The sequence below is a fragment of the Balearica regulorum genome, chromosome Z (genome assembly GCF_011004875.1).
Source record: "Balearica regulorum gibbericeps isolate bBalReg1 chromosome Z, bBalReg1.pri, whole genome shotgun sequence".
Classification (NCBI taxonomy): Eukaryota; Metazoa; Chordata; class Aves; order Gruiformes; family Gruidae; genus Balearica; species Balearica regulorum.
This window is the reverse complement of record NC_046220.1, coordinates 72208351-72466933: the sequence shown is the minus strand read 5'-3', so window position 1 is coordinate 72466933 and position 258583 is coordinate 72208351. Positions and strand designations below refer to the sequence as shown.

General features: G+C 39.0%; 3 protein-coding genes across 4 annotated transcripts; 1 reads left to right on the top strand and 2 right to left on the bottom strand.

The window, feature by feature from the left end:
* Positions 1–40368: 40368 nt before the first annotated feature.
* OSMR (oncostatin M receptor) lies at positions 40369–77970 on the top strand. The gene is made up of 20 exons (XM_075739903.1): positions 40369–40530; positions 43138–43251; positions 46402–46499; positions 47134–47230; positions 54992–55155; positions 57703–57862; positions 59442–59726; positions 60334–60463; positions 61830–61987; positions 64027–64163; positions 65499–65658; positions 66285–66361; positions 66791–67007; positions 67637–67819; positions 68979–69080; positions 69530–69709; positions 71440–71604; positions 73152–73230; positions 73507–73579; positions 75123–77970. The coding sequence occupies exons 4-20, from the start codon at positions 47158–47160 to the stop codon at positions 75570–75572; spliced, it is 2793 nt and encodes a 930-aa protein (XP_075596018.1). The 5' UTR covers positions 40369–40530; positions 43138–43251; positions 46402–46499; positions 47134–47157; the 3' UTR covers positions 75573–77970.
* Positions 77971–78155: 185 nt separating this feature from the next.
* On the bottom strand, positions 78156–181252 carry RICTOR (RPTOR independent companion of MTOR complex 2). 2 transcript variants are annotated; one of them, XM_075739893.1, is made up of 38 exons: positions 181096–181252; positions 180890–180937; positions 161293–161390; positions 151819–151883; positions 146262–146393; positions 145163–145226; positions 140798–140924; positions 139625–139794; positions 139310–139377; positions 138283–138350; positions 131902–131984; positions 131143–131230; positions 129196–129286; positions 128995–129061; positions 128808–128888; positions 126847–126947; positions 124709–124871; positions 124195–124296; positions 121699–121745; positions 119238–119373; positions 118405–118604; positions 117206–117332; positions 110189–110353; positions 109675–109751; positions 109484–109562; positions 108509–108618; positions 107248–107335; positions 106374–106466; positions 105369–105475; positions 104448–104677; positions 102645–103665; positions 90915–91092; positions 89695–89779; positions 88071–88304; positions 86070–86222; positions 84173–84296; positions 83094–83232; positions 78156–82929 (listed from the first exon to the last, which is right to left on the bottom strand). In XM_075739893.1, the coding sequence occupies exons 1-38, from the start codon at positions 181142–181144 to the stop codon at positions 82855–82857; spliced, it is 5133 nt and encodes a 1710-aa protein (XP_075596008.1). In that variant the 5' UTR covers positions 181145–181252; the 3' UTR covers positions 78156–82854. The 2 variants fall into 2 exon arrangements, with proteins under 2 accessions (XP_075596008.1, XP_075596009.1); XM_075739894.1 differs by having other exon boundaries at positions 86070–86132.
* Positions 181253–191842: 10590 nt separating this feature from the next.
* On the bottom strand, positions 191843–242883 carry FYB1 (FYN binding protein 1). The gene is given in 20 exon segments (XM_075739904.1): positions 191843–194233; positions 194235–194253; positions 194368–194399; positions 195542–195575; positions 199338–199500; positions 199801–199906; positions 202304–202373; positions 203435–203466; positions 204147–204287; positions 204844–204913; positions 205886–205908; positions 210810–210954; positions 213148–213304; positions 214964–215081; positions 216525–216571; positions 217349–217368; positions 218468–218517; positions 220274–220454; positions 235789–236938; positions 242694–242883. Coding segments are annotated over 19 exon segments (2595 nt in total). The 5' UTR covers positions 236912–236938; positions 242694–242883; the 3' UTR covers positions 191843–194169.
* Between the last annotated feature and the right edge of the window lie 15700 nt (positions 242884–258583).

Below are 258583 nucleotides of genomic sequence, written 5' to 3'. Positions count from 1 at the left end.
AGTCAGAATTTGTCCAGAACAGCATATAATCTTATGTAAATGATTAAATGAACAGAGAATATGTCACTGATAAAATAAAAAAGTAACAGCTCTATTTTGAAGACCTGTAATATGGCTTCCTCATGTGCTTTTTTCAAGTAAAATCAGATAAAAGCTTTGGGAACATGTAGCCCATTAACACATAATGAGAAAATACTCTATCTTGATTACACAGTTGAGAAGAAAATCAAGACAGTAGGTAAAAGGAGGGAAAAGAAAAGCACTTACAAACAAACAAGATGTGAAACATGATCCGAAAAAGTGAAGGCAGTAAGTGAATTAATAGCACCTGCCACAAATGAACAAACTCAGGATCCAATCTGGAAGGTGGAAACAGTAGTAGAGACCAATGCAGTATGTCAACACTTTCTGCCCTATCCATCAGAGCGCGGAGAGTAATTCTGCTGAAATTCAGCTGATGAAGAAAAACACATGATTAGAACAGATGGACATAGTGACTGCGAAACATCCAAAATGTGCTGCAATTCTTAATGACATAAAAGGTAAAAAATTTATAGAGAAAAACGCATAGAGAAAAATGAGTTCAAACACATTAGAAGTACATTTTCAGCTGTGGGCATGTGGGAATTCAGCTGTAGAACTTTCATTAAGTTGAATTGGTGTCATGGTGTAAAGTCCCTGTGCATCAAGTTGCTAATGTACTCTATGAAAAGCAGATTTATACTTTTGAACGTGCATTGAGGAAGAGGGTGAAAACAGTAAATTCACCATATTATGGGCTCTGAACATCTAAAATCTTTTTTTCTTGGCACATATATTATTACTGTCAGTCAACTTCGACCTGCATGCTAGAAAATACTATTTGTAGCAGAGAAAAATAATCTGTATGTTGTTAACCATTCTGAACAGGGAAATGAGTCAAGAAGAAAATACTTCTACTTTTGCCCCTTTCATTTTTTACTCAGGGGATTGGTTTTGCCTTTTCTCATCATGCTCATGAATTTTATTAATGTTCTCTCTATGAGTATTCCCCATGTGGAATAAGAGCTCAGCTGAACACTTCAAATTAGGCCCCAGTTTGTCTAGCTAAGTTCAATATACTGACTTCTCCGCTGTGACAACCTAGGGGACTAGTGATTTACTGGCACCAGAGGATGCCAATGGGAAAAAGGAATGATCCCAAGTTAGCATTCCATTTCATTCTCTACAACAAATTGAGGAAGTGTTGGAAAGCACTTTGACAGGGTTGTGGATTCAGAGAAAGAGGCATCTGAAGTGATTTATAGGGTGAATATATTTAGCACCATCAAGATTTCTTGTTTTTTTCAGGTTACGTATCTGTCTTTATCCTGGCTGTCTTCTCCTATCTTTTGCAGGAATGAAGTGGCCACAGAGAAGACGAATGAGAAAGTTAATATTTGCGATACATATGCCCAATATACAGTGCTTTCAGCAAAGGTTTCTCCTCCTTGTAAATGCTCTTATATTTTTTGTGTTTTCTTTCTGATGTGAATATTTCTTTTTAAAGAGCTGAGAAATCAACTTTTATGAGATCAATTATGAAGCAAAATACATGAATTCGATGACAGAAGATGATATTGTTATAGGAATTTTTTTCTGCTGAGAGAAAATTTTTCCATTTTCAGAAAAAACATATTCAGATTTCTGAAAACAAGAAATTGAAAGAAACAACATATTTTTAACCACATGTAGCTAGTGCTAGCCAGTCTGAACAGTCTGGAAGAGATGTGGTTAAATTCAGTGTATCAGACTGAGTTGTCTGAAAATGGTGCTTCACACAGCTTGGTTGAATCAGGATTATGATGAGAGATAATTTGAAGACCAATGCCCTTTTGAGGAGAAATTTATGCTATCCCCTTTATGGCCACTATATCCGTGATTACAGAAAAGAGTTACTCACATCTCTTGCCCATCAGCCTTTCGAGACTGCATTACCAAGGTTGTGCAGCACAGGCCCAAGGTTGTGTGGCACAGGGCCCATTCCCCAATACCATGCTATATAAGTTTAATGATGACTAACAGGAAGTAGTATAGATGACAACTTACTCAGAGGAGTGCCTGTAAAATTTTACTGGTAAGTTTTCTCTGGAACAAGGCAAATATCCTGTTCAGGATAGCTGAAGGGTACAGCTCAAGTCACTGTTTTGTGAGTGTGTCAGAGCATGGGTCTAACGGAGACGTCGGGAAGCTTCTGTGAAGGCTTCAGTAGTTTGAGTTTGGCTAAGCTTTAACATTCTTGAAAGGACATCAACTAGGAGAATAAACTTGTTTTGAAGTAGAGACGGTGATATTAGAAGGTTTATAAGCTTCCTAATTATCTTGCTGTTGGATTCAGGCTTACTCTTACTCCAGCAGTGTAGTGGATTTCTGACATGCAACCAGTTCCACACAACTCTTCAGGTTCACAAAAAAGCACTCTCTCTACCAAGGGGTGTGCTTTCTCATTTCTCATCAGCTTCCCATTCTCCCTGGATCCATTCATTCTGTCAAGTGACACAAGGGCAGAGACTGTTCCCATGCCCTGGGCCAAATGGCAGTGTCCACACAGTACAGAGCTGGCTCTGGGTCTCCTTTGTGTTCCATGTGGTGATTATGCGGCTTTAAAACATTTTTTGCATGTTTTTTCTTTCAATTTAAGTTGTCTAAGAATAGAAGAAGGACTGTGTTCAGGGGTAGGGCTTCGGCATATGAAAGCCTGTCAGGCAGTATTTCAGAGGGTGCTAGCTGGCACAGGCCAAAACTGTACCAGAGTAACTAGCAACTAAGCAGCAGCTCAGTGTTTGAGCTCCTCTCCTTGGCTTGTCTCATTTTGAAACAGAAATACAGCCTTAGTGCCTCTCTTCTGCCTTCTCCACCCCATACTGTGTAAAGTGCTGTTTCTCCACCTGTCTGTCCTGCTCCTGGTAAGCAGATTCAGGTGCTATTCGAGGGGGAGTCATCAAAAGCAGACATCCTCTCTGTTACCTGACCTGCTTCTCCCAGGAGAACGCACAGACAAGACATAGTAAACTGCGACTCTTGCAGGCTCAAGAAGGGATTAAAGAATATAACACTGAATCTGTCAGTGGTTATTAGGCACTATCCAGATGCAACCACAGGCTCAGGAAGTCATTAAGCTGCCAAAGACCAGCAACTAGGACAGTATACCAGGCAGCAGGTCACGTTGTTCTAGCTCTTGCTAGGCATCTGTTACCGGTCCCTCTCAGAGACAGGATACTGGGCAAGAGGTCTTGTTTGCTTAACAGGCTTGTCAGCATGACAGTTCTCATTAAGTGGTCAGAGTAATGGTTTGACCTTCAAGGGAGGAAGAGGAAGGGGAAAATAGATTCTTCATCTTGCCTACCACATCGTTTTCGGGTAGCAGCATGCTGAAGACGTGCTTTGTCTTGGGAAACCTTCACTCCCAATTTCACCTAATGAATACCAAATTTAGTTGTGGTCTTATTTTTGGGCACATTCTGGGGGTTTTCATGTGTTTATAAACACTGGCTTCTTAGGAAGCAAAAGGATTTTAAATACATGAAAGCTGTAAACTTAAATTCTCTGTTACGATCTTATTATTTCTAGATGTTTTGCATACAAAGGATGACTCAATTTTAGAAAATCATAACCTTTTTACAGACAATCCGTGCCCAAATGCAAAATACATCAAAGAAATTACCTATCATAATTTTTCACTTGCATGCACTCATGCAATGATTCTATGATATTTACTTGGTACTGTGGCACAGCAGAAAAATGTGCATAAAATCATCTTTCAGCATTTAATAATGCATCCATTTATTTTTATGCAGAGATAATTCACCTTTTTTTCACCTGAAAAATTTTAAACAAATTTCACTTAAAAAAGACAGACATGAGATTCATCCAAAGTGACATATAACTATCAATTTAAAATAATTTTGCTAATACAGGCTTACAAAATCTACACCAGAGCAAGCTGAGATTTATTTATGCTTCACTAGGTAATAGTATTTCTTTAGCTGCATAACATTAAGCTACAGGAGTCACAACTAAAACCTGTGGCTGACATGGCCCATGAAGCTCATATTTAATGTGGGAACTTAACCCATAATATAATTGACTTTGCAAAAAGTCAGAGACTGGTCTTATTGCAAACTGAGAGAACAAAAGAAGGACTCAATGTTTAAGAAAACCAGCTGTACACCATAGGACATTAGCAGAGCTTGCAGGTGACTTTCTCTTTGATGTTGACAGATGGAAACACGCTAAGACACATGACGGGGAGTATTTCCTTTAAAAACAGGGGTCAACATTTGGCACAGTGGGGCAGGGACTGGCTGCAGTTCTGGAGCATGCCTCTGGCAGGACTTTTTTATTTCAAAGGCAATGCTATGAAGTACAGACAAATTCTCCCTGCTTGTCCTGGCTGCAACACTGCAGAAGGGCCGACCACTGTCCCACTCAGGGCCACATGTGCAGATGTCATTGATTAAGGGAGCACAAATGAGGCCAAACGGCTGCATCTGCTCTGTGGAGCAGGAGAGAGGCCATAGCGCGAGGCTCAGTTGTGTGAGAATCTATTGTATAAAACCCATGTGTATTTCTGTAGTTGGGGGACAGACAGCTAACTGTGTCCCTGATGGGACAGGATCATCTTGATCCTGCAGAGTACACCAAAAATGGAAGAAACAGATTTTTAAAAATATTTTGGTGACTCACTCTCCTAGTCTTCTGTATTTTTCAGAAGGCGGCCATGCACTGAAGGCATCTACCATGCTCCAATTCTTGTGCATTCTAAGAGTCTAGCAGCGAATGTCATTGTCCCCTTGGTTTACTTTCTTTCCTCTCCCCTCTCTGAGTCTCTGTCATAGGAGTTGCTTTAGGTTTTAGAATTACCAGCTGCAAAAAAAGTTAAAAGGAATTGCATTTAACCTTTTCCTTTAACTCTTCATCTAAAATTCTTAACAGGGCTAATGATTAGGGAGGAATAAAAAGCAAAGGTTAGAACCACAAATAGTGTAGGCAGGTATTTGCCAGATATCATGCCAGCGTATCTCCAACACCTCCAGCTCTCCTGCTCTTGTCCCCAGATTATCTTAAACAGAGGTATCCAAGTGTGCCAGCTATTTACTTCCCTAAGAAGGTATGCAGGAGAGAGCCAACTGATAACACAGTGCATGCCACTTGTCAGTCCAGAAATAGAACAACATTTCCAAATACTTTGTTATTAATAACTTCAAGTTACCTGGCTGTTACAAGAAATGCAAAGGTCATACCATGTTCAAAGCTTAGTTTTTAACAGACCAAGATATAAACTTCAAGTTAAAAGTTATCAACTTTTCTAAGAACCAGAAATAAATCGATTCATCGTCTTTTCTCTATGAAATAAAGATCTTAAATTATACTGATTATAAACAAGACAGATGGCAATATCAAGTTGTTGTTTCAATTACACTATTACATACCTTAATTTTCTTTTGCCAAATGTTAGCCATTCAAGGAGTATTGCTACACTGTTCTGGTTTGTTCCTAGTTTTGGCAAAACACCACCTCCATTCCTGAGAGTAAAATAAAGTGAAAAGGATTGTATTATATTTAATAATTAATTTCAAAAACTTCAAGATTTGCACTAAATGTTGCAATAGGATAATGGGGCAGTCCAAGAATAAGAGAACTTGTATTGCTTGCATGAAAATCTGTCCAGATTTGGCAAAATCACAACCTAATAGAAATACCATTTATAGAAAAGTTTAGGAACATCTGAGCTAGGTCTGAACACAATGCAGTGCCATGCAAACATGGCTATTTGGGCCCCAGTCCAGCGTCTCTGAGTGGCACTGCAATGTATTTACACCCTTTGATTATTGCTGCCTACATTTCTGCACAAGCTAAGTAAAGCAAGCAAGCACCATCCCATTGTATGCCTTCAAGCATTTCTGCTAATCAGAGCTGGTAGAGCGCCTTATTCTTAAGCAAAAAGTCACACCATTGATTTAAAAAGTTTCATAAACGTGCATCATAGGGTCAGAAGGGAAACAGAGAGACAGTAGAAAGACCAGCTCAGTACTGCAGCAGGAAAAGACTGCAGTGAACAGATGAGAGAGCTATTTCTCTCTACTAAAACACTAAGAAGCAATCATAAGTAAGCTGTCAGTTCTGTATTCTTGGTATGTTACTTCACTACAGAATTTGACAACTCCTTGACTACCTGATCACTGCTTCCTCTACGCATTTGGATTACTTGCTCTTGGTTGGGCTTAGACAAGTCTTGACTATAGTAATGCCCTGTTTGCTTATCACATACAGTCCTGAGAATCAGAAAAAACCACAAAACCTTCCAAACTGCAGTCAGTGATATGGTATGATGAACTGTTGTTAATGTTTTATGAAATTTCTTCTGACTCTAGCTGCTCTGCTTTGAACCTGGTGACAGTGCAAGTTAGCAAAACAAACTCAAGAGACTGCAGACACAAGGAGGGAGACAAAACAAGAAACCTCTTTTATCACATGAGTACTACAACTGCTGCCTATATTCCCCTCAAATATGGGATGTTGAAAAAAGATTGAGAGGAGAAAAAAACCTTTTTTTTTCTGCGCAAAATGTTCAGGGCAGCTCTCTAAAATAAAGCAGCCCTAAAGATTAGGAGAGGTCCTTCATAAACAGCTTCTAAAGTACACATCCTTCTGATACCTTCTGTGTATCTGATACCACAAAAGTTACTGACACTACTACCAGAATAAGGCATGAGGTCATCTAGGTCATCTCCCTGCCCATCTACACTATCTCTGTCGCTCAGTGATACTGGTCTTATTCATTCTTAGTTTCATTGATTGGGATTCAACAGTATCCTAAGGAACTTAATCCAGAGACAGACTAACTAAACTTTACCTAGCCCTTCACACGTATCTCCATTGTTGCAATATATATCCACTACTTCCTGTCCTCTCTGCAACATTTTATTCCTTTCCTCTTTTCTGGGAATTTGAGGCTGTAGGGTGCCTCCCCACAGCCTTTTCTCCTCCAGACTAAACAACTACCTTTCTTTCCATCTTTCCTAGCAGAGTCACATTTCAGACCTTTTGACCTGTAACTTTATTGCAGTACTAATTACTCAAGGGCAATATTTCCTGAAATGATGCAACTCAAATATACCACGGTTAGGCAGGTTGCCTAGCGGAGGCAACTAGTCATTAGGCTAAAACCATACTCATGTGTTGCTGATTCCTCATCCCTAGCCTGTATATTTGTTTGTTTTAATCATCTGTTGCATCTCGTCATAAACTTCTTAATCCTCTTCTCAACACATCTGAACAGCATGTAGTAGAGTCAGGCTACAGACCTCCAACTGGGGCTTCCCATAATCCTTTGTGTAGACATCTAATAGCACTCAGTGTTCCAGCTGAAGCACTTCTCAGGGTTGACAGGTACAAAATATGTTCTGATCTCCAATGGACTTGGATTCATACGCTGTTTATGTAAAAGTGCGCAGCAGCAGTCAGGTGGAAAACCTGATCAAAGAATCTGGTAGTTGGGGGGGGGGGGGGTGGGTGGGTGGGTGGGTGGGGGGGTGTGTGTGTGTGTGTGTGTGTGTGTGTGTTTCGGTTTGGGTTGGGTTTTTTAGTTTGTTTGGTTGGTTTTTTGGTTTTGTTTGGGAGGAGGGCTAATAATTTCTCTCTGGCATCTTTCCCACTCTCCAAGGGAACAGTTGAACCTCACTGTTGTTGTTTGTCAAGTTCAATGACTTTTCCTGCAATCCTTGTCCTCTTCCATACTAGCATGCTGACATTTCTCATTATGGATAGAGATCAGCGTTGATGACTGCTATCAGTGTTAGGTAGTTCCAGTCATGCATGCAATGAGTTCAAAGGGGTTGAAGAGGGGGAAGGAAACACAGAGAGTTAAGAGGATAAAGCATAGGTAATGCTGCGTGATAATGAAAGTAATGGATATGTGGGGCATGTCGGATTTAGCCCTTTGGCTGCTCTAACAGAACAAATATTAGAAACTATGTGTGCAGAGTATGACCAGGACCAAGACATGTAGGGGTTTTATGTTATTTCATAACAACCTTCTGATTCATCTGTTTGAGGCTGTCTGTGCATTCAGAAAATGAGAAAGCTTCTCCTCACTTTGAGATCATTCAAGGAATAGGTGGATAGAAGATATTTTCACCTCTGTTGCACAGGTGAGATCTTTGTGCACTTCTGTACCCCAGTACATAGCTACAATACAAAACCAAGTAAAACTGCTCTGAGACAGTCAGCTTCTTTTCCTTACCACTCAGCTGCACTGTAACATTTTCTAGAGGGAAGCCAGACCAAAGGAAAGAAAATATGTCATTACACATTAAAACAGTGTTTGTTTTCAGTGGCTGGAAGAAGTCTTTCCCAGGAGACCTTCCCACAAGATCTCTTCTTTCTTACAACATCCATTTACTCATGCCTTTCACTTGCTTTGTCTTGGAATTTCTAAGCAAATTATTACCCTCAGGTTTTCAAAAAAGAAAATTTGTTTCCAAAGGTGCTATTACTTGATCCTTCAAACTCAGTTGTCTGCTAGTCCAGATGCAGAACAAACTTGGATAAAACTCTAGTTATCCTAAAGGCAAATTAAGATCTTCCTATATGGTGGCTACACCATATTAAACACACTTAATCATATATTGTAAGTTTTCTGTACAGCAGAAAATACCAACTGTTTTATGGGCGGTTCTGAATTTCTCCCAGAACAATAATCTATGTTTCTGAGCTTTCCAGAGAAAGGAAAGGGTATTGAAAAGCTCTAGATGTCTTGCAGGCAAAGCTCATCCTAGTTTTACAGTGTGACAGCTCTGACAGTCTTGCTTGAGAACAGTTCTTCATATTTGGGAAAACACCTTTAGGAGGAAGGAATATGTTCATGGAACTGAAGTAATTTTGAAGAACTGTTTCATTCTCTGAAACTTTTGAAGCTTTCTGAAGCTGTTTAAGGGCAAAACAGAGTTTTGCTGGGAGTTACAAGTCTTCTAAGCATGCTCTGACTCTCTCGGTTATGGTCAGAAGTGCTAAATTTAATGTTCAAGTTGGGAAAAGTCAGTGATACTGAAGGACATTCCATTTGGGAAACAAAGCAGAAGTCAGAAATAAATAAGGAATCAAGTAGAGCTGAGAATTAGTACTGAAAACTGTTGGATCTAATGCACATTCTTACTTCTAAAATAAAAATGGAAATATTTCTGAGTTAACTTTTATTTTGACTATGTACCTTTCTACTTACTTCTCAGAGTCTATAGGAAAAGAATTTGTGAGTGTCTGAGAATCAACCCCTTTGTATCTACCTGCTGAGTGGAAAAAAGCAAGAAATATGGCTTATGGAAAACACCAGAAAACCTGTATTAGTAGCTGATGAAGGATTCTGATATACCTTGGAGGAGCTATCAAGTACTACCTTTCTGCAGGAGTTGTCAGAAACCTTCAAGTGCTCCTATGCATTTTGTGGCATGCAGAGAAGCCTGTAGGGATAAAAGCTATGCAGATGCCGACATGCAATGGGAAGCCATGGTCCTAATTATACCTTTTACATGAATTTGTATGCAGGCTAGGATCATTAGTATTAGCTGGTCTGTGGTTTCCCTCCTATCCTGCACTAGGATGGAAAGTGGAATTCAACAGAAGACAAAACAGTTTCTGTTCAGTGTGTCTCCCTGGAGTGAGGCATCATGAGCTCCAAACTTTTCTAAACCCCCCAAAAGTCCTTTAAACAAAGTCATCTCCCAACAACAACACTGAGGTTTGATTCCTCATTGTGACCAATTCCCTGGGGTGAGTCAGTTAATGTTAGTGCCAGAGCAGTAAGAAAAATTAAGAAGAGGGGTACCTGTACTTATCAGCTGTAGTTTAATATGCTGCAACAGCTGGAGAGCTCTGATTATCTACAGCCAAAAAATGCTCCAAGAGATAAGTATCATTATTTGATGTTTCTGCCAAGCTCTCTCACTTTTCAAAGGCAATATGTAGACGCTTGATTAGTTGTGATCTAACATGGGATCAGGGCTGTCATCCTGGAACAGAGTGCTCAGAAGTACTTAAGATTTGTCTAATTATACTTTAGATGTTTGAAAGATGGAAGTGGTAGTTATCCCTCAACTTTGCATTATGAAACTATCATTTGGCAAATTAAAAGTCCCCCTTCTTGCATCAAACATTTAGAGAGAGATTAAGGCACTGTTACTTCACTATGTCAACAGTAGCATTACTGTTAGTCATGGCAGTGAAAAGTAGATTCTTAGAAGTCTCCTAAGACTCCTAAAAGTGTTTAACCGTCTCTCAGAAATGGAATATTCTGTGCAATTTCTTCCCTAGATTGTGCTGGTTAGCCATAACTTAGCAGGCCTGGAAAATAAAGACCCAGCATTGGTGTTTAGCCCAATAACTAAAAAATCATGAGCTGAGCTCTTAGGAGTTTTTGAAGGTATGCTGCGTGGCAGGCTATTGGTGTTCAATCAGTTCTGAACACTCAGATGGCAGTCATGACCTTGAATATGTAGTTTCCTTCCTGGCAGAAGCAAGGACTCCATCCCTAGAAACATTATGTGGGAAGACAGAAAGCATTTCTAAGCCACCAATCCAAAAGGAAAGGCTCAGTTCAGCTCTAGAACAAAATGAAATATAGAACTCAAGGTTTGTTTTAGCAAAATCTCTGGATATGGCTTCTCAATACAACTTCAGTGGTTGATATACATGGGCTGGTACAGCACTCTTTGCAGTTCTGTGCAGGAAAAATTGGATTTCAGAAGTAATTCACAGGGATATTTCTTTAATGTGCTCCCACAGAATTGTGGAGCTACTGAAAGCCCACAGAAATTCCATTGTGTGTTGAGTAGCAGCTCAATCCATAAAATGTTCCACTGAAGCCAATGGAACAAAACGGCTTCTATGGTACTGTAGCATCCTCACTGAAGGCATTATTTCCCCCTATTTATATGGGAGGGCTACTGTACTTCAGATGGGCATCAGTGGATATGGATTGTATAAATTTGGAGGTAATAGAAGTGCAAGTGTCTTCAAAGCTCCTCAGAGCTCTAAATGAGGCCCAGGGATTTCCATAAAACATTTGATCCTCTGTTAAAAGCCTGAACTCCACCTTCTCTAACCATCTGGGGAAATAAATTACATTCCTACACTGAATCACTCCCTTCAAAGCCAGTCATGATTAGCCCAAAAACAGCTAAGGGATTTCAGCAGGTCCCACAGCCCTAAACTTCCCTTCACTTTTCTCTCTGGTCTTGAAAAAGTCTAGTTAAGCTCTTCCACACTTTCCAGATTGGTTTTGTTTGAGGTTTGGGGGGGGCTTTGCAGGCTAGTGCATAATACTTATCCTCAAATGCTCAATCAATCCTGAAACAGAACAATAGTATAATTGTACACTGAAAGCTTAAATTGAAATATTACCCCCTTGTGAAGGCCCAGTCTAAAGCACAAACCACTGGTTGACTGTGCCCGAAAGGCTGTATCACATCTGCTCTCATTCACAACTTTGAGGCTGATGACGCTACCTCAATCCCCAAGTAGGGCAGCCACAGCCTCCAACAAAACACCAATAAAAGGATCAGTACAGAAATTTGACACAATTAAAGAGAACTCTTGTCTTTGTGGACAAGAAATTTTTTGCTTCTGGATGCCAAGGCCAAATGATGAGGCACCTTACTGCCTGCAAAACTCCACTCACTATCACTTGCAGCCTAGCTTTGGTATCAGAACTAAGCTGTTGTACCTTCTAGATCATGTTCCCTTGTTCCCTGTTGCATATCATGTCCCATTCAATACTCTTCAATTCAAAATATACCATCTTCAGAGAACTTTAAGTAGCACTGCTTTACTGCACACAGGCTGAGCTTCTGAAGATCTGAATTGTGGTGTGTTCACTGACATTCAGCTAAGGCCCTAGGAAAGTGATGTATGTTCTATTTACTGACTAAATAATAACGCAGAGCCAATGCCAGAGATCCCACCAACCACAGGCAGAAAAGGCGCTCAGAGAACTCCCTGTTCTACGCCAGCTGTTTGCTGTATATGTACGGTACAAGCAGACTTCTCCCAGGTCCTGGAGAAGCTAAACACCCTACATACAGCCCTCGCTCACAGGAGACTCTGCACTCCTTTCCCAGGGAATCCACTGGAAGTTTTACCATCTTTCACCAGGTCATCACTTTCTAACTACCTGTAGAGAGATCTGTCCCCAGCATGAGGAAGTATTTTTAGCTCTGTTTAGACCCAGTCAGGATTCTGACCATGCCATGCCATGCCATGCCATGCCATCCTATCCCATCCCATCTCATCCCATGCATTTCTTCCACCAGTTCCCTTCTTTTCTCTTATGTGACAGTAAACTGTTTCTCATCACTTCAAAGGCTGTTCCCTCCTTATTTATCACCCCTTTTCAGAATCTAAAGGCTGACTAGTTTGAAATACCAGTCTCCATACCTCTTGCCCAATTTTCAGATGAATGTTCTGAGCTTACATATGCAACCACGCAAGTCTATTCCTTTAACTTCCTTGCAAATCCTTTTTTTCAAGGTCATCTGCTGCTGCTGTGCTGTGATTACTGTTCACCAGTATGGGGGAGCTTTTCAAGGCATAAGAAATCACCCATAACTATTGTGTTAGCTTACTTTACTGCTGAAAATTATACTTAATTGTCAGCAATGCATAACTAGCACAGCTATAGAAAACAACACTGAATTCTGTTCTGCCTCATATATCATTGATAAAGCTGTCATCTAAAGCTTTCCTTTTTGACTTTTGTCCCTGGAGATCATGACTGACCTAGAAGGAACTTAGCTTGGCTTTTAGAAATAATAGTATGTTTGAAATCATGAAGCAGAGCAGATGGAATGAAAAGAAAATCCCACAGAGCTCTTTGCAGAAAGACTTTTCTAATGACAGCTGGATTTTAATCAAGCTATTGTTCCTATTTCTGATTGTTGACAGCAGCAACACTTAGCAAGTACCTATATCTGCTTAGATGATGACTCAAGGAACAAATGCTATTAAATTCAGATTCAGCATCAAAAAGAAAGACTGTTAGGTAGTTCTTACTCCTTTTTGAGACTAGTGTCTGTGCTTCACTTCAGCAGCAAAAGAAAAAACATACTAGAAAGAATAAAGCTGTATTAGAAGGAAATAATGCAGGGAAAAGGAGATGTGCTTAGGATGGAAACACAAGAGTCTCTTCCATAAAGGAGATCTTATTATATAAAGGAACATGAGATTTTGCTTAAAGTCTCCCTTTTCAACATTTATTTATAGACACTTGGCTACTCCCATGCAGGCACCTTTTTCTGCTGCCTTCAGATGCAAGGAACAAGGCTTGGATTTTGTGTCAGGCAATTTCTAATTTTTTTTTTCTTTTCTTTTGGAATCACAAGCATTCTTAATCTCTTCAGACTTGAATGGCTCCTTCTTTGGAGCTATTTCCTCTCATCTTCCCTACCACTAAGTGCCCTCCTACTTTTAGTCCTTGTAATACATTGTTCAGGCCTCTTCTCCTCTCTGTGCTTTCTGATCAGAATGCAAAGCATAAGTCTCACTTACTGTCAACTGCAATTTCAATTAAGATACAGTCTGGCTTTTCTTTGAACCATTTTCTCATATGGTTTTTTTCCTTCAATCCAGACTTTTCCCAAAGACTCTCTTACAAACAAGCGGAAGATAGGATTAGGAAGTATTAAGATCCACGCTGCTGTCCCTGAGTTTCACTGACTCTTTGTCCTTTGCTTGAGTCTTATGTCATACTCTTAAAGAGAATGCTGGTTCCTTGAAATCAGTCCAAACTGAGATATACAAGAATGCTATCAGAGTGAGTGTGAAAACCTGTTTTGTCAGGATCTTTGTATAAACTTTATTTTTCATTAAATTATTTAGATGTTCTAGGTGTTACAAAAGATCTTTCAAAAACCTAAGAAACTCAAGAACCTCCTTTATTTCAATTGGATTTCCCCTGATCATCTCTTCAGACAATGGGAATGATTTTGCTGTTCCATAGAGAGTTTATATCTGTCTATAGGTGTTCCCACATTTCTTCTTTGCGATTACCCTGATGAGTAAGGAAGGCCACCTCCTTTGCCTAACAATGTGAGAAAAAAGGAACTATGACACGGTCTGAACAAATCTACTCAGCTCCAGATAACAGTAAACTGAATGGTGCTCATTATATCGAAAGTAAATTGGCAAGACTACAGCAAAGTAGTTCCATTAATGAGTTTATCCTTGTGATAGAGTTAAGCTGCTGGAATGTGCATGTGCACTATGTTGCCAAAACAAATTACACTCTGGTATAAAAGTCACTTTTTTTTTTTTTTTTCCTGGTACTGCAAAAGATTTAAACACTTCAGAGCTTAATGATCACAGTCCCTTTCGGATAAACCTGTCTTACTACAAAAGAGAGAGAACTTGATTGTTGGTCAGAGAAAAGGCCCAGAAAAAGATGAAGTGTGAGGACTTCACTACAGATCAATCAGCAACTTTTTTGCAACCTGTACTAAGTGATTTGATCTCTTTTCCAGTGAATTTGATTTAAAAAACCCAAATAGCTAAAGTCTGACATTTAGAACATTTCTAAATCCTGGCTGCTCCCATGTAGCAAAGTTTCTTAGGATTACATAGAAAAATAATTTGTAAATTCCAAAGAATCAGAAGCTGGAGGCTATTTATCAGGGCAAAATAAACATTTCTCATGCTGAGAAGAACATGCCTGTCTTCATGTTCATAACACAGACAGCCAGTGAAGGAATGCTGAAAAAAGCAGAGCTTGCAAAGACATTCATCAGCTGGAAGCTCAATGCTGCCAGGTCTTGCCATAAAACCTATACTCAATGCTTGTCAGATCTGGTATCGATGTTACTTTCCAAGAACCTTCAGATCCCATGGACCTAAGCACTCTACAGAGATTTTGTGGGTAAGGACTACATTACAAAAAACTTCTTAGCTACAAAGATTAAAATTGAGAGGGAAAGCAATTTGCTGAGAGGGTCATGTAACAAAGACAACCCGTCTCCTAATTAGAGTTGAAGCAAATCCAAAAATGGTCAATCCTAAAATATAAACCTGATTTCTCCCTCTAACCATAAGAAAACACAGGCAGTGGGGAGGAAATAAAAATATTTGCAAAAGGATAACTGAAATTAGACCATATTTGCTTACTCAAATATCAGAAAGGTATTGTGTATAGTAGTCAACACTCAAAAAGTGTTAATAGATATATTAAAGGAATAGATAGAATTCTTTGATGAATGAAGACCACAGATCCACTGCAGATAGATTTGTGCTGCACAGTCAGGTGTATTATTTTCATGTTGATACAGGCAAGAAAATTAAGACCTAGGAAAACAAAAAGTTTTACTAATATTGACTACCAAAGAAAGGCTGTAGATGTATGTTCAAAAATAAAATGTGAAAGAAGTGCTTTTAGAATGAAGGTGAAAAGAAGCTCATGTTTCTGAGGGAAAAAAATGGAAAATAAACATGACAGCCATATATGTATTTTTATAATGGGATGAGGAAGTTACATAATACATATGTATTATAATACATTATATGTAGATCTTACTGCATAGAAGTAGTGTCTTCCTAATATTTTAAAATTAGAAATAAACTTGAAATCCATTTCTTACAGGAAGCATATTAAAAAACAAATGCTGGCAGTATCATTTAAAAATCAGTCTACATTTTGCTTTCTGCTATAAATGAAAGTGTTTCCTGTATGCACTCTCCAGTTTTTCCAGAGAAAGAAAATTAAAAGAAAACCAAACTCTTGTCACCAGTCTGTTTCCACTTTTCTCATTCAAGTGTCAAACTAGCCCTGAATCTCCTAGCTGAGTGCCCACATGCTGCCCTTCAGGAGTGCCAACTTACGACTTGCTTACAAATATGAGTGTGAAAACAGGAAATTCACTTATTCTAGTAGGGTCTGAGGCCAAAAGACTTTCCTTTTGTCTTTAAAACCCTCAGACCTTCTCTTTAGCAGATTTTAAGAGGTTCATAGTGTCATAAATCTCTTCTACTGTATGGCAAGTGGGGAGAGTGACTAGCAGAAGGACTTTGTGACTAAACAAAAGCAAATCATGAGCATGTCAGCTAAGGTTTATGGTCTTGAGATCTGCTGTTCTAAAGACAGCCTGTGGTTACAACAAGGGGCACTTCAAAAGACAAGCTGCATTTCTTAAATAGTGGCATTGACTCATGCTGAAAATAAATCTACATTCTTAGCTCAGCCCCACAAGACAGCAATGGTGTGATCTCACAACTGTTTATGGCAAGAAATCCTGCATCTCAGCGCACAGCATGCTTAGAAAGAAAAGCAAGCTTGGTAACTACAATGCTGCCATCAGAACAAGGCTGCAAGAAGACTTTGCCCCACGGCAACCACGGATCTGACACACAAGTCCCAACCATTACATGCACTTCTCCTTCATGTGCTCATAAAAGAGAGCTCCAGTATTACAGTGAAGAAAAACAGTCTTTATAAGAATCATAATTCTCAAATCCTTTTTCCAAGCACAAAGATTGGACCAATTAAGCACAAGACAAAACTGGGTCTGTGTCACATGCAACTTTGAGAACTTGGGCAGTTTCTCACTGTTCCACCCTAACCATCCCCTGAGCTGGCAAGATCTGAGTATGTAGAAAAAGGCTGCAACCATTTCTTCTTGTGCTGAAGACAGATAACAGCAGATGTGCCTTTCACATCTGCACTTTGGCCTTCCACCTCTGGCTTTCCTGTCTGCCTGTGACTGAGCCTTGCAAAGAAAAACTGTGGAGGCTTCTGCCTATTGCTGGAGAGTTTTGTGCCGCTCTATATATGAAACTCTGATTTCATGTGTACTAAAGCATTTTCTTCTAAAGGTGAAATTCTAAATTTGGGTGGATGCTGAGCTAGGCAGCCAAAGAGTCGTTCTGCAAGTGTAAACTGAGCTACTGAGGAAATATTCTTGCAGAGGGCAAGGGAACCCTTCCTGCCTGTTCTTGATTCTTGTGTGACTACACTGAGTTGCATTTTTCTTAGCTCAAAGAATAGATAGGCTGCAGTGTCCCCAGCTGAGATAAAGACCTGGACAAAATTGTCAGAAGTCTCCAGAAGCTTGGTCAAATGCACAGGAATCCTGCTGAGAGTGGACAACTTGTGATGAGTTTGCTGACTACACAAATGTCACACAAGATCCATGACTTTTGGCAGCAGTGCTCTCTCTCTTAATGTTTTCAGTTTAGAAACAGATAGACGTATCCTGTAGCATCTTTAGGTTCACTTTTATCTCTCCTACTCACACATGCACACACAGATAAAGATGAGACTTGACATTTGTGCAGGGGAGTTTTACTGTAGATGGAAAATTGAATCATTTCTGGAAGGCCTTACCATTCCTAACTTCTCAGAAGATTTGCAGGTGACCCATTACACTTCCTTCAACCCTACTCTAGCAAATAAACTGATGCAATACTTCCTGCTTTAGCCTGGGATTATTAAATGCTTGCGGCACTGATTTGTGGAGACAGAGCTGTAGTTATTAATGTTCAAATTAATATCTTATTTGAGAAGAACAATCAAGATGCTCTCTGTATAAGTTGGGATTTTCAACTCTTGAAGAAAGCTGATCAGCTCTAATACCACTTTCCTTCACTATTACCAAGCTGCCTATGTGTCAAAGCACCGTATGACCTGTTGGAAAACTCTGCTTGCTTTGTCACTGCATCTGTGTACTAAAAAGAAGAAAAAACAATGTTTCTTTCGATTTAGCATTTCTAATCTCATGCAGTACAATCAGATTATTGTTGATAAGGTTTTGACTGTGCGCACTTTTTGTTTGTGCTTGAGTTTATAATTACAGGCAAAACCTGGCTTCCCTGTGCTTTAATGTTCAAAGTATCTTCAGTGCAATCCAAACACAGATGCCTCGTTCCAGTGTGCTTCTTAAAAATGCTTCTGGTCCAAACTCCTGGTAGCACCGGATACCTTTGGTAAGCACTGAAAAGGGCAGAGATATGGAGAATGGAGAAAGGGAATTAAGTGCTGTACAAGCTAAAAATCTGTATTAAATAGAGAAACTGAATCTACATGGCAAATGATACAAAGAAAGTTCTTAATTGTTCTTAATTGTTCACATGCTAAAGCAGGAACTCCAGGTAACTTACAAACAGGACTGGAAATTCTCCTGGATGAGAGGGAACAGTCCAGTCTCCGTTGTTAATTTATATGATTGAAATGTAAAACCACCCTATAACTGGTAGGGCCAATGGAAAAGGCCTGTGCAGAAGAGATCAACCAATCTGGAATTACTGAAACCTCACATATCAAGGAATACATGTATGAATCAGTTCACTAATATAAATGCACAAAAGGTACTAGTGAAGGTACATAGGGAGTACGTATCCTGGAAAATTACAATGAAACACTTTGTAAACATTCAACTTAGTAAGAAACTGTTGTAATGGTTAGGACATGTATGCTGTGTTAGAAGATGTACACTGGATGCCTTCTACAGATGCAGAGAAAACATTATTAGAATTTCCAAAGCTTACACAAAAGTGTTTTAATCATGTGCTAAGATATTTTTAAACAATAGAGAAGATTAATCACTGAATTAGAAACTGAGACTAGAAGCCTTTATGGGACCTGCTTCCAGTATGACAAGCATTTGTCTGTCAAGATGAGTTTTACACCTATAGACATACATAAAGCCACATATCACAAGTACTATTTTACCAAATGTAAAAAAATTATTATTACAAGAAAAATAGAAGACTAAAGAATAAGAATACAAATGATAAAGTTTCCAGGATATAGGTATTTCATAGCAAAAAAACCCCCACATTCACATAATCAAGAAAGATGAACTATTTTGCTGAAAGTCTGCTTTACCATGAGAAATAAATTAAGAATGAAAATAAGCATTAAAAGTGGACTAATGAATATAAACTAGAAGTTAGCAAATACATACAACTGATAAAGCAATTATCTTTAGTAAGTAAAGCAGAAGATCATAGAGGAATCTATAGGTATCAGGATGAAGAACATGGAAAAAAAATCATAATTGTACTTCATAGAATCACAGAACAGTTTGGGACCTCAAAGATCACTTAGTTCCAACCCCCCTGCCATGGGCAGGAACATCCTCCACTAGACCAGGTTGCCCAAAGCCCCATCCAACCTGGCCTTGAACACTTTCAGGGAGGGGGCCTCCACAACCTCTTTGGGCAACCTGTGCCAGTGCCTCACCACCCTCACAGGGAAGAATTTCTTCCTAACATCTAATCTAAATCTAAATCTAACCTCCTTTAGTTTATTTGAAACACAAGAAACCCTTTCAGTGTAATAGTTCTACTTCTGGATGGGTTTAATCCTTCTAGAAGACTGGTTGAGGAGAAATTCTGCCTGATGATACTTGTTTCTAATAAAGCTTGGAAGAATAGGGACATTTCAGAAGCTGGAAGAGAAAGAATGTTGAGCCAAAAAACACTGATAAAGTCTATACACCAGGAATAAGAATTAGTGACTTCCTAGATTTCTAAAAGCTGCAGTCAATAACTGGTTGAGGGCTTTTTGAGGGAAAATTGTCAGTCATTTTCCAGGACTGGGTGCTATCACACATTTTCAGGAAGAATTTTCATTTGAAAATAAATATAAAATCACCTTTGCAGATGCATAAAATTAGGGGTGTGGCAAGTAAAAATGAAAGTAAGCAGAGAACAGCCAGAAATCACTTTGGTGAGCTGGATTCCATCTGTGTTGGGTTTGCATGGCAAGGTTTTGGTAGCGGGGGGAGGAGTCTACAGGGGTGGCTTCTGTGAGAAGCTGCTAGAAGCTTCCTCCATGTCTGACAGAGCCAATGCCAGCCGGCTCCAAGATGGACCTGCTGCTGGCCAAGGCCAAGCCCATCAGCGCCTCTGTGATAACATATTTAAGAAGGGAAAAACCAGCTTTTGCAGCCAGAGAGAGGAGTGAGAAGATGTAAGAAACTCTGCAGACACCAAGGTCAGTGCAGAGGGAAGGGGAGGAGGTGCTCCAGGCACCTGAGCAGAGATCCCCCTGCAGCCTGTGGTGAAGACCATGGTGAAGCAGGCTGTCCCCCTGCAGCCCATGGAGGAAGGATGAGGAGGTGTAGAGATTCCACCTGCAGCCCATGGAAGACCCCATGCCGGAGCAGGTGGAGGAGCCTGTGACCCTGTGGGAAGCCCATGCTGGAGCAAGCTCCAGACAGGACCTGTGGACCCGTGGAGAGAGGAGCCCAGGCCAGAGCAGGTTTGCTGGCAGGACTTGTGACCCCGTGGGGGACCCACGCTGGAGCAGTTTGCTCCTGAAGGTCTGCAGCCTGTGGGAGAGACTCACGTTGGAGCAGTTCATGAAGGACTGTCTCCCGTGAGAGGGACTCCATGCTGGAGCAGGGGAACAATGAGAGGAGTCCTCCCCCTGAGGATGAAGAAGCGGCAGAGACAACGTGTGATGAACTGACTGTAACCCCCATTCCCCGTCCCCCTGTGCCACTGACGGGGGGGCGGAGGTTGAAGCTGGGAGTGAAGTTGAGCCCGGCAAGATGGGAGGGGTGGGGGGAGGTGTTTTAAGATTTGATTTTATTTCTCATTCCTCTACTCTGTTTTGCCTAGTCATAAATTAGATGAATTCCCTCTCTCAGTTCAGTCTGTTTTGCTTGTGACGGTAATTAGTGAATGATCTCTCCCTGTCCTTATCTCGACCCACAAGCCTTTCATTATACTTTTTCTCCCCTGTCTAGTGAAGGAGGGGAGTGATAGAGCAGCTCTGGTGGGCACCAGGCCCTCAGCCAGGGTCAACCCACCACACCTTCAAACTAGAAATTTAGGTTGGTTTAGGTGAATAAAAGGAAAGAAAGTTTCCTAGAAATAGCAAATTTGAAATGGACATGGGGCCAAGTGGACAAGGAAGTAGTAGTAGTATTGCCTCTGTAGGTAAACTGCTGAGATCGATGTTAAAATAATACAGTTCTACAGTCCACATTGTCAAGAGATTTTGAGGAACTGACAGGCTATAGAAGGGTACCTCAAAAAGTCTTTGACTGGTGATGGAAATACCTCATACCAAAGGAATCATTACACCATCATAGGGCCATTCAAAGCAGCCCAGAATATGGATCCACTCACCTCTTACCCCCAAGGATCTGAATGTAACCTGCAAGCCATTTACAGATGGCCTGAGTACCCATGGCAGTAATAACAACCTTACGGTTTATTCACACTGTGCTAACCTGAAGGGATTCAAATGACACATCAAAACCAACACAGATGAGATCTTTAGATATCCTTAGATTGTGACTGATGATTGTGACATATGAAGACATATTTTTGTCAAAATATAAATTATGCATCAGTGAAACCTGGATCACCACAAAGTTAAGAAATTTAAGAATTTTTAACATATTAGCTCATACAGATTTTGAAGTTTGAATATAATCCTGCAGATCAAAAACTTTCCAGATGTAACAAATGTCCTTACGATTTTTAGTTCAAATACCCCATATGTTGTTTTCACTGTTTGTTGGTCATCTTAAAACATCTTTATTTTCTCCTGCCTCTTATCCATGGTTTCCTCCTTGTCCAACATTCACACAACTACACTCCATTTTCACTGCTATATGGTGAGACATCCACCGTTAGGTAAGCCATTGAGCAAATTTCATAATAGCTTTCAAGGCATTTTATTACCTCATGTTACCACAAAGAAAACGTGCAGCTATGGGCAACCACAACAGAGTTATCATGATCCTCTGGTCCCTTCCTGTGAGTCAAAATGAGCCAAACCCAGTGCAACCACAAACTCTTCAAAGTACATCTAAGCATCCGCTAGAGGCTCAAAAGATTAACGTCAACTACAGAAGAAAGAAAGACCTTGTCTCTCACCATTCCTTTTGTCTTCCCACATAGGATTTTTGGGATACCTACAAGATAACATTCACTGAGTCCAAAACAGAAAAACTGATATTATCAAATTGTCATTCATGTATTCTCATGTAGGGTTTATGTACTCTTCAGAAAACTTTATGGGTGAATAGAAGTGGTGAAAAAGCAGATGAGGTGCCATCATGGTCAGAAACAGTAGATAACACAGGTTTTCTGAGGAGTGCTTTCCTTTTATTTGAACTAATCACATTAATAAGTTCTTTCTTCTTCTGTGATAATGTCTCACAAGTGTAAGTAAACAAAAGAAATATATTTTTATACAAAAGCTTGCAATTGAGTAAAAATGAATTTACACGAATTTGAGGGCACTTCATTTCTTCTTTATGTCTGCTAGGAACAAGAACACATTATTATACATGTAAAGTTATCAGTTGGTAATTGGAAAGTCATTCAATGGCTGGGATAAGAGACAGAAGTTGATAGGAAAGCAGTGAATCAGTAATGATACACTAGCTGAACAGAAAATCACATGTAGTAGCAAAGAAAAGAGGACAATGATTTTTGAGGGGAAGTGAAAGAAGAGCATCTTCCACATGATTGTGTCACCAGTGAGTAAGACTTGGTGTTTCAATTATGTCAATGCATTTAACAGGTAAGTTTTGAGTCATAAACCATGGTAGCAAACCTCCAGTAATCATAAGTTCCCTGGCACAATCTTGATGCTACTACGTACCATAAAATATGAAGAACAAGTCCTAGCAGAGATAGAGATTGAGATTGAGCCCAGGCCCACTACCCAATCAATAAAAACAAGCTCACCTGTGACCCATTCAGTAGAATAAACCGAGATATACTTATAATTTGTCCAATTCTTTTAATTGATATTTAATTCACCATATTACCCATAGATTTTTCCAACTTTAAAATATTTGCTGGTAAATTTGATGGCACTCTTAACCTTCTCAGAAATCCACTACATTTCCCACACTCTCCTTTTCTGAGATAACATCACTTAGTCTCTCAAGTCAATAACCTAGGAATTATCATTGACTACATACTCCCATGTCTTTACCTGCAGGTTAGGTCTAAGTTTTAAGAATCCTTCCCATATAACATTTCTACAACTTAGCTCTTCTATCTATATAATAAGTTAAAACTCTTCTGAAGACTGCTGTCTCCTATGTCAGCCACTGGGAAATTCCTCTCTCCAGTCTGGCCCAGCTTGACCTGCTCATATCTATCCAGTATACTTCTGCCAGCATTTTGTCTTTGTGTTTCATTTTGACTAGTTATCTGTCTTTCTGTACCACACCACTGATTTCCCTTCTTTGTAATATCAAATATCTTTCAAGGCCTTTCATGGACTAACCCAAGTATAGACAACCTTGTTGACCCTTAAAGTGGTGGTCTAGGAACAAAAAGACATTCACCATATCCCTCAGAGAGCTGAGTGGAGAAAGGGGATAGTTCTACAAAGATGACAGTGGCTGCCCAAGAGACCCACAACTCTGTCTGTGGTTTAGGGTTAAGCTGGGTCCTAGCATTATCTCATAGTGCTAGCTTCAGAAACCCTTGCTGGCTTACTTCCTCCCACAGAGAGGAGCTGAGAATACTCAACAGCCTGTTCCAGCCCAGCCTTGGTGACAGGACATAGACCTAGAATGGAAGCCATGCTTGAACAGCATGAGAAATGCATGTAGTGTGTGTGCTTCGCCAGAGCACCTTCACACTCAATATCATCAGGTTGTTGAAATTTCAACCATAGATAGACTGTCATATAATCCTGTAACTGCTACTTCTCACATAACAAATATTGTTTCTTTGTGCTTCCCTTTCTGCATATAGTTATCAGCTTTTTCATATTTGAAATTTCCACAGCTGTTTGGAGTTTACATTTGTTTTGTCTAATATTTGTGCAGGACCTGGCATAGAGGGGATGAAGGTTCCAGGAGAGAGTTTCTTCAATAATTTAAACACTTACCTTGCTAGCTTTTTCACCAGAGTCCCTTACCACTCAGACTCAGAATATTTCATCATGCAGCTTTCTGCATGTACCTCTTACGATTACATGTACAAGGTGTGTGGACACTGGCTCAGTAAAACTTGCTCAGTAAAAAAGCCTAGGTAGGAAGTATTTGCTGTTCTAAAGCAGCATCACATTGGTTCACACTTCTATATCCACCCAGTTTCTTTCAGATGCTGTTGCTCTCCTGTGGAATACTACTGTTACTTTCCTTCTGGTCTAAACCTGCCGGGAAAGTTTTGTAGTGGTTGAAAGTACCATAAAAAGCTGGCACAGCTCTGGTGATTTTAAGAGTAGGAACCCTAACAGAACACTACCAAAGTGGATCTAAACCAGCTCCTTCCTTAACCCCAGGATGGGACAAGCAGATCATCATGGAACAAGTTACAAATATGAGCTCTGAATGCTGATACGAGCTGTGTGCTGTGATTCTTGGGATTTCTGCAGAATTAGCTCATTAAGCAATTGCATTTCCAGCTCAGGGCAAAGCCTGGCAGCAGAGAGCTAGCACCATTGTGTCTGCACACAAAGCAGTAGGCCACATCACACTGAAGCTGCCCTATGCTATAGCAATAGATTGAAGTGAAGGGCTTAAATCTACCACATAAAGGTTTTCATGGCTTCTCACTCTCTTCGATTTCCCTGTGTTGTCTTCACCTTTTGTGCTTACCCTGTGTCTCAGAGCAGACAGGAGGTATTCAGTATTTTGCTTGTGGGCACTCAGTTCTCAGCCTGGTGTTTACAGTGGATTGGTAACTTCTGCAAGCCATTTCAGGAGTAGAAATCTAAAAAAAATAAAAAAATTAAATAATTGAAAGAAGGAAATGGATTTTTCCTACTATCCATTACTGCCTAGATGCTAATAGCTTTATCCTGCCAGTGGCTGAGAATCTCCTGGAAGGAAGTGAGTTCCCTCATTATTTTAATGTAATTTGAGTGCACTCAGTGCCTTGCAAAGGCACTTGACACCTCACAGGAGCAGATGCTAAATGCTTAGTACATTAACCATCTGACTGTTACTCTCAACCTTTTTGATAATTGGGGTTATTTAAAATGCCACATACTGCAGCTCAAATATTGATAACTCCTCTCCTGACCTCTTCTAAAGAACATAAATAACTCATTAATCATCACTTAGTTATCTTCTGCAAATAAAAATACATGAGATGGATGCTTGAGTTTTTTTATGTAAACAATATTCTCTATCTGAATACCAGTCTGCCACAACCTAATTTGGCAACAAAAATTTATTCCATTTAATGCTTACTAAGTAGCTTCACAAAACTGTCCAGGTAGTTTTTCTGAGTTTTTCCAAGCAAAACACTAGTTTTTCACTCCCAGACTCAGCTTTCTTTCTTATGGTACATGGAAGAATTATTGAGGGCACACTAATAATGTATTTTCAAAAATTTTTCCTTTTCTGTGGAGGAAAAAGCTGACATTGAGGATTTCTTTAATGTTTGGTAAGTATTTGGAGACAGTGGTTTATTGGTATACAAAACATCTATAAACATACCCCTGTGGTATTCAAGAGGGCAGTAAGAATGAAATAAACTCTAATTTTCCCAAATTAGAAGCAGCCAGACTCTGTTTACCCTCAGCTACACTTCTACTTGGAAGGCAACATACAAAACTTGAGAAATGTATTGATGTTGTTTTGTCCAAAAAGTATCTTGGAAGCTTTTCTATGTGGACTTTTACTTGCATAAGTATGAAAAATCATGAATCAGAAAAGCCACAAAAAACTATGAGGTTCTCCCACATAAATCAATGCATCGATGTGTCAATAAACATAGGAGGCTGTGGAAATTTACAGGAATTTGCAAACCTTAAAACGCCTGGAAAACTTCAATGCATTAACCTACTGCGCCACCTAGCCTTGTCTGGAGGACATTTTCCTCTGAAAGCTGTTGTCATGGAATAGTGTATCAATGAAAAAGTGTATTTAACCATTGAGTACAGCCTGAAATATTTCTCTAGGTAAAACACGCTCGTATGAAGGTGATATTTTTCTAACTGATGCTTCTTGCCTTGGAAAGTTTTATAGCTAAATCAGAAAAACTACCATTGTAGAAAAAGACTTAATCTGCAAGCCACTACATGCATGTCAGCAGAAAAAAGGCCATCATGCCTCTAAGTGATAAAAATCCAACAGACCTTTTCTCTAGTGTAAGTTATATCTCCAACAGAGGCTAGCCGATACAACACTAGGGCTAGAATAGCTCATAATCTCCTGAAGCGTGGACAATACTTGTGAGTGTGCTCACAAACAGCTCTAATGACATATTCTTTGGCCTGTTCCTTCCAAAGTCTGCCTCCTCCCTAGTTAATGGTCATTAACTGGCACTATCAGCCACAGAGATTGCAAGTCCTGGCACTCCACTTAGTGTCTAATTGCTTGGTGCTCTCAGTTGACTACTCCCAGATGTGCTTCTAATGCCTCCTCTTCCACAAGCTAGACTTCCTCAGCCTTGCCTAGATGCACTGCTCAATGCAATACTGGCTTTGCCACAGCGATTCTTTTATTCAGTGTAGCAGATAGGAAACACTGCACTAAATGTCAGCCATCAAACCACTAAGCCTAACCATCCAAAGAATCCAAGCTGCAATTTTCTTTCAATAATATACCCAGCTTTTGATACATTACATCATGCATTCACATCATATCATCTTCTATTGTGAATTTATGGTGAATTTATAATTTATTAATTACCTTATTCATGCACTAAATAAAAATTAAAGTTTCAGCCAGTAATAGCACTGTTCATGGTGTATAACTTAAATATCTGAGAATCTCAGCTTACTGAAGAAATAGTATGTGATGTTACTGTACCTAAAATTTCAAGACCTTCTGCATTCCAATTCGTTCTTTCTTTAAATCTCACGCATCCTAAGCCAGACTCTAAATTCTGGGGGAAGAGGAAAGAGATAACTCATTAATTCTCAGTGGTGGGAGTTTGGGCTTCTACTTCTGGCATATCCACATAACACCCAGTATTTTTCATTTTTCCATGAAGTGCATTAGTTGCCCAGAATGTTTCAACACCTTATAAAGAAAGGATTCTGTTTGTTGCTAAGGTATTTTGAGTTATACAGCATTTGAGAAATCTTACTTTCTCTTCCAGACCTTGATTCTGCTTTCCATGGACTTTGTACTGAACAAGACTTCGCAGGAACAAGACTGCTAAATACAGCAATCCAAAGCCAAGAGATGAGACAAAACAAACTACTTTTTTCTTTTCTTTTTTTTTCTCATTTGTATCACCAAAGAACTTAAAAACCCCTATTCCAATTCATTTTACTGACTACTGTGAACTGACATATACGCAGGTATGTAAAGGCAGCATTACCACTTGAAGATGCTACTGTTAGTTGTTTATTCAGCTGAAAAACTCATTTGGGCTGGAATTTTCTGTGCCAGTTGTCTGTTGTAGGCTGCTGTGTGTTCTTTTAGCCTTCAGCCAAAATGACTTACCCGTTTTTGAGAATGATATTTAAAGGAATTCTAGAGATTGTTTAGAGCTGTTCCACTACCCCCAATGCTTGATACAGTGGAAATCCCCACAATCATTTTAAACAACTAGCAGAAAGGGCTGAAAGCATCTGGCTACAGCAACCCCATTTAGCCTGCTAGTTCAGATTTCTCAATTCAGTCTACAGGAGACATACCCCAAAATGGTGTGCGAACCAAATAATTCTCTTATGGCTCAATGGTTCTTATAGCATTGTCTTAATTTGGGAAAGTGGAACACCTATGGAAAAAAAAAATTCTTTTTAGCAAGCCAACACTCACCCTGTGAGAAACAGTCCTGTGCCTCAGTCTCATTTGTGTAACTATCTGCACAGAAGCATGCCTGTACTCCATCAAGTCCTGTCAGTGGCTTGTTGTGTCCCAGAACTGAGGAATGGCCTTGGGCTAGTCCCATGCCACCAGGAGGACTTTTGCAGACAAGTAACCTATGTGTCATCTCTTGCTAGCTGCTATCTCCAACTGGAATGCTGGATTTTGCATTTGAAAGCATTACTGTCCATACACTGATGTGGCCCCAGAGCTCATTCTTGCATCCTTGATTTTTGCTGAGCAAAAAAGGACTTCATCCTACTCCATTACTGCCTTCTTGCCCCAATGTCTTGTCTCGTTCTCCTCTGGTTACCCCAATTTCCTCTGTGCTGTATAATAATGGGTATCAGCTAGAGCTGATTTCCTTCAGTGGGAAATACCCGTGATTTCTCCATCACATACTGGGCAGAAGACTTTACATCTGTTCTTACATCACAGTGAAGGTCCATTGTGCAGCAAGAATCCACTGAATTCTTCTTCTCCTCCTTCTGAACTTGCTCAACTCCATTATACAATCACTTAAAATGGGATGTTGTATCTGGACGTGAGAAACTGTTGTATATATGACCTGAATAAGTGCAGTCTAATGTAATATAAAGGTCATCAAGTAGCTCTGCTACCACTGTAACTATGTGCTGTGATGACAAAAATCCTGGGCCCCTTTCTCATCCCAGTAAACTTTCTCAGAGAAAAAACCCATGTGCCTAGAATATTTAAGCACACAATCTCAATATGTGACAGTGGAACAACTACTTTGTTCCAGCACACAGTGCTGTTTACTCTCGTATCCTGAAATGTTCCATCACTTTTGATATTGTATTAGTCCAACACTCCAAGTACGGAATGCATTGTAACCCGTGACTCCTGTATTTGCTCTCGATGTCTCTTTCCCTAGTTTACCACAAGATGGTAGCAGAGAGTTTCCGCCAAGAAAAACTAAGCTGAACATAATACTGTCTCTCAAATTTGAGACCCAGAGAGTGGATGGTTTTGAACTTAATCTCTTTGGGATGAGCCAGTAAACCATGCAGTCACCTGAAGAGCCTCTTAGACAGTAGCTAATTCCCTGTCTGGAATCCCATCTAGCTATCCGAAGTGGCCAGGCCACTCTCCATCATATTTGAAAAGTCCTGGCAGTCCAGTGAAGTTCCCACTGACTGGAAAAGGGGAAACATAACACCCATTTCTAAGAAGGGTAAAAAGGAAGACGCAGGGAACTACAGGCCAGTCAGTCTCACCTCCGTGCTTGGCAAGATTATGGAGCAACCCTCCTGGAGACTATGCTCTGGCACATGGAAAATAAGGAGGTGATTGGTGACAGCCAACGTGGCTTCAGTAAGGGCAAATCATGCCTGACAAATTTGGTGGCCTTCTGTGATGGGGTTAGAGCATTGGTGGACAAGGGAAGAGTAACTGACATCATCTACCTGGACTTGTGCAAGGCATTTGACACTGTCCCGCACGACATCCTTGTCTCTAAATTGGAGAGACATATATTCGATGGATGGACCACTCGGTGGATAAAGAATTGGCTGGATAGTCGCACTCAAATGCTGTGGTCAACAGCTCAATGTCCAAGTGGAGAACAGCGACGAGTGGTGTTCCTCAGGGGTCGGTACTGGGACCGGCACTGTTTACCATCTTTGTCAGCGACATGGACAGTGGGATTGAGTGCACCCTCTGCAAGTTTGCTGATGACACCAAGCTGTGTGGTGGGGTTGACACGCTGGAGGGGAGGGATGCCATCCTGAGGGACCTTGACAGGCTGGAGAGGTGGGCCCGTGTGAACCGCATGAAGTTCAACAAGGCCAAGTGCAAGGTCCTGCATGTGAGTCAGGCAATCCCAAGCACAACTACAGGCTGGGCAGAGAATGGATTGAAAGCAGCCCTGAGGAGAAGGACTTGGGGGTATTGATTGATGAGAAGCTCAACATGAGCTGGCAGTGTGCGCTTGCAGCCCAGAAAGCCAACCATGTCCTGGGCTGCATCACAAGAAGCATGACCAGCAGGTCAAGGGAGGTGATTCTCCACCTCTACTCCGCTCTTGTGAGACCCCACTTGGAGTACTGCGTCCAGCTCTGGCGTCCTCAGTACAAGAGAGACATGGAGCTGTTGGAGCGAGTACAGGGGAGGGCCACAAAGTTGATCAGAGGGCTGGAGCACCTCTCCTATGAGGACATTCTGAGAGAGTCAGGGCCTGGAGAACAGGTGGCTCCGGGGATATCTAATTGCAGCCTTCCAGTACCTGAAGGAGCTGACAGGAAAGCTGGAGAGGGACTGTTTATCAGGGAGTGTAGTGACAGAACAAGGGGTAATGGGTTTAAGCTGAAGAAGGGTAGATTTAAATTAGATATTAGGAATAATTTCTTTATTGTTAGAGTGGTGAGGCACTGGAACAGGTTGCCCAGAGAGGTTGTGGATGCCCCCTGGAAGTGTTTAAGGTCAGGTTGGATGGTCTAGTGCAGGGGCGTTGGAACTAGATGATCTTTGAGGTCCCTTCCAACCCAAACCATTCTATGATTCTATGATTCTATCCATGAACCTGAAAGTCTGAATATGCTTGGCATCTCTTCATTCAAATTCCCTGAGCACCTAGACGTCATATGTACAGAATTATTTCAGTGTGATGAGCATACAGCCTGCACAAATACTTCTGATGTCAAAAGCTAGGTGGGGGAATTCCTAGGAAGTTAATTTCTCAGGTTATGCAATATGTTTCATGTACTTGTCCCTCACAGGAAGACATTGAGGACATCGTCTTTTAAAATGTGAAGGCACACAGTCTTTTTGTAATAGCCTACTGACCAGAGTGCTCAACCTGAAAGGAAAGAGAAGGATTCAGTTCCCTCTTCACTTGAAAGAAGTTCAAATACGTTCTTGGAACAACCCCAAAGAATGAATAAAGGCATAGATTTAAGGATAGTACAAATGGAGACAGGCACTGCCCTCCAGTTAAGGCTATGACGTTGTTCAGAAAGACACAGGAGCACACAGGAGTTGGACAGGCTGCCTGCTTGTGCCTCATGCAATCTGACAGGAAAGAATAGTTTTGGGACATAAGAAGGTCAGTATTTATCTACTCAGAGGAGAAACTAAGACTTTTAAAGGTATTTGGAAGATGCTGGTGTCTAGACCCTAAACAACCTCATGGGTAAGTAAGTGCCTAAACGGTGCAATAATTCATTGTTAGTGATGTATTTATTATTGTGCTCAGCTGAACTCAACTGCATTTCTAATACCACTAGAAATTTTTGGTAGCTTTGGCAACTTTAGTTTCCACGTAAGTTAGGTTGGGAAAAGATGGGATATCATTATTAGATTAAATTGGTGTACATAAATTTTGATCATATGACATCATGGATAAGGACCATAAACAAAAAGATTATGGAGAATATTTTTTTTTTTTAGCTTCTGAGCTGGGTTTGAACACTTCAGAATAATTAAGCTGCAGCCTTTCCACTTGACAATTGGGAGAAAATAAAATATGGAAGATCTACAGAATAAGTGAACTTCATGTATCCCAGTATTCACTGGGGAAATGGACTTTGTGAAGAAAACCAGAAATAATTAAGTACTGAAATAATTAAGTACTATATAACCATGTATATATTAAAAAAAGTGACTTGAAGTTACATATTAATTCTAATGTTAGTATTTCCTTACATTTCACTGCTTTTTAATCTTAATCATTTAAGATAGGGGTGTGTGTTCAATTATTAGTTAATGGGAAATAACTGATGATTTTTTCCTTCAGTAATCACATCACTTATTCACGCTACTGTGCTTTTCATTTTTTAGAACAAACCTACACTTGTTACATATTAGCTGAGATCACATCAGATTATACATATATAACTGCTGCACCATCTCTTGTTAGGAACCACAATTATTACTTGATCAAAGACATATACCTGGAGAAGAGGCTGTTGCTGGAACCACATGAGTTTGTGTACAATACATTGCAATTCAATATAAGCTTATGCCTTGCTCTTTACAGTGACCTACTACAGGCACAATGGAAATGTCTACAGAACGCTCCAAGCTTATTTGTGTAGGACACTCAGAATGCACCTGCAAAACAAGTGCAGACAATTACGCCATTCCGCCCTCCTACATTTCATGAGACAGTTCAGGTTGGCAGGAGGAAACTTAGCTTGACTCCAAGCTGAGAGGCCTATTGAGAATGAAAATTAGCTCAGTCCAACAGTAATAGACTATATAGTTTCAATTACTTTTCTGTGCAGCTGTGGAATGATCAAAATTACTCCCAGAGGAACTCCATGAATACTGCTGAAAACCTCTTGTCTTTCCGGATGCACTAAAAAGCACACCTGAAATTGTTCAGTCCAGTGCAGTTCAGCTCAAGAACACTTCATTGTCCTTTGCTCCCAAAGAGTACTTTTGCAACTACTGACTCTAAATAGAAATTGTTCCTGGCTCGAAATTAAATCTTGCATGAAGAATGCTGTTTATGGAAAACAACAGTTTGCATTACTTTGGTTTTGGAAGTTGCCACTGTGAAGTCAGAAAGCAGTTAGCAGTGGCTGACTGTTAAAAAGTAACAATGGCTTGAGTGGAGTTGGAAAGATCTGTCCTGATTGTCAGCAGTCAACAATCTGATAAAACAGAAGACTTCTAGGATTTACAGATGACATGAAACTAGAAGGGATCACAAGCACATCAGAAAACAGAATTGAGATTCAAAAGCATCTTGACAAATTAGAGAAATGGTGTCTCAACAGGGAAAGTGTAAGGTTGTAGTGTTAAGCAGAAATAATTGAACAAACAGGAAAAAGAGTTGGCAAGACAAAATGATCTGTTGCTTACAGAACATCACAGATGGATCTTAAATAAGCAATCTTCTGCTTCTGTGAAAACAGCAAATACACAGACAGGTAGCAACAGTGTCATCTGTGCATAAATACAGTGTTGATAAGGCTTCTGTTGGGAGTGCTGTGTCCTCCATTTCTTCTTTCAGAACTAGACTTCAGGAGAGACATGTATAGCGGTGATCATGATCAGCGTTCTTTAAACCACTGAAATAGTTATTTAGCCTAGAGAGGGCTGAATGGGTCCTGTTATTAACCTTCAGTATTTCAAAGGCTGCTGCAAAACAGAAAAGAGTAACTTGGTCTGTATTAGTTTGTAGGCAGACAGTGGTGGGCATAAAGAGCTAGTGACCATTTTTGGTTTACATACGCGAGAATTTTTTACCACTAAGGATAGTTAGGTTCTAGCCAGAGACTGCCTTGGAAGGCAGTAGAGTTTCTGACAGTGAAACTTTTTAAGAAAAAAATCTGAGAATCAGGACGTGGGTGTGATCCATTCTGTTTTGGGGTTAAATATGGCCCCTTTCACACTATGTTATTACAACTGAAAGGACTTCAGTCTTTTTCACACAAATTACTGGCTTTTAGTAAAAGAGTCAACATCTCTAGTAAACTGTCCCGTTTATTCATATGTATGATGTCCAGAAACTCATATGTATGATCATTAACTAACTGTAATCAGAAACTCTTGAAATACAGACTAATATTTCTGCTTCTACTCTAAATAACACAGTAAAGGAAAATCTTTCACTGCATTGGTTAATGAGGAACTTTTAACTACCCCATTTCTCTTATTTCAAGTCTTTGATCCAGTGCCTGTCAAAGAGAATTCTCTTTTGTTCAATCCATTTGCAGATTTTTTTTTGTTTTCTTTTGAAATGGCCCTGTTAATGCAGATAGGATTGTTCCAATGGCTTACTTTCTTCCTGAAGGACAGAGAAATCACAAATTTACCTTTGTATTACTCAGAAGGCGCACACTTACTGCACTGTATAAGTCAATGTGGGTAAAAATTGTTAGTATACCAACACCAGTGGTAGATTTTGTAAATGCTGGAAGCAGATTATGTAACATTACAAGCACATTGTTGAACACAGTTCTCAGTAGAGAAAAATTAGGTTTAGATGCTGAGAGGCTAAAAAAATCTTGTGTGAAAGGAGAAATATTCTATTTTAGGTACAGCTGACACTAAAATATTGAAAGTATGTAATGTAAATAAAGCACTTCTAAAATTTCTATGGCTAAAATTGAGAAAATTAAAATGGAAATTCAAGCTTACCATCACCAACAGCCTTTCTTTTCTCTGCTAGTGAATACACTTATTTTTTCATTTATTTATTTATCTCTTATTTATTTATTAATAAATTTATTTAAGTATTTATTTTAAAGTTGGGACTAAAATATCCTCCTCGGGTTCATGTCAAGTTATATTATATGGCACAGCAGCAAAAGGTAGAGGCAGTCTTTGGTTTGAAAACTGACAAGAGAAATAAAAAAAAAAGCAAAAATGAAATATTATTACTTCCAATTAATGAAGGAAAACTGACTCATCGAGAGTAAGTGGTGTGACTATTTTTCTATTCAGAACACTAACCAAGCTATTCTTCCCTCTTAGGCCAGGTTATTTTCTGTCTAGCCAAATATCAGCAAATAGGATTTGCGAAATACACAAAAAATTTGAGTATTTTCCCCTGACTTGTTTAATTTTTTTTACCCCAGAATTCTGCACAAGTGAATTCTTAGTGAGTACAACCCTACATTGCCTGACTTGTAGGCAGACAGTGTGGAGTACTGGTAGCACAAACATTCATATCAATAATCCCTATCTGAAGGAAGACAGAAAGATGTGCGCGGCTGTGCACACCCCTCCTACCTCTCTTCATGTTCCCTGCTTATTATCTGATACATTTAATCTTCCAAACAGCATTGCTGCGGTTTTGCTACCCCAGGTTTTGGGGTGTTGCCAGCTAAGATTTCTTACACAAGCCCAATAGGATGCTGTAGTTTCCTGAATGGTAATCATTTCAGCACTTGCCTTCCTAAAGCAGAAGCTCAAAACTCTTCACCCGAGTGTTCATACTAATGAAACTTGCAAATATTTGTATCTGTAGAATATGAAGAAAAAAAAAAAAAAAGACATGACTAAATGATGACAGCTAATGGAGGCTGCCAATAGACACAGCAGCCTGCACATCAGTGTCCAGGCTCTGCCTGCAGATTTTCTAGATCATGTGGAAACATCTTCTGGGTCACTGGAGAACTCTTGAGATCTCTTTCAGAAACTTCAGGGTGTCTGCTGCTTCTGGGAAAAGATAGCTTCAGGAGGCATTGGCTTCTAACAAGGTCTAGCAACTCCTCATGAGTTCTGTCAGCTATTCATGATGAAAGGGTGCTTTGAGCTCTTGTCTCCAGCTGACTCTGACTACGGAGAATGCTAGAGAGGCCTAGTTTAGTGCACCTCACCAGAACTCCATGATTCTACAGATACAAAAGCTTGAATCCCCAACTGTGCCGAAGTAGGGACAGACAGCATCTGTGTGCATTAGGTTGGGAAACGGAGATTCCTATGACAGCAAAGGCTGGAAGTTTGTGACTTCCGGCACTAGGAGGATGTCTCCTTCTCCACCTGCAGATCTGCAATTACAGAATAGGGTCTGTGTCCTGGAAGCAGATTAGTGCCTAGGAACTGTTTAACACAGCATCAGAAGAGCCAGCTGAGCCTAAGCATGCAGAGGGTGACTCATAGCACGGAGGGTCCCTGCTATGGAGGATGGAGGCTCTTATCCACTGACCTAATCTACTGTCTAGGGAGGTCTTCTGCTTGCTGGGGGCTTGGATCCAGGACATGATGGAGACACTGCTTAGGCTTGACTGGCACTGAGACTAGTATCCTGCGCTGATCTTCCATGTGGGCACCAATGATACTGTAAGGGGAGTGTATCAAGCATGACCACCTAGCTGTGGAGGTTAGACCCAAGGGCAAAGACTCAAGTGGTGTCTCCTCAATCCTGCCAGCAAAGGGGAAAGGTGCCCTGAGTGAGTGGAGAATTCTCTGGGTCAATACATGTTTGCACTGCTGGTGTCAACAGTAAGGAATCAGCTTTTACAACCAAGGGACACTCACTGAGCATTGAGGACTGCTAGGACATGAGAGAAACCTTACTAAGAGGGGCAAAAGAATCTTTGCCAACAGGTTGGCCATCCTGACAAAAGCTTTAAACTAGGAATGATGAAGAGAGAGATGATGACTGACAATGAAGTGAGGGAAGGTGGACTGGGTTTGCAATCAAAGGGTACCCACCCCAAGTGTATGCAAATAAATAAGGAAGCTGAAAGGACAACATTATGGGGGAAACTCTCATACTTTGGGGGGGAGGAGGGGGCAGGGAATTCTCACACCCTGGTGCCTACCTGAAGTGATGAACAAACAGGATGCATTAGAGAGCTCTGTGTGCTGATGCAGGGCTATGATTCTGCCTTTAATAAGCAGCAAGAAGACTGTGATACTGTGTCCAGTTTTGGGCACTCCAGTTCAAAAGAGATATTGAGAAACAGAAGAAGATGCAGCAGAGGAGTAACAAGATTGTCAGTGGCCTAGAGAACATGAACTAGAAGCCTGGTTAGTTTCCCAAAGAGGATGCTAAGGGACCACTTAAAGGCAACTTACAACTACCTGAAAGACAATTCCAAAGCAGATGGGCAACACTGCTTGGTGGTGGCAGATGGCACAAGATAACGAGGCAACAGTCACAAATTGTGGTTTGGGATGCTGAGATTGGATATGGGGAAAACTTTTCCCCTAGTAGTGCAGAACTACAACAGGTCATCTAGGAAGGCTCTGAAATTGCCTTTCTTGGAGGCTTTCAAGACTTACCAGACAGGTGAAGTCTTCCTAGGAATGGGAGATCTGTTATGGCCCCTCTCGGTGTTGAGGATGGGCAATTTAGACCACTTAAAGAACCATCACCAAAAGTATCAGTAAAAGTTGTTTTATTGAAATATGATGTTGTAAAAGTGTGACTTAACAAAATTTGATGGCAAGGTTCACAAAAGATATAACAATGATTCAAAGTTACCAATACAGAATCAAAGTTGCCAATATAAAAATCTTAGTGCCCTATAATACCAGGTTATGCACAATATCGATCACTTGTCAAAGTATCACTTGGTGGAAGATGTCTCTACCTCAAGAAGCAACCTTAAGAGCTGTCCCAGCTCAAGGGGAGAACACCATACAGCCAGCTGCTTAGCAGGGAGTGCTCAAAGAAAGCTCACTTAGGCTGTCATATTCATGGAATAAAGTGGTTGACTTGTAGTGAAATTACATGTGATGGGAATGGTATGCATGAGACTCCTAGTACCCACATCACATGATCAGCATTCCAAGCTCATATGCATCGATGCTCACTGTGTCACTCTGTTCCTTTGTGGGTTTTCAGAGAACAGATTGGAACTAGAGAAGTTCTTGGCCTGGTTATGACTTAGGCCCTTATCTCCTTTGGAGCCTGTACCCAAATAACACTAGTATGGCTAAGGAGTTGAGTACATCCGTCACACTTGGTCAGTTTGTTCAGGTACTTTTAGCCAGGTGCAGAGACCCTGCAAGAAGAATATACATAATTCAAAATAAAGTAGTTAGTTGTGGGCTAACACACAGAATGGCTAGCTAGGGTTTTAATGAGCTATTAAACTAAGTGTTAGTATACTTGCCACTCACGTTAAGCTACCCGAGAAGTCTTTGCTGGGCAGGCAGGCACGAGTCAAAAGGTGAAAGGTCCCTTTCCATGGCACTCTGGAAAGGATTCCCAGCATCGCCAAGTTGCCATCCTCCATCAGCTCCATCAACACTGGTAACATGACACAATGATTCCCAGCTAGTCCTCAACTAGACTGGCCAGCCTGACCAGGCTTCCCCAGGTGATTTTTCCCCTTAGCCTTTTATACCTTTTCATGCTAGTACTTCCCCTCTGAAATCCTTGAACTACCAAAAATCTCATGCCAACAGCCCTACTTCTGTCTGTACTTTCAACTTTCTTATCTCTCTACAGATGTTCTTACAGCTCTGTCACAGCAGTCTGGATCAAGTTATGGAGCTCTGCTGTATCAGAGCTGGGCCTTGGATACATATGTACACAGGCGACTAAGCTCCTAGGAGTGGGGTGAAATTCAGAGCTCTGGTTACAGGGAAAGAGGGTCTTAGATTGGATTGGATGTCTTCTTCTAGGCCTTTCCAAACTACACTGCTATGATTTGGTATATAAAGAACTTTGGCACCTAACTTCGGACTTTCAATTCTGTAGAAACTGTGACACTCAACACATTGCAGTGCCAAATTCTTTTGTGGATTTACCTTTGTTCTTTTCTTTCTGTTTCAGTTTTCCTGCCTCAAATATGAGAAATCTGATAATTTGCTTTTTGAAATACCTTCTGAAAATTCCTTATAGACATTATTCAATAACTTGTTAGGTTTTTGGGTACCAATAACTACCTAGAATATTATTTTTAGATAGCCGTGAGTTCCTAAGTCTGGAGCATTCAAAGGATAAGCTATTTTGTTCTGGAACTTCTGGATTATGTGGATCAGTGTGCAAAAGCAGCAGCAGAGATTATTGCTGCTACCCAAATGCAGAGGCAAGCGATGGCTGAGTATCTATAATCCACAGCAGAGCTGAAATGATTCAGAAAATGTTAAAATCTGTTGATATATTTAACAGGTATCTTCAGTAGAGGCCTAAGAGAAGAAACATTTTTAAACACAGATGAGGGGGCTCAAAGCAGAAAAATGACTTAATATATTATCTTTAAAATAGTATGTGCAAAAATTTTCCACACCTACATTAAAAAACAAAAAGGAGTGCAATGACACAAATTTAAAAAGTACTAGAACAAGCCATCCTAATTTATCCCCTTTAGTTTTCATTACATGATGATATGCCATGTTTCCCATACGATCCCTTAATGTACAAAACCCCCATGTACTATTTATTGCATACTATTCAAATCCTACTTTCAAATATAGAATTGACAAATTTCCAGTAAGCTTTTCTGATTATACTGTCTAAAAAAAATTAGAGGAAAGAACTTACTAGCATATTACAGAGAGCTGTTAATATGCATAAGGAAAAAAATACAAAAAAAAAAGCAGCACCAAAATTTTGTCATCCAACTTTAGACATCTTTGATTTGCATTTTCAGTAAAACTGAGCAGTTAGATGACCTTTCCTGCACATAGTCCTCTGAGTTCTGATGCAGCAGTTAATGTCTGGTTCTCGTGTCTCCAGACTGGCATGCAGGCAATGAAAAATGAGTAACTAGTGACCCTTTATGAAAAGTTCAGTTTACATGACTCACACAACATGCACAGGAACTCTGTGGAAGAAATAGATGTAATTCTCAAAAATAAGATTCTGAAGTATAAAACTATCCTATGACTAGAAATCATTTGCTTGACTAGAAAGAAAAAGCATCAAGAGAAAATGGAAAACCTGACTAAAGAAGCAGGGTGTTAATAGAGGGAAGCACAAGAAACCAATACAAAGAGGCAGGGAACAACCACAACAACTAGACAGCAATCTGGAAGAAAAGAATCAAGGTGCTGAAGTGGATCACATGCAACACTATGTTGTTAGAAAAAATGGCAAACTATATATCAGGAGGTATGAAAAGTAATATATAGTCTGTAAGGCAGAACACTTCCCAGATCACATCCTTCCGAGGAAAAGCAATCAAGCTTCAACAATTTGAGACAATCCAAAGGAGAGCAAAGAAAACAGTGTCTTAATACATATGTTATGTTTAACCTGCAAATATAGCTTAGGAAAAAGAAAATAAGACAGAAGACGTCTTTTATGCAAAAGTGCTACTAACTGGAGAAACCTTCACCATGAACACCCTGAAAAGGGTAAGTACCAGGTTTAAACAAAACTTTCTCACAGCTTCATGTTCTGATGGAAGCAGTGACCCAGGCAGGTCTGGCACAGTGACCCAGGCACACTGTACCGCTCTGAATGCCTTACCAAGGCCTGTCAGATGACGACTCACAGGGCAGGGCAACAGACAAACTGAACTCCTGATCTCCCTTCTTGCCTTATGGTCTTGTGATTCTGGGAGTGGAGAGTTTGACGTTGTGAGCCATAACCCTCCTTAACATGGGATTTTGTCAGACAGCTGCATGTGAAATAGTGGCACATCACCAGACCGGCTATGGCCACAGTCCCGAGCCCTGCTGCAAGCACCATGCCACCTTCTGACCCCATCTGCCTTGGTGACCAGAGCAGCTGACCCCATCCCCCAGAGCCAGACCAAGGAGACACAGGAATCCTGGGGCCACGGCACCAGAGGTACAGGGTCTTGGAGACATCACTCCTGTGTAGAGTTTCTGACCAGCTCGGTAATGGGAGGATCGGGAAAGTGTCCGTCTTGAGCCGAGTGTCCATTCTCTGCTCCTCACAGTCCTCTCGGGCTAACCCTGCCTGTCCCCCTCTCCCTGCTTGGCCACCCCGGGGTCGGCCCCCGTCCCCGGCTGACCAAGGTCCTGCAGACCCTCCTCGCCCTGAGGACACCAGAGCGGCGCGGCCCGCGCAGCCTGACCCCTCCTCCGCGGGCGCCGGCTCCCTCGAGGAGGGGGCAGATGGCGTCAAGCGCTGCTGGACAGAGGTGGGCGGCCCGCGTCCTGCCTTTGGGAGAGCAGCCAAGGGAACGGGCCATGCTTCCCGGAGCGGCGGGGGGGGGAAATTCCCGAGATGCTGCTCACCCGGCCTCCGCGAGGTGGGAGCAGATGTCGCCCTGCCCGGGGAAGGACGGCGGAGCACAGCCGCGCCGTGGCTGTTCCCGGCAGTGACCAGGGAAGTTGCGGGGGGGCGGGGCGGGAGAGTCTGCGCGTCCCGCTGGTCGCCCGGCGGGGACCTGTCTCTCCCCCGGTTCCTGAGGGAGCTGCTCGGCAGCTGCAGGTGAGTTATGCCGGTCTCTCCCTGTCGCGGCAGCCCCTCGTTCCCTCAATAATCCACCCTTCCCCTCTCCTCCCGCGGGTGGACTCCGGCCACCCTCGCTGAGGGGAGCGCAGCCTGCTCCGCTGAGGAAAATCCACCTCCTGCACGCCGGCGCCTTTTTTGAAATGTTCTGTGGAGTTTTTACTCTGAGTTTTAGTCCTTCTGATGCCCTCTTCATAAGCCCTCTTCACCCTTTGCCTGCCCTTTAAACCCCTGTTTTTCCAGGCATCCCTTGGCACGGCGGGTGCGGGAGGGAGGGGAGCCGGCGCCTAAGTACCGCCGTCCCAGTACTGCTCCTTCATCGTCCGGAAACACATTGCCCCGGCAGCACCGTCGCTTATCGCTGAATTTAACGCGTTTTATAACATTCCCCCCCCCGCCCCCCATCTGCTTTCAAGATGTCACTGCTTAACTACAGCATAAAAGCTGCTGGTTTGACCTGAGCAAAAATTACTGAGGTGGGGTACACTGCTGGATGAGGACGCTGCTCCTGCTGGGTGATTAGGTTTGGTTTTAACGTCTCCTGTTCCTAGGTATTGACTTACTCAGAAGTCCAAGCCCAGACCTTTAAATCCAGCCTCGTACAGAGAAAATGTGTTGCTCCTGCTTTCTTTTAAGCTGATAAAGTCTGTTGTTTAATTGCAAAACGATGGGAGTAAATGTCAAAACATCATAAATTCCACTGTGGTTCCTGCATTCTTTGGAGTTTGACTGGTTTTTTGGCATAACCTTTTTATCTCTCTTTTTATCTAAATATTGCATGCTTTGACCAGTCCCTATCCCAACAGAGTAAACCAGATCCCGACAGCACTAGAGGTAATCATGCCTGAAAACATGATAACAATTATTCTTCCTGTTGGTATGAGTCACGCCACCAGGTTATCTGATTCTTTCCCTACAATTGTTAGCATTTGCTTTCTGATGGAGCAGCAGTAGTCTTACACAGTTTGTTGAGTACTTTACATTTTTAGACCCCATTTAATTGCTTTTTTTTGATTGGATTCCAGCCTTCATGGGACCATGAAATACATAATGTTTTCCTGTTTTGGCAAAGCTCTTCAGAAAATCAACAGCACGCATCAAAGAGCTTTCTGTTTACCAAAAAAACAGGAGATAAAGCTATCCCTAGGTGATCAAATGATTACATGCCTATCAGACCTTAATTAGAGAAATTCCTTTCTTCTGTGTGCAGGTTTTTAAACTTTTTGCACACCCATTAGATCATCACAAAGGCTTATTAGGAGCTTTCAGTGTCTTATACAGTCGTATTTTTTGTGCTAAATGTAATTGAAACCATCTTTAAAATTTCTTGGGAGAAGAAAGCCTGAGTACAAGGACTAAAGGAAGGGTTCATCTGCTTTAGAATTTGATCTCAGCTATTCATTTTTTTTTTCAGAATTCAGAATTGCTGCAAATTAAGTTTTCTATAAACAATGTGATGTTTATTTTGAAGAGGAATCTATTTAGTTGTAGGATGCTTTGGCAGATGCTACTTTGCCAACACTCAGTAAGTTCCCGATGGCTTGACACTACTCCCTGTTACAAGTAAAGCTGCCTCAGCTGGATGTCAGCTCTGCACTGTTCATTTTGCAAGAGATATCATATTGGAAATTGCAGAAATCAAGCAAGTGGAGGCACACTTCAGTGCAGAGTCTTTGTACAAATCATTGACTTAGGGTATTCTAGCTCATTTTGGCACTTACCTAGTTATGTGTTTGTTTAAGAGGAAAAAAAAAAAACGCCTCCAGAGTACAAGTTAGTCTACTTATCGTCTGGCTTACTTTCTAGGGGTGCCTATTTCTCTTTGGTGGCTATGGAAGGAGTTTATTAGGTTTTGGCATTAAACACATGAATTATGTTAGTGACCTTGTACCGTGTGGTATGAATTTGAATTGTGATTCCCATCCTCAGTCTATCTGTCTATCAAGTACAGGGAATGAGAACATAAGATGAAGAATATTATACATATACAATGTAGTATTATTAATGCATTTACCTTGCTGACAGTCCTCTTCCACGTCTGGTTTCGGAAAATTTGTTTGATCAATAGTGTTTATGATTTGCTGTCCTGCGTAATACTCTCCTTTAAATAGATAAAGATTTTTGGATCCCAGCAGCTGAAAACATTTCTTTTCCCAGCCTCTGTACATGCTCTGTTTCATCTGAGGATGTGGATTGTGACTAGCAGCTGTTTTAAATAAGCAAAGCAAAGGGCACTGAGAAAGGAAATTTGTATGAAGTATGATTTGAAATATGCGGCTTTAGGAAGATTCATATAAAACAGATTGACTCTGCGGTCAACTAATCCTAGATGTGTTCATAGCAGGGGCTTCCTTTTCTCACACATATGAGTAGTCCAGTTATTGCAGCAGTATGTGCACTGTATAGCTCCAACTCCCAGCCAATACTCCTGCATACTATGACCCTGATCTTGAAAAAGGTTTCCGTTGAATTTTGATGCTTTAATGCCTTTGAAGAGATATTTGATGAAATGTTTATCATCTTAGACATGTTTACCAGATGAATAATGGGAATTTCTTTTTCCTCTCATCCATGGCATCACAAAAGCATTGGCCTGGACAGGACCTCGGGGATCAGCTAAGCCAGCCTATTGTTCTGAATGAGAAATTTATTTAGACTATTTGCAAACTAGCTTCTGAAGGAGATTCATCTCTTCCCAAGGTAATTTGCTCCTATGCTGTCTCCACTTTTTGAGTGATTGCTATTTAATTGCCAGGTCTCTGAACAATTCCTGTTGCTGCAATTGCTGCCAGGTCTCCAAAATGGTTCTGTTCTATTGATGTATCTATCAGTACTGATTAATTTCAAGTTAGACTGGGGAGTCCTGAATCCATTTCTATCTATTTTGCCACACCCTAGGTTACATTTTTCCAATGCGAAGTATTACAAGTAGACTACATATTTATGAGTTGAAAAAATCTGTTAGTGAATCAAGCTACAGACTGACAAGATTAAGCAAGTCTGCTTTATTTCCCACACACATGCTGAATTTTTAGAATGGGGAAGAATATAGGGTAAAATGAAAGAATTTTTGCTCAGCTAACTTCTATAGCTCTGACATATCATTTTGTGCACAATCATCCTCAATTTACGGCTTAGTATTATCCCCCATTTTATAGATCATTTCACAGTGTGTCCCAATAACTAGATTCATCACAGAAATTAGAACTGTAACTACTGTTTTTAATGATGGCAAAGAATTAGCTTAGAGGGGAGTGTGATTATTTCTTTCTATTTGGCACTTATGAGGCCATATCTAAATTACTCTCCCCAGTTTTGGGGTCTCAGTACAAAGACTGACAGAGTGGACTGAGTGCAGCAGAGAGACACCAGGAGGAGCTGGAGCACACATAGGAGTCACTGAAGGAGTCGAGTTTGCTTAGCCTTAAGAAGGGAAAGGTAAGGGCAGCTCTATACAGTCCTCACCTAACTAATGGAAGTTACTGAGAATTCAGGTAGAGCATGGTGACAAAACATGACTTCTCTTAGGCTTAAAAAAAAAGAAGTCAGCAACGATTCATTCTCAGATGAAGAATTGTAACATACTAGTGTGGTATTCATATTGTTTCAGATTTGGCAAATCTGAACCAGTATTCACCAGAACAATGGTTGTGATTGATTGTCACTTTTCTTGTGGCATTTGATAGCTGCTCACTATTTTTCAGAGAAAGTAGTTTGCTTGTTTCAGGGTAATGAATTATTTAAATACCTAAAAACCTTCCCTAGCTTCCTGTCTTCATTCCTTTTGTTGTTCAATTATTTCCACTTTTGGCAAGGATGCAGTTAATCTATTATCATCATGGGTTTTTTTTTAAATTAAATTGGTAATGTACTTTGTTTGTTTTGATTCTACATTAATCTTTGTAACCAAGACATGGATTTTTAAATGATGATTTTATAAAAGTACTTAATTATTGATAATACAGAATAAGTGCTTGACATTAGTTGGTACTAATTACTGTATGATATTAATTTGTTAGTCATAGGCAGAAGTTTCTGCATAAAGATGGTTTGAGTCAAAATATTACTTGTATATTAAGGACTGTATTTCTCTTTTCTTGACTAGTTTTTCATTTATTTAAATTTACTTCATATTCTCTTTTGTTAGAGAATTCCAGAACTTTTCCCATGAAAACAGGCTTGATACAGTTGTAATACATATTATCACAATTTATTATACAGTATTAAACTATATTATTAATGCACTGAATAGTGAAAAGCATTGTAGCTGTCCAAAATATGTTTATATTCTGATGGTCATTTATTATATTACACTACCCTGTAGTAGCATATGGTGTTGGTACTATGCTTCAATAAAAGTGATCTAGGCTGTGACATTAGTGAATTGACAGTGTAAATGACTGGAGAGAGTTAAATTAGACATTTATTTAAATACAATAGCATTTAAATACAATAGCATTCTGCCTCTTAAAAGCAGAAAACAGTTTGGATTTGTTTTCCAAGTAGGAAGTAATTTAAACAAAAAGTCTAATATGTCATGACTTCCACAGTACCTTCCCACTGTATTTAATGTTGGATTTAAGTGATATATGACAAATAGGGCAAATATAGCTTTGTGTCCAACCTCAAAACATTTACAAAATCAGGAGTCCTATGGGGCCAGGTTTTCATCATGCTGATATAGTTAAGTTGGGACTTACACCACTGAACCTAACTGACCAGCCTTGTAATAAATTGGTTTTAGAGCAGCGTCAACTCCTTTGACTTTAAAGGCAGTTTTATTTTCACTTTTATCTGAAAAAGAGCATGCAAGATTTGGCTTTGTGTCTCAATATTTGTTTCATGTAATTCAAAAGAATAACAATCTACTGAAGAGTTGCCAGAAGTTGTAACATAATCTACCTTGGAAACACTTCTTTTTATGTCACTTTCGTGCCACTCACTGTGCCATAACAAAGAGCCATTCTCTCGTGTTTATTCCAGACAAAACATATCAAATTATTTTCCCTTTTAGATATTAAATTTAATCAGGTGATAAAAAGTCTAAACTTAGAAAATCTATAAAGAAGCAGGTTTGCCTAAGTTGGTGCTTGGAACAGCCTATTAGTTGCACGTGAATTAGGCCTAGGTTCTCAAAAATATTTAGATTCTTTATTCATGTTGATTTTAGTGTGTCCAAATACTTTTCAGGATATTGGTATAATGGCAGGAAAGACTGCAGAAGCCTATATATTAAGCAAGGCAATGCTCACCTTTTAAATATGGGGGCCTCCATGTGAAGTATTTGTGCTCACAAGGAAAAAGTTGGGGGACACTGCAGTGAGTGTGCTTTTGGTGAGCATTGAGCCCTGGGTTGCAGTGCTGCATGCAGGACCCTTCTACATTTTCCATGTGACCTTTAGAAACGTGAAAAACAAAAGGTTGAAATCTTTTGATCCTTTGGAGAAATTCAGAGCTTCTTAAACCACTGAATCTAAGGCAGGATCATTAAACTTGGGTGTTTGTAGCTCCGAGGTATTAAATTGGAGGGTTTCTGCTAGGAAGAAATTCTGGAGTGAATTCCTGGTCCTTCTGAAATCGGTAAATGTTCTGTCCTTGACTTTCATGGGGACAGAAGGTCATCCTGGTTATCTGTCCAGCTAAGCAATTTCAAATTCTGTTATGGTAGCAGTGGTAGAAAACTCTCTTTATCAGCATTCTACACAGCTCCAGAAATACAAAAAGTAGAAACTAAGAGTTAAAGATACTGTATCCATAGTCCTGTTCCTGTTGTTTGGACTCCTGTATCCTCTGTGCCTGAGTGCTTTTAACCATACTGCTGCTGAGTGTTGACCTCTCCCTTCTACACAGAGGAGTTTGCAGGTGACTCATGTCTTACGAGATCTGACATACATCCGTCCCTGAGGACTGGGCTGTGCCAATCAAACGGAGTTTCATCCTGTCACAATGTGAGTGTAAAAGCTGTAAAAGGAATGCTAGATAGAGCTATGTGGTGCTTGAGGTGACAGTCCTAGGAATGGAACTTTCTAAGACTGATATGTGTAGTTCAACTCCAGTCTAACTGAAGGCCTCCATATAGTGACCTGGGTGCTGGCAAAGGGCAAGACGGTGCTTGCTGAAGTCTGCTGGATTCATCAGTCAGGTTCCCTGTGGAGTAGAAACCACAAGGCCTTTTGCACCTTTGATACTTTTTTTTTCCTTGTTAGCATGGGTGTCATGTTACTTGTGCAAGAGCAAAGCCAAAATGCATCAGGATAAACTTTTGTTTTAATACTCCTTAGAAATAAGTGGTGGGAAAACTTTAAAGATACTGTGTGTTTTATTTGTTTAGATTAAATTGAACTTTTTGAGTATTGTGTATTTTTCCCTATGGTGTAACCACATCCTGAAAACAAGAGGGCTTTTTCATTCCTTATCTTTCTTTGTCTGTTCTTCCTGAATGTCTCTTAAACTGCCTGGACTCTGTGTGGTCGGGTTTTTATTTATTCATTCTTAAATACAGTAATATTATCTGGACTATTGTCTGGCATGCATTTCTCGTAAAAGAAACAAATAAATAGCAATGTCTTCTTTTCTGATAAGTCTTGTGCAGGAAAAGGCGGATGAATGATGAATCACTTCATGGTTCTGGCAGTACTGCTCACTCTGAGGACTTGCTACACTACGTACTTAGAGCAAGGTAAATGTCAGAACATTTTCTTTTTTATTTGGAAGCAATCTGCAACAACTGAAGCTTTGGACTTGCTCATTTGTAAGCCTCCTGTGGTTAAGCAACATGTTACAAACTTAATCAAATTATTCTCTTTGGTAACGTGATGAAGCAACTTGTATAATTACCTTTTGTAACCGCATCATGCCAAATTGCCTGTTGAATCAATAACTTGCAATGATGTGAAGCCAAAGTGTACCTATTTATCTGCTTCCCCTCTGTCCCATATGGTTTTGATCTGTACTCTCTCATCTTCAAATAATTTATTTCCTCTTTGACAACTTTTATGCTTTTCTACCTTTTACCTTCACTTTCTCTGTTTTGTTTATCTCGTCTATGAAAACTTGAGCACTTCTGTTGGCTCTTTTCTGATTCTGCCACAAGATTCCAGGACCAGATTTTTATTTCTTAAACTTCACATATGTATCCAATACAAAGAAAAAAGCAAATATGCATATTCAGAGGGAACAAGGTTGAATACAGGGTAACCTTCTAGAAGGCTATGTATTTTAAGGTGAAAGTACTGCTTGTGCACTTGCTGCTGACAGTAGCATTGTCATAGCTCAATTAAAAGAAAGAAAAAAGGAATTAATATTTTTAATTGACTTTTCTGTGACCACCATTAAGAAGGCAAAAATTATGAGACTATAGTCTGCATTATAGAAGTTGTATTGCCTTAATTAAGTTGGTGAAGGAGGGAGAGAAATGTGTTTTTTTGTATAAATGTAGTTGTTATTATACTGAAGGGGATAATTATATCTGTTTCAGATTTTTTTGCCTCTCTGCAACCTTTAAATTCACGTGTTCACACTCCATTCACCCAAGGTGCCAGTTCCTCAGTTTTGAGACTATTTGAGACTATTACCAATGCCTCTAGAGTGGCAGAACTTTGTAATGCAGGCAAGTCCAAACAGTTACTGCATTACAGTAACTTGCTCATTTGTTTCTACGTGCAGTTGTTCAGGAATAGAATTAGTCTCTGTTGTTAATCACAGAATGGTTTGGGTTGGAAGGGACCTCAAGATCACCTAGTTCCAACCCATGGGCAGGGACACCCTCCACTAGACCACGTTGCCCAAAGTCCCATCCAACCTGGCCTTGAACACTTCCAGGGATGGGGCCTCCACAACCTCTCTGGGAAACCCGTTGCAGTGCCTCACCACTCTAACAGTAAAGAATTTCTAACATCTAATCTAAATTGACCCTCCTTCAGCTTAAAGCCATTACCCCTTGTCCTGTCACTACACTCCCTGATAAAAAGTCCCTCTTCAGCTTTCCTGTAGGCCCCCTTTAGGTACTGGAACGCAGCTATAAGGTCTTCCCAGAGCCTTCTTTGCTCCAGGCTGAACAATCCCAACTCTCCCAGCCTGTGCTGATAGGAGAGGTGCTCCAGCCCTCTCATCATCTTCATGGCCCTCCTCTGGACTCGCTCCAACAGCTCCATGTCTCTCTTGTACTGAGGACGCCAGAGCTGGACGCAGTACTCCCAAGTGGGGTCTCACAAGAGCGGAGTAGAGGTGGAGAATCACCTCCCTTGACCTGCTGGTCATGCTTCTTGTGATGCAGCCCAGGACATGGTTGGCTTTCTGGGCTGCAAGCGCACACTGCCGGCTCATGTTGAGCTTCTCATCAATCAATACCCCCAAGTCCTTCTCCTCAGGGCTGCTTTCAATCCATTCCTCGCCCAGCCTGTAGTTGTGCTTGGGATTGCCCTGACTCACATGCAGGACCTTGCACTTGGCCTTGTTGAACTTCATGCATTTCACACGGGCCTACCTCTCAAGCCCGTCAAGGTCCCTCTGGATGACATCCCTTCCCTCCAGTGTGTAAACTTGGTGTTGTCAGCAAACTTGCTGCGGGTGCACTCAATCCAGCTGTCCCTGTCACCAAAAAAGATGTTAAACAACAGCACTGATACCAGTATCGAGGAATGCTACTTGTCACTGTTCTCCACTTGGACACTGAGCCGTTGACCACAACATTTGAGTGCGACCACCCAGCCAATTCCTTATCCACCGAGTGGTTCATCCATCAAATCCATGTCTCTGCAACTTAGACACAAGGATGTTGTGTGGTTTCAAATGCTTTGCACAAGTCCAGGGAGATGACATCTGTCGCTCTTGCCTTATCCACCAATGCTGTAACCCCATCATAGAAGGCCACCAAATTTGTCAGGCACAATTTGCCCTTAGTGAAGCCACGTTGGCTGTCACCAATCACCTCCTTATTTTCCATGTGCCTGAGCATAGTTTCCAGGAGGCTCTGCTCCATAATCTTGCCAGGCACGGAGGTGAGACTGACTGGCCTGTAGTTCCCTGGGTCTTCCTTTTTTTTCTTCTTAGAAATGGGTGTTATGTTTCCCCTTTTCCAGTCAGTGGGAACTTTGCCAGACTGCCAGGACTTCTCAAATGTGATGGAGAGTGGCTTAGCGACTTCATCTGCCAGTTCTATCAGGACCAGTGGATGCATCTCGTCAGGTCCCATGGACTTGTGCACCTTCAAGTTTCTTAGATGGTCTTGAACCTGATCTTCTCCTACAATGGGTGGTTTTTCATTCTCCCAGTCCCTGCCTTTGCCTTCTGAGACTTGGGTAGTGTGGTTAGAGCAATTGCCAGTGAAGACTGAGGCAAAGAAGTTGTTGAGTACCTCAGCCTTCTCCATATCCTGGAGAAGGTCTCCCATATCGTTCCGCAGGGGCCCACATTTTCCTTCATCTTCTTTTTATCACTGACATCCCTATAGAAGCTTTTCTTGTTGCTCTTGATGTCCCTGGCCAGGTTTAATTCTATCAGGGCTTTAGCTTTCCTAACTTGATGCCTGGCTGCTCAGACAATTTCTCTGTATTCCTCCCAGGTTACCTGTCCTTTCTTCCACCCTCTGTAGGCTTCCTTTTTGTGTTTGAGTTTGTCCAGGAGCTCCGTGTTCATCCATGCAGGCCTCTGGGTGTTTTTTCCTGACTTCCTCTTGATTGGGATGCATTGCTCCTGAGCTTGGAGGAGGTGACCCTTGAATACTAGCCCGCTTTCTTGGATCCCTCTTTCTTCCAGGGCTTTATCCCATGGTATTCTACAAAACGGATCCCTGAAAAGGCCAAAGCCTGCTCTCCTGAAGTCCAGGGTAATGAGCTTGCTGTGCACCCTCCTCACTGTCCTAAGGATCTTGAACTCTACCATTTCATGGTGACTGCAGCCAAGGCTGCCCTTGAAAAAGGAAGGGGTTTCTGCCAACTGGATGGCTTTTCTTTTAGGCGCATTTGTTTCCTTTCCCTGGGAGTCTTACTTTGTGCCTGTGAGTTTCATTGGGAGAGTAGCTGGGTCCTTTCCTTTAGGTTTGTTTATTTGTGCTGGGCCCATCTGTCTCCCCCAGTTGCTTCAGCACTGCAGAAGGAAAAAACAATAATGGCAAGGGCCAGAGCGATTTATTTGCATATGTATATTGGGTTTGCATGGCAAGGTTTTGGTAGTGGGGGGGCTACAGGGGTGGCTTCTGCAAGAAGCTGCTAGAAGCTTCCCCTGTGTCTGATAGAGCCAATGCCAGCCGGCTCCAAGATGGACCTGCTGCTGGCCAAGGCCGAGCCAATCAGCGCCTCTGTGATAACATATTTAAGAAGGGAAAAAACAAGTTAGAGAGGGCTTTTGCAGCCAGAGAGAGGAGTGAGAAGATGTAAGAAACTCTGCAGACACCAAGGTCAGTGCAGAAGGAGGGGGAGGAGGTCTTCCAGGCGCTGGAGCAGATTCCCCTGCAGCCTGGCGTGAAGACCATGGTGAAGCAGGCTGTCCCCCTGCGGCCCATGGAGGAAGGATGAGGAGGTGTAGAGATTCCACCTGCAGCCCATGGAGGACCCCACGCTGGAATATGTGGATGCCCAAAGGAGGCTGGGACCCTATGGGAAGCCCACACTGGAGCAAGCTCCAGGCAGGACCTGTGGCCCCATGGAGAGAGGAGCCCAGGCCGGAGCAGGTTTCTGGCAGGACTTGTGACCCTGTGGGGGACCCACGCTGGAGCAGTTTGGGAGGGACTGTAGCCCATGGGAAGGATTCACGTTGGAGAAGTTTGGGAAGGACTGTCTCCTGTGAGAGGGACTCCATGCTGGAGCAGGGGCAGAGTGTGAAGAGTCCTCCCCCTGAGGATGAAGAAGTGGCAGAGACAATGTGTGATGAACTGACCGTAACCCCCATTCCCCGTCCCCCTGTGCCACTGCGGGGGGAGGAGGTTGAAGCCGCGAGCGAAGTTGAGCCTGGGAAGATGGGAGGGGTGGGGGGAGGTGTTTTAAGAGTTGATTTTATTTCTCATTCCTCTACTCTGTTTTGCCTAGTCATAAATTAGATGAATTCCCTCTCTCAGTTCAGTCTGTTTTGCTCATGATGATAATTAGTGAGTGATCTCTCCCTGTCCTTATCTCGACCCACAAGCCTTTCGTTACACCTTTTCTCCCCTGTCTAGTGAAGGAGGGGAGTGATAGAGCGGCTCTGGTGGGCACCTGGACCTAGCCAGGGTCAACCCACCACAATATCTGAAATGAGATCCCCTCAGAGGCTTGGAACATGATGCTTCAGGTAAAAGGATGATGAATGTACAGGTAAGGTTTACCAGAAAGTGAGATAAAGCTAAGATAAAGTACTGGGGAGGAACAACATTATGGTCAATTCCTTAGCGTAAGCGGGATTTTAAAAGTCTTTATCTTGTTTTGATGGTGAAAGTCTATAGAATGTGGGGAGATGAAGTGTGTCTTGTCTTACCTTCCCAAAATAATGTAAGGTACTCTGCTTCTACAGTTAATTTTATGGCTCACTTCTTTGTTGCTTTGGTTGTTCTGGATCCTTGCCTGGTTAGTCCTTGGTGGTGAGGCTAACAGTATTTCTGTTTTCCAGTAAAACCTAAAATTGCTGCTCCCTCATCATTTAGGCAAGTGAAATTTATCTCCAGGCCTTCCACTTTGTTTATTTAGTTCCAGGTATCTACTAGTTGTCATAGGTGCTGGGTTTCCTTATGGTAGCATAAAACTGATGGCTGTTATTTTTCAAAAGCAACTGTCAAACAGCAGGTATGTTTTTTTAGGGGCCATGTCATAACTATACCCAAAAAGGAAATTTTACTTCTACACTTGAAACATTTTTGCATTTACCTTACAGAAGACACTAATGCTGTCAAATTCTGCTTTCATGTAATTTACACATATTCATCTTTTTCCGGTAATTATATACTAAATTTGCAGTGAGAATTGATAGAAGGTATGTGTGCATATATGTGTGTGTGTACTTCTTCCTCAAAAACTTTTAGGATACCACAGTCCTGTTTTTGAGGCCAAGTGTTTGAACAATAAAACCTTGATTTCTCCCTCCAAGCATATCTGAAGAAGCCTATGCCAGTAGTTTCCTCTAGTTTGAAAGCATATGGTTTTCATTTTGCTTTGACTTCCAGTACCTTTCAAAATATAACGGATTAAAAATATACTGACAGAGTTTGTAGATGATTTGCTAAAAGATAAACAATCCTTTCTTTCAGCAGTTTTTTATAAGTTGTTACTAATGGTACAATACATACTTTCCTCCACTTAGTCTTTCATTATAGGCTGGACTTGTATAAACTGCTAAGCTGTGTCAATGTCCGTATTCTCATAATTAATAAATATGCTTATAAAGTATTATTTGCTTCCTTTGATTGATCAGGGATTGTTATAACTGCTGCTTCTCTTAAGCCTTTCATTTCCCAGGTTTGTCACAGTAGAGATCCATACGTAGGGTAGCTGCTGCACAGAAGTTAGTGCAGAGCAGGCACCACAAGATAAATTCCAAAATGGTTTGTATATCTGATTGCTGCCAGAAGCATCCATTGAAATGTGGATTCTCAAACTGAATTTCCTGAATGCTTCTGTTTCTGCCAGTATTATTCTGTAAAAGTCTCAGATAATCGTTGGGTCAGTGGGTGAAGCACCTCTGGGAGAAATGTCTGGAGCTGGCAATTTTTTGAGAAGGAGCTGTTGAGGTCTCTCAATCCGGCATGTCCCTGAGGACTGTGGCTGCAGTAGGGCAGGAATGCCCCCAATCAGTTCTGTTTTATTAAAACATACAGTTATTTCTGTGATTTCTGTGTCCTGGTCAGTATCAGCATTCTGACCCTGTCATTTCTAACAAGCAGAAGCATCTTTGAAAGCAACTGTGACAAAAGAAAAAGCCTAGTTACTTGGCCATTTCAGTTCCCTACCTTCATTAACAACCAGATCAAGTTTAGGGTTTTTTTTCTTTATTTTTCAAGAAGGAGAGAAGGTACAGATCAGTGAGCGGCATATTTCATCTCTTCCAAGAGTTAGGTTTTTCAGGGAGGGGTGATAGAGCAAACATCTAAAAAGAGGTGTAGTTCCACAAGTGGGGTTCAGTACCTGGTGTGCAATAAGCCAATCTTACACACAGAGCTGAGATATTTATTTATTTCACGTCTGCGCAGAGATGGGTGCTAGGTGGTAATTCCACAAAACTAGCACACTAAAAGGAATTACAATGTATTTGTTTTGTTGCATAATTAGAAAAGCCCACCTAAATTTATGCTCATTGGTTAGTAATTACTATATTATCTGCTATTGGTTAAACATATTTAATTAACACACATGCTCCTGGAGGAGTGGTGTGTGTGTGTGGGTAATTTGCATAGTCCTTTAACTGAGTCAGTGGTGATCTCCCCCTGCCACCTTTAACCTTCCCCCCAGTTACTGCAGATTTTTGTTGACTTCATGCTTCCTTGACAATCATCCACTTTTCTGCTTCTGGGACAAGATGTTCCCCTTTTATCAGCCTTTTAGTTCTTCTTCAAGTATAGTCGTTAGCAAGGCATGCATTGTTTATGCAAAGTAATCAGGCTTACATAATAAGGCTAATGATCAATAGTCCTCCTTAGAAGGCCAATGTGGCATTTTTAACCCTAAATTAAACAGTGTCACTATATCCTAAGCATTAACCCAAACATGGTTTTAGTCTACAGAGGGACCACTTGTAAGGAAATACGTAGTTTTCAGTAGGCTAGTCTTCTTAGGGGGCCTTTCCTGACACCAAAAGGGACTTCAGCCTGACTTTGAAACTTTATTTTATTCTGGGAATTAACTTCAGACCCACAAAAGGATGGAGGTGCCATTATAACTAGGTGTCTAATTCCAGCAGAAGAATCCACGGCCCTGACTAAAGTACCTAAGCTCTATGTAGAGCAAGCAAGAATGTGCCTAATACTAAGACTATCATCTGAGCTAGCTAATGGAGGGAAACTCTCAACCTACCCTGTTCAAATAATTGATAACTAATAACTAATTTAATCTTAATTAGGTCAGAGATCAAAATTGAGCCTAAATTTCTGCCCTAATGATGAGAAGGCTTTCTGGGCAATTTCTTGGGATTCAGTCCCAATATATTATGTTGCTCCTCTTCATAAGACTATACAGGGCTGGATCAATATTCCAATAAAGTAGCTAGTAAATTGAGGGCATAAAGAAATTAAATAGCATACCCAATGTCATGGTGGGGGGCTATAGAGTAGGTTCAGGAACCACATTCTAGTCTGCTGATGCCTTAAGATGAAAGTTTATCTTTGCTTTTGATATCAACAACATGAGTCTTGATCACTTTTTTTTTCCTTCAGAACTGCCTGGTGTAGAACCTATCTTACCTCTGAGATAGGTTGTTGTTTCAGATCTGCTTTGTAACATAGCTAAACATTAATATTTTTGTGTCCTTTTTGTGCTTATAGAATCCATTGTGTTTCCAGTAACGTACCTTAACATTTCCAAGGATTTGGCTCTTCAGCAGCTCCTGGTGGAATGGGATGTTGGCAAGTCAGCCCATGATGCTGAGCTGGCAATGTCTTTTGAAATACAAGTCCATCGAACAGATGAAAATACTACTGTATGGACAGTAAGTGTATTTTTAAAAAAGGTGTATTAGTTATTTACAATATAAAGGAAGCTAAAGGAAAGTCAAATGTTCAGATGCGTATGCAGATCACTTTGCTATATAGTTTTACGATTTACAACATGGTATTTATAAAACTGTACTAGAGATACATCCGTATTTCAGTAGGTGCCAAACTCGGTCTAATGGTATGCCCAGTTTTTGTGCAAAAAAAATCTTGACTCCGATGAAGAAGTCATTTCCACCTGTGCAGAATATTGATATGCCTTGCATACCCATATTGAGGGATTGTGGTGTGCAGGCTTAGGAGATATGATTTTGAAGGCCTCTGTTTGCCTGTCAAGGTGCAGGACCCCTAAGCAGCCTCCCAGAAACATCCCTTCCATTGCTCCTAAAGGCAGTCTCTTTTTTTATAGCATGATGGCCACCCTTCACTGGGGACTAACTGAGCGTGAGTCATGTTGCTGCCACTCCTTTCACCTTATGAACCAAATGATGGTCTCAGTGTGAGTGAAGCCTTTTAAGCCTGGTGCTTGGCCCTTTCAGCAGTTACTTTATACCCACCTGTTCCAGTTAAGGAAGAAGTAGTGATGTCTCTTTTGCAAAGTCCCTATTCTGCTAGGGACTTTCTGAAGAGGTGGGGATCACCCAAATCATAGGCTTAGGCCTGCTCCTGATGTTTTCCCCAGTTCGTGACTTCAGTGTGAGAACTTTTGTCTCCAAAGAAAATTTCCTCTCCTTTGGATCTGACAAAATCTTTTGGGAACTAAATGCATGTTTTAGGGATATTATAACCTACTATGAGTCATCTGCTGATTGAACTATGGAGGAATATGAAATGCACATGTTAAAACTTAGTAAAACTGGAAAACTGCTTTAGCTCATTTAAAGTTGCTATTTCTGAGAAACCACATAAAGCAGAGAAGGGATTATTTTTCTGAAACCGTAAGTCAATAAAATGAGATGGGCACTGTTAAGAATTATAACTTACTCTGATCTGCAAAGTTGGTAGTATTTTGTCTTTGAGTTTGAAGAACTGCATCTTCAGTGCAGATGAGCTCTATGCAGTTCAGATTTTGATCACTTTGATACATTGGTTAGGATTTAGTAGAATAGATCTAACCCTGAAGTCAGAAAGTGGGACCATATACCTAGAAGCAACTGTTTTTTTGGAGTATGCTTCCAACAAACTCTTCTTAACTGCTTAGGAGAAAGAGTTTTTCGCATCCAAGGATGTAATCTGTTCTGTTATTCATAATAAATACAAGAAAAACAAATATGGTGTTTTGGCTATCACTACCACACAGGAATGTATTTGTTTCTGTGTTTTTCTGAAGAATGTGTATTAATAAAGAAACTCTGTGAGTCTGCTTATACCAAAGCACAGACAGTCTGTATAACTTCCAAATCAGTGACTACATTTCTCAGTGTGATAACTGAGAAATTAAATTGTGAACTGATTGCAGAGTTTTTCTCGGAGCGGTGATATTATGAAAGTGCAGGTGTTGCTGATGAAGAGCAGTAACGGAGAGCAGTTCTCTAGTTGTGTGAGCCAGGGCTCAGCTACAGCTCCTACAAGCAGCTTGGATCTATATGCTGAGAATCTGGTACGGTTGCTTTAAGAAGTACTGAAATATATGTTCTGTTCTAAAATGTATTCATAATTACAGGTGATTAATAGAGCCATTTCTTCCTGCTTCTTATGGGCTCTCATGCCAGGAGCGATTCACACTTGGGGTACATTTTCATCTGTTTGTGTGACTACATGGTGCCCTTGTTAGTTTGAGTTGTTAGTTGAGGATGTCGTCTCTTAGAAAGCAGCAGAACATTTTATATTTTTTGCTGTTTGTCTGCATTTATGTCATACGATAAAAAAATTACAGAGCATTTAGATCTTATGATTTTTGAACTCCATTTTGTATTTTAGGCTGTTCTTCTTCTGTTACCTTCGTGGAGCTCTAAGTTTTGGACATGCTTTTTCATGTTTCTTGCACATGCATATTAGACCAGTCAAACATTTTTGGGAAATCAGCAGTTATTTTCCTACTCACCCTGTCACTGGTGGTACTACTGTACTCAGAAGCTGTGCCTCAGAACTGCAATGATGTATCATCTGCATAAATCCTTACTGGCCAGTGCAGATTCCTGCTGTAATTCAGAGCCAGGAATATGTAACCCAGAACATGAGACAAGGTGCACTTGCAGGCAGCAGCATCTGTGCATGCTATTAGTTGTGTGATAGCAGGCACAGATAACCCACTGAGAGCGAATTCATTTCATGAGAAGCAGGGCCTGACTCACAACTATGCTGTCAGAATCAAGTAGTCTTGCCAGCACATCAGTCACTCTACTGCTGCTAGTGCAGATTTGTAAGCAGTTACTTAGCTTACTGGTACTTAGATCATGTGTAGTAAGTGGGATTTCAGAGATTCATTTTTCAAAAGCATTTTCCTCCTTTGAGGTTTCTCCTCTCACTGCTTTTGGTTGTATTTCCAAAGTCTGCACATCGCTGTGTTTTCAATACCTTGTCTTACTGGCCTTTGTTTGTAGGAGTTCCATAACATCACACTTGATAGATCAGGAAAGTCTCTTCGTTGGATATGGGATTCAGATTTACCGTTGGAGTGTATGTCACACTCAGTGAGAATCAGGAGCAAAGCAGAAGCATCAAAAATCTGGAGTCAGTGGAGTCTGTGGGAGACTGTCCTGGGTGAGCAAAACAAGACTTTGCAACATTTATTTTATTTTTTTCCAGTAAAAAGCTAGATTGTAATTCACCGGTGACTGTAATGGTGAAGTCCAGTTCAGGAGAAACGGCATCAAATCAAGAATACATTTTGAACTCTTTTATCTCTAAGCACTAACCAACTCAATTTTTTTTCCTTTTTTTCTTTTTTTCTTTTTCCCCTGGTAATAATAGCAATAATAGGAATGGCTTCAGCCATTGCTTTAATTTGCAGACTATCTTCTTAAGCTAGTAGACCAAAAGTTTTAGAGCTTTTCTTGCTCACACATTAAAACAATGCAGTACATAGAGTGGCATGGGATCTCGGATAGGCTCTAGCGCAGGCTGTGACCAGATCAGACACAGCCCTGGTCCAGACTGGGGGAGAGGAAGTGCATAGCTATGGCTACATTGTCTGATGCATGTGTTGTTTTTGTCTGGGGTTCATAGCTTTGATTAGTATGAAAGAAGCACAGAGAGAGGAGCAAGTCAGCTCCTTATATCATTTGGAATGAACTTCTGTGAATTACATGAGGGTAAACAGGCAGGGAACCAATAACGTAATTAATGATATCACAACCCCCTTCTTTTTTCAGATTGCAATGTCTTACTAGAACAGTTTGGTTTCCAGAGAATTTGGTTTAGAAAAAAAAAAAAAAGTAACTGCTTTAGAAAACATCACTACAGTGATTTTGTGAAGAAACAATATTCTTGTTTGGAGCAGGAAGGGGTATCATGGGAGTAGGAGAATCACAGGTCTGTATACTTGACTTGTGGCACACAAATTGCCCATTCTCTAACCTTATATAATGGGAAATAGGATGCAAGACTGCCTTTCTCACTAACCTCAATCTTGGAGATTTTGTTTTTTCAGTTGAAATTGGAGAGGGATCAAAAATACTATTTCTTTGTCACAAACTGATCCTGCATTACAGACCTGATTTAGAGCTCTCTGAAAGATAGTGACTCTAGATTTGATCAGATTTTTGAGAGTAGATTTTATCTCCAACTTGTGCAAAAACCTGTGAGTCACTTAAATCCCACTAATTTTTGCATCCAGCAAGGAGTGCAGCATTGAGCACCACAGGAGTCTCATTCCAAGTTGAGTATCCCCTTACTGATCTGATTCATTCATTGTTGACTTCTCTTAGCTGAGCTCTGCATGAGCTTCAGAACATGACATTTTTCTAGCCCCCTGCCTAGAATCTTCAAGAGCAGTCATTTTGGCTGTAAGTATCAACTTGTTCACAGGCGCAGGAGGTAGTGTTCATCTGTAAGTGCAGTTCTTGAACGCACACTCTTTGTTTTCCCTAAGTGAAAGGCTGTGAGATGGATTTAGTCTCTTAGGTGGTTTGTTGGACTACATTGTATGTTTATGGGTTTAAGATATAGATATGATTATATGTGAAATTGACCTTTGTGTGGGGAAGATGACTAAATAAAAGTCCTTGAAATGATAATATAACTTTAGCAGATTCTTGTGTAAATGCTCAGTTATGTGTTCTGGTTGAAGGCTACTGCCATGAGTGGATTTTGAAATGGTTTATTATGTATTAAATTGCAGGCCTGGACACTTCAAATAACAGTGGACCACAAATCTTTCCAGATGAAAAAATTGTAGAGGAAGGCTCTGACATCACACTTTGTTGCATTGGAAGGAAAGGTCAAATCATTAAGGATTTCATTCTAGCCACAGATGTTCATGTTTTGAATCACACAAGCAGTCAAGGTCAAGTCAGACTTCTCACTGTGAAAAACGTGGCACATCACGTGCCTCACATCAGTGTCTGCTGTCAGGAGTCTTCCAATGGAGACCGATACTGTGATTATGCAGTATTTTTTGTGGGTAGTAAGTGAATACTTTATTACAGCTGTATTTTCGTGTTGTTATTCAGTCAAGATTGGCTGTTGGGAATGGGGGAGAAAAAAAAAAAAAGCTTTCTGTTAAGTTCTCATTGTTCTGTTATGTCCAGCTGAACTCCGTCTGACTTCAGATCTGTAAAATTGCATAGAGAAAGCATTAAAGAATAGCATTAAATGTATTCAGATTAATCTCATTAATTGATCCTAGGACAGGTGACTGATTTTTTAAATATGCCTACCCATTTAGGAGTTTAGCTTCACTGTCTATGTGCATGTGGTAAAAACTCAGCATAGTTCCCCTTTTGAAGGCTAGTAGCAATTTTTACAGATAAAAAACAATATAGAATAAATTAATGATTGTATGAATATAACAAAAACTAATAACAAACAGAAGTGTTTGGATTGCAATTACGGTTTTATCCTGATTTTCTTTCCAGAGTGGTCATTGACTAATTGAAATAATATCATCTGTAGTAAACCAGAGTTTGTACATATCCATTATTTCTAGTTTGTTAGTATAGTAAAAAGGTTGATGACTTTTGCCTTGACTGCCATGCTGTTGGTGGGTTTTTTTTTTTATTCCCTCTGACAAGAACCGCCTGATACACCTAATGATTTTTCCTGCCAAACTCAAGACATGAAAATAGTAACATGTACTTGGAGCCAAGGAGGAGACACCTATCTTTATGGACGTTATTCATCAAAATACACCTTGTTTGAAGAGTAAGTCTCCTCGTTGTTATATTAACTCTGGCCTGTGCTCTAACAGTCATGTTCTTTCCTTTAAAATGCGTGGAAATGTTTTTTATCCTTGTTGCAATTAGTTGCCTTCCTCTTTCCAGCTCACTGGTGAGCTTATTTAACAAAGCTTGAGCAGTGCAAAACTGCTCTGAATTAGACTACCTTAACAAAATTGCAGGTCCAGCAGACCAGGTTCTGCTTGATAAAGCTTGTTCTAACTATTCTTTTGAGCTAATTTGTTTGGATATCTTTCAGTAGGTGTGAAGACACCCTGCAATCAGGATATAGATAATTTAAAAGTATAACATAATTGTTAGGTAACACACACACCAGGTAACTAGGATTTAATCAGCTGTTACGCTGAACATTAGTGTGTTCACAATCCACTGACACAATGCTGACTCTGACTGATGATTCCCAGCTAACCCTCAGTTAGCCTGATTAGCTTCCCTAGTTCTTTTCTTTAGGATTTTATAACTTTATAACTAACCACATGCTGGTGTTTTCCTTCTTAAGTCCTTGAGCTACTGACAATCCTATCTCAAAAATCCTACTTCTGTCTATAATTTCTATAATTTCAGCTTTTTTTTTTTAAAGAGAAAAAAATATCTCTGCAGACTTTCTTACAGCTCTTTTTAGCATTCTGAGTCAAGGTTACAGATATGTGGCGTATCAGATCTGGCCCTTGGCTCGTTGCTGCAGAGGCATCTAAATGGAGAGGAGAGGGGCTTTACAGCAGGGCCTGCAGAGAAAGGGGATCTCATAAAACAGGACAGATGCCTCATCACCACAACAAACTTTCAACAAAAGGTCTCAGCAGAAGTCAGGTCATCATTGCATATATCCTCATAGTCTCTGCATGATTCACTTCCATTAAGATATGCTGATGGTGATTTAAAAATAGAAGGTTAGACGATGCATTTGAAATTACTGCTTCATTTAAAAGCATAATGCTAGTATCTGAATGTTTTAATTCTTGGCAAGTCCCTAGTTTAGAATTTCCATGAGGAAATCACTAAAAGCAATTTAGCTCTATCTTAAAAGGATAAAGTAAACTTAGCTGCATCTTAAAAGGATAGCAATTTAGCTGTACCTTAAAAGGATAAAGTAAACTTAGACTTTGAAGAAAATTTTCATCTAATTGTAAGAATACCTATATTCATCCTACTTCAGGCTAGGGGAAAGAACTGGATGACTTCTTATAGTTGCCCCCAGCCTTATTTTTTATGATGCTGTATTCTAGTTGGACATCAAAAATGTCAACAACTGTGTTGATTTTACATTATGGAAAAATGTCTTTCTCTCTTTTCTCTCCTTCCGCCTGCCCACCCTCGCCCTTCTTTGATAGGTTTTCCCAAAAACCGGTTCTGTGCACAGTAAGTTGTTCTGAGCGGTGCTCGTGTTCTTGGAATATAGGCCAGCAGAGGATCTGTAATATCACGTTGACTGTGGAAAACCCACTGGGAAAGAAAACTGCCATGGATGTTTTTGATGTAACTCACAGAAGTAAGGTCTTTTCTATGTCTTTGTTGAGTTTTTTTTTGCTGCAGGCCTTGTTTTCCTTCTGATCTTAATACTTTAGTGCCCCAGTTTAAAGTATGGAAATCCTTGATTTTTATCTTCACAGGTTTTTTTCAGTTACCTGTCCTTGTGCTGTAGTTAGTTATTTGCTGTCTCTTCAGCTTTGCAAGGTTGTGTTAATGATAGAGAAAAACTTCAAAGATCAAATTTTGTTATTGAAATGACCCCTTAATACTTCAAAATCTGCTGCTTTGCTGAAGCTGGTTCATAGTATAGGAAGCACCGTGATACAAAGATATAAAATGGGAAGTTAAAGAAAAATATCTGTGTAGGTTACTTGAGAATTTTGTCCTTTCTCCAAAATATTATTGCTGATGTTACTGTCTTTCCACATTTTGAAAAGTGGGTAGATAAAATTACTAACACCTCTCCAAATGAGATGTGATTCAGGTGTAAGCAGCTATTGCCAGGAAAGAGGTAATAGTGCTAACCTGTCTTGGTGCTAATATGGGACAGTAACATCTGCTGTGCTACTGTAAGGGAGGAAGAGTAGTTCATCATCAGTGAAATAAAACAGGTTATTTTGTGAGCAGTAACTGATGGCTGTGGTTCCTTCTTCCCTATTAGTTGTGTCCTTTATCACAGTGTGCCCCAGGTCCCGTAAGTTTCTACCTACTCCTCCCTCAAAACAGCTGGGTATTTTCTTTGTCTCCAGCAGTATTTCTGGTTCTCCTTGGGTCCTCTAGCCCCACGACATCCACTTCCGTGTTCCCAAGTCCTGTGGCCACCTTACTTGTTTGAAGAAGCAGGAAGAAACATGAGCTTTGCCTAGTTCTGAAGCTGACAGGCTGATGGACGTGGAGGCTGCTGGTGTAACTGCTGCATTCTGGCAGCGCTTCCTTCCTCAGAGGCACTGATTACAGTTTTGCTAGACACGCTTTTTTGTATGACATACATTAAATGCCTGTCTCTGTTAAATTTGTCTCAGAGGCATGAGAGTTGTAAAAGTTGATCATTTGACTGGGGGTAGAAGAAATAGAGCAGGAAGAAAGTGGAGGAGTAAACTAACAGGTTGTAGTGAGACAACATAATATTATAAACTATGTTTTCATGGGAAATCAGGCTAAAATAGGTTACATTACAGGTGCTAAGTACATTAAAATTTTACTACAATTTTCTTTTTCCAGTTCTAGTGATTGTTACAAGTTAAAGAAATTATATATAGTATTTATGATCAGTTAACATTTTAAATAGTGATTACTCTAAAGTCCTTTATGTTTTCTCTGATCCTGGACATATTTACAGTAGTATTTTCCTTACCTAAAGGATGTCAGCAAGTCAAGGAAAACTGAAGTCTATTGTTTCCAATTCTGCATGTGGTAGATGGGACCTTCTGTGCCAAACACAAGCTCCTTTGAGTCTGGAAATCCTCAAATTATAATTCATGGTCCATGAAGTTCTAGGATAATGGCCAAAGCTGTAAACATACCACTCATTCACAGTGCCATGTCTTATTCCTTGCAATTGGGCTGATAACAAGGGAAAGTGTGAGATCTGCTGCTCTCGCTGAATACTGGTTACATAGTAGTAAAGGATCTCAGCAATATTTTGGAAGAAGTAGCATTGGCACTGTTTACCAGAGGGTAACTGCTGGCAGGAGTCAACGTAAGAGTTGTGAATAAAATTTCTGGTGAGGAGGCTGGATTCTGGGTTCTAGAAATGTGGCAAATGTTACTCACCATGCTACATCAGGAGCCTGCGCCAGGCCTTGGATTAAAGATTTTTTTACTGGATTTCCAATAAAAGTCTCTGACTCTTGTTCATCAGTACAAGGGGGTTTTTAATCTTGTATAACATTTACTTAAATTCTGAAATTAATTTTTACTAATTTTTATCTGCTTCTCCTAGAGTGGCAGAAAAATCTATATTTCTTATTTGCTTTTACTACTCAGCTAAAATACCTTAAAATATTTTTGCATATATTTTATGTTTTACAAGAGCTAACTAAGATTTTCCATTGGCAGTTTATCCTGCTGCACCTTTACAGCTGTGGGAAGAATGCACAGGTACAGAAATCACATTATATTTGGAACATCAAAACAAAGGAATTGAACTCTTTTGTCAGACTGAATTGCTCCAACCCGATGGGAAGGTAGAACTGGTATGAAACCTGAATTTCACAAAGACATAGCAATTTTTTTTTTTTGACATGAGATTAAAAAATAATTCCCCAGCAATATGAATACACTCTAAATCTTAGTGGGGATGTGTCTGTTTTCTGGATTTGTTTGCTCCCAAGCTCCACACTGATGATGTGGTCCACATGGGCAGCCATTGCTGGCACGAATTCATACTCCCAACACTTCCTATAGTGCTGCCAAAGTGTATGGTGTGACTGGTTTGCATATGTGGCTCTGTCCTCTGCTGGATGGGTTCTGAGATTTGTTGAAGTAAATGAAAATACTTATGGGGCTTATAACTGCTGTTAGCTATTGCTGTTCTTGATTCATCATGTCTTTATGACTCATATCATCTTATACACAAATGGTGGAGAGGTATGTTGAAGGCTTTTTTTATATTAGTCCAGGAGCTTTCTGTGTACTACTGACTGTACTTGATGGTAGTGTGTCTGGTTTCTAGTGAGGGAACCCCAGAACAGTTTTTCTTCCCATCCTCTTCCATCTTGAGGATTATTTGAGTAGACTCCTTGTCTTCTTCCACCTCTTTCACAAACAGTGAGGCTAACTGACTCTTTGCATGCACACTGAGGTTTCTACGTAGCCCTTTTCTTATGAAGGCAGCTTGTCTCTAGTGTATTAAAAAGGCATTATGAAGATCAGGATCAATCTGTGTTCTGTCTTAAGTACTGCTCAAGAGCTGTTAGATCAAATGGCTGCTGCAGTTGACCATTGCAGGAGACAGTTTAGAGGAGAGGCCTAAAAGCATGCTCACTTATTGACTCCTACCAGAACTCACCCTGTCTCTTAGGAGGGAGTGGGGTAAAAGTTTGGGGAAAAAATAGAAAGAAAATGTAGCTGTAGATGCTGTGCATAGATCTGGAACAGCACCCTACTTACATGAACTTTCAGTTCTTACATGAACTAAGAGACTCGGACTCTGTGAGGATAAGATCTCAGTAAATTCCCTTCTTGATGTAAAGAGTAGTCATTTGACAGGTTGTGAGTGACTCCTACTCAGACAGTTACACAGAGATGGCTTGCAGACCTCTTTGGATCTCCCAGTCTTTTGATCTTGTGCATATCTTTTTTTTTTTCTTTTTTTTTTCTTTTTTCTTTTTTCTTTTTTCTTTTTTCTTTTTTCTTTTTTCTTTTTTCTTTTTTCTTTTTTTTCCCTACTATTGTTCCATGATTATCTTCTCAAAGTCAAGCTTAACTGGCTATTGTAGGGTCTAGAGGAAGAACTATTTTTTCAGAGAAAAATGTCTTGCTAGTGAAGCCGAACTGAGCTCTGACTGTTCTGTTTTTCTGTCTTGCAGCATAATGCGAGTTCAGACTTGCGTGTCTGTAACACCATCACCTTGGGTGGACTGCAGCCATACACTGAATACACAACTAGAGTACGCTGTGGGGCAGCTAAGCATTTCTGGAGGTGGAGTGAATGGAGCAAAGCCCGAACCATCAGAACAAATGAAACAAGTATGTCCAGCCTATTGAGAAGGGAAGCTTGAAGGATGTTCTTCACTTGCCGCCTCTGCTTGCTATTTGTTGCTACTCTTCTGCTGTGTAGCTAAAGCAGAGGCCTGTTGTATAAAAGTAGAAGCACACTAAGCAAACTTTAAGAAGGTGCCTTCTGAAACAACTCTCATCCTACCTGCAATCTCAGCCATTTCATCCAGTGCGGGTAGTGGGAAGTCCAAATGACTGGGGGGAATGGACAGAGTTAGTGTGCTGTGAGGGCTGGAGGAAAGGGAACAAGGCAGAGGTGGGAACAAGCACCTGGGAACTGCAAAGGAAAGAAAGATTTTCTAGAGAAATGAACCAGACATTCACTCAGATAAAAGAATGAAAGGAGAGAGAAGTTAAAGGATAATGTTTTGGCAAGACCTGGGAGTGATGGGGAAAAACAGGTTTTGGGTGTGGAATTTCTTCAAATGGGAGGAAGTAATTCATAGAATCACAGAATAATGGGTTGCAAGGGACCTGGCAGATCATCTGGTCTAACCTTTCTTGGCAAAACAAATTAAACAGTTTATCCTCGCTGCACCTACAGCATCTTTATTTTGCTGTTTATTTTGTATCTTTTGTTTTGCTGTTTATTGTAGCTCCATCAGGGAAACTGGACATCTGGAGAGAAATTACACCAGTTCTGGGGGGGCGGAATGTGACCTTGTTCTGGAAGGTGAGACCTCAGTACAGAAACAAAACTCTTCATAAAGGGGATGGAAACTTCTCCCATCAACGTTAATAAGTTTGTGTGCACTTAATAGCAATTCAGTATGAAAATGTCTTTTAAAAATCTAAGACAAATATTAAATATTATATATAACATATTTCAGAACATATATAGCTGTATGATGGAGTGCTGTCCTGGCATTTCAGACATATACTTCTGTTTGTCTAAGTATTGTAACAAGACAAATCCCATTACTGAGATTTCTGCATTTCCATTTCAACCAATATATATATATGCATGTATGGAAACAAGTGTTTATATTCTTATAGAAATAATACATCAAATTAGTTATTCAAAGTTCTAAATTCTCCTCTCTTTTTTTTTTGGCAAAGTTTACTAAGTAATTGGTGTCTACATCCATAAATTTTTCCCCAGCAAGGAACAAGTTTTCGAGCAAATGGAAGAAGTATTTCATATGAAGTAACCTGGGAAAAAGTAGAAGATGGCTCTAAGCCTGAAAAAATCTCTTTTTCATCAGTCTACAATAGCACAAGGATTTCCATTGATAACCATTCCTACAGAATCAGTATCATAGCAAAGAACAATGTTAATTATTCACTTCCTTCAGTATTGATCATCCCTAGAGCTACAGGTAACAGTGGGAGTATTTTCAGTTTTATTTCCCTTATGAGAGTTTTGTTTCTACCTATTTTAAATGAAGTGATAATTTGTCATCTTGCGGGAACAAATTAACTGGCATGTTAACTAAAATCACTGCTATGTGGAAATTAATACTGTATTATTTTTGCCTACAGGGTGACAACTATATATATTAAGTACAAGTGCCTTGATCCATCCCTTACAACAGAAAGTCTTTTTTGCAGAGAGAGGCTCTGCAGAGCAAAACACATTCAATTTAGCCTTAAGCTAGGGCCTCAGACCTATGGAAGGTGCTGTGAAGGTGCAGCCAGTGCCTTGCAGGGAACTCTTGTGTGTGATAAGCCTCTTGTGACTTTCTGTTTATGGCTCCGGGTTTCTGCAGTTGAGTTCTTTTTATGGATATATAGTAATAATTACTGAATGCTTTTTGAACTGTCAGCTTTCAGTATATGAGGAGGTCAATCTTCAGCATGTGAAAGATCCCATATGTCTGATAGTGAAGGAACATAACTATTTTATTATTGTTTTAGCAGCTAAGCATAGAAACTATATTGATCTTCTCTTATGAATCTGAGGTCTCACAGAGGAAAATAACAGAGACTCTGTTTCGTTCATTCCCAGGCACTGAAGAGGTTAAAGAAGAACAGGTTAATGGGACAGATGATGGCATTTTTATTTCCTGGGAGCCCAGACATACATATGACAGTTACATTATTGATTGGTGTAACTTTCCAATGTTTCAGCCTTGTGATTTGCAGTGGAAGAGATTTGAGCCCAACACTTCCAGTGCTCTGATCAACTCAGGTGACAATTTTTCTTTCTGATACCTGTGCAGCAATCTTTCATGCTCTGGGCATTAATTGAATTTAGGAACAAATCCTGTGGAATATTGTAGTCTGTACAGTGCAGGTGTAATTCTTCAAAGGCATGTGACATCATGTTTTGCCTAGCAAATTAATTAGACACCACAAATGTGCCAGCACCATTAAGCCTTGGAAGTCAGCATAGTATTTTAGAAAAAAACTCTTCTGAATAGCTTGTAGGAGGATGATGAACATCTTAAAGGAGGAAGGTGAGATTAATGGAGGAGTTAAAAATCTTTTAGCAGGAGAGATGCAAAATGGAGCTCTGCCTTATCTGTAACACCGGTCAGAAGTTTAGACTTGGGCAATTTAACACCCACTGTACAGTGAGAGGTGTAGTCCTGTCAGTGTGACGCAAATAATGCGTCATAGGACCAGCTGTGTGGGTTTTTTACCCCAGTGGTAGCCACTAGACCTAAATCCTTTTTTGGCTGTGTGAAAGTTCCTCTGATATATATCCAGGAGCATAGTCTTCCTGGAGTCTCTCGAGCTGAGAGTTCACTTTGGAATGGAACACGTTTGAACAAAATTTGTCTGGACAAGTCAATATGCAATAAAGGCACTGCACTTTAATTCATACATACAAACACATGGGAGCCTGCATCCTTACTGAAGGAGAGTGTGGTAACACATGGAGAAAAAATGTCCAATTCTTCAGTGGGTTGCACTTGGATAATCTGAATGGGAGTGGATGTCAGTGAGGATAACCATGCCTTGATGGAATCCTGTTGCATGGGTACATGTCCACATTAAACAGTCCAAAACATGACCTTTGCCTGTGCCAGAAATGGAAATGAAATTACCTTGCTCTTTGATGTATGCGGAGTCTATTGTGCACTCATCTTTAATACTTTAGAGCAACAAAAATATATTAACCCCCTCTGTCAGTTCTCTCCTTCAGATAGAATAAATGTGTTCAATTCACATTAGGCACACTAAGAATTGGTTTACCCTGTGTCTCCTTCAGTTGCTTTAAAAGCACAATAGCACAGAAAGAAGATTTCTAATGGCTTATAGACTCTTGAGAAAGCAGTTAAGTAAAAGCAAAACCAAAAGACAAACCATAACCTATTTTTGTAATCAGTTCAACTCTTTTTCAGCTGCTTTTGTTCCGGGGGTGAGATACAACTTCCACATCTATGGATCTGTTGCTAATAGTGCCTCTTTACTGGAGAAGAAGACTGGTTATCTCAGGGAGCTACGTAAGTTGGCAACATGTTTAGGGTTTGTGTATTTGCTGAATTCATTCATCACAAACAGAAGAATTTCACAGCCTTCCTCCTGTAACTATCTGAAAACATATTTGCTGTGTCATTTCTGTATCATCAGTGAAGCATTTAAAAGTTGTACAATAATGTACATGGGCCTACATTGAGGATATTTGGCCAGTACAGTGACCAGGTGGAGTCCATGTTAATTAGAATAGCTAAACAAACTTGTGATTAGCAGTCACTGATTCATGTATAATGTGGACTGTGTGAAGGCTCTGTGGAGTTGAGAGGTTTTGTGGAGTGCTTTGGCTTTGCTCAGCTTTTAAATACAAGTAAGATATAAACAAAAACACCACGTGAGAATTTAGACCTTTTCAAGTGAGAAGATAAACATTCTTCTAAAATAATGGCAAGTTTAACTTGAATTTCCTTTCTTCCAGCTCCTCTGCCTGACCCTACTGTGGAAAAAGTTGAACTGTCTTTCAATGCAGTAACACTGTCTTGGGATTCCTACCACACAAATGAGTCACAGCCTGGTTTTGTAAGAGGCTATCATGTTTATGTGTCACCTACACAAGAGAACTGCAATTTGAAAGGATCCAAAAAACATGTTCTTCCAGGTAAGTGAGTTCTGAGATTTAGGAATTTGTATTGTTGATACAGGTGAAAGTCTTTGTGGCAGTTGCTGATACTGCAGCTTAGAAAGTTCTCATTAGGCAGGCAAATTGGCTTATTAGGCAATATATAGATTTCAACACCTGCTGCTTTTGATTCCTGTCTAATACTTGAGGCGCTAATGGGCGGAAGGGGGTCCTGGCTTTTTACAGATTTGTGGCCCCTGTCCTGTTGTCTGTAGCTCTGTTTAACTCCAGTGTGAGCTCCAGAAAAGGTTCTTGCAGAACTGTAGGAGGAGTCAAGTTTCTGCCTCTTGTGATCTGAGTTCAGGATGAATTTCAGAAACATCTGTTTGTGGTCTTCTTGGATAAGAGTCATAGGAAGCAAGTTAGTTTTACTAGGATTTGGGATATTTTAGAAACAGATGGGATAAAGTTTATTTCCTTCATGATTGGAGCACTGTGTAAATTCTCCATTTAAATTCTTTCATAGTGAAAGTATTTGTGGGTGTGTTCTGCAGTGGAGTTCCTTCAGCAGAACTGAGCTGTGGGGTGGCACAAAGCCACGTTTAAACTTTTATATCTGATCTTCCTACTCCACACTCAAAACTACTCCAGATGACCTTGCTCCATTATAATTTTCAGATGTTTCCAACATGTTCAAGGGTATTTTTTTTTTTCCTTGCATCTTCTAGTTGGGTCATGTCCTGTATCAGATCCTTCTGCTGATTAAACTAGTACCAGGCCGGAAAGGTTAGCTTGAACTGAAGGAGGCTAATGTAGGAGTTCCTGCCAGGACTAAACTAACCATACAAGTACTATAATTCTGCAAGTAATCCCAGTTAGACTTTAAAATGTTTAAATCAAAGATTTCCTACTTCCCAGTTTGTCTGAGCTAGCTGACAAAGGGTGTGACTTGGAACAGGAGGAATAAGCTAAGTCTTTTCTCCCTAGGGTCTAAAGTTGCAAATAGGCAAAAGAGGTTGTTTTTTTTAGGCAGAGATTTCTTGCTTTTGATTATCCTCAAAGAACTTGACATAAGTTTAAGGGCTACAAGATTCTGGTGAAAAAGGAAATGGCAAACCCAAATCATTCTGTTAAAAAGCTCTAGTAAAAGGACAATAAAATAAACAGTTGTAGCTTTTGACGGTAAGTCATGACATGATCTGCCAGAGGATGGGCAATGCTATGGTCAGCCCAGTTAGAAGGGATGTGAGCTCAGCCCAGTGACAATGAGTCAGGATGCATCATCCTTCTCAGAAGAAAGTGTGCAAATTACAAAGAAGTTGGATTGCACGTGTTCTGTTATTTCAGTGGTCTAGTGGTCTCGGTTAAGCTGATTTGTAACATTTTGGGGCGACCATCTTGCAGACTTTCAATACTTAAAGGGGACTTACATAGAAAGATGGAGACTTTTTACCAGGCCCTCTAGTGGTAGGACAAAGGGTAATAGTTTTAAAACGAAAGGGTAGATGTAGATCAGATGTTAGGAAGAAACTCTCTACTGTGAGGGTGGGTGAGGCACTGGCACAGGTTGCCCAGAGAAGCTGTGGAGGCCCCATCCCTGGAAGTGTTCAAGGCCAGGCTGGATGGGGCTTTGGGCAACCTGGTCTAGTGGAGAGTGTCCCTGCCCATGGCAGGGGGTTGGAACGAGATGATCTTTGAGGTCCCTTCCAACCCAAACCATTCTGTGATTTTTATGGTTCTGTGATTCTGTCTTATCTGTTTCATTTTAGATGAATCAGTGCTATGTAAATACACGATTGAAAACCCAGAGGAAAAGAGATACACTGTGAAACACCTATTGTCAAACACAAAATACAAACTTGCGGTTAAAGCATATTCAGGTGGAGGAGAGACTCCCATTGTTGACTTTATATACATAGATACACCGTTTAACTGTGAGTATTGACTGTGGAAAATTTGTCTTCTAGCAGAAGGACCAGATGATAAAAGGCTAGAATAGTCGTCTTTTCTCAAGGGAAAATATTTACGTCGATGTAATGTGCACTTGACAAAGGATCCAAATGAGAAATGAAATGTGCATACCGACATGGCATTTTGATATTTTTAAGTAGCTATGGTTTTTATTTTAAAATTACAATAATTCTAGATCCTTATTTAAGTCTCATATCTTTCTGGGAAATAGCTTAATATATGCACATTTTAATGGCTAGTGAGTCCTGTTTGCTGGAATGCATTGAAGAATTGCATTTGGATTTAACTGGTTTTCTAATATGGGACAAAAAAGTACAGACCTATGTGCAAATAATAAAATTTCTGTATGGACACTTTAACTTCTAATGTTGATTCTTATTCTCATCGGTCTTTAAATCCATTGCCAAGTTAACTCCTTCACAAGTCAGTAAGAAAGGGTTGTTGGCTGTAGCAGTGTAGTTTGCTACAAAACAGAACAGGAAATCCCTTGCCTGTAGGTCTATTTCCTTCAACATGCTGGTCAGCAGTCGTGGTTGTGAAACTTGCAATCCAAATCAGAGATGATACTTGATTTTGAAAAATTTGTTGGGAGTGGAGGGGAAGGGGTATGAAAGGGTGAAGCATTGGCTCATGCCAGGAGACTTCATGTTTTAGGCTACCTAGCGGAACAGTGTCTAAACCCTCATGGTACCCTCACAGAAGCAGTTCTGCCTCTTACACCCCTATTCCAGCTCCAATTAGCCAGCCTTCTCTTGTGCAGGCACAGACGTTTGTACAGCCACACAGGCAATCAAAACGGGGGCTTGCTTAATTAACTCAGAAAAGATAAAAGGAGACTGTAACGTGTCCATTCCCTGCTGTGGTGTGTGTTAGGGACACTCAGCCTCGCTGGCACAGGGCAAGAGAGCATGGCCCAGGGCAGAGAGAGAGCCAGCACTAGCTTGGTGTTCCCCCTCTGCCTTTGTGTTACAGCCTCAGATGTTTGTGAAGAGCGTAGCCCAAGGCTATGTCTTCCAACCAGAAGGAAATACTGAGATTCTTGTATCAGCATAAATCCTAGGAGAGCATGGATACTTGTGTAGTGTGTGTCTTGTTATAGCCCATCCATACTGGAGGTACAGATAGTCTGTCAACGTCCCACAGTAAAAGTCTCTTTGTCTTTGGGGATCTGAGACAAAAAAAACCTAAACCAAATAGTTAAATGAGATTATTATTGTCTCAACTTTTGGAAATTTACCCTTATAGTTAAGATGCCAACATGAGGACAAATTAAAAGCAATCTAGTAATAATTCAATTTTGGTAAAGGAAATCAGGGCCCAAAGACTTACAGCTCTGTCCCAGAACTTCCAGCCAAACTATCTGGCACCCATTGACCACAGTTTTACTGCTGAGTTAGTGGCAAGTATCCTGTGTGGGCTTCATGTTATCTGTGTCCCAGAAACTCAGGCTATATTGACTTTAACAGCTGAGAAGTTGAAAACAAATTTTAAAAGTATTTTTCTTTCACAGCAAACACGCTGTACCTTCTAGCCCTGCTAGTGATAGTTCCATCACTAGCAGCAGCTATATGCCGCTGGAAGATGAAGTGGTAAGTTACAGTGCATTTTTCCGTTGTAGACAGAGAACATAACTAGTGTAATTCACAAACCATAGCTGCAGCTTGTTGTTTCCAGCCTGTTGTAAGGCCTCATTCATTTTTTCCTTTGGGTGTCCAACTGTGTGCATGTTGTATTTGGCTTGCGGCATTTCTGGGACACTCATCATCTGCTGCTCTTTCCGTACGCATCTATGTGTGGCTTCTGCTGGTAAAATATGCTCTGGTGAGAGAACAAAAACGTCATTTGTTTTGCTCTCTTATTTCCAGGCTGAAGGAGTGGTGCTGTCCTGTAATACCTAGTCCTAACAAGAGCAAAGTGCTGTCATTCAAAGAGTTTAAGGTAAGATCACTGAAAATCTAGCACTGAATTTTTCCATTCTTCGCTAGTAAAGTTTCAGAAAAATATTTTTATTGTGTTGACTGCATTTAAAAATGAGTCACATTCATTGTGCAGAAATTAATGTAATTTAATATCAGCGTTTGTGGAAAATTCTCCTTTTGATATTCATGTAATTCTGCAGTGATCAGTTTATATTCTGCAGCCTGTTACTGCAAAAAGTGAAAGCATAATTGGAAAATAAATGGAATTTTTTGATACAGTGGGTGATTCTTCCAGTATTACTGTTCAAAACCCAGCATTGTCTGAACACAACAGACCAGATGATACTGCACTTGGCTGCAGCCTGTGAACTATATCTGCGCATTCCTGCCCCATACAGAATCCCAGATTGGTGGGGGTTGGAAGGGACCGGTAGAGATCATCTAGTCTAACCCCCTGCTACAGCAGGATCACCCAGAGCAGGTTGCACAGGATCATGTCCAGGCGGGTTTTGAATATCTCCAGAGAAGGAGACTCCACAACCTCTCTGGGCAGCCTGTCCCAGTGCTTGGTCACCTTCACAGTAAAGAAGTTTTTCCTCATATTCAGGTGGAAATTCCTGTGTTCCAGTTTGTGCCCGTTGCCCCTTGTCCTGTCACTGGGCACCACTGAGAAGAGTCTGGCCCCTTCCTCAAGACACCTGCCCGTAGTGATAAGCATGAGTGAGCTCCCCTCTCAGTCTTGTCTTCTCCAGACTGAACAGCCCCAGCTCTCTCAGCCTTCCCTCATATGAGAGACGCTCCAGTCCCCTCATCATCCTTGTAGCCCTCCGCTGGACTCTTCCCAGTAGTTCCCTGTCTGTCTTGAACCGAGGAGCCCAGAACTGGACACAGAACTCCAGATGTGGCCTCACCAGGGCAGAGTAGAGGGGTGCACTTGCTGGCCGTGGGGAGGACACAGGGCGTTCTGCTATCCACTGCCAGCTCTGGCTGGGAGGAAAGGATTGGCAAAACGCTTCCAGCATTTTCTGTAGGCCCTTCAAACTGGCAGCTCCTTCTTCCATGCTGCGTGCAAAGGGGAGGTGGTGGTGTGGCGGTGGGTCGCAAAACTGGGAGCATGTCTTTGCCGTGGTACATACAGGGCTGCTGATGTTTTTGCTGCTGGTGTTGGCTGAACACAAGCACCAGAGGGAGGAGCCTGCACAACCTAACAGGCAGGCTGCTGCCTTCCAGTTGGCTGTGGTTCAGACTACAAACTGCAAGCATCAAAAACCTGGCAAAGTCTTTTAAGTAGAGGGACATGGTTCCTTCGTCAAATGTAGCCATAGTGAACTTACTTAAAAAAGAAATCTCTAAATAAATACTCTGATAAATTCCACATAAAATGCAGCTTCCACTTAACATTCTGTACATTTGCTTTCCTTCAAATTCTGTTCATTTATGTGAAAAATCCAAATTTTAAAAAAAAAAAGGTAGTATTAGAAGTACTTGAAGTAATTACTCCCTTTCCTTTACTCTGGATTGCTGTCATTGAGTAATTTTTTTGTTTTATGATTCTCTTGGAGATCGGTTCCGAGAAAGTATTGGCAACAAGTGACTGCATTCCTGACATGCTAGCAGTGGACAATAAGGTGGAAGCCCAGAATTTACATCCATGGAGCCAGTTGTCTTCAAGGCCAACAGAAGATAAGATCAATGGTCACAATTCTTCCTGGATTTACCCTAATGAAAATGAAGAGAGACACTTGACACCCAGACCTACACCTCAGATGCATACTTGGTTTGAAAATTTTGCTTATTCTTCTCTCCTTTCAGCTGAATCCAATCCCTATCAAATACCAGAGACCCTAGAAGCAATCAAGCCAGAACTGGCAGCAGTGCTGTACCAGCCACACTACTACTTTGATATTTATAATGAAGATGCTGCCTCGACACCCAGAGAAGCAGCTGGCAGAAAGACCAGCTTGAGATATATTTCACAAACAGATGTGCGCTGCCTAGGGAGAAGCCTTTGATGTACCCTCCTCCATTGAATCCATGTTTGGTTAAACAATATAAATAGGAATGCCTAAAACCATAACAACTTCTCCTTTTGATGAACGCTTTCACAAGCCCAACTGTCCTTCTTCTGCTAACATTGCAAAGCTCTTGCTTCAGGACTAGTTTAAAAATACTGACTTGTGCACAGGAATGACATGTGCTATGGTTTCAGCACAAGTTACGGGCATTATGTAAGATTTACACGCTATTTTGTGGTCTATTATGTAGACGGTTTGGTCACAGCAGTCTCTCATATCCTGATGCAAAGAACTACTTCATTCAGAAAGTAGAGGAGCAAGGTAAACAAGCAAGTTTAACTTAGGTAGGTGGTTGTGCTCAAGGAGCATGTTTCAGTATTCTGTGTGCACCTTCTGTGCCCTGGCCACCCCAGCCAGCCTGTATTGCGCAGCTGCAGACGGAGCATCCCCAGCTTCTGAGTCTGCCTCAGCCCATGGGGGACGCAGGTTCTTTTTTCTGTCTCTCTCAAACCATGTAAGGAGCCAACATGGAAGGGATGCTTGCATTCAGTGTGGCACATCTCAAAGATTGGAAGGAACTGTGACTTCTCTAGGAGTGCTACCCTGTGCACAAAAATGCTACGAGCTTCCTGCTTTTACCTTCACTTGTCTTCTAACTATACTTGGTGGGTGAAAGAGCACAGAAAACAGATATTTATAGCACAGGCCTCTGTTACTGAGCTGCCACTCCCATTTCTGGTATCTGGGGCTCCTCCTACTTCTGCTTTCTCTGAAGAATGACCCTTCAAAATCCTAAACAAAATCCTCCTAACTAAACAAAGAAATGTGGGGAGTTAAGTGGAAAGGAACTGTTTTTCCAGCAGCTGTTACCATGGCACTGTCTCTCCACTTGTGCCAGCAAACTTAAATTCTGTTGGTGTTAACCCCTGCACTTACATAGCCAGCCCCAAACCATCAGCTGGTCAGGTGTATGGGTTGAGTCCCATTTCTGAGGAACATCCTATTCAGGTTGCACAGCAGCTAGATCTTACAACACTTTTGCACATATTTTAAAAAAAAGTAAATATTTTTATTGTAATGCTCAGAATCGCAGTAGGCAGCAATGAATATTGATTTTAAAAAATTGTACATTTGTAATGATGTAGACTATTTGGAATTGTACCTGAAAGCCTCATCAGATTGCACTGAGGAGGTTAAAAGGAACCCTTTGCTTTTGCGTAATTATGAAGTCTGGAATCTTCACAAATAAAAGAATTCTACTTGAGACACAGAATAAAAGCAATTCTCAAAAGGGAAAAATGAAGTGGTTTTTAGCTGCAGCTAACTTTGTTAGAATGCAGTTACTTGGCTTTCTTATGGTTAACTAATCATACTTCCTGTTCTATGGAGACATCCCAGAGAAACCTTTCCTCCCTTTGCATTACTCTCCTTTGTGTTACAATGAATTTGAGTTTCATACCACAGTATCTTCACGACTTAGAACATTTCCTTCTCCAAGGTGTTTGATCACATCATATGCACTTGTGTAGTTTTAAAGCTTTACTGCTAGAAAAAAGGCCAATGTACAGAAGGGAGATCTTTTGTCATTACTAAAACAAAGCTTCCAAGCTGTGCATTTCAGAAAAAGACCTATTTACTTAAAAAGGTTTGAAAGGTATCCTAGATCAGGAGTTACACATCTGCAGAATTCCGATGCAGAAGTCAGTCAAAAGAAGTCAGACTGTCCCACAAAGGACTTTAAATTCCAACATGCTGCAGCTCCTGACGCCAAAGGCCAGCTGTAAAGAAATGCAAATTCCTGCTGTGGAAGAGGCACCATCAGGGGGCCAGGCTGCTGGAGTTCACCCCAGGGCGTGATGGGGGCAATGCAGCCAGCTGTGCCTCCTGACAGAAGGGTGACAGCAGCTGCCCAGCCCTTCCGGGGCACATCTTGCTCAGGTGGCACTTCATCGCCTGGAAGCAAGGACACACCTTACCGGGTTGCCAGACGAGGTGATGAGAAGGTGGCTCCTGTCCACTGGCAAACGCTCCTGCTCCCTGGCCGTGGCAGATGCTGGTGCATGAAACCACCTGTGCCGAAAACAAAAGGAGGGCTCCGGGGAGGATGATGCCTTTGTGCCACTCACAGGCCACAGTCCAGGCACTAGAACTAAAGATTAGAAAAGTATTTTTGCATGGGGGGGGGGGCATCTATAACTTTTTTTACTTTAAGACATCTATCTGTCTTGCATTAATGGTTGAATGAGTACAAAACTGTAAACTTCTGTCTTTTTGTTTGTAATTCAACTTTCACAGCTGTTGTTGAAATGCTAATACTTAAACCATCACATAATGGCAAATTATTAATCCTCAGCATCAGTATCCTAAATTTTTAAAATAAAAACAGTGTACAAACTATTAAAGAGTCTCCTATTTTTATAAGGCATCTTACAAAGCATTCATATAAAATATATTTTTGACAAAAAAATGTTTATTTGGAAAGCTTCAGGTTGTTCTAGTTAATTAGGAACTTACAAATATAAATAAAATTCCAACCCATTTCTAGTGCTGAGAGGTACATACGAGACCAGAACAACTATAAGAAGTTTAAGTACATTTTATTAACAATGCATCCCTTTGATAAGATTACGTTTCAGGAGGCTTTTAATGCCCATCGACATGAACTGTACACACTATACAAAAAAAAGCCAGAACCCCCCCATACACACAAAAAAAAAAATCATCAGGGTGGGCAATACCATTTTGGGACAAGCCTCTGTTTAAATTATACACAGCTCAATGCAATATTCTTACGCAAAATATATAAATACTTTTTCTTTCTATGTTACAGGTATACAATATAAATCAGATTTCAATGTCTGTTCAGTGACCTACAAACACTAGAACCTCCAAATATGTAGCAGCGTATTACTAAATAAAAAAAGACCACATGGGACAGTGAGAATAAGTCTTGAGATTTTCCTTGATCCCTTCCCTCCTCAGAAGGATTAATTTAGATAACGTCTTGTAATGCAGTTTTAGGGATGCTGACAGCCCAGTATTGGAATAATTTTTCAATTAAATCTACAAAATGTCTACCTTTTCCCCACTTTAACACTGCATCTTGTGCTAAAACACCCTATTCAGTGGCAAAATGGCATGTTACACTTTTTGGCATAAATTTCATTTCTCAAATAGAATAGTGTATTTTACAAAGCAACTCAAGCAAAATGTGCAATTTCTGCATGCTGTGGCATTGCTGTCTATGTTACAAAAATAGCCCAGAGAAAATCCACATTCTTTACTGAACACACAAATCTGTTGGAAACAAAACAATGCAGGGAACCAGAATCAGGAGTTAAATGACCAAGGAGATGGGCGGCACCTCTAGTGAAATACAAACATGGTTTCTAGCATGTTCCCAAAAGTCTTTTACAGTGCTCAGGTTTTACTCTCACCTAATATACCTTTAATAAGCACATGGTAAGAGAAGTGTTAACTTAAAGTTACGGGACCTGCTTTCAGCTGGCTCCAGTAAGGCTCCCAGTCAGAGGAGCTGAGCTCAAACCTCAGACACGCACAGAAGCCCAGCAAGAATGGTCCCACTGCGATGCTCAGCTCAAGCTCACGTTTGCTTACAAGGTAATGCCAGCGTCCTGCAATCTGAAAAGCCAAATACAGAGTCCAGGATGCAAACTAGGAAGCAGCAACAACTCTGTCATCTCTCACTAGGCTTTGATTACTGCCCATTTCTCAAATAACTACCTTTCTCTTTAGGCACCTAGTAACAGTGCTGTATGGTTTTTTCAGTCTCTCACTGCAAATTAGAACTCTCCATCAACACCACTACAAAAGTTTCAAAATAAAATGACAGAAAGACAAGCAGGTTCTCACCACCTTTCTAAAAATTTGTAAGGACAACTTACCTCACTGTGCTAAGCCACTGTGCCCTATGTTACCGAATACTTTAGCACTTTGTGGTGTCTTCGGGTAAAAATAACAAACCCCCTTGAGAGCACATTTAGGGAACCTATGTCAGGTCAAATAAGAACTGTCAGATGAGAAAAGTGACTGTTTCAAATACATGCCAAGGGCCCAACACCTCATTGCCCAACCATCTCCAGCTCTGAGTGATGTCCACGACAGCTGGGAGCACTCAGCACCTCTGAACTTCAGAGGACTGAATAGGTTTCCCTCTCTCCAGGAGGGGACCTGCAGCACCCAGCCTTGTCCCCTCCCCACTCAGTGGGGAGAAACAGGCCCTCGGGGAAATAACCAGGAGCCCTTTCCTCAGCTCTCTGCCCCTTTCCACCAGTAAAAGCAGACCAAGAAAAATCACCAGCTAACACAGCAGACCAAACACGACCAGTTTCAGAGCCAGCCTCTCCTTCACACAGGGGCTTTTGCCTCAGAGCCGAGTACTTTGTGTCAGCACGTGCAATCACTCAGGAGCTCCCTTTGCTACAGCAACCAAACTGTATTTGTATATAGTGTAAGTGAGTGCTACCTGCTTTACCATTTATTCGACAGTTTCACCAATTGTTTGGACTGGGAAAATGCAAAGCAGGTGGTCTGTCAGCTTCCCTTGCAAACTTTCCCGGGGAAGTGGAGGGATTCTTTATTAAGGTTAATACAAGCACAGTTTTTATTTACTACTGTTTTCTTTTGAAGTTTTATCATGAAGCAAATAAAACCCCAAAATAAGACCTTTCAAAGGGATATCTTAAAAAGAATTCTACAGAATTAGAAATTCACAGTTTATAACTAGGCCGATATCAAATTCCTTCAATAACAGTATCCCTTCATTTGCCAATTAAAATGAAACATTCATGTGAGCTTAATGTAAATATGTAAATTAATTCTAGAAATGTTGTATGTTATGTACAGTACAGACTTTACATCCTTGATGCATACTTGTTGAAATCTACTGACACTCATACACTTTCAGAAAAAAAAAATCATCACGTTTTGTAACTGAATTTGCAGCCTTAATTTGTACGTCAAGTTTCTGTCATGGATCCCCACACAAGCAAGTACTTCAGAACACGTAAGCATTTCAGGATACAGATTCTTTCAAAAGTATATTGACATCACTTTTGCTTACCTTTTTATAATTAGAAGCCTTCCTATAGCGCTTCCTACATTAAGTGCTATGGGTTAAACTGGTAACAAATGAACAATGGTGGTTTGGTTTCTAATACAGGTGACAAAACTTGTTTATTTTCCTTTAACTGCAGAAAAATAATATGGAGTTGTTTGATGTAACCCCATCTAGTTATTAAAACAAATCTCTTATACTCTAGCCTAACTGAGGTAGTGTTTGGAACTACTGTATAAGATATGCTAGCCCCATTTTTGGGAAAACTACATTATTTCCTTTGGAGTTTATACCACTATTTGGTCTACTGTGATTGACATTTTGGTTTTACAGAAGCATTTATTTCTTATGATCAGAGAAGTCCAATAGTTACTGGTGTGGTATGTTTTCAGAGCATTTCAAACATGCCTTGACACACACATATATTACTTGTGTCACTGACCACAGAAGCGCTGAATCAGTTTATTTTTGCTCCTTCTTTAAGCGGGAACTCATGAAAAGATAATCTTAGGAACCAAATTTGACTATGAGCAGCAATTTACAATTTGCTTTACCAGAAAGTGATGGTATGCAGTGCACATAAGAACGCAGTGAAGTGAGAGCTGCAAAGCAGTGGCAACGTGAAATTTCCAATAAGAACAAATAAATTCTACATTTCACTAGGAACCATGTTTTACTCTTCACAGGACTATTTACTGAAATCTCCAGTAGCACAGCTAGTAAGAACAGAGTTATGAGCATCAGGATAAGTTTCACTTATCTTCACTTAAGTATTAATCTGACTATTATAAAAAATGGTAGAAGTGAATGGATAAAAATACGTTCTACTTAGTACAGTCCAGCTGAATTATTCACCTATATCAAAATCAAAGGGTAATCCCTTCTATTACAGCCATTCTAACAAAGGTGGCCATGCTACTGTATATACACATTTGCATATATTTATATTACCTTCGTATAAAGGCTTCTGAATCTTTAGGTCCATGATAAAATTGATGGGGATTTTTTTTAAGCTTGCATTCATGAATTTAGAAACCTCACTAGTAACGTGATAGAGGCAACTATTTCAGCCATTAACAGTCACTGTATCATTTAAGTTTTGCAACAAGTCTTAAATACCAATATAAAATTTTAAAGTACTGCTGCTCGAAAATTTGGTACTTAAGGCGTTTCACTACAATTGGTACTATCTGATGCTTGATCAGTCATCCATTGAAAATTCAAATAAACCTTCATTTTTATAAAAGGCTGTTTCCATGGAACTTTGAAAACACTCATATTATGTATTCTCACAAAAGCAGCAATGATTAAATGTCTTCAAGTTTAGTTTATACAATATTCATTTATCTGATACAAATCATGCTTTTTAAAGGATTTTAGTTAAGAGTAAGACCCACATTTGTACTATATGAGCATGAGTGTAGAAACTGCAAACACATGCATATCATTCAGGGAAAACAATGTGATTTCAGCATTTTAAGTTCAAATGATTTGTTATTTTTAAAATCAAACTGTAGTGAAAATCCTTAACTGGTTCAGGTAAGATACATGTACGTAAATGTAATGAAATTGGAGAGACTGATAATAAAATGACTTACAACTATAGCAACATTAAATTAACTTAAAGGAAACCTCAGATTCAGAGAGGCTTTTCTTTCTGTCTGAAGTTACAAACCCCCAAGTAGTGTTATAAACAGTACAAAAACCAAGAGAGAAGGGCTAACATCAATCCCCTGGTGTCCACGATTACAGCATGGCTCCCTGCTGCTGGCAATGGAACACACCATCATTTCTCTGATTCCCGGTATCCAGCGGTTAAAAAGCAAGGCATAATTCTGCTTCTCTGGAACAGAATCAGGAGTCAATCAAAAAAAGATGTCTCTGCATGTTGTCCTGTTTTTAATTTATGGTAGAAAATGAAATGAAAACTTGTGGAGGTGTTCAGTGCTCGGCTCTTGCATATACTGGTAATTACTATTATTAAAACTATGGTAATGTTTAATAACTCCCCAAAGGGCTCAAAAGACTGGGGCAATAATTGGTTGAGGAAGAAAAAGTTTTCAGTTCAGTCTTCAGGTACCAGTAGCTTCTGGAACGGTCTAGAAGACAATGCTCCAAAGCTTTTTTTTTTTAATCCAGTCAGTCAGAGGTTGTCTGAGGATTTCAGAAAGTCTATATGCAATGAACTGCACAACACAGAGGTCAGGATTCAGCTGATGCATCGATTACTGGTTGTTTTGTTGGTGTTGCTAAAATAGCCTCTGCTTCTTCATGCATCTAAAAGAAAAGCACAGACGAATTATTAATGTTAGTAGAGATTTTACTAGAAAGACATCATAGAATGGTTTCCTTTAAGACATATCTGAAAGCATTCTGGACATGAAACCAGTACCCAGCTGGCACATTTTGGTGCATTCAATGCATTTGAACTCTCCACTTACTTGTAAGAACTGTACATCTTGAAAGAGCTCCTGAATGAACCTTCGAGATGGAAGTCGAAATGTACAATGTGCTAACAAGTAGGACACCTCAGAGTACAGACATATGTCATCAAATGCTTGGGGATACTTCTCTTTAATTCTGAAAAAGAGAAAACAACCCAAAATTCATAAGCCTTGAACAGATTTCCATCCTATTTAAAAAAAAAAAAAAAGTTCAATTAGATTTTGATAGCCATCATTAACAAAGCAGAACTTTTCAGTAATAGGCATTATAAATTCTGTCTCTGACAAAGCAAGAAAATCAGAACAGACAGCATTATGTTGTACCAAACTGGAAGAAATCTCTACTAAATAGATGAAATAGAATATGTATTTGAAACTTGTACAGAATCACCGAGATCACCTAGTCTTAAAATAGATGTAGAAAGAAAACAGTATATCAAAGAATTGGCACCCACATGTACAGCAGTAATAAAAAAAAAATATAGAAAAGTTAACTTAATCACCTGTAAGCATTTTTAAAAACTAAACCAAGCATTTCTGTATTTTCTTTTTAGCAGTTATATGTCAGTTTCCAATGTACTGAGCCCAGAAACCCACAGGTTTTATTATAACATTTGGGCCCTGGATTTATATTCCTGTATTTTAACACGGTTTTTTTTTTCCCTATAAATTAATTCCAGTAGTTGTACTTTTGCTCAAAGCAGATTTGTGTTTCTCAAGAAGCCAGTTTCAGTTTGTTATCCTGCTTATCAGATTATATTATTTGGCACAAATAACAAAAAAGAATTATCATTTCTTTTTAAAATGATATGTAATATACTGGGTATGTAATGAAATATCACTATAGTTGAATTACTAATTTTAAAGAGACAGAAAGAGTAAGAAACTAAAGACAGAGCAAAAAAATATTAAAAGGAAAATGATTTTCTTAGCTTTTATGTTATATTTAATCATTCAATCACATCTGCTTGACAATTTTCTGAGAAGCCAGAAGTAAGGTTAATCACTATCCCAGAGATCTTAGAGAACACATACAACTAAACATTGCTAAAAGATCAGAAATGTATTATACTTACGTCAGGAGTCCAGTTTCATGGCCCTTTGTTCCTACTGAACTACTCAAATTGATTACTAAACGTAAGACTTCTTTCCGCAGAAGTATTCTGCACACTGGTGTATCATCTGGGATGGATTTTACTCCTGGAAAACCAAAATGAACAGTCTGGAGTTTAAACAGAATAGTCTTTGGTAGTGCTAATCTTATGCCATATAAGTCTGTTTTAGCATTCCATAAAGACACATAAGTATTTATGTATGTATTCTGAACTATCAACAAATATTTCCATTGAAATTAAAACTTTAAAAAAGATACTATTTTCAGGAATTTTAACACAGAAATATTTTTAAAGGTAAACTGCCACTTCATAAATAGAAAGACCTGTGGGATTCAATTACAATGCTGTCTTTACCACTAAATCATGTGGTGATTTACTGGTAGTGTCTACCACTACATCATGTGGCAAACTGGGCGAGTGATTACCTGCTCTGTTTCTATCAGATGCTGGAGAAGTTAGCAACCAGTTACCTTCATAAGAAATTATGATAATTCAAAATGTGAAAGAAAAGCCTAAAAAACCAGAAGTACCTTTCTCTTTACAGAAATTCAATTTAAAAAAAAAATAAATTAAAAATTACTAACACCAGCATGGAAAAAAAGGTAATCAATTTGCTTGTCAAGTCAGATACAGAATTATTTAATAACCTGCAGAAATCCTGTATAGGAAAAAGAAGAAAAATTTAGAAGTATGTTCTCCCATCTGCCATTGTGACAACTGCACACAAAAGATTAAAACCAACAGTGTCCGCTTATCTCTTATGCGAACATCGTGGATAGAGATCCGCAAGGTTGGCATGCAAGGTTGGCAGCTGAAGGAGGGAGTCTTATGGCAGCAAGATGGCCCTGTTTTGGCTAGAGAACGTGGAATAAACAGATAGACGGTTTCTACACAGAAGGCCACAGTGCCTGGAGTGAGACCTTTTGCTTCATTATCCATGAAATGAATGTTCAAAGTTGACACCCCTAAATATGATAACGAGCTAAAAGGAGTACATGCTAAACCTATACAACTATAGTACTCTACTCTCCACCCAAATGACGTTAAACGTCACCCCAGGGAGGGGACAGCTAAGACTGGGATATTGAGGATATTGAGGAAAGTACCCCTGGGGAGAGAGAGAAGAGACTGAAGACTCTGAAGAGGCGGTCGACAGGCTGTGCTCCTTCTCCTCCACCCAAGATAGGGACGTCTTCTTGGTAAGCACTGCAACTTCACCTTCTGGTGAAGAATACCCGGGACAGTACTTTGCTGGCATTATATTCATATACTAGTGCTACTGCAGTAAGTGTATTTATCAATGGCAATTCTGAACTTTCTGTTGCTTTAACAAATTACCTATTCTTTCTCAACTTTGCAGAACTGTCTCTGAAAGTTCTTTAGGGGGCTCTGACAGGCAAACGTTGACTCTGATGGGTGGCTATATATAAACCTTCAGATATAAACTGTTGACCAAGTCTGGAACTAAGACTGGACCTAGCCGCACCTAGGCTCCTCTCTGAGAAAGAGTTTAGAAAGCAAGGGGGTCCCTTCTGAACCTTGTGACTCAACGAGAGGGCCTGCCTCACCCACATGTCAGACTCACACCCTTTAACGCAAGAGCCATAACCACGGACAATGCAATTACCTTCCTGGATAACAATTAAATCATCCAAAGGTGGCTTTTTTTTTGGGATGTTGTTTTTATTCTTTTCTTTTGTGGTTTTTTTTTGTTGTGTTTTGGTTTTGGTTTTTTTTTTAAATAATGAGCATTACTTTGGTACAGTATGTATAAATGAAATAACACTATTTTCCACAAAATCTAAACAAATACTTGAAGAGTTATAGTCTCTAATACTCATAAAGCTTTCAAACTTACCTAGTACAAGTTCTGTACTCTTGGTGCTGCTAGCTGAACCATGGGATACCGCATCACTACAGCCTGAAATTCCAGAAAATTTAGAGGAATGCACATCTAAGTGATTGTGTATGGTTTGCCCACACCAGTCAGTATATGGAATGTCTGAAAAATCTGACATAAACACATAAACAAGATGTTGCATCTTTGTTATTCACACTTTTCCTCTCTTCAAATGCTTTGCCTATTTTTCAACAGCAGTAAGCATGCAAGACACTGATGCACTATGTACTGTACGTATAAACCACCTGGAAACTGGATGTCGGATTTTGAACAAATCATATTCAAAATCTCTAAAAAATAACTTTTTTGAATCTTAAAACACTTGAGTGAAAACTATAAACTCTCAGACACTAATGGAAGCCTAGAAACAGCAATCACACATAGAGCTCTTACTGATATATCCGTGCTCTGTTTTATGTAGCATAATAAAGTTGCTCTTGCATATGCATTATTTTTTTGCTCATATAATTTTCAAGGGTGTTGCAGAAAGGGCTCTGACTTCATCCACAGAAGATGTGTCAGGTAAGATTCTTCCAGGAGGTTTCACTCCAGAATGAGAATGCCTTTGGCATTATGGATGTAAAGATATGAATATAAAATTCAAGTTTTTAATTGTTGTGCAGTTAACAGAACCAAGAAAAACATAGGTCTGAAGGGACTTTTGGGGATCACCTAGTACAATCCCCTGTTCAGAGAAGGGCTCACCTCAGAACTGAGGCCAGGTTACACTGTAAGAGTCTCCCCTTACATTCAACTGAAATTTCTATTCCTACAATACATGTTCATGGCCTCCCATCCTTCAGCTGTGTGCCTCTGACAAAAGCCTGGCTCTCCCACACCTGTAACCCCCCTATGCTATTTGAAGACTACAACTGGGATTTTATTTGCCATTCCTTCTGAACACTGAACTCAAGCTCAAACTCAAATCTCTGGCCCAATCCTCACATTTTGTACATCCTCCTCCTTGCCAGCAGTACTCTATGGGATACTACCTGAATGTGTAGCACTGTTGTAAAACAGTCAGAATTCCTAAGCATCCATTACTGGATTATATTTTTATTACAGACATTGCAAAAAAGCATATAACTGCAAGCTCTGCAGAGGAGGTTAGATAAAAAAATAATTCTGACTTTGATCTGAATGTCAAAATCTGAAGAAACATTACTAAATCCCAGAAATTACAGCTCAGCTTCAACAGACTCCTCATGAAAAAATCACAGAATGGTTTGGGTTGGAAGGGACCTTAAAGATCACTTAGTTCTAAGCCCCCTGCCATGGACAGGGACACCCTCCGCTACGCCAGGTTGCCCAAAGCCCCATCCAACCTGGCCTTGAACACTTCCAGGGAGGGGGCATCCACAGCTTCTCTGGGCAACCTGTGCCAGTGCCTCACCACCCTCACAGTAACAAATTTCTTCCTAACATCTAATATAAATCTCCCCTCCTTCAGCTTAAGGCCATTACCCCTTGTCCTATCACTATGCTCCCTGATAAACAGTCCCTCTCCAGATTTCTTGTAGGCCACTCCAGGTACTGGAAGGCTGCTCTAAGGTCTCCCCAGAGCCTTCTCTTCTCCAGGCTGAACTGATTTCCTTTGTTTTGTTTTATGGTACAGACTTGAAGTCAGATGTTTCATGAATTTGACAGCAAGCATCAGTTTTCAGGACATGGATTTTAAGTACTAAATGAGGTTTCAAATTTTGTATTTTGATAAGGTCTTTGAAATATTAAAAAAACCCACAAACATGCAGGCATCTAGTCATACTAATATCACTAGAAGTCACAAAGATGGAAATGACCATAGAAATACCACTGGTTGCACAGTGAGCTTATTAGAGAGAATTAATTTCAAGGTGAATAGTCAGTAAGAAAAAACTTCCAGATTAATCAATTTTAAAGATGAACAAGTTTCAATATTTTTGTCCAGTTTTATCACACCTCCCCACAAGGAACACTAACCTGTACGACTGTATGAAGAGTTCACCTTGTTGTTAGGCTCATAACCCAGTACTTGAACGCAGACACAATAAAGGCAGTTCTCATCTGTGTGCTCTTGTAGCCCTGTATCCTCTGTATTTTCTAAAAACTGAGAGGCATCTAAACGGCTAGTATTCATTATTTCTGTAAGACTGATCTGCTGTCGGAGCATCTGAAAAGGGCTTTTGACAACATCACTTGTACCTGATGGAAGACCTGTACATAAGCAATTAGATGTCAGAAAAAACCCAAACCCCAAGCCCAAGCAACCAATTATTTCAACTAAAATTCCCTGAGCTTTTCAAAGCTGGGGAGGATGTGTGTGTGAAGATCTAGAAATTTTTTTTGAGTGGCTAAGCACCCAAGACTTTTAGCATTCAGGAAACAGACACCACATTTTAGTCCCAGCTTATCATATATAACAAAACATTGCGAAGGACAGAATTCAACCTCTGTACACACATACTGTAAACACATACTCTAAGACGACAGGTGGTAAATCATGACATTATATCAACATTAATAACAGTAACACCCTTGTAACACTAAGAAGTTATGAATTTTCATAGTATCAAACAAGATTAGTACAATATACCAGATGTTTAAGTGACACATGCACCAATGAACCCAGAAACACAATTAAAAAACCCTATGACTTAGTGCCTGTAATAGCAATAAACTAGTCAACAATGCAGAAACAAGCTGAAAACACTTTAGTGACATGCTCTTCCCTGGGTGGAAAATATCAAACAAATACAATTTTGAATAACAGTTACTTTACACTGAAACCTAGCAACGACTGAAAAACAGTTGCAGGAAAATCAGCTTTATGTATTACGTTAACGACACAAAAGAAAACATAAAATAAGTAAGGTATGTCTATTTGGATGTTCCAAGTGCTTGTAGTAAAAGTTCCAGTTAACTAGGAGGCAAGACAACAACTATCTACGCTACTTTAGGATCAGTTTCACTGCTTCTTTTTCAGTTGTCCTACTGAAAAGACACATATTGCAATCCTACAGATTTCTTGACTACCCTGGAGTAAAAAGAAAGAGCATTCCAGAACAAGCCAGGCACTACAGAGAACTTGCAATTCTCTTGCATCATGGCCCATCACCTCCGCTGATCAACTGTCACAGCGACATCACAGATGTGTAATTCAGAAAGTAAATTTTGTCTAGCACCTTTATTGGTTCCTATAAATTCATGTGTAATCAAAGGGAAGTCAAAATGTAACAGCTCAATATGTATGTGGCATACATATTTTGTCTTAGCTTAAATTTTATTACTTACTTTAATGCAGTATCACTACCAGTCTTAGATTAGCATTAGCTCACATTATAATCAAAGATATATAGACTTTCCTCCTTTGTTTATCAGAGTGGGCCCAAGTTTATGTTGCTCTGAAGCAACATCACATTCTCTTAAACTAATAAACCAGGGAATTAATGGCCTGCTATCCTAAATCCAGAACACAGCTATCAAAACTTAAACAGCTAAAGATAACCTTTCCTGTAAAGAAATATCAACAAATAAACCAACATCCCACTCCACCCTATGTACAAATAAACAACAGAAAGGTACAGGAGAGGAACAAAAACAGTACCTCCTGCATCAGGTGCAAACACCCTAGCTCCACGGTCATCAAAAGGAGGCGTGGTTTTCTTCTGGAAATACGGAGTTTCCTTTACCTGGAATATTCATGTGAAAATTAAAATTAGCACAGGTGATAAAGGAAAAATAGATTTTATGAGGAAAGAAAGCGTTGTCTATTTTTTACTTCAGGAAAAAGATCTACTTAGATGAAGAAGTTAAGAATGGGCTCCTGAGTACTAAAGAAAAGCCAATGAGAAAAACATGCATTTGTGAACAAACGTTTCTTATGCAAGATTTATGAATAGTTAGTACATGTTAGCATATAGTGGTGACAGGCTGTGAGGAAACCAGTGACCCAGAAGTGTCTCAACTCTGCAAAGAGTTGAGACAAGAAATGAGGCAACATAAATACGTCACAAAGACTCTGAAGGAGAAAGAAAAAGTAATTTCATAAAGGGCAAACAGAAGCAGGTATAATGCAAAAAATCTTGCCTTTGTTCTAGCTTTAGTAATTTTTCAGGATTAGTAAGTAATTTTTATTTGAAATGCAAAGACTAAGTAAACTAAAGATAAGGAAGACCACTGATTTACCTTTGACATAGACCATGTCCTGGTTTTGATAATTAAGTAACAGAATATTAAACCCCACGATGCATCAGTTGAGAATGTGTTTTAACAAAGTAGAAGGAGGAAGGCAATTGATAAGACACTTAAAATAATCTGGTTTAACTTAGATATATACATCTGTGAGGTTAAGTAAAGACAATATGATTTAATGCTATGATGATGTATATACACACAAAGTAATATTTAATCCAGATTATGGTAGCAGGAATTTAACTGTACAATTATGCACACAATCATTTATGATTGACCAATGAACATATCCATTAGTTGGCTAGAGAGGTATTAACAAATGTCCACAGACTGTGCTAATTTATAAAAGCTAGCTGTCAACTAAAAATCTTATGACAGCATATTTTTGCTACCATTGTTCAACACTCTAACCTAGTCTGTGTCATTATTTGCTTAATAATACAAAACAGACTAGGACTTTCTTTAAACAGAGTTAGAAAAGAAACTCTTGTTCTCCAAAATACATTCCTTGGAAGTTCCACAATCCACTTTCCCTCATTTCTCTAGATCTAATCTATTCTGATGAAAATGCAACAGTTGACTACCTTTCAGTATGAAAATGCAAATGAACCCATTAAGTTATCACATACATACCTGAAATATTTCATTGATATCCACTGGGAGAGCAAGGCCAATGTAATCATCAGAGCTACCATATGTAGCATTAGAAACCATGGAGCGAACAGAAGAGGAACGGTGAAGTGTGTTTTGGTTAATAGGACTTAATAAGTCTTCTTTATCTAATGAAGCATAACTTAAAGCTTTCATGAACCTGTAACATTGAAATAATAAATCACAACATTGGTAAATCTCTCGTTCTGGCACATTACAAGAAAGGAGGACTCCTGACACAAAGACTCTACTCATTTTACTCTTGTAGAGCCCAGAGCTTGTTACTCTGTCAAATTACAGCTATAGGCTCATTGTTTTTTTCTGTCTCACTGTAAAAATATAGAAGCTTAGCTATAAGAAAACTTATATTAACTAGAAAACTGCTTAAGGCCTAGAACTGTTTTAAAGCCTGTAATCGTGGGAAAGGGGTTTGTAATCAAGGTAATAGGTAATGAAGCTAACTGACCATGGCAACGTACAATGCTGCTACGTTCCTTGTACAGTCCCTACCCAACCGGACAATAGGCCCGGGAATATTAATCTTATGAAGTAAGTTGTAAGGGACAAGTGTATCCACAGCGAGGATACTGCGCATGCCTGCAAGAAGAGGGTCATCCAGCGAACACGGGTGCGAGACCACTGACGACCACCAGAGACCCCTGAGGACCACCAACTCAAATCACTGAGCATGCGTGATGGGGAGGAGAATATGGAAACGGATTCCAAGAAATTATTATCATGGGACTGCCTTTTCTCGGAAAAATAATGAATATGTATATTTTGATTCTATATAACCTGTATGTTGGTGGTCACCTGGCATGCACGTTTGGTGGAGCTATTTCCCCCGTGCATCCAGCACTGCAATAAAGCAAACCTAGGGTAACTCACGTCTGGTAGAATTTTTCTTTTACAGATGGCGACCCAGATGGGACCCTAGGACGCAAGAGGAAGAAGCACCAGTTAATTCTCTGGACAAGCCCGTGACCAACGCTTGTTGCCAGCAAAATAGGTGAGTTCACCTAAGAGACTTGGACACGGGTGTTTCCAGACGATACTGGGAGTACTCTTGTGTTTAAACTTGCTAAAAGATTTGGTAAGAGGAAAAGAAGTAAGAAATGGGAAATACACCCAACAATAAAAGGGGGACGCCCCTTGCTGAGGTTTTGGAAAATTGGAATAAGGTTTATGGGGCACAGACTTTGCAAAAGAAAAGACTGATTGTGTTGTGTCAGGAGGAATGGCCATTCCTAACTCGATCTCGAGGGGGAGAACCCATGGATATTTGGCCTCCCAAAGGAAATTTTAAGCCCCGTAAGTTAAAGTTTTTAAGGACTATTTTAGAAGATACTGCAAGTCAAAATATTGATTATTGGTATATTTGGTATGATTGGTCTTGTCAAAGATGTAAGCCATCTAAACCATGGGTAAGCCCACTTCCCTCTGCCCCTGAGGCCGAGGAAACTGACCTTCCCCAAGCAGGGATGTTTCTCATGAAATTGGATTACATCCCAAATCCCAGAGCAGGACCAGGAGCTCCTCCTGAAACTCCTGCAGTGACTGCTGTGATGCACCACAAACCTTGGAAACAAGGTGATTTGATTATGTGGCAAAGCAAAATGCCAAGATTAAGAGATGATGCAGAAAAATGTGCGCAAATGCTATCTGGAATAGTCACTGATTATACACCTAATTGGAGTGACATGAAAACTTTGTTGAGAGAACTATTCCAGATGGATGAGCGAGATAAAATTTTTCAAAAGGACCGAGAAATTGCTCAGAGGGGTCAAGGATTAAATCCCTGGCCCACTGAGGACCCTAACTGGAATTTAGCCACAACCGATGGAATGCAAGCTTATCGGGCAGCCATCGGACAATTATTGGAGGCCACATGGCAATGTGGCAAAAGAGTTACAAATTGGACAAAGGTCCTTGAATGCAGACAAAAACCTGATGAACAGCCCAGCGATTATTGGATAAGATTGAAAACTACCTTGTTGAAATACGGGGGAATGACTAGAGAAAATTTTCAAGAACCATTGGCTATTAGTGTATTTGTGGAGCAGTCTTCTCCTGATATAAATAAGTATTTTAAAAAGCACATGCCTGGGTGGCAAGGGGAAACCCTGACTAAAATACTGAGTATTGCTGCATTTGTTTTTGATGGTAGAGATGAAGAAAAACAAAAGAGAGAGAACGAGAGAAATAAACAGGAAAGAAAACGAGAGCGACAGGAAAAAGAGAGAGAAATTAGTTTGTTGGCTGCAGCAATTACACAGAATTATCAATCAAGAGGAAGGGGCAGAGGAATTTCAAGGGGAACGCCAAGAGGAAGGGGACGTGGGGGAAGGGCTCCCTTTCTTTCTTTCTTTCTTCTCTTAACCAATCTAATCCCAATACTTTAGAGTGTTTTTATTGTGGGAATATAGGGCATATCCAGTGAGAGTGCCCACTCCGCCCAGTAAGTGCTGGACGAGGATCAAATCCACCATATCCACCGCGCCCTCACTCACAATAGAAAATTAATGAGCTGAATTCCATGCTTACCGAAGGACTGCGAAAATGTCGAATGAAGGAGTGAAGGTAAATTAGTATGGACAAATTACTGCAAAGGTAAACGGACTTTTTGTTGAATTTTTAGTAGACACAGGAGCAACTTTGTCCCTTTTGAATTACGCACTCCCACAAACATTGATTTCTAAAGAGAAGGTACTTATAAGAGGGGTTGTTGGACAAGAAATAAAATATATTTCAACCCCACTTCCAATTATCATTGCAGAGAAAATGGTATGGGGAAGATTTGTGATATCTCCAAATTCACCTGTGTCTTTGCTAGGACGTGATCTTTTGCAGGAATTTGGTACTCAAATACTCCTTGCTCCGGATGGAATCAAGTTAATAATCATGGGATCAGAAATTGTGCAAATTCCACAAGAAGAATAATCGGCTTTTAAAATTCCAAAAGGACTTGAAGCAGTTCCCTGGGAACTATGGAGCAGCTCTGGTGATGATATAGGATTATTGTTATCTGCAGAACCGGTAATAATTAAAACAAAAGGAAGGTCACCTCCATCAATTAAACAGTACCGATTGCAGATGAGGCTATCCCAAGTATTCAAAAACAGATTGCAGTTTTCTTAGAAAAAGGAATACTCAAGGAATGTCAAAGTCCATATAATACTCCAATCTTGCCAGTAAGTAAACATCGATTAGATAAAGATGGGGATCCAGAATATAGATTTGTTCAAGATCTCCGTGCAGTAAATGAGCATGTAATTTCCCCACACCCTGTTGTCCCTGACCCAAATTTAATTCTTACCCAAATACCTGTATGGGCACAATATTTTACTGTTTTGGATTTAACAGGAGCATTTTTCAGTATACCTATTGCTGAAGAAAGTCAATTGATTTTTGCCTTCACTTGGCAAGGGAAACAGTTGACTTGGACACGCTTACCACAAGGGTTTACTAGTTCACCAACCATCTTTTCTCAAATTCTCAGAAATGATCTAAGAGACTTAAAATTTCCTGGGGGTTCTGTTTTGATTCAATATGTTGATGATTTGTTACTAGCAAACCATACAGCTGAAGATTGTATGCGGGATACTGAATATTTTTGCATCCAACTTGCAAAAAAGGGTCACCGTGCATCTCTATCCAAACTGCAACTCTGTCAACAACAGGTAAAGTATCTGGGGTTTATTCTTAAACCAGGGAGGAGAGAAGTAGATCCAGAACGGGTAAGAGCTATACAAGAAATTCCCAGACCGGTAACAAAGAAACAATTAAGGTGATTTTTAGGACAAGTAGGATATTGTAGGCCATGGATTCCTGGATTCAGTGAAATCGCGAAACCTCTTAATGAGGCAACGAAAAATGAGGAAGTGCAACCAATAGCTTGGGGTCCTGAACGAGAAAAAGCCTTTCGTGCATTAAAGGAAGCATTAATGCAAGCTCCAGCTTTGGGGCTTCCAGACTATTCTAAACCCTTTAAACTTTATTGCACAGAAAACAAAGGAACAGCAAATGGAGTTTTAGTTCAAACTTTAGGGCCACATGAAAGACCTATAGCCTATTATTCTTGCACATTAGATTCAGTAGCAAGAGGAACTCCGTTTTGCATAAGAGCTGTGGCTACTGCTGCTGAGTTAGGAGAAAAAAGCCAGAACATAGTCTTGGGACATCCCCTAGTAGTCTGTGTGCCACATGAAGTTGAAATATTATTGAAAGAATATGCCAAGAAAGCACTTTCTCCACAAAGAGCACATAAATATGAACTAATACTTCTGCTTGCTGACAATTTAAGATTGGAAAGATGTAACACTTTGAATCCTGCCACCTTAATGCCACTGCCCACGGATGGAGAAAAGGATGAACATGATTGTGAACAGGTGATCAAAATGACGAGCAAACCATGAGACGACCTACGAGATCAGCCTTTGAATAACCCAGATATGAACTTGTTTACCGACGGCTCCTCCTATTATGAAGAAGGATGGAAATGTACTGGGTTTGCTCTTACCACGGAAACTAAGGTATTGTTAGCAGGACCTTTGCCTCCCACTCTAGGTGCTCAAGGCACAGAGATCGTTGCCCTCACGAAAGCTGCACAATATGCAATTGGAATACGGGTTAATTTGTATACTGACTCTAAGTATGCGTTTGGAGTTTGTCATGCTACAGGTATGCTGTGGAAAGAAAGGGGATTTCTCACATCAGCAGGTAAAGCGATCGCCCATGGACAACAGATTAAAGAACTTTTGGAGGCGATCCAATTACCATCTGAACTAGCAGTAATATATATTAAAGCACACACCAACCAAGAGAATCAATTGGCAAAAGGGAATGAGCTCGCGGACCAGGCTGCAAAAGCGGCAGCCCGACAAGTCATCTTTGCAATGACACTGACCCATCAAGGAGAGCTCGACCGGGAATTGCCAGACACGCAAAAGCTGTATGAGGAACTTCCTGAGGAAGAAAGACAGTTCTGGGAGAAGCTGGGAGCTGAACAGCAGAATGGACAATGGACTCTACGCAGGAAACCATTACTCCCAAGAAGGTATTTAATACCGATCGCGCAATGGCACCATGAGAAAACCCATGGTGGACCTGACAATATAGCTTTGAGAGTACAGAGACTGTGGGCAGCACCAGCGATTTATGCTGCTATTAAGAGAGTTTGCGAAGGGTGTCAACTGTGCAAACAGTATGACTCTTTGAAAATCAAGGCACCAGCAGGAAAGCGACCTCCAGAAACATATCCTTTTCAAAAACTACAAATTGACTACGCGGAGATGCCTAGGGCTATGGGATATGCTTATTTACTTGTGATTATTCATCAGCTTTCGGGCTGGGTGGAGGCTTTCCCAACTCGAAAGAATGACTCAAAAGCAGTGGTTAAAGCTCTGTTAAAAGAGATAATACCTAGGTACAGAGTTCCTGAAATAATTGACTCTGACAGGGGAGCACATTTCTCTGCTGCAATTTTAGTGCAAATTTATCATTCATTAAATATCAAGATGCAATTGCACACACCTTATCATCCACAATTGTCAGGACAAGTAGAAAGGATGAATAGGACGATCAAAGACAAATTAGTTAAGACTTGTAAACAAACTGGCTTGAAGTGGCCAGAAGCATTAAATTTAGTACTTTGGGACATCAGAAATACACCAAGGCAACCAGTAGGTGTATCTCCAGCAGAAGTTTTATTTGGGAGAATTTTAGCAGTACCTAGAACTTATATTCCAGCAAAAACAAGCCTTTTAGATGGAGATGAACAGGTAACTCAATATTTATTGTATTTGCAAAATTCTTTTATGCAATTACGAAATCATGCTTATTGGTATCAAGGGATAACACCTGAAATTCAGGTACATAATATTCAACCAGGGGATAAAGTATAGATAAAGAATTTTAAACGGAAAAATAGATTTGAGCCCAAATGGGAAGGACCTTACATGGTGTTATTAACCTCCTTTTATGCTGTAAAGGTACAAGGAAAAGAGACGTGGATCCATCACTCACATGTGCTTAAAGATTCCGCGACAGAATGAAAATCAATGCACTACTGTATTTGCTGATTTGTTTTCTCTTGAGTAAGACTGATACCTTGTGGACAAAGTTCATCCTGCGATACTGAGATGCAATTACAAAAGGAACCATAATACAATATAGTAATACTAGTCTCTGGGAGCAAACCTTTTGTAAAGTTTGGGGAACTTTACAAATGCAAAAGGGGAAAATATTGTAGCGGGTAGAAATACTGAGATTGTACGGAATCCTTTTTTTAATCCTAATGTTTTTCTAGAATTTTGTGTTGGATTTGTGATGGGAGATCCTGAGAATGGAACAGAATCATCAAGAAGTTATACATGGAATATGTATCCATATCACACATATATATATGAGCGGCAAACAGGAACAGGAACCTGGTGTGTCAACCATCACTTACGGGTAATGACAGAGGATAAAAACAATGATTGGTGTTGTATCAATTTGAATCTGACGAGTCCATCCTTTTTTGTAATGTATTACATTATCAAAGATGGGTTTAGGAATTTTCCAGTAGCACATGATTATGAATTTCCATGGGGTTTTCAAACTTGCATTTCTGACAAAATAATGACCAAATCTAGATTAAGTAAACGAAGTTTAGTTGGAAATGAAGAAGAAACTTTTTGGTTAAATAACACTCATGTTTCCTTAATGAAGTCCTTTGCGAAGAATTTGAATTATACTGAATGTTGGCTTTGTGTATCTTTACCAAAATCTGTAGGTCGAGGGTTTGATTTAATTGGTATTCCAATTCCAAAGGATTCAGTTTGGGAAAAGTTTTGGAGAAATACCTCTATAACGACTAAATATGAGGAGCAAATATTAACCATCAGAATTCCTCCTTTAGATGAATATCATAACATCCTCTGTGTAGAGAGATGTTACCCCCCAGAAAACTGGACTCGGCAGTTTTGTCTTAATCACACTTTTGTGGGAAATTGGACTAAATGCAACACAACTAATCATATTAAATCTCGCTCGAGCTAGGCTTGGAGGGGACCAAAGGCACTAGGACTATTTTGGTTATGTGGTGACAAAGCTTATAAAGTACTCCCACCACGCTGGGGAGGAATTTGCACTCTAGGATTGGTAACTGTGGATTTACAAATTCTCCCTAAAACTATAAATGTTCCAATCTGGCATTGCACCTTTTTAACTCGTGTTAAAAGGACTAATAACCCACTAATAGAAAAACCCTCAGGATTTCACTCTTTTCTCCGATGGTTCATACCATCTTTAGGGGTGAGTGAACTGGAAAAAGCGATTTTAAACATATCGGGAGAAATTGAAAAATTGGCAAATTATACTGCTCATGGGTTAACAACCTTGCAAATTGAAATTGCAGAACTCTCAAAAATTACCCTACAAAATCGTATGGCCTTAGATATGATGTTGGCATCACAAGGTGGAGTTTGTACAATGCTAAATGTGAGTTGTTGCATGTATGTAGATCATTCAGGGGAATTATTGACTGACGTACATAAAGTCTGGGAGATTAGTTCTCAAATGCGACAAGTACAAAAAGACGATACATGTTGGGGTTTTACTGATATTGTGTCGTGGTTGACTTCCTGGGCTCCTGATTTATCTGTGTGGCTCAAAAAGACGCTTGCTGTAGCAGCCTTAGTGATCATAGGGATTGTATGTATAATAGTGATTTTTCAATGTTGCATAACCTGTTTTTCTAGTATAGTAGCAAAATTACAAGGAGCTTGGAGATATAAATAATTGCAGGGATGCAATGAAAACAAAAGGAGGGAATTGTAAAAATATAGAAGCTTAGCTATAAGAAAACTTATATTAACTAGAAAACTGCTTAAGGCCTAGAACTGTTTTAAAGCCTGTAATCGTGGGAAAGGGGTTTGTAATCAAGGTAATAGGTAATGAAGCTAACTGACCATGGCAACGTACAATGCTGCTACGTTCCTTGTACAGTCCCTACCCAACCGGACAATAGGCCCGGGAATATTAATCTTATGAAGTAAGTTGTAAGGGACAAGTGTATCCACAGCGAGGATACTGCGCATGCCTGCAAGAAGAGGGTCATCCAGCGAACACGGGTGCGAGACCACTGACGACCACCAGAGACCCCTGAGGACCACCAACTCAAATCACTGAGCATGCGTGATGGGGAGGAGAATATGGAAACGGATTCCAAGAAATTATTATCATGGGACTGCCTTTTCTCGGAAAAATAATGAATATGTATATTTTGATTCTATATAACCTGTATGTTGGTGGTCACCTGGCATGCACGTTTGGTGGAGCTATTTCCCCCGTGCATCCAGCGCTGCAATAAAGCAAACCTAGGGTAACTCACGTCTGGTAGAATTTTTCTTTAACACTCACACTGCATTGTCTGGCAGTTACTTGGGTAAAATTTTTTTATTTGAAAGATAGCATGATGGAACTTCTGCTTGAGGGGCTGCCAACCCTGCAAAGCTACAAATTTTCTCCAACTTACCAGGCTTCAAAGATTTACAGCCTAGACATGGTCAGTAAAGATTCAGGCTTTTAAACTGCCAACTGCCTCATTTTTAAATGTACCTATATGTGCAATGTACCTTCCCTGGACATTCACAAACTCTTGAATTGAGCAGGCACATCCCTGCAAAGCTTGAGCCTGTGAAGGCACCAGTGATGCAAGCAAGCAGCACTTTTTTTCCTGTACTCTAAAAGAACCACCCATTAGGTCACACAAGAATGGAGGAAGAATTTGCTCAACATGAACACACAAAGAACAAAACTGAACGCAGTGAGCAGAGCTCACTGTGACAAGAAGCCCAAGGAACAAAGAAAGAAATAGGTTGGGAAAATGACACAGGAAAGAGCAAGCTGGACACCAAGTCAGCGCTGATCAGAGTCCTAATGATGGAAATTTCACACCTGGCCATCTCTCATTTTATTTCTCGCTGAAGATAAAAACCTATGTATGTTTTCTGCTAATCACCCTATGTGGATGGTCTATATGCAGTGGATTAAACCTTCCTAGGAAAAAAGACACACCTGAGGAACAGTAAATTTTTATTATGTTACTGCAAATTATTATACATTGGGAGGTAAAGTACTGTAAACATTTATTTCTTGACTTTCTGCCTTAGAAATAATTTTCTATCATTTTTTGTCTTAGATGGACAATTAAAATGTCTTTTTATCCCTAATATGTTAATAGATTTAGGCTGAGATAAAAGTAAATTATCAAGGTTTGACCATGTAATGTTCAAGACATTATTATGCAACAGGAATGTGCAGAACACAAATTACAGGGTATCAATAGTTTTCTTGCTACTAATTCTGACCAATGCTAATGACAGTAGCAGTGGACTTAAAATAAAAGTCAAGCCATACTTCAAAAGGATGAGAGGAAATGGCCTCAAGGGGTGCCAGGGGAGGTTAGATTGGATATTAGGAAAAATTTCTTCACTGACAGAGTTGTCAAGCGTTGGAACAGGCTGCTCAGGGAAGTGGTTGAGTCACCATCCCTGGAGGCATTTAAGACACACATAGACATGGCACTTCAGGACATGGTTTAGTGGTGGACTTGGCAGTGCTAGGTTAAGGATGGACTTGATCTTAAAGGTCTTTTCCAACTTAAATGATTCTATGATTCTAAAACCTAGTAAGTTACCAACTGCATTATTTCCATAGTAAAGCATTCTACAATTACTCTCAATATAAAATCAACAATAGAAGTATTAATCCCAAATATTCATCCCTGCTTCTCCTGGAAAAGCTAACAGATACATCATTAGCAGTGATAAACTCCAGTAAGTTTTCATGAAAGCATGTCTCCAGGTGATAGGGTGACAGCCATGATCAGGATTTGAGACACACACATTAAACGTTTTCGGTTAGTCTTTAAAGGCTGAGGTGCAAAACTGACCCACACAAAATAATTTATGCAAAGAAATAAGCTTTTCAACCTTTTAAACAAAAAGAATGACTAAAAACATCACAAAATTCAATTTATACTGTTAGTTGCTATGAGCCCATTAATTTGTCAATGAAGCATGAATCAAAGATTTTTCTGAAGACTGACAGAAATATATCCTCGGCACATTAAAGGACAGAATATTTCTTTCCAATTTATTACTTAAAAGAGCAGTTAAGGACAGTGCTGACACTCTGCTGTAACTAATAAGAAAAACACATATACTAGCGACATAACAGTCTTCCCAATCAATTATATTAGTAGGCAACTCAATCTCACAATGTCTTGTAATATGTACATTGTGATTTTTTTAACCTTCTCAGGTTAAAAAAAGCACTCCAGCCATTTCAGTTCAGTGTTAAACAGGTCATCTCAAATCCTTGAGCCTAACCACTGATATGAGAGATCATGAACAGTTAAGCACCACAAATACTGTTAGTATTACATTCATGCAGAATCTCAGGACTGAAGTTCACTGCAGCAAGGCTGCTTTGCACATCAATGGCATGACTGCATTACTACAGCCACAACAGAACCTGTACTGCCACTGAAATGACACTGATTTGTTCCTGCATTAGCACAGGAAGTCAGTGACTGAGCAAAGAACAGCACTTGTGATTTCCAGGATAGTGCAGCTTAACTACTGAATCATCTTTAATTTATTCAGCACATTCAGTCTAGTTCTAACTTAATTGCACAAAGGGAACAAAACTTGTCTTTATGGCATCTTTGCAGAAGCATGTGAAAAACAACAAATGAATGTTACTCTTAAACAGGACAAAAACGCATAGTAATAAACAGGCACTATATACACTCAGCTGAGTATGTGGAGTGCAGTTCAGGGACTGGGCATTTGCTGTTCTGTGCAGTAAGGAGATGACTAATGTGCTGCTAGTTTCTCCCTTTTCTCTCATCTGAGAAAAGATATTTAGGTAAGAACAGAGGTAGAAAGTGCCTTTCCCCTTTCAACAGCAATGTGAAAATCCAATGCACTAACTAAAAGACGATTTGAAAGGAAAAATTTGGTAGAAGAATTTTTAAGATAAAGTTGTTAAGCACTGACTGTAGCTGCTGGGAACAGTGTCAATGTCATGAGCTAGATATGTTATGTAACTATCCAATTAGTCTTCAGAACATTTAATATTACTCAAAAATAGAGGTGACACTGCCATCTAAAAATAAACGCTATGAGTAAAATCTTTGCTCTGTTATAGTGAAGAAGCCAAACTGACATTCCTATCAGTGGTACCAGTATCTCATCACTGGCCTCAATGACACAGTGAGCACAAATATAGCATATTGGCAGAAGTCCCTGTCCTAAAACCTCACCAAGTGACATCAAGAAAATTCTCTTCTGAAATATGGCTCTGACTACATGGGCAATTTTCTGTGATTGCAACTTTAGTAATGTTAGCGGGGTAATTGCATTTAAATATTTAAAAAGTTAATCAGAAAGCAAATGTGATAAAAGGAAACAATTTCCTTTGTCACTAACAGCATTAAACGGGCTCAGCAAAGCTATGAAAGGCAGGCTTCTCTGACAGCACTTATGAAGTTGAGAACTCCTTTTATATTGATCTCCTAATAGCGATATTCCTTTCAGTGAATTTATAAATCATCCTGCAACAACTGTCACTTTTAGTTAAAGTTATAAAAAAGTATTAGAAAGATACTTATTTAACTGCTCTTACTGCTTTGAAGTAAGAAATGAGCACATAATCTCTTACCGGCTAGGGGTCAGCCGAGAATCCAGGCTGCCAGACTTCATGGTAATAGTGTCAGTAAACAGCACATCCTTTGCTGGAGATGCTAGGGCTTCTGAGTGAGACAGTGAAGGATGCATTCTCTGCTGTTGTAAGCGTTTTAGTGTGGCATAGCCAAAGGCATCTCGAGAACTTGTGTAGCTAAAGTTATAGTCAGCAAGACTTTTTATCGTAGCAAGAGAGGGAGCTTTAAGAGACTGGGCTCTTCGGGGAAGTGTATGAGAAGAACCTGGTGGTACCAGGGATACAGAGTTGGACTTTGAGAGGGGCAGGTGGTTAGACTGTGGTGTTGAACAGTGACTTGGTTTAACTGTTTTTGTGCTTACCACAGTACTCAAACTTCCGCAGTCAGTATCTATATTTGTAGCGTCCACACCTACAGTCTCCCTTGAAGGGCTAGAGCTCATTGAGCTTATGCCACTTGTTGTGGTATCTGTATTAAAACTTAAGCTACGACTCTTGAAATGTGTTTGTGTAGTACCATCTCCTATTAGCCTTTCTCTGCTTGTGTTTTCCCGGTGAATTTCATTTCCAAGACCTTTTGGCAGCTTCAGATCATTTTCTCCAATACTTGGGGTACTATCAGTATCTTCCACGTGCTTAGTTCCAACAAAAGAAGTTTCTAATCGTAAAGTTTGGATTTTAGGAACTCTGATGAATTCTTCACCAGCTGGAAAGTCTATGCTACTGGAAGGTTCTGTTATTGTACGATTTCGCCTCAGGCATGACTTACTGTCAGATGTTGTCAGCTTTCCTCCTTTTGGATCACTGCTACTTCTGTGTTTTTTATTAGGTAGAGTAAGAGAGTTTAGAATGCGATTTTTCACAAGTCTACTAGAAGAAAAAAAAGGAAAGGGACTACGGTCTTTGTCCTTTGAAGGTCCAGGTCTGTCATAAAAGATTTGTTCTGCATCTTCAGTAATATCTAAGAAGAATGTACTAGTGGAAGTACTACCAAAACGGTCATCCTCCATGATGAACATACCTGAAATTATATGAGAAAACGGACATTTCTTCAAAGCATATAGCCATATTCCCAAAAAGCAAGCAATCCTATAGAAGCCAAAATGGGAGACTATGCTATTTACTGCAATTTTAATTCATCATTCTTTCTGCAGAACTTAGTAGCATAAATAACGTATCTTGAGGAGTGCCTGACCTGAAGGTCTCATTGCTTCAGAAGAAAAGCCACACTATCTTATTTCAGTGCAAATATCCAGCTACTAGGATTACAACCGATGTGCTCCTTTAATATCTAAATACCTTATATTTCTGGGTTTAAATCCAAATATACATAGCAAAATTAAAATATGTTAGATACTCAAAATATACAAGAATTGAAATACAGCAATACTCTGTATACATAGAGAATATATATATTTATATTCTAGAATACTCCTTTGAGGATAACCAAGTAAATGTGTCTTTATACCTAAGCTTGGAGATTTCTGCAGAGTATTACAGCAAGCTGCCATGACTTGACATAAAAACTAGTAACTTACCCCAATGTTAAAACTTCTTACTTTTACACCAAATGTAAAAACCTAAGATGCTGTTCTCTTCCCTCTGACTTGTCTACCACTGTCTGAACGCATATAACTGTTCCCGTGCTTGCACTCTTCTTTCTTGCAATAGCTCCTTTACAGCATTTGCCTGAATCTCATTCTGCCAAACGGCTGAAGAACACCAAAATACTGGTTGGGGGGGGGCGGGGGGGTGGGGTGTTGGGTATTGTTTTTGCTTGGTTCTTTTGTTGTTCTTACTTACTTGAAGGAGCAGATTCGCTTTCACTGTTATGCCTAGAACTGGTGGACTCAGAATTCAAGCTAAGAGTGCTGGGTATAGAAGAAAGTTCATTGCAGAGCTGTTCCATGTCATCAGGGACCACTGGCCAAGGCTGTCTACGACTGTGTCTCACTGCATCCCAGTTGTGATGCTTCAAAATATCACATCCTTGTTTAGTTTTGGCTATTAGACCAAGCACGTAGACACAGGTTCTGTATTTATTGTACATACAGAAAAAAAGAGCAACAATAATAGCTTCTAATTTAACTAAACTTATTTATCTTTTGAAAAAAAAAAACCAAACCCACCAAAACCCCACCATTTTCAAAATAATTCAGCAGAAACTTCACAAAACTGCCAAGTAGCTTTTTCTTCATTTGAATTTGTAAATCAAAGGAAGCTTAAGAAAGGCACTAAAATATCTGAGAACAATACACTATTCAAAAATAAAAACAAATTATTACAAGAGCCTCATTATATAAAGTAGAAAAGTACCTTTTTGTAAATAAATTTAAAAAAGGACAAACACTTATGCACTAGCAATATTAGGCAAAAGACCATCTATTTATGCTTTTAAAGATTCAAAAAAGGTATCAAATAAAAATGGGGGAACAATAAATTTGTTTTAACAGAGATATAAGTAGCAAATATTTTAATTGTTTCTTAAAAAAGGAGAAAAGTAATATGTATCTTTTTTCATAGGTTTCATTTGCTTACTGGATGTTCTTTCTGACTTCCTGCACAATTCTGTGATTGTATAGGACTGAGATTGATACTCAATGATCTATAATAACTTATTTCCAAGTAGGTGCAGAACTATATTCATATTAATTAGGTAAGGCTATTTGAAAGCCTATGGCAACTACCATCTGTAAATTTTACGTATAAATCAGATACACATACCCTCTAACAGAGAGAACCTCACAATGTTGGGCAAGTGCCATTATATCAGGAATTACATTCTCCTCTTGAAGCAAGTTAAGACCCCAATTTGATGATCCAATATTGCCCTGGAATAAAAGTTTTTCAAGTAAGTTTTGATTTTGATGTGATCTGCAGCACTATCGGTGTAAAGCTTTTGACATTTTTGGTTTTTGATAGTACAGTTTCAAGCCACATCTTCTCAAAGCAACTAGAGATCTGAGCACCCTTTTTGCCATTTCCTAGTTGTGCAAATCTGAAAAAGGTCTCAGCACACTATGTAGAATAACTAAACCCACTCATGGTTAACTACTATGTGTTCCTCATTTTACCAATTCTACTACAGCCAGCAGTATCACCTTGGTTTACTCTTTTTACATTCCTCTTACACAGGCATTTTATTACATACCTACAATATCTTCCAGTAACAGTCACCTTGGACAAATGTTCCGAAATAAAATTTGAGGAGGACAAGAAAGAAGCAGTTGAGGTGACAAAGCAAATTTAGAAGTGTAGCTTGGATAGGCATAGAGACTAGGTTTCCACCTATCCCAAGTACATGTGGTGTCATAATCATATATATTTACACACATCAACAGTGGCAGCCAATTTTCTTCCAGAAACACCGAATTTTGGATCATCGCAGTAAATACATTAAAATCAGACCACAGCAACTCCAAACTACTGGTTCCATACTAATATTGTTGCTCCATGTGCCAATCTGTTCCTTTTATTTGTTAAAAAAGAAAAAAGACAAAAAGACAAAGTGACTACTAAAAAAATCAGAACAAAAAAGGTGCAGCGAACCATTTTCAACTGAAAGTCCAGTTAGGATACAGAACACCAACTTGGAAAAAAAAAGTCACACACATTTTATGACAAAAACCTTAATTAATAATTTTATGGGATTTTGCTTAATTATGTCAGAATCAAGAATCACAACAGAACTCAAAACAACTGTAAAAAGCCTGTAAATCTGTTACTAACCAAGGCCCAAAGGGCTGCTTTCAGCTGCTTAATTCCTTCCCACTTATCCAGCATTGGGGAACGAACAGTGTAACTTAGATCTGTAACAATACTCTGAAGGAGAAAAACAAAAGAAAAAAACCCACTCAGTTGAAAACGAAAAAAAAAAAAAAAAAGAGATCTCAGTCAAGCAGGTTCTCTTGCATTTTTAATAAAAGGTAAAGCAGTAATTTAAAGTATGCACCCTAAAATAAACAGTGGTAGTCCTGGAATAATATGCATAAACAGCAATGATAATGCAAGTAGGAAATTTTAATGCAACCACTGATTGCACCAAGTTAATTCTGATTAACAGATTAATCAGATTAACATACTGCAATATATAAGCTTTCTCTTGAACTTTTCAACTATCACATTCAATTACATTACATCATCTTGCAAACTCACATTAAAAGTGAATTCATTTAAGTAACTACAAACTGGCTTAGAGTTTTTCTTAGCTTTTCAGGATCATAAAATAAGATTTTATTCCCTCATCTCAATGTTTTTGCATGCATAAAAGGATAGGCACAGTTTTACTTGTCTATATACAATTCACACACAGACTGAAAAATTATTTCTATTGGTGAGTTGCTTTCTATTTTAAGATTTTGTGAGCTGTTTTAAGAAAAATGTTGCAAGATATTTCTCTGATATTTCAGTGTCAGGAAGGAATTTTACATGATACCAGATGACAAAGACTGTCTTCACAACTTTTTGGCCCCATGTAACTTCAGACTTTCATGATTCAATTTATTTGGCAACGACTGTTTAGATGCCATCGCTTTATAAACATTTTAAAAGGGTTACAGTACTTTTAAAGATCTTTCAAGTTATAAATAGTTATAATCCTCACCTGAGACTCCAACAAATGGCAGCCTGTTTTATGGTGCACAAGTTGGCCATAAAGGTGAACTGGCAGATAGACATGTGGTCGCTGCAATCTGGCAGAAAGAGAAATCATGTTTTCCCAGATATTCTGACGTTTTCTTTTAAAATATATTACACTGCAATGTAATACAATGAGTTATTCTGCTTTTCTTCAGAAAAAGATGACTCTTGGAGAGAGAAGAGAGGAGGAGAAGAGAGGAGAAGTCGTTGTCCTTCTTAAACAGTGGGGCCCAGCACTGCACACAGCATTCAAGGTGAGGCCACACCAATGCTGAATACAGTGGGATAATCGCCTACTTTGGCCCGCTGGCCAGTTTCAACTCTAATTGAGCTTTGCCTTTTGTGTCTTCTCCCTGCTTATACGAACCACAGGTCTATAATCTTCCTGTGAAGCCTGACCTTGCTTCCAGAGAACATACGGTTTCTTTTTCCTCTTGAGCTGCATGAGGAGTTACCTGCCCAGCCACACCGGTCTGCTGCCCCTCTTGCTTGACCTACAACACAATGGGATTGCCTGCTCCTGTGCTTTTCAAAGGTGGTTCTTAAACTGACCAGCATTCATGGACTCCTAAGCCCTCAAAAGCAGATTCCCAGGGTACTCTGCTAAACCGCTTCCTGAGTTTGATCTCCTGAAGTTCAAGATAGCAACTCTGCTGTTCTTTTTTTCTCATTACACTGAACATTTTAAACTCAACCAGTTCATGATTGCTGTGGCCAAGACAAGACAACCACCTATCATCACATTTCCTACGAGTCCTTGTGTATTCACAAACAGCAAGTCTAGGAGGGCATCTTTCCTAGTTGGCTCACTGAGTACTTGTGATAAGAAGTTCTCTCCCACAAAAATCAAGAATTTCTAAGACCTGCTTGTCACAGCAGTATGGTATTCCCAGCTGATGTCTGGGAAGCTGCCATCTCCCAAAAGGGCAAGGGCTACCAATCCAGAAATTTCTCCTAATTGCCTATAGAATAACTCATCAGTGCTAACATCCTGGCTGAGTGAGCAGGCATTTCAGATACGCTCCTAAGCTCTCCATGCTCCCAAGCCCTCCATGCTCCCAGCTGCAGTGTAAGTGTTTCTGCTAGCATTGCCACTCTCAGGTGATGCCATGTCAACCCTTGGCTTGGCTACTGTTGGTATCCCTTTCTCCCATCAATTGTAGTTTAAAGCTTTATTGGATCATCCCTACCAGTTTTTGCCCAAAGATGCATTTTCCCAAATTTACCTTTGGTTGCTCCGACGAACATAGTTATCACCATCAACAGGTTTGCGGTATGTTGTAAGTGCTTCATTAAGTTGTTCTTCAATCAATTCAACATACTTTAAGTTATATTCCTAAAAGAAAAGACAAAGGTTAACACAATACATTTAGTGGTTTATGGTTTTATAGTAGAGTACTTTATAAGGAGGGAATAATTGAAGTGCTCTTTAAAGAAGGCTGAATTTCTTTATGGTCTGAAAGTGAGGCTCACCAAAACTACTGCACTTCATACATATAATGAGGGTGCACAGTTGACAATTGATTCCATAATTGTTTTAGTGAATTTGTTATAAAGGAAGGAAAGAAGGAAATACTTCACATTTGACTTTAACCTGAATAATCTCAACAGCCCACCATGCATTTCAGCATTCCTACAGAAGTGACAGCTTCTAAGTTAATAAAAAAATTGCCAACAGGAATGAGACCAAGGACTTATAATCAGCTATGAAAACAAAATAACGTATGAAGAGTTTTATTCTAGTCATGATAATGACAGCAGTTTTCTTAATGGTCTGTTGTTCCTATTTACCTCCTAAGAGCAAAAGCTAATTCTATCTTCATAACCTCTAGATTTAACTTTAATTAGTAACAAACCAGAGGCATCTTGAAGAGTAGTATTCCTTTACACACTTCTCTAGTTAAGACCTTACACAACAACCTATTTTTCACTACACTCCTGAAATATTTCCTGAAATATCAAAATTATATAAAATGCCTACATAAATCAAAAACATGTATGTACAGAGGAGCTATGAACTTGAGGTCCCTGTCAACCTTTTTCAGCAAAATTTTAAGTCACTGAGGTAATAAAATGTATTTGCATTAGCAATACGTATATATGAATATGCAGTATTTTTAAGAATCTTTGAACTTTTAAACCGGCATATTCACACCCTTCCCCCTTCTAACATCAAACACACTTTTTATTCTTAGTATTACCTTTTGCCACTTTTCCATTTGTTTTGTTACATAACCTCTTTCATTGAGATATGAAAACCCCTTTGGGATGGACAGAAATCTGTAAAGTAACATCAGACAGTTAGTACTCCACTTGAATCATATAATTTGAATAAAAACAAAAACTTATTTGTTTCCACAGTGTAACAACAAACAGCATATTCACTATTTACCTTAGTAGTAGAAGCAAACCTTTGTCTCCAAGATGAGAAAGAGCTGGTTTCATTTGGATTAGGGCATGAAGATTGGCCTAAAATAATTAAAAATGTGTAAGGTATATCTACTACAACAATTGCAACAATCTGCCAGCAATGAAGTAGTTTTTCACAAAAGAAGCAAACATCACTAACATCCTAATATTATCCACTTCAGGTACCTTCTGTCATTAAATATATATTACTTCACAAAAAGTATAATGATCAAATTAGCTGAATTAGTCTGAATTAATATTTAAAAGTAGGCACAATCCAGAAGTCTACATTTTCTTGCAATTAATACTGCAGTATTTTCAGCAAGGGGGCGGAGGGTGCGGTTCTATAAACTATTATGAAGTCCATGAATGACAATCAAGAAAAGAAACCATCAGTAGCTTCTTGCATACTTTTACTTTACTACTGGATGAGGGAGTGGGGAACAGCTTACAGAGTAGCGTACCAAAAAGAGGTTGAAGAGGGAAAGGATGCTCACCTTGTCTTCACATGCCTCATCTAGAATATCAAGTGCCTCAGAAGAAATAGTTTTATTTTTATCGTGTAACTGGGTCACCAGTAACTCAATCCCCCAGTTGCTGAAGAACTCTACATTTGCTCTCAGTAATACTCGTAGGTGTTTTGTGGCATATAACCTGCAGCTCTGCAAAAGAAAGAAAAATGCTTTTTTGAATGGAACAAAAATAGCCAATGTAGTTAATGATTTATCACTTTTAAAAATAAATTTCAATTACTGTATTTTACAGCAAGCAGCTGTGATGCACACCTTATTTATTAAAACTACAGTCTATTAAAGAACTCTTTCTATCTTATCAGATGGGAAATTTGAGTCTGAGTCACAAGTAATCTGGTCACTGCAGGTCTCCTTGGAAAGCCCTTACCAAGTAGTTATTCACTGTAACAGCACTACACAAAGTCATGAGGATTAGCAGGAAAAATACCTTGTAAATGGCCCATAGCATTGCATATACTTTCATATATGAATGTTTTGAAAATAAACTTTTAACAGGCAAGCATTAGAACCTCTGGGGAATTTATTTTAGTAATTTTTAAATTATTTCCCAAAAGTCTTCAAAACTTCTTAGAAAACCTTCTAAGTAGAAAAATATTATTTTCTGTAATAAGACAGTTTCCCAACACTTAGTTTATTATTATGAATTTCCCCAAGTGACAGCAGAATGAAGTATCCTGACTGTTCCTGTACTGCAGTTCAAAACTTGCTGAATTAACAGCATAAACTTGTTAACACCATTTTCTATTAGAAAAAATACATACAAAATAGAAGCAAACAGGTTTAATCTACAAGAAATTGCAGTGTTCTAGAGTAAGTACAGAGCAACCCTGACAACATACGTTTACTAGGAAAGTTGTTATCTATACTTAGACAGGCATAGATGGAAAACACGAAATCAAGTGCTTAAATCTTTCTTCAGGTCTTCAGTTCCTACACCTTTAAGGCTATGACGGCTATAACCAAGTAAATTTTCTATAAATTAAAATATAAATGATCTACATTGGGATGCATGTGAATATCTGTACTCCAAGAGACAGGTGAATTGGTCCAGGTTGGACAGCACTACCTAGGGTTAACAATATCTTCTGGATTGTTCCTTTGCCTCCAGAAATACTTGGCAAGCAGGACTAGATGCTATCCTGTGCAACCTGCTCTAGGTGAACCTGCTTTAGCAGGTGGCTGGACTAGATCTCCAGACATCTCTTCCAATCCCTACTATTCTGGGATTCTGTGACTTGAAAGAAAACCAGAGTAGGAAATGTGAACGTACACAGTTCATTTCAAAAACCTTGTCTCATTATTTCAACTTCAAATATCATATGCACAGTTCGACTTAATATACAGAGGCTTATTTTCTGGAGAGAAAGCAGGAATGACATAACACACATACCAAGAAAGACTGTACCAGTGATTCTGACCTCTGATCTAGGCTGCACAACCATTTTGAAATGGTTTGCATCCCATTAGTAGTATGCCTTGTATGTCGAATAGACAACTAGCAGCATATTTATTAAAGATGAAAACATGAGCTATTATGCCGAAATGATCACTTGATCTAGATGTTAAGCCTACAGAATAACACAGTAATATGAAACAAGAATCCAGTGTCATGTAGTTCAAGTGTTAAAATCTGTCTATAAAGAATTGTTGTTACTGATATAATACATTCAGTGTGATACAGAGAACAAAAGATAATAATGTTCACTTCCTGAAATACTTCCTGAATGTGAATTAATCTATCCAGATAGCTTGTACAGAAGTTGAACAATTTTTATTTTCTGTTTGGAGAAGGAAAAGATAACAAAGAACTCCTGACTAATGGGACAATAAAATGGCAAATAAAATTCACTACAGATAAATTTGAAACAATAAGCTAAAGCAAAAAAATAATCCCAGCTTTACACACACCACAGAGGCTGAGTCAGCTCTTTCCACCCAGGGAAAAGATCTTGGGGCTAATATTAGTTAGAAGCGTTAGACAGAAGTTCAATGGCAACCAAAATCACTGAAAGTAAACAGAAGAAAATGTGTCAGCATTGTCACTAGGTAAACCCACTTGGTGTTAACTTGGACACTGTACAGTTCTCGTCTTCCTACCATCATCAGAAAGAAAAAGAACAACAATTAAGAAGGTGTAAATAACAGCAGAACAGGGTTTTATGTAACTGAAGATAATGGAAAAGAGTCTTTACAACAAGGAATGACTCAGACTAAGCTGCTCAAACCTCAGACCTGGGGCTGCAGAACCACTGAATGCATTTACAACAGTTATAAAGCCTTCAAGCAAGGCCACAACATTTGTGCAGCAGAACCACCTGTATGCATTTCCCAGATCAGGGGGGCAAAACCCAGCATTGCTTTTCCAGATGATGCAAAATCCTCGAATATTTTTACTTTTGATGAGAACCGATAGAAAACCAGTGTAGGGGGATATCTGAGAAAACAGACATTCCCCTCTTTCCCTCATCTGTGAAATACATGAAAACCATACATTAAGCCCTGTACTAAATCTGTCAGAAGATTCTTGCTTCTTCACTTTTAAGGGTCTCAAAGCCCTTTAACAGTAAAAGTAAGTCAGAGGTCACCAGGATCAGATGATTCCATACAGCCACCAGGTTGTCTACCACTTAGCCACCTATGAAGATAAAATTTTAGGTCATGAACTGCAGTACTTGGACACAGTGGCTACTCCACTGTTTGTATTATGAACTTGCAGAAAGGCAGCTGAGGCAGTATTAATTTGCTTTAGCATGAATAATCAAAGCACATCTGGAAGTAGGTTAAGATGTGCATCTGCTCCACTGATCTGCAAGCATATATTACTCTGTAAATGTTTTCATTGTGTACAGTCACCCCAAAATGCTACTCTCCCCTTCTAACGCTAAGCTGGCTACAGAAATTTCTCCTTGTTCAGACACACTCATTAGCAAATAGCTAACAAAGCTACTTCGTAACTGAGTAACTTTAAAAGGTATATGAGGCTATACCCTCATCCCAATAAAAAGAACATCTTCAGCTTTTGAAATAAACAGGTAAGATATTTCATTAACAAACGTCTCAAGGAATTAAAATTTCTGAAGAGAAGCAGCCTTACTGTAGATGGTCTCTCTCACAAAATATCTTTTCAGAAATTATGTCTAGTCCCATACATTTTTACTGCTTTTAAAAAGAATTTAGGAGGCAGAAACAGCATACAGAATAAAAATTTAAAAAAATTATGACTTGTCTTCTGGATTATGAATTAACACAAACCCTTCCAGAGGGTTACTACACAGGCTCCACTCATTCTACAAGGTCCTCATCAGAAGTCCTTGAAAAGGGAAGGTGGAAGGACTTGTAAGTACCTTATTTGAATTGAACTCCATATTAATTTTTAATCTCAGGATTCACTTGTCCATAGTGACAGAATGTCAGTTCTGGTAATATTTAAAAATACAGTCTCCTTACGGACAGAGCAGCGAGTGGTATAAACTATGCCAAATTTCAATTTTTTTCCTACCATGCTTGATAAATATGAAGGAATGAATTTTCTTTTCCTGTTGACAATGCTGCTGTTTCAGAATGCCAGAACATAAAACCCAGAAAGTGGCAGATACCTTCCCTTAACATCTGAACAGAGGTACTTCCAAATTATTCCTCAGTCAGTAGAACTGTCCATGCAAATACCTGTCTGTTCAGTATTTCCATACTCTTTCAGTACCTTATCTCTCCGAATTGACAACTATTTCCACCTCACATTAGTATTTTGATTTCTGGAAGAGACCTGTAATTTTGCCAATTACAGTTCAAAATACTGCTTATACCATTAAAGATACAGCTACTACCAGAATAATCAAAAGATTTTATCCTTTGGATTAGCTTTTTATGCTTTGATCTTCTATTGGAAGCATGAACAGCAGAAACACTGAAGACAAGCATTTTGTCCAAGAGGTAATACTGCAATATTGTGTACACCAGGTATTGCCAAAGGGTTCTTCAATAAGTCAACATGTTGCTTTTTTGTCAAATAGTATTCAGTGAAATTTTCTTAGCAAATTCCATCAGTTCAGTTTCCACCATAAGAATGTATAGGGTTGGGCACATGGTAAAACAGGAAAAGAAAACAAATTTTATCCAAGAATTAAATCATCTGTAATTGATACAAATGTAGGCCTATTTCTGCTGGCTGAGACAGTCCATTCTATTCGTCATTTTCCTCTTTTAGATTAAATATACAAAATATTTCCCTATAAATTTCAAGAATTCCAAAGAAGCCAACTAATTCAGGAAACAAAACACCCCAAAGTAGTTTTATCCATCCCTCAGGGTTCAGTGTGTTTCACAAAGGAAGTCAGGCTCTCTAACAGGTTCAAACAGTAAACTTTCCCTCTGCTTTAGCATCCTGGTAGTAAGATTCATTTACATTTGTGATGCACAAGCAAAATTTAATTTTTTGTTTCTTAAATGTGTTGTCTTTTTTTTTTTTAAAAAATGAAAATATTGAAGGGATTCTTATGGTATTGCAGCACACAAACATCAGGGTACAGTCTCACCCAGTACAACGCTGAACTCTAAATAGCAGAGTTTACACTGCAACACATCTCAGCTATGAACTATGAAATGGCTATGGTTAGAGACCTGCTATACATGAATGCACACCTAAATCTCATATTAAGAACTACGGACCCGTATTGCGCACATATGAGAAAGGTTACACTTTTACTTACAGAATAAGACAGTGCTCGGCAGTTGAGAAGATATATCCCAATAATTTCTATTCTTCTACATTTCAGCCAACTGCCAGAAATAGACAGTTACTTAACTCTTCTACTGTTTCCCCAGACAATGTTGCCAGCTCCACACATCAGTGAGAGACTGGGAAATGGAAGCCTTAGAACTCAGAAGCCACAGGCTACTGATGTAGGTTGAGACATCATGGATGTGAGAAGGTATCAGTGTACAAGAAAGATCTCCAACTTTAAAACTAATTATTTAGGTTTGAGCTCCAAAATTTGCATCCTTAAGTTTCTGAGCTTGTAGAATGTCTCTTAGCTTTCCCCAAAGAGTTCTACTTCAACATCTGTCATGGTCTGACACTAAACAGTCAAGGTAATGTCAGTGATCAGATCATGATCTCTAATCCTTTTCACAATCCCAAACAGGCCAGAACTTAAAAGGGGTAAACCGGGGGGCTCTACAAGCTTCCTTAATCGCTAAGATGCTGAAGAGTGATGTCTACCCTGTTCATATCTGACGTAAAAGAAGTGTTCACTACCTATTGTTCATTCAGCTGAATTACAAATAGGTGGAAATTGTATTTTTAACTTTCATCACTAAAAGCAGCAGTAGCTCTCAACTGCTTTCTGGCTTTTTATGTGCTTGGGACAGTATAGTCAGACAGTATCTGCACCCCACTTCAAGCCAGTCTGCTTACAGCTATGATACTTGTGTCAGAGTTGAAGGCATTCTGTTTGTTTCCCCCCCACTCCCATCCCAAGATAAAAAAAGTTGAAAATTAGGTATTTATAGAACATTTGGATGGAGATCAACCCACTCCTACCTTAATCAAGCTTCTGGTGTAAGTATTGGATGTTTGAAAACATGGAAGCATCCTTCTCAAAACAGAATTTACATCTTCATACTTTAGATATCAGAATCAAGAAATCTTTCCCAAAATCTAAACCACAAACACTAGTTCATAATGAAATGCCTCAAGTTATTATTGGAACTGTATAGTTTGTTGAAGAGATTGTAACAGCATGCCTGGACCTTGTTCTAATTGTTAACTAGCTGCATTGGGAACAAACAGAAATGCTGGAGTGCTCTTCCCTCAGTTATGGCCCCTTTTTTATGAGGTAAAAATAGCTTGAAGGTGGTGGAGGCGGCAACAACTACTGTCACGTAATCTCAATAGAAACAGCTAAATGAAGTTGCACAGTCTAAATTGCTTTTAACTGACAGTCATCTAACAGGAGCTTGGAAGTCCAATAAAGACATGGGCATGTGTCCTCACAACATATTAACATCTGTTTTCTTGCTCAAACTAGGAAAAAAGAACTTTGGAGAAAGGAAATCAAAGTTACCACTTCACTGAAAGGTCATTTAAAAATTATTCTGTAGGGAGCTTCACCCTCTTCTTTCAATGAGTCATTCCTTCAACCCCAACTATCTTTACTATTTTCAGGCTCCACTCTTTACCTATAAGAATCATCCTATCTGTGATAGTCTCAGAGAAATATCCTCTATTTCTTTCTTTCTTTCTTTCCCTCTCCTCTTCCAAGATATGATGAGACACTGAAAACTAGCATCTACCTCTACAAGAGGGAATACCTCTTGTATCCACTCTAGAATACATTCTATCTTGTCCAGTGACAGAGGAATAGCTCTCCCTGAAGTAATAAAAATTCTTTCCTAGTTAGATTTCAACTTACTAATTGTCATTTCCCAGACATCAATGCTTGCTTGTCTTCTATGTTACACCTGATTGATTTCTCTTTTCTTAAAAGTTCAAGAGCTTTCTCTCCCAAGTCTACATAAGTTTTATTTCCACTCACCTTCTTTGATTCAGAAGTACAAATCCCAGTGCCTATTTCTCAACCACCCTCTCATTCCATGAGCTATAGCTTCTACCCAGTTCTACCACAGTAACCTCAATCATTATCAAAACAGTATCTACCACTGGAAGGTTAACATGTTTATTACTGCTAGAAACATACGTTTCTCTTTGTGAAAACAAGACCTTCACGACTGATTTAGGATGTCTGCTGACCTTGACAATAATGTTACACATGGTTTATGCAAAACTTTAACCCCCTTCATACATGAGAGAAATCTCAATTTGAATGACTATTTCTTGAGCACAAGTACGATATACAGCGTGAAGGTCACAGCAAATTCAAGAACTACATGAATAGAAGTTTCACTTCTCTGTCATATACCTTGAATGACAAAATAAATGTCTAGTGGCAAATAACAATGTAATGTAAGTTGAATGAAACTTACATCAGTTGCTGCGGTCAGGATTTTAGAAAGGATGACTCTTGCTAACCCATCTCTGCTGTAATCCAAACTAGAAACAGTCAATTTTAACAAGTGATCCTGGTTCTTCAAAGAACAAAGATTAAGAAGACTGGAGGCAAGGGGGAGGGAGGAAGGGAAGGAAAAGAAAATAAAAATTAGTATTTGAACCCACTTAAACCCACTTATTTATTCAGTCAATAATTTAAACTAACCTTTGAATTACACTTTCATTTCTATAAATGCAGAATACAAACTAAGTTCTCCTATGAAATGGAGTAACTTTAAACTGTTAGAGCTGTTCGACTCAAATGCGGACCAAACCAACCACTAAATTGCAAGGAGAAAAAGCCCAAACTAACATTTTTATAACTGCTGTGTACTAATTTTGTCAGCATACTTTAATTAGTGATTATGAGTACAAAAATTAATGTTCATGATGCTCTGTGAACAATTCCTCATTGCAAAACATTCTGTGTATAAAGTTTGCCATAAGGTTGGTCCTATTAACTGTCTAGATTTCACTGTAAAATAAATTTTCTGAAGCCAGTAAAAACTTGCATTCTAATAATCAATGAAAACAACTTAATTAAAAAAAAGTACATCAGAATACCTGTATTTTTGTTTAAATTTTACCCTATTTAAAATAAACTGGTATTAGCCACTAGCCAATTTATTCCTAAAGGAATGCAAGTTAGTTTGTACCTGAAGAAAGTTTGAATTTCACAGCTTCACTCAAATACATCGGACTGAAGTTTAGGTACAACATGGATCAACACATTTTGCAAACAGTATGGTATCTGCAGTTTTTAGTGGTTTGTGTGGTTTTTTTGGTTTGATTTGGGTTTTGCTGGGGTGTTGTTTTTTTCTTTTCTTTTTTTCTTTTCCTGTCTTTTCAGTACAGTATCATCCTTCCTGATATTAATTTCTTTCAGATAGATGTGGACAGGAAAGAGTAAGCTATTTTGTGACACAATCACCCTACCTGTTCAGTAATGACAGACTAAAAGACCCCTTCTTAAAAAGAAGGCCAAAAACCCTCACAACTGGGGATCTTTACTTGTAAGTAAATCAAAAGAACTGTAAAGTTTTCAGCTTAACAGATGGTGGTCCTCATGCACAGTTTACAATTCTCATCACTATTATACCCATAAGCACAATTCAAGCAGAATAAAAACACTCACCACTGAAAAACATTACATTTTTCCAGCATTTTCACTCCATGGGGGTGACAAGAGAGAGTACCAAAAAAAAGAAAGTAGTGCTGGCTAAGGGTATTTAGTAACCCATTATTTTGAAGACTACGTTCAGGTTTCATTCCTGATGAAGAGTTGAGCCAATGGACAATATCTTTAACCAATTCCTCCAGGTAAGCTTGTCCATCCTAGTAACACAAAGAGTAATAGCACTTACTAGTAACACGAACTGTCTCTCTCCTTTACTGAAATCCATCGTTTCTTAAAAGGTACACACACACTACAGATACAAAATATAAATGCTGGCTGGCAAACACATTTCAGGCTAAAGAAAAAGGTTCAAAGCAAATAGAGAGAGCTTAGCTTGGAGACATCTTAGGACCAATTCTATTCTTTCCAGGAAAAGGATTGTTCCATGACAATTTCTCTGGCCTGAGGCATAAAAGTCTTTAGCAAACAAGAAAAAAGAAGGACATACATAGCAAAAACTAAAAAAACAACCAACCAACCAACCAAAAAAACCAACCAACAAAACCCAAACCCCAAAACCAACCAAACAAAAAACCGCCCAAACTACTCTAAACCCTAAGTTGCATTTAGTAAAGCTGTATTTAATAAAACTTCTACTTAAACACAGTCATCTTCCTCAGTGTCTCATCTGGACAATTTAAGATATTAAATTATATTTCTTAATTACACTGATCATTTTAGACTTAACACCCAAAAAGTTTACAGAAGTCTTTACTAAATTTTAGGTTTTTTTCCTTTAAGTGGCATACAGCAGCACCACTCCTCTAGTCTTGCAGCTGAAAATTTCTTACCTCTTCTGATTCAAGAAGAAATTCAGTAAACTGACAACCCACCACAGTGAGCTGCTTAGCCTTGGCATAGTCCAGATCCAGGTTGGCAAACAGTTTACTGCTGGGCTTGTAAAAATACAGTAATCTCCTTACAAACCTATGGAAAGTAAAAAAGAATTTGCTGTTCTTCAGTATGACAAGGACAGTCTCACAGTACAAAATGGTGCTGGTAGAAAAAGTATGTTATCACTATATTAGCCGATTGGCAATAAATTTTCATAAGTTATCAAGAGTAGCAAGTAGCAGTAATGAGTCTATCCAGACACAATTTCAGAGATGCAGTTGTACTGTGTGTTATAAAGGGGTTTCTATGCCATGACTTAAAAGAAACAAAGGAACTCAAAAATCTCTGTGCTCTTAGAAGCCATAGCTTCCTTCTGATCCTCATGCTTGTAATTTATTCTGCTGTAATTTATCCAGTGCTGAATTTCAAGGACTGTACTATCTAGACTTAAAGAGCTAAAAAAGAATCCGTGACATGAGTTTTCTTCAGTTGTAAGAGTTAACACTTCTGTGAAATACACATTTTTGTGTTCTGCCAGGAAAAGGCCATACTTATTCAGTAACAGTATCTTCATTCACCTCAGTTAAGCATTTCTGAAGCCTAACACAGTGATCGCAAACACAGTTTCATTCAGATTTTTTGAAATTACAGTAAACAATATAGCTTGAGTTCTGTATTGCAGGAATAAATCTTCAAAGAGCTTCCCTTCGCTAATTCTTCGTCAAAAAATAAACACACATTTGTGCTTTAAAGTAACACAGAATGTTCTGTCTGAAAGTAGATATGCCAAGCATTAAGAAAACTTAACTAAAGCACTGCATCTTTAGGTAATAAAAAGTAAGCCACTATCCCCAACTCCAAACACAGGACCAATTATAAAGGAAATGAGGGCTTCTTTAAATTTAGCAATAAATAACACATACACTTATGTGTGTGTGTGTGTATAATGCATAGTTAAGTATGTGTGTATAGGTATGTACGTACACATACATATGTATATACACATTGCATTAATAGTATCTTTATAAAATGAAGGAATCTATATCAAAGATATCTGCAATTTCACTTTAATGGCCGTAAGATCATCACAAGAACACTTAACAGTAAAAAAAGAATTTTAAAAAAATCAACTTACAGAAGGACAAAGAAATGTACTTTACACTTCAAAAACAAAGTGGCTGAAAAATTTTTATGATCGGCAGTGAAACTAGAAAGATTCAGGCATAATTAGTTTTAATTAAACAAGCACAATAGCATGTTAAAACCATCAAAGCATCTAACCCCCAAACCTGCAGAAAGGATCAACGAACCATTTCAGTTTTACACTCACTCAGTCCTGTATTTTGTCAATTTATTTGGAATTAAATTATTTAGGCATTGAACAATGCTGAGAGCAGCACATAACCAGGGAACAGGAACATTGTCCCAGGCAGGTAGGTAGAGGGGTGGGTGTGGGTGTCACAGCCAAGACTGCAGACATTGCTTTAGAGAAGCAACGTTATAAACCACCTGATTTGGAAAATAATCCTTTATCACAAAGTACAGATTGGCAATTAATGTATGGGGAAGAAAAAAACCACAAATGCAAAGTTAAATTATGGCTATGATTACAATGGGACTACCACTTTAATGCTGGGAACCCTGTATAAAAGTAGCCTGATTACTTTTTAGTAAAAATTTAAAATGGAGCAGCGTGAGCCTTTCAGCATATGTTTTAACTTTAGGTTTTTCCTCAAATTCATGTACAAGTAGCTTTCCATGCCTACAAATACAGAACTACTCTTCAAAATAATTTAATCAAATCAACTTCTGATATGCATGTTAAAAGTGACATCCAAAAACTAATTAGTAACACTTTTAAGTAAAAAAAAGTCTTAATGCCAACAGACATGAAAGGAGCCAAAGCTATACTTCCTTTTGTTGCTGTGGGGTTGTTGGTTTGGTTTTTTGGTGTTTTTTTTTTTGTTTTGTTTGCCAAATCACACACGCTTCCCCTGCCATTAGTATCAACTAGAAATAACATCGTCTTGGTTTTTGATGAAAGCTATAACTATGTGACTGTACAACTGTAGATTTATTCTGTCAAAATTTGTCAAATGCTGACATCAAACATTAATGTATGAAATACCAAAGAGGTAATACTTTAAGGTTTGAAATGAAATAGGGTGTTTGCAAAATTGGTATGATTGTTGTTAAGTGAATAAATATATAAAGTATCTATGCACAGAAAAGAAACCACTAAAGCTTAAAGACCTGTTCATTTAAAGCAAATACTGCAACCTAATTATCTAAGTTTTCATTTTTACTGCTTACCTATTTAAGTTTTAGAAATGTGACATTTCCAACTTTACTGCAATATTAAAACCCATTTTCTCCAAATTTCTTTCTTCAAAGGAAATCTACATAATTTTTACATACCTGTGCAACTGTTCATCTTTATAGTTCCTTAGATTTACATTCGGCCACTAGAAAAACAGTAAATATAGCATTAAATGAAAAGTTGTACCTCAGTCCTTGATTAGTCACTAAAATTTACTCATCTCTATTATAGTTATATTTACCTAATAATTAGGAAGGTAAATTTTCTTGCATCTAATGTTACCTATTAAAAAATCCTTATTTTATTGAAAAGCCCGTACTTCTTGCTCCAAGAACGGTTCAATTTTTTTCTAGAGAACACAGAATGTAAGTCACATACTATGTGTACAAGACCACAATTCTAATGAAAACAGCAAACTATGAAAAGCTAATGAAAAATAAGCTATTTTGCTCAGTTTCTTCTCTGTAAAAAAACCAAATTTGATATGCATAATAGGGAAATAATTTTTTGTTGTTGGTTTCACTATTAATCAGATTTGCTGTAAAATTAAACATTATTCTGTTACAGCTCACTTAAATATTGCTTATTAAAATGGTATTTAAACTCTTCTGTTGATACTTCAATTAGATATTTTAAGAAGGATCACATGAAGTCATAATACTCTCTCCTGGGCCTATCCTTTCTCCCTATTATGTTTTCCTCTGGTTTTACAGCCATCTATTGTCTCTATGGTTTCAGATTTACTTTTGTTGCTACTAGTAAGTCACTTCTAGGAAGGAATGGAAAAAAGTGCATCAAACATTCTTCTTTCCAATGTAAGCAGTACAGTTCTACGTTTCCAATTAGTGTACCAGTATTAAGACATACAGTGCATTAATTAACAATTAGTAAAACTGACTACATTAGTAAGTGCCAGATAAAGTATGTGCTTGACAGCAGAGCTTCAAAGATGCAATTCCTCCATCCTGACCACTGCCACTTTTGCTGCTCTTTTAGCAGCTTAGACAGCTGAGCAAGTAAAAAAGGCAAGTAAGGGACAGTGAGGTTGTTAGAAAGCTGATGCTCTACAGCCTTAAGGGTGCAACAGACAAGAGGGAGGTGAGTAGCCACATAAGATAGTGAAGTCCAAACTGGGGAATCTGGATCCTCCTCAAAGACTAAAGATGGACCACTCTGATAACATTATCTTACTTTATGCTGGTGTTGTGCAGTTTAACAGGAACAGAAGTGGTTAGAATTAAACCAGAAAAACAGACAAACTTCTCATTCTGAAAGACAGAAGTCCCTGATTTTGAGACATTAGCAACTGTTTCACAGGACACTAGAAAATATACTGCTGTGGAGGTCTGAGATAGCAGGGAAACTGACAGTTTGACCTAAATTTCAGGTAAAAAACCTCAACACCTTAGTGATCAACCACATATTAATGGTCTGTGTAGTATTTTGACAATTGACATTTTAAGTGAGACTCTGAAGAACAGTTTCTTGGTAATATATTTAATATTAAATCAAAGATATCTAGTAATTCAGTAAGTCTAGTAATTGCAGTAAAAAGCCTGTAAACAGTGAAATTTGGTGGAGCAAGGCTACAGTGATACACATATTCAGGTTTTTATACCAGACAGATTCTTGCTCTCGCAAGTTTATCTGTCCCTGAAAAAACCAGAGAAACATTTCAAATTTGGGTTGTTTTTTTGTTGGTTTATTTTGTTGTTTGGGGTTTGTTTGGTTTTTTTTTCCCCCCCAATATAATCTTGACTTTGATTGTCACCATTAATCCTTTTTTGTGCTTTCACCATCTTTATAACAACACAGTAAAGAAGACAGAAAATGTTACTTGGGGGTGACAACCGAAGGATGGCTTTGATGCATAGAGTAACACAAACTATTTTGGCTCAAAGACTATACCGAGTACTCACTCAGAAAGTTTTCTTATTCGAAGAAAGTAAGTTTTCTGCTTATAAGAGACTGCCTCTCTTTTTTAAGATACATGTTTCTAAGATAATGCCCTCTCTGTCAGGGATATTTGCTTTATTTTATAAAAACAAACACATTTTGTAATGAACTTGATGGTATGGGAGTAGTTGTATCAGTTAAAAACATACAGTGAAGCTGCATACCACTGAAGCTTGTGTGGCTTGGTCTATAACCTACCTTCAGCCTTAAACTACAGCTCTCATTACATAAAGAAATCTGCTATGAAACTGAACAAGGTGGTATCCCTTGGATTTGAAGTCTTGGATTTGTGAAGTTTGGACTGAAGTCTAAAGTATTATCAGCTTTAAAGTAATTACAGCTAATTCTGTAAAGTTTATTTCTGTACAGATAAAGTTATATAAAATGTAATACTGCTTATTACAGAATTTGTGAATTTAACAGTAGTATATTTTTGCATATAGCTTAAGGGTTGTATACAAAGAGACTGTATCAGCACTGATTAAACCCATGAGATTCTAATATTCTGAAATAAAACAGATTATGTGATTTACTATAGAATTGCTATTAGAAAGCCAAAGCTCACATGTGAAACATACTTTTTTTTTTTCCTAAAAAATTTCATAAAAGTAATAATATCATGCCCTTTTTAAGCTCACCTTCAGTATGGTCCCTATTAGATTCCAATTCCAGTCAAGATTCTCTTTATGATTGAGAACTTGGCTGTCTCGAAGATTCATTACAAGTGCTTCTTCTGTATCCTGGAATACAGACAAGAAAAACTACAGTAAGTTCCCTTGCATCATTTTTTTCAGTCTTGTCACATGATATACTTACTGTTCAAATAACAGTCATTAAAAGGGCTACGCTCCACAGTTATTCGCATTTAAAAGTAATTGCATGGTTATAGTACTGCTTTAAGAATCTAATAGTAAGAGACCACAACTGGCCCTAAAAAGCATGAAAAATCATTGGAATTTCACACCTCAATTTCTAGAAGTACAATACAGTATCCACAAGTTAACTACAAGACAAATTCAGTGAAAAAAAATACTACAAAGAAAGCACATAAATGGCTCTGAACTGGATGAGAGAGTGAAGCTTGGGGGGCAGGATCTAAGTCTCCAAAATACAAAGTCAAATTCAGTCTTGAAAAATGAATAATGGTAATACCTTTAAAATAAAGATGTCTTTCTGCACACGGTACTGATCCCTTTTTTGGTGTGTTGAGATCGCTTTCTGAATAATATGATCTAAATGGAGGCTGTAAGGTTTAGGTCCTCTTTTTTTCATCTCGTGAAAACGTTTTAAGCAGTTGAGTGCAGCACTTGCTCGTCTAATAGAAAAAAAAATACTATAATCATAATTTGGCAACTGTTACCCAACTAAAGAGCACCAGTGCTATAATTTGAATAATTAAAAATAGCTCAAGAAAGAACCAACTAATAATTCCAAAAGGAAATAAAAAGAACAGAATTTTCTTGATACAAGTTTTCATACATCCATAGGTCTTAGTCTTGTACTAAAATTATACAGAAAATTATCTCTCCAAATTTCTAGTACTGAAGAAGGAGCCTTACTGATACCTCTCCTTCTACTCTGCAATTAGTGGTGTCTATCACAGTTCATGAGAGATACTATAAAGTTGATAAAATATTGTGACACATCACAGTAGATCAATGCTCTGCACTAAAGTTGAGAGTTGAGGGGGCTTTGACTAACAAAGTATTTCTTGTAAATTCTCTTTTTTTTTTTTTCTCCCCAGAAGGGGGCAGGAGTATCAGTAGTATGTTTCCTGCTCTTTGTATCTAAACAGCACAGCAACAGTACACAAGAAGTTTTCCAGGAAAAGATAGGAAGTAATAGAAATGACAGTTGACAAGGGCAGAAACAGTTAATTACAAAATAGTGTTAGTACAAAAAAAATCAACCAGCTGAGCAAATAAAATAAGGAAGTCTAAAAATGAGGAGGTAAGTCTACCTTTCTTCCCCATAAACAAAAAATCTCATAGGGTGGGAAAATTTTTTTTTTTTAATATTATCTTCAGACAAATACCTTCAAATTTGGTCACTTATCTAAATTACATAAATTTAATCTGTTACAGTTTTTCAGAGTATGAAATAACACAGAACATTCACCAAAACTGAGATCCCCCCTCCCCAAAACGAAAAAAAACCCCACTTCTACAAAATTACTTTCTTCCAACAAATGCAAAAAAGCAAGAAAACTGCAGGTAATCCACAAATATATCCCTTCTGCTCTTCATCCTTCCTCTCATCCCACAGCTTTGACCAAGTGAAATATCGTGTCAGAGTTTCAGATATGCCTGTTTTGAAAGAGAACTGTCTTTTCACATATCAAAATCTTCTATTGACATATTAGAAACCGTCAAAACTAAAAAGCAGAAGAGCAGCATGTTTCTTGGAAGCACTCTACAAGCAGCATTTATCACGTCACAGTAACAGTTCAGAAAGATTCTGTAAATTTATCACTGACAACACAATGAAAGCCAAAATAGAGAGTTATGATATATTTATCAGAATACCGATCTGACAAGGCAGATCAGAAATGGGAAGAGTAATTAAAAACATTTCCCTTACTATTAGAAAAAACTCCAACATACTCAATTTAAATGGTCTACAAAGAAATGCAAATAAGAAGACTGAGTTACAGAGACACATTTTAAAGACACATGAATCTACCAAATTATCTGACTTCTTTCATGAGGAGGTTTAAATTGTGTGAAGTACCCAGGACACGGTATTTTATGACAAAGCACTTCAAAGGTTTAATTGCAAGATTAGTGGATTTACAGAGAAATTTTAAAAAATAAGTAAAACAAAATTAAAAAAATAGGTTTTTAAAATCTCAAAATTAAAGTATTTCTAGTTCAAAGAGGAATAAAAAGCTTCTATAAACTTTTTTTTCTTGGAGTCAGATGCCTAAACACATCTCATTTGATCAGGACCATGACTGCCAAACAGTCAGACAGTGCCTTAAGAGTTCACTTAAGAAAAATTCTGTGTAAAAACCTTGCAGTCTATGCAAAAGTGTTCTGAAATCTATTATCAAAACTTTCTTTCCAAATTTCTGAATTGTTACTGTAAACACTTTTGGAATGATGCACTGGAAACTATTTCCCTAGTAAGTGTGACAGAGCATTTCTATATGCATGCATTTGTTTGCTTTTAAATAAAGACACTAGTGGTTTCAGCCACCAGGAAACTTGGAAATGTAGGTTTTCACCCAACTGTAGCAGGAAAAGGAGATATAAATATTTTTGCTTTTAAATGTAACTTAGAATTCTTACAGTCTTTTCTCTTTCATGATGTCAAAAGATGCTGCCATATTCATTAGCGTTGGTAAGCAGTGCAAGTGATGGCTGTGAGAATGAGGAAGAATGGTGTTTGCCTAAAAGCAAAAGACCAGTTAGAATAATTCATTACAATATTTTCAGCCATCTTGTTAGGATCAACATTTGAAGAATCTAACACTTTTCACAGAACTTTCACAAATGCATGACAACAAAACTACCTTTTGCATAATGTCAGAGCAATAATTAAACACACCATTTTGAATATTTGATGTAATTAATCAATCTGAAATATAATTGAAAGTAACTCAAGACAATTTTAGATTTCAGAGTCTACTAATCTGTATTGCTTTCGTTGGTGGTTTTTAAGTGGTAACATGGAAAAATTTGCAAAGCATCAGATATCCTTATGTCATATGTATAAAAGTACTAAAAAATCTAAAATCAGAAATAAATTTAAGTTGTTGATTTCTATTAAAATCTTTCTGCACACACACACAAAATTATTAATAACATAATTTCCGAAGTTACTAAACATTTAATTGCTTTTATTTTGGGAAACACAGGTAGTTCTGCAAATATTTTTGGAAACTAAAGAATAAGGAAGATAGATAAATTACTTCATCTCTTAAAACTAAATAACAGTACAAATATTTGTTCAGTATTTTGATAAACAGTCATCTCTGACTAATGAATCATCTCTTCAGAAAACCAAAAAATACTTATGCTTTGCAGAATACTCAAATATCAGTAAGTGTCACTCTCATTCAAAAGTATTCTGGGAACCAGAAAAATAACATGTATCATTACAGATTCCTCTTTTTCAACTACATGGCTGACTGAATACTCAAGAAATTCCCCCATTTAAAGAAAAATCACTGAAGAGACTAAAGAACAGCTTTGTTGTGGTTGTGATCCAGGCTGAGGAGCTGAGCTGTTGTAAATCACTGTAGTAATAAGCAATCCTGTACCTGAAGATTGTGATCTTGTTTTCTGGAGCATTAAGCACCACTGAAATGAGTCCACTCTGAAGATTCAGGCTATGTCTGATAACTCATATTCAAATTTTTATAAGATAATGTTGTATTTCACAATCTTGCCATCTCTTACAAAGAGTTTTATTTAGAAAAAAGAGTAATAAAAACCACAAGAAGACTGATTAAAAAGTGCTTTGCTGGATATGATATTTTTGTCATCAAGAAAGGATATGAAAAAGAATTGTTTTGCAGGAAAGGTAAACTGTATCGCTTCACATATGACTAATGGCTCCTTGGGAGGCTGAAAGGCAGCACTAGAGTGTATATGGAAACAATAATATCCTCTCTATACCAAAATAGTTTAGGTTAAGAAAGAGAAGCTACTGTAAAAAGATATGATATGTAGAGGGAAGTGGAACAAAGCAAGGTCCTTTCAGCTTCTCTGTAGCAGGGGCTACCCATAGCAGTGCTGAAAGCACTCCACCAAGTTGGAGTTGCCCGAATGAATAACATCAAGTGCCCCAGACATATCAAACTGAACATGAAAAAAGTTTCATCTGCCTAGCCTGTAAGGCAGAAAGCTAAGCACACTGCCAGAGGGCTACCATCATTCTAAGAAAAACAAAAAAAAAATCAGCAATGGTCCTTCTCCCAAATACAGTAACTGATGGGTGAGTTTGTAGGACTCCAGCTTAAAAATACAACTGGCTACTGAGGCAAGGAAGTGTACTGGTGAGAGTTTGACAGCTGAGGATTATCCTTGAAGCAGAACCCCCAGCACTTTCAATACTTTCCAAACTGTCTACCTATTGATTCATGCTGGTTTTAATATATCAAGTGCCAAAAGATGTAAATTAACCCACTATTCTGATGCAAAGTAGATGTTCCAAGTTTGTAACACAAATTCAAAGCTATAATAGGAAATATCTATTTACAACTAGCTACTAATACTACTTATTCTCAGTAAAAAGTTTTACTCACCATGTGCAAAAGTTCTCCTAAAAGGATAGTTGCTCTAACAGATACGTGGTCATCACTACTTGTGATCACTTCAACCAGACCCTTCAAGAAGTTAAAAAATTATTACAACATGTATAACATCTTATTCTAATGTTTATAGGAAAAAAAAGTAACAAGCATACATTCAAACTTAAAACTCATTCGTTACCTCTAGAAGTCCGTTGGTAATAAAAGCTGAAAGCACTAAAGCCAAATAATTATCCATAAGATCAGGCCTAAGGAGAAAAAAAAAGTATGGAAACAGTTTAGGAAGTTAATTTCTTACTGTGCCTGCAAGAAAAACAAATATTTTTTCAACATCACCACAAAACGAAAACCAGGCTTTAGACTAAGTTCACTAAATGCTCACCTTGACCTGGCTCGATGGGGTAATATAGTTTTAGCTTCAGCAGCTACAAAGCCATCAGAAAGTCTCCAGCAGTCCTGAAACCTGCCTGGATCTAGAACAAGATAATATGGACAGTTTTAATGGGACAATTATAAATGGATTGAGTTTACAAAGGAGTAATTCTAAAGACAAAAGACTCACTCTGCTAAATATAAACACATAGATTAGATATTAGGAAGAAATTCTTCCCTGTGAGGGTGGTGAGGCACTGGAACAGGTTGCCCAGAGAAGCTGTGGATGTCCCCTCCCTGGAAGAGTTCAAGGCCAGGTTGGATGGGGCTTTGGGCAACCTGGTCTAGTGGAGGGTGTCCCTGCCCATGGCAGGGGGGTTCGAACTAGATGGGCTTTAAGGTCCCTTCCAACTCAAACCATTCTCTGAGTCTATGAAGCAGCATACACTTGCCCTAGGAAAAGTAAGTCTGCTAAAGTGCAGTTGAGATAAACAGTCTTTTCTATATATTGTGTAATAACTTTATGTAATTTTCACTAATACTTCTACAGTGCTAATGCTTCTAACACTTCAAAGTCGTCTAATTTGTACTAATGTGTTTACCTGGCCTTTTATGTACGGGGTATGCATGGCAAGGTTTTGGTAGGGGGGGCTACAGGGGTGGCTTCTGCAAGAAGCTGCTAGAAGCTTCCTCTATACCCAACAGGGCCAACGCCAGCTCGCCAGCTGGCCCTAAGATGGATTCACTGCTGGCCAAGGCCAAGCCCATCAGCAACGATGGTAGTGCCTCTGGGATAACATATTTAAGACAGGGAAAAAAAAATTAAAAAAACCCCAAGCAGCAGTTTTTTGCAGCCAGAGAGAAGAGTGAGAATATGAGAGGAACAACTTTGCAGACACCAAGGTCAGTGTGGAAGGAAGGGGAGGAGGTGCTCCAGAGCAGAGATTCCTCTGCAGCCCATGGAGAAGACCATTGTAAGGCAGACCATCCACCTGCAGCCCATGGAGGTTGATGGTGGAGCAGATATCCACCTGCAGCCTGTGGAGGACCCAAAGCTGGAGCAGGTGGATGCCCAAAGGAGGCTGTGACCCTGTGGGAAGCCCATTGTGGGGCATGCTCCTGACAGGACCTGTGGCCCCATGGAAAGAGGAACCCAGGCTGGAGCAGGTTTGCTGGTAGGACTTGTGACCGTGCGGGGGACCCACGCTGGAGCAGTCTGGTCCTGAAGGTCTGCACCCTGTGGAAGGGACCCAAGTTGGAGCAGCTCGTGAAGAACTGCAGCCTGTGGGAAGGAGTCACACTGGACAAGTTTGGGAAGGACTGTCTCCCCTGGGAGGGACCCCATGCTGGAGATGGGGAGGAGCATGAGGAGTTCTCTCCATGAAGAGGAAGGAGCAGCAGAGACAATGTGTGATGAACTGACCACACCCCCATTCCCTGTCCCCCTGTGCTGGGGGTGGGGATGAGGTAGAGAAAACTGGAAGTAAAGTTGAGCCCAGGAAGGGAGAGATGAGAGAAGGTGTTTTAAGATTGGGTTTTATTTCTCATTACTCTGATTTGATTGATAATACATTAGATTAATTTTTGCTAAGTTGAATCTGTTTTGCCTGTGGTGGTAATTGGTGAGTGATCTCTCCCTGTCCTTATCTCAAGTCTTTCGTTGTATTTTCTCTCCACTGTCCAGCTGAGAAGGAGTGATAAAGCAGCTTTGGTGGGGACTTGGGTCCAGCCAGGGCCAACCCACCAGTGTAAATGCTCCATTATGCTGATCCTTTATCAAACTTACAACACTTAACAGTTGATAAGAATTTTAAACAGGACTTAACTCACCCAATGAATTCAGTGATAAAACAGTTAATACTGACATAGTTTATAATATGGAGGAGACAGTGAAGGGTTTGAATTTGTAGAAAAGCCTCAGACAGAACTCTTACATGAACTGCTTCTAAGTACTTACCTACACTGAGAAGTGCCTCAATAAATTCTTTTGCGATAACAGGCAGAGGAAGGCGAAATATATCATAGAGAACTTCAAGCAGACCGCGCTATCAAGAAAACCACAACAGGAATTTTACAGATTTACAAAAATTGTCCTTTTGTTCACTATTAATACTGAAGTTGAGATTTCTAGAGAATGATAAAATTGGTGTATTTATTTCAGTGTTTCTTTTTTTTTTGGTAACATGCTTATTTTCAAAAACTTAAATAATCTGCAGAAGAGAAGCAGGGAAGGGGCTTGTTCAGTTTAGAACTGTGCCTTATTATCACCAGGAATTCTACAGAAGCTCAAGCTGCTTGCATTACAAATCTTTAGTACAGTTAGTTGCTGCCACCATCAATTTCTTGGTTTAACAGGTAATTGGGAAGAAACCATTTTATTTATCTCAGATTCAACTCTGATTATTAGGCTTTAAATTCGTAACCGCAGTTACTGTGAACCTGCTTTGACGTGTGTCCAGAGTAAAGATTAATTTATATACTTTTCTCTCCTCCATTCCCTCCTTCCCTCCTCTCAGACATACAGGGTGTACTTCTATTCTCACGGGAATTTTATAATAGAATTATAGACTTGAACTTGGGAGTCAAATAAACTCGAGGATAGTGGTGTCATAACTGGAGTCTATGTTTAAGCCTCTAGATTGCTAAAACGTTAACAATATGCTAATTTAAACATCCAATATTATTCCTACATCATTACGAAATACTTACTACCTACCCGTATTTCCATATTTGGTATACAGAGTACTCCAATAAGAGACTGAATCCCAGAATTTCCAGGTTTGCACAGGCTGATAATACCTAGAAAACATTAAATATATAATAATACTCCCTCACCAAACAAAAAAGCATTAGACACATTGTTAAATTTGATTTCCAGTTTGAGTAGAAGCACAGATAACAAAAATTACTAATCAAACATTTTCACCCTCAGTTTCACCTGCTTTCCAATCAATAATATTTAACAAGACATTCTAATTACAAAGCTTTGTTTCCTCATTAAAAACAATAGCTACTTTTACCCTTTCCACTGTGAACAGTATTTTCAAATTATCTGTTAAAAAACACTTCATGGAAGAAATGACAGAAAGAAAAGACAAAATTGTCAATAGAGAAGGAATCTTAAACCTGAAAGATTTGCATCATCTTGGCAGAACTGTTTCTGCATCAAAAGCTATATCTTAACCTATCAAATTATTCAGTTCCTTTTAATCTCAGATGAATTCTAAACAAGTTTAAACATACTTGGAATAACATTCTCTGTGCATGGTTTTAAACCATCTTTTCCCAAATGACCAGTGCTCATATCCAGAAGTTTCAACACAGTACATTTTAACTTTCATAAAATCTCACAACCTTTCTTATAACTTAGTCCTTTTAGTATTTTTAGTATTTTAGTATTTTTACTCTATTAGTTTAATACTTCAATATTCATAGGAAAAACATTCAAATTGTTTCTAAATGTTACAGAATAACACCTAAAGCTTACAGTGCTTTTCAGCCTCAATTTATATACAGTGTCTTCATTAAACATGTGGCTGCAAAGACAGTAACCTTGCTCATTTAGAATTATAGAATGGTTTGGGTTGGAAAAGACCTCAAAGATCATCTAGTTCCAACCCCTTTGCTACAGGGTGGGGGGAAGGTTATCTCCCTGATCTCTTCATACTTCACAGAATAAACTAAAAGCTTACAGAAACATGCTAGCCAGAAAACAAACCTGTTTCTCCAAAATGCAACTTTAAACAAAGAAAAATAATATAGGTCTGCACATTTTTTTATCTTGCGTATCATACATAAATCCAAACGGTTTTTCTTTAAACATTACTAAAAAATGACAGAATATCACTTAATCATCTGTTTATTTTCACTAACAGAAATTTAAATTTTGAAACATGCTTTATATGAACTTGAAGAAAGTCCTCAATTTCAAAACTTCCATATCACAGAAACTTACAACATGCACATGTGGCCACAGACACACTAAGGACATTACACAGTGCACCTCACAGGCCTTTCCCAAGACCATACAGTGGCCACATACCAATTGCAATGTAGGAATAGATTTGGGTGCATGCATTCATTGCTGCATGCTCCGTTTTTATCTCTAAGGACATGATCACACACGAGGATAAAGCACATAGTAAACATCAGCTCTGAAGGACATCCCAATCTGGAAAATAAGGAGAGCAGAACAGGAGAATCATAGAATGATTTGGGTTGGAAGGGACCTCAAAGATCATCTAGTTCCAACCCCCCTGCCATGGCCAGGGACACCCTCCACTAGCCCAGGCTACCCAAAGCCCCATCCAACCTGGCCTTGAACACTTCCAGGGAGGGGGCATCCACAACCTCTTTGGGCAACCTGTGCCAGTGCCTCACCACCCTCACAGGGAAGAATTTCTTCCTAACATCTAATCTAAATTGACCCTCCTTCAGCTTAAACCCATTACCCCTTGTCCTGTCACTACACTCCCTCATAAACAGTCCCCCACCAGCTTTCCTGAAGGCCCCTTCAGGTACTGGAAGGCTCCAATTAGATCTCCCCGGAGCTGCCTTTTCTCCAGGTTGAACAAGCCCAACTCTCTCAGCCTGTCCTCACAGGAAAGGTGCTCCAGCCCTCTGATCAGCTTCGTGGCCCTCCTCTGGACTTGCTCCAACAGCTCCATGTCTCTTGTACTGGGGACCCCAGAGCTGGACGCAGTACTCCAGGTGGGGTCTCACGAGAGCAGAGTAGAGGGGCAGAATCACCTCCCTCGACCTGCTGGTCACACTGCTTTTGATGCAGCCCAGGACACAGTTGGCTTTCTGGGCTGCAAGCACACACTGCCAGCTCATGTTGAGCTTCTCATCAATCAATACCCCCAAGTCCTTCTCCTCAGGGCTGCTTTCAATCCATTCCCCACCCAGCCTGTAGTTCTGCTTGGGATTGCGCCGACCCACGTGCAGGACTTGGCACTTGGCCTTGTTGAACTTCATGCGGTTCACACGGGCCCACCTCTCCAGCGTGTCAAGGTCCCTCTGGATGGCATCCCTCCCCTCCAGTGTGTCGACCACACCACACAGCTTGGTGTTGTCAGCAGACTTGCAGAGGGTGCACTCAATCCCACTGTCCATGTCGCTGACAAGGATGTTAAACAGTGCCGGTCCCAGTACCGACCCCTGAGGAACGCCACTTGTTGCTGTTCTCCACTTGGACATTGAGCCGTTGACCACAACTCTTTGAGTACGACCATCCAGCCAATTCCTTATCCACCAAGTGGTCCATCCATTGAATCCATGTCTCTCCAATTTAGACATAAGGATGTCATGCGGGACAGTGTCAAATGCCTTGCACAAGTCCAGGTAGATGATGTCAGTTGCTATTCCTTTGTCCGCCGATGCTCTAACCCCATCACAGGCCACCAAATTTGTCAGGCACGATTTGCCCTTACTGAAGCCATGTTGGCTGTCACCAATCACCTCCTTATTTTCCATGTGCCAGAGCATAGTCTCCAGGAGGGTTGCTCCATAATCTTGCCAGGCATGGAGTTGAGACTGACTGGCCTGTAGTTCCCTGCGTCTTCCTTTTTACCCTTCTTAGAAATGGGGGGTTATGTTTCCCCTCTTCCAGTCAGTGGGAACTTTGCCAGACCGCCAGGACTTCTCAGATATGATGGAGAGTTGCCTGGCCACTTCATCTGCCAGTTCCCTCAAGACCAGTGGATGCATCTCATCAGGTCTCATGGACTGGTGCACCTTCAGGTTCCTCAGATATTCTTGAACCTGATCTTCTCCTACAGTAGGTGGTTCTCCATTCTCCCAGTCCCTGCGTTCTGCGACCTGGGCAGTGTCAAGGATTTGCCAGTGAAGACTGAGGCAAAGAAGTCATTGAGTACCTCAGCCTTCTCCACGTCCTGGGTAACCAGGTCACCCATTTTCTCACTCCTTTTCTCACTAACATACCTATAGAAGCTTTTCTTGTTGTCCTTGACATCCTTGGCCTGACTAATTTCTATCAGGGCTTTGGCTGTCCTAACCTGCTCCCTGGCTGCTCAGACAGTTTCTCCGTATTCCTCCCAGGCTACCTGCCCTTGCTTCCACCCTCTGTAGGCTTCCTTTTTTGTGTGTTTGACTTTGCCCAGGAGCTCCTTGTTCATCCACGAGGGCCTCTTGGTGTTTTTGCTTGACTTTCTCTTTGTTGGGATGCATCACTCCTGAGCTCGGAGGAGGTGACCCTTGAATATTAGCCAGCTGTCTTGGGCCCCTCTTTCCAGGGGTCTGTCCCATGGTATTCTACCAAACAGATCCCTGAAGAGGCCAAAGTCTGCTCTCCTGAAGTCCAGGGTAGTGAGCTTGCTGCACGCCCTCCTCACTGCCCTGACGGTCCTGAATTCCACCATTTTGTGGTCACTGCAGCCAAGGCTGCCCTTGAGCTTGACATCCCCCACCAGGCCCTCCTTATTGGTGAGAATAAGGTCCAGCATGGCACCTCTCCTCATGGGCTCCTCTGTCACTTGGAGGAGAAAGTTGTCATCAACACATTCCAGGAACTTCCTGGACTGCTTGCGCTCAGGTGCATTGTCTCTCCAGCAGATGTCGGGATCACTGAAGTCCCCCATAAGGACCAGGGCTTGTGAGTGTGAGGCTGCTCCTATCTGCCTATAGAGGGCTTCATCTTTTTGGTCTCCCTGGTCAGGTGGCCTGTAGCAGACCCCTGCTATGATGTCCCCTGCCCTAGCCCTCCCTTTAATCCTCACCCATAGGCTCTCAGTGGGCTCTTCATGCATCCCCAGGTGGAGCTCCATGCACTCCAGCTGGTCATTGACATAGAGGGCAATGCCCCCATCTCATCTCCCCTGCCTGTCCTTCCTAAAGAGCCTGTACCCTTCCATCCCAACACTTCAGTCATAGGAGCTATCCCACCACATCTCTGTAATGCCAGTAAGGTCATAGCCTTGCAGGCACACACGTCTCCCTCCCCTTGTTTATTCCCCATGCTCCATGTGTTCGTGTAGAGGCATTTCAGTTGTGCCCCTGATGAGGCTGACTTATTGGCTGGGGTGGCTGGGATTCTTTTGGTGTATCTTCCCAGTGTTACCCCATTGGTTCTTGTTGCATCCGGAGGCCCCGGCTCGTCTCCTCTAGGCTTTGAGCATGCTGTAGTGCATCCAGCACATCTCTGAGCAGTAGGCTGAGGGCCCTCGCCAGTGCCCCGTCCCTCCAACCTGGGCACATCATCCCATAAGATGTCGCTGGCAAGCCCGATGTTATCCCCCTCCCACTTCGAGCCTAGTTTAAAGCTCTGTCGATGAGCCTCGCTAGTTCCTGGGCAAAGATCCTCTTGCCCCTTTGTGAGAGATGAATCCCACCAGGGTTCATCAGGCCCGGTGCTGTGTAGGCCGTCCCATTGTCAAAGAACCCAAAGTTGTGGTGTTGGCACCAGCCATGGAGCCATGCATTTATGGACTGTGTCCACCTGTTCCACCCACCATTGCTGCCCTTAACTGGAAGGAGGGAGGAGAATATTACCTGCGCTCCCCAATCCTTCAGTGACTGCCCTAAGAGCCTGAAGTCCCTTTTGATCCCTTTTGTGGTGTGTACCTCTGCTTCCTCCCCACCCACATGGAGGAGCAGCAGTGGGTAATAGTCAGAGGGCTGTAACAGGCTGGGGAGTTTCCTAGCGATGTCCTTGACAAGGGGCCTGGGGAGGCAGCAGACTTCTGAGAGGAGGGTCTGCCCTGCATATCGAGCCCTCTGTACCCTTCACATGGGAGTCCCCTATGACTATAAGTCTCCTTTTCTTCTTTGTTGAGAACTCAGGAGATAGGACAGAGGCAAAAAAACCTACATGAAAAGCTAAAACAAAACCAAAGAACACCCCAAGCCTGGTTTAGCTACATGTCATTTGGGAAGACAGACAGTGTAAGGACATTTTTGTACTAAAAACATTAAGATGTTAGTCTCCAACATTACAGGTAATATAAAAAGGATGAATGTGTAACAGCAAAAGTGCCATGGCAAGTAATATATTCCAAGACAATTGTTTCTTCAGTCACTTGAACTGTCAGCATATGCTTTTAGTTCTAAGTGTCTGAGTAGGGGAAGATTCACAGATTGGTAGGACTTGGAAGGGACGTCTGGAGACCATCTAGTCCAACCCCTCTGTTCAAGTAGAATCACCTACAGCAGGTTGCACAGGACCATGTCCAGGCAGGTTTTGAATGCCTCCAGAGAAGGAGACTCCACAACTGCACAAGAGGCCACACAAGATGTGGCAACACTCCTATCAGAAACTGCTTCCTAGAAGTTTCAAAGTTGTCACAAACTTCCCAAGTTTCCTCCCCAAACAAGTGATAATACACGTAAGAAACTTTTGAAGGATACTTAGATATTAAATTAAGCTTAGTGATAATTTGCAGAACATTAAAAAATAAAGCAAATCGTCTTACAATGAAAAAGTCTTTCTATACAGTCTGAATCCTGCCTGTAAAAATCCTACTCAAAATTTTGGTAAATAGTCCTATGAACTGATTTAGTTTATTTGCAATACAGTCTTGACTAAAAGAATGAGCAGTCCCTAAGGCAGTATCTTCATGTCAGATGTTGTAATATTTCAGAGAAAGGATTTAGAAAATGCAAAAACCTGGGTTTTTTTTTTACTTAGATGTATCTTCTACATGAAAAGTCCCAAACTATGTCCATCTGCAATTTCTCTTCAGCTATGGCACCTGGTTCTGTTGGTATCTCTTCACACAGACAAAAAGATTTCTTAGTTGTAGTGGCAGAACCATCTCAAAGGCAAATTCTTATGATGTTATTTTCAACATCATCTCACCCATCAAATGTCAAGAAGCACCAAAGTACAACTCATAAGGTGTTCTATACAAGGCAAAGGAGAATGTTGCATCTTGTCAGTAGAGTTAGACAAAGAAAACTATGTATGAGTCCTCCAATTTTACAGTATCAAAACACATCTTAGTAGCATTGAAGGAAGTCAGTAATAAAAATTAGACATATCAAATGAGGCAAATTGTGTTTAAACAAACCACTATTTTATACTAGAAAGTAAAATTCCTCTTCCAATCATCCAGCTTCAAACAAACAAACAAAATCTTACCTGCCCATGATCGAAATGCTGCCACTATTCCCATTTTACTAGCTAGGAACCGTGCTTCTCTGTCCTCCCTGTCATTAAAACAGCAAATGACACAAGACAGTAAATTATTGTAAAACAGATAGTGTTACTAACATAGCAAGAAAAAGTAGTTAACTACTTTTCAGATGGGGGACAAAACCCAGAGTAAGAGAAATCTTCTATGTATGCACATGTGTGTATATGTATTTATGCAACGTGTATACACATACACAAAGATTTGAAATTTTAAGTATTGTTACTTTTCCTTTTCCAGGGGAGTTTCTACGGTAAGAAGATAAAAATCAAAGTAAACACCAGTATGTGGTCAAATGAAACACCCTGCACCCGCACTGACCGTGAGTCTACAGCAGGGACCTGAAGATTCGGACCTTATTCAGCTACCCAAACCTAAACACCTAATGCCATTTGATAATTAAAACAACCTGAATAATTCAAGTTGGAAGCAATCTCAGGAGGTCTCTAGTCCAAACTCCTGCACAAAGGAGTTGTCAGCTATGAGACCAGATCAGGTTATACTCAAGGCTTTATCCAGGATGGTCTCATAAAACAATCAAGGATGAAGGCTGCAGGACCTCTGCGGATAGACTGTTCCAACACTTGACTGGCCTCACAGAAAGTTTTCCCCACCCTTGTATCAAGTTGGAACCTCTCTTAATTCAATTTCTCTCTGTTGCTTCTTGTCCTCCCACCTTCCACCACCATCAAGGGCCCTGGCTACATCTTCTTGATAATGTTTTGATATGTATTAGAAAGGCTGCTATTCAGGGGAAGGTGTTGCCCAACCTTTTCTTCTCCAGGCTAAACAAGCCCTTTTAAACCTTAAATGCTTAACAGTATTTTTGGAAGTTGCATTCTAACCTACTGTATTCAACTTCAAGTACTTTAGTATTATTCATTGCTTTCATTTTCACTTTGCAAAGAAAAATAGCTTAATTCCAGTACCATGAACACAACTAGTAGCACAAATAGCAGCAGCACTAACACTTACTTGAGTTGTCCTTCTGCTGTGTCTGGATTATGCCTGTAGTGAAAATCTGTGTAAGGAGCTAAAATTCGCTAAACAAAAGAAAGACATGCATTACTTTCACATGAGAATACAGTTAAATGGGTCTTGCCCCTTCCTCAGTCCCACTCCAATCTGTCATGTTATTCCTGCTTTATAAATCATTATGCTGTTAGCCTAAAACGTTGTATTTTAAACATTTTGCACTAACACAGAGGGTGAAATCTGAGATGAAATTAACATTTTCATTGGTAATACAATATTTAACTTCTATCACTAAAAAAGTAAAACTGAACCTACCTCTAATTCTACATCTGCTCGCACATATTGTCGGGTCTTTGGATGATTAATGAGGTGCAAAACTGTAGTTATCAGAGCCTCATTTATTCGGCTTAGCTGACAATCAATCACATTTTTCAAGATGGTACTTAAACCACCCCGAAGAGCCACCACCTCGGGATTCTGAAGTGCTAGATAAAGAAAAACATGTCACTTCTACCAGTGATAGGAAAGAAAACATTTCACAGCTTCCAATATGACAAACTTGTCATCTCTTTAGTAAATATATTTTTTTCTTCCTGAACACTGCTGAGGCACATATAAAGCTTCTAATGGAACTGACTGACATTAGCAATGAATTGAGATTTTGGATTAATTCATCATGAACAAAAATACTGGCCAGTTAATCAGCATTGTGCAGCAATTTCCCAACTGATTTCCAACCAAGTTTCCATATAGTAGTTTCTGGATTTCCCTGCTTAAAGGTTTTGTGCTTCACTGGAGTGACATGGATAAAATATTTATACTAACTAGAATATAAAAGAGTAACAGTTTGTTTATTTTTTTTAAAACAGAAGTTTGTATCTTGAAAACATTGCTGAAGTTATTTCTCACTGATAGATTTGAAAAAAATCAAAACAAAACAAGCACAACTTTAAAAATCAGCATCCTCATACAAGTATAGGGAGTTAGTATAAATCACTGTTCAGATAGCCTTTATATGGACACAAATACTGACTTCCAGAAGCCAGCTAACCACAGTACCTACTGTAAAAAAAAAAATCAAAAAAATTAAAGAAAAATTTTTTGTAGTTCACTGAATTCTTGTATTTTTGTCAGCATCTCATGTATGAAATTCTCCCTACTTCCAATCCCTTAGTTTTAGAAACATCAACTGCAGCAGGGAAACGTTTAAGGCAAATAAAAAATTGGCAAGTCTTAAAGGAAAGAACAGCACCTGAAATCTTCAGGTACTTCACTTAAAAAATTTTGAGTTATTTTGTTTTATATCAAACTAATGACTAAAATCCATGAAACTGACATTAATAATATTTAAAATCTAATTCATTATTACACAAATACCTGTAATTATTTGAATACAATCTATTTAATACAAACCCATAGAAAAGAATCTCTTAGAGAACTGATGACAACCATGTCAATTTTTTCTTATTTAGCTTTCAGTTATCTTACCTAGTTCACAGATAATGGCTATACATGCTCGAACCATTCTGTCTCTTTCTTGAAGACCATCATTTCCAACTGCTATCAAAGAATTAGTAATAGAACTGGGGAACAATGAAGGATTCACAGTGATCATCTGCCAAAAATGAAAGAAAAAGCCCTCTGGTTTCTTCATAATATTTCTCTCTATACAGTCACACATTCACCAGCATTCTGTTTCCTAGATACAGCCAGAGAGACCACTCCATATATTACTTGGTTGTATCTGGCGAATCCTCAAAGCAATTTCTTTTGTTCTTGAAATTCTTCATGTGTCAGTTTACTTTACCATTCTCTTCCTGCTTCAGTTGTTTATTTTTATACTATTTTATCATAATAGGAAAGAGTTAAAAAGATGCCTGTTGCAGAGAGAACTATGGTTACTTTTTTCATATTTTTTCCAAAGAATTTCTTTATCAACAAAGAATGCTATCCAATGGCATAGATTAGATTACAACTCTTATGGAAGATTCATTCAAACTGCAGCAGATTCTTCAATAGCTATTCAACTAGCCAAGTTCAATTAACCAAGTCTAAATCTCCTGTTTGTGGTGAGATCCTTAGATTGCTGCAGACTACCAAAAAGGACAGCAACAGGAGAAGCTGCTATGGTATTTGGAATGCAACTGTCAGTAACACCTCAATATCCTCTTCCATGCTACTTGATCTTCCTAGAACTGCAGCATAATTCAACTTCATCATGAGTAATGTAGCTATGGTAGAAAACACACACACACCCCCCCCTTAAACAAGTTTTCATCTTTGCTTTTCAGTTTAACAAGACCTGCATCCATTAATCAAGTCATCCTTCAATTAAAAAAAAAAGATTGCAATAAATTTGAGACAGAATAGAAGAACAGATATTAATAGCCAATGCTCATTTGCACTACTGAAGAGGTCCTGCACCATGGAAATCCTCAGCTGCTAATTTAGGACAATCAGAATTTACACCAGATTAAGGAGCAAGACCCTCTGCACACATTAAAGGCAAAAAACCCCACTCCAAAACAACCAACCAATATCAGCACTCCTTGCCCTCTCCCAAATGAGGCTTTGACTACAAAGGCTGAGTAGGTGTTTGTTCACATTTTTTCATAGTTTGCAAAAATTACATATACATAATCACCATATACATATTACTAAGGAGGAAGTAGGCTTTTTTGTCTGACTGCTTAAAAAGGGAACAGCATAATGTGTTATAGCCCACTCAACCATGTCACATTTTTTCTACCAATAAAAGTGACATGTAAAAAAATACTCAATATCCAAACACCTAAAAAGTTAGTTTTCCAAGGTTTTGTTTAATATCCCTTTTGTTTCCAACAAAAGCAGTCTTCATCTCATTTTTTCAAAATTTTGTCCTATATTCATTTTACAGCTCCCTTAGATGTCTTACAGATATTTAGTTAGACAAAGGGGATTGTTTTATCTTTTTTGCAGAGGATGTTAAAATGAGATCAACCATTATGACCAATACACTGGAACACTTCAACAATTTTATTTAAGATGTGTTTTTTGAGAAACTTCTTGTCATATATAATGTTGTCACCCACAAAACAGGAAGCTTTAAGATAGGACTCTAAAGAAAAAACAAACTCTTCCCCACCCACGCGGTCTTTCACTTTTACAGTGGCATGAAGTACAAGAATTAGTAACTGAATGGGTGTATCAGTCCACTCTACAAAATTATAACCTTTTTTCTACTGATATTGACATGTAGTCAGTGTGAGAACACAAGCAGTCTCTTAAGTGTGTTCTGCTTCATTGTTTTCCTTGGTTTTAAGGCATGAAAACGAATGATTTCTTTCTTTTATGAATCTGTTCCAAGTATATTAATAAAGAAAAACTTTTGCATTTGTTTTCATTCTGCTCTAGGTATTAAAATGCAGTTCTAAAGACCAAGGACAGGAGATACAAAGCTACTTACAAGCAGCTGTAATGCAGTAAGTAACAAAGACTGAATTTTGTCTTTAAAAATTCCTTTAAAAAAAGGGGAAGAAAAAAGTTGATTCATATTGTTCTAACCCTGACTTCTGCTTTGCAAATAAAACATCCTGCCTATTAAATTAGAAATCAATACGACCTTTTTTTATATTAGATGGAAGAATGCTTTCTGAAGCAACTTTATGCCATCCTTTTCATGGCTGAAGACACTGCTAAATTGCAAAGCTGTTACTAGGAAATGTAGAAGTGATTACAGTCAAAAGGCAGTGAGCACTCAAAGCCTTCACAAAAATATCAGAAAACCAGTTTAAAAAGTTTAAAACTGTTTTTCTTTTCTCTTCATATACTACTTTAATCTGCATATTTTTTCAACAAGTTTATAGTTATGTGCCTTTTATAAATTCATAAAACAGGATTAACATTCTATATTTTGTTGTTTCAATCTATGAAAAGGAAGCAAGAGAATGTATTAATTTTAAAGTTTTATATCTATGCTATTCTTACATGGGCATTTTTGCTATCAAAAATGAAAATTGCATCCAGAATTTGAAACTGAAAACAATAGTTCTGTGATGCCAGTGGAACCCAGTTCAGCTCTTCCACGCCTCACAGTAAATTATCTCCTGCATAAATGAATTAACTCTCATTTTAGTTGCCATTCATTCCGTTCTTCTAGACCTTTATATAATCTTTTAGGAAACCTGCTATCAAACCACTGAGTCTGAGATCCTGAGGGAGATGGAGAGATGGGGAAAGGGCAAGAGCAGGGTAACTAAAAGACAGTGTGAAACTACAGAATATTCCATTCAAGACGCAGGTCACAGTATTCCTTGTGAGAGTGAGTTTCTCAAGTACTGACTGATCTATGTCAATACATACTTAACCACTGTAGCCCACACAGGACATGAAAAAGGTGTTAACCTTACTGGTAGCCAGGCTGAGTAGCTTTTTGTTTGTCTGACATTCTGTTTCAGTTAAAAAAAAAAAAAAAAAAGGATGTTCTAGCTAGCAAAAGATGTTAGTAAACATCTTTCATCAACATAGTTCTCAGCATTGAAGAACCATCAGCATCATCGTACAGCATGTAAATTCCATGCATGTACCTCCCATGCACAGCATCCTTGTACAATGATGGAGGGGAAAAAAGCACTGGTGGCCAGCTGTATATTTTAAAGCTTATCTTTCAGAATCATTTTTTCAAATCAAACTAATGGATTTATTTCTTTTGCTTCCTCTTGTTTCTTTCAAGACAGAAGTCTTTGCTCAACAAGAAAATGCTCAAAAAAGCCCAGGAATAATGAGGACAAGTTTCTGACGCAAATAGAACTAATTCATTATAAAAGTGTTTCCATTCTATCTTCTGTGATAAGTTATTCTGGTCCTATGTCAAAGTTCTTTTTAAAGCTGATTAGCAAAGAACTTTTATAAACTGCAACTTCCTCAAGGATCCATTCCTTTATGGTTGTGGTTTTTATTTGTTTGGGTTTGGGGGTGGTGTTTAAGCTTTAAAACTCTCATTTTGGTGCAATTGTTAATCAAGCATATTGTCTCTTCTGTAAGACAGAAACCAAGTGAGCTTATTATAAGAAAAGAAATTGCGGAATCAACATTCCGTATTTTCAACCTAAATATATATATAAAAAACCACATACACGCATACATCGTGCTATTGGGGAACCATTCTTCCAACTACTACAAACTTTTTCCGAGTCTTTGGTAGTTTTTCTTAAGATGCTTAGTAGAATAATCTAAGCACGATTAAGAATAGTAAAGTCCAATACAAAGGCAGAATACTATGTTGCCTGAAAAAATACCTCCAGTAGCTAAATATGCCAATTTCTCTAGGATGACCTTGAAAATGCAGCTACCACATCTTCAGACATCATGGGTATACAGTACAGTAACCCCCACAGAGTATGTCTTACGATCTACCTGAGATAAGAACTATGGAGAGCATCAACCTCTATCAATAAAGCAATAAGGCTAGAAGCATTCCTTAAACTGACAATTCCAGCAAAACCAGTTTGCCTCATTTCTCAAATGGCAGAAAAATCTCCCATCCCGAATTCACAGATTAAACATACAATAAAGTTAAATCATTAGAAGAAACTTAATATGGTTCTTATCAAATTATTATCTCTATCAAAGGAAAATCAGCAGAATTTTTCCAGCCCATTTGACAGTCTCAGTGGTAAGAGATTAAAGTCAAAACAAGTCTCAGGACTATCCTTCCTTTTCTCTTTTGAACTATCAGCTATAATTTCTTCTCACATGATAAAGTAAGGGAAGGTATTAGAGACTGTGGGGAAAAAAAACCTGCTGATTGAGAAAACCAAGAGTCAGCACAACTGACTGGCATAGCTGATAAGACCATAAATATTTAGATTTTACCTTTCTGACTAATCGAAGTGCTTGTGTTCTTTCTACTTCATTACTCTGCTGTATGTCAATGCACCTAAAATAAGTTAAAAGACACATTTTGTTTATGGCAACACTAACTTTCACCTTAACAGTTGACATCTTGCATTAATATTTATGCAATTGAATAAAGAGAAGAAAAAGAAAATTATGACTGATTGTTTAAAAATTCTGCCTTACAGCAAGCATACTCATTATGATTGGTCAATTAGCTTTGGTTTGTATTTTTTTTCAGTCATCTTCATTATGATTAAATCACTACTAAATGTTCTTAAATATACAATGACAAAGCATAATGACTTCAACAAATGTTTTCTGAGCTAGCTGCATTTATCATTTCAAATGAGACTAAACAAAGTATTTGTAATGTTTCACATCAACATGTTCTGTGTGTGTTCTCAGGTCAGAAAAGTCCTTTTGCTCCAATAAGATTAAACAGCACACTAAAACTGAGTATGTGTGTATATCTGTAAACAGAAACACACATATCTATATCAGTATATTAAATCCAAGAAGATTTTAACATAGGAAGCACTAGAAATGCTAGTATTTACATCCACTCATCATGCTGATCTTATCTCATTTTTGCTTTGCCCTTTGGTATTCCTCTGTTGTGTCACAGGTTATACTTAGATTACAAATTCTTGGGCATGAAGTACTTTCTAGCCCTGACTTTGTACCAGGGGCTCTGAAGCACTATGATAACACAAAGAATCAGAACAACTCCTGTAAAAACACCTTAAGACATGAAAATTACTGATATTTCAACCTTCTAACAACACCATGGATTGATTTATGATTAATGATATTTATGATTTAAAAACAGACATTTTTTAGATTGCTCATAGTATGTCATATATTAGGACAGCATTTTATTTGGATTACCTGGTATGATGTATTTTCCTTCTATTTTTAAAGGACTTTATTCATACTGAAGAAAAATGGTTTTTATAAAACTACGTATCAAGAATGTAAGAGGATATGAAAACATCTTTTCTCACCTGTCTCAACCATGAAAAAGGAAGTGATTTACAATTATACAATTTAAAACAAGAAGGAAGAGAAAAATTACCTGGCTATCAAGTAATCCACTTTCAACTTTAGCACCTTCTGGAGAACACTGGAGTCTCGAATGAGATAGCGGAGGGCTCGCAATCCTGCTGCTCGCACCTCTTTTGCTTCATTTAGTAAAGCTAACCTCAGACTGCAATGAAGAAAACAAGGGGGACAAACAATTATTTAGCAGCAGGTAGACTTCACTGTCTGACATGCAGCCACCACCTACTCATTTAATATAAAAAGTCTGATTTTTAAAAAGCAGTGTTCTGCATTAATCTTCTGCCTTTGAGATATTCACCTGTACAGCACAGAAAGGAAACCTTCACTCTGCCAGCAATGTAGACAATATATTAATCCGAAAAAGTCAAACCAACATTTTTTTCACCAAAGAACAGCTTGTACATCCATGAAATGATACATGACCAAGACCTGTACACAACTTGTTATTGATAAAACAGCTGAGCACAGTATTAGTCCAAGAAAATTAAGAGGTAGAGAGCATTTCCTCCTCTGGGAGACTGCCAACCCATAAGCATGAGTCCTCAAAACAATATCTTTGATACCTAATAGAGACAAATTTGCACATTAAGTAATTATACCCACCACTCACTAAAGATGTCATGGCACCATGTTATGTTTACACAAAATATGTCAAGAGTCACAACTTCAGCAGCCCCACACAGCAGAGATTTCTAAAGATTTAATTTTTAACATACAATCAAAACATATTTCTCTTTAGACAGATTTTGAAAGCATTTTGCTTGCACTAAGGAGAGCTTTCCTAAACATAACTGTCATCATAATTTAATTTCCTAAATTCACCATCTAGGTAAAAGTAAATGAGACTCTGAAGGCCTCCAGAGATGGAGTTTGAAGTATTAAGTGACACATTGTCCTTTTGAAGGCCCTCAAAAAACCCCCAAGCCCAAAAAACAACAAAACACACCAAAACCCAACCCCCAATCTCCCAGTGACATATTTTAGTAGGGTTCTTTCAGTGGACATCTAAAAATGTAAATACTTCAGCCAATTAATTTCCTCCCATAGAAATGGCTTATTTTTTTCTTTTCTTATTCTGGGACCATTGTGCATAGCAATCAGCTACTCCAAGTCCAAAAGTCTTGTCAATCTTTCTGGAGATTAATCAGCCTGTGCACGTCACCTACAGGAACACAGTTCCAGGTGATATCTAGACAAAGTAGAAAGGCTGCAACACTACATGCAAATAAAGATGAACTGATTACAACTTTCAGCATCAAGTAGGGAATTACCTCAGGAAGACCATCTTTGCTGCAATATCCAATATGATTCTTCACATAAAAAGAGTGCCACTAATTGTCTTTATTTATTTATTTTAAGCTGAGCTAGAAGCAAATGAGAAACAGATTCTCAATACTGTGAGGTTAAGAAAAATTATTCCTCTAAGAAAAACTGTACTAGAAGAGAGATTTATTTCCAAAGTCATTCAAGAAAAGCAGACAAGTAACTCTTCAATTACGCCAAGTAGATGATAGGTATTCTTTAGATCATGAATCAGGCTTTGTTTCTAGTTTCGCAGCTTTGTAGAGTTAGAAGTCTGATAGACGAGCACATAAGACTCAGTTCTATTCAATGGTGTTTTTCTACTGGACTTTTACCTCACAGTTTACAATTGGTTTGTATATGCCAGTTTAAGACACTTCAGCAGAGTTTCCTTTTAGGGCAGAAGTTATCCATTACTCATGCAAACCATGTTGTTGCTATCCATGACCTTTCTTATTAGGACAAATACTGAATCCAGATTTCCTCCCCCCCCCCCATCCAAGTAAGTACATTACTTTTATATTTGAGAGGCAAACATTTCTTGAATGGCAGACCGAACAATCTTTAGACTAATAGTTATCTTTAAATAGTGAGAACGCAATGAATATATACAGCTAGGCAGACAGATACAGCCTTAAAATAAAGACCACAAAAATCCAGACAGGTCCAATGAAAACAATGACAAACAGAAGTGTACAAAGCTGAACAAAAATCTCTCCATTAAAAACAAAAACTAAACAAGAAACCTCACCAGTTAATGACTGAACTGCAAAAACCTGAGAGAAACCTAACCTTATAAAAACAATGAAGATATGTTATAGCATACAGGAAAAAACATATGTAGGAAAACCTACATGTGCGTCTGTGTACGTCTGTGTTCTGACTTCTCAGCTGTACCACAAGGAGAAAACTTGAAAAATTAAACCCAGGCCCACTGGATAACCCAAAAGAAAAAGGAGAAGGAATGAAGCAAGTAAAAGACTGACAGAAGTATGACAGAAACAAGCATTTTCTTCATATTAAGCCATTGCTTTAGAGATCTGCATGAAGATTCCTATCCTAAAGTATTTTTTATTACAGAAAATGTAAGTTAGACTAAGAAGTGAAAATGATGGATGAACTGGAGGAAATCTATCAGTAAGTATTGTCAGCAGCCCACCAAGCTTCACATCTAAGTGTTTAGAAAGATCATTAACATGAACTATCTGCATATATGTGCTAACACTGTATTATAAACCGTAATGTCCAAGATGAAGAAAAGGTGATAAACAGGTCTATACAAAAAGGATTCCAAAGGGCATCCAGAGGACTGTTTATGATCTTAAAATAAAGACCTTAAAATAAAACTGGTTAGCCATGTGAAGCACCCAGTACAGTTTACATAAACTATATTCTATTGACTTGAAAGGAGTTATTGCAATAGTGTGTAAAAAGGCATAAGGTGTTGCTGCAGATTGTATTAAGGGATATAAAGAGATTAGAGAGTGATGAAATGTAGTTTCACAAATCAAATTATGAAAAGATAAATTCAAAGAGGAGAGCTGAATCGAAGATTTTTATCCTGACAACTTTTGGCCTGGTTTTATCCAGGTTCACAATCTGCTTTGGTAGGCAGCATTTAGTATACAATTCTTGATTTGGAGGAAGCTGGGGGTGGGGCAGAAATACAGAGGGCAACATAGTTTATATTAATAAAAAATAGGATGGGGTTACAAGAAGCTTCAAGGGAACTTAAAAGTTATATGTATGTATAGTTAACAAGACAGCAAAGAAAGATTGTTAGGTGTAAATTAACACACACCAGGACAAAAACCGTGTTATAAACCTATACTACATGTTTCTAAAATAGCCAGAGCAAGACATTTATTTTGATATGCACACTCCACATGCATCTGGGGCTGAAAGTGCCAAAGACAACAAGATTACGTATGAGAAAAAGTGCAATACAACTTGCCCTAGTATTTTAAGTGTCACTGCAGAAACGAAAATAACTTCTAAGACAGCATTAAGGCTGATAAAAATTAACATAAAAAGTCTGGAAGAACAAAGGATGGATACTCACTACCTATTACAGAATCATTCTAGCACCTTTTTCTAAAGCATCTCATCCACTCATTACAGAAAAATAACCATGGTTTGACAAATCTGTTTGATCCAGCCAGGTAACTGTGACTTTTGCTTTTATGGCCAGAGGCTCTTAGCCCATTACTAGAAGACCTCAAAAGTTTGAGGCCTGCCAACAATCCAATTTCCTGATGGCTCAAGGCTTGCTCTCATCTGTGAATGGTATGGAGCTCTGGGAACTGGGAAGACCTATCTACACTGGGAATGATAACAAAATGTGTCACTAATAAACTATGATCAGGCACCTGGACTAACAAAATTCTAAAAAGAGAATGAGTTCTAGAAAACAGATCTCTAACTCAAGAATAATTGCAACTATTGCAGACTGCAACCGTCTTGCTTGGGTAAAAATTCGATCAAGGTTACTGCCTCAAAAGCTAGAACTTTATAGGAAATCTATAATTATTCTTGAAATCATTGATTCCCTTATAGTTTAATGCTTTAAGGTTAGCCATTCATACTTCACAAATGCAGAAAACTCAAAGTATTTCTCACATCCAAATAACTTTTCACATTTTCAAAGGAAAACAAGTTTGTTCTGTCGAACAAAAAGGTTTTCTATGGAAATCTAAGATAACTTTGGGAACATCAGCAGAGTAAATTACAGAACTTGCACGTTATTTGCAAAGGAATACTTAGCCTACTCAAAGGTCATTTCCAAAATTAAGAAGTTCAGTATTTACAAGTTAGTCAGAATGGCTGTATACTGTACAGAAAAATAACCTACAAACAATACTACTGCAGAATGGCTACAACTCTGTAGACCAGAAGTTTTAAGTTTGTCCGAAAAAATCTCTATTTCATGAAAACAATCCATCGTACAAATACTTCTGAAGACCCACCAAATCAGCCTGATTATGGTTGTTAAAATGTGAACATTTGAGTGTTACCTTCAGTGTGAAAATTACCTCTACAGCAGAACAATCTACTGCAATTTTAAAAATTTGCTTCTCGTGTACATACACAAAGGAACCATTGGACTGACGACAGTAACGACACTAACCAAGTTCATTTTCCAGCTATAAGTCTTTATTTTTCTGAGAAGCCATTTTTTGCATTTTTCTAATTAGGTGGCTATTTTTTTCCTCATGTGTCTGCTGAGAACAACATTTTTCTCTCTTCCTTTTCAATATCCATAACTGTGTTTGGATTAGCAGATCTTCCTGCAAACTTCTTCCTATAAAACCACTAGTATTCGCACAACCTTTTAAGGCTTGCATTTAAAAACATTTGGTATAGAACTGCGAATTTTGAAGTTACACTCTTAAATGATGTTTAGTCCCATCATAAAGCACTACAATAGATTACATAAATAAGATCAGAAGATACCCTATAAAAGCTTATAGCAAAATATGCATTCACAAAGATACACTAACATTTTTTAAATTTTTTTAGTTCTACCAAGGAAAATCAGTTCCATTGAAGAGAACAACTTACAGTATTTCCACAAGAAATGACCCAAGTTTTCCCAACATTTTACTTAAAGAGTGACTAGCTTTTCTAAGCTTGCTTTCATAAGTCTGACAACTAAATTGAAAGAACACAAATTCATATTAAATACTAGATCTTAGTTGTTTCTGCCACCAATGCTGAGCCTCAGGACAAATTTACCCATGTCTGTGTAAAAACAGAAGTTCTGGAAAAAAGCATGTAGTTACTTTTGACTGTCAGAAATGGCAACAAAATATAGGAAAATTCCACTTGAAAGTACATACACAGGGTGTTTTAGTAGCAGGGAAAGCAATGCTACAAAGACACATATACACACCAAATTAACAGAAAATGTTTATCTTTAAATCCTGATTCTACATCAAGAGTATGCTCTAAATTCTGTTAGTGCACATTTTTTACTAAAAGTGCTTTCCGCAAGTACTGAGATATTCAGAGGTATTTTTATGTCTATGAGGAATATAATAAAGAAATCCACGCTTTTAACTTGGAGGTTTTTTCCCCCTCTGTTTGCCTGAAAGTGAATAATGTATTTCTGATTTTATTCATTAAAATATTTGTGAAGTCTATGTTTGCATTGCGACATTTCAAACACATTAATAATACAAAATACTACCTCAAAAGTAAAGTTTATTTAATTGGACCTAGAACAATTAAAGTACCCTGGTATTGCTCTAGTTGTCCTTACTACTTACCATATTATGATGCTGTCATATGTAAAACCTAGCTTTTCTTCAGCATGGCCAGTATTACAAAGAAGCTGAAAACAAAAGAAAACATCTATTATTTTTAATTCTTTATAAATGACTACACAAAACTGTATATTTCTGGCAATACTTTCAAATAAACTAGAGGAATTTCATTCATGGCAATGGGAAGCATATCAATTTCAGACTTTTGAGAATTCCTGCTGTCAGTATTCTGTTCCTATACAGGCCAGACACACAGTTCTGTGGCCTCTCATACTGGAACAAAGCTTGCACAATCGTGTAAACTGCCTGCTGGTCAGGTTTTCAACTTTGGATGGCTCCTCATGCTGCCTTTAAGCTCTTTTCAGAAGAGGCAGTAGTTGGGCAATTGGTAATCTGAGCAGAGACCACAAAGACTAAAGTCAAAGCACATCTGCATTCAAAAAGAAGGCTTGGATGAGAGTTTTGGAGCAGAGATTGACCCTGATGGTCCACTGCCATGTTTTGCCACAGCAGTACAGATCAAAAGCTGGTGTTAACGATAAGTGCTCCATAACCGACTTTTGGGCTGGCCTGCATTGATTCCGTAGAACTTGTACATCTGGAAAAATCAGTGCAAAGGTTGAATTTATACACACAAAGAGACACCTATAAACTGTCGCAGATTCTGAACATTTCAGCTACATCGATCCATTTTGAACACAAGATGGAAGATTTACAAGTGCAGTTTTTACGTCCAAAATCTCAAAAGGAGCAATCTAGCATGTGCTGATGTTTTAGCCTCTTAAGGAAAGAAAAACAGTCTCTTCTGCAAGAAGAGCTGATGCTGTTCTCCTTTGCAAGGGTGGCAAAGAAATTCCTAATAATCTCATTTACTACTCCTAGGTAAAAATATAAAATACTTTATAATCATGTCCAAATCCCAAAGCACTTTTCCAAGCACTTCCAAAAACTTAAGTAGCTAATACTGGTTGCAATAGCTTTGCGCTTTGTCCTCTCTTTTTGAGACAGACATGTTCAGTTCTGAGCTAGTGCAGTATTAACAGTTCCTCCTTAGTGAGGAATTCAGTGCTAGCTAGGAATTTAGTGCTAACTAGTGAATAACCCTGCTCTGAAAGTATTAAAATACATCAAACCCTGTGCCACGTTCTTTATATGTATGTACTGGTAATGCTAAGAAAATTATAATAAACTAAACAAACAGTTAAATTAGGGCTAGTATAAGTTGAAATGTTTAACATGTTCCATGCTCCCTTTCTACTGCTCACCTCCACCTGAAAAACCAGCATATTGCACAGAAACTCTGCTTTTAAGTAAACTCATTTTATTAGCATGATGGTTTAAATTCAAACAATACTTAGGTTTATACTCAACACCTAAAAATTACATTTTAAGAAATTATTTTTCATATTGTGAGAAAAATGCATAGTGAAATCCAAAAGTTGTTAATGAGACAGGTTATGAAATTGGCCTGCATCAGCTCCACATTTGGGCTCAAATAATCTACGTTAATTGAAATATTTTGGATTTTGCATTTTTCTTAACAGTGACCATAACCAAAGATGATTATAAAACATAAAAAAGTTATTATATAATCTCTTCCCCTCCCCTTTCAAATTTAAGTGATAATAAAACTAGACAATTGGTGCATTAACTGCTTATGACAGTATGTCACTTCCTAGCTTCAATCTATTTTTGTGCTAAGTTGTTGGACTGCCTAAGGCCACCACTGCTGCTTTAGCATTTCTATTGACATCTTATGAACTGTAAAAATTGGCTGGTAGAGTGTAAGCAAAACAGTGTGAGAAGACAGTGAGTAAAACCAGTTCATTGTTCAGTTTCAGACAAGTACATCAATAGTTGTTTAGGCTTATCACTTATACATCTAAACCTTTCCCCATCATTCCACCCCAGACACAAGTGAGAAATCCTAATTTAACATACCAGATTATCTTCAACAGTCTTTTTTCCTACTTGAAAGAAAACCAACAGAATTGTAATTCTGAAGTAGGAAAAAACAGTTCTGAGAAAGCTGCTTTTGCGCACACTCATGCATTTCTGAAGCAAGTCTCCAATCATCACACTTACCTTTGGTTTGCATCTTGAGCGGTCCCGAGATGAAACTAAAGCAGATGATGTGTTCCAGGAACCCACCTAACTTGCTGCAATTGCTAAAGAGCCTTCAGTTCACTAGACTACCTCTAGTCTAGTTGTCAGTAACCACTCTTACCAAATACATATAGTGTGGTTATTAGCTCCTCATTACCAACTGTTTTCCTCTATATATGTGCTCCCACTGTGCACACCCTCACTGATGTAGAAAGAAATTTGACCTTATCTTGAAATTAAAATGTAGTCGTGTAACCTGACGATAGTTATAACTTTCATCACGTTTAACCACTGTGTATAACAATAATTATCATCACATTCAGAAATTTGTACCCAAGTGTTTGATGGTGTCTGTGTGTAGATGTGAAATACTTCTCTAGAAAATGAGCACATAAAATTGGCTAAAATACTAAGTACAAGATTAGCTACTTCAACTATTAGTTTACTTTCATTTCAATGGACCACCACTACTTATGCACTGGCAATTTACACATGGTAGTGTGCCTACAGGACTTTCAGATTGAAAAAAATTTAAAAGATGGACAGCAAGATCAGAATGTTTCAGTGATTTGTAAGGAGTGTCCAAACTTATTAAGAAAATTCAATTAAATTAAAGGAACAACTTCTCATATCCTTCAGGGCAACTTACATGAACAGACACAAACTGAAAGGAGCCCGGCAGACAAATACAAAGTGTCCAGAAAACATTCAGAATGTTAAGTAAAAAAATAAATTTCAAAAGGAAAGCAAGATCTGTAAGTTACAGCAAGCTATAAACTAAATGAATTAATGTGATGTCATTTCAGAAAAAAAAGGAAATTTTACCTCTGGAAGTAATATCAAACATAATGCAGTCTTATTAGTAAGAGACTTTTTTTCCAGTTCACAGGCTGCTCTCAAAACTGGATTAAAAACAAAATTTTGGGTGCCACATTTTAAGAGCAGACAAACTGGAAAATTGTAGCAGTAAAATGTACAAGGCAGTTAGAAAATACACCCATGAAGGCTGAGCCATTGGGTTTATTTAGTCTAGGAAAAAAAGCCTGACAGAAATAAGGTTGGATTGATATATGTTTAAAAGGGGGGAAAAAAGTCACAGAAGCTGCTATAAAGAAGATACTGTTTAGCTGGTCTCAATGCTTTGGATATTTGCTTAGTTATAAATGTCTGGTCTTAAATATACTAAAGGGAAAACTTGCCACTTTCTTCTCATTTCATCTTCAAACAGCTTTAAGCAGGTCAATGATTCCGGCCCAAACGCAGTGATTTTTGTAGACTGCTGAATTCTTGACAAAGTCAAGCAACTGTCATATGTTTGACTGTAACATTACCAATTAACACGCATATTATTGTAGTATAAGTCTGTAGGCAAGCAGCACTAGAACACTAAAATCTGCTTTTGGCCGTACATAGCTGTATTTCACTGAAATGGCAATGGATTATCATATCATGTAAATGCCTGGAATTTCGCAAATACACTTTTCATACATATGTATCTTATATAAAAAACGTATATATTTATATACATACCACAATGAATTTTATATACACACAGAGTATACTTTGCTTCTTAAAACTACCAATAAATCAACCCTAAAATTCAGTATTTTTTTATGTTATAGACAATGAATAGGAATAGCACAGACTCTTTGAGGATATGATTTATTATTAGGACAAAACGGTACTTACTCTAGGCCAGACAGTGACTAACTTAAAGTGAAGGGGGTTTTTTTATGTTTACTGTCAGCTATGAGTTTTTCATGCTACTTGGATGAGTCATAGCAATATGAGTAACATATCAACATGTCTTGGAAACAGTAGCTCAAAACAACAAAACCACAGGAGGTCAACAGCATATACAAGTTGACTGCACACTGAGACCATTCAAATTTATATTTAACAGAATAGTCACAGCAATTACTAGGTAAGAGTATGGTATTATTCTATGCATCCAAAATGTAATTATTATACCATAATTTTGGAAATACAGTTTGAACCATCACTGGTAATACACATGAGGAAACTACTTAGTAGACCCCAGTCTTAAAAGAAGCCCCTACTGAAATTGCAGATTCTGTTTTTAGACCAATTAGCTCTCCAGGTTTGCGCCACAGCTGAATGCCCCTAAACAGATGGTTCTGTTCCCATCTGCTACATACTTCATCATGAGATTTCAAGTTTTACCCATAGTGGTTTAGCTACTTGGATGAATGCTACAGTCAGTCAACACCATATTCAGATTCCAAGATACCTAGGCTTTGCAAAGGACAGCTGAGGCTCTAAAATGATGGACTATGAATCAAAGACAGAATCTGTGAAAACTTCTATAGCCTCAAACTCAATCCATATCCCAATGAAATTTAGCAGCATGGTCAAAAGCTAACAGATATATAAAGCAGAATAGTAAAGCCTCGTTAAATAATAAATTAGTTTTGAGCAGACTGAAAATATAATTCTCCATATCACTGATGCTATTCAGTTACTAAGATCCACATCTGTGGATCTTTTTTTCTGTTCATTATTTAGATAGGCTTTAAAAAAAAAAGATATAAAGGATCCTTCACAAGCTAACAGTGGTATAAGCCTTCTATAATAAAGGATTCTAAATAAATACTTAAAAGCCAAAAGTTATTTTCCACTAGATACAATTGCATTTACAGTTCCTTCTGATTTTCTGTAATTTATCACTTACTGTTTCTCATGGGGGTGGGGAAAACTCCAAAGAAGTAACCATGATATTTTGGCATTAATCAGCAGAAGCTGACAAACTTGAAGGTGCTTGCTTTATGTAATTGGCCATATACATGACAGATGGGTAATTTACTCAGCTTACTGAAGTCAAAGGCATATACTAAGCCTGCGAACTGCTGCAATGACAAAAAGCATCACTGACCATGTACTAGAGGTCAAATCTTCATACAGCTTTCAGGTCAAAATTCAGGCTAGCTTAAATAGGGATACAAGTGGTTTGAAAGGAACAAGATTATTTTTGTCTGATACAGATTAGGCAGTACTTCATAAACATTTTTGCCCAGAAAACTGCAGCTTCACTTCTTAGGTGAAGAGCAGCAGATGAGGAGAAAAATCTAAGTCTGCCACTGCTGTAGTTCAGAAATAAGTGTACCTTTCCATAGCCTGAGTATCACCACACTGGGAATGCAAATTTCTTGGAGCAGAAAACTTAGAGCACCTGTTGGGCAAGAGCAACCCATGTTCTGCAGCCAAGGAGCCAAGCAAGTTAAAACCTTAATGTTCACAAAGAAGCACTAGCTAAAACTTAATGAATGAAATACAGTTTTACAAAAAAATCATGTATACAGCGTACTTTGCACCGTAAGTATAGATGCTGAGTTACACTTCTCTTGAAGGGAAAGAAAAATGAAAAGGGAGTTACGTCTCTTAGACATACAAAATATCTGTATCACTCTCGCACATACAGTAACAAATCGTGTTATCATCGTCATTTTAATAAATTCTATTTAGAGTATTGAACTTCCGCATAAAATCCTGGAGTGTAGTTCAGTAATTTTTAAAGGGTGAAGACGACTTTCCTTCTCCTTAAACAAAGGAGGGGGGACATGGGACCAGGCCCCACCTTAAAAATCTAGTCCTCTTTCAAGTAAAGAGAGTTGAACCTAACATACCTCAGGTATCTTGACATTAATACAAAACTTAATGTCTACCATGATCTCTGTCAGGAAAGTGCATGTTAACTTGTTTCCACATGAATACAAATATTTTGCTTCCCCTGACCAAAAAAAATTAAGTAGTATTTCTTCCAAATGCAAGATTTGCTCAGTCTTTGAAGGAAAAATTTGAGGCATTGGGGAGCAACTGCTAAGACCGGTGCTGACACTTTAAGTATAATAATATTCCTAGCAGGAAAATTAAATTTTATAGATTTTCTGTATTATCAGAAATATGCTATAAAAAAAAAGTCATTTCCCTGTCCATACAGGAAATATCCTAGATAACTAGTAGCTTTGGACCATAAAATGCAGGATTTTACAAACAAATTAAGTTCATCTGCAAATAATTCCAAGACAGGATACAAACATCCTCAGCCCTCAGCACATCTATCTTCCCCACACTATCTCACAAAGGGGGAACTGAGACTTTATCAATTCATGGTAGAAAACCAGAGTGCAAAAAGGAAATAAAATAATCTCCCTGAAGCTCCAGGCTTTCACTCTTAACCACTGGAATGAAACACACAGAATTGTTCATACCACAAGGCAGACAATACAATTTGCAACTTTTATTCTATTTTCATAACTGCATTTACAGTTCAAATAAAAATAGGAAGAGTTTTTAAAACCAAATGTTTAAGTTATACATTTATAAAGCAGATATTCAAGGGAGAAGAGTGTAAGAACAAGTGCCACATATTAAACAGAGTAGGATGATTCCCTTATCCAGAGTGACATTGGTTCAGGATCAAAACTAGGATATGAACTACAGTCTCTGTCTTAAAAAGTTGTATGTAATTTCTGCGACTTGCTTTTCACATATTCGTCATTTCTTGCCAGTCTTCAGTCCAATTTATGGAAGCCTTCCTTGTCTTTTTGTAAGTATTTTCCATTTTTAACACCAGGTTAAATATAAGGAACAAAGTCTTCAAATATTCAATTATGGAATTATTCAATTTTTCAAAACTATATCTTAAAAAGAATTTTTGGTTCATCCTTTAATTACAGTTAATATATTTACTAATTTAGCACATTTGGAGGTGCTTAACATCTGATTTTCAGTAGTAAAATCAACACTGTTTTAAGATCCATAGTTTCAAATATTGACTTTTCACTAGGAATCATGCATCTGCAAGCCTAATCCAGCTCTTTGATTTTAAGGCAGCTAGAGAATCTGGAAGCACTCACACTTAAAAGTTTCCAGATTAGCACAAAAAGGAAGCACAGCTAACCATTGGCCTTTTCTAGTAGAATAAAGGGCTTTCTTGCAACATAGTTTGGAATCTCAGTAAGAACAGCAGCATTTTGTTAATGGTGGATGTCTGACAGACTGACACACACAGTAAGGCAAGGACCAAAAGAAAAGATTTCAGTGTAAATTCAGTTCCTCAGTGAATACTATGTACCTACATGTGCTCTGAACCATCTGGAAAAATAGAGCATTTACAGACTTGTTATTAATACACTAGAAGATAAATTTATGTGCTTTTGTGATTTTTGTTCTCAGTACTCACCCTCCTGCTAACTGAATCTCATACACTACCACTGAAGTATTGTGCAGTCTTACAAGGAGTGCTTTTAACAGCCAAGAAGCATGCCTACTTCAAAAATTATCATGCATATTTGTCCTCATATCAATTGGTCCCCCAAACCTGCCCTTGAGCAGGTTTCTTTCACTTGAGATTGTCTCAAAACTGTGAAGTAGCCTCCAGGTTATCTTACTCAATGATTTGTTAGCAGCTCATCTACAACAACAACAATTTAAACCTTACTTTACCAACAAAATTCTCCACTACTACCTTGTTTCTTGGCTACTGCTGATTGCAGGACCCCGTCACAGAAGCTTGGGTTGCATCTTCAGGCATGTTGCCCTATCTGTTACACTTTTATCAGAAAGGTGTACAACTTACCAGCTCTTTCTGAGTATCAGTCCATCCATTCAGGTAACACTCACACTGAAGCTTCAATGTCTCCTAGCTCACCGACTTCAATGCACTTGTCCCTTGCCTTGACAAATGGAACACCGATCCAACCACAACCATTCAGTATGCTACAAACACCCTTTTCCTAACTTCCTGTCCACCTCCCATCACTTCTCTCTGTGCCTCTCCACAGATTCCCATCTACCCAAAAAAAATGGTACTTCCTCTCTTCTGAAGGCCTTTCATGGATTTTTCTTCAGCCTACATGCTCATCCTGCACTAAGTTTTTAATTCTTGCCCCCTGTCAGCTCACAATGAGAGCTTCCAACATATCTGTTATACTTTCAGGCAAGTACCTGTCACATTCACGTGATCTGGAAGCATGTAGGAAAAAGCGCCTCAAAAAGCAGTAATACAGACCATTTCTAGGAATTGCCCCTTTAAATCTTAAGCCCAAGCCATTCTATGATTCTATCTTCACTATGAAAACTGCAGTGGAAGTTGATGGTTGCTATTCTACTATCACAAAATGGTTTGGGTTGGAAGGGACCTCAAAGACCATCTAGTTCCAACTCCCCTGCCATGGGCAGGGACACCCTCCACTAGACCAGGTTGCCTAAAGCCCCATCCAACCTGGTCTTGAACACTTCCAGGGAGGGGGCATCCACAGCTTCTCTGGGAAGCTTCCAGTGCCTCACCACTCTCACAGGGTGAGTTTCTTCCTAACATCTAATCTAAATCTACCCTCTTTTAGTTCAAACCCATTACCCTTTGTCCTATCACTACACTCCCTGATAAACAGTCCCTCTCCAGCTTTCCTGGAGGCCCTGTTTCGGTACTGAAAGGCTTCAATTAGGTCTCCCCAGAGCCTTCTCTTCTCCAGGCTGAACAACCCCAACCCTCTCAGCCTGTCCTCATAGGAGAGGTGTTCCAGCCCTCTGATCAACTTTGTGGCCTTCCTCTGGACTCACTCCAACAGCTTGTCTTGTACTTGTCAAGTCTGTCTTGTACTGTGGCCCCCAGAGCTGGACGCAGTACTCCAGGTGAGGTCTCACCAGAGCAGACTAGAGGGGCAGAATCACCTCCCTCGACCTGCTGGCCATGCTGTTTTTGATGTAGCCCAGGATCCCAGTGGCTTTCTGGGCTGCAAGCAAACATTGCTGGGTCACATTGAGCTTCTCATCAACCAACACCCCCAAGTCCTTCTCCTCAGGGCTGCTCTCAATCCATTCTCTGCTCAGCCTGTAGTTGTGCTTGGGATTATGCTGACACATGAGCAGGACTTTGCACTTGGCCTTGTTGAAGTTCATGCAGTTCGCGTGGGCCCATCTCTCAAGCCTGTCAAGGTCCAAACCACCACATATCATGCTCATTGATACAGTCCTCCCCCTCACCATACTTTGTCAGTTTAAATCCAGGAAGTCTGGCATTTTTGATTCAATTCTGTGGAGCAGGAACCAATCTTTAGCTCTGTTTGTGCAACTTAAAACCATTAACTGGGAGATATTTCAGGCTTCTAAGCACTAAAATACTACAAAAATTCAGCCAGTAGGACATGTAGACAAACTTCAGCATAACCCTGCATTCAGATATTTGCTTGTCCTTATTTGCTCCTTTCCTCTTCCACAGTATGTAGACTTGAAGTACTGTTCCATGATATTAAGCTGTTTCATGAATCTCCCAGCCAATGTTTCATAGCATACATATAAAATATTTTGCCTGTATGATCAGTTGTTCTATGACACCATTAGAGCTCTTACCTTCGTAAAATTATTCAAGTGACCAAGTTTTCTCATATTTGAAACGCCTTGTAATTTGGCCACATTTTGGAGAATCTCTCTCATATTATCACACGGTTCTGCAAAAGAAAACAGGTTATTAGCAGATACAGTTGAAGGAAAAAATAAAATAAAAAATCTAAATATGCATTCAGCATGCAGCTTCCTAAATATAACAGGTACTCCCCTAGTCTTAATTAAAGATGCAGATTATTTTTGCCTCAAGAAGCATCAACTTGATTTATGCTTAGAACCAAAACCAGGCATACCTGAGGTCTCTAGAATAAATGCTAAAGCCCATGGAGGAGAGAGTCCTATTTTGAAGGAGATTTTAATCAATATCTTAGATTTACAGTTGATAAAGAAACCCATTTAGTGTCTGAAACTCCAAACCTAACATCTCATAACTGAACAGCTTTATCCTTAACTCTCTTGTAATTTAAGGACCAGTAGTAAACTTAAAAGGCAGAAGTAAAAAGATAATGTTACTGCCATACCACAACTTCTTTTTCCCCACCAGAAAAAGAGTTGGAGGGACTTTGGGAAGACAGGACTCTTTTCTGCTCTCCATATTAACCTCTGTCCACAATCACCCTAAACTTACTAGAGGACTAGGACTTATCAGTGACATGGGAAGTGAACTACAAGGTAAACAGGGGGACTAAGAATGTCGTCTTCCTTCCTTAGGGTCCACCATCCCAACAAAAAACAACCCCAAACATCACAAACCAGGATTCAGACACCACCTGATGACCCTGCATTCTGCTGGGAAATGGAAAAGGATTACCAAACATGGTAAGAAGAGACAATATTGTCCTGCCTTTGGGAGGACATCCTGGGAGTTGAGGTAGAATGGGACAAGCAGCACTGAGTGGGGCTGGGCACAGACAGCTGCATGCAGAACTACTGTAACAGAAACTGCAGCAAGCTCTGTACTTAGTGGTATTGCAGCAAGACAGTTTTCCAAGGGAGATGTTTGACAGCAAGATTCTTGTGCAGTCTTGGATTAGACACTGTGCAATAAGCACTACAACAATACTATCAAACAGCACTATAGATAGTAGATTTATTTAGAACTAAATTAAATACTAAGGCTATCCTGGAGATGTGAACTGTTAGAAAGTATCGTGTTACCTAAAGAGAAAAAAACTGCATAAAACTACATAAAACAAGGTCTTTAGAAAAAGCCTGAAGAGTCCAAATGCCAGACCATCTGGGAAGCAGCAAAATGAATGGTTTCGTGTGTGGTGCCCCACACTACCTTCACTACCCACTGCAGTAGGAACAGCTACAGCTGAATTCGTGGTGTCTACATAGTCTTTTACTTGCCTGTTCATCCTGAAAGGATATTTGCATATATTTCGTTATACAAAGGAAATCAATAGTGTCAGAGATTTAAAGCAAGCACATTCTTCACCACCCCTCTACAAACCAAGCTGAGTTTTTTATCACCTGCTTTTAAAAAAAAGCATCAAATCTGAAAAAAAAAAACAAACATAACTAGCAATCTCATCAGGATATATCCAGAACATACTTGGAAAGACAAGACCCTGTACTTGCACTACCATAAGGAATACAAGACAGTATTTAAAGATTAAGACACCTACAGATAGGCACCTGAATTAAGGTGTGTAAGCCTGTAAACCCGCTGTAGTTAATGAAGATCTCATCTATTAGCCAATGAAATCAAAACCAATTAATCTGACTAGCTGCAAGATGACTACTCAAGGGTAAGGTGAGTCAATTGTATTGACTACACTACTTATAATAAAACTTTAGCACAGGTACAGACATGCTACTGCCACACCACATAATTGTGATTTTTTTCAGACAAAGGATCAGCGAGATTTTGGAAGACAAGACAGGCTCCTAAATGTGGGCATCAATCTCAGTCATCACCAGCTTGATGTGAAACATCCTTTTCCACAAATCTAAGTCACAGCAATAAGCAACGTCAACCGCTGGAGACACTACCACAAGTACAGACAGAGCTACCTTGTATTGCAGAACAGTATGCATAGTGAAACATCCAATAACCCTGAATTTAAATTGGAATGCATGCATTCCTTTGAACACCCCCCCCAACCCAGGAAAAAAATATAATCTTTGATATGATCACAGAAAGTGGACACCATGAAAATCTTACTAAATCCACCCCAAGATTAGTATTCCTCTGCACAGTTTATTTTTCCAGGGCTTAACTCAGTTTGAGAGGTTTGCAGTAGCACAAGCCATAGAAACAAGAGAAACACTGAGGACGAGAAGGTTGGGATAGTTATGGTACGACAAATAGTTAGCATCATAGCCTCTAATTTCAAGGGAACATAAAAGGAGAGGAAAATAACTTCCTCATAATTTGGTTTCTCTGAAAATACAGTTTGGCTGATTTCTATGCTTTGGCCTGCCTTGGGTAATGGGTGGGAGTTTCCCTGGCTCACACCGCATTTGGACCTGTTACATATCCCATCACACCACAAGAAAAGATCCCAGGTGAGCAGCCTTAGAGCTCTCCAGAATGTTCTACTTCAATTCTCTGGAGAACAAGCAGTAACAATACAAGCATATTTCCAGTCATTTTGGGAAGTTAAGTTTTAATTTTGCAAGTGCAGATGGCTACACACTCAAGGTAAATCTCTACCAAAACTAAGCTCACTATGTGGACAGGAAAGATCATGAGACTAGCCCAGGAAACCTCTGGTACCTCACTGGCAATGAATATTTCTATTCAGCTATACTGTGAACAGTAACTCAGAGGTGAGCGAGGTGTGCTGTGCAGAAAGATAGACAATTTGTGTGTGAAGAAACCAGGACGTAATGACACTACTACCACGTTAACAATTCTGTAGCAATGGCAGACCTTCATAATAAGGCTGCCTAACTACAAAGTGCTCTAAACCCATTTTATTCTATGCATGTATGAAAAACAGCAATCACAGCAACTTTGCCTCACATTGTACTCTTTCTGCTAAGAAAAACTCTCACTTCTAGAGAGACAGGAAAGTTTGAGGAAAACCATCTTTGCAGCACTTAACAGAACAGCCAGGTATTTCCCAGAAGGTTCTCCAGCAGACAAGTAGTTTGAAGCAAAGTGGGGACTCCAGTGTAAGATCTACAACACTGACAAAACGGAGAACATGACAGACATTTCAGTTATCAAACTGATAATATGAATACAGCAAGTTATCTGGCACACACTTCAATTATATTAACAACACTACTGCTATAGAAAAAACATGACTGTAAAGAAATAAATACCCTCTAATAGCATACTACCTTAGAAAGAACTAAGATTACAAAAGCCTTGTCAGTTCAAGCCTTGGTTTAACCTTCAGAACAACTTTGTTGCAAAAAATCTCTTCCAAAAAAGTTAACAAAAGAATTGTGAGATATTAACCTCAAGGAAAGACTGGCTATCCTGTTTTTCCTCTTCTGGAAATGCAGCACATATTAGAAAGAAGTAGAAAATTTACTTAGTTACTCAAGCATGACTCTCTTTTATTAAAAATAAAGCCCATAAAGAAGGTAGGCACACCTAACAGGACTTCACATGTGGCAGATGTAAAAGAATATGAAACAAAATAACATAACCGAAGTTAAACTGAAGGACTTGGGGGGCAGGGTCCAAAGTAGCAATGCTCATACCATTGCATCCAACTGGGGAATAAGCCAGGCCAACCCGAACATTGATAAATGTTCCTTAGCTGCCTTTCAAGATGAAAGCCAAAAGGCCAACCACCTCAAGGCTGTGTGTAGCTATGATGGACCCTCTTGCACCTGTCCAGGGAAGTCTCCATGCTCGATTACCTCTCTGAAATGCCTGTACAACAACGCACACAGCATGGGAAATAAACAGGAAGAACTAGAGATCTGTGTGTGGTCGCAGGGCCATGATCTCATTGCAATTACAGAGACATGGTAGGATAGCTCGCATGACTGGACTGTTGTCATGGACGGCTCTGTACCTTTTAGGAAAGAAAAAGGGGCCAGCAAAGTGAGGTGGTGGAGTTGCTCTTTATGTGAGAGAACTGGAATGTATCGAGCTCTGCATAGGAGTGGATGAAGAAAGAGTTGAGAGCTTACAGGTAAGGATTAAGGGGCAGGCTACTAGGGTGTTTACTACAGGCCACCGGATCAGGGAGAGAAAGCCGATGAGGCCTTCTACAGACAGCTGGAAATAGCCTCACAATCACAGGCCCTGGTTCTTATGGGGGACTTCAAACACCCTCATATTTGCTGTAAAGGCAACACAGCTAGGCATGCACAGTCCAGGAGATTCCTGCAGAGCACTGACGACAACTTTTTGACACAGGTGGTGGAAGAGCCTACAAGGAGAGGGGTGCTGCTGGACCTTGTACTAACAAGGAAGGACTGGTTGGGGATGTGAAGGTTGGGGGTAGCCTTGGCTGCAGTGACCATGAGATGGTGGAGTTCAGGATCCTCCGTGGAAGAAGCTGGGCAGTTAAGTAGGATTACAACCCTGGACTTCAGGAGAGCTAACTCTGGCCTCTTCAAATACCTGCTTGGGAGAATCCCATGGGTTAGGGCTCTAGAAGGTAGGGGGGTCCAAAAGAGCTGCTTAATATTCAAGCACCTCTTCCTCCTAGCTCAAAATCAGTGCATCCCTATGAGTAAGAAATCAAGCAAAGGAGGCAGGAGACCTGCACGGATGGGCAAGGAGCTCCTGGAAAAACTCAAAGGGAAGAAGGAAGTTTACAGTATGTGGAAAAAGGGACTGGCCACCTGGGAGAAATATAGAAATGTAATCAGAGTATGCAGGAATGCAACGAGGAAGGTTAAGGCCCACTTGGAATGAAATCTGGCAAGGGATGTCAAGGACAAGAAGGGCTTTTTCAAGTACACCAGCAGCAAAAGGAAGAGCAGGGAAAAAGGTGGGCCTGCTGCTGAATGAGGTAAGTGCCCTGGTGACAGAGGATACAGAGAAGGTGGAGCTCCTGAATGCCTTCTTTGCTTTAGTCTTCACTGCTAAGGCCAGCCCTCGGGAATCGCAGACCCTGGAGGTAAGAGAGAAAGCCTGGAGAAAGGAAGACTTTCCCTTGGTTGAGGAGGATTGAGTTAGAGAACATCTAGGCAAACTCAACACACACAAATCCATGGGCCCTAATGGGATGCACCCACAAGTGCTCAAGGAGCTGGCAGATGTTACTGCTAGGCCACTCTCCATCTTTGAAAGGTCATAGAGATCAGGGGAATTGCCTGAGGACTGGAGGAAAGCCAGTGTCACTCCAGTCTTCAAAAAGGGCAGGAAGGAGGACCCAGGAAACTACACAGGCCAGTCAGCCTCACCTCCATCCCTGGAAAGGTGATGGAACAGCTCATTCTGGGGGTCATCTCTAAGCATGTGGAGGAAAAGAAGGTTATCAGGAGTGGTCAACATGGATTCACCAAGGGGAAATCATGCCTGACCAATCTGATAGCCTTCTATGATGGCATGATCAAAGATCAGATCCAGCACTGCGTATCTTCCTGTCACAAAATCTCATGCAACAGTATTGAAGAACATGGATTAATGGAGAAATGGAAAAAAATACAGCAGAAAATCAGAGACTGATCTCACAAAAGAAGAAATACCATGGCTTTAGCATTTCATTGTCAAGCTTAACAGCTCATGCTGGTGTTGACAAGGACTTTTATGTGTTTGGTTTTTTTCAGGGCCAGTTCAGACAACTACTGCAGAGATTTCTTAGCTCTGACTAACCCTTACTCTTTAGCTCTTCAGAGGTTCTTGCTTTTCTATCTGAAAAAAATACAAAGAAGAAAAGCTACTTTTTGTAATTTTAAGGACTCCTCAGAAGTCTATTCTTTCCTGACTTACCTCATTTATTACTGAGATGCTGACTCATCTTGAGCTGGCCCATAGCAACAACGAAATATCTTCACATTCTTTCCCATGGTGCTTCTGAGGGTGGAGTTGTGTAAAATGACTGAGCTGACCTTACAGCTTTCTTCTGCCAAAAGACGTACAACCTCTCCCCTTATTTTCCTCCCCTCTACCCTGTCCCACTATATAATAGAACCTATCCTTTACACTACTCCAGCACCCATTGACTTCACATTAAACTAATTCTGCTAACTAACTCAGCAGAATACTTCCATTCTTTTGGCTATGTTAGTTGGACTCGGTAACCCAGCAGAAAACTGAGTACTAAAGTCTTCTAAAAATCCACACTGAAGTGGCTGTGCCACCGAGCCATACACAGAATGGTGGAAGCAGGATACACCCTTTCCAGATGAGACTCATGAGAAAGAAGTCACACTATCTTTTCTTTTTCACTTGCACTTTTACACTTGTCTTGATTAACGTACAAAAAGCCACTTTGTCTCAAATCTCTGTTAAAAACTTGTTGATATATACAAAAATTTAAATGCCAGCACACTTGTGTTCTGCAACAACAGCTTAGCTTGCTGATCGTTATGGTCTCATTTTCTGTGTATCTGTGTTCTTTTTCTGGATACCAAGCAGTTTGAAGTAGAAGGTATCTTTGTTCTGTGTATTACTGTTACACCCAACAATTTCTGAACCACAATTGTTTGCACTGAATAACACCCAGTACCTATAATGATAATCTTCATCATAGAGTGAAATTGATGTTTTTAAGACCCTGGCCTCAAGAATTCTGTGATTCTCTATGCCTTAAAATAACTCATTGATGCATGTGTATTACAAATCTTTAAAGTTGTGTTGTTTTTAAACTCTCATGACCTTTTAGGGCTTGACTCATTTTTTCACCCCTTCAGGACTGTGACATTGTTTTTCCCTAGTGAGAATCATGATGCATTCTGACAGTTCCCATTCTCCACACAAAGAACACCACAGAGCTCCAGCTACACAAAACAGCTAGCACTCCATCTAATGCAGGGATGAAACAGGACCAGCAGTAACTGTATCAGCACAAGTGACAACTCCATTTAGGAGCAGTTTGACCACATTCAGCACACTAGCAGCAGCATGCGAGTTCACTATTCTGTTATGCACATGTGAATAAAAAGCAAACAAAAAGAATGGCAGGCTTTAGCACACAGGTAATTCAGTAACTCTGAAGTCAGGCATAATGAGTTAAACTGGGGCATGTATATTTCACATGCATCACTTGGTAGATGCTAGGGCAGTAGCTGTACAAAATAACGAATGTACATCAAGTAAACTCTCAGGTGAGACTGCACTAGCAGCTGCTATCACACCTACTAGAATTATAGTGCCAAAAAGTGAAAGAGGAGACTAAATATGCCTAAAGACTCCTCTTAAAGAAGGAAGTTGTACTTGACTACAGTTAAGCATTTCATCATTGATTAAGAACACAAGAGAGACTTTCCTTGTAACTGAAAGAAAGAATCACAATATGATGATCCTGGTGAACTTACTATACACCTCTATATTAATTAGAGATTTTAAAGTCTAAGTGCTATGGAACTGTATGTTGCAAAGCTGCTCTTAGTGGCTTGTTAAACTACATGCTGCCAAAACAAAGAAATTGGAGTGAAACACACACCAACTAGAAACATTAATGCACTGTTCTCAATTTCCACTGAACTAGTCATAAGTTATCATTATTGCAAGCAATGAAACATTAGAAATCAGTTACTTAAGGTGTATATGTAAGCCTAGGTAACAGGTAATCAGTCTGCTAAAACACTTTTTATCAACACCTTCAATGATGAAATGAAACACCAATGAGAAGACATATCCTGCCATTATCAGCTTGCTGAAGAAAAAAAAACAGGACAATTATGTAATCTCTCATAACATGAAGTATTCTTAATTTAGATCTAATTCAAAATGTGGAAACTGCACAGAAGAAAAACAACCAGGTTCTGAGAACAATGTCAGAAGAGAAAGCTACATTAAAAAGGCAAACTGCATGACACAGGGATCACTCCTGAATTATTTATAATAAACGCATTAACTTCATTTTGCCAGATTCAAAAAAAATTAGAGCATGAACAGTATACATCCAGCCTATGATTTTCAAAAACATATTACTATGTTTAGACTGAAGGTATGTCTCAATTTATAAGGTAAAAAGATAGAAATAATTGTTTGTAGTATCAAGTTTAGATAGTTACTATTATGTTGAAAAATGTACAGAATACAAAGCTAGATAGAATTTTAACAGTGATTATTGAGGATATCTATTATTACACTTGAATCAGTTAAGTCCAAAATACTTTGCACCAGTATAGTGTGATGTGTAAGTTTTGCCAAATAATTCTCATAAATTTTAGATTAAAAACACAATATATAACAAATCTTAATAATTGAGAGCATCCCTTTGATAAATACAGATGAACAAAATCAGTGATTTCTGCAGAATATACCTAGAGACTTATTTAGTTTGATTCCTATGGCTTCCATAGTTGAACCATAGATAAAGCACTTCATGTTGAATACAACCACAGAGAAGTTCCAGTAACTCATGTTCATGAAAAAAGAAAGAAAATAAAAGCTAAGAACTCAGATTATTTTCACTCTTGCTGCTTAAGAAAGCTATGAATAAGCTAAAGTGGCTCACTAATATGGAAAAAAGCACATCTCCTCTCTTTCATGGCAGTCAGTAAAGAAAACTCTTCTTCCTCTATCAATCAGGTAGAAATTAACCTTCACATTTACAAAAATGTCTATTAACTAGAAAGCAGTGCAAAAGACAACATATCAAACGTACGATCCAGGACTCACTAAAACCTCAGATAAAAACAAAGTATTGTATCAGGATTACACTTAGGAGTCTAATCCTTCATATTTAGCTCTGTACATGTAGACTTGCATATATGTCCTTCCGTAAGAAAACAGTAAAGTTTAAATGCATACTGTGACCATATAGATTTATCTTTTGAAGATGTGCACAAAACACTAAATTAAAGGGGTTTTTTTTTTAATATTTCTAAGTATAGATAAAGGTGGAAATAAATTCTGGTGTTGGCAGTCAGCTGGAAGCTATGACAGCAGTTAAAGAATGGACCACTTCCCAAACTATTGTCTTACTATATTATTTCTAACCAAGGCACTGAGATTATATGTGTAGAAAAGCCATCCTTACATCCTCACCCTTAGAATTATGTTCCCAGTGTGTGATCTTGTATGCCAAATTTGTAGACAGTGTTACTTTACTGCTGAAACTTCTGAAAAACAGGTTTTATAGTCAAAATGTTAACAGCTTTTCTAGTATCTAAAGCTACAATATTACTACTTAAACACAGAACAAAGCTGAAGATTGGCCACATAAATTATTTTGGATTGCTATAGACAAAACACCTTTAAACTTCAAACACAGGAAGAAAAAACTGAAGGACTATTACAAGGGATAACTACAATGCTGATTTGAAAATTAATCACATAGTTTTTCATAAACAATCTATTCTTTAAACGCTTGATAGCAGTACACAAACTACCGTCCTACATTAGTTTCCTGAAAGACTAATTATAAAAAAAATACTAAAGTTAGAACTACACAAGGTACCAAGGCAGGTTTAAAAAACCCTGTTCTTTAAGTCTATTCATAGAGAACAAATGTTTGATTTAGTCCTCCATTTAAATTTATACTTAGGTCTTCAACTCTCAGGAGGACGTGATGTTAATGCTAAGAATTCTAGCAATCATTCTTGGTATACACAGTCTTTGTGTATTACATACATATTACTGCACCCCATGACAAGCATAATGCCATCTTTCTACAACAGCAGATACACAACTTTAAGTACTGCATATTAAGGTGACTAAAACCAAGCTGAGACTATAGTCTCCTAACACAATTTCTCTCTTGATGACTTCACAGTAAAACAGAAATATAAATTACTCCAGAATACACAGTTAAACTCTTGAAGAACTTGCTCTAAAAGTTTCATAGTTTAGATGTTTAAAAGAGAAAGGGCAAGAAAAAAAAAAAGACGACAAAAAGAACAGAGAGGCACAAAATGCTGGAGGCTGGGGAATGCTCCAGGGCAGTGCAACTATGTGTTTGTTTGCCCTGTTGTTCTCCTCTCCTCTGCATCAATCATCAGCTAATGTCAAAGACAGAACACACAAGGTTGGAGTGACCCAGTACATCTGTTCCTATGCTCAAAAGCCAATGAAAAGCTGGAAGATTAGCCTTTCCCGGATTCACAACACCGGTTATGTTGGTATACAAATCAAAGTGATGCTTTCCAGAACATCAACTAAGAATCTGAATGGTGAATGAGTTTATTGTAATGGTTTAGAAAATTATCTTCAATTCCTCCAACCCATTTTCTTATTTTCTGCCAGCAATTCTAGAAATAAAGTTCAGGACAGTCACAATTTTTAGTTGGTTTAACAAAAGATATACTGTAACTGCTTTACATCATGCAACTACTATTTGTTGAGCATATCAGGCAAATTCCTTTCAAAACTACTCAAAAGAATTCTGATCACGTATTTCTCTGAATACTATCAAACTGACAAGCCAGTCGGTTTCTTCTATTATCACTGATAATAGAAGAAAATTTGTGAAAGGGAGAAATATGGTCACATATAAGAATATTTTCCCAATTAATATTCTGATTATTCTCTGCATCATTTAATTTGTTCAAGAACCCAGAAACATGCTTTTACATTGTGTGTCATGTAAGAAAGCCTAGCAACACCAGCATATGCAGGATCACCTGGTTTGCCAATGAAGACATGAAGGGCAATTTGGCAAGACATGGAAAGTGCAAATAACACCCTCAAATTCAAACATTAATAAAGGTGCACAACTAGAAACTGCAAGTAATTCACAGCACTAACTGCAGCAGGAAACCTTTTAACTGTGGCAAATGTGTGATGTGATAACTACCCCACTTAAAATGCTATAACCAGAAGACTTCAGAATAGTGCACAGACTGATGATACTTGGGAACCCCAGTCCCTTGTACTAGGGACAAGACAGGTCTCATACATCTGTAGCTCTGACTGTTCAAGAATTTCACTCTTTCTCCTGAAAAGGTCATTTTCAGAGAAGGGACAGGAAGTGGCATATTTATAAGCTTCACAACAAGATCTAAGTACAATTCTTTAAACAGAAGACACCTAATTTGTTGGTCAATTTCAACATAGAAAAATCTATCCTGTTAAAGTAACAGGCTAACCTAAAAAACTGAGCTGGAAACATCACATTTACGGAAATCGCAATTTTTTTTCCATTTTTTTTTTTTATTTCACAAAAAAACTCCACTCCAAACAAGAAAATCCATCAGTAAGTCTACCCATGAGAATCATATATGGTTTGCATAAAGAAGATGAACACATTCTAAATTCTCTAGATAGGAGGTTGCTAAAGCTGAATTCTGACTTCCCTGATGCTCAGAAGGTAACAAAGGAAAAACATTAGTTATATTTAATCATTTTTTAAAAACTAATTTTCAGGAAACAGCTGTTCTTGACAGTACTCTATTTTTATGAAATAATTATTTTAAAAGATATTCGTAATTATAGTCTGTCTACACTTCAAGAAGAAACCTAATCTTTTAAGCAGCTAAAAAAACCAAAAAATCCCTGTATTGTTCACCATACATTGTTACATGAAGATATTAATGAAGCTATTCTTTGTTACTCTTTTGTAATTATATTTTTCCATAAATTAAGGCCACAATTTTTTTCTTTAAATACTTTACCTCTATGCACAAGTATCTCCTGCTAATCATTCCGTAGTCTTAAATTAAGAGCTGTAGTCCATTTCACTACAAAAAGTTTATGCAAATGGAGTACAGAAACGTACCTCTCATTTTAACTAAACAAGTGCTAACTGACAGTAGTAATTTCAAATATAGGTAACTGTCCTAGCTCATCTTTACCATTTTGCAATCCTTTTGGTTTTAAACTCACAAGGTTACTCAAAGTATCACTGATAAACAGCATGAAACTTTGTTCACTATCTACTCCTCCAATCGAAAGGAAATTCAGAGTCTTTGTGCTTTTCATTTTACATCTCAGTCAATTAAGCATATTAAATATCCACAAAATAAGTAATTTCAAAAGTAGCTTTCTGAAACATTCCAGGAGCAGCTTCCTGAATAAATGGTCAGATGTAGCCAGAACTGTAGCAATAGGTAGCACTTGGACTAAAATGAGCTTAGAGAGGTTTAGGTAGTAAAGAACAAAACTAGTAACTTTAGAAGCAAAATCTCCCCTTTTAGGAAAACTTTCATGAAGGCTCTATCACACCGACTAATTTATTAACAAACAGTGTTGATTCTAAGGTAATTGCTGTTCAGGTAGAATTTGGGAGAAAATACTTCCTCATAGTATTTAGTTACCCAAACCTACTCAGGCCACCATTGAGATGCAGCTTGCTACAGTCTGATGAATAACAGAAACAGAAGAATGAGTCCTACAGAGCTTTCAGGCATGCGCTAACACCAAAATTCAGTCACATAACTAAGAAAACACAACTGTAAGTGGGGGGTTTTGTTCTCTGGGATTGTTTTTTTTTAATTGGGTTTTGTGTTGGGTTTTTTAACTCAGTTTTCTCACACATCTTTAACCAGTGTTCCTCCTCTTCATCAGATACAAGGATCCACTCTTTACTAAATGATCTGAAGTTTTGCTAACTCCTACTTTTTTCCTGATGCATTCTAGCCAAATTTTCCATCACCAAAACAGATGGTTGGCAAATGAAAAAATAATTTCTGCAGTATACATGAATATATAAATACTACAGATTTTTAAACTAAAGCAAAATACATTTTATAGTGACAGTGAAAGTTACAAGCGGTCCACTTAGTTTGTCAAATAACAGCCAGTACTTGTGTTGCAGCGTGATAGCACCTTCCCTTCTGTATCAGAACTCCTCGTAAGAGTGTTGCTCAGTGTGCACCTGCACTATGATATAAGCATCTGCCTACCTGCATGCAGTTAAAAACACTTCCAACGAAAAGCAAATCCCTTTTTATCTATGCTGTAGTTATCAAAGCAACAAGTCACATGCTTATGTCTTAGTTGTAAGAAGCTAGCTGGTTTTAATGTAGATAACTGATGTCATTAAAAAAGTCTCAGGCAAGAGTCTCAATTAGTATGAAAGATAAAAAGCTTATCCAATCTTTCAGTACAATCCCCCAAACTAGTCAGCCATCATTTCAACATCAATTCTCAAGCCAGCCTGTAACTGTCTTGAACATCATTCTTTTCTGCAGTGTTTGGGTTTGTATGGATATAAACAGTTGGAAAACAACATCTTTTCACTATTAACTATTTCACTTCTTCTCACTTGAAAGAGAAAAATTCTACCCAATATCAAGTATCTCTTCTATGTTATTAGGGTAAAACTTCTGAGATTGCTAGGTAACTGGTAAAGTATGCATGAAGATCACGAGATTGGGAAAGTAAGTGATGTATTTCTTTCTGGGAAGGCTATCGTTGACACAGCTTCCTTATTTACTGTAATTATGATGAGGGTGTGTTTCTTTACATGCCATCTACACTGGATAGGCTCTGACAAAAAAAAATCCTGAAATTAAGCATTGCATTAATCTCAAAGGGGGATGGGATGGAGGGAAGAGAAGGAAAGAAAAAATCTTAAGAACATTTATGACAAATACTAAAAAATTCCTATCAAGAAGAGAAACTAGAGATTTTGGTACTTCAACAGTTTTTAAGATTCAAATGAAGGGCAGGGGGAAGGAAGCAGAATACTATAATATTGTGGAAACAGAGCATTGCTTAAACACCTAAGAAGCTATTTATACTGATCCAAATCACAGAACAATCTCTTTTGTCAAATAGAAATAGAAACCAGAAGATATTAGAACAGTAATTTTATTCTCTGCCCTTCATAAAAAAATGCTGACATTTGTTGACCAATCTGAACCACAGCAGCAAAAATATGAAAAACCCACCCACAAAAACAAATTTAGAGATGCGGCACACAAAAACTTTAAAAGACAGATATGAACACAGATCTTAAGACATTATAGTGCCTAGCTCCTACAGATACCTTGATGCTAGCTAAGCAAGTCATAAGGTTTTAAAGTTGCCTTTTGTTAAGATTAAAATTAAAAATGTTGTTCATTAAAAATGTTGTTCCTGTTTTCAAGAAATTAAAAGTGAAAACATTGTAAGCACATACCATTTTAGTAGTTCTGAGAAGTCTTACGATTATAAAACCAGTAATACCTTAGGAAGCAAAGGCACGCAAGTATTATTAATCTAACCAGGCCAGTGCACTATACAATTCCAAAATAATGGTCAACTAAAGCACAAATGCAGACAGGAAAGCAAAGCGTATGTCTTATTTTTGGAGTGCATATTCTCAGCATCTCTAACTTTCTTTCTTTTGAAACCTACCAAAAGGTTACATGTTGCCCAAAAAGTCAGCAGGCCGCCATCACTTATCACTTCCCTTTTGGTCTCCCTGTATAAAAAAAAAAAAACCCCAAATACAAGAATAACACAGTAGAAAATTTCTCAGACAGCAAGACAAGTAAGATCTCTTTCCAGTTGTTTTTCAAGTTGCCCCTTTATATCTCAGAAGAACTGAAAAAATGTTACTAATTACCTTCTTGCTCCTACTACTGCTTCTGTTACAGATTCCCAAACTAGGAAGCAAAAAAACAGCCATTGTTCTGTGATCTGCTCCAATGCAAGCATCCTGCTATAGTCACTTACCACAATGATGGCATACTGCAAAGCAAGTGTGAAAGGTACCCACACATTTTATTTATTTAGGTGTGTTTGAAATACTGTTTCTACCATATGGTAGAGCCTCGCTTCTCTGTATTTTCAATCCAGACCACATATTGAAAGAGTATGCAAAGAAGAACTTAAAAAAGCTTTTCATAACAGTCCCGCTGTTTGTGTGGAAGAAGTGCCTTTGAGCCGCCAACAAAGTATACACCAGCTACCATCTCTGCACCAGTTTCCTACTGCCTTGCTGCAAGCACTCCAAAAGGGGTTTTTTTCCCCTCCCCCACTATTTGAGCTCTCAGTACCAGACAGGTGCGCAGCGTCCCTCCCTGCTTCTTCCATACTGATGAAGGAAGCTGGAAATGGTGTGGTCATCAAATCTCAAGCTGAATTTGGAAACAAAATTCATCCAGCCTTCTTTGACTATCCCACAAATAACCCTTAAAAATGCCTGACATTTTTGTGGGCTGTAAACTGCAAATAGCATCCTAAGATGTTTGCCCTGCATGCAATGCATTACGATTTGCCATGTGGGCACATGGAATCAAATACAACATGGTTTAAAGTGATGCAAGCACAGTTAAGTAATACAGTTCAGATCTCGTTAAGTTAAATGGAACTTCTGTATCTTATTTTTACCTACATGATAGAAAGAAATGATGGACAATGGAGCCAAAAAAGGACAAGGATTTTTTTTTTTTCAGATAACACCAGCCAATTTTGTGAAACTCTCAGGGAGAAAAAAAAAAGCCAGTTCTCAGCTACTTTATTCATATCTGTCTTGTGTTGTAGCTAGGAGACTCAACATGTACAAAATAGAGAGAATTGGATGTACAAGAAAAGCTACTAAATCAAAGTAGCATCTCATAATGCATGTTTATGAATAACAGATGAAAGTACTGATGTTGGATAGGTACGTTTCAGTTACAGAGTACAGTATGAGAAAGTGAAGACTGTTACCCTCAAAAAGGAGGAAATGAAGACACACAAACATGAACAGCACTTGATCATCAGCAGTTGGCACCCTTCTATTTCTCCAAAGCTTCTGCAAATAAACAAGTCTGAAAAGTTCCTAATAGCCATTGCAGGCTTAGAGCTACAGGAATCCAAGAAAACGGGGTCCCCTGAAGGAAAGGCATTTAAAGGACCCTGACTACAGATAAGGTACTGTGAGACACAGCTCAACTAGGCAAGTTCTAAACTACTCAGGCCTTCACAACTCAATGGCAACAGCTGAAACTCCAACAAAGGAAAAGGTACGGGTCACCCAACGGAACGCAGAGATTCAGTTACAGAGGTAAGCAAAGAACTTAGCAGCTAACAAAGTGTGGATTACACAAGCTTTTTACAGTGCCCAGAGCTCTGGGAGGTATATAGGCTTCTGTAATTCAGCTGGGAATAACTGTAAAACAGCCAGAAACAAAGATGAATTATGCTAAAAGCATATACAACTTGTATTGTTGTTACATACACAATCATTGACTCAATGCAAGAATTCCTACCAAAAGCACTAACCTGGTAGGTAGCTCTAACTGTCCTTTCCATTCTTATGAAGTTATGTGCTTGATTTCAGTAGCCTAATTAAACCAATCTGCCTCTTCCCATTGCTAATTCCTTCCACATCACTGCAACGGGAGCTGCACTGATGGCAAGTCTGTCCTCCTTTTCCGCTCTATTCTGAGCAGGTAATGTAACACAAGGCCAAAACCCAAGTACACCGAATCCCAATTATTAACTGCAATTTTGTAATCAACAGAAGACACAACATATGATCTTAAGTAGACAAAAACAATGAGTCCAACCTGTATCTGCACAGTTTTTTTTCTTACTACACCAACATTATGCCCAACTATATTTGGACTAGGGACAATTTTTCCAGAGTTGATCATCCTTTCAGGCAAACTAATTTTTCTTAAGAAAATTATTGCCCCAAAAGAAGACTTATCAAAATCCTCTTAAAAGATGGGGTACAGCCAGGGCTAAGTGGCCCAGAAGTTAAAAAAACCCCAAACAACAACAAAAACCCACCCAGAAACAGCAAACCAGACTTTACATTATCATCTTTAACCAGGCTAACGGAGGGTTCACATACACATCACATAAAATGCCTTTCATAAACATTATTATATATCATTTTTAAAAAGATGGAGCACCAAGAAGCTCCAAAGAGTAAAACCCTACTATACCAGTCACAGCAAGAGAGACTCACATAAGAGAACAACATGGTGGGTTCTGGAAAAACATGGGCAACCCTCAAACTACAGTAGAAAACAGCAAACAAAAAAAAGCATGCAGAGAAAGGTAGATCAGCTCTACAAGCAGCAAAGCACTCCCCAAGCCTTACTGTGCAAAAAGCAAGAAAGAAGTAGGACCCAAAGCAGCACCCAGGGCTGGCATCCTCTTGCATCTATCATTAGTTCTGAAATACTTAATAACAGCACTGGCCTCTTGCATGGAAAGAGCGTAGTTAATATACAGTCCACAGGTATGGACTAGTGAAGGACTGACTTGTATGCTAAGTCATGTTCATCAAGCCACCACTAATAAGAACCTGTTTGAAACAAGGCAATACCAACGTAATTTCACATGTTTGTAATAAAGAGGCCACAGTAACTAGAAACATATGGCTGAGGCACTGTTTATGGCGATTTGCTACTTTGGCCAAATCAGATACTTCACATTAATCAACACAAAGTTCAGTTGTCTAGGGAAACAAAAAACATTAGAATATTCTTCTAAATTGCTGAAAATGTAAGCCCTGTGGAACACTGTGTGATTTGCTTACAGTGAATCAAAACAGTGTATTACTAGTACAGAACTATGGTAACAATTTAAAATATTTAAACTAATTGCTTATACAACTATTATAACAGCTGGAAAGACAAACATTCATTGTGTTCAGTGTGAAAATCAAGTTATCATCAAGTAACTCATCAAGTTGAGTTAATGTCTTGCTGAGGCTTTAAAAGTTTTTACTTTTCTCTTTAAAACGAAATAAATGCCTACCGTGGATAGCTATACAATTTCTGATCAGTCAGCTGTAGTTTCCCTGACAAAAACCCAAAACTCTCACCCTTCTAATAAAGGGTTCACAATGAAGTTTAAAGCAGCGTCTTATTCAACTGCAATCACTACAACAATTATTTATTTATTTTTAAACAGAGGCTACATACAGTCACAGTGCAAAATATAATTTTTTTTAATACAATGAAAAAAGATATTTTTCATCTTACCCAAGAGCCTCTTTTCTAATACAATATGCATACAGTAGTTATACTGCTATTACTAAAGGTCTCAAAGAATCAGTAAGTGGCTGAAAACACCTCACGGCAAAAACCAGTATCATAATGATAGTCACCTATCAAATTCTGAGTAAAAAATTTCAAACACACCACATTTAAAAACTACCACTCCAGAATTTAAATTTCGTGTACCATTCTTTCATATCGAAACACTTCAGCATGCCACACTACGTAACAAAGTTACTAAACCCATTCATTAAAATCCTGATTCTGTAAGTTTCATAAACAGATACCACTGCTTACACTAATAATTGTGTCATGCATTTGAACTCTTAAGGCCTTTGTCCCACATTTTGCTGATGAAAGTTTCACTTGTTTTAATTTTAAAGACACTGTCTCACTAAAATAATCGTGTCCATTTGGAGATAGGGTGCAAAGAGACACAAGAGCCTATTTCTTTAAACAGAAAATATCTCAGCACTTTTCCCAGGAACTCAAATACACTTATAAATATGATATGTATACACAGAGATATCGCTCAGCCCATGGTAAAACTGCCTAATAAAAAAATTCTAAACAGATCATAGGGAGGAAAAAAAGAATTAGACATTGAATTGTTGATATAGCCTCTTACTAAGCTGAAAACTGTACTAATGCTGTGAATATTTGTATTTCCTTTACATTTCACAGTCCACTTTTATGTCATTGATTCTGTCACTTCCCTCCCTACTTCCTCATAAAATGGATCTACTCAATATAGCAGCAGTCCTGGATGTCCTGAAGCAGAACAGTTATACATTATTCTTTATTCCCTCCCCCAGACCAAGATCCTCTGCCCCAGGGAAGATCATCGCTTCTAGTGGGCCAGGTTTTCTTTCTGCATTTTATGTGGTTCTTTGGGAGAATCTAACCCTCACCTTAGCCCTCAGCAAGGCAAGGTGCTATGCATTTGGGTAGGGAATGAGTTCCTACTTGTCTGGGGCAAAACTAGTTAGTAGGTAGTACATGTTATTGTTGCTTCCTTCCTCTCACTCTTCCCCCCTCCATACATCTGAGAGCAGCGGAGGATGTTTAGAGCATTTTAACCAGTGGAGATGAGTGCCTCCTGGTCTTACCGCAAGAGGCTCACAGCAAGCACCGCGGCCAGGCGGCCTAGGACAGGCAAGGATATATGACCAGGGATGGAGACAGGACCAGCCGCCACTGCCGAGGTGCTCCCCAGAGGCGCACGGCCCGACTCGCCGGGTGCAGCGACGGCCTGAGGGAGCTCCGGCGGCGAGACCGACGGGCGCGGCACAGGCAGCCCCACTGTGGGACGGACGCTGTAAACACCCCCGTCCGCAAGCAACGACCTCCTCCGAAAGCAATTCCAGAAGCGGCTGAGGAGCCTCTGCCGACGCGCTGGGGCTTCCCTTGCCAGTGCCCAGGGAGGCCAGCCCTGTGGCCCCGGCACGGCGGTGCCCGAGCTGCCCCGCAGACGGCGGGGCTGAGGCTTACACCTATGGGCAGCTCCGCTCACCACAGGACGCCGGGCAGCCCACCGACACCGGCATCCTGCTGCCTCCTCGCCTTCCCCCCCACCGAGCCCCCGCTGCCGTCCCGGAGCACCAGGCCGCTCGCCGCCGCCGGCTTCCCCCGCCCTCCGCCGCGGCCGCGCAGCGAGGGGCAGGCGGCGACCCCCGCCCCGCCAGCCCCCAGACCGTACCTCGGCTGAGATCGAGGGGGACGTTCTCCTCGCCACTGTCGTTCCGACCTACGGGGACAGGGGAAGAGAAGCGCGTTAGGCTGGCGGGGAAGAAGGAGCCCGAGGAGAAAGGGAGGGAGAGAACGGAGGGGGCGGCTGGGCACCGGCGTGGAGCGAGAGCCAGCGGGGGAACAGCCTGCCGCTGCGGCCTGCCCGGGGCTCCTTACCTCGGACGCGGTACTGCCTCAACGAGCGGGCGCGGAGACTCACCGCCATGTTTACGGCCCCGCAGTCACAACACCGGAAACCTCGCCCGCTCTCGCGAGGAGAAAGCCGCGGAGCCGCCGCCACGACCGGCACCCCCTCCTCTCCTCTTCGTCTATCCGCGTCGCCGCGCCGCTGGCGGGAGGGGCGCGGGGGTGGCTGAGGCGGAGCTGAGGGAGACTGAGCGGCTGTTGCTTGGCCGCGGTTTCTCTCCTGCGTCGGACTGGTGCCCGGTGGCTCTGAGGGGGCGGCTTAAGTAGAGGGCGGGTGAGGGCTGGAGCTCCTCAGCCTCCCCGGGGCGGTGACGGAGGGCTCCGCTTGGCTGGGCGCACGCCTGGGTCCCGCTTCCACAGCGGCTCGGGTTTTTGACACCTGGGCACCCACCCCGCCGCCCCAAGCCGCTGTGACTGAAGGAGCACTGGTCTCCTCTAGAGGAGCGCGGTTCTAGGGGCCCCGTTCGCTGCGGGCTTCTCAGGCAGGTGAGCGCCGAGAGGTCCAAGCTGAGGGGAGAAAAGAAGGGTGGCGAGAACGGAGTGCCATCTGAGGGACAGAAAACGTGGCGAAATGCCTCCTTTTCCTGCAGAGCCTGCTTTGCTGCGAAGTGGCTTCCTACATAGCTGCTCTGTCACCACATCTGAAGGTTTTCGTCTGTGAAGCGATTCCCCCCCCCCCCCCCCTTCTTTTGGTTTTGTTTTTATGAGGTTTTACCGCTTAGTTTTCCTTTTTTAAGCTGCACTTGCCTTGTGGTGAGATGGTAATTCACGCGGATACGGCATGACCATTGGCTTTGTACACCGGATGTTTTCTGCACTCTGCTTTTTAATGTGAAGTAATTAAAAACGGGAAAAAATATTTTTTCGTTGCTTTCTTGATTTACTCGCAGTGTGTTTCACTGCAGTCTCAAGTGTTGATGTGATTCGTACCTTAATATTTGTTAAGCTTAAAAATAAGTGTGTATATATATGTATATATAAACCCTTGAAGTCCCACTACAAGAAATAGTATACATATATATATATATATACACACTTGCTCTTGTCCTTTTCAGGCAAAAGTTTAAATAAGCAGAGAACACATCGTACCCTGACACTTCAGAAAGCTGTAGCCAAGGCAAGTGCTTACACCCAGATTTCTCAAATTCTCAGGAACAAAACCAGTAAGTAATAATCAAATTGAAGTGTAGAAGTAGCCAGCCGTATAAAAATAACTTCACAAGCTTAGGTAATTGTTTTCCTGTTTTGTAGTCAATCATTTTCAACTCTTGATTTTTTCCTCTTGAGGTCTTTCAGTTCAGATCTTGCATTACTCATAAAGATCTGATTTTATTAAGTATTCATGAACATTAAGTTTCATCTCAAAAATTGTAAATTAGTTTTATACTGATTGGTGCACTTCTAAAACATTAATGCTGATTTAGGAGATTAAAAGTAATTATTTGTAAAGCCAGAATAGAAAAACTTTCTGGCATATCAGTTCATGACACACATAAGAATCTTGTTTTAATAGGATTATGTCAAGTATATTTAATTTAAAATACCATTTTCACAAGCTTTCCTATTTTGATTTTTGCTTAGTAAATATGAGGTTAATGTTCTTGAAGAACCCCAGGTTCTCAAAAGGTCTAAACAATAAAAGTTCATCCATCCATGATGACCAAAGCATATCAAACTTCCTTGAATAGATTCATCAATATGCTTTAGGGCTGCCCTTTAAAATGTCATGTCCAGGGAACCCTTGATTTCCTGAAAATGCCAAATTAACTGCTGCTTGTGGTAGTAATATTGTATCCTGTTTACTACAAATTCTGCTGGGACTAATTAATTTCACATAAGCTTTGAAGCAGCACTAAGCATTGGCCCGCTGTTAAACTTCTGGATTGGATTTGAACTTGTAATCTGCATTTAAAATGCTTTGGACCGTCATGCCAAATGCCGATGCCGTACAGCACATACTTCTTCCTTTACAGATACAAAGTCAGACACGATGTGTTTTGAAAGAACCAGATTGTCGTCTTCTTCCAACAACAGAGAGTAAGAAATGAGTAATGTTTAAACTCCAGAGTACTCTTTTGCGGATTCTTTCCTGCAGACACCCTTTAATAATCAAAATATTTCACTTAATTAACTGGGCTCCAGTTTTCTCTCTCTCTCTTCTTTTTTTTTCTTTTTCCCCCTAGTTATATTTGAATTATGCAGACAAAATTGAGGTTGTCTCTGATAATGACGCACAAAGGGCGATTGGACTAGATGATCTCTGGACATCCCTTCCAACCCCTACCATTCTGGGATTCTGTAAAGTAATCCCATAATGTCAGTTGTAAGTGGTAACCCAGAAGGCTATGTTGAAGGTAGTTTGAGGTATAATTAGTATTTGTCACACATGGGGGGAAAAAAGGAAAAAAAAAGAATAGATTTTTAAGGTTTTTGTTACGGTGAAATCAATAATAGCAAGTATGCCTTAGCCTTAACTACCATGTAGATACATGGGAGCTCCCCACAAAAAAAAACCTCCAAAAACAACAACAACAAAAAAGCAAAAAACCACCCATGCTGCAAAGTGAGTCTGGCCCTTAAAATGTCATGATCATCACTGGTATAAGAAGTCCTAACCCTGTGAGAGTCAAGGACATTTTGGTATTTATTTTTGTAGCTTTTTCCATGTTCTGTTCTCCCATTAAATGTGGTGGTGATGGGGAAATCACAAAAGTTTAATACAAAAATTATAAAGGTTCCTTACCTATCAAATTTTCTACACATTTTCATCAGCCACTGTTGCTTCTGAGTATGCAGGATGGGAGAAGCGTGGAGGGGGGAAAAAAAAGAAAAAAAGCTTTTTTGTCCATTTGGGGGGGGGGGGGGAATTAATACCAAAGAGAAAATTAACTTATTCACTGGTCTGATGGCTTTTCTGTGTCACAAATTACAGTTGATCCAGCATAAGGCAGCCTTTGTCTTTCAGTGTCTAAATCACTATAAATAAAATCACTATAAATCAAATTAAAGAAAAGATGTTTTAATGGCCAAATGGGGAATCAGACCAGTTCAATTTTACTTCTTAGTTTATAATTTTATGTGCATATAACTTCTCTGTTTAGATAAGTAAATCTCTTAAAGCCAGGGATACAGTGTGAAAGCAGAGTTTCCTGTGAGCTGCTGGCGTACTTCCTTTCCCACCTGCAAAGCACAGCATATGAAAACATAACAACAAACCTCCAGTGTCATCTGGAGGTTTGCAGAGGCAGATTAATCTTGAAACTGTGTTAAAATATTTCTACATGTTCAGTGGTGGATAGCGGCTTCTAAAGCTAGAGCCACATTTTTGTGTGTACATGCAATAGACTCATGAAGAAAATGCTGTTTTCCTTCCTTTTCCCATCAGAATATGATGCATCCCATTTGATCCCCCCCACATGCGGGATTTTGCAAGTGACAGTGTTTTTATGTGCCAAATAGGGTTTTGCAATATGGTGTGGAGAACTGTCATGGTTTAACACCAGCTAGCAACTACGCACCACACAACTGCTCGCTCACTCCCCTGCCCCAGCAGTGAGAAAACTTGTGGGTTGAGATAAGAACAGTTTAATAATAGTAGTAAAAATAATAATGAGAACATCAATAATCCTAATAATCATAATAGAAAATAACAAAAAGAGAAATAAAACCCAAGAAAAATAAGTGATGCCAATGAAAAACAATTGCTCACCACCTATCAAACGATGTCCAGCCAGTCCCCGAGCAGCAATCACCACCCCCTGGCCAACTCCTCCTAGCTTTATATGCTCGGCATGACATCATATGGTATGGAATATCCCTGGGGTCAGCTGTCCTGGCTGTGTCCCCTCCCAACTCCTTGTGCACTCCCAGCCTACCCACTGGTGGGGTGGTGTGAGGAGCAGAAAAGGCCTTGGCTCTGTGTAAGCACTGCTCAGCAGTAATGAAAACATCTCTGTGTTAGCAACGTTGTTCTCAGCACAGATCCAAAACACAGCCCCATACCAGCTACTGTGAAGAAAATTAACTCTGTCCAAGCCAAAACCAGCACAAGGATACTACTATGTGAATTGTAAGTCTTCAAGATTTAAAATCTAGTATGAAGATGAAAGAGAAGAGCTTTCCACTTGTTTGAGGTCAAATGAAGAAATACGGGTATGAGGGACAAGTTAGGGGCAGAGCCTTAACTGGCTTAAGTTTAAACTCTGTGGAAATGAGTAAGGATGTGCAATTTCCACCAGCTGCAGCTTGCCTTTTATATACACGTAAAAGGAGAAAAACATAAACTTGAATCAAGCTATGCAGATAATAAGCTAACCTATTGAATTCAACAAAGCTACAATGATTTGTAGTTGTTAAGCATTTTATCTTAACCAAATGTGTCTGTAACACTCTTCCTTAATTTGCAACATCATAAAATTGACTTTAAATAGATGGTAAATCCTGAATGATAGTGGGAAAAACAGGAAGAGGAGAAAATTAAGCAAATGAGATAAAAAGGTATCTCTGCTATCTCTGTATTGTTAGCAAGAATTTTTGTAATCACTCTATTTGTTTAATCTTTGTTTTCACATGAAGCCAATCAAACTGCTTAGGAGATGATGAGACATCAATTTTATTTTCTGCAGCCAAGAAATATTGGCTGTGGAGGTATAAAAAAGGAAGGTATAAAGAAACCATCACTGCTGAAGAAAGTATCTCAGAAGTTGATCAGAGGCCAAATACAATAGATGAACTAGTCTGCACCAAAGATGATTGAACCAATATTTGGACAACCAGATATTGGTTTGTCCATTTGATATTGCAAGAATCACTTGACCTGTTTTTTCTTATGTAAAAAATCTCAGACTGTAAAAATATCTGGCTCACCAGCAGCTCAGCATCAGGTCAAGAACAGGTGTTGGTGGGTATTTGGTTTAGAAGTTCTACAGTTTGAGACAATGAAATCCAGCTCATCAGCACATTTTTAGCAGCTGGACAAATTTACAATATCAAATTAAGTTATTGGCAGCTCTGTACTACCAGCAGTCACTCTGAAGTAACAGACAGGTACTAGAGCAGACCTGCACAATGCCTGGCCAGTGGGCAGCCGTGCACTGATGTTCTCAGACCTCCGAGTGCTACGGAGTGGGTGTAAAGCAGTAAGAGCCGGCACACTGCATCTCCACCCAGGGATGCAGAGCAATCTGTCTGAGGATGCAGCTGCAGCTCAGGGCTTATGTGCCTGTTGTGCAACGGAAGGCGCTACGATCTGCTAGGGAGAGGGTTGTGCTGCAAGATTAAAAAGGCTGAGTCTTCAGGGGATGTGGGAAAGGAGTGGGAAAAGGTGACCTTACTGGCTGCAGATTAATCTACATATATCAAAGTCCTTTAATGAGTCGTTCTTGAGATTTGTGTTCTGTGTCTCTATAATACAGCAACGACCAGAAATAGGAAAAGTCCTTCCTCATGCGTGTAAAATCAGCTGCCTCCTGGAGCAGTGTCTCTTTGCCCTGGACCCTGCCAGAGGATCTGGTGAATGTGAATGTGGCCAGAGCTTGGTTGAAAACCTAGCAGAATTTGGGATATCAGGAAAGACAGACATCTGGAAACACAAATGCAATGTGATAGCCTGGATATCACATTTTACACACATCTGCTCTCTTGGGAATCCAGCTGGCTTCTAGGGTCGCTTGGGGAGGACACTGGTGGCATAGAGATCCTGTAAATACGTGCTGGGCCATCTTTGGACAGATTTACACTGGTCCTGAGCCAAAACTGTCCAGTTTGGCCAATGTGACAGCAAAGACTATCAAGGTCTGGTGCCCAGGGACGTTCATTCCCTGGCAGTTTTAAGTGACTAGTATGGATGCAGCTATAGTGCCTAGGCTTCATTTATTTATAGGCAAGGCATGAGTTGCCAAACACTCAGACTGGGACAATGCAGAGAATAAGTCAAGCAAAGAGGACCCTAGTGTGTAACCACTAGGTTTAGGTGGACGCTGAATAATTTTTGTTGAATTTTTGACCCATGTGTTAGTTTTCTGATTTGCCCCCTTTTGCTCTCATGTTCACCAAGTAGCTTGGAGAAAAAGCAAGGGGCAATTTGCAATTTGCTCCCCAGGGCAGCTGTTTCCACTGGATTTGCTTTTTGCGGTGTGATTGCTCTCCTGGCTGATGTGGTATATTCCTGGTATATTCCTATGCTAGCCTTTTCAAATACGAGCCAGTAGGTGTATTCCTACATAGATTGTTATGGAAAAGGAGTTCTATGGATAATATTTTAAGTATCTCATGCAGCTTGCAAAAGCAACATGATTTTCCTAAAGAAAAAACAATTCCTAACAAAATTTTCGGCTCAATAAATATTTTTTTTCTGGAATTGTTCTGATTTTGGCAAACAGCGTAATCTAGGCTAATTCATGAATCTGGTACCCTTAAATCCAGCTAGAAATAAATACTATTAATACAAATCTGAATTGATTGCAACTAGGTAAAATGTTAGTATTTCTTCCATATCTGGTAATGGAAGACATTAAAAAAATGAACATATAGCGCCTAGCAGAAAATTATGCAAGAGTAGCAGTAAGTAGTATATTAAAGCAACATCAACCAGCTGCAAAATAACAGAATGTCAACTGATGCAACAAGTCTTCATGATTAACTGGTCAGGTTGCTAACTAGATTGTTAATTAGTGCAACCTCACATTTAGGCACCCATTCATCTAAGATTTTTCACAGAATGCTGCACTTCATAATCCTATTGAAGCTGTGAAAAGCAACAGGTGCTGGGTTTGGGTATGGTTGGCATATTAATTAGATCTGAGGAAAAAAACTTTTAAGAAACCACAGCTGTTAATTGTTTCAGTCCAAATAAACCCCAGTTATAGGGCTGAAGCTGTGTGTAAGGGTAATATATCATCATCTGATTCAAAATCCATATGACAGCAGAAACTAATTTTTGTACGTCTTCATGGTCTTTTTTTCCGAAACTGAAGAAGCCTATTAGCATTTTCTTTGGGCACTGGCTGACAAAGGCTGGGTAACATTTTAATAGCAATGCTGTTAGACATTATGGTATCCATACTGAAATATTTGGATATCCGAGATGCTCAGCAGTCAGTGGGTATCATTAGAACAGGCTTCAGCCTCTTACATGGCCGGCAGCAAGTAGGTTGCTGTGAATATAGGAGCAAAAAAAGGGATGGGATAGAAAAGATATCTTTATTTTTTAGTTTAATTTAAACTGGCAGTAGTAAGATTTACTTATATATAGCATCCCAACTTAAGTACTGAAAAAACCTCCCCCGAGGGCAGAAGGAGGTATGTATGGCCTGATTTAAAATGCTATGGGATAAACAGTGTAGAACGCAAAATACAAGAATTGTACGTCTTCTCAGTGGTTGGTGAGTCATAAAACCTCTGCTGGTGTCACCCACAGAGTTAGGAATCTTCCACAAAAAATGAGCATTTAAACAGAGCAGCTTTTAAAAATGGGATAAAAATGAAAGTGCCAGGGGCAGGAATGTAGAAGTAGGGGAGGAGTTTAAAAAGAAAGAGAAAGGAATAAGGATGCAGAAAAGCAAAGGACAGAACACCATGGTCAGAGGATCAAGGAAAAAAGGAGTAATTATAGGGAACAGGAAGTAATCAAGAAAGCAAGTTGAAGAGTACAGAGAATGTCTCAGGTGGTGAAAGGAGGCAATGACAACAGAAAAATAAGGATGTCTTTGGATCAATACAGAAGAAGAAACTGGGCTTACCTGTGTGAGCTGGAAGGTGTGTGACAGCATCGTCCAGGGCAGGAGAAGAGGAAAGAAGCTGAGTTGCAGGAGAAGGGAAGGGAGCCTGGCAGACTGTCCCTTCTGTCAGCAAGAAAACAGGACGTGAGCCCAGGAGTCTGTATCTGTGTTTTGTATACATTTTCCACCTGAAGTGCACCCACACACGAAGGAGCAGGCAGCCTTTCCTGCTAAGCGCTCAAAAATCAGGAATCAGGCCAGAAAAAGAATTAAAGGGCAGAAAAAAAAGCCAGTGCTTGATTTTTCTTTTCTTTGTCTGTCTCATGATGCTTGGGCTGTAGGATTTGGCGATATTACTGAAATAATGCAAATTGTATAATGATTCTTAAAACCCCTGGTATCCATCTAATTCACATTTCATTCACATTCATGTTGACATTTTGCATACTTCCTTTCTGCCTAACAGTGAACATTTTAAGTTTAAGCAGTATTTATGTGTCTGTGTGCTAAGAAAGAAAATAGACATACAGTTTCCTGTATTCTTTTTGACAAGGCCCACAATATAAAAAGCCTCGAGCAAGAAACACTATATATTTGATAACAGCTTAATCCTCTCTCTCAAAGTGCTTTGGAAGGAGGCAAACAGATATAATTTAACAAATTCTACATATGTTCAGGAGCCAGCTAGCTAGAATGAAACACAAAGAAAAGAAAGGCTTTGTGAGATGATTGTAATTTTGCTCCACCCAGGCGAAGAAGGGGACCTGAGGCTAGCACGCTGCTGCTCTGCACGAGGCCAGGACCTGTTGCGGTGGCGTTTGGCGTTTAGTACCATGGCTAACCTGAGTGGCACAGAAGGATCTTCTTGCTGGCTTGGATGCTGGGAACTGTTTAGGACAACCCTTCAGCTGCACTACTACCTTGTTTCTTACCCAGGCTAAGTAGTTGAGGTGGAGGGCTTGGAGGGCTGCGCTGTTATCCTGGGTGAATGGCTTCTAATACGTTAATTCTTTCAGAACTGGTTTGGGTGTCTCAGCCTGGCATATCCACAGACCATATACACGTAAAGGTTTAATTCTGGCAAAAGGCATAGACCTGGCTTGAAACCAGGCCAACAAACTTGCTGGCAACACTGGAGTTGGGAGACAGCGAATGAGGTAAGTGGAGATAATAATTGAGACCATTCAATTCTAGAATTTGTCCCCAGTTTTTATAAAGTTTCAGAACATAATCTAAACTATTATTTAAATTTTAATCAGTATCCCTTATCTGCCCCCTTTTTATTACTGTAAACATGGTGTATTTAAAATACGCATTTTGGATGCTAATACTTTTTAAACACAAGGTGTTTTCTCTCTTCTCTTTGTGTTTAACCACAAGTTGAGGCAAAGAAGAGAAAATAGTGAGACTCCTAATCTAGGGAAGTGCTAAAAATGTAATTAATTTAAATTCAGTAGTTTGGTTTTGTGTCCAGGATTAAGGATGTGTACCACAAATTGCCCTCTGTTTGTGTCTTCCTTTCATACATTAAAAATAGGGATAAAATATTTTCCTGTCTCACAAGATAAATCCATTACTATTCATGGGAATCTGATGTATCTTTATGATGAATGCTGTGAGAAAATAATGATTCTGGGTGCAGCATATGCCTGGGAAGATTTGCACTAAATAAAGGAGTGGCCAGAAACTGAAGGGCTGAACAACTGCCTCTTCTGTTAACTCTCATCCAGACCAAGCACTAAATGAGGCGTGGACCCTGGGGGAAAAAATACTGAGCCTTCGTGTAATTATAGACCGGGCACACAGTTCAAGACGCATCCACACAAGGAGTCAGAACTGAGGCTGTGCAAATACAAACTCGTTTCTTACACCTCCTAGCATTTGAGTGCTTCACTCTGTAGTGAAGCTATATGTGAAAGCCTCTCCATGTAGGATGGTCTGGGGCTGCTATGCAGAAGTCATAAGGGTATCCTTTTACGGGTCCATTAGTTTCCTCAGAAGTTCATGTCTTATTTGACATAAACTAAACACACACACACACACACATGCTTACACCTGTATCTGTCACGAAGTAATGTAGTGGTAAGGGGTAATCTAATTCACACAGTGAATCTAGGTTCCTCCACTGAATTACCTTCCCCTTACTAAAGCACTGATCTTCGCAGTTGAGGTGGATTATGCAAACAAGATCGCACATAGAGGAGGGTTTTGTTACCACCATGGGAGGAGTAGCCAAGGGATCTGCAATTATGTGGATCGAGAATATAAACCTCTTACACAGGAATGCACAGGAGATCAGCTGCATTCCTGCAGCCCAGAGCCTGCGGTAACAGCAGAGAAATGCTCTAAAGTTCTTGAACTAGAGAAGTCTTTTTTGCCCTCCCAGTTTTTGTTTTGCTTAGCCTGTTTACGGGGATAGCATAGAGGTACAACACAGATGGAAACCAGCTCTGTTTACCTTAACTGGGTTGTTCATGCTGAAGTCTAATTTTTATGTCAATATTTTGATGTTTTCACTGCTGAATGTTTTAGCAGGCACAGCCAAATACTCCAGGATTATAGACTGAGTTTGGAGAGGGAAAAATATCAAGAGAGAGAACAGCTTTCCTTTTCTTTCTTTATGATTTTTAAAAGATGATAGAATAAATTACAGGTGAGAAACCCTGAAAACACAGTCTTTATTACACTGCCTAAGTGTAGATTTTCCTGTCTAGAAGATTTTCTGCTTACATTTCATCTTCTGGATACTAAGTACTGACAAACAAATGCCATATTGTAGTTGTGCTGCCTTTGCAACAATAGTGAAGTTAATTTTCACTCCGTTAGCTGCTCAGTGATAATTTTCAGAAGTTATTTTTCAGCTACTATTGTTCTACTTTGGCAGAAGATGGTGTACCCACATTTCTTGTCAGAAAGCACACTTTTATTCAGAAGAAAGAAAAAATTGCATCCAGTGAATGACATTGATAAAATAATGAAAAGAAAAACCACAATACCAGTAATTTTTCAGTGTGTAATACCTTATAAATACATTTCAACACCCTGTAACAATCACATTATATTTGATCTGTGCAAACAATGCACAGATTTCTAGCTTAATGTATCTTATGATTATTTCCTTTGATGATTTAATGTATCATAAAACCTATACAGTCAGTATAATCAGTAAGGAAACACAGTACCTACAACGCATCAAGGCTAAGAACATGGAAAAGCTATTAAAAATATATGACCGAAAAATCTCAGAGAGAATAAAATTCACTTCTTTTTCAGGGGGACAAAAGAGGTTTGTGTTCTACTGAAATCCTTTAATACAAGATAAACTGTATTCAAAAGGAAAATTCCTTTGTTTGTCTTACTGCAAACCATGAAATTCTACTACCGGTTAAAACTAAAACAAGACTGGGCATATATGTTAGAATTTAACACAAACTCTTTTTGAGATAATTGTGTAAAGCTTGAAACTATTTATCCTATTGTGAGCTGACAAGTGATTGTGTGCTTCAAAACTATTTGTCCTACTGTTAACTGATAAGTGGTTGTGTATTTCTAAATGTCTGCGTTCCCTCTCAGTTCTTTGGCATATCACTAATTTGATGCAAATACCCTCTTGAATGCCACTGAAAAATAAACTGCCAAAGAGCCAGACACATTCATTGTACTTTACAAGGTCTTAAGTTTGGGTGCTGGTGCTTACACATAAAATTGGTATTTGTATCCCCGGATGCTGGTTGAATAGCAAATATAGAACAGGAAACTCAAGTTTGCATATAGCTTTTTCAGTGTATTATCAGTGATTTTAAATACAGTATAAAATAGCTTATAGGCTATTATCTCTACAGTTAATTTTATGTTTGATATCCCCATAGCATTATACCTCCTTAGAGATTTACTGTATTTTGAACCATCAATAAAAGGCACTTTTATAAGATAAAATCTCAGCTCTGCTGAAGGTAAGACTAAAACTCATTGACTTCAACAGAGCCAAAAGTTTTTTATGTTTGTAAGCTAAACTTGCTAGTTTGCTACATTGCATTGGCTTGCACCGTGTACCTTACTTCCCTTGAGGACTATAGGAGACTTGATTGTCAAGAGGAGTTGCTTGCACTGATCCAGCCAGATTGGTTGTTACAGGTTTTTGATTATCTTGCACTACAGCAAAAGCATTCCACAGTACAAATACATACTCCATTTTTTGCACATGTGCACCTTCTTTATTGTGAGTTCACTGTCAATGTCTTTTGATTTCTGGTGCGTTGTGATATATAAGTGCAAAATTATTATTATGATTCATCCATTCATTTTACTTTGATTTGCTACTTGCTCATGCAGATAACAGCATCACCAATGATGTTTAGGAATAAATGTTGTTTCTACAATGGATAAGCATGGAAATGTTTAATTTCTATACTCTGATTTAGCCAAGTCTAGTGTAAAATATAGTACTTAGAAGAAAAATATATTATCAAAATCGTATGATAAATATACATATGTATTTAATGTATTTAATCTATTTGCAACCATTTTATTCTAAGTTTATATGTCCATTTTAATGCCTAAATTACTATAGTGACAACAGCAACATATCTTCAAACTAAACAGAAATTAAATCTTAACCTAAATGTTTTGAATATATTTTGAGCAACACGATACTATAAAGTAGACTCTTCTATGGTTTATATCTCAGAGTGCTCCATGTAACACATATAACATTGTTACTATTTTAATATTAATACTAGTTAAAAAGCATTTAAAAAATAGTCAAATAAATTTTAGAAGACAATATTCTATCATTAGTACAATGTAGAAAAAGAAACTTCCTCAGTAATGGTACATGGCTGTACATGTCAGTGTAGCTAACACTATTGCAGTTGGAATGGCAGGTCAGCAATTGTCTTCTCTGATGCCCACTTTTGATTTCCTGTTTTCACAACAGGATGTTATCCCCAAAGGAAGCTTTTCTTTTCAGGATGCTATCCTCCCCAGATTGGCAGTTGCTGGTGTTCAGTAGACCAGAGCCAGAGTAAAATCTGTTCCAAGGGTTTGTTGTCCCCTGTATAGACCTAACTGGCCCCTCTGGGTATAGCTAATTGAAGAACTGTTTTTTACATGAACTGTCACAAATGTAAAAAGGAAATGGAAAATTACAACCTTAACTTTAGCTCATACTCCCTGAATTTTAATTGTTCAGATAAATGGCAACATGAAAGTCATACAAAGCAAGGGATGACAAAACCCTGAAATCCTAAAAAGGCTAATTGTATGTTTAGAAGAGTGTAACCAATTAATTTGCAATCAGCTTTAGTGACTTTTCTTGCTTTCACAGTTAGGAAATCCAAAATAGATTTTGATCTTCAATGAAGCTCTTACTTGTGTAGAATTCTGCATCAGTCATTATCATAAATGCAATCTGAAATACAAATAAAATGCAAAAATATTAGTATTGTGTAGTCTTCGAATCAAAGATAAAGTTATTTGGTGTAATTGAATATAGTTGTTGTATTGCTTGAAATGTTCAACATACCATCACCAATATCATCGTAAATCTCTCCATCACTGTAATTTGAAAAAAGAAAAATGTATTAAAAATTGAGACATCAGATATATATCACTATTAGCATGCAGATACAAAACAATGTAGCAGTATGGTGCAGACATGCTATCAAGTAATTAATTTGCTAATTAGGAAAGTGCAACTTTTGTGGTAACAGAGCAGTGTTGAGCAAGACAGCTAGGTCAAAAGATTTTCAGTGAAGGGTAGAGCTCGATACTTTCTAACGTGAAAGGCTTGCTTTATTAAAAGCTTAGTTTTTTTAATTAAAGTTTTTAAGTAGCTATTCTAAAACACTCATAGAGATATTTCTGTAAAAAATGAAATACTTACTGATTTTTTAAAATGGAAACCAGAAATGATGAGTTAAAAAAATCAGTGTGCCCTTGAAATTCTTATTTCAAGTTTCTGTACTTGGCAACACCATAATGGTTTTGGAGGAGCAGCTTCTTAGATAATGAATTTAGGTAATGTCTATAAATGAAACATACTCCATGAACAGGAATTTTCAAAATATGTCACTTAGATACATGAAGAGGCACATGGAAGCCAATAAGGCTATTTATATATAAGTTAAATGTATGTAAAAGTGTTTGCAGGCCTCAGTTTTAAAAGTGACACCTGACTTGATATTTAAGGGTCTAACATAAAGCCCATTGAAGAAAATGGAAAGGCTTTGTCCGATGAGAGTTTTGGATTAGAACCTAAATGCTGAAGTCCACGCAGTTATTTGGAGCAATGCTGAGCCAAATCTGCTCAGTCCCAATGAGACTGAAATAAAAAAAAAAACCAAACCCTAAACAAAACCTGGTCCATTTTAGGTAAACATTTGAAAATGGCATCAATACACTTAATCACATTAATGTGCAGTTCAGTAAAAGACTGTAATACCAATAATGCTTAATTGTAATTTTTCATGGATTAAACCAGAGTTTATGGTTAAGCAATGACAAATATGGCCCTGGAAAATTTCCAGAATGGATGTATGTGTCTAACTCTTGAGAAATCTAAACTCCACAAAAATAACTCAATTTGCAGGACAAGAATGACATACTAAAATAATTACATTTCACTTTTATTTAACAAACAGTTTAGAACAAAATTGAGTGTTATAACAAATTTTTCAAAAAGATCACTTTGTACTTACTTCTCAACTAAATTGCTTCTCTGAACATAGCCATCTGTAAAATTCAAATATATATGTATTTAAGTTAAATGTAAATATTCATATTTTTTCTTCTGTTGCTAGCGCTAGTGAAATGCAGTTTTTCTCTTTTAGGTATTTCAGACAGAAAGACATAACAGATGGATAACAAAGTACAATGGACATGTATTCAAGGAAAATTTTGCTATGTCATATTTTAGTTTTAATTATTCTGATCTGCTTGTTTAGTGTAATGTGGTGCCTTAGGTAGAGAATCAGAATACTATAGTAGCTCCAAGCCCAGTTAGATGTCTACTGTGCCAGGTACTTTACGTATTCATAGAATGTCATTTCTCTTGTTTCATTGCAATCGTTTCCGTTGTGTAGAAAACTAGTGCTGAAAGGAGAAAATAGTAACACAGGTAATGCAAGAGTAGGTTTTCATCTTATATTTTAGTTTCCTGGTTATGTAAGAGGGGTGTGAAACAATAGGTATTAACACAAAATACAGTACAATTCACAAACTATAGCACAAAAATGTGGTATAATAATAACCACATAATAATATTTATAATAATAAATAACAGAAATATGTCTAGTTTCCTACAGGAACAAAAATTTCTTATGAGATGTATACACCAATTAATTATCACTGACTGTAATTGTTTTGAAAATTTTTAACTGTATCATTGGTAAGAACTGTTTATATAGATAATGGAAATACCTTAGAAAAGCTACTCACTAGTGAATTATTACTCTGTTGCATTACTAATGAAATTGGATAAACCCACACATATTCTTCTTCGATATATTTAGTATCTTGAAAAAATTACTGGCTGTCTTTGATAAAAGATATCTACTGAAATACTTTTGGTATATTGGTATAACATATACCAGCAAAGAGAAAGCCTTAACTATAATTACAATGTTTGTAGGTAAGCATTAGTATGTTGGTACAAAATTAGGACAGTTCTAAAGGAGAAATGTGATCTTGTGTTATATTTGAAATCACTATATAAGTTGCCTTGTTTTATTCATTAAGAGGCTTAAATGGTCACACTAATTGATTGCTATATATAAAGTAATTAGTGATTTGCTCTGTGAAGGCCATAATACATTAAAACCACTGCATTTTAAAAGAAAACTTCTGTATTGTGCTAGAGCTGAAGGCTGCCTAAAGAGGCATTAATTTTGTGTGATAATATTTTATTTGACACTAATCTGCCTTAGCTTCTGTTTAAGACTTGTAAGTTACATGAATGAAAATAGTGCTATTTAATATTTGATTTCAGCTACGTAAGATAGAATTTGCTTCATTTGTCTGTATTTATATCTTCAGGGTTATGATGATTTGATACTTACATAAATTCTATTATAACTTTTGCCTACTAAAAATGTTAAACTGCAGGTAATCGTCAATGGTCAAAGAACCCAGTGCTGCAGATTTTCAGTCACCTGCATATTCTCTCAGGCTGATTGCAAGTCAGTACACAAAGGGAAAGCTCTGTCTATTCAGAATATTCTTAGCCTGGTTGTCTTTCCTCAGATTTTATTATCTAGGATAAAGGCATGGAAACCTCTCAATGGAAATTGAGAGAGTTTTTTAAAGATGTCATGTTTTTAAAATTCTCCAAGCAGACTCCAGTAATTTCCAGGGCTCCTGAAGTCTCAAATGATTTTAAATCATTTGGCTAATCCAATCTTTGTTGTTTCTTCTTTTAATTTTCTCACGTGAAATACAGGAAAGCAAAATTTTTTTGCTAACAGTCATGGTGTACAAACACAGTGTGCTTGCAAGCCCGATGTACGCATGCCAGTCCTTCTACTGCTGCAAAGCATAACCTAGGCTTTTCTGACGGTCCCTAGCCCCTAAATATGTGGGAGATATAGCCCCTGCTGATCTCACACTCTTTCAAACTTACTAATCCAAAATCACACATCCAAAGTTTCAGTTTCTAACTCATTTATTCATATTTATGTGGCTTCCATAATCGGGAACAAAGCAGCCGGTCAGCACACTCCATCTTGATAACTTACCACCACTGAAAGCTGGCCAGCTGCTCTCTGACAGTGTAAAGGAAGCCTGGAGAGGACACCACTTACATTTTCAGGCACTGAAGTCCATTTATATCCTAATGTTTACGCAAAGTCTATGAAAGTGAATTGAAGGTTTTGGTGTATTTCAAAAGGTACATGGGTCAGACCAAGGCAACAGTAAGAAGGAATTTGAAAAGGTAAATGAGAATCAGTTCCTTGTTTCACTTTTGAAATTTCATATCATTTAATAACAATTAAAATAAGTGATAGCAGAATAAGCTCCTAAGATCATCAGCCCTTGCTTAAAAACGTGGGAAAACATTATAATATAATTTGTAATTTTGTTTAACTGCTGGTAGAGGCATGAAGCTATGGAAGTGCTTCATAAGTTAATGATGAAATGGAAGAATTAATGTGCAAGGAAATAACAAAAACATCTTTATTTTTTTATTTTTAGTTTATCTGACCTTCAAAAGGTAAAATCATATCTTGAAGATATGAGAAGCTAGAGCAACTAGAGCAACTAGAGCAACTGTCATGAGCTTAACTAAAGTAGGATTCAAACTTCACTAATTAATGTGAAAATCGACAGAGATCTATTCAGAGATTTTCAGAGAGGGTATTTTTATTTGTTTTGCTCTTTTATGCATACCAAAGCAGTAGCTCTTGTCAGTATTTGAAAGGCTTTGAAGACTATGTGAGGAAAACAGCCAACATGAACTACTTTCTACTTTGTTATTAGCTTGATTCAAAAAATGCAGCATTGGAAGCTGCTCTTTGGGAAGTGGCTACACTAGTGCAATCTGTATTTTGAAAAACATATGTGTTATTATGCAAGAAATTCTTCCTCATCCTGCAGGCCTGCCAGGAAGAAGGCTATACTCCAGACTGTAACAACTGAGTACAGAAGAGAGAAAAATAGAAGGAAAGTGACTGAATCCCTTTCCAGAGGTTTATGGCATTGGTCTGTCTTCTACATAGGTCAGAGGTAAAAAGTAAAGGGGACCGGAAGGATGCTGCTACTTTGAACACAGTCTGTTCCTACACAAAGTGAATTTTCATTAGGAGGTTTGAAAAGTACTGTAACAGAAGCATATTCAGAAATTGAAACCAACAGTAGATGGTCCAGACTTCTCCAAAAATGCAAAAACTTCTGCCAATGCACACCCTGGCCAAGAGTTTCAAAGAAAAGCTGAAAGGCCTCGCACAGCTCCCAAAACAAGCAGGCATGCCAACGAGGACATATGCCTTGGATCGGCTCGGGGCTGGGGGAAGGCTCGTAAGCAGCTCACCCCTCTCCAGCCTGGTGAAAAGATTAACTCCATCTCTGGAATCCAAAGTAAGACTATTGTTATTGATTTTCCCTTGGCTGCAGTCAATGGGCAAGTGCTTACCAAAGGTGCAGCAAGGATTTTACTTTTACTAGATTCTGTGGGGTGTCCTAGCTATACTCTTTTTGGCAAGTTAGAGGGAGACAGAAGGAACAAAAACATCTGCTAATCTTAGTTGATACAAAGCAAGGTTTAAATAATTCAGTTGGCCTTTTTTTCACATTTGGTATCTGTTGTCTACTGAAGTTTTAATTTTTTTAAAAACACAATAATAAAATAACAACAATCTACCTCTTGTCGACTACCATGCAAGGAAAAGGACAAGGATTAGGCTCTGCTTTAATATGACAAGAAAGAGGGTTTTTTACATGTCCTGACTCAATCATTCTCTGACAATTTGATTTGTACTACAACTTTTTAGTAAAACTTACATTTTCCTTCTTCATTCCTGCACAGGACCTTGGTATCATCTGTACTTTCTATAATTTCAAGAGACTCCCCTGGTTTAACTTGTAAGTCTTTAGGTCCCCATCTTCTCTGGGGCAAATCCTGGACTGTGGTGGTAGAGTAAAGAACTTTAATTTCACCTTCAAACTGCAAAAATAAAATAAAGAGATGCTGGTTAAAAACCATCAGCGTAAAGCTTATGATCATGTATTTTTAGACCAACATATTCCCATTTATTACTAAATTTTGGAAAATTATGCAAATAATTGTTTATGCATTGTAATATGAGCCCATGCTTGTCATTTTGACTTACAGATGCTCAGATCACTATTTTTACAAGTAATTTTTACAAGGCAAAGTAATGGATTGTTCACAGATTAGGGGGTACAAATTAGAGGACATCATTCAGATATTTTAACCTTTATCTTTTATGTGAACAAAACTTACTTTGAACTTTTTTCTGAACTCTTTCTCTTCTCTTTCCATCTTTTTAAGCTTTTGTGCATCTTTTTCATCTGATTTACATTTTCCAAGGCTTGCTGATTTTGATGAACTAAAACGAGGTTACAGATAAAAACAAATTTAGCAACACAGCTGAGGTATTGACAACCTTTCTGATCATTTTAGTGAAAATGCATTTGCCTTCATGTGTGTTTAGTATGTTTTTGTTGCTCTACAAAACTAGTATGGATAATACAATACAGATTTGATTTCAAAAGAAATAAAAAGTTGGGGTTGTCTTTCCTGCTTTTCTCTTTTAGTAAGTTCTGATGTCAATATACCTATCACATAAGTGATTATGGAAAATTATTCAAAGTATCTACCTGCCACAGCAATGAGAACTTTACATCTACCAAAAATAGTTTAGGTGAATGATATCCATCACTTTAGAGTCTATAGGCAAGGGGCAATTTTTGTGAAATCTATGTATCTTTGGGCAACAGGCTGAGTAACATGTGTCCCACTCTGGAGGCAGTTGAACATCTTAGCCTTTTGTACAGCTGCTGTGTTAGCCCCCCACCTCTTCAGCCGCTTGGTACTTGGTGCAATTTCTCCCCCCTTTTCTGGGCCACATGCCAGGGCAGCACACCAGAGCGTTAAGGCACCCCTTTAATGTGCCTGGTTCTTGCTTTGCTTGGGAACCGTAACAGCCTGGTACATCTGTACCTGGACCGTGACGCTCTTGCTCCCCTATTGTTTGGGAACAATAATGATATCAGTCACCTCCGGACAGCCTGGTACACCTGTACCTGAGTCACAGCCCAAAAGGGGGTGATGGCCAGAAAAGTTCTGAGTCTGTGCAACTGGTGGAAAATACCAGAATATTTCACCATATTTCACCAGCTGGGCCAAAGTAGAAAAGTACCTGACAAAAGTCAATTCTCTAGGGTCCTATAAACAGTGATTCTAAGTGAGACTCTTTGAGCTCTCTTGGATTGCAGCAGGCTGTGACCAGCATCTCCCCTGAGCTGGGATGCCTTTGGGGAAAATCTCCTTGAGGACCGTCTGCCAATGGAAGGCCAGGGTGAAGCCAGCCTCCTCAAGTCTCAACTATCGCCCGCTGAGGAATGCCGATGCGTTGTATTTAGTCTAGACTCGAAGAGGGAAATTTTAACTATAAGCTAGCTTCCTTCATTCACCTTCCTACCTATCTATGTATTTAAATATTCACATTTGCCTTCACGAGTGTGGGTGACTCATCACCGGGCCCAAGTATTTCTGTCTGTGTGTACCTGTATGTTTTATGTTTATCTATCTATCTATCTATCCACTTTGATTTACGATACCTTAAGGTAAGTTAGTGTGAACCTTGCCATCTTTGAATCTGTAATTAACTTGCTTTTTTGATCATAACATATTTTACTGAATTACTTTTAAATCTTTAAATTAGTCAATCACTGAGTGCCACTAAAATTCAACCTTTGATTTAACTCATCCTATTAATAAATTTTGAATTGACTAAATCGTAACCGTGTCAAACACCTTCATCCGTAAAAGTCCTCTGTTCCCACAGAAGACCTTGCTACACGAGGGAATCTGTATTACATGACCCATTTCAAGTTCTGTTGTTTTTTTTCCACATCCCTGATACTGTTGACTTGTGCCAAGGAGCACAGAAGGGTTTTATGCCCTAACAGCCCTTCCTGATGCTGTACCTGGGAATTTAAAGTCCAACTCTACTTTTTGATCCTTCCTGATCTCTGCAGGAGTTGTGGATGACAGTTTCACTGATGATGAATGTATATGTGTGTGTGTGTGAACTAACCTAGATTTAGGTTAGGAGGGCCACATCTTTTCCTCTGGATATACGGTTCAAAGAGCTCTCTCTGATTTAATACCTCCAGACTAGATTATTGTAGTGCATTCTGTAGCTCCACTTGAGTGGAATTAGTGACAACAGAATGTGACATGTTGCAGTCATCTTCACAGATGTATCTGTGCTCGTAATACATCTGTGCTCCAGAGATGGCCATAACTTGCTGGTCCAGGGATAAAAGTTTTCCAGGTTGAACTTTACACCTCCAGATGTGTTTCATACTTACAACACAGGGCACTATCTCCTTTTCTCTTAAAATACTACAACAGCTGGGATCAAGTACTTATCCTAACAGTCCCCAGATTTTGACAGGAAGAGGAGTGCATGCAGAGAATCTACAAGGAAGTACCTCTAGGCCATGCATTCATTTCTACCTCTTGTCTATCAGGGACTGAATTTGTTGACGTTCAAAGCATGCTTATTCATTCTACAGTTAACTATTATTTCAATCTGAAATAGAAGCAGGTAGCATTCAACTGCCATTGCCAACTGTAGTGTTAGGAGAACTACAAAGCCTGACAACAGCAAATAAAGCATATATTAGTAGCAATTTGCCTCTAGTAAATACTTTGAAAATGTTTCACAATATATTACAGATTTCTAATCAGGGGAGTAATTCCCATTTTCACTTGCTTGAGTTCAGGCGGTGGAGGAGGGAAGTCTGAAGAATCTACGTCATCATAAACATCATTGTCTCCACAATCTGAAACAATAGTGTTTAAAAGAATGGAAAATTATTATGTGATCCTTGAGTAGTGAATACATTGTGTTACAATCTATGGTAGGGTAGCTAAGTTGACAAGAAATTGCAGCAAGTACTGTAGCCGTTCATCGTCTATAGTAACTGTGGGTTCTCTGTTTTGCACAATGTGCTGTGCAAAACAAACATCAGCCCACCTTTTCAGAATAAGACTCTTTATTAATAATAATAGGTATTCACTGATATTTTAATCTTCTTAAGCTGAAGCAAGTTTTAGCACATGCTGGCTAATGCAATAGCCTTTAATCTTCATTTTAATTAGTCTGTTTCCCACTGTGTTGCATCAAAGTATATTTTTGGGGTTTGATGTTAATGTACACTCAGGCACTTCTGAAGCAGTCTGATCAACACGACATTGCTTAGAAGTGGATGAGAGTCACATGTATGTCAGCTTTTAGGCCATCTTGCAATGCCAAAGCAGTGAAAAGAATTCTTACCCCAAGAATATACTTTGAATCACATTTAGCGTATTTGTAGAAAGGAAGAAATTGTTCAAGTCATCAAATCCATGGCTAGAAAAATCACAGTAGGAGATAAAAGGTTCAGAACTCAGTTCAGTCAACAGCCTCAAAATTTGTAAGAACTTGCTTTTTATTCCATGGCTGAGCTGAGGAGCATATGTTATCTTAGGAGGACATTGCAAGTGATAAAAATAACAAGCATCTCTTTTTACTGTTGAAGTCTTGCACTGTTTCTTTCCAAGTGTATCTGTTCATACATAATGTCAAATAAAATGAACTGGTGGAAATCTCACACAGAAAAATCATGGGTTCTTAAAAAATACATTAAATCGTTTTCTAGAGAGCTTGCAATATATTTGTATCTCCTTGTCTGTAGCCAAATCACTCACAATATTTGAATTTTTTTGCTGGAACTGGCTAAGCAATAGGAAATCCTGTTTCCTTCCTTGGATGTATTTTTGTGACTAGCATGATACAGAGTAATGTATACAGAAAAAAGGATCAGGAATCAATATGGAGGCTGAACAATAGGCTATTAATTACCTTTTCCAAACTGCTTTCTTGAAGGAGACATGCTGGAAAAAAAAAAGATGCTCATTAAATATTTATATCTTATTAATAGGCTTTTGCATCATTTAAATCATTTAAAAAACTTGCAACACAAGGGCTCCAAGTAATCTCCAGACATTTTGAAGCTCCACTGACACCAGCAATAGTCATGGACTAAGTCTATTTTTACCACTGAATCAAAGTAAACTGGTTCAGAACCAAATGTGAAAAGATGGTGGTAAAAACACCAGTTGCTGATCTAACCTCTAGGCAAGATGGGGAGAAGACAATCTTTGCATTTTTCTGTTTGGCATATTATTCCTAAAATTTGGATTAATGGGACTAGATGTAGCAGTTTATCTCAGCTATATTGTACGGATGAGCAAAGTACATTTTAACTGAGGATACAGCAAACAGATCACCAGAGTGGCACAAAGATGCTCGATTATTTTGGTGCTCTTGAACAAAAAAAATTTTTGGTATATTTTAATTACCAGACTTATGCAACAAATACAGCTTGTTAAGAAAGTAATTATATTATGCAGGTAAAAAGAAAGGAGGTCAGTGTTTTTGCAGAAATGTATCATCCTGAGCTGCAATTTTTTGCATAATTCATTAGGCTGCTGTGAGAACAGGTTAGTAGCATGTGATCAATGCTTTATTAGAATTAGTTAATGTGCACTGTGATTTCCTGGCAGACTCTTACAACAAATCTCCATTATCTTCTGCCCCATTGACTTTGGTTGTTTTTTCTCGTACACTTTTCTTTTTGTCATCTTTGACCTTTAGCCTCTTCAAGATTCCCCAGGACCAGATACCATTCTTATCTTCATCCTGCGATACAGACCTTTGGAGTATGCATGCAATTATCACAATGTAAAATGTAAAATTCTTTTGTAAAAGGTCCAGTTTAAATTCTCCATTGATGCACATAATTTTCATTAATGTCAACAATGTATATACCACAAGGTGAGGTCACTTACCTAAATGCTAAAGACTAAAATGCTAAAGTAGAAATAAGTGTGTTAGATCATTTGTAGATATTGGGATATATTTGTAGGTATAGATATTAATCTAGTGGCTTACTGTTTTCATATTGTTACTCAGCAAGCTAACATTTTAGTTTGTTATTTTCATTTCAGAGCTATCTGTCTAGTTGGGGATTTGGGGATTTTCATGATTGCAGCTGCTTTTGCTGACATACCAAAATTAATTACAGAACAAAACTTCTCTAAAAAAATGTAGAACCCCTTTTTTTTTTTTAGCTTCATGAATCCATCCTGATTTATACCCCCTTGCTGATCATCCTAGTACTTGCTAATTATTATGCCTAATTCAAAAATACTAAAACCTGAAAGCACTCTGTTAAAGAAGTAAATTATTTAAATGATACAAAAACTTACCCAGTTACAGTATCTTCATCATCAATCCCATCATAAATTTCTTGATCCGAAGGAGGAAGTGGGAACATCTCTTTAACAGATCAAATAGTAAATTAATGCATTTATATTTAATGCTGCTGAATAGGGTATTCATTACTGGCCTGTTAAGTATGTCAGATGTGTGTGCAGTTTGTGCAATATCCTTGCAAATGGAATCTCTAAACCAGCACAGCCTATTTATTAAAACAGTGATTTAGACTTAGCCCAGTTGGGAATGCCATCCACAGCATTTAAATGTGGCACTGCTAATCACAAGAGCATGAATACTGCAGATAAATGCAAGTACATTGTATTTGATGGAATTCTAAATGGCTGATGGAATTCTAAATGGCTGATTTTGGACCAGTCGTTATGATGACTGATGACTTTTAAATTTTTGTGTGTGACTCGAGTGATGATTGAAGATGTCAGACCAACACTCTCAGCAAGTGACATCTTGCATTCATCCACAGAACCCAGAGGCAAGTGTAATGTAAACTTGCTGTTTTGGTCTCAGTTCTGACCTTTGAGCCCCACCTCCTTCAGGGCAGGGTTAGCTCAGTTTCCATCTCTAGTTCCACTGGTCAGAGTGATCACTGAAATCTGTACTTAGCTGGCAGCAGCTTCATTCAGCACTGCCAGGGGATGTTTCTGCTATGACTAGTATCTAAACTCTAAGCTGAGAAGATGAGCTGTGCTCTTGTGATCAAAAGAGAATGCTACATAAATATATGTGCCTTGTGGGATGATTTACGTTCACACACACACAAAAATAAAAAATTAAAGTTTTGTCATCTTCTGGCGTGCTTCTGATTCACAGTATCTGAAGACAAAACTCCTTTCTCACCCAAGTTCCCACAGGTGGAAAGAAAGTTAATTTGGCCACTGTACCTCCTTGTTTGTTGCCTGTTAGCTAATATTTAGCACTCTTATGGGTAATTACTGCATTATTTGGAAGCTGCAGAGGTCTGAAGGTAAGCAGTACACAGAACAACTCTCCCCAAAAAGTGTATGTAGAACTTACGTCCAGCTCCACTTTGGCCACCACTGGAAAAGCAAATGAGAGATGTTTTAGTGAAAAAACAGTCATCCTTTGAAAAAAGAAAACACCATGATCACCCATCACTTTTTAGTTACTACTTCTAAACCTTTTGGCTTTGGCACTCATCTACATTGCCAGCTGAGCACTGCCAATTCTGCACTGGAAGCTCAGGCACATGATTGTGTGTTCTATATGGGCAACAACTAAACGTGCCAGTTTTTTTTTCTCTCTGTTTTCACCACACTCGCACCAATTTCTTACAACCAAATTAGCTGCATTCTCACTAATGCTAAAGAAAATGTGTCATCTAATTTGTAAGTGAACTAGATCTTAGATGAGAGATTAAATTTTAGTATATTCAGGTAGAGCAGGAAAAAATACTCTTTTTTTTTTTCCCTTGGAAATAATTACAAATCAAAAACCAGTATTTTAAAATATCATTCACAGTAATTTAAAGGGTTATAAGAGAGAGAGTTATCAATACCATCTTTACTTAATGTAAAAAGAAAAGAACAGTATTTTATAACTAAACTTGTGAGGCAAATTCTCTATTTGCATAAATCAATGCAGGTATTTCAAGCCAATGAAGGTGCGTATTTTCATACAAGCAGAATATTCAGCCTGAATTGTTAGTAATTGTTAGCAACTGTTAGCAATTTCCAATAAAGTGTCATTTTCAATGAAATGCAAACTGATGTCTACAACTGTAACAATTTACTATATCTAGAATATATTTTGTATTCATGTTGATATCTTTAAAGTACAAAATATGACTTAGGATCATAGGATAATTCATGTTGGAAGGGATCTCAGGAGGTCAGGTAGTCAAACGATGGGAATAAAAGTTTGGTATTACTGAACACTAGAGAGTGCATCCACACCCTTTAGATTCATCCCTTATGGGGGGATTTTCTTAAGATGAAATGGTAAACAAATAAGTCTATTGTTCAACTAGCTTTCCTTGGGTGACGCTTTAAACTTCTAACTGCATGTTTCTAACATTTCAAGGATTCCATATTAGCCCCATGTTTTAACAGTAATTGAAAAAACTTGATAGGTTCACAGTAGCTGAGATTATTTCTAGGACAGAGCCTTACTTATACATCAAAACAAGATATTTGTTAAACTCTTGTGCCAAGAAATCCTGAAATACAACAGCCCTAGTCACTTATTAATTTTGGAATATTAATAATACTACCACTAATGAGATAATACTATTTGGTCAAAAGGCTTTTTTTAGTATGGCATTCTTACAGTGGTTTCAAAACATGTTGATATATGTCAGACCTTCCAACAATTCATGCTCATGAACTGAAAAGAATGCTATTAATCACTAGAGAAGATAAAAATGTCAAAATACAGCTTAAAGGATTTAACGAATCTGAGCCATTCATTCATCCTTCCAAGTTCCTTACGCATTTTAATATGCAACAGTGAAGTATTCTTGTTTGGTTTTGAATTAAATAAATTTTCTAAATTCCTTGCATTGAGGTGGTTAATTATAATGCTTGCCATAGTGGAAAGGATTGGCCAAAGGTACTTCTGCAACGAAGTACCTAATACTCAGATTACCTAAAACCTAGAACAACTACAGCAACTCCTCTGGCTAGGTTACAATGTTATGATACCAATGTGCAAGGAGGAAAACTGATATTGAGCAGCCTGGAAAAATATCAGATGATGCAAAACTGTATTGGTTGCTTAAAGAATGCCAGCCTGAAGGCAGACCTTTCTAAGCACTGTTTCTAGAGCTGATGGGGATATTCTAGCAGCTGAGGATGTTGTCTACCTAGACTTTAGTAAAGCCTTTGACACCATTTCCCACAGCATTCTCATGTAGACTCTGGCTGCTCATTGCTTGGACAGATGCACTCTTTGCTGGGTAACAAACTGCCTGGATGGCTGGGCCCAAAGAGTTGTGGTGAACGGAGTTACATCCAGTTGGCAGTCAGTCACAAGCGGTGTTCCTCAGGGCTCAGTACTGGGGCCAGTTCTCTTTAATATCTCTACCAGTGATCTGGACAAGGGGATCAAAAGCACTCTCAGTAAGTTTTCAGGTGACACCAAGGTGGGCAGGAGTGTTGATCTGCTGGAGGGTAGGGAGGCTCTACAGAGGGATCTGGACAGGCTGGATCCAGGGGCCAAGGCCAACCGTATGAGGTTCAACAAGGTTCAGTGCTGGGTCCTGCACTTGGGTCGCAACCCCATGCAACGCTACAGGCTTGGAGGAGAGTGGCTGGAAAGCTGCCTGGCAGAAAAGGAACTGGGGGTGTTGGTCAACAGCTGGCTGAAGATGAGCCAGCAGTGTGCCTAGGTGGCCAAGAAGACCAAGAGCATCCTGGCTTGTATGAGGAATAGTGTGGCCAGCAGGACTGGGGAAGTGATCATCCCCCTGTACTCAGCACTGGTGAGGCCACGTCTCAAACACTGTGTTCAGTTTTGGGCCTCTCACTACAAGAAAGACATTGAGGTGCTGGAGCGTGTCCAAAGAAGAGCAATGAACCTGGTGAAGGGTCTAGAGCACAAGTCTGATGAGGAGCAGCTGAGGGAACTGGGATTGTTTGGTCTGGAGAAAAGGAGGCTGAGGGGAGACCTTCTCACTCTCTGCAACTACCAGAAAGGAGGCTGTAGCCAGGTGGGTGTCAGTCTCTTCTCCCAAGCAACAAGTTACAGGACAAGAGGAAATGGCCTCAAGTTGCTACAAGGGAGGTTTACGTTGGATATCAGGAAAAATCTTTTCACCAAAGGGGTTGTCAGTCATTGGAACAGGCTGCCCAGAGAGGTGGTGGAGTCACCATCCCTGGAGGTATTTAAAAGATGCGTAGATGTGGCACTTAGGGACATGGTTTAGTGGTTAGACTTGGCAGTGTTAGGTTAACAATTAGACTTGATGATCTTAAAGGTCTTTTCCAACCAAAATGATTCTATGATTCTATAATTCTATGATCAGCTGCACGCAGCAGCCAGCCAGCTGTGTTCCCTTTATTCCAGCCAGGCCTCTAAGTTAAGGTGCTGGGAAGGCGTAAAAGCAGGTGTAATGGCTGAGTGTCTCAAGGTGGTTGTCCTACACATTGAAATCCTCCACACCCGTATGTACATCTCTTATCTGAATCCTGGGGTATGTGTTTCTGCACATCAGGACATGTAATGGAGAATGACCACTGGTTTATTGCATCACATGACAGAAGGAGAGTTTTGTGTGAGTGAGGTTGGGTAAACAGAAGTACCACTGTCATGTTAGGCCATGTGATAGCCTTGACTTTTGTCACAAGATCACTAGGATGTTTCCTTGCGAGCAAGTTTGATATGCTGCTGGAGATGGCACTTCTCTAGCTGCAGATCTAGTTGATGTGAAACATGGGACATTGAAGTAGAGAGTCTCCAACGTAGCACTGCATTGCAAATACACGTGAGACTGTGCCATAGAGGAGAAACTTCCAATGAAGTAAAAAAAAGTATCGCTCATACTCATCTCATGGGATTTTATAGGCCTTCTTTTCAGGACAAAACATATTAGCCACACTCTCTTCTGAAGGGCCATCACAGCCATGCTTCCAGAAATCCCTTCTCTTCAAAAAGAAAGAGGTAGTATGTCTCATAGTTTGAGAGCAATGAGGGTGATCAGGAGTTCCCCAATGCAGTGAGTGTTTCTATTGCTTTTAAAGTCTTACCCTTACATGTTAGAAAAGGCAGTATGTGACTCCAAAAGACTGAACAAGAAAAGAGAGGGAGGGAAAAGATTTGTGCTTCCTGCTGGTGATTTGTAATCCTGCATGTTTTGCATTTTGTTCTTTTTTGGACTGCAATGCTGTAGGTCCTCTTCCAATAGCATGGATTCCTCCTGAGTATGGTTATATGTACTGGATTCCAGAATCCATTCTTGTTCCTCTGACTACTTCAATTTGAATAGCTCAGTTACATGTTTGTTATATAATTGGCTGTTCCTTTTGTGACAAGAGTCTGCTTTGTTGTTGTAAAACATGATACTAAACTGGGAAGAGTGGCTGATATGCCAGCAGGCTGTGCTGCCATTCAATGAGATCTGGACAGACTGGAGAGTTAGGTGGAGAGGAACCTAATGAAATTCAATAAAGGCAAGTGTAGGGTCCTGCACCTAGGGAGGAATAACACCATTCACCAGTACAGGTTAGGGGTTGGCCTGCTGGGAAGCAGCACTGCAGAGAAGGACCTGGGAGTCCCGGTGGACAACAAGCTCTCCATGAGCCAGCAGTGTGCCCTTGTGGCCAAGAAGGCCAACGGTATCCTGGGGTGCGTTAAGAAGAGCATGGCCAGCAGGTTGAGGGAGGTTATCCTTCCCCTCTACTCTGCCCTGATGAGGCCACATCTGGAGTTCTGTGTCCAGTTCTGGGCTCCCCAGTTCAAGAAAGACAGGGAACTACCAGAGAGAGTCCCGGCGAGGGCTACAAAGATGATTAAGGGACATGAGGAAAGGCTGTGAGGGCTGGGGCTGTTTAGTCTGGAGAAGACAAGACCAAGAGGGGATCTGATCAATACTTATAAATATCTAAAGGGTGGATGTCTAGAGGAAGGGGCCAGACTCTCTCCAATGGCGTCCCGTGACAGGACAAGGGGCAACGGGCACAAACTGGAACACAGGAAGTTCCATCTGAACATGAGGAAAAACTTCCTCACTTTGAGGGTGACTGAGCACTGGGACAGGCTGCCCAGAGAGGTTGTGGAGTCTCCTTCTCTGGAGATATTCAAAACCTGCCTCGTTGTGATCCTGTGCAACCTGCTCTAGGTGATCCTGCTTTAGTGGAGGGGTTGGACTCGATGATATCTGGAGGACCCTTCCAACCCCTACTGTCCTGGGATTCTGTGATTCTCCTGTCTAGGCTGACTGGGGTAAATCATTAGTTCCTTTTCATGCATTCGTTATATGTACCTGCTGATACCGTCCTGCTCTCCAACATCATCATACACTTCTTGGTCACTCTCTGAATGTTTCACAGCAGCTCTGGTAGATGGTTGTTGCTTTCTTCTTAAAGAATCATAGTCAATCTCAACCATGGTTGTTTTAATATATCCATCTAAATGAAAGAAACCTTGTAATTAGGCAGAGATAGTTTTAAAGCTAATGGTAAAGGGATGAGCTTAACAGAAGGTTCACAATTAGTAACTGAATTGTTTTATATGATCTTTGAAAACTTTCAAAGAAATGTCTCATTCCAAGCAGCCTCAGCCTAAGTCCCCATCTGTCTACACAAATACAAATCTCAGATCTGTCTCAGATCTCCCCCCCAAACCCTCCTCAGCTGGTGTCAAGTTAACTTCACCTTTATTTGCTTCTCAGCTACAGCAACAGAATTTTCTGTGCAGACACCAGGAATCATGGGGCAAGCTCCCTTTCTCAGCTAACCTTGGCACGACTGCAGCCTTGTGGCACACTTTAGGGCAGTCCATGACCAAAAGATTCCGACAGGTCATTAGGAGGGAGAGACACTTTGCATTGATTTTTCTTTAGGTTAGCAACTGCATTGCTATCCTCTTGTCCCTGGATCTTACCTAAAAAGATATATACCCCTGGGTGCAATGGCTCAGGAGAAACTTGCAGCAGAGCAGCTGGCCTGAGATGGGGAACTCTGTCTCTGCTAAGGGGAATTTTAGACAGGGCTACTGCCTGTACAGAAGACAGCATGAAAGGATTTTCCTGAGGGTGAAAAATGCTCATGCATTGCTTGAAAATGGAAAATCCCCCACTCTGCTGCTTCTGAGTGAACCCAGTTTTTACTGTGCTTCTCCTCAAATCTGTAATACATTGATTTTTTTTTCTTTTGTTTAAATGATCAGAACTGATTTTCCTCCTTTGTTTGCCTTCTTTACAGACTATTACTGGCCTGTGAACATTGAAGGCTGAAGCACTGGTGAAACAAATTGGGTTGTACCATTGACATTTGTCAGTGAAAAGTCTTGTACAGTTTTGCTGAGGCAAGAATAAGTTTATGAAAAGTAAATTAATTAAAGGAAAAATAATTCATTGACTACACATGCTCAAGAAAATACCCTTCTCCAAGCCCTCACCAGGATTTGTTTCCTATGTACAAGATGATCCATGCAAAAGTCTTATTTATAAAACTTCCAAGTATCACAGGAAAGCTGATATTGGAACTTACCTCTTGAGATCATCTTGGCCAATCTCCTTGGCCAAGGAGGATATGCTAGAGCAGTTTGCCCAGGAACGTGCCCCGTCAGGTTTTGAAGATCTCCATGGATGGAGACTCCACCACCTCTTTGGGCAACCTGTTCCCTTGCTGGGTCACCCTCACAATAAAAAAGTGCTTCCTGATGTTCAGACAGAATTTCCTGTGTTTCAGTCTGCGCCTGTTGCCTCTTGCACTGTCACTGGCCACAACTGGAAACAGCCTGGCTCCATCTTTACATGCCCCCTCATCAGATATTTATGAACAATTATAAGATCCCTCCTGAGCCTTCTCTTCACCAGGCTGAACAGTCCCAGCTCTCTCAGCCTCTTTTCATATGACACATGCTCCAGTTCCTTAATGTCTTTTTACATCCAGTACTACAAAGTGCTCAGTTGGTATTGTCCAGTTCTACATGTGTGAACTGTCTTACTGAACTTAGTGTCATTTTAGTCTCCTTAAAAATAAAACAAGTGCTTTAATAATTTTCACTGATTTTAGGGATCAGTCTTTTAATGTCTTTGCTATAAACCAGGAGCCAGATCATCAAGACCTTATCATACTCATAGATCCACTGATGATCTTTATAAAATTAAAGAAACATCTTAGATTTCAGACAAAATAAAATTTAGAAATCAGTTAGAAACATTCCACAGGAACAGGAACAAGACAAATTTGTCCTTAAAACAGGACCTTATATTCTCTGCTTCTATTTTAGGAACACCTATGTTATTTTTGACATAAAGACATGAAAAAATGTGATCCTTGTTACTGGCAGGGAGCCAAGTTCTGATGCCATTTGAAGGCTGACATGGAATTACCTCTCAATAGGTCCATGAAGAGCCCAACATACCGTTCCTAACTTATTCTAGTGCCTGTAGATGTTACATTGTGTTGTACAATAACTTCCAACTATGAACAAAGCCTTGCATGCCAGCTAAGGACATGAAGGTGAGTTGTGGTAATTATCTACTTTGGTGGCCAGTGACTCAGCCATGGTAAGGCTAGTCTTGGTGTGATGCTCACACGTTTGCTGTCATACAGTGAAAACATACAGGAGCATAGTGAAGAAACAAAACTCACAACATCCTTTTATCCTGCCCAGCCACTTTCCTTCTGGGTTGTCTGTGAGGCGAATTATTTCAATCTCATCGCCCTGTTTGACACTCAGCTCATTCTTCCCTCCCTTGTGGTCAACACAAACTCGTGCCTGATGAAGGACTTGGATGGGTCCTGTTAACTGCAGAGAAGCAACAAAAGAAATCACAGATGTGGAAAAATGGAGTTCTTTCCCAAACATTCAGACAAAAGAGATAATAACTGTAATGATGATTATTCGTTTCACTGACATTTAAAATAGTCTAGGCAAATAAACAGAAAGGCATCACTTCTCTCCCAACTATCCAGTTTAAATTAATAATCAAGAATGAAAAGAGAGGGTAACGGCACAGCAGTAGAGCAGCTGAAGAAGTCACTGGCAGGATCACAGAAATACAGACTAAAACCAACAGGCTAACCCATGGAGCCTTTCACAGGTTCACAAAACAGACATGTGTTTAATTCTAGTGGGCAGCTCTGTGTAGTTCCAGCAGAACTACTCATATCAATAAATGTTCATTAACATAAATAAGTCTGCCATATAATGTTCTGTGTTTACAATTATACTCTATAAATGATCCTACAAATACTCACAAGAGATGATCACACTGTTTACTAGAATTCAGGATTCTCTTTGTGAGATCTTTAGTATATGTTATGGAGAAACCACTTTGGATTTGAGTATGCGTGGTTTTAAGATATATGCGATCTTGCAGAGGCATGTGGCTGTTGACAATTATAGCCTAGCTCAATAATATCTATCCTGTACAGGCGGTGAAGAAATGGGAAACAAAATGTGTGCTAAAATATATTTGTTTGCATTTAAGAACAATAACATACTTTAATGGCTGCAAGAAAGCACTCTGCAGTCTGAAAGCATTCAGTGCACTCATGCCTACACTTCACAGGAGTGGTCTGAAAAATACTTGAGGCCTGATGAATTCCAGCTAACCCACTATTATTAACTATTAGTACTTTCCTTTAATATTTGCTCCTCAGCTCCTGTCAGTCTCTCCATAGCACACCAAGGCCATGATCTGAGAGAATCACCATGGCTTTACTGTGTACGGAGCATAATAGGAAGAAAAACAAAGCTGCCCACTATGTACAATGACACTGAAAGAAGCACAGTGAAGCATTGTGAACAGGCATTAGCTAACAGAAGATGACCAGTAGATTTGTAAACTGTGATAGCATGCTGACCACCAGCTATATAAAAATTATATAAACCAGAAAGAACTCTCTCATCATTTAGCCCCTATGCTTTGACAGTGACGTTGACACATGCCCTGTTTCCTTCCTCCCCATTTAGGCTGGAAGTCCCTTTAGGTCCCTTTAGACAAGGGCAATGAGTTGCAATGTAATGTTGAAATCTCTTAAGGGCTGAATACTGTTATACCCAACTCCAGTGAAGCAAAAACCACTAAGTATATGGGATCCAATTCCCACATTTATTAAGGACTTTTGATGCTATTCTAGTGATGTAAGTGCTTTTTAAACACAAAAGTGAAAGGAAATGTTTCTAAGGCTTTTTTATATAGAAAGAACGTGAGAAAGGAATTTAATGAAAACTATATAAGCACTGAAAAAATGTCTTTGACCTTGGTACAAAGCCTGAAGTCAAGCATATGTCAAACATAAAAGGGTAGCTTAAACCTTTATTCAGAATTTATCCAGGTGCTTGAACTATTTACCATAACAAATAGTTTTGCAGCCAGCTGAAAAGTGTATTTTGAACTTGACAATGCTAAATAGTGCTTCTTACATGTCTTCAGACAGATTACAAAACAAAAAAGCTTACTTTGAACTTCTTTCTTATTTCCTGCTCTTTCTTTTCTTTTTCTTTTTGTTCTTTCTTCTCTTGGTCCATTCGTTTCTTTTCTTCCTTGTCCCGCTTCTTCTCTTTTCCTCTTGATGATCTGAAAGTTCATTGCCAGGATTGAATGTAGCAGTGAAGCAAATCACATTAGAGCTTTCTTATCGAAGGTTAACAGAGAACTACATGTGATGGAAAAGGTTTCTCCCAGGGAAATCAAAGCTACAGATTCTAAATCCTAGTGTGGCTGCAACAGATAGAGAGAGCAGGCCTTTCTCTTATATTATATTCATAATTTAAAGCAGCTGTCCTCAAGAGGACAGTATGCAAGGAAAGTTTATCTGGAGGTAAGAGACTGGCTTTACTTGTGCATGTCCAAACACCTCTCAGTTAATTTTGGCAAGCAAGCTTGGAAACTGGTAGCAGTCTATGTCACGTGCCACTGGCTGCAGCTGTTAAACATTTACCCAGGCCATCAGTGGTTGATGCAGCCTGAACTGAAGCCTGAGCTACCACTGGACTGTGGTTTTAAACCTAATTGCAACCTATTCCAGCAGTCTACACAAATGACAGTCAGTCTTCTGCACTGCATCATAAATGCGCGTATCACGCCAGGGTACATTGCCTGCGGTGCCCACGTCCTGGAGGGTACTGAGGTGTGGGCTCTGGGATGTAATTAGGAGTATAGCTACAGTTTTGCCATTTGCTGCCAACGGTTTGGCTGGAAGAGCTGTGCTTTCCAAACCCTATGGAACAGGGTGAGTAAGGCTCCCTCCTCTTCCTGTTTTGGTATTTTTACTAGACTGATGTACTCAAATTATATTAAAAAAAAGACTGAATGAGGATCACTTGTTTTGATTATATAGATTTAAAATTATCTATTTTCAAAACGACTTCAACAATAAATTTTTGCTGAAAGTAATTCTACATCTGTAACAAGGTATTTTTGTGTAGGAACTTCAGACTGTTACTTATTCCAAGGGAATTAGGGCTTTTCTTTGGCTGTTCTCAGACAGTGAATCCCATACATTTAGGCATTAGCTGTGCAAGAGACTCCTCAAAGTAAAGGGCTAAATGGCAGAAGAATGACCACAGCTCATATTCTGGCTTTGTAGCTATACTGGGGGGCTCAGGCCATGAGAACTGTAAATCCAGTCTCTCATGGAAGTTCTAAGTACATTTATCTACAAAGCAAGAAAAACAACCACAGCAAAATATCTATCTGTAGTACCTAGGGGCTGGGATTATTTTTTTTCCTCCTAGGCTGTAATTCCAAACAGTGATTCAGACATGTTCCTTAGATCAGAAATCAGACTTCTGTTATCTAGATCACAGTAACCAGATGGTTTTATCGCAGGAGTTTTTCCAGCCTAGGGCATAGCATATCTAAGTAGGAAAGAACCTATGAACAACCTGACTTTCTGTAGGTGAAATGAATGAACACAATAATGCGTGGCAGGGACTGCAGTGGAATCACACTTTTGTGCCAGATGAAGTATCTCTGTTAGCAAGCTTTACAGTAGGTTACAGAGTTCAAAATTACTACCTGATATCATTTATGTCTTCATACATCTCTCCATCACTTTCTTGGCCCTATAAGAAAAAATCAGTTTTCAATGGCCTAGATACATTTGGAAAGACGTGAAGAAAATGGACCTGCTATGTAAGCTTCATACAAATGATATAAAAAGATTTACAGAAAAATACAGATTAATTTAATCTTCCAAAACCAAGTTGCTACATTATTCAAACGCACTATTTGGTTTTTTCTGACTTTGTTTTTATGAACCGCAACTATAAAGTTCTGGATTGTTACAATCACACTAGCACATTGCTTAATACAAACTGGGTGTTTTAATTGCAATGTTAGTCCTGGAAAGCCTTTATCTCTGTTGATGATTGCACTGCCATGGTGAAGGTGCCAGGGTTAGCAGTAGTTAAAACGAACACTGAGGATCTAAATAGGACTCTGATTAGGGTCCCAGAGACTGTTTTGGTCCTAACACAGCCAGGTACTTAAAGACACAATACTAACCAGCCCTTAACTGAAAGAAGTGGTTTATTACTAGAATAGAATAGGGCCTTTTTTTCTGGAAAATTTCAGTGGCATGAAATGTCAGTGGAAATAGAAGGGGTGTTTTTGCTTTTTTTGAAAAATAAATTTTTGGTGTCTAGCCAGCTTTGATAATTAGTTCCAGTTTGCTCTGCTTACCTGGTTTTATTTCTGTCCTTCACAATAAGTAAATGCTTCTACAATTTACTGTCAATATACTGGATTCATTCTGCAATTAATTTTCTAATGTGTTGATGGGATTTTATTAAATTTGTAAGTTTGTGCTAAAAAGGTCTATCATGGAGGGTAATACTTACCCCCTCTGTATTTCCATGACCTATATGACAAAAAATAAAAACAGAGTATTTATTTTTTTGCTGTACAGAAAACAGTTCATTCTAGCATTAACTATTTACAAACTACTAATACTAGTGATATTAACTAGAAATACGTGCAGGCTCCTGGCTTGAATGCAAAAAATCAGAGTTTTAACCAGGTTGCTTTTGTAATATACTGTAAACTAGAAATATCTAAAAAATGGCATATTTCACCATGTATTTTTAAAAGTGGAAAATTTGTTTTAAAGATTCTTTTGTGACATTGATGAACTTACCTATGCTATTTGTTTACAAAAATGCCTATTTATACAAGAAAGTCATTGTTAAAAACCTAATAAATCCAAACAGCCCTCAAAGAACTTGTTTGTACCAGCCCCACAGCTGAATAAGGAGGCCAAATGCTCTTTTGGTAAGTCAGCCTCTACCCTGGGCTGCAGAAGAAGAAACTCTGTAAATCTGCTTCCTCCTTACTCTGCAGGTAGTTGGGTAAGAAAAGAGCTTGGGCTCAGTTTCAGCTCCATGGCCCACATTGCTGTCTGACAGGGATGGCTAGCACACTAAACGATGCATGCTGTGCCTGGCACAGACCAAGTCCTCTCGAGGAGAGATCAGAAGGCAGATGGAAATTCTCTGTGTCACAATCTGCTTCTCTGGCTGCTCCTGGTACAACACAGCGACTCACTGGCTCTTATTGAAGGCAGACCACAAAGCGACATTAAAAGCACAGTCAACAATTTTTTTTTTTTTTTTTTTAATCAAGTATAAAACAATGCCTGCTTCACCAAAGCACACAACTTCAACACTGAAAGAGCAGCATTCATTTTGGTTCAGATGTGAAAATCTGGTAATTTACAGTTCCAGCATATTTCTAACCAAAAAAAGAGGGGAAGAGGAGAGATATTTAAAGCAGTTCCTGAGAGTCTGTGATATTAATTATAGAACAGTGAGTGTTGTGAGACAACCATCTTCACCCATAAAACTGCAGAACTGGCATAATTAGTTACACAAGTCACTCACGAATACAATATGCTTATCTTATAAATACGATATGCTTACAGCTTCATATAGCTGCCATTAATTAGAATGCGTGCATCTTACCCTGTGAAACAAATTCAACATCATCATAATTTTCTTCATTGTCTGGACTTCTGTAAATATGAAAAAGTGGACATGTGAAACCTATGAAGATGGTTTTATGATTGCATTTTCATACACCATTGTTCTGGTACTTTTTTCAGCTATTTTATACAACAGCTGGATAGTCTATATGCTACTTAAGTACCCATGAGATTCCCTGAATTGTTCTTTCTGACTGCAACTTGGTTTTTCACATAGGAACACCTTGATCCTGAGTCTAAAAAGGGAAAATGAGCCAAAGGCGCTCAGATACCACGGAGAGGGGTGTGGTATGAAAAATATAACAGGCAGATGGGCTGACTGAATGGAAAGAATCTGTTGGGCTTTTTAGCCATCTTTGCAGGTGCAGGCTTCTTACAAAATGCACAAGCAGAACACCGGACTTTTGCACAATGTTAAATATAGGTCTAAGACTTGCTCCTTGACTTATAGAGCTTAAAGTTTAAACAAGTGACAAAAGAAATAGTGCTATAAGGTTAGGCAGGTAAAAGGTCTCTGATGTTAGAAGTTCTGTCGAACTGAGAGAAGGAAGAAATTGAGAACGTAACTAATAATATCAGGGACTTAAACTTTATAATACCTTAGGAGAGTTGAAATAAAACTAGGGCTGACAGTCATCATCAAAGAGGTGTAATCAAAGAAAGAACTTGAAAGCAGAAACTGATCTTTTAAAATTGGCTTGACGAAGAAAGCACCGAGACGAGGGTGAAAGAAAAGGTGTCAGCACCCAGGCACACGTTTTCACCCGAGGGGAGAGCCCGGAGGGTACGCAGCAACGGGAGAGCAGAAGGACAACCTGGAGGTTAATTTCGCAGGTCCCGTAAGGCAAAGAGGACACAGCTGGCTCCCAAGCGTTTGGGAAGGAGGGTGTCCAGGAGGGTTTTGCCGGGGCGCTGCGGCCGCTAGATGGAGCGGTGACGACACTTCCCCGCGCCGCCCCGGCCCGGCGGGGCGTTTCCCACAGCCCCCAGCGCAGCAGCGCTGCAGTGATGTCACACCGCCCGTACCCAAATGCAGTATGCGTGCTGACACACACCCCTTTAATGCCTAATATATTCTCCCCGTCTGCCGTTTGCTGCTACGTGGAGTAACTGCTGGGCAGAGAGCAGCTCATTATTCAGGCTCAGCTTGTTTCTGGTCAGTTTTGACATTATTATGAAGTGCTTTTAAGGCTTTGTCACTTGGAGGTTCCCCTTTTGTACGCAGCTCTTAGAAGAAGGATAAAGAAAGGAGCCCCATCTGTGACAGAGGCTTCCCAGTGTTACCACAACAGGTCATGACACGGCTCCTGGTGCAATTTCACAACCAGCACGGAGCTCAGTACCTCTGGCTTGCAAAGCTGCTTCCTGGGGTATGGGCGGATAGACCTGACCCTCCCGGCCCTCTTCCCCCCAGAAGAATGCAGAGGAAAGCTTCAGTTATTGATACAACTGATTTTCTACCAGTCTATGAAGTCTTTGAAACCATCTGGAGCAAAAACCCAGCAGGGTGTCTGTTCCATCCCCCTCTCCCCTTACCAACAGGGCAGAAAAAAGTGGTGTTATAGGTAAGACAATTTAGGGAAACAACTGAATAGATGGAGGGTTCAAGGTAAAAAAAAACCTAATTCCAAACAGGCCAGGGACAGGGTAGAACAAGGAAAGCAATGTGGGACCTCACTCCCCAAGAAACCTGGGACACCTACAGCCTTAATCTGCTGCTGCATGAGCAAAGTAATAGGCAGGAAAAGGTGAGAAAATAAAGACCTTGGGGTTTATGTTCACTTACATTGTTTCAGAGCTGGGCTTGATGTTTCTGGGAGGCAGGCTGGGAGCTGCTGGGGACTGCAGGGATGGGTGAGAGACTGGTGGAGGAGGTGGCAACTGCGTAGCAGAGTGTGGTGGAGGTACAGGTGGGGCGAGTGCTGCTGAGGCAGGTGCTATCTGTTTCAAACCTTCATTTTTAGGGCCTGAAAAAAAAAAGCAGAACAGATTGAATTTATCAAGCAAACAGCTGAGGAAGGAACCTCACTGTTTACACGAAGTATTAGGATAAAATATCAGTACTGCACACACCCCAGAGCAAATATATTTTGTTGAACCTGCTTATTATTATTATTCTTGTATTTGGTGCCTTATCTTACCAGACTAGAGAGGCTCTGCCTAGAAGAGCATACTGCCTGTAGAAGCCCTTAAAAATGTCTTTGCCAAGACATGAACAGGACACAAAAACATCAGTTCACCCAGTACATAAGCTCTTGTGTTTTAAAACTAAATTATCATTTAATTCTGCAATTTGCTTGAAAGGGCCAGCTGCAGAATTTCACGTGAGCACTGATGCAGTCTTGCTGGAGTTTTCCTTGCTCAGAGGCAGAGTTTCAAGGGAAGAGATGAGAGATGAAAAGATATTTTGGCATTAAGAGGTGTACAAGTCTTTGTAATGTAAGTTGTAAAAGGCTGGACTTAATTTTCTAGCAAGCACATACTAGAAAAGTGGCAGTTTGAGAAGCTGCACAGAAACTACACCCTCAACAAACAGGTGCAGCCTTCAAAACAAGATGATGCAGTGCACCAGGCACAGAAGCCTTAATTACACGAGTGGGCTGGTGTGCATGTGTGCTGCACTGCATTCATGCTCTATGTACAAACCACAACCAAACCATAGTAACCATTGCTTTAAGAATTCACATTGAGAGAAGTTATTCAACACAACTAAATGGAATCACTGTTTGTATGCCATAATGTTAAAACTAGAATTTTCTTTCAAGTATCAGATTAAAAGGTTGTCCCCAGCTGTATGAAGGAAAGTCCAACAAAATCTAAGGAAGAGGAGAGTGGAAGGAAAAAGCAATTTCAGAGTTCAGTTAAAACCATTTACAGTCAAAAAGAGCCCCCTTGATTTCTCAAGATTTTCTTCAAGTTCACACCTATATACTGGAAATTAAAATCTTGTCAAGAATGACAAGATAAAGAAACTTTCACCACATTGGACAAAATTGGCTTAAACACAGGACAATGACAAATTTTTAGTAATGCTTCATATTAAGACTGAAAGTTATAAAAACTACTGAAAGAGCTTACTTTATCTGCCTGGGAGTCTGAAATTCTGTCCTTGGGATGGATAGACAGGAGAAGAGGAATTGATAACTATTAAAAGGACCTCTCATGTGCCACATGGAAATCAAAGTGAAATTGACAGGTTTTTTCTGCTTACTAACAAAGAACTCAAAAATTTCTGGATAAATTTGGCTTCATGGCTGCTTGGAGAAACTTGTCAACATACATGTCAACAGCAATGCATTTGAAACCTGTTAAGTTCCTCTATTACCTCAACAGGAAGGTACTAAAAGTCCCAACACTGCTGATTACACCGGTGAATTCTTTGGTGTTTTTGTTAAGGAACATTCATCTTGCAAAAGCAGACCCTTACGATTTAAGATATGCCAAGTTAAAGTTGTATGGTATCAGATATATTTTTATTCACATTTCTTTTTATCATTTTATTCAAAAGTATAGCCCAAAAGTCAAGTGAAATAATCCTTTCACTTAGTACTGAGGAGGCTACAGCAGGGTTAGTGTGTGCCAGCTGGAGAGAGTCCAAAGGAAAAGAATAAAAATGATTAAAGGTCTAGAAAACACGAATTCCTGGAGATATTGAACAAATGGTGGTTATTTAGGGAAATATGATAAGACTGAAGGAGAACAAAATGAATACCTAAGTCTTTGGAAAAGAAGAAAGGGATAATTTTTTTCTTCATTTCCATGGTGGAGAAGGCAAGAAGTAATGTGTTTAAAGGCCAGCAACATGTGTTAGGAGGCACTTTCTAATAGTGAAGGTGGGATTTCCATGGCTTGAGGTCCATGTTGAAGAAATAGGATAAACATGGCAGGAATAAGTTCTAGTACAGTTGTTTTTATCCCACACATAGAGCTGGACCAAACAACTTCTTTACGTCCCTTCCAATTCAATGATGACAGCCTCTGTTTGTTGTCCTATATTTTACATGACATTACATTTAAAATACTTGCCCCTATGTTGAGTCCAACAGCTAGATATCTACTAAAATATCATTTTGGCTAAAACTTGTCTTCCAGAAAGATGTCCCACTTGTTTGAAGGCGAGGGAAAGAATGTACCACTACAGAGTTTGTTTGGTTAAGTTCACTCACAGTTGAAATCTGCATCTTACTGTTTTCTAAGTTCATTAGGCTTCAGATTCTATTACTTTTATTTCTGCCTTTTCTTACTAGATCAAAAACCTTTTTATAGCCATTGTTTTCTACCCATAAGTTATTGATACCACTGAACTTAACCAATATCTCAGATTTCTTTTTGATAACTTTTTCCCAAGGCACAACACTACCTTGTTTCACAGGTATGGTTTACATTTCTTCATTCTACACATATATTTGCTTTTGAGTAAGGACAAACTTTGTTTAAATGAGACAAGATTTTACATGATTGTGCTCTTGTTCTATCTGAGTCTCTGAGGACTTAGTGTTTGCATTTAACTCTTCGCAGTCTTTATACACCCACAGACTATCAGCTATAATCTCTTATTGTTCAAAAATCCCTGATAAAGATGAATAGCACTGACAATCTAAGCATGTATCTGCAGTTGAATTCTTGTAAGCAGCTTCTAACCAAAGAAAGAAGCCAGAAAGGTTTAATTCATAAAAGCCATGCTAATTCATATTAATTATACTCTCATATTTTTGTGTTTTAACAGGGAATCCTATATCAGTTTTTCTGTGGTTATATTTATGTTGCCCTATACAGTGTTGTGTGTATGCACAACATGTATACAGGCATTATGTCATCATACAGCATTACTGCATTGTGATTAGTTTGTAGGACTAAGGTAAAAATTCTGCTCAAGTATCTGTGCATAATACTTCTTTCATCTGATGTCTCTTGAGAGGCAAATCCAGGCAATAGGAAACTGAGCCAGGAAAGGATACCACATACTTTTTAGATTAAGTGCTTATTTTTAAGGGCTGAACAACCTGTCCCTTTTATGTACATTGCTGGAATCTAACAATAACTAAATGATCATCATATTAATGGAAACAGTGCTTTTTTTTTAATTTTCTAACTATTAGAACTGACTTCCCTGCCTTTAGAGTTGTAATTACCTACACTTACGACTAAGACTGATGTGGGTGTGAAATGCTGTTCTTCTAATACTGAAGATAATGGGATGAATTAGGGAGGAAAGTGACACTCGGTATGAAAAAGCTGTTACAATCAGGCCCGCGGAGCCAAATGTTTCAGTAGTATTTTGTTTCCTATTTTAATGGAGCATTTCATTTTGACTCCAGTTCTATCTTTTTGTCTGAGGCACTTGGTACTCTGAGTACACTGTGTGGGTAGTAGAACTGAAGTCAGCTCCAGACACTCAGAACAAAAAATTAAATTGAAACAACATCCTTGCTTCACATGCACTCAAAGCACTCATCACAGGAAACAGTGTTAAGGACCATTACTGTGTGGTAGCTTTGCACTAACAGCTGGTAGCTGGGGCACTAACACCTCAGTTTCCAGATAGCCTCTTCTCTTTTCTTGGGACTCTTGGTTTTTTCATGCTGTGCTGCGTGGAAGAAACAGATGCAGAAACTGAAGCTCTTCACAAAGAAATGAAAGAACAGATGAAAAGGAACAAGTTCCTCAAAACCTGTGCAGCTGTATAGCGGCTAAGAGAAACTTGCCATAGAAAATGTCCTTAGAAAGTACCAGATATCCCATTACACTGCTGCCTGTGGCATTAAACTTCTTTAGTCATGCCCAGAGCTTCAGCACTTACAGCACAACTGCGCACACAACACTGCAAACACTTCTCCTGTGTTCTTGGGGAACCTTTTCAAACAATTTCCATACATGCAGCAACAGAAAGATCATCTACATTCTTGGAGAATGTTTATTTGTTAGGAAGTTCAGGATGCTGAAGTTGTCTTGATGTAAAACTTGTGATTTTGACCCTTTTCATTCCTGGCTTACAAAAGAGAAATATTGATACCTCTATTGGTAGCTAACATAACATTTAGAGAAAGAACCCATCTTTCGTTCACGTACAGATATTCTGTGTTCAACAGTCTCAGAAGAAACCAATCTCCATGTAACAGTACTCTATTAATTTCCATGCCTCTCCTGTGTGAACTCGAAGAGGAACCAGTAAAAAACCCAAAATAAGTCCAGCTATTTGGAACCCATGTACTCTATGCAATCAAAAGCAAGTTTCAGGGCAGGGTGAGAAAAAGATATCCATTCTTACCTTGCTGAAATCTTCAGTGCTGTCCTGAGATGCTATATTACTCTGTCCTGAGAGGCTAATACCAGAAATGTGTGGCAAACTGAAGGGAAATCTCAGCAGTGCCCCAGTCCTTTTCAAAATCATAAAATAATCTGGACGCATGTGCAAAGGTGATACAGGCTCCAGTACTGACAAAGCTGAAATGATATGTCTCTATTTATCCCCTCCCTAAATACCAGGGTATCTCACTGCTTGGATGATAGATTGGCACATAGATGAAGAACAGTATCTAATTATCAACCTGAGCAGAACAGAAGCAGTCAAAGGCAAAAAAACCCCAACCATTTGTAGCACTCACACCTGCACTTCAACATCCTGAAGATACAAACGCTGATGATCAATTCAACCTGTATTGCAATAGAATGTGATTACTAGGCACAAAGGTTTTAGCTGGCAACAATGACAAATAATGATTCTGATAATTTCCCTGAAGTAGGAAACTATCTCACCCTGGCAGAGGGTGGTCTGTCTTCAGCTATTCATATTTTTCTCACACCTTGGCTGGACTGAGCAATAATGTATACTTGCTCTCAAAGTCAATACTGCTTAAAAAATTCCAGTTAGCTCAGAACAGCTGTATGGCATCTTATCAGCAACACACTCTCTTGGCCTCCAGTCTTTACACAGTCCAGACTTAACTGCAAAGATTTAACTCTTAATTATGTTTAAGGTATCAGGCTGTAGCATCTAAGCCATCCATTGCCTTGACCCAGAAATTTCTAGTCCAAGATTGCATGCTAAATAAAACTGGAACTGAACAGCAATGTGTATCACAGTACCTTCCATTTCAAGTTCACTCTGATCGCACCTACTTCATCGTAAATACATAACAATAGACATTTGTAAGAAAATCCCTTCCATAACAAGGCAGTCTCTTGCACATACAGGGGAAAAACTATTTCTTAGCTTCATATCCTAAAAAGCAGACCACCCCCCCTCTTTCTTTGGCTTAGAGTATGGCCTTTGGCAAGACCTTATTCCCTTTGACGCCTGATGGAGTGAGCTACTGATGAGCTGTCTACCCCTTCTGCTTTTGTTATTGTAAAGAAAACCTGACAATGATCAGCTACTGCAAGGAGACTCCAAACATTCTGCAGGAAAAAATGCCTGGAATTTTAAATTTCTTAATCTATTTAGTTTGTATAAAAGAGGACTTCATGATTTTTTAAGCAGTTACACAGTCAACGAAATGCTTTTGAGCTACTGTGCAAATGCAACCACGTTTTTCAGTTTTACTGTAAAACACTTCACCATTTCTACATGCAAGATCGGGGAAGGTTTCTGGGTTTTACAGAGGGTTTGCTAAGAACCTGCAACAACATCTGCAGCAGCTGATCACCCACTTCCTACTTTATTTGTAACTTGCAGAGAGCTGTTCTCTGCTCCCCTTCCCTAACCAGCATACTCTTTTAGATAAAAGCCATGGTTTCAGGTTTCACAACTGTGCTGCTTTGGAGCTGCTCAAAGTAAGCAGGTAAACTTAGAATATTACTGAAGCTCAGTGCTTTTGATTATGCTGTTGTCAGACATACCGTCACAACAGAGACACAAAGATAATTTGAGACACTGCTCATGCCTTGCAAACAACAGCCACAGTTAGTTTTTGATTATTGCACGCCTTGAGTCCAGACCCCACTTTAAGAAATGCCTGGGTACAATCTTTTTTTCATTTTCTTTTCTTTTATTCTCCTCATCTGTCCTGATTCTACTTCCAGTTAGATGGTAAAGCTGCTTTTTCAGCTTTGTACAAAGGACCTCCAAAAAAAGGGGGAATTTTGGAGGAAGGGAAAAGGGGAAACTCCATTTTAAGAATACTTCGCTGATCGTTGCTCATACATCATGGAAACATGATCAGAGCAGATGGAGAATTTGTCATTTTTTAAGCAGAACTTCTTATGGATCACAACTGGATAATCTTGTTTCCAGAGCAGATGAACAGACTACCTCAAGGGTGTTTCACATAACACTTAAAACCTCTTCAATGCCTTATATTCTCAAAATGACATGGAGATGACATATTAAGCCCCAGACCACATTTATGGTAGGTTTTTTTCCCCATTCTATGTCAGATTGAGAAGACAAACAGATGAAAGACAAACAACACACAAAAGTGAGCATCTAAATCTACATTTAAGGCTGACAGCTGAAAAATATTAAGCATACGCACAATTTTACTCCTAAAAGAAACCTCACAGGTTTCATCCAAAGTACATTGTTACATAAAAGCTCACAGAACTGAGCCTTATTGTGACTAAATGTGAGGTTAGATATCCAGAACACTTCATCTGAGCCGTGCTGACTGGCATGAGGAAAGTGATTTCAAACTACAGATGTGTAATCATATGCAGAAAGCTATCCATATCTAAAGGGGACCACAAAATTAATTCCCACTTGAATTACAGGTGAAACTTTTAATTGTCTGATAAAAAGCTTTCATTATTACTTCTTTTTTAATGAGAAATATTTATAAACGTAGGCTAGTTAATGTTATATTGCCCGGTATCATTCATATGAAAGAAAGAAGAATGGCAATTGGAAGTATTCAGAGATGAAGGACATGTAAGATAGCAATAGTTTAAAATAAATCGTGGTAAATCATTTATATTTGAAAGAGAAGCCAAAAGAAAATGTGTACAATGATGCAAAGGCAAGCAAAAGAAAATGTACTAGAAGAAATTTCCTTAAAATGTGACTATGTGTTTCCTAAACCAACAAACTGATGAAGTGGTTGATGATTTCATAAACTTACTGTTCAACCTGACAAAGAATTACATCATACATAGCTTGCAATTGCAATTAAAAATTAATCATAGGAGTATAAACACTGATATACAAAACATCAGTTGCATAAAAAATTCCCATGCAACAAAGTCTTGCATTCAAATAGTGGCGTTTTGCACATTTTGTCTTCAGGATCTTCAAACAAGGAACATCACTGTTCCAAGTGCACACATTTTAGAAAGGTTCAGTTTCAAGTGGAAACTGATGACCTCAGAAATGTTCATTAATAAAATTAAACTTTTAGGATAAAATTGTTAGTATACTGTGTCAAAAGCTTCCTAACATCTTTACAATGAAATGCTTAATAATTTATTTTTCTCTATTAGTATTGAATATTTACTTTAGTATTTAATAATTAAGATCAAAGCTTTCAGGAATGAATGGCTGTTTCCTATGATGAACTATTTGTGTGACTAACTTAATTAGTTTACTTATTAATTTGTGCGTTGTTACCTACGTAATGCAACAAAATGCTTCAGGTTCATTAAAAGTGTTTCTTCCTGTGAACCAAAATAGGTCTAGGAAATGAAAAGATGAAAATACTTGCTCCAGTATTGTATATATTTTGTCAAATTCAAACATTATATATGCTGCATAGTTTGACATCTTTGAGCCACTAAGAAAATATTATTTAAACAATATAGAGAAATTAAGACTTCACAGCTCAAAGAGAAATTTCAGTACATGTCAAACTTCAAATATATGAGAAGCATATGCCAAACATTCTTGTAATTATGAGTGAACAGACTACAAACCATTTTTTGGAGCTACTAAACACGAGACCTTTAGGGTTCAAGTTGTGTTCTCCAATAATGCTACCAGCAACAGGTCCAGAAATTCATCATCACAATATTTTTGCATATCTGGGGAAAAAAGTGTTGTTGTTGTTGTTTTTTTCTTTTTCCCAGCTTTACCATAAATCTGCCTATAAAATAATGTGATATGCCAGATACGGTTTATTGCTACAATTATTTGCAAAGTAGATTTTCAGCAAAATATATATCAACTTAAAGAAAGGGAAACTTTCAGCCAGTTCATATCATTCTTACTGAGCTCTAAAATAAAATTATTAATATAATTTATATTCACAATATTTTCTGGGATATGGACAAGATTCAGAATACTTACAGCTTCGGTACAGCAGAACTACTTGTGTACTGTGACCCATGTAAAGCAACCAAATGATGGAAGTTCATCAAAAGTGTTTCTTCATGTGAATTAAAATAGGTGTAGGAAATAACAAGATTTCAAAAACTAAAACAAGGAAACATAATTAAGCAGAAAGAATTACTCAGCTCCATCAGTTTTACTTTTTATTCTCTCTAGCAGCTTCCTTTCTGTCACCTTCCACGATAAAGTCATAGCTGTCTGGTTTTTTTCCCTCCTTATAAATTCTCCTTTCTATCTAGTGTTCTCAACATTCCTTCTCAAAGGCTCCTTTTGTATGTGGTGTAATCCCAAAGACTGCTTTCAGGCAGATCCAGCACTGACCCTGCTGGAGGGTGGATAGTGGATTCTAATACATCATAACACATCGTGTGTTTCATTCAGTCCTTTTCAGAAGTCCAGACCTATGGAGAGAATATATTAGGCATATACTTTTATTCAAAACAGAAGTGGCCTCAAATCAATTCAAAATGCAAGTCAACGTTTGTTTGGAATTGCTAGTAAGTGATTGTTTAGGCTTACTCAACAGAATTACAAGTGCATTCACATGGTTTATCTTCAGAGTCCTAAATTCTGCATCTTAGATTGTGAAGGCTCTGCTCAGGAATGATTATGCTAAATCCCACTGAGTCAGCTATAGTCGACTGCAGGAATGACTCTAGAATTCATACGTAGACTGTAACAAGTGCATACATGAGAAAAATATATTTCTGTGCCTCCATACTGTGATATTAACAACCCATATGTTAATGGTAATTTTACTACAATCAGAGGACCTGGAAGGGAACAAGTGTGCCACATAAAGCCTAGCAAACAAAAATGGAGATATTTAGGGGAAGACCTATGAATGTATCAATTACGGAAACTATGACAATTCACAACTGAGAATGGTGGTTTATTGATGGATACATTTTATTCCTTTTTAACTAAAAAGATACTGTAAGTTATTTGAAAGATATTGCAGACTGTTGTAGCTAAGGAAATAATCAAGGGCAATGAGCTTAAATACTAATTTGCAGTGTTTTTTGTGTACTTTTGCTTCCTAATGGACAACAGCAAATTATACCCAGAACAATCTTCTGCAGGGAATACTAAATGTTGGTTTCTCTCGAGACTTATTTTATCTATAACTTGGATTAGATCTATCTATTTCCTTAGGCAGATAGAAATATGAATGAGACAAGTTATTTATTGGGATGCTTACATTCATTTTTAAATTGCAGTGATTTATCTTTTTTCAGTGCTGTAAGCCATACTAGCAGTTTAATTTGTTGTCTTGTCCACATATTTTAGTAGAATTATATGGTGAATCGTTGAACAATTAAAGCTAATGCTTCAAAAACTTTAGTGCGGCAGGGTTTCCTCCATAGTATTAAAATTCTTTGCTGTGGAAGCTCTTAAAAAAATCTGTAAAATTTTCTCTCTGACTGAGGCAGACTTAAAGCATGTGTGCACTCTTTGCTTATTGAAAAATTTAGTCTTACATGCATATTCTATAATTATAGTGCATGTAATTATAGCTAGAGAATGAAGATGTGAGCAAAAAGACTGAGGGAAATTTAATTCAGCTGGTGTTTTGGAATTTATAGGTTGAACTATATTATGGTTTCAAAGACAGCCAAAGAAATAATATTGAAATTGGAAAGGAATTCTAAGCTGTTTTTTGAAACTGACCTTATACCAATCCCATGAGTGGGACAGATCCTTTGGGATCAGACCCACACAGGTGATATCATTGTCCTTGTACCAAACTAGGTACATTGTGCAGGATTTCATACGCTGTGGTCTGATTTTCATGATAAATGCACAACTTTGAATATATTTCAGCTGAGCATCATTTTTCAGTTCTAGGAACTTCAAAAATTTATTCTCCTTGTTTCTCAGAGGTGTAAAATATTTCAGTATAATGAAAGAAGAATCCTCCTCTCACTTTCAGAGGAGAGAGAGGAATGTCCTTAGAGGAAGGCTGAAGAGCTTTTACATTCATTTCCACTAAAAACTACGTACAACTACTTGTCCAGATTTTGTAGTTCCTTTCAAGCAGATCCAGCAAAAATAAGTTCTTGGCAGACCTCTGTGATCATAATTTCAACTTCACTTCCATAGTTTTCAGGTAAGGTGCGGGAGACAAATCATAATAGACATCAATATCATGAAATCTATTAAAAGACTAAGTAAAAAGCCTTGAAGGTCTTCAAATTCCCACAAACTGTCTCACTTCATTAAATTTTTGATATAGTTTTAAATTCAACATTTTAGCTATGTATAGCAAAGTTCAGGTGTTATGTTGCACATAATTATCATGCTATTCTGAAATTATGATTTTGACACTTTCTTCAGTTGTACAGGGCTTTATGGCATGCTATAGTTCACCTGTGCAAACAGAGGCATCACATCATTATGCTACCCCCCCAACCCTGCACAGTATTGTCTGATATCATCACCTACTTTTATTTTCATCTGTTTTAGAAACAGATGATTTATCTCAAGTTACAATTCTTTTTATCCCCTTACATCTTAATACCAAGCTGTTGCATAACTTTATCCAATCTAGCACTGAGGTAAAAAAAAAAACCTACATTGACCTTTTAAGTCCAGATTCTGCAGTAAACAGCCGTGACATCCTGTGATAAAAAAATCCCCTCTTCTTTATAACTTTGGAGCTGCTGTTTCATCTTGCCATCAAGTGAGAGCAACAATTGACTGGTTTTAAGAGGCTTTGCAAAGACAGTTAAGACATTTACTGTCCTCGTGAGTGGTGCTTGTTTATTAATTACTTTGCCAACAGAGTGTTGTGATAACTTTGACAATACACCTCAAATTTTAATTCCTCCTTTCTCTCTGGTTGTCTTACCCAACTCAAATGTCCATGTCACTGTATGGGTACACGATCCATTGCGGAACAGAACCTCAACAAGGACTGTAGACACAACCATTACCCAAATTAAAAACTGTGAGAATTTTCTTACATGTCTTCTTTTCTCCCATATTCAGTACAGTTTCTTTTAGTTCCTCCTAGTGCGGCTCCGTATCTTCTCCCTAGCTGAAGCCTCAGTGTTGACCATTCACAAGGCATGCAGAGGTGTTCAGAGTGCTAGGGACTCTGAGCCTTCAACTGACTTTATGTGGGTGGCCATCTGTACGCGCACGATCCCACTGAGGTCAGCCCAGGTGCAGTGCTCCTCTGAAAGCAACAGTACCGCTGTGGCCTCACATGGAAAGTTGTCAGCAAAATTACTTTGCTTCTTTTTCTAATCAAGCCTTGTTTTCACTTGGGGTGTTTATTATAAAACAGTATCATTAGTATTATTTTCTGAATCTAGAAAGCACATGCATCTCATTTATTCTGAGCTGATGTGCATATGATCTACTCTCAGGGAAAGTTGCTGGTAATGTAGGAATTTACCAGAGTGCCATGGTGAATTCACAGGCCCAGATGGGAATTTTTTAAAGACTGCCTTCACTGGAAAATGGTAATTTATCAATAGTCAGACTTTCCTCAGCAACACACTTGTATCTGCAGAAATTTTATCAAGAAAGGTTTCTCAGGACAACGTGAAAATTTCTTATCCAAAGCAAGGCCAACACAAACCAGCGTAGCTTAGTGTTCATACAGGTGTGGTAGGCAGTTTAAATCCTCCTTACATATGTCAATAAGACTGCTGCATCTAAGGTGAGTCCTTTAGCCTCTAACATTTAAAGTTATTTCATGACCAGTGAATACTTGATTATGAAAAAAACAATAAAGCAGCTTTCATGGGAAAGGGTAAGAACCAAAGAAAAAGGGGTGAATTGATACTTCTGAGACAGCTGAGTTCAAACTCCTGGTTTAAATTAGGCAATAAAAGGTTTTCTGCACTGCAGGCACATGCCCCTAACACAAGTATAACAACTGCCATGTGTGGAGCTTTTCTATTCTTAAAGGACAGCACAGTCAAACTTTTGCCCTAGTACAGATCAAATCTTTAAAGGCTAGATCTCAGAAAGCTTTGTTGGATGGGAAAACCATTTCCATTTGCTTGTTCTTCTTTTTACTCAGCACCTGAATCACAGCAGCAAATTAAGCAACTAAGGCAAGCTGCTGTTTATCAGGGCAAAGTAATGAGCAGGAAGAATTTGTGCTATGGGGGTGGCATCTTCCTGACATGACTTTGATTCTTGAAATGACAGTTAAAAAAAAAAAAAAGAAAAAGAAAACAATTCAGTTTAACTGCTTTTCCAAAGCAGGTAGGTTTTATCACTTGAGTTTAACGTTCTGAGAAACCCAGCAGCAATGAATAACTTTGTTGAGCTGAAAACTAGTTTGTTCAGGATTCACTCTAGAACACCTGGTCTCTCCACCGGAACTGTTCTATGGAGAGTTCTGGCCTCAAAGAAATGAACTGCATTAATTTAAACCAAACAGAACATCAAGGTCTACATGCCAGCTCTACATGTAGAGGGAAGGCTGAAGTTCAGGGCCACTATGAATAGCTTCGTATTGATGCCTTTTCTAAATCTTTCCGTCTTGTCATGACCAAAAGACGGTCAAGTAGAGAAGACCATGTCTGGCCCTTCTTACTGTATTTTGGAACATGTTTGGAGAACAACCTGTACCACCACACGGGGCAGCTCCATCCTTAGCACCTGTTCCCAGTGCGACATCCGTGCAGGAGGCTGCACTAGCGCTGGTCAGTGACAACTGGAAATCCTTCTTCTAGTAAAAGTTCTGGTATTATCCTTACAGCTCTGTTCACAGTATTAATTTTAAATACATAGGATAAATATTTCTAAGCCTCAGTTTTAAAAAAAGGATGAAAAAATGCTTTGTGTCTATAACTGCATGGGAACCAGAAAAAAAACCAAACCAACAAACAAAAACCCCAACCAACTAAATAAAATAATTCCTCCATTAATTACTTACACTAAAAAATGTATTTTTAAAAAAATTAATTGCGGTTTTGGATGTTTCCAGCCTTTGTAAGGATTTCTCAAAGTTCCAGGTAGCAAAGCTCTTATTGGTTTTGTTTAATCAAAACATTTGCTGATGCCATTTGCTGCAAATGCTTCTTTTCCATTTTGAGACTGCTCTGGGCACTTGAGTAAAGCCAGTCATGCTGAATAGTGCTCCATGGAGAAGGGAGAGCTGCTCAGACTGTTGTAAATTGGCATATTTCTTTTAAAGAGATACAAAAATTTACGGATCTGTCCCTGATCATGGATTTGTGAGAACATTTCCATAACTGTAGAGTAACACAGGAAAATCAGAATATAGCAGCTAATAAGAAAGGACATTTTATGTTCCTGATATGTTCCAAATTTTTGAATGGAATTAATAATAACAGAATATACAGTTGCATGCACACACTGTGTTTTTAGTGTGGCTTTTTGTCTGTAGAGAAAGGCAGTTCTGAGCTTTTTCATCCGGTCATAACCCCTTTGAATATCTTCTGTCTCTGAAAGACCAGTCTTATGTGCATTCAAAACTGCTGAAGCACAAGCCATACTGCATTCTGAATACAGAAGGCACATGGACAAATTTTGTATCAATTAAATTACATGAATGTACCCAATGTACTGCACATGTACAGTGTGGAGTTATTCAGAGCATCTGTCGTCAGCTACATCAAACATTTAACTTTAATGCTCTGAACACACTGTTGGGCATCTCCCTTTCCCACTGACTTGACTACACTGAAAATTTAAGAGTCTAAATTTGCTCTGTTTAACTAAATCTAAGAGAGGTGGTTAAGGCAGACTAATGAAGGTGAAATGCCCCTCATTATCAGAAATTACTTAGCTGTATGTATTACCTGACACAATTTGTTGCAGGACATAACCAGTTAAAATTACTTGAACTTAAAAAATATATGTGAGGATTAAATATATTGTTTGCTTCCTGAGCTCAATGCAGACAGCAGTACATAAAGAAAAAAAAAGAAATTAATTTTAAAAAAATTAAGACAATAATACATTTTTATTTCCTGTTTCTCTTATGCAGCAAGATCAAGAACAGCTTTCCTCTGGAACCACACAACTTAAAACTTTGAATTTAAAATGTGATCAGAATTTCTTATGCAATCATAGTTCCTAGCACCTGGTGTTAGAAGAAAAAAGAGAAAGCCTTCTTCAGCCACTACAAAATTTGTAATATAAATGTGTCAGTTGTCATCACCCATTCCAACTGGAGTGGCTGATTTTTACTTTTTAGAATTGTCACAGAGTGCCTAAAAGCTTTGGAGGAAAACCTTAACCAAAAATTTGAAATACAGGTGATTTAAGGGAGAATTAATGTCATTCAGAACCTCTGCAAAACTGATCTCTCCTTCAAGGAGGTGACAGTGGATTTGTTCATCTAACTTTAGGAAACTACATTTTTACATGAGATTTTTAAGGGCATATCTTGAGTGCCTCAGAAACAGATTATATCATTGCTGCAACTTATGTGGTGCGAGGAACCTGTTGAGACAGGACTCTTTGTGGGAGTGGAGTCACAGCCAGTTTCTTTTTTTCACAGGGATTTGTGTCCTCCCAATATTTCAAATATATTCACACACAAGACCATCTCAAATTTTACCTAGTGAAAGAAAGCTAGTGACAAGCCTTAATATTCATGCCTGGATGATGACCATCAGAAAGTTCAGAGGCTTGGTTCTTGACAAAAATAGTAAGGCAGAGAATCAGGTGCTACTAACTGCCACACTACTTAAATCGTGCAAACCTAACATAAAACATTAAGTCCAGGAGATGCTTTTGGATTCTGGATTCAGATCTGGGTATAAAATTGATGCAGCTCCATGTAGAAACAATTGATTCTGTAATTTTGCATAGTGTTCAACTTTCTAAACAACTTTAAAGCATGCTGGGATTAGTCATTGTGAAAAGCAAAAAAGGAAAAGAAAAAAGTGTGGTTGTAGTATATAATTTTGGTGGCCCTTAAGCTATGCCCAGCAGTAACTGTCAAGAATATGACACACAACATCAACATTTCATTTATAGGAAGTCAGGACTTAAATGTCTGTTGAGAAAAATACTTAAACTCCCTGACACAAGTTATAGCTACTCACTGTCTTTTGGGCTGTTCTTCCGGAACCTTTCCAGGTCCACGCTGGGGGGTCTGCTGGGCTTCTGCGGGGGCTGGCCCAGCTTGAACAGTGGGGGCAAGGCTTTCCGCTTGGGGGTTCCTGAGTTCCTGTCCCCATCCTCTTTCTCTTGCAATCCACCTGATGGCTTTCCTGCAGCAAGTGCTGTATTCATTTTATGGAACTTAGGAGGAGAAGAACCTGATTCTTCCTGGATGATTTTGTTGAGAAAGATGTTCCTGGCAGCACTCACTCCTTTTTCTTCAGTTTTTTCCTCTGTGTTTTTGGGGGTGCCTTGAGATGAGCTGGACCAGTGACCAGTAGGCTTCAGAGCCGTGTTAGAAAAATGACTGCCTGCAGCTTCTGCAGCAGAGTTACTATTTTCATCCATTTCCTTTGCTACTTTAAATGAGTGTATATTTGGTCTAGGCCCTGATAGTCCTTTTTGCAGAAAAACATTTTTATTAGAAGTGTCTTCATTGTGGGAGACCTCCTGGTTTAGAGAAGGTTTCTGTGCAAGAGGTGGTTTAGAGAAAGGAGGCTTGGGCTCATTTTCTTGTGTTGCAGACATGAACTTTTCCTTAACTTCAGTTACTTTTGAAAATGTTGGTTTTACCTCACTCTCCTGTGGTGCAAAATTTGGATTTGGTTTTGTTCCCAGAGGATTTTTTTCTTTCTCATGAGGACCAGAGTTAAGGAACTTGTTCCCTGCAGGTTTTGGATACAGAGGCTTTGGCTCTTCTTTTGCCAAGTCACTGGGTTTTGTGGGTGGTTTAGTGCATCCAGCTTTTCCATCATTTTCTCTGTTAGTTGCCTGAAGCTGAACTCCAAACCTTTGTGCCACTGGTTTCAAATATGGAGGCTTTGGATCCTTCTCTGTTTTATCATCAGTTGACGGCTTGACCCCCAGAGGAGGCTTAGGATGAAGAGGTTTGTGAAATGTACTGGGTGCTGAAGTAGAAGTTGCATTTCCTTGACTTGCAAATTTCTCAAGTGCTGCTTTCCTCGACTGTAATCCCGTTTGGATAGGTTGTCCTGGGACTTTGAAGGGTCGATTGTTACCAGAAACGTCCTCTGTGGGGCTGTTACCCGCGTTAAATTTCGCCATGAGTGACTTCACATCTGCCTTGCCATCCTATAAATATAAAGAAGAGAAAAAGAAAGAGCAGCAATGAGAAAGTCCCTGTTGCAATGTTCACACATACTGTACTTTAAAGAGTTTCCTGGTCTGAGGCTTGTAGTACTGCTGATTGGCTGTGGAGATATTGTAGCACATCTTCCTGTAAGGTTAGAGAAGCTGAGCCTTTTGCTATATCCTTGCTGTGGTTATACAATCTTTTAAAATTTTCAGTGCAGGTAGTGCTTTTAGAGAGTGGTCATGCAGCTCCTTTTGGGCATACAATAATTTCTGTTTATTTCTGGAATTGGAAACTGAACACCTAACAAATATAAGAAAATATATACTACTTTAAAATTGAGGTATGCCTAAAAATACGTGTGTCCTGCAGTGAGAAGCATAGACACTATTAGAACTGGGATTATGTACCAGACTAGCATTATTCCTGCCAGCTCTTTGGAGAACTGCAAGTTCCTTTGTGAAAACAGAAATTCTTCTGGTTTGGTGTGTGTGTGTTTCAGTTTTTCTTTCCCTTCTCACCAATTTTTTTCCCTGCTGTTCCCCCTGCTCTCGGTTTGTCCTTGTTTCTCTTCTTCATTTTGTATCTGAAAAAACCTGTGCATGTGTGGATGGAAAATGAAAATACGTGGAGTAAAATAGGAAGAAATGACAATCAGTACACCCAAATACTGTCAAAGATACTTAAATTCTTGGGGAAAAAACCCAACAAGTAGAACAATTCCAAGTGGATAAACCCCATCTTCATTCAAAAATGTTTTAATTGGTCAGACCTATTCAATAGCTACCAGGACAAGTCCTTAATATGAACTGAGAGCAAAAACTCAATACATTTGAATTCAGTACAATTACAACACACTGCAGTGAAGGACGGGGGCACAGAGGAGTGAGCTGGTGCCACTGCACTGGGCTGGGGCCGCCTTTGGGTTCCAGGAGCCCTCTGCAGCCGGGAGAACTGTCCCAGCCCACAGTGGCAGGAGGGGTGCAGCTACGGCAGATACACTGGCCTATCTGATTCATAACTTGTTTAAGTGGGGTCTGTCTTGCGTGGCAAAGTTAAAATGTTAGACTAATGGTATAAAGCTGGAATGTTATAACTAGGAAGGGCTCTGAATCATTCATTTGGAAGCAGAGGAGTATTTCTACAGAGCACAATAAATAGGGATCTGAAAAAAATTTTAGAGAGAAGAATAAACTGTGTCTTCACTCCGTACAGTTCAGTGGGTACTCAGTAATTTTTTTTTACTTCATTAACAAGAGCTTCTAAATGGGGGTCTTGCTCCTTTTGCCTTCCATTTGATTGTATCACCTTACATGAATTGCCTGTTGTGTTGGAATAGTTTTACCTGTGACTTCTGCAACTTAAAGTTAAGTTTCCCAGTCATTTAATATCACCAAGAAATTCAGTCTTTCCAAACTGTATTATACTATACAGTTACTTACAATAAATGCAGCCAAAACAAGAGGGACATATATTAAACTTATCCCCAGAGCACCATATTGTTATCTCTTTTGCACATATAGGGAAGGGAGGAAGTACACATTTACTATGGAGATTATCAGGTTTAAGCCATCTACTGCTGGTTGACGCGTATGCACTCATACATGCACACACACAATTACACTGCAGAGATATGTATATGTATCACTAATCATTCAAGATTTCTCCCACAATAGCTCCCAAAGCACTGATTTTACCCACTTAGACAGAAATTTAAGCTAATTGCAATGCCAGAGAAAATAAAAAGCCTTTTGTCTCTGATCTCTCTTGACTTTGTACTAATGCATGCTTTTCTTTTTAATTTCTGTAGCAAAATTTAAACCATTTAAACTTCAACATTAATGCGGTGTCTGAAGTCTTCATAACTTATAAATGACAATCTGATTAGCTGCTTGGCCAACTCAGCAGCTCATTTCTTTTGAAAGTAATAGCAGTAAGTTGATTCTTCTGCTACCTCTTCTATTTGAAATTTAAGAAAATGTACTGTGTCAAACTACAGTAATGTGAATGTTCTGGACACAAGATATTCAGCATGTAGACCTTTTAGAAGCTGGACATGTGGCTCTGAAGAAACTTTTCTTGCTATGCTATATGGTTTCTGAGAAGTTTTCCACGTCTTTGTAATAGCAAGATCAATTACATTCATACATGCTTTCAAATGCATTCCCTACTGCCATGTTAGGACTTTCAGTGGATTTCTTTCAGTAAATTCCTTCCCAGTACTGTGAACATGTCACAGTAGTCGTGCAGATTTAGAAGCTCTTCCAGACTAAAAAGCTCCTGGGCATGTGGAAGGGTTTACAATCAGCAATGCAGTCTCTCTCAGTTACCTACAGTGAGTAGTAAGTGGTAAAGGTAACACTCTGAGAATCAGAATAGAGTAAGAAACTGTGAAATCTTTCTGCTTCTCTTTAATGTATGTCACAAGTTCCTGCTTTCATAAGTTACATTACACTAGAAGCCATATTGTGGATTCTAATGTACAACCTGACTGGCAGGTAGACAGATGGGTAACAGGGAAAAAGAGAGTATCTTTTGGTTTTGGCCCTACTTATAATCCCCACAGTTTCTGTGTTTCCCTTCCCAGAAGTGACAGCAGTTACCTATTCCGTTAGCACATAAATAGGTTGTAAGTTATGAAATGGGAACTTGAAAAGATTCTGAAATGAGATTAAGTTCACCCTTCCCCCCCAAAGTGAAAAGCGTCAATGGGACAGAGGAGTCTCATGCAAGAAGTACTTGGGTTATTTTCTGAACTTTCTCTTTGTACCTGTTGGGAAAATCATTGCAAAATATTTTTGGCTTTTCAGCTTCTGATCTGAACTGGAAGCAGCACTTGAGGTGCACAGTACCATTTGCTTTGAAACAAGATGGTTGCATTATTCAAATGTGTTTGCTCAAATCTAGAGCAATACCCAGGTTTTAGTTCCTGTGCCATAGATTCATCAAGGAGATTTGTATAAGCAGTGCTTTCCCAGACTCCCGCTGCCTTCAACAGAGACACACAGATACCAAGATACACTTGTACAGAATTCTTCCACAACTAGATCTTAATTACACTTTGGTCTAAACAAACAAGTACAATTCTCTTTAATTTACAGTGTAACTGCACATTTCTTTAGTGTAATGAAAACACAAGAAATATAAAGATTCCAACTGTATTCTTCCTGAATGTACTGTGAATATTCCAGTCTTAACTAGCAGCCTGATAAAAAACTTTAAAAAAAAATATTTATTTTGGCATAAATATACTCTCATTATTTACTTTCCAGTCTTGGTGAAGCCAAAAGATCATTTCACTTCAACTTCTCCCTGTGGTTGCTCTTTCTTCAAACAGTAGCACAGGATCAATTAAAGGAATAGCAGATGTGTGCGTGTACGATCCTTAATTAAGCAAATGTTAAGTCAAAGTAACTGTTGACTGTACAAGGAATTGTGCAATTCTTCGAAATACATGCAGATCTGATTTATAAAGGAAAAAACACCATCTTTTCACTTCTCATTTCCTTTCTATTTCCAAGTGATAGGGTCTAAACAGGCCTTTTGAAAACTCAGAATCTTTTAACAGAATCAGATCTTGATGAGTTTGCTAGAAAGTAATGAAATAAACATTATAAAGCTATCCTTTTAAGAAGAAAAGTGTGTATACTCATGAATTCTGTAACAGTGAATTAAACACAGAAGCTGGTAAACACTAAAGGAATTCAACTCTAACCCATGGACAGGATATAAGGAATAAGGAGCTGGATAGAATAGGCAAGGAAAATGACATATGAAAGTTATAGAAAAATACAGATCTGAAAATAATTTGGAATATAAAGGTCTGATTTAACTTCTACTGAAGTTAATGGATTTGAGGGAATTTAGGTGCTTGCACAAGATGCTAGTGCCATTTTGAATTTCTTATAAATTACTGCTTGACTATTTCCTTTTCCAGACAGACTTCAGAATTATCATTATGCAACTTTGTTGTTTCCAGAAGAGATCAGTTTGCAAGTTGCTTTTCTTCCCTTTGAGTCTCATTACAACTACTAGTTAAAGAAGACCACCTCTAATAGAGAGTACAGCATTTGGAAAGTGGAGTTAAGGTGTTGCAATACTCTGTACCTATGAATGTAAGTAGCAGAAGTATGACAAGAAGGCAGAAAGACAGCATCTGCACAAACAAAAAGGCTTCCTAATACAGTGATTGGTATACAAGAGAAACAAGCCCTCATCAGATACTAAATGACAAAGAGGCAGGCTATTCTACTGAGGTTTGGTTGTTTTTTTTTTTTTTTTCTCTAGGATGGAGAGGATAGACAGAAATCTAAGGGATTCCCTGGTGAGAGGCTGACAGCCTCCATGCTGTCCTGAAAACACCATTTGAAACATCTTATTAACAGCAGCAAGACAAAACCAGCACACTCATGAGGACATGCAGTTGACAAAATTAGACAAGACAGTGTTCCAGCCTGGTCACTGTATTCTGTATCTTTTCCGTTGTGCATTCCTCTACACCTGTGTCATCCCTCTCTTGTTACTTGTTCTCATCTGTTATCTAATCATAAGACCAAATACATCATATTGCAGGAACATGAGAGGACAATATAGTTCATGCACTCCAGGTCAGTTTGAGATCAGGCCTAGTGAAGGCACAGGACTTGAGCAGAGCAGTCAGATGATATTCCAGTTTGGTCCCAAACTATTGCTGGCACAGCCTATGCATCTGTTCATACATGGACATCTCTTCATCCTATGTCCTGATAAATTCAACATAAAGTTTCACTTTTATTTTTTTGCTTCTTTTTGGTACCTGTCTACATCAAAATCAGAAAAACAGCAGCTGTTGGCCACTCAGTCTTCAACAACAGAACCCTGGCAGCTTCAATTTTCCACCAAGAACTTCATCCAATAAAACCAGACTATCTAATATCCCTTTCTGAAAAAGGATAATGATTTTTTTTTAACATGGCTTTATATTACCACAGAGTTTCATGATACTTATAATTTGGACATGTAAAATTATTCTTCTCAGATACTAATGAACAGCTTTCACAATAATGTAAATTTTCTAGTGAGCCTGCCCAGAAATGAAGCAGACAGATCCCGCTTCACTCAGAACCCTATTTATATATAGTGTATACAGTGACTGCCTTGTGAACATCTTTGATTTGACTATGGTTATTCCACTAAAGATCATGTAACATCTCCAAGTCTCAAGGAAGAAAAACTTGAGTTCCTGCCACTGAAAAGTTCTTACCCATATTTCTAGAATTTCAAGATCCCATATGATTTTAAACGAAATTTTGTGCAGTTTTAAGCCGTTGAGTACCATACTGACTCACCACTGGAAAGAAAAGTATTTTCCATGACCCACTACTAGAAAAATACATACACTGGTATCTCAATCCAGAGTATGGTATATTAAAAAATACCCCACCCACAAACCAACCAGCCACAAATAATGCAAAAGGAATTACTAGAAAATAATGGCCTTTAAGTGATACCACTTCTGTTATTCTTCAAAATGCAATGGTTGCTTAAATTAGGACTGCTTTTAGTAAAATTTCAGGGAACCAAACACAAAACTTTGAGAGAGAGAAAAGTCCATTTTGTCAGCTTGGCATCGTTTTAGCTATACAACTAGTTGTAAGAAAAATCTACAATTAAAATTTCCAGTTATATGAGGTTATATGTAATACCTTGTACTGATTCTATTTCCCCTGGAATATTGCACATTTATTTCTAAGACAAACATGTACAACAATTTACCTGGATTCCCCAAAGCTCTCCAATATTTTGATACAGGCAGAAAAACTACCTCCTTCAGTGAGACAATCCACGGGTTTATCACCTTAACAGCCTCGTCTGTTTGCTAAGAGGAGTTCTGCTTCTCAGCAAGGGTTTGCATAAGAATGCTGCTTGTGGGTTTCATTATCATGATCAGTGGAGAAAACTGCCCTCCTCAGGATATTAGGCAAGAAGTGGTGGGGGAAAAGGGAACTAAAATGTGTTCAGACTGTTTTGCTGCTGCCATCAGCAGTATTCACCATGTGATATCTAAAAGTATTGCATTTACCGCATATTGCAGAGTCCTGTGAAGCTATATTTATGCATGCAAGCTTGAGTCTTTACAGAATAATGGCTAATGAAATGCGTGTGGGAATTACAATTGTAAAGATAGGAGTGGACTGACCTCTTAGGTCAAGTCTAGTCCCTTGCTACCATCGAAAATCAATGCATTCAGTTCCACTCACCAGGTGTCAGCTAATGTGTTTGCTTACTCCCACCTTTGCCAGTAGGATCTCAAGAGATTCTGCTGGCCAGTTTTTTAAAGCTTTTGCTATGCAGAGATACTTTTTTTTAAAAACTATGATCATACATTTCTTCTGTCCTTTTGCCTGTAAGTTCATTACATAAATCGAAGAATTTGAAGGATGATACAGGATAGGAAAACCGATATTGAGAAAATAAGTTTCACAAGAAATTTTAAACCTGTGTTTGTGCTGAAGGTAAACCCAAACCACGAGGGTTCTGCCTAAATACAGCTCAGTGAAGCTGCTGGAGCTCTGCGCAGGCATGAGATTGCCAAAGAAAAATTGTGTGTCCTTGAGCTTCATAAAAGGTTGTTTGACTCTTCCTCATTGTCTATCACTTCTCCTTCTGCACAACTTAGTATTTTTTGAAACATTTTTGGATGTCAAAATAAAGCATTGGAAATGCTTGATATTTCCAGCTTAATTTTACAAAAACTTCTATCTTAGGTAGTTCAGAAGCTTATTAGAGTGCTGGACAGATCTTATTTGAGATAAAAAACACTGCCACATGTTTTATATTTGCCACTTGCCAGTGATAACTATTTTTTTTGTTACATAACGCAGTGGTTTTGTCTTAGTGGGAGAAATGCTGTTCTTTATGCTATTCATTGTGCTAAGCACTATTTTGTTTATAAAAATCATATTTTTTTTGTGAAAATAAACAATAACCATTAATGATAAAGCATTTATTATTAATACTAAGGCAGATTAGACTTTGTGACTATTGCTATTCTATCTGGCGGTCTTCACAACTGCTTTAAGGTGCTAAATGTAGCTATATAGTCATTCTCTGTGGGTAAACATGGCTGCAGGAGTTTGCTCACGGTATCAGTGCCAGACAAATCATGCAATGATCAAAGAAGGAGCTCATCTTTGCAACTCTGAATGCTAGACAGTTCCTGTCATCTTCTCTTTCATCCAATACACAGAAATAAATATATCCCTAACTGACAGAATGCTACTGAGAATATAAATTGCAACAAACACAATGAAAATAACCATTTATGCCATGAAATTCCTGTGAAAGTTGCCCATCTGCCATGTCTACCATATGCTTCTTTTTACACTTGCAGGTGCAACAGCTTCCAGGATTGTCTCTTATTTCCTTATTTCTGTGAAGGATGTTTGTGAGTGATTTGGGGGAATTAGCTATTTTTAAGTGAAGATGGAATCTGAAGGAATTAATGTTTTATAGAACAGGACACACAAGCCTGAAAGCAGCTTATAGATATTTTGCCTGTTTTATTTTTTTACAAAAACAGCACCAGCAGCAACAAAATCACAAGATTATATACAAGCAATATCAATAATGATGATGCTTTCTCATGTATAAGCATGACATTCCAGACTCTTTGTAGACCAAAACCAGCATCTAAATCCCAGTATAGCAATGGTGTGTTACTGTTCCCATGTGCAACTTTTATGACGGCAGGTATTTTTTTTTTTAATCAGAGCATTTATTCAGCTTTCTGTTTCCATGTACCTTCAGGAAAAGCGGCTGCTTAAGAATTAAATTTGTCAAAAATAGAGAAAAGACAAAAGAGGAGAAAAAGGGCCCCACTGACTTTCTCTGCCATAAGTGCTAGTCCATCTTTTTAAGGTATCTTTCATCTACTGATGTTGTCCTGTGCTCTGAAGTGGTTTGAAAGGTTGGGCACTCCTATCTGAACACCTCCGGCTTTCCAATTCAATGCTCACAAAGAATATCATAGTCAGGATCTTGTTACCACCACAGCTGTGTCACTACCATTGTTAGAGGTGGTGTAAACTGCAGTGAAATGATACAAAATAAAGATATCTTTTCTTCTTTGTTATTTTTAACCTGCTTCATTTAACTGATCTTAGTCTAATACATGATCCTAAAACAGGTGAGAAGCATAACAGAATTAGTGGTGAGTGAGGGTGGGAGAAGAAAGACAGAAATGATTGGCTGAGACAGGCAATCCTTAAACCATGTATATATAGGAAAAAAAAGTATGTGGGAGAGCACCTTTGGACAGGTGCATTAATATCGTTAAAGCAAGTTTGACAATCTCCTTCCTACGTCAGAATAGTGTTGCTCTGTATATCTGTAATATACAACACATGCAAATATGCGGCGTGGTCAGGAAGAGAAAGTCAGTGTTAGTAGAGTTTTTCACTGAAATTTCACTTCCTGCCTCCTCCTCACTCTCATGGGGCTTTTGCCTCCTCGTGGCAGATGAGGAGCAGCAGCAGCAATGACATTTCTCCTTTGATATCTCTTCGTACAAACTTGTACGGAGAGACTTACAGTCTGCCCGGTTTTATGCTGCTCTTGGGGGATCACATTTCAAGTATGTGAACCTTGTCAGAAGGCAAGGCAAAGAGTTAGCAGTGCTGCTTAGCAATGCTGTGCCACTACCCAGAGTCAGGAGGTCTGGGGAAAAAGTGCCACCATGCCACTGCAGTGATCCTGCTGCAGTATCACTTTGGAAAGTATCTGATTTTCAGTAAAAACATGGTATTGCTCAATACTGGCAGGAGCTTCTACCTGCAATTGCTACAGCATGCTATGGGAACAAACTTTTCTTGTAGCATCAGGCTATGTTATCTTTGTGTCTGCAGACAGGGTTAGACTTCCTGAAAAGTGTGCTGTTGCATTTCCATTGGGCTGCCATTTGAAGGTGGTTTTAGTATTTCTGACAGAATTTGATGTGGTCATGACCAAATTAGCAGCATTCTCTTGTGTCCACATGCACTTCATCCTTACGAGAACAACTGGGCTTTGCAGATACTGTTTCTGGACAGCTGACATGCAGAATTCCCGGAAAGATCCTCAAGTCACTGCTGTGGCTCTTTTAAATTGTCATAGTTCAATTTCTATAATCTTATGACCATTGACTGTCATTACTATATTTATATTTGTCTGAACAGGGAGTGAAGAAATCTGTTTCCACTATTCATGTATTTCTATGTAAGACAAAGGTAGAATTGGCAAATTCAAGAAGTCAAACGACGCTGGTGGTCTCCTTACCCTAACTCTGCTTTTTGAAGGACATATTTCTGTCACGAAGGAAAGCCCAGCATGCTGCAGAGCATCACAGTCAGGTACATGTTAAGCTCCTGGTTTTCTGCTTGGGTGTACATGCTGTAATAAATCACTCCTTGCAGAGCACAGTCCTTCCTGCAGACATCTGACGCTGATGCAAAGCACCTGCCATACAAAACAATCTTTCATGCAAAGAGCCAAAAGTCTTTCTTTTTTGTGACTTGACCCTAGATGTGCAAAAGCTCACTCACGCAGGGGGCTCAGATTAAGCAGCTTTTGAATTAGGCTTTTTTGCCCTGCATGCTGTGCGGTTTTTGCCAATGCCAGTGCTTCAGTGTTCTGCCTCCTGTGTTCAGCAACAGGAGTTCGTGGGGAATTGAAAGCAGCACAGCAGCAGAAAACACTCCAAATAGACCAAACAGGAACACCAGGCACCAGAAGACCCCCTCAAAAGCTCAGAGCTCACCGTGGTGGTTGAGAGACCTGATGCATGCAGACACAGTCCTGTGAAGCACAGACTGGGAGGACTCACAGAACTTGCCACAGCACTATTAGCTCTCACGTCCTGACAACTCATGTCTCATTAAGGGCCACAGCTGATCACCAGTGGTAGCTTAGATGATTTAAAGAGCTAAATTGCAGGTGATGTCTGTGTAGGTGTGATGGCTGAGTTTGCAGCAACCAATTCCTGGCTGGAGGCAAGGGTGGGGGTGTGTGTGTAGAACCTGGTGGCCATCTTGGGCAAGCACACTCTCTCCCTCTCTCTCCCTCATTGCTAGAAGCTGTGTATGAGGGGAAATCAGTAGAGATAGAGGTGAGAAGGAGGATGGAGGAGCATGGCAGGACTAATGGGAGCTAGGCATGAATGGTATGTGTTGGAGCTCTGGCAGCTGGGGATGGTGGGCAGCCTTTTTACCTGCCCTCAAGATGTTGTGCCCCTCAGCAATGGCCATGCCTGTGGCCTGCCTTCCCCTGTCATAAGCTTATGGGGCTCTGTGCCTCCCTGCTGGGGCTCAGCCTGTCATGGAGGGATCCAGGTCTGGCTGGAGCCAGTGCAAGCCTGAGAGTGTGGGGGTGGCCATCTTAGCAGCTGCTGTCAGCAGCATGCTGGCACCCAGGGAGAGGAGAAGAGAGGAAGCCTGCACTGGAGGAGGGGAGATTGGGTGGGAAGAGAGCGAGGAAACAACTTTCTCAAGGAAGAAGTTACTTCAGTTTCCTCCCCATATACCCTTGTGTAAATGGTTGGGCAGGGGATTATTCACTGGTCTGTCTTCCCTCGGTATCCCCCCAGCTGCTGATACCAGGAGGAAGTGGAAAAGCAAGAGGAACAGACAGATTTAGCAAAACATCCCTAACTTCCCTTCTTCCTCAACAGGTCCTTCCCTGCCTCCTCCTGGGAAGCCAAAAAAATGTGCAAGAATATGCAAATACCTTGCCAGGAGTTGTGCAAACCCTGTGGGAGGGAGGGATGTCTCTGGACACCCTGTGCTTTTGCACTCAAACTTAACAATCTCCTTTCGTGCACTTTCGTATGTTAAACCCCCATCAACTCTTCAAGTCTCATCTTTTAGTGCAAAGCAGCAAACAGAAACCCATGTTTCCTAAAAAGCATCCCAGGCAAGGTCCTGCTCTCACTGTTTGCCCTTCTGCACTAGCTTATGGGGTCACTGAGGACTCATGGCTGATATCTGTACCTCTTCAGGTATCACCTAGCTGACTTATCAGGAGCTTTTTCTGGCAAGTGGGTACCAAAGGGCCTTTACTCTTGAAAATCTTCTCCTTAAACCTCTGAATAAAGGGTTTCAGATGAGAGCAATTTAGGCTCTGTTAATGCAATATGATTTCTTACCAATTGCTCTTCAGTCTTTTACTTTTTAAAAAGTGGAAGATTAGACCTACATTTGGTAGCTATTGCTTAAATCATACCAGAGGTGGTCAGGCTGCTTTTTCTTTAAAAATATGTTTGCTTAAAAAAAATAAATAAAAAAAATAGAAACCAGATTTTCATGGCCAATTATGGTAAGTCAAGCAATCCCTGATAGAGCTAAGATAAAAATGAGTTTTAATGAAATGCAGTTGACATCTTTCTGTACTTTGTGTGCTTTCAAGAATGTACCTGTCACAAATAGGGCCAAATTGGAAAACATCTGAAACAGAAAATGAAGGCTCAAGTTAAATTCTCAGTTCCCATGAATCTTTCACCGTTCTGCCTCTGCACTCTTTCATGGTACTTTTGTGATAATTATTATTATTTAGTACAACCGCAGCTAATTTAGAGGCCCTTCTCATGGTCTCAAATTTTACCTTTTTAGTTACTATACATGCTGCATTGCAAGTATTTTTATGTTCTAAAACATGAAGGAGGAAAGGCCAAGTTAAAAAAAAAATCAGTACTTTACAGTTTAACCTAATTTATATGGTAGAAATGTTATTAATGTTGCAATGAAACCTTTTTGGTTTATTTTGTCAAGTCAGTTTTCCCAGGCAGTCACGCAGCTGAGGAGTGTGTATTTTTGTCTGTGCATCATTAACAGGTTTCAGAAAATAGATTATTACTTTCTCATGCAAGTCCTACTGACTCACTGAAGAGCTGGATAAGGAAGGAAAACTCTCTTCAGACTGGAGCTCCTTTTCTTCTGCTCTTTGCCAGGAATAACACAAGAGATGTCCAACAACACTGTAGTGCTCACCAAACACCATGCTCACCGGGGTGATACACCATGTAACACTGATCTCTGATATCATTCTGTAATGTCTCTTTTTTGTAACTAATGTAGTGCTTTGCACTGGGAAGTATTTACAAAAAATCTCTATTACATCCACAATCTTTTAATGGCGAACTTCTCAACAGATGAGAAATGCTCACAACAGGAACTAATTTTAGCAAGGCTTCACAATTTCAAGTACAGTTAATCCAGCATCGCATATTTTTGTCTATGTCTAATGAAGTTTTTTCAGTTTCTTGTCCTTTGCACTGAGAAATTTCTTGAAAAATACTGCTGATTCTAGTAGATGCCGCTGATTTGCAAAGGCCAGAAAGGGAACAGTGCTAAGAACTTTCACAGATTTTGTCCTTCAGTAACATTTAATGGCCTCTCTATAGTTTCTCTACTCTCAGCGTTCATAAGCAGTGCAACCCCCTAGAGAGCAGTGGATAAAAAGTGATGTGTACTATTAGCAGTTTGAGAACTACTTCAAAATGAGGTGTAGCGTTAAAGGTTGGACTAGAGGATATTTTGAGGTCCCTTCCAGCCTGGGCTGTTCTACGATTCTGTGATAGCACTGACTCTCAGTTTTGCTTGCAGTTGGTTCTGTTGAAATACTACCTCCTCCCCACCTGAACTGCAGGATAAAGTGCCTCCGTGCAAGTAATTCATGTGCTTATCACATGGCTGAAGAGAGGCTTCACACAGGCAGTTACTAGCCATCAGCTGATCAGCTAGAACTTGAGGGACTGCAGCTGAACCACCAGCTCCCTGTTTCCCAGCCCGTCCCATGAGTTCAGTCAGTGCAAAGACTCTGAGCGCTGGCTGAGGGTGCAGGATCAAGGTCACAGCAGAGTGAAGCAGGACTCTGTGGCAGGATGCAGTTAGGGTTCGTTTTTGTAGAGCTAAAGCTGTGTTGTAAGGAGGTAGGGAACAGATTAGAAGTGTTTTGTGTGTAGTGTCAGGTAGAAGGATGAGGATGTAGAATAAGGGGCTGCGTGGTGGAAGGAAAGGTGTATGATGGAAGAGTAGGAGAAGGAAGACAAGGACATATTTCATGTCCAGCTACTGCCACTGTGCAGAGTTTAGGAATCCCCTGTGTAGGCCTGGCATGCATTCTTTCTTGCTGCACACCCTTTCTGCTTATTTATAAATCATCATTCATCCGTTTGCCACACATCCTATGGACCGTTTCTGCAACTCCTCCTGTAAGTCAACAGTTTAACCACATCAGTGGAAAAATCACAGTAGAAAAAACTGAACCTATGCTGTCGTGGTGTTCAGTCACCTCAACTAGTTGTACCTTCTGAGGAAGTAATATGTTCTGAGTGTTGATGTGGGGCATGGGACACCTAAAAATTACACTTTTAAACTGTTTCCCCAAAAGGCTAGAAGCCTGTGTAATGACCTCTACTATTTTTCACTGCAGTTTGGAAAGGTGCCTCACTTGCCTCCACTTGGGTTTGCTGCTATGATATAGAACATGTGTCACTGAAAAAATATGGATTAAAAATGTTCAAGGAAAGGAAAGAAAATGAGAGAAAATGAAAGGGACTGGGGCATGGGAGGAGAGATGCTTTTCAATCCAGATAATTTCACTGGTTGAGGCTACAGGACATGGCATTTGTACCAGCAATACAAAGAAACACAGGATTAGAGTAACTGCACAAGAGGAGTGCTTGGGAGAGGAGTCCCTAAACTACTGTTGCCATGGAGGAGAAGGAAGGTAGGAACAAACTCTTCGAGCATAGCTTCAGGACAGCTTGGTTGATTAGACAGGAACAAGCAAAATACAAACATAGTGTAATTTCCCAGCCGGTGCTGTACTGCAAGGTCTCCTATATGAACCTTTTGTTCTTTTTTATACTTTTCTTCCTGGACCATCTGACCAGTCACAGAACTAGTTAAACCTCAGAATTGCTTTCATGTAAGCAATCTCACCTTCTCTAGTGTGAATTTTCTCATGTGAGCAACACATTTTTCTAGGATTGTCAGACATGAAATCGGGCATCTGGAAAAATGTTCAATTCAGAATGTTAAAGTTTAATTAAAAATAAATGCAGCCCTTTCTACTAAACTAAGAAATCATACAATTCCTGACATCAGTAACAAAGACAATGATGTGGCCTAAATAACAACAAAGAGCATGTTCCCACAGCATAAACATTTCAAAACACAAAATAGCTTCAGAAATGTTCCCGTGGGAGTTTTAATCAAAGACAATAAAGTTTAAAAATGAAAACCCAGTTTAATCCAAACATCTTTAAAAAGAATGTTTCAACAAAATTTTTCCTAAGCTCTTTTGCCTAGAATTTGTGTAATGCCTAACATCTCTTCTATGGCCTGATTCTTTGGAGTTTTAAAAAAGATTATTTTGACTATCAATGAATTCTTGACCCTGATCCTTAGCAGGTGATGGCAGGTTGGTCACAAAGCCTGCTGGCTTTAAAGTGACTGGTTAACCTGTCATATAAATGCATAAACAAAAGAAATGGAAAGTTGGGTTAAATAAGAATGCACTTGTCTGTGCCTCTGATAATCACAGCAGAAAACCAGGATTAGTTTTCCATCTGCTTAGAGTCTTTTTGGTAAAGTTAGCTTAGGCAGTGAGTGTACACAAACCCCATATTCTGAAGGCTTGCTGGTACACTCAGTTTCTTCTTTCAAAAAGAATACTTCCTTCCTGCTGTACTCTCCTGTCTTTTACCGAAACTCCCCTCTCTTCTGCTACCCTCACTTTTCCCCTTTTTATCCCATACTTGTAATGTGCTACCTGGGAAACTTGAGATACAAGTAGGCCATGTGTCCCCTCTTCCCTCATATACCTGTCCTGCAGCCAGATGGATCTGACCTTTCAGCTATTGAGCAGAAGGGAACCCTAATTCCTGCAGCACTTTTTCTGTACAATTCCTGTGTGCATATTTTTTCTGTGGTGTCATTCCCGGGTGCTTGCACAATAGTGACCTCTAACGGAGGAGCCACTCCCGTTACAAATCATAGCCTTATAGCATAGTTTAGGTAGGGAGGTACCTCTGGAAGTCATCTTGTCCACCTGTCTGCTCAGAGTCATGCCAATGTCCCCATATTGTTCAAACCATTCTTCAGCTGGGTTTTGACTGCATGCAAGGATGGAGAATCTGCAGCCCCTCTAGGCTGTCACAGTATTTGATTTCTCTCACTGTTAAAAAAAAAAAAAAACTAACTGGGATTTTCCTTTTTTTGCCTCTTGTTTCCATTGCCTCTCATTCTATCCCTGTGCATCTCTGAGACAAGTCTGAAACCTTCCCATCAGATCCTTGAAGACAGCAATAGAGTGTCTGCTTTGCCTTCCTATTTCCATACTGAACAGGCCCAGTTCTCTCAGCTTCTTGTCTGTCATGTGTCCTGTTTGCCTGATCACCTACTGTGAGCACAATGAATTGGGTTGTTGCTGTTACGTGTGCTCAGTGCCTGCCTGCTGCCTTGCCTTAGAGGCAGAGAAGTTATGGCTACTTTCTTAACTTCAGTCATGCAAATTTAGTTGCTTACCAAGTCTATTATTTGCAGACACTTGAATTTGCTGTTTACAGGGTATGTGCAAATAAGAAGGTGAAATTCAGCAGGGTCTCTTTCAGTTTTGCTGTCTCCTCACAGAGGCTACAGGCCATGATAGATAAGGAGGGAGCACATACCAGCCTTTCTGCTCCATGGGCTAAAGCGTACAGGGAAAATCAAATTTTCCATTTTGTTGTGCAGGATCACACTGCCAAATTGGTTGTTGAGAGCTGGCTAGACTGAAAAGTAGGGCTAGTCTGCTGGGCATCCATTAAAGGATGGGCCATTTGGTAGGTCATCAATTGCACAGGACACATATTGTGGAGGATAGGACACCTACTGACTGTGGTGGGGAGAAGAGCAGCAGGGAGCAGAAAGGCATCAGTGGTAGGCTAAGAGAGGTTCATGTATGGAGTGTTCATTCTTACGTGCTAGTGCATAAATTTGACCCCTGGCAACTGCTCTTAGAGGGTGAGGAAAAGAGAGTTTTTGATAGAAAACTCATGTCATGTAAGGAAGACACTCAGATCAATCGAAACCTAGTGGTGGAATAATGAATGAAATAGAGACTGAGATCCAAAAAAGGATAAAGTGGGACCAGTTGTAGAGACAGGACCATTGGGGGATAAACTGCACGGCCTGGAAAAACTTTAAAAGGTAAAAGGGATTGTCAAAAGGATTTTGAAAATATTTAAAAAAAATACTAAGAGATGGAGCAGATCAATAGTTGTGGCTCAATTGTTGTTTTGAGTGGCTTTGTGCAGGAGAAGTAAGTGAGAGCCTGGAGACATGATTTCCAAACATTTTTCTTCAAGAAAACCAATCTCCCTATGACTCATCTTCAGAATCAAAATGCAGATGCCCTCAGAGGTTTAGAGAGGGGTCATGGTATTGTAGAGGTTGTGACACTTCTCCAAAACTTCATAACACAAGTGACTAATGGGAAGACAAGTTGTTAGAGATGTGTCAGCAGGAGTGAAAGGAACACTCAGACATAGCTGTAAATCCAAGTTGCACAAGATCCTCTGATCCTCGTTTCATTCTGTGAAATAGTAAGCCCCCCGAAATGGTTAAAAAATATTTTACCAGTAATTATGGATTGAATTTGGCAAATTCCTTACATGCCCCATTTTTAAGCATATGTACTAAATTGTTTTCATGACTTTTCCACACCTTTCAGTGATGACATTACAAGTTGGGGGCCATTGTTCACAACTTCAGTGCAAGAATATCGGTGAGGCTTTCTTTTTGTAAGTGTATATGTAATTTTTCTATTCTTATTTTTCTATATACTCCAACTTTTGCATTGAGGTATCCTGCTGAAGGCAGCTGCTATTTTTGTTCATTTCAGATTCTTCCTGTTAAGAGTCCTGAGCTGTGATGGAGAAATACTTTTATTCTCTCTTAGTTTGTTGGATTCTCTTAATTAGAATACAAAAGAACATGAATGTTCTTTTCAAAAGAAAAAATAGCTAAAAAAAGATGGCATAAACGCCATCAGGTCCTTAATCCCAGACTGTTGATTCAAGTATAGATGACTAACTGGTAAATATTAAAACTTTGCATTTGTAACTTACAACAAAAAATAAAAAAGTGCACCTTTAGATATCCTTGTATTATCTGTCTTAAACTTTCAGGAGACATTCACAATATACTTACATGAGACAGGTCTAGAATAAATGACTACAAAAAGGTCTCATGTCAATATTCAAATGAGAGTCTGTTATCAAAATATTAGGGAAAATGTTGCTAATTCCTACCTTTGAGTGTGACAGTAAAGAAGGAAGCAGTAGCTTTAATAAACAGTGACCAAACAATGTTTCAAGGAAAGGAATCAAGGTGTGGGAGCTTTTTCTTGAAAGCAAAGACTGGGTTTTTTGACGGGTTTTTTTGGTTTTTTTTTCCCCCCCAATTCCTGCAAACACCTTTGGTGCTTTTAAAAAAACAGATAGCTTGGCAGCACTGGGGAAAGGGAGGCGGGAGCTCTGCATTAACTTGTGTAACTTACTCTTTATTAGAGTAGGAGAAGCTGACACTTAAAATCCAACATTTTTCATGTTATATTTCAGGTGGCAAAGAGAAAGATTGGGGTAATTTTGCATCTTAGAGTGAAATAAGTAAATATGGTATGTTCTGTATCAGCTTCACATTTACATTTTTTATGAATGTAATTTGTCTTATTTTCATACCTAACACATTTTTCTATCTTTTTTTTTTTCTACTCAAGAATAGGAAAAACCCTAAGGGATGAAGATCGTATGAAGGTTCAGCAAAGGTGTTCTGAATTTTATGGGTCTCTGCAAGTCTGTTTTGTCCAAGTTGCAAAGTACAGAGGTTGGAGTACATTCAACTCCTATTAAATATGCCCAGATTTTGCCTGATTTCAGTGTGAATGGGCTAAGCACAGACATGGCTAGATTTAGCAAGTCCTGGCTTGCCAATAATAGTAATAAATGCCTTTATATGTCATGAGGCTCTCATTAGCGCATTGCAATAATATCGTGCGGCTCTCAAGTTGGCAGCAAGATACTGTAAGATAGCTAGGATGCCAGTGTTTGGGATGTTCTGTGTGCAGTTTGGCCCTCTGTGCCAATCTAGAAGCATCACTGGGCATTATGTACGCACAGAGCATGGCTGTCATTGAGTACTGTAGACAATCCACTACTGTTCCACTGCTTGACTAGCTTTACCATGACAATATTTTTCCTGGTGTCTTATACACCAGTGAGCAGAAAAGCATTTTTGGATTTCATTGGGACAGATGTTAATTTACAACATATTTGAAAGTAGCCTAAAGATTGGGAAAATTTTTTCTCTCAGTGTTTCTCTACTTCTTATGCTCCACTTGGGCTTGACAGACAGAAAATTGTGCCTAGCTCAGAAAGACAATGGTATCCTGAACACTTCATTATTCTTAACCCTGTGAGTTGTCTTTTGCACAAATCCGTTTCAAAATCTGCTGTGTTCCCAATTATGCAAGACTGGATCTGCTGGTCTTCTGTGGCTGTCTCAAGTCCAGAGACCTCAGTGATCTTTGCAGGAAGGTCGAGGTTCCTTCACACAGGGTTGCTTGTCAGACTGGCCCTTCTGAGTGTGGTTAGACCTTCAGCCTGTCATATAATCAACTATCATGTACTCCTGTGCAGAATCAGTAGGAATCCATGAGACACAAAGGTTGGTTGTAAAATATTGCACTGAAAGACAAGGACTTTTTCTTTTTTTGTTTGGTGAAACTAATGATCTTAAAATGTATTGTGATGACCTTATATCCTTCATATCCCTATTTTTGCCCATGCTGGTGGAGAATTAGAGGCATCCTTGTGCTTGGAGAAATGGAGTCCTTTCTTTTTAAAAATGGTCAGCCACTCTTTACTTTCATTTACTTGTATGCAGTTTTCAGAAAACACAGCCAAAGGTGTGTGAAACCCACAGCTCTCCTGAGAGTTTCTTAAACACCAGAACCAAGGTGATTAATGGTTGATGGTAGAACTTTCCATCTCTGTTTTGACGGTGATTTGCTTTGCATGAAAGATGTGAGGATTCTTCAGTTCAGAGAAGGGTAAAGCATGTCTCTAGCCTAGTAATTACAGCACTCACTTAGAAGTGGGTAGACCTAGTTTCAGTGCGCTCTTTAAACACTGCTTAGTTTTTTTTATGGCATGACCAGAGGTACCTCTTTCTAACATGTCTGCTTTAGTCACTAAACCAGTGAACCATTGGTATGAAGGAGATGTGGCAGTCCTTTCCAAATGGGCCTGCTAAATCTGATGAGAGGGAGAAGATTACCTCATTTGTGAACCTGATGAAATGAGGCAGAAGCCCTCTTAAATGGGGAATGGCATACTGATGAAACACTACAATTTTAAGATCTAATTAGGATCGTTGCAGAACATGAGCTGCACTACACACTGCATTCTTAAACACACATAGCTTTGTGCTGCTCCTCATGGAGTTATTCAAACCCTTGTCTGTCTGTCTTATAATGGAATTTTTTTTTTCAGTCTAGACCTTCCCCACAATACAAGGGGAAAGACAAAGAAAGAGTCTTAGAAACCAGCATAACTGAGTTAGCACTGGGAAAGTTTGTAAGAAAAAGCTAATCTTGACTGAAGGCTGATATGCCCTTCCACACTGAGCTAGATGTAGAAAGCTCTCATCTTTAGAGGAATTTCTACATTCCTCATGTTTAATGAAGATGTTGGCCCAACAACTGGTTGGTCAATGTTATGTTTCCAGTTTATGGAGATTTTGATCTGGTATAACCCCTTGGGTACCTCCAAATAGCTTTGCATTGTGCAGTGTGGATGTTCCATTAAGGCATGCAGAGTTAGGTGGCAGATTAATATCAACTTTTAAAATTCTTCTTAAATGGTGGACTTAGGTGCCTAAATGATGGGCATAGGTGCTGAAGGAGGCATCTTCCAGAATTAGATTAACAGACTTGGTTGACAAGGGAAACATTCAAAATGCTAATAGTTAAATTGTACACAAAAGTATCACAGTACACAATCTTAGCAAGCATATCAAGAAACAAATGTCCCTAGCTCTGTAATAACCCGACTGAGTTATTTCAAGGCAAGTTATGGTACAATAGCTGTTCTCCAGGAATTGCATGTGGGGAGACTTTTTGTCTATAGTCACGTAAGGTGAATGACAGAGTCTGCCATAATTTAAATGCAAAGTTAGTAACACTGATGAGGAAACATGAATGCCTTCCAAGCTGAAATGCCTGGAAAATGTGCCACACCTCACTTTTTAATTGCTGTTCTAGCTCCAACTGAATGTTATGACTAAATAGATCCCAGCAGTCCCTCTCCCTCTCCCTCCCCTCCCCATAGATTGACCACATTCCTTCGTTGGCTGTATCTGCATCAGAAGATTTATCTGAATTCTCCTGTCTCAGAAGTTCTTTTGCTTCTTGTAGTATATTTGAGAATTACCAGTATCACTGCAAGAATTCAGGCATGTTAAGGGCTACTAATTTAGGTCAGAAATCAACACAACTTGCCTTGGTTTGAAGTCAAAGGACAACGTAACCTTCTTCATTTGTGTTCATCAGCTTCAATCTCAAATGAAGCTACACCTGCCAGCAGCTATTATATTAAGTCTAAGGTTTAAACTTGGCTCTGGTCTGATGGTTGGAAATGAAATAGTGAATGTGATGTTGCAGTCCTTATCTGGATCTTGAGATTCTGCAGACCTAGTTCTGCTCCTTCCATCTCTTCCTGTATGCCCTAAACCCAGAGCTAGCCTCAGCAATATTATGCCCAATCTCTCTCATGCTCAAAAGGTTCATTGGCTTTTTTTGGCAGGAATGAAGTTGTCTTCCCAACCACTCTGACCTCTGTCTACTGTAAAACTGCCAGAAAACAAACTTTCCTATATTACTCCTCACTCCACCTTCTTCAGTTACTTGTTTTGCTGTCCTCCTAAATTTTTTTCCTGTCTTCTCATATTGCTATAATCTTGATTTCCACCCATGCAGCATCAAAGTGCACACCAAAGACTAATTTGCTTCCTTGGTGAGGCTTCTGGGTTGCCTGTGCTGCAAAGATGAAAGCACTCCTTTCCCCATAGTGCTATATAACATTGTCAAGAAAATATAGTAAGCGTATGAATTCATGGTTTGCATTACTTTGAATTGTCATTCATATTTGGATTCAGAGAAAACAACCTGGAGCTTTGGAAAGATTTAAACAAAAAGCGAAACTATTAATTGTTGCTTATTTTCAAACTGCATTTGGCAACAGCAGAAGTCCTGTGTTCAACATATTTGCATATTTACGTACTGTTTCTAAACAAACCCTTTTGTGAAAGCAGCTAGATATTTGAATCATACCAGAAGAGTAACTATGTGTTTGCCTTGGAAATTTTAATGTAGGGTTTTGCAAATACAAAGGCTCCATGTATATTTGGGGTCCTGAATGACTAGTGCAAGTTAAAGACTCTGTAGCAAGCAGAAATCAGCAGGCAACAGCACAGTGAGATGCCACTCTGGTAGAACCGTTGGCCCTATTCAGACCCCATTTATCCATATGTAAATCTAAAGTAAGTAAAGTGACTTGAATTTAATTATTGGCATTAAAAAACGTAGAG

Bases quoted from the DNA above. Each gene is read 5' to 3' on its own strand.
- OSMR (XM_075739903.1), top strand. From the start codon at position 47,158: ATGATGAATCACTTCATGGTTCTGGCAGTACTGCTCACTCTGAGGACT. The intron at 69,710-71,439 runs GTAAGTGAGTTC...GTTTCATTTTAG, and splicing joins CAAAAAACATGTTCTTCCAG to ATGAATCAGTGCTATGTAAA. The intron at 73,580-75,122 runs GTAAGATCACTG...ATTCTCTTGGAG, and splicing joins TGTCATTCAAAGAGTTTAAG to ATCGGTTCCGAGAAAGTATT.
- RICTOR (XM_075739893.1), bottom strand. From the start codon at position 181,144: ATGGCGGTGAGTCTCCGCGCCCGCTCGTTGAGGCAGTACCGCGTCCGA. The intron at 138,351-139,309 runs GTAAGTGTTAGT...TTTTAATGACAG, and splicing joins ACAGCAGAAGGACAACTCAA to GGAGGACAGAGAAGCACGGT. The intron at 131,231-131,901 runs GTAGGTAGTAAG...TTTTCTTGATAG, and splicing joins TACCAAATATGGAAATACGG to CGCGGTCTGCTTGAAGTTCT.